The following is a 260,322-nucleotide window of genomic DNA, read 5'->3' as shown; positions in this document are numbered from 1 at the left end:
CTGAAACTCTTCTTCGAAATTCGAATCAATTGTTCGCGCATTACATTCCTGTGAATAAGAGATGATGGCATAACGCCGATTCCGGTGAGTCAACCTGCATCTCTCAATCTCACGTCGACTTCACAGCGATGATTCATCCATCGCGATCCGCCAAACGTTCCGCCGTTGGAACGAACTATGAGGCTGGATAGTACAGTAGGAAAAATGGGAGACGTCCGAGTGGCGGATTTCGATACAGATTTCTAAACGTACACCGGGGATCCCGTGTGCACAGCCGATGTATTATTGTTCCCGCGTATCTCAGCGCGGTTTGGATAGGTGTACGTGGACCGTTTGAGCGACTCCGGTACCGCGGATGCTAATTCGACAGGATCGGCTGAAATCGTGCGTGAAATTGACCAAGTATTCGTCCAACGCAAGTCCCAATAAAAGTCAGCCGAGTATACAGCGGGCCACGCTCACTGTTATAACAGAAGAGATCCTTTTAACCGCGCGTTCGGCCAGCGGCCCGCGCAAAGGCGAAGACAAAAAGAAAATAGAAGAGGGAAAGCTAGAAGCGAGACAGAGAGAAAAAAGGCGCCCCGTAACACACTCGGTGAATCGTGACAAGGTCTATACGCGGTATAACCGCATGCGTGTGTACATACGTATATACGGCGAGTACCCCGCGGGTCAAAGGCCCCCGCGCGACATCATTGGGAAACGCCTCCCGAGCAAGTTCACACCGAGTTGCGGCAGTCGAGAAATCGAATTTTGATAACCGGTCACTTGTGAATATACCCTACGTACGTATACCGTGCACGATCGAGACATTTAATTGTTACGGGCGTAGTTTTCTCAACCCCCAATAAACCGCGCGATTAGGTAGCCAGTCTCCCGTTAGGTTTGCCCACCATTTGAGTCTACTCTAGCGGGAAAAGTGTCCCGCCGTTAGCAGCGCGCAGCGGGTATTCGTACGCCCGGGGTACCCCCGACCCTGTACGGACGAGTCTCGTTCCGCGCAAGTTGAACACCGTTGTACGTAGCCTCCTCGAGGTCTCGATCACGCCGGCAACGGGGGTCTCCGAGATGCTCGTCGGTCCCCCTCGATCTCCTCCGCGACGATCAACAAGTGGGTGCCCCGGGAATTTCGCCGAATTCTCGACTGGGCCGTTCGACGCGTCGAAATTTGTGGAAAAAACGGGACTACGGAATCGCGCATCGTTCGTCGTTTCGCAGCTAACAAGCGCGTGGTGAGACCTGCGTATGACCCGCGGATCGTTCCCTCGCCCTCGCTGCGCGTCGTATATTAAAATATTTCATTAGACTAATTCGATTCAATCCCTTGATAACGACCGGCTTAATAGGATCGACGGAGACGGCTGCACGCGGATCGTCCCCACCGATAATTCGTGTGCGACGCTCCGACGGTCGACTCTCGACTTGTAAGGTTCGAATATTGTACGTAACACGGGAAGATCGTTAAACCGTTTTGGACGAGCGATTTTTCAAGATTACGGGAACTGTGAGAAACGAATTCCGAAATATTTCGCCGACGTTAATGATTATTCGATAGGTGAAAATTTTTTTTTCCGGTGCCTACTTCAATTCGCGATCACGGATGATCGGGTATCAATGACCCCGCAGCATCGACATCTACTTCCCGCTCGGTTGTTTGCCTCGCATCGCCCGAGGGCGTACCTCTTACCTCGATACGAGTATATAGAGCGCGTATCGCAACACTCTTCGGAGACCCTCCATGTCTAATGGACCAAAATAATCCACAAGATTTTCAAGCTTTCGCCGGTCGGCCGAAGGGGAACGAGGTGCGGCAGCTGTAGCCAGACCGATCGTCGTCCAATCGATTCCTCGTTCCAACGTACCCACCTCATAATTGTCACAAAATCACGCGGACCGAAAGAAATATTTTTAAATTTTGAAAAATCGAACAAAAATACTCCCCTCGATGCGACGAGTTATTGCTCGGCAAATGTAAGAACGTCGGTATTTCAACGCGCGTAATGAAATACGTGAGCAGGGGTGTTAACACAGAAAAAAAAAAGAAAAAAAAAAAAATTAGGAGGAATATTAAAAAAGGTGAGAGGGTATGGATAATTGTGGCAGCGGTTATGTAATATAATCGTCATGGCGAGCGATCGGGATCGTGGTACGGAAGGGGTTGCCTCGAGGCGGCGCACATGACGCCGACCAGCACGCGACAGAACCATCATCTCGGTCGCCCCCTCGACGACGGCAGCAGCTCATCTGACACAGTGTCATTATCGCACCTCGGCGATGTTGTGACCAACACGGCAACGAGAATCACCAGGCAATTATATCGTATACGGGTCTCGCTTATAGTTTCGGGTGTCCCTCCGAACCCGGGGGAACCACGTAATTCGCTTCCGCAACGGGTATGTACGAAGCGGCAAACAAATGCACACGACAAACGCCGCCCCGAAGCCAAGCTTTTCATCTTTTCATCTTTTCATCTTTTCATCTTTTGCACTCGTCTCTATTTAATCTCCTCTGTACAATCGAAGACTTGTGCGCGGCAAGCTCACCAAGTCTTGAAATTTGAAAGTTCTTTTCGCAATTGTTTGCACGAGCGAGAAAAAAAAATGAAAAATTCGAAACTCTTCCAAGCTCGTATCAAATATAATTATCGATACCGGTTACCACCGAACGCTCGCGCTGACGAAAATCGTGATTGTGCAAAGACAAAAATTCCAAGTTTCAAAGCTTGGGAGGTGAAGTTCGAAGGCGTACAAAGTAATCCCTACCAGGTTATCGTGGCTCTGCACGAGCGCTCTGTAATTTTTTTTTCCAACTCGATATATCAAATTATCGCGTTATTATTAAGATGGAACGATCGGCGGCGGAAGGCGGCAGCATGTCGTGCGTACGCGCATACCTATATACCTACCGATAGACCATTTGCATAGGTGGTTCACAATCGTTGATCGTCGTCGTGCCCTAGCTGCTCCAATTAAACCAATCACGCAGCATTACGTAGCGAGAACAGATGACGATCTAATTCCCTCAACCGTGCGCGTTCCTCTCAGGAGAACCCGGCTCATTCCGGAAGCCTTGCGGGTAATCGCGGCGCCCGCGCGCCCCTCTGGCGTGTTCGGGACACGTATAGATTATGTACGCTTTATTATACAATAGGTATACATATGTACGACAGGCGTATCTGGCGCACGGTGGGCTTTTAAATACGTGTCCGTATACATATACGTACACCGACCGGCGCACGTCACTCGATGCCGATGCCCAACAATAAGTACCGTCACTCGTATACGTATAGGTGCAACATTGTGCGTTATTAGAGTGTCACGATACGGGTGGCTCGGTGTATCGTACGGATCGCGCGCGAGCGAAAATAGACTCGCATTCGTAGAGCGGCGCGGTGAATTTTAAACCCGGTCGAAAGATCGAACCGAGGGATAAGGGCGGACGGGCGTGAAGCATTTCTCGCGTTCGTTGTACCAATTACATACTGTACCGCAATTAGCATCTCAATTATAATTATCGTGGAGCGATTGCCTGCTGCAGGCGACTCCCGCCCCTCCCAACCCTCCCGTCCCTCCCACCCTCGCTCCCGTAGGAATTTTAGTTTCAAGTGGAACCCGATGGACGAATATTTTCAAAATTTCTCGACTCCTTTTCGGGGTGATTGAAATTTTCAATGCCAATGCCGTTCAGATTTTACTCCGAGTCACGCGTAGTTGTGAGTGTGTGTTTGTAAATGCCCGTATATAGGTGTACCGCTCGGTACACGTGAGGTAGGTACGTTCATGTGCCGCGTCTACCTACATCCTTGGTACGCCTGTAGTCGGGTGTACGTATTGGGAAGAGTTCCTTCGGCGAGAGGAGTAAGAGAGGAGTCGGCGGGTCAGGTCGAAAGACGGGAACTAAGATGGATCACTGAGCGGCTTGTCGTCCTCAAAGTTAACCCGCACCGCACCGATGCCACCAGCCACTGGGGCCGGAGAACGTCTCTATTTATTATTATTCTCTGAATCGTTTGTAGCCTCTTTGTTTTTATTTCATTTGCTGCATTTTATCGCTCGGCGTTCACGTCGCGGCCTCTGAGCTTCCTCAATTCAAATCGGATGATAAAATGTTCATTCGATGCCCGTCGGAATCGAAGCGCGTATACAGTAGGCGTTTCCGACGAGTTTACCACTTTTACGGTCACTAACGAAACGAAAATCATATTTCGCGGCAGATGTTTCGAGATTTCCAAGAGCCGCCGAACCGGAATTCTTATTTTCGAGTCGTTCGGGGTTGAAAGAAAAATTTTAAGGGTCGGTTATTCCGTGTCTTACGAGTCCACGTGGAGGGAAAAAAAGAATTTCTGTACGTCCGCGCGGAAATCCGGCTAGTCGCCGTACATTTCTCGAGAGTTTACCCGGTTAGCGTCCACTCCGAATCCCATAATTACGATAAATATTTGTCCAGCCGCCCGGCGGGTAACCCTTTCAATTTTCCGTCGGCTTTTGGCAGGCTGCCACGGTTGTTGCTCGTCCATCCGGGTCACGCGATCGAGTTAAAGCCGTGTCAGTGTTCCTCGTGAGTATAATCGTTCCTTTGCAGGGTTGAATTTTGTGCAAAACATCTTGTGCGTGCCTCCGGGATCGCTCTGGCAATCGGCCCCTAAACAGTTTAAGCCACTCCACGGAGCACCCGCAACTCCGAGAGCCAACGGTGGATGGTTTTTAACGTAAATATATCTGGCAAACAATATCGTTGTCCCTAATCGCCGGGGTAGTCCCTCTAATCGCCCTTAATGGCGGATCGTCCGGGGTCTTTGTGGCATAAATCCTATAAATATTTTTACTAATATTTCCGAAAGGGTCTGCAGGCCGCGTGGCTTCGGCATCACCACCACCACCACCACCACCATCACCACCACCACCGCCGCCGAGGCGTAGTAGTAGCTCCGGGATTATAACGTCGGCGTTTCTTTGACGACGAGACGCGCTCACCGTTCGGATCTCTCGGGTCCCAACTCCGATGCGTCGTTCGCATCCCGCGCGCCCCCCTTTCCCTGCGGCTCTTGTTACGCTTCTTCATCCACCACCACCCTCTACACGTAGACTCGACGTCGCGCGTCCTGGCAAAAAAATAAATAAACCGAACGAATGAATAAATAAAGAAAAATCAAACTCGCGACACGAATTCTCACGTATCTGTTGACCCGTCGATCGAAGACGGATCTCGAGCTCATCCCTCGCGTGTATACAGGAGACCGATCTCGGTCCGGAGCGAGAAACGTATTTTCTAAACGGAAATGGTCCGCGGAGTGAAATGACAAATGAATTGTTTACCGAAATCGTTGACGAAGGGATATCCATTACATCGGAGGCGAACACGCGGGGACCCCCGTGACGGGAGGGAGTCAGCCGATTTCAGGGAACCGTTGGAAGTCGGTATCCCTCGGGACGCTCGTGGCTAGACGAACTCGCTTCTAGCCCCCGGAGTCTTGTCGTCCATTAGGACGTTTTTTACCATCGGACATCGCCGCGCGTCTCTCTATCTGCTACATCATCTACGAGTCCATCTTTTGGCTCGTTCGTCCGTGAGCCCTTCTGTTGCCGCACCACCATCGCCGTCCGATAGATATCCTACGGATCCCAGGACTCCCGGTAGTCCCACGGGACGACCGACGCACAAACCCCGTGAACGCATACCTGCCCTGACCCCGAGCTATTAAAAAACGGTGAAAAAAATATATTCGCCCGAAATGTCAACGGGAATCAGCGCCCCTCATCTCACGGAGATAATACCTCACGGAGCTGTACCGTAACCACCGATTTCAGACTCATGCCTCCACTTATACGATCACGGAGATCACGGAGGAACGTCGATACTCGTGTACGGTGCACACGAACGGAAGAGCGGACGAGCGAACGATAGCCGAATTATAACGAAATCAATGAAGAGGAGCGAGCGAGTGGTAAATGGCCGGGGATACACGGCTCTCAGATAAACGAGGACGGAGTCGGGGGTGGTTGTGGGGATGGGGGTTGGAATGCAGGTGAAAGATTATGAGAGCGGACGGGTCGAGAGACGTTCTCCGAAGGGGGATGGGGAGGGGGATGGGGGGGTATTGGCTTATGGTGCCGGGCGTCTTTCGACTCCGTGGCGTGGCTTTGTGGTCTGGTGTGCTGCTCGGTTATGGAAGAGCCGTAACTCCGTCCGTGTACCGTATAGAGCCGGATCGTCGGAGGTGTATCTGTCGCGGCACTGTGAAGTGAGGCGAGCCGAGCTCAAAGGAGCCGCTCGTATAGTCAACGTCATATCACTGGGCCCGGCGCGGCGAACCAACTTCGGACATCTTCACTTGTCCGCTGCCTATTAGTAAGCCACGTCACAACCCGCTAATGACCGCGATCCCCTCAACCCGTACCCCCCCGTCCCCCCCCCCTATCTATACGTCCCACCCGCCGTCGCCACGATATACCTGCGATACACGCGAGACTGTTCTCGGATCGATCGATGCGCGGAAAATCGATGCTCCGATTCCGCATTTCGCTACCCCCGTCGAGCGAATCGCCTCGGATCGCCCGAAATAATGAAACACGTCCGATCTCCTCGCGCAGCACCCGCGTCGTCCTGTGTACCGGGAGTTTCGTATAATTGTCGAGGCGTACGTCGTGTTCGGAGCGCAGGAGACGGCGGGGCGATAGACCCCCTTTATTATCGGGGATTAGCATTGAGAACGTCGCGTCGCATTCGGACTCGCTTGTGCGACGACGCGATCGAGGAGGCGAGTAATCGAGCCTCCGCAGCATCGCATCGCGCGGCGACGGGCCAACTCGGAATAATCGAGCGTCCTCAGGACCGCGTATAGCCGGTAAATCTCTCTTTCTCAACTCCTCCCCGCGTGTCTCCGGGCGATTGGTAGGAACGGAGAAAGGGCACGGGGGTCTCGGAGGGTGCCCCGATAATTCCATTAGCCGGCCAGCATTGACGCGATCTCCGAATCGGTCGGTTATACGTCGGTCGATCACCGTCGGATCAATCCGAGTCGATTCTCGGTACCGATAGACCGCTGCGAGGCCGCGCGTCGCGACGCGTACTCCGTAGGAACGAGGGCTTCGCCTCGCGGGTGTCGGGGGCTATAGGTGCCGACCAACCGGTACCCGCGAGCGAGCGAGCGAGCGAACGAAGAGCGCGGGCGTGGGACGGAACGGGAACCATTGTCAGCTATCAATCTTCGAACACCTGCGCGCACAACCGAACTTCGAAACTCCAACGAATCGGCGATCTCGCTTGTTTTTTTTTTCTTCCGCTCGCCGATATCATCGTCGGCGTTACAGTTTGTCTTCTCTCTGCTCTTCCGCTCCTATACTAGCGCTGTTTGCGCGAGCTCGTGCAACCGCTGCCGCTCGGATCGCGGGGTAACAAGGATACACACGCCGCAGTCAACATCTGCTAGTCATCGCTGCCCATTGTCCTTGGACCCGAGGAACTCACTCTTCTTATAATGCGAGTCCCATTGTGAACGCCCGACGTCTGCGATACGATTGCTGCCAGATATACACCTACTGAGGAGAGCGCATCGTTGATATAAACAGATAAACCTGCATCCTCGTGGGATAAGCTACGCCGCGGTTCCATGCGATCCCCGACACCCCGTGTACAGTCCACGATTCAAACGGAATTAAACCGACGAAAAATTCTCACTTCTTTCATCCGTTGCTCCGAACGAATATTGAGTTGCAACGATAACTGAGTACACTCTGCGCACCGACAATATTTTTGTTTTTCATGTGCAAATAGTCAGATAGAGACAATCGAGATTCATGAAAAATTCAAATAAACTCAAGTATTTCAAAAACATACTGTGTCATCGAATGTCGCTCCGTCGAAGCCACAGATACGGTGAACCGAACCAAAGCGAGCACCTGTGATTTTTCTTTTTTTTTGCCGTCAGTCAGACACTAAAAAATTTCATTCCAATGTTCATTCGTGACTCATTACGGGCTGTTCAAATCACCATCTTTTTTCGGAGAATTTAAACTAATTTACGGGCACACGGTAGCTAGTAAAAAAAAAAGAAAAAAAAAACAGAGAAACGTTACAAGGTACAAATGTTTGAACGTCTTGCGGTATAATAGGGGCAGTCGCGCCGTAAATGGAAAATTAAGGCGTCGGTTTTGCGCTAAATAAAGTCACAACTCTGTCGACGGGTGGGCAGCGCGGGACAAACGGCATCGGAGCGACGACGCGACGCCGAGTTCTGGACCAGCGAAGAGACGTAGACGCTCGAGATCACGGATCGGTATTGTTGCCCGTGGGAGCGTTTGCGGCGGTCTCTTTCATCCCGACGACAACCCCTCCCCGACAATTGTGAGACGACACCCCCGCGCGGATCGACACCATCCCTCTATTTCGGGGACTACTCCGTCGTTCGAGTGAGAGTACTACCCGTAGTACCCTCTGACCCGGCGAGAATACCGTCCGCATTGTGAAAAAAAAACCTACGTGGAATTCGGCGAGGTTTCACGTGAAAAAAAGGTGCCGACAGAAGGACGCAAAAAACAAACACTGGGGAAGAGAGAGGGTGAAAGAAAAAAAAAAAAGGTTGAGACGAAACGAAAACAGAAAAATTGACGAAAACTCGCGAGTTCGCTTTTCGCTGAACTTTTTTCGGTGCAGCGGATTTGCGAGTATTTTTGAAAAAGAACGAAGTTGCCGCTGGTCGCGTTGCAACGAACGGGGGGCGTCAGATGCGCCGACACCTATGATCCGTCTTTGTCGGACGGGCGATTATATGCCGCGAGGGTGACGTCGTAAAGGATGAGTCGGGCGATGTTTCGATATACGCGCGGTCTCGAGCGTTACGTATAATACGCTTGTATGTAGGTCCGTATACCATACCTGCGCACACACGTATATCCGTAATACAGCGATAATACGTACCCGTGTGTACGATCGTTAAAAAATTCAAGAGACACGTGACGAGAACTTAACGGGGAGTGGGAGGAATCCGTGCGGACGGCGTTGTTACGATTGTGCAAAGAAAAAAAAAAAAAAAAAAAAAAAAAACGGCTCCCGGCTAAGAGAGACGCACCGCAAACGTACGCGAATCGCGAATGATTAATGGACATCAAACGTCAGCGTTATTTCCAAATAACTGTGGAGAAAAATAAAGTGGTCGTGACATAGCGATAACGAGGTACAACGGAGCTAAAAATTAACGACGGATCTGAAAAGCGATGCCAAACTTCTTGTTTTTCTGCATTCGAGTTTCCGATATGCGTTCGGTCACAGGTCGCTGCAACGCGGCAGCTGTTTCTCGCCGTACGAAAAATCTCAGGTGGTTAAAAATCACGCGATCGATCCTCGTCGTTGTACAGATTTTGCATTTTTTTTTTGTTTTTCACCGCGTCCTTCCCACGTCAAGGACTGTGCGGCGATTTTTTTTTTTTTCTCCGCTCCCGGTTTCCTCGCTATCTCTAACCGCCCTCGATGTATCGATGATCTTCGGAGATTACCGCGTCTTCTTTACCCGAGTTTTCAGGTAGCTGCACGGGCCCACTAGCCCGGGCAGCGCACTAACTACGCTCGAACTGCTCGTTAATCAAACCCTCGCCGCCAGCTTAAGGCCCCTATACGAACTCCTTTCTCATTCAGATGAGCTGCACTCGACGCGCTGCACTTTGATAATATCCGTCCTCGGAATATCCGAAGCATTCGTTCGTTTTCGTGGAGAATTTTCCGATAGATTCCGTTCGAAGAGAACGAGCCGAACTCCACTTGACTTTGATGGATAAATCGAAAATAGAATTATCGAAAAAATTCAACTTCCTCCCTATCTCTCGTTTTCCTTCTCCTAGCCGCGTCTCTCTCGTCCGAGGAGAGCGCGCGCGATTGTCCAGGTGAATCACTTCGCGGTTGGCCGATCGAGAGCCAGATTTTCAGCAGAGATAACATTCGAGGTATCCATACCTAGACTACGCGGCTAGATGAGAAATCCCCCCGAAGAAATGGTATGAAAAAAAATTCCACATCCTAAAACAGTCCGGAGATCGGATCGTCCGGAGTACCGGCAGCATCTCGATACCTTAAATCGTACAATAGGTATATCACCGTGAAGGTAAAGATGTTACACTTACGACGCCGACGGGGTATTGAACGATCGTGGAGATTAAACGGGCGATAAGTTTGGCGTATACATAGGTAGTTTGAGGTGTAACATATAAATTACAATGAGGCGTAAGGTATATTAAATAATGCTATTGAATTTCCTAATGGCACTATATCGACGAATCTCGACTGACAGACCGATGGATATCTCGGATACCTCGCCTAACGTCTCATCGCCGACTGTGATGAGGTGAAACAAAGGATCTTCGACGTCCGGGCCCGCTGCACAGGTATCCCCTTTTAGCCCGCGCTGCCGAGTCGAGATGAAAACTAGACTCTCGATCTCTTCGATTCGGGATGGAGAATCGCCATCGATTCCGGGGTAGCTCAACGCGTGCGTTCCTACTCGCGTATCGTGCGGGTCGCAGGTGGATACGGATATATCGGTAATGCGGTTTTAAAATCAAAACGTACGCCGGCGATACCTGCGGACCTGGAAAACCACACTCGTCTCGTCTCGTCTCGCTCCGCCGCTCCGTCTCGTGTCGTCCGTTCGTAGCGAGGGAATAATATAATATATATATATAAGAGACGCGGCGAGTGGGAGGTTGGTAATTGGTCCGTAATAAATTAATTTGCCAACAAAGAGAAGAGGACGGGGCGGGGGGGGGGGGGGGGGGGGGGGGCTTTGTGATGCGCGCGGGATAACACCGGGGAACAGAGCCGAGAGCGCTTTGTGGACAGATATAGGTATGTTGTACCCACATCCGAACAATAATAAGCGCACAGGCATGCGGTGTAGTCGCGTAAGGTGATCGGTGGTGGCGGTGGTCCCGGAGTGCGCGAGGATATATCGCGAGGACGAAGAAACGGGGATGAGGGAGGCGAGAGGCGAGAGGCGGGCGGTGGCGGGTGGTGGCTAGTGGAAAGAAAAGCGAATTGAATGGAACGGGGTATATGCGAGGCGAGGCGAAGCTTTTGGAGCGAAGTTGAAATTGAAAGCGCGTTAGATGCTGTGACGGCGCGGGCCCGGGCGACAGGGGTATAAAGTTACTGTGGGAAAGACGCCTACGTCTTATTATGGCTTGTTTTGGGCTCTACCAAGTCTTTATTACAATAATTACGCCCGGTTATTGATAAGTCGATCAAGTTACGCTTCTTCTACAGCGGAACACCGGTACGCCCTCACCTCACAATGCCGTTTATAGAAAGCCGCCCCTGCGCTGCTCTACCCCCGTGCGTAGAAAGAGAGGAGGAGAGAATAGAACTCGGGGGGAAGAGAAAAAAAAAAAAAAGAAAAAAAAAAACGGGGAGACGTAAGAACGGAGGAAAAAAGAGGCTGAAAATTTTGGGGGAAGGAGTAAAATGAGAAAAGTAGGTCCACATACGCAACCCTTCGCCGCTTTATAGCCTCGAAATCACCGAAAGACTCTCGAATACACGCGTCCGAAATCGTGCGTTTTTTTTCGTAGCGAGCACCGCTGGTTGTTTCATAGGGTCATCCGATTTACTCTACTTTTCACTCGGTAGGTAATAAAATCGTGAGGTAATAAAAATCCCTAATTACTGTTTACACGATTAGTAACACGCGCCCGATCGACGAAACACGTACGACCGAAAACGCTGTCCCGATGAAACGGATAATCGCTGCATGGGGTCGAGACACCGCGGGGTTCGTCGTCAGCCACCATAATAATCGAGCGGATAGCTGGGACGGAGATGGAACTAATCGGTCGGATGTCGATTATCTTCTAATGTCAAAAAAAAAAAAAAAAAAAAAAACCCCGGGGAAGCGCACCGCAGGTAAGTGGTCGCATTATCCGGTACAATCATCGAAACTGTAATAAATTTCGCTGCCGCATGCCGCCAGATTTTGCCGGGGAGAGTTGAAAGGGTGACGAAGAAAGAGGGAATGTGAAAAGAATTGAGCGAGCATTAGCCGCTTTAATATGTACCGCTGGAGATCGCGTAAAGCGATCCCGGAGCGAACGTGTAGCGATGTCGGGCTCGTACGGCCTGTCACTCGATCTCCAAATAAACGAGCCATAGTCGATATCACGGGGGCCGCGCGAAGTGTGCTTTATTGCCCGCAACCAGATCTGCGGGCGGTACCGCGCCATGCGGTGCGTCAGCGTGGGACGTTCGACCTGGAGAAGATCGATTGACCGCGACGGAGCTTATAGCGTATGAAAATTCACGTGTTTGGCACAGCGTATAACGTCGCGACTCCGGTCGTCGTTCGAGGGACGACGAACCGCGAACCGATAGCTCTTACTTTCCTCATTATCGAGATCTCGATATCCGCGGAGGCCGAAGCCGTTCGACGATCGAAATCCGAGGGAATAATTGGTCTGCGATCCGCGAGTGCAAAGGTCCAAGGGACGCACGAGGGGGTACAGAAGGCGTGTCGGTTGACGAGGAGATCGGACGCGGTTCCACGCGGGTCCGCATTAATTCCCTAAGAATAATCCTCGACCGAGCGATAAATCTGTTTGCAATTAGCGTTCGCTGCACGCGACGCATATCTCGCCATACGGAGTGGAATGCAACGCGCGAGAATAAATGACGTCATAAGAAACGAGCCCCCCCGCGGGGACTTTCCCCATAGTCCCCCTCCTCCCCACCCCCCACATAGCCCCCGACGCACCACGACTCCCCTTAACGCAAAGCGTATAAATATCCACCGCGTCTGATCTACAGCCGAGACTCAGCCGTGTAATGGAGATATCATTGTACGGCGCGAACCGCGTTATGCAAATTGGATTGCCCTTTACGCGTCGTCAGTTCGTAATTGCGTTTTACCGAAATACCGGCTACCCTGACCCCTCCCCCCCCTGTCTCTCTCTCTCTTTCGATCAAATATCCATACAGATAGCGTTTAAATACAGAGATGCATAATCCATGGTTGAGCGATAGCGATACTTGAATTCTTTTCCTGCGGTAGAGGGTTGAAATCGAAACGATTATTTCTTCAATTTTCGACGAATAAAGAGCTTTCGGACCGCGGTCGAAACAAAAGTATTCCTCAATTGGTTCGCCACGCGGTGTTCCGATTTTTTCGAAGGAAATCAACAGCGTCCGTGCAGTATCGTGCAGCGGGCACATCGCTCAACCGTGCGCGAATTCCCCGCTCCCTGGGGGTTAAATCAGCCCGTCAGCGCTTCGCAGCGGTGTCCGTATAATGCTCGAGAGATATCGCGTCCGCACAATTTCTTCCGCCCCGGTCCACCGTCTCACCTGGTCGTTCCGGACGGCGCGGCGATCGCCGGGACTCCGGGCCCAGCTGCGAATCACCCGGGCACAAGCTCCGTTATCGACGACCTTGCGGGTAAATCGGGGGTATAGAATTTCGCCTCGCTCCGCCGAGGATCCTCGAAGTCGGCGTGAGCGTCGGGTTATCTGCGTCGAGTGGGCTACCGCCGGGGACCCCTATGATCGCTCAAAGGAGGAGGATCGCTGTCGCGCGCGCCTACGCGTATCGGGACGAAGAGGAGACGAGTAAGAGGCCGGTCGCACCGCGAGTGGCTACGTCCGCTTCCGGATCGGCGCGTGGTTCCGAACGAAGGGTGTCGTACCGACGGCACTCGGCGATCGAGGCACTTGGGCACGTGGCGACGACGGCCGCGAACCGCCAACAGAAATCAGAAATCGCGCGGAGGGCGCCTCGCCTAGACAAAAGACGACCCAGCCACCACCCCACTCCTGCGGAAACGCTCTTCAGATAAACTCCGCTTACGAGATATATCGTATATACAATAGCGTCGAGCACACGATGTGTTGATATAATATACAACGGGTGTATGTAACGCGCGTGCTACATCGCCCCCGTCTCTACGACACACCTATACGCGGTACGGGTGTATCGCGTAGCACGTGTTCGACACAGGTTGCAACTACTACCGGGATGAATATCTGGATCGTGGGGCTACTACTCGTCGTCGGACGGCGAAGGATATGGCGGAATGCTAACGAATTCCGCGCTTCGTTCTCCCCGCGAAACGTTTCGACGATTGGCGCGATATCGGCGCAATTGAATTTCAGATGTATCCGAGTGAAGGAGGCGGCGGTGCCACCCGGTCGCGACGCCCGGTCCGACCCCAAGACGGGAATCCAAGCAGGGGCGCACGCGGTACGCTTACACGTAGGATACACGCCGAGCTGCAAATCCGATCGAGGATCGAGGAGTTCGCGCGAGAGTCGTTGTGTCGGACGCACACGTGCACGCGTGCGTCGGCAACTATATAGGTCCGCATAACACGGCGGAGTTGTCGCTGGGAAACACCCTTGTCAAATGAGAAGCTGAAAAAATAATGGGAATCTAATTATGTAAATCCTACGAGTGCGGGGTACCCCACCAGTCCAGCGCAGTCCATCGTTCGAGTAGCACGACGACACGCTCGCGACAACCCTCTGAGCTCCCTTCGCCCTTTCCTCTCAATTTCGACCGCCTTATCAAAACAACGAATACGCCTGTACCCGAATCGTTTGTTATACGTTTGCACAGCGTGATTCACGGAAGCTAGGAACGAAAAGACCGAAGAAGACCGAAACGGTACGCCCGTTCGAACCGGAGTCACTCGGTCTCGAAAAATGTGACCAACTTCGTGTGATTCTCCTTAACAAAGTTGAAAAATTCAAAACTGCTCCATTTCGCGTCGTTCTGTTTTTTCCGCGGCATCTCCACGTCCGCGTGGTGTGAAAAGGTGCGCGACTGGCACCTCCGACAATGCGGAAGAGCTGTACTATGGCGCGGTCCTGTGACGGGAGAGAAAACTCTTGATGGCAAGGAGTAGTACATGGGGATGTGGCCTCGGCTACCGTACGGTCGAAAATCCATCGGCAAATATGCCGAGCTATCCGATCGACGAACTATCGTCGTTCCCGATCATTAATGCGTACGGATCGAGGATTACCTGCAATGTTATTGTACAGCTTCGAGTATAGCGTTGCAGGATCATCGAGATTAGCCCCCATGTGCCGTACTACGTGGAACGACATCCTCAAATAACCCCCGAAGCAAATCAACAAACACCGCCAGCTGTCTCGCATCCCAAAGACTCGCTATATAGCTTATTCGGCTCTCCGAAAATCTTGTTTTCAAAAATTCAGCCAACGGTGCGGGCCGCTCGAAAACGAAAAAAACGGGTTATCTCTGCTTCGATTGAATCATATTTTCAGCGATCAGGATCACGAAGACAAATATGATTTTGGCAAAATTCGAACTCGTCCCTGTACTATACAGCCCTTCGGGTAATTAGCTTTATTATCCACTTTTCGGAGGATTTTCTCCATTCTTTGCTCCTTATTAGCAACTCGAAAGTCCCTTTTTGGGAGAGACCGGTGGCTTTCTCGTGACAAAGTACCCGAGACGATTGAAAGGTCTTCTCTTCTCGGCACTCGAGATTTATTCTAGGCATTTGAGTTTCTCGGTTGGTAAGCGAAATATGGGCTACCTCCGCTTCCATTTAATCACATTAAGAGTACACAACCGAAAGTAAAACGGCATGGAAATCCGGCTGTTAGCGCCAATCCTTTGGGATTCCAGTTCGCAGCAGCAAGCACTTGCCTCTTCCTCTTCTCCTCCTCGTCGGTGTTAGGCCAGGTGCGTCGTACTCGAGCGAAGCATCGGCGAGCGGTATACAAACCAAGCCCGATATACTTTCGCCCCGAAATAAGATCACTCGGCGAGATTACCCGGTATTATCTACCCAATCGAAAAAAAGAGTTCGCTTCGGAATACCACCGGCTACAAAAATTCTCTTCATAGTTCTCGCCTCCGTCTTCTGTATTATTCGTGGGACAGATGCGTGTCTTTACTCAGCTCTGGGATGCGATGGGCGTTTGCGAAACAGGAAACGGGCGTTCTTCGGCCTCCGTCTTTGTTGGGGTATTGTGGCTGCGAATGTGTGCAGCGCGATTTTAGGAGGGGGACAGAGGGGGGGGGGCTAATCTGACTAGCAAATATTTGGATTGTCGCGTTGACGGCATTGATACGTCGAGTGGTATTCGAACAGGGGAGGTCGGGGACGTCCGGATTCGCTGGATGTGTTTACCCTGCGACGATCCTTTCGGAACGGGACGACCGACAATTCGGTTTCTAGATCTGGTAGATACGGTTGTACGGTAGCGGCGAATCACCGCGGGAGAATCGAACGTACGGAAAAAAGTTTTCTCTCGTTTTTCGCATCGAAATTCGATCCAGTTTACAATGAGAAGCACGGAAAGGTAAGCAACGCGGGAAACTGAGTAGCCGTGATCGAAAATCAAAAGCGAATCGAGGAGTCGAAAAACCGGAAACGATCTCGTCTCGATGACGCACGTACATTGCGGAGCGAGGGTCGACTTGTTCCAATATAATAATCGGGTCCTGCGAGCGGTGGAGAATTGGAAGTGGGATTTAGGTATAATATAGGAGGAACGCTCCTCGGTTCGGTGCTCGCCCGCTAAGTCCGCTAAACAGATTATAAACAGATTACCCTCCCGTAGTCCCGTTAGTCCGGTCAGTCGAACGGCCCAATCCAATCCAATCCGTTTTAACCCGATCCCAAAATTTCATGGTGCGGGATACGTATAGCGGCGCTCGAAAAATCGAGCACAACGCGAGCCGCGCAGCAAGATGTACTAAGCCGAGCTGTTATTTCGGCTAAGAAGATCATCTTGAGAGTTCCTCGACGCGGGGGACGATCCTTCTGACAGCTCCCTCGCCTCCCCCCCCCCTCCCCCCTCGCCCCCTACCCCCTTTTCCCCTCTTCTTCCTTTATTCTCCCCTTACCCTTTACATTGTATCCCCTTCCGCCTGATACAACGCTCTCCTACTTCATAAATACATATACCTATATATAGTTACACCACTCGGCGCTCAACGAAACCGAGAAATACCGAGGCATGCATGCATCGTAAGCAGATCGGTGTTCGCCAGCCCGCGATAATCCCATTGTGGCCAAAAACTCGTCCGGATCTCAACGATTTATTATTATTACGTTACACCGTACACAGCATACGTTATTAAGTGCAGGACTTCGCTGCGGGTCAACCGACCGCGATTCCCTTCTTTTTTTTCTTCCCTTATCACCCCGGTTCGTTGTCGTCCGTCTCGTACGGAGAAATTCGCTAGCGAAATTTCAACTTACGGGAGGACCTATTCACTCATTTGCCACAACGCGCGTGTATCACGCGGTGAATAAATTCAACCGAAATCGACCGATGCGGAGTTTTGGCTTTTTGAGGAGTCGTTTTCCTCGGTTTATACTAAGCTGACGGTAATGCGACGTCCGCGCCGGTCGGATCGCTCAACACACCGTGGTTATACGTATACACCGACCTATACTGCACCTAATTCTCAGCTCTTCTCACTCCTCGTTCATCCCGCGATCGCCTACTCTCCGACGCGTACACACGTATATTACGATATACTATACAGGCTCAACTTAACGCGCATAAATTACACCCATACCCGATACACGTGCCGCGTTACACCTTCACACCTCCGATTCCACCCAGCTATATATACCACGTAACTTTATTTATGGATATAAATATATGCCTCTACTCGGTAAGTCCCGGTGGGCCAGTTTACACCCGAATCCGAAGGACGCGCCGCGATGGAATCGCTTCGGCGGATCGGACCCGGCCGAGCCGGCTATTCGAACGATCGGTACCTATAATACCGCCGGGGCTATGCAAATGCCTGTGTCCTCCGAGTCGGATCCAATTATAGCCCTCAACGGATCCCGCACGGTGTTCCACGTTATAATAACGAGGAAAATTCCGGTCAACCTCCTTAGCTCTTTACAAATAATTACCGAGCTCCATTTCCCGTAATTGTCATTCATTACGATATTAGAGCCGCGCGTATGTTTTATCAACACGTCGTCCGGCTAATTCTCACCGTAATCGCTTCGCTTCAGTTTCTCGTCGTCCGTCAAGGAAGTAAGTAATCGCGATCCCGCAACGGGGGTGGGGTGGTGCAGGGGTGTAGGGGTAGCCCCGCGAGACACTCGCACGTGTACTGCACACCACGGCGAAGGACCGTATGCATAACGTAGGCGGGCGTCTTGCCGGTATAGCGCGTATCACTGAATCATTGATGATCCGAGGCTAATAGATCGTGGGATCGAGCAGGTGAAACGGCGGGGGAAAAAGTAAACCCCCCGCTGTCGCCCCATACCCGCGACTTATACTCGACCCGTGTTCTTTGCTCTCCGATGCAAACTATACGACAAATTATGGGCCTGCAACGACGAGTTTACCGATCGGGGAGGAACTCGCGTGGCTACGGTTTATCGGCTACCGAGCGACCGACCGACCGACCGACCGACCCCCCTTGTGGACACACACGCTATGCAACCGCCCCCGCGGTGTCTCCGGGGCTGGAAAAAAACCAACGGAAAATTCACGAACGGAGTGTTTGGTATTGAAAGGAATTGCGAGCTGCGATGAGAAAAGTAACCTATTACCCGTAATAATGTTTCCTTCTCTTTCGCGTTTTCGCGCGACGCGGTTCTTCGAAATCCCTCGCCCCCGAGGATGGAGGAAGAGGAGGAGGAGGAGGAGGAGGAGGAGGAGGAGGCGAGGTCTACTTGCGCCGCATGTAATTACGAGTGTATGCATATTGATGCGCGGGTCTTCCGCAGAATGTAGGTATACATATCTACCTATTAGGCGTTTACACCGGGCAAGACAATCGCGTATCGTGTTCCGCTGCGTGTCGTCGCACGTACTCCAGGTGGCCATTAGTACACGTGATTTATTTATTAACCGTTACTCCGGACAAACATCCAACTGGATGTGTTTGTCCACGAACGTTCGAATTTCATTACTAACGGGTACGCGAGCATCGCCGGAAACCCAAGAGCTGTGTACCGAGCTGTACACCGTATAATATCGCTTCTGCAGCTGATCATTTTCTCTCAGCTCTCGCTCGCAATCAGCGGTACAGATCGCGAATGCATGTCGGCCCACCGAAAGTTTGAAAATCTCTCGAATATGAGACTCGCGCCGATCGAGGGGATTAATTTATCGCCAGTGTTCGATCATTCGCAGCGATTCGTTTCGTAATTTTCGTATACCGGTCGCGATAACGCTCGCACCGCCGATCCCAGCGCAATGCGACAGCAATGGAAGAGTCCGGCGTTTTCGTGTTCTGCATAGCGTAGCGTTGATGTACGGCATGTATACATGTAGCCGGAGGAGTTGGCCTGGTAATGAATTGATTCAATAAATCCGTGCCTGGGGCACCGCGCGGGTCTCTGCCCTAGCCGCTACACACTACGTTATACATTCGCCGCCCTCTTCTTCGTCGCCTCCCTTCGCTCCTCCGTATAGCCTCTCCGCTCGACAATTATTAATTCGAACGAATTAACGTGAACCGCATGACACCCGGGTGCTGCGGGGTTAACCGTGTGAGCTTTGAGCTTTGAGCATCAGCTTCATCTTCATCTCCGACGCTCTGTAACCAGCCCCCCCCCTCCCCTCCCCCTCCTCCTCTATAAACTCCACGGGTCGTTAAACGGTCCGTGAAACTGAAACCCGAAAATCATGATACCCCTCAACACCGTCTGTGATCCACGGAGGAGCGAAGAAACCCTTCCAGTCGCGATTCCCGTTTTGTTGTAGGCGTATACTATGACAATGTTTCGCAGGAGAGGTATGCGGTAACTGTATGACATGGGGCAGCGCTGACGCACCGAAGAGGTCAGTCGGTAGCGGTCTCGGTGAGGGTGACGCGAACGCGGACGCATTCCTAATTATATGTCCAAGTAGTTAGTGTCGACGTAAAAGTGAAGCAAGTATAAACGTACGACGTCGCGGTAGACGCATACGAGGCGCAAGGCCGCGTGGGCAGCGCTCTCCTCGCGTCCTCCTTCGGTTCTTCTCCTTGTGCCACCGTAGCAGGGAGGGTCGGGGGGTGGGGGCAGAGGAGATCCGCCGAACCGCGGAGTTGAGAGGCGCGCGTATTTGACCCCGAGGCCCGTTACGCCGTTAGGAGAGCGACGATCGGTCGGGGTCAGGCGACTCGCCACCCCACCCAATTCCACCTTAATGGGGACAAATATCATAATTGCCATCATCGCCGAGACTCCAGATGGATTGATGCTCTCTTGTATACTCGAACGATTCTCCCGCCCGCACCCCTCGCAGCACGATTCAAAGACTGCCACGGATTTTCATTCTACGTTCGATACGACTTATTATTGTGAGTTGCGGGACAACTTGTCGCCACTAAACTCCGTGTCTGAAAAGTTGACGACCGATCGAAACTCGAGATATGAGATTAGAGATGAAAATTCGATATAAGAGTTTGGCGTGGTATGTGACATTTTATTAGTCGCTGAAGGGTCGATATTCAATTTTCAAATATGTCAGCGCTCATTTTGGATGAGAGATTGTGACTGGTCTGGAAGTATTATCGTTAAAGAGCAATTCGAGAAGTGACCGATCATGTCTACGTTAAATAGAAATAATAAATTGGAAATCAAATGAAAAATGAGGAACGTGGTAGTTGAAAAATCTGAAAAACAAAGCAACCTTTAACGTGAGTCTTATTGAATCAAAATATATTTATAATATATCAGATTCTCAGCATTGAACGTCACCGTTTGAATTTTGACCGATTTTTTGCCACAAAATCGGTCAAGGGGTGTATTCAGGGCTCAAGAATCCGAATTCAAAAGCAGAATCGATTAATCCATAAATTTGATCGAGTTATCGCCAATTTTTCACTTTTTGGAGCAGAGAAATCGAGATATCTCAATGGGAAAAATTCGTAGCTCAATTTACTTAACGGATTCGTGTTCCTGAAGTCAAAATACGTAAGAATAGTACCCTACAACCGTTTTCAAAAATACTTCATTTTTGGTCAAAAAATCGCAAAAATCCAAAGGGACCCCTTGAATTTTTCCCGATTTTGGGTCAGAAAAAAATATTCCATTTTATGTGCTATTCTTATGTATTTTGCTCTCAGGAATCCGAATTCGCAAGCCAAATTGATCTATCTACAAAATTTAAAAAGTTATCGCCAATTTTTCACTTTTTGAAGCAGAAAAATTGAGATATCTCGTAGGGAAAAATTCGTAGCTCAATTTGACCAACGGATTCGTGTTCCTGGGGTCAAAATACGTTAGAAAAACATCATTCGATTGATTTTAAAAATACTTCATTTTTGGCCCAAAAATCGAAAAAATCCAAAGGGGTACCCCTTGGATTTTTCTCAATTTTGAGGTAAAAAATCGACATTTTTTTTTATTGAGTTTCCCATGCTATTCTCACGTATTTTGCTCTCAGGAATCCGAATCCGCAAGCCAAATCGATCTATCTATGAAATTGATCGAGTTATCGCCAACGTATCGCTCTGAAATGTAAAAAATCAAGGATATCTCGATGGGATTTATATCCAACTTAATTCAATCGACGCCTATCCAACGCTCCCAGAGTGAATAAACTGAAGTGGAGGGAATGAATTAATTTCAAAAAAATCGTGTGCAACCTCGATAAATACCTCAGCTATAGTGACGTAACGTACACCGGAGTCGGTTACACACGAGTAAAATGCAAAGTCAAATCTCTATGGTCGGAACGCCACACAGCTCCGTGTATACAAAAGCAATCCGCGGCGAACGTTTTCGAACGGAGTACGACGGCGATCTCATTTGACCCTCCGCGGAGTCACGCGCTGACATGATTACGTCTTTATAGGTGCGGATCCGTCGGCGATGGAGTGCACGTGTGGAAACCGTGTGGCTACGCGGTGTTTGTAATTCGTTCTCGCGTTGTGTGCGAGCGATGCAGATGTGTGCACCTCGTCTGACCGCCCATCCGTTCCGAGCGTAACTAAGGTCTGCGGTGTCAACACGAGTCAACAGTGGTCAATAAGCAATAAAGCAATAAAGCAATAAAGTAATAAGGCAGCTAGCCAGTCAACCGGCCGGCCCACACCAATCGCTGATCCTTTACGCTCGGGCATCGCGGAACGCTAGAGCACGATCGCCGACGACCATCGCTCCTCGCTGGGGCCGAGAGATGAAGCGTGATCCGTACCGTCCAGAACTTACACGTAATCGTGTATTTACAGGGGCATACGTACGACGAGCTGCACGTCCTACGCTCCGTTGTTTTTAGAACAACGCGACGCAACGTGACGCAACGCGATTACGCGAGACAAGCGAACGCCGACTCGCATCGCCGACCGTCGATGTTGCATCTGGATACGTGTGTATACCTGTATGGGTCCGATCGGTATGATTCGGTACAGGTGTGGTCCGCTCGAAGCGTTCGAGGTCTGATGGATGAGGGTGATTAGAGTCGGCGAAAAATTCATCCGGATCATTTTGAGTGGCGAACACGTATAATTGAATGAGAAATGTGAGAGATGAGCAATACGGTCGTTCAGTCGAAACGTCGACCTTGCTACGGTGGAGCGCCTGTGTCGTGCGATATACGAATTCACTCCAACGTCGAGTAGTGCGAAAAACAATATCGTACGACCGAGCACGGTGATCTCAGGGCTTATTTTTACGCTCGCTAGACACCGACAGTCTGACGAATGATCTACGTGGACGTCTAGGATAAACATCGTTCGCCACAATGTAACTGCTCCCGAATTCGCAGTCAACAACGACAACAACGACGTCAGGGCTCTCAGACTCGCTCCCTGATTATCAATCGGTTCCCAGGTGTCTCGATTCAATATATGGACTCCTACCAACTCTGATAGTCTCGAAGCCCAAATTTGTTGCCTTCCGGGACCAGAAGAGAAAAAAATTCGGGGTGTACGTATCCGAACGAGGTGATCATCGGCTCGAGTACTGAGAAGACGCGATTCCACCAACTTTATACATACATACAGAGACCGTAGGACATAACGCGTTGCTTCGTAAACATGGCGTTTTCGATCATATGGTAGACGTACGAAAGGTGTACGTACGCGTTCAGTGGTGCGTCGCACGTATACGTACAATCGGGTGGGTAAAACGCGGGCGGGGATAGTCGTCGGAGTGGGCAGACCGGGAGTCGAAGTGGACGAAGCTGAGGCAAAGAATTAAGGAAAAAAAAAACAAAAACAAAAACAAAACAAATGAGAGACATACCGAGAGGAGGAGGTAGGGGAGATCGTCGTTGGGAAGGGGAAGCTGCGGGGCGAAGAAAACCGCGGCGAGCCGGCTGATTGCGGGTGAACGAGGAGGGAGAAATAGGAGGAGGATCGGCTCGAGCACCGGATGCGAACACACCTGTGTAAACGCCCCCGCCAACGCGTTCGACCGAGGAATCAACGAATCCGGTTCGAGAGGTGTTCTCCTCTGCAGATCCGGTTTTTTTTTTCACACTCCTACGGGACGCGCTGCAGTTGGAAGGATACCGGCCGACGATCGACGTCGTTATATTATGGTGGAATCGGTGGAGCGAGTTCGCCGGGAGAATATTTTTTCGCTCCCAAAGGTGCGGCGTACACGCTCCACGACGCTAATTCGACGACGCGCTTTCCGCTAGAAGAAGCGACTCGATTTTTTCGGGCTCTACGAAAACACGATCCGACGCGTCATTACGTATTATATGTATACCTAACCCGTATATAATATAATACGGTCGCGGGATTCACGAATATGAATTCGTCCTCGGGATGTCGCTTTTAGACGTTCATCTCGTCCGGCTCATTCGAGCGGCTGATCTTCCCGAAGGTATATTTTATATGTATATATATAAGTTATTATAAGAGAGGCTTCTTTTTTGGCCGGGCTTAATAATGCGGAATAAACGGGGCAGATGGATCCTGTGGTATGTACAACGAAAACCAAATCTGCGGCAGGGAGCTTAAGGGTCGCGTCGCCGCAAATGCGGCCACACGTCTCTCCCCGTAATATCTTTAGCTCTCGCTCACGCTCCTTATATTCGAAGAAGAATTCAGATCGGTGGTCAACTTTTTGAATATCAATTTCCGACCCATCGTGTGCCTATATCGCTGACAATAAGTGCGGCCATTGTACCTGCGACATCGAGAATATCCAAAGCCCTTTCAAAGAAAAATGGAGAATAGAGGAAAGTATGAGGATAAATTCGGGTAAACGTACACTACCTTCTTTATACCCCGCATTTTGATAAATCAGAGTAGATTTTACGAATGCGTCGAACAAATTTTACGAATACTCGAGAGGGGTTTTTGATTTGATTTGTCGAATGGCGGGGTGAACCGCACCTCGTGGCAACTCATTATGACGGTCGCATTATATACACGCAGGAATGGGGTGATGTCGGTGTATTGGTTGGATTTACGAAACGAAGAGAAGCCCATTTTACACGGTAGTTTTCATCGAAGGCCAAACAAGTATGACGTGGTGAAACCGCAGGAAGATTTATTGGTCGGCTGGTGCGTTAGCCCCGCGCATCTTCGCGCAGTGGTTCGAATAAAAGTGTATACCGTCTGTACTTACTCTTTACCCGTCCCGTCTCCTCCTCCTCTTGTCGTCTTGTGTCTTCGCCTTGTTCTGCCTGCCACTCAATCATGACGTAGACACAATATAAGGGGAGCCGAATAATTTGTTCATTGAGGTGGAACTTGGTAAAAGTGTCGCTCCGAGGAGGCGGAGCACCGGCCTCCCCCCCCCCCCCCCCGGCCCTCGCTGCGAAAGCAAATTTTAAGCAGAAACAGTGGCAATAAAATTCGCCATAATGAGTGTTGTACGCGAGTCCGTTAAGCCGTGTAACCACAGTAGAACTCCGCCCCCTCGACGCCTCATCCCCTCAAATTCTCGAACGTATTTTAATTCCACTTCTATGCCATTAACGCCGTGCGTATAGCCTCAGGCGTATTCCCTCGGTGGCCCTCGGACCCTCGCTACCGTCTTACACCCCGTTGATTCCTCATTAAAGTGGATTACGTCGATGTCAAGTGTAAACACCATAAATCAGACGGTGCGACTCGCTCGAATGCTACGGTAGCTTTAATTGACAGTTGCCGTAGCGGACGTCGATCGCCGACGAGACGCCGGGTAACTCGATAGGACAATCGAGACCTCGTCGGATCCTCCACCTCCTAATTATTTCAGGTGTTTAGCGATCGCCGCGTCCGCGCTGCAAATTTATAAAAACAAATGGAAAATAATATCGAGACCTGTGAGAATCGGGTGGGTATAATTGGCAATAGCGTCGATAAGCCCCAAATATAATCCCGTCGCAGCGAGCGAGCTGCAGGTCGTTGAGCAGGCAAGAGGGTGGACGCGTCCCTCGGGAGTCGTTGAGCGCGGTGCGGCTCCTTTCGCCCCGGCGCGCCCGGAACGATCGCGTGAGACTTTACGTCCCGCTCGTCGAGCACCGCTCTCCACGCTGCGAAAAGTAGCGATAAAGGGGAATTACGGGAACGTTAAGAACCGCCGAAGAATCATCCACGGGGCTCCAGCTGCGCGTACCGGCACCGACAAGGTGCCAATGCGGAAATAATCGTTACACCGATTCACTTTGATCATTTTGACCCCGCGAGTGCAGTCGAGTCGTGAAGCGACCCTCGAGCAGGGCAGGACTGCCGGGCAGCTCGATCCAATAAGCACACATAGGTACGCCTCATGCTGCCGCGTACTTAAAGGATCCAAAAGAACGTTTATAGGATTTTCTGGCGCGGCGAACCTCCGAGTGCGTTCCACCTGAAATTCGTGGACAATGTGAATTGTGGGAACGTCGCTATATACACACGTCGCACATCTCCTCAAGAACTGCGGTAGCTCACCGACTCGAACTCCTATACCCGGTGGAGCGATTTGTCCCAATACTTTTCCGAAATACCTCATAGTCCATCTTCCGAACGGATGTAGCAAAAAATTTTCCGAGACGTCGTTGGGATGAAAAATCCGACGTCTCCGAACGCCGCGTATTTTGAATTGGAAGTCGTGTATACGGCGCGCACGCCGGTGGGTACACTTCGAACCGCTCATAGAAGAACTTTCGTCACCCCGTATACGTTTCGGAGATATTAAATCAAACCTGCGGAGATATACGTGTACGTATAGGTGGGATGCCACCCTGCGGACTGGAAACTCCGGGTTCCTCTGTATCCAGCTTAACCGTCGAGATATTTAACCAGGCGAGCCGACAGACGGACAGCCGGGCGGACGAGCGAACGTATAGCCCTGTGTAAAATAAGAGTAGAGCCACGGTAGTGGTACAATACAGCGACGAGGAAGGTGGTGATCCCTGCGACGCGCACACGACGCGAGACGACGACACGTATACGACGTAGCAACTGCAACGAACTGCGCCCCGCTCACTTCGAGTTTTTTTTTTTCCTCACCACCGTTCCTCATTTAATTAACGCCCGTGGAAGCGAAGGGATGAAAGGATCTGATTTTTCCTCGCCGCACATGGTTGCGCGTCGCGCGAGCCGCCGCGGCAACGAGAAGCCGTTCATTGTTGCTCGACTACGAGGAATTGTCCGCTGTACGTATTCCTTTTTTCGAAAACATTTGTGGTCGCAGTATTCTATGCCATAGAGGCGAAATTTTCGAATCCGTCCACTTGTGTCCGCGCGTCGCTCCTCATTCGGATTATTGTGAGCGCGGGCTATTGTCGTTCGTCTGTGTACGGGCCGCACTGTGGAGGAACCGCTGCCACAGTATTTACTTAACTTTCTACAACACGGGTAACATCTACCTCTATGCATGAAAGCCGCAACGCGACAGCATTATTGCATTGTGCGGCTTTCGCCGGGACGCCGCTGCTGCCCAGAGTCTCTCAATGCGGAACGACGGAGACCCGCGGTGCGCTCGTTACGTCGCGACGTCGTCGACGACGACGTTGAATCAACACCGGCGAACGAAACAATTACGACAAATTATACGTCGCCTGTAACGCGCGACACGAACGCGGTACGTGAGTATTTCTATTTTTACAAGCTGCATGCGCTTGACGGCGCCATATTTATTGTACATCCCGAGGGCGGTGTGCGCCCTCGCTCCGTGCACGTTGAAAAAAAGAAAAACCGAGCAATTCACATCCATCCGCAACGTCTTCGAATCGTTCGACGACCGTGGATTTCGAACGGGTGGAAAACGAAGCGAACTCACCTCTCGTCGCGAAGCACCCCTGTCGCATCCGTATATACCGTAATATGTTTGCCTCTCTAATCTGGGATTACATTCGGGACTATTTGTTACGTTATTTCAAATCCAGTAAAACGTACAATGAGATTTTCCGGGATCAGGGGCTCGTGAATCTCGACGACGCGAAGCGCTCGGAAGGGTTGCTCGTACGCGCGCGTACGACCGAGTGAATCGACGACGCCGCGATACACGCATCCATTTTCCATCGGATCCGTCGTGCACAATTGCATACGAACACGCGGAGACGCGCACGCACCTATATTATATTCGTGTCTCTACCGAGTCGCGTTGTGTAAGTGTGTGGCTACGTTTTCGGTACGTACGTACAAGGGTGCACACTCTGCGACGAACGGTTCGACGCACATGGAATAACATATAGGAGCAACCTTTTGTCCGACTTAGCCGTGAAAGACTCCCCGTTGAATTGACTGCGTAGCAATAATGTCCGGTCGACCCCTTGTACCGAACACTGACCGGACGACTTCTATCGAATTAAAACACCGAAAATGGCCGATATACAGGTAAGTATATATACCTACATACAAGCGCGCCGCACAATGCCGGCCCTCGAATTCCCCCGACGCTTTTTCATCTCCAATTTAGACCATTTATCGCTTTACCTGATCAAGTATTTACGTGGAACGCGAACCACCGCCACCACCACCTGGTGCGTCGCGGAAAAGTGTCTCTCTCGCTCGCAATCGCAATATATGAGCTCGGTTTTATCCGCGCTTCGCTACCTATCTCGCCTGATTCGCGGCGGTGACAATACGGATGATACGGCTGCACGCGAATTGCGATGGCGTCGGTATGATCGTGACAATGAGTTCTATTAAATAGCTCAATTCCCGGTTCAAATTGACCGTGGGCGTATATTTGCCGCTACCGCCGATCGGCACACGCACGCGCGTCTGCTGCACGCGCGATACATTTTAAACAGCCGTCTCCCCGCCGCGGTGCGTATAAGTCTCCTCGCCTCGGTGTCTCGATAATTCTCGATACTTTTGCACTTTTTTGCTCCACGATTCGATCCTAGTTTATATCGAGTCTTCTCGCCACGGCTATACCTCGTTCGATTTCTCACTCCTCCCACGCGGCTCAACTTTTTTTTCTTTTTTTTTTTTTTTGCTTCCTACATATAACTTACGCACGTCGTACAACTATTATACGCGTACACGGTATATACCCGTGGGACGTGGTGCGTACCGGATTTTTTTGTCACCCAAACTTTTAACGCCTTCTTCTTTTTTTTTTTATTCATTTTCTCTCACCTTTCGCCTTAATCCCCGAAGAAGCGCTTTCTCGGAGCTTTACTGGATCAGGTACGCGGTATACGTCTCGATCTACCGCGTCCTTGGATGATGGATTAGCCGAAGGAACCGGCGGTCCGCACGCCGTCGGTATACACATGTGTATGTGTACGTATATGTACGTACGTGAATCGGTTACAATGAGGTCAATTGAAGAGGGTAACGAATTAAGATGATTTTAAGCGAGGTGATAAATAATAATATGAGTCGATATATGAATCGAACATTTCGTCGTACGTAATTCCTTCGATTACGTGTCCTTTGTGAACGACTGCGGGGAGACCGCGTGCGTCTTAACTCAGGGGGGAATCGCGGTAAGACGACGCCGGGCGTCGTTCGCCGCACCGCGCGGGAGCGAAGAACGAGCGGGTCGGCGACCCCCGTTGCGAAATCTCGATGACTCGGGCGAAACCGGGCCGCTCTACTGTGGGGTGCGAAAACATTCAATCTGCCCCGTCGTTAACTTGCGCCTATATACATATATGTGTATAATGCATTCCGTGTACCGTATAAAGGCCTGGGCAAAGTCGTACCGATGTGCAATTATATGTAACGCTGCACCCCACCGTGGGTATAGGTATGTTTACAGTTATGTTATATTTATGTTTGTGTACAGGGTGTTCCGGGAGCCATGTACGCGGAGCTGACGGGAGGGGGGGGGGGACCCGAAAGTGGAGGAAACTTCATGAGAAAACGAACGAAACGTCGGGCTTTCCCGCGGTTTTACAAAAATGTAAATAGTATACGAATAGTATAAAATTGTCACATATAGAGCTATAACAAGCGCGTCGTGCGAAATTCTACCGCGAATTTTTTACTTTCGAATTTCTTCGTTCGCGCGACCGGGTCCTCGACGGTCAATCGCGTAAGTTTCGCGTAACGAAGAGACGTGGATTTTTCTCGGAGCGACTAGTTCCATCGGAACGGACGCGGGGATATACCTGTGCATCCGTACATCGCTGTGTTAACGTAGGTCCGAGGCGACGGAAGGACACGTTTCGAATAGATGATGGGTGAAAACTGAACGATCCGAGCCACCCTATTCAGTGTTGAGCGGCGAGGCCCCGTTTTCGAGGGCTCGGTTCTCTCGAGGGCTACGAAACGTTAAATCAAAACCGGGCAGATGGTCCTCGGAAAGTCAAAAGTTCCCAAATAATGGCTTAGTTAGAATAACATGCGTCCGCGTGTGTGTCAACCAAAATTAGGGCACGAATCGCACCAAGGTATATTTGACACCCCTGTGCGTATTCCGACGGTTCCCGACGTCAGTCCCTGCATGCTTTCGGTAACCCATAGACGCACATTCGTGTGCGTGGATCACCTCGTCCGACGACCAAATTCACACCTGAAACGCTCGCGTTACTCGAACCTCGACGAATGGCCACGTCGCATCTCGATATGTAGATGCGGCGTGTAAATACCGTGGGGGGAGGGCAGGGGGGGAGGGAAGGGCGGGAAGAAAAACAATGAGATACCTCGCAGTCGTGTACATCGGTTCAAGTTTTGCACCGCACCGTTTCGTTCATCAAGTATTCATCTTCTTGTGTATATCGGCGGACGCCAGACGGTTTTACGCATAAACGTAGCGTGTGTGTGGCTCGCGCATGAGGGTATACGAAGTATAGGTATATTCATTATTCACCCAACTATTGACGTGGTACGTATATATAATTGAGCGCGTCGCGAATCCATCCTCAAGTTCGTCGGGAAGTTTTGTTCTTCGTTTTCGGCGAAGTGAACGCGAAGTGTAAAAGGGGGAAAATAGTTCTGACCGGCTCGTTTCTCATGTCAATTGGAGCCAGCGTTGAGCACCCCGCGCACCGTATCGTCGAACGTCGACTAAGCAACAAAGTAGCAATAACGAAGACGGGTTTTTTTTCTTTCCCTCCGAGTATCTCCGACCTCCGCGCACGTCGCACGATGTGTACATACATAGTTGATCAATAATTCAACTAAGTCCGATCGCAACAGCTGTCCGTGGATATCTATCCGCGACGACGTCCCGTTTCTCGCCCAAGTTAGGTAGGTAATAATCCTCCGGATCAATGATTACGGATGCCCGTGGTATGTACACCTGTTACCCCCCCAACGTACGACGTTATACACGCCGCTGTATTTTCAATCATGTATAGCGATACCTTGCGCTAATAAAATACGTAACGTGCTCCTTCGATCGCTACGTGGAATCTCCCTACCGGGGACGATACGTTCGCCGAGGGTTGGAACGCCGCGTCATTTTTTTTGCCGGTCAAACGACAGGTGGACGGAATCCCACCCAAGCGAGCACCGAGATCGGGTGAAATCCACAAACCCGCGAGCGCACGCTAACTTGATCCAGTTTGTTTTTTTTTTAGTTATTCCGTACCTCAGGACAATCGTGGATTTTAATTACGTTTCAGAGGTGCGAGTCCAACGAGTTTGCCCACGTTTCGATCGGGGGACCTTCAATACGTTCCCCTATACACCTATAGTCGTAATGAAAAATGGGTGATGCAGGGCATAACGGGGAATGGGAAAGCTCGATCCGTTAACACCTTCATTCCACCGTCGAATGGAATATACATATCGTATAATATGCGTCCTGCTTTCGACACTTCTCCCGCTAATCCTTTCCGTTCGCCTTCCCTTCGCGTTCCTCACGACTCTCCGTCGATCGAACGAGAGAGAGAGAGAGAGAGAGAGAGAGAAAGGGAGACGAGCTTAACGCGCGGAGGACGCGCGAGGTGACGGCGATGCGAGAAGGAGACCGACTCGGACCTCGGGTACCTCCTACGGGGACGGGGACCCGTCCGCGGCACCACGTTCATCGCATGGGCCCGCTACGGGGTGCTGCCGGGCGTCGACATATTTATGGCTTGTTTTTAAATATTAAATGATACAAAGGTACCGCTTCCACGGATTCCCTCTGATCTTCTCCGATGGATAGAGTCGTTACCTCGCCTCCGATGTTCATCCTCAATGGTGTACGAAGCGGGTGTATATCCTCCGGTGGACTCGCTTCCACATCGCGTAGCTACGAATACTTGCGTACATGGGGCCCGCATAGGTGTGTCCCGGGTGCGTCACATACGCGTTACGAGAGATGCGGACAAACGTATAACCTACAGGACTGCAGACTAACTTCCGCAACGACCGTATAAAGCGTGAAACATTTTTCACCGCGATCGCAATCGTAACGGCGATTAGAAAAATACCGCCACCTCCCGCAGCGCAGAGCTTGAAGGGTCTTAGGTCTCGAAGCACCTCGGGAGCTCTCGGCTTCTTTTTCCAAATGTCTTCGACTTTTTTTTACACTCACGCGGATTCCGCGGTCGTTTCGGCGAGCTAAATTCGCAGCGGTTTTTGCGATCGAACGCGATCCGCAGGTGTACGTTATAGGTACGCAATCGTGCGATCCACTCTACGGATAAAAGTCAATCGATTTGTAGTTGGACGTCACATATCGCCGACGTGCGTCGAAACAAGCAAAGGATTACTCGCGGCGAACCCCCGAACGAAAAAAAATCGTACATTCGAGAGAGTGCCCCGCAGGGAATTGTAAGGTAAGCGACAATGCGGAGCGGTTGAGATGCGCGCCACCGATAATGTCCATAAATCGTGAGGGTCGGTAGATGCTTAATAGGTGCGAGCCCGGCTGGATTACGCTGTTAATCCCCGTATACGTGTACGCCCGGCTCGACGCAACGTCCTCGGTAACTAGATCGAGAAACGGGAGCAGGAAGTGCCAGCGCCAGTTCCGAAGGGGTTGAGCACGGTAGCGTAACGGGGAACGGGGACGGGGACGGGGTGCTAATAAAGAACGAGTTGTAAGAAATTCGGGGTGAGAGAGAAGGGGGAGGGGGGTGAAAATGGTTGTAAATCACCGGTTAACGCGGTGTTTAGGCGGGGCGGTTTCACGGTGGGCACTGTACTCTATGCGAACAGTCTATGCAAGGGCTAATACTAAATAATTCGTCCATTCTGCAGAAAGGGCGAAGCCCCGCGCGAAGCTCACCCATCACGGGTACCCGGGACTCGTTGCGAGGAGCGAGGGGATCGGGGAGGGGGACGGACGGAGCCGTGCAAAGAAATATAAATTGACGTCTATATTCGACGGCCCGGGTACCGAACCGTCGACTCCGAGAACGCAGCGACTGCACCCGGTGCATACGTAACGCGAACTCGCACCCCTCGTACGGGGAGGGTCGTCGTGCTACGAAACGGCGGCTCGAATTTTTCGATCGCGACGAAATCCAGTTGGGATTTTCGTAGTTTATTTGTTTATTTGGTTTTTGGTTTTTTTTTTCGGGAAAAAATACCCGGGGAACACGGGCAAAGTTTTTACTTTTTTCTCTCACGGCCGATCGACTGACGAAAATTCGAAGCGCACGCGCTACGCAGGTAAACCCGGGGGCCCCCCCCCCCTCGAATCCAAGACGGTAAAGAGAAAATAATGGCGGGTGATCTAGATGTAAGGAAGGAGAAAAGGAAGGAGGAAAAAAAGAAAGGCGAAGAGAGAGGAGCGCCGGTGAAAAGAACATCCTGAGGGCATTATTATTATTATTATTATACCGTGGAGCATTGAAAGGTGCACAACGAAACCGCTGCGAACAACGCTACGAACAATAACGGCTCGTCCTTGTTGCGAGTACCGCACCAGGGATACCTGCAATTTCAACCCTTATCTACGACGATCGAACGTTCGCCGTTGCGGGGATACGCGGGGTAAGAGAGAGAGAGAGAGAGAGAGATTCGAAAACATTAGCATAACGAGAACTCGAAGACTCCTTTTATCGATCCCAGGATCTCCTCGGCGAACTATACATCGATCTTCTTTATCTTTGCTTTCGCAAGAAAGGAAGTTATTCGAGAAAAATAAAATCATCCAATCACTACTTTTGTCGAAGACTCAAAAAAATAAAAAGAAAAAAAAAAAAGGAAGAAAAGAAAAAAAGGTACAAATAAAACTTGACACATTGTTTGCGGAATGCTACGTCGTCGAGGCAAATGAAACCGAGGGGTTCCGGGGATATTTTTTTTTCCTCTCGTTTTTCCCGAGGTTTTTTTTTCTAGCCCCCGGAAACCCCGAGACACTTGCCGGTAGCTCCTACTTCATATTGGATTTATAGAGATCATCGGTAATTCGAGTAGCAAGTGACGTTACGTTATTTGTGAAAAATTTTCCCCAAAACTTTCGCCCAATGTTCTCACGGCATTGTAGCAACGAGAGACACATTTTTACGCAATTTGAGGCGGGTGCCGATGGACGGGCTTTAACGCAACAGTAACAGAGGTTTTTTTTTTTGTACGACCTCATTGTACCGTCACGTAAGACGGCAGATTACGATCGCGGGCATTCGTAAAATTTCCTACGTCTATTGGGCATATTATACACGAATAACATAGACAAGAGACGAATAACGAAATCTTTTCGGATTTTCATCCGGAGACGGAACGCCACAATGCAACGTCAACGATGATAAGCGGACGGTCCACCTATAGTTCTGCAATAAGAAGTACAGAAAGGAAGAAAGGAGACGTCCTTAAACAGATTAACTACCTCTCTAATCTTTTAACGTATTCGTAGCGAAAAGAAGAAAAAAAAAAAGATCCGAATCTCCGTTAGATGATCGCAGACGTCGGGGGAGGGGGGGTCCCCCCGACCAACGATATTATTTTTCGATAACTGTGATAACTGGCGATGTTGACGACGGTGAGAATATCACGTGCGTGTATAACAATGAATCGAGGCGGATCGTGATATATCCGTCAGGGTCAACGATTACGACGCGAGGGACGAGAGCTTCGGGGCTGCGCTGGCGCAACAGATGCACCTCCGTCTCTCGACGATCGCTGGGCGAAGGGGAGGAGGGGAACCGATTATAAACATTATATTCAAAACGAGGACAAAATGACGCGATCGCGGGGGGCGGGGGGGGGGAGAAGGTGAGGTGCTCCGGGTTCCTGTCGATCGTCACGCGCGGGCTACGATCGCGGTGATCTCGACGGAGGGGGGGCGGAAGAGAAAAAAAAAAAAAAAATCGGACGAGGGGAGATAAGCGGAGATACGGCACGGCGAACGGACCTCACCGTTCGCTCGGGACTCTTACCTGGTCGCTACCAAATCGGATCGGCGGAGTCCTCGCTCCCCTCGTCGCTAATATAATTCTCCCGCTCACTCCGCACACTCCGGGTTGCTGCTGCGTGCCCGCCGATCGCTACAACGAGCCGCACGTGGCCCCCGCGTTCGGAGTTTAGAGTTTGGAGAATGCGTAAAAGGATGTCAAGAGTCCGGAGGGACCGTGACTCTTTCGAGCCACAAAATCTAGATAATCAATATTGACGGTACTGTGCTCGGGCGATGGTTTCTGTTCACCGTCCTCCTCGCTTTTTTTCGCGCTCTCGATCCTCGTCCGAACGATCCGAATTTCGAACAAACGAGAATCGAATTTCTTCGGGAATTTTTGGGTCAAGTGGTAACATTCCCTATGCACTTCGAATCGTCTTTTGGCAGCCCATGGAAAAAATCGAACTCGAGGGATGTAATTCCTCGACAGTTATAAGACGCGTTCCTCGTGTTCTATACCGAAACCCCGAACATTCAACGAACTACCGATCTACACGTTACATGTACACGGTTTCGCCCGTACGGCCCCCGGTCTCGGTGGCGTGTGGAGATAGCGCGGCTAAAAGAACACTGTAGAGAAAAAAAAAAAAAGAAAGAAAAAAGAGGTGGAGCGGGGTGGTTTCCTACGTAGAAGAAACAAACGAATAATGGGATCAGGGAGGCGGAAGTAACCGGACGACCCTGCGACCTCACGTCTCGTAAACTAGTAGCAACAACGTCGAGTAACAATGAGCCCAAGACGGCGGATAATGCGATCGATTCAACGGGGACCCCCGAATCCTCACGGCGGAACAAAGTTTGCGCTTCCAGCGATCGTAAACTCTGCGTTATTTTTGTTGGCCCGCTCCGCGCCCGGTTGACGCTGAGGAGACTCCCGGGCGAGGAGAGAACGACATCGGCCGAGTTATAGCCGACTGGTTTACGAGGCCCCCGAAAAAACAAACAATCGGATTCCCCGCTCGGAATCGTAACTTAACGATTTGTTTTCCGTTTTCGTAAGCGGCGTCAATGGCCTGTTGACGGTAATAAAGAACAAATTCTTCCCTCGACGACGACGACGAGAGAATCCCCCCCCCCCCTATGCGACGGCTACGTCGCTACCGCGGCACCTGACGACTCCCGTCAATCCTCCTTCTTCTTCTCACCCCGACTTATTTCAGAATACGCGACGCTCCTCCGTTCTCACGCGGGGTCTGTTACGGCGATCCACGATAAACGCGGAAACGCCCTGCAGACGCGCACCAAAAACCCGGAACTTGGATCGCCCGATCCGAAAGCACTCGAACGCGAAGCGTCACCTCCGACGCGTGCAACGAGATGTACGGCGTACACATCTTGGAGCCAAAAATACGACGTCCCTGGGGATTTCGAGCGTCGAGCGTCGCGCTGTCTCGACTCCGACTCCGAACCACCGCGTCAGGTGTCACGGTATCGCCGACGCGTACGCGTACATTGTGTCGAGCGAAGACGAGGCACACCCTCCCCTCGATTCGCATGTATAATACCTCGAGGATTCAAGGTATCGCCCGTAGCGCGACGATCCGTCAAGGTGACGGACACCGTGGATTGTCCGGTTTCCTCAAGGGGTATACGAGATATCTCTCGCCCTCCTGCTCGCGGGAACTCCACCTCACATCCCTTCGGGTCACTCGGGAGACACGCTTCGCCGAGGAGAGTCGCGACGTGTTTTGGCAGGGTCGCAGTTGGGCAGGTATTTTTCTATTTGACGCGTAAATAGTCACCCGCAAAACGGGGGTTGGACGATGCCGATTCAACCGATGCTCGTCCCTCCGACCAAAATGCTACGGGGGCGGCATCCCCCAGGGCCACCGTAATACCCGTCCCGCACTTGATGGATCGGACCCGCGTTCGATTCTTCTTCTTTGATACGAAGACTCGGTGCCAAAAGAGTGAGCCCCGAAGACTTCTGGATCCGTAGATATCACTTGAAACAGAAGAGAATTTTCCATTTTTTGGAAAGTTTCTTTTGAATTTCTTTGAATTTTTTTTAGAGTTTACTTCTGAATTTGAACTCTGCTGAATGAATTTATTCGTAAAGTCTCTGGAAATTGAAAAAAAAAAAAAAATAGATGTGTCTATTGGTTTCTTGGTTCGGTTAGCTCCCACTCCGTCGTTATACGATAAACCGTTAATTTCTCGGATACTCGTCGGGGTGCATTTAACGAACGTCCACTGTGATTCATTCATGTTTCGAGAAAACTGTAGGAAATTGTCGTTCGTTTAACCCGCCCCAACTTTGTCGAAAAGGCATAGCTTAGGCATTATTTGATACCGAAAACAAAATGGTGTTTTCCGGTAACCCGTGGATATTAGTATTATACCGGACGAATATTTAATCCGTAGATTAAGGATTTTGCCTCGCGTTTCGGTCGCAACCCCTTCGGTAGAACGTTATTCGAACACCGTGATCGCATTTTTCCGTCGGGCGACAAATCCACCTACCCCGAAAGAACAAAAATTCAATAACGATTCTAGCTTCTAAGCTTTCACTCTTCAGATGGGGTGAGTTTTCGCTTCAAAAAATTTACAGCCTACGTAGCCCCGGCGTATCATCATATATGTACGTATTTTACATACGTACAGCCGTGTGTATTCTACAATGTAGGACGTAGACCGAGTCATCTACCTCGACGAAAGCGAGTGACTGACAGGCGCGAAGCAGAAGTTGGAAAAATATAATGAAAGGACGAATCCAGAGCGCTGCGTAAGGGCGGATATGTGTGTCACGCGTCAAGAGTTTGTGCGGCAGCGAAGGTAACGAATAAACGTGGTATATAGACTAAGTGGGGGTCGCAGGTAAGCCCGTGCACGGTAACAATTACATCATACATATATTCGACTCTTCCAGGCCTCTCTATGTATGTATACCTATGTATATAATAGCGCGGATGCAGGCTATGGCCGCCCGTTTCACCTCCCTGCCAACTCGTGTACCGCGTTCTAGACAATTGAATTTCCGACGAAATCAAGTCGCGCTCGGCCTCTGACGCCGCGCGGCCGTGACGCAGCAGTACAGTAATTAGTGAGAACGGGGCGAGATAATGATACGTTAGCTACCTCGATCCCCAAACCCCCACCTCGGCACACGTCGCTCCCAACCGAAGACTACACCCTCGTACACCGCCGTCCCCGACCAGCCGACTTACCCTTCTTCACGGACATGCTCGAAATTCGGATATACTCTTAGCGATATCGACTCTGTACGTATGTATGTAATTTCTACCGACAACGAGGAAGGGGGAGGTCGCGCCCGAGGAAAGGGGCGATCTTGTTTACTCGGATGACGCGGACTCGGCGTTGCCCGTCCGATGTTTACACTGCGTTGAGAAATACGCAACGATCGACCCACGCTTGATGTTTCTCTCGCGTATATCGGTCTAGGTACGTACGGCACGTGATATTAAAAGCTCGCGTCGTCGACGCCGCTTGGTATTTGACGAAAAAATCAAACAATGAGAGACGCGCGGAGCGCGGCTGGACTTACGAGCGAACGGACGCCGGGCAACGCTGCACCGCACAGGTACGAGACTTATGTCGTCTCCGTGTCCAATAGGTACGCGCTGAACGATAAGTCAGGGCCCGCGATCTGTCCGGTGAAACGAGTCTACGCGTAGCTACGTGGTACACGGCAGGGCGGCACTACTCGGCCAGTCAGCATTCAGCTGAAACGTTGTGAAAAAAGTCATCTTTCGTATACACCGAGTCGTACACGGTAATCGATCCTCATTAGCGTCCCGCTGAGTCGCGACGCCCGAGGACTCGAAAAACCCGCGCTCCGATTCTCAACCCCTGAATAAGATACGTGGCGCTGAGCTTTCGCTATTTTTTAAACAAATGTATACCGATTTCCACGAAGTAACGTCGTCGAGCGAAACTAAATTGAACCTTCATATCCGACTCTATTGCTCGGGCACTCGTGGAAGAAATTTCAAAGTCTTTGTCCGAATTTGAGAATCTTACTCTCGCAGATTTTGATGCACGCGTCTTAAGAGTTCGCTGGGCGGTTCCCGTGGGATGCCGCGACGCCATCCCCGCGTTTTCTTCCTTCGTCTCGTCCCCCAGGACCGGGAAACGGTATAGGAGAAGTGCGAGGTGCACCTATCGGTCACTCGTTCTTTCTCTGCCGATTCTTTTCTATATATTCCTCTATTTTTTCCTTCCATTATTCGTCATTTTTCGGACGTCGAATCGTCCGGATGATGATCGATGGACGATGGGCAGGGCCGGCGAGACTCGCACGTGCTACCGGAATCCCGGCTCCCTTCTCCTCGGACCTCGAAGCTCCACCGGACCCGACTCACAATCTCAACCCGGACTTACAAGAGTTCAACTCTATCCTGACGTGAATCGAGCCGGACTGCGCGTCTCCCTTGGGCCGCATCGTCGGGACATCGATCTTCGCGAACCGGAGGCGAATTTCGAGGTAACCGGAGAAAATAGATGTTATTCACCTACGATCGAGAGGTTTTTAACTCGGGAGGAAAATAGATACACGGAATCTAGAGGTGTAAGAATCCCGCGGGTTACGATTCGGCGTATTTGAATAATAATTTGCAAGTGAGATTTCGCACGAACGCGAGCGGTTGCAATCTGGAGGCTGACGAGGACCAGGTGATGCGACGTATAAGTTTCGCAACGCCCAACCCTATTAGGAGTCGCCGTCAGATTTATTGCGGTGCGAGATGAGGATTTCGTCGGAGGGGGCTATAATACCTGCACGGCAACGAACAGCGATTGTGACTCGTCACGCGCGTGATTTGTGGCTTACGGCGTCTACTGCGAAATGAAAAATTCCGAACGGTGTGAATGGAGGCTGCGGGACCGAGAGAGGTCGAAAAATCGTCCAAGGTGTACCGTGGTACAGCGAACACGGAGCGTTAACTCGTATAGCTATATACACGTCGATACGGAATCGATCGAGATCCCTCTGCGTCGCTCTTGGGTTTTTTTCCCTATATTTGCTCCCCCTGTGCGCCACGCCGCGGTCCATCGACTCGAACCCAAAGCTGTAAATTAGGGAGAACGATTCAATGACCAACCCCCGAGATCTCGTTCGACGTTATTTATACCGCTTGCGGTTTATCTCAAACTTGTGCGAGAGAAAAAAATCAGTAAAGTTTTTCGGCCACGCGGACGTGCAAAATTTCAAGCACAATTTTCGCTCGAAGTCGCCGCTAAATCCTTGTGTATTATTCCCACATGACGTCGAAGGTACTCGAAATTCTCGACCATGCGACACGGGATTCCCGAATAAGATTTTCGCACGGGGTAGCCGCGCGTTCACAACTACCCGTAAAATTTGAATAAGACAAAGTTAATTTTGACTCGTTCGGCAATCGGTCATCCTGGCAGCCCATCTTTCACGGCTTGCGAAGCGAATGATCTTCACGAGCCTCCGGTTGACCGATCACGGTGCGGCAGTGTCTCGCGAACAACCGGTCCAACCGCAAAGCCGCACCGTGCCGTCTGCACTCCCCGTAAATGTCAAAAGAATCGACCTTCGATCGACGTCTGTATTAGCGAGCAATGGACCCGCCCGTGGGTTCAATGGGCTACCAAATTGGGGTTAAAAGCGGCTCGGATTTTACTCGGGAGGAGAGGGGAAAAAAAAAAAAAAACGAGAAAAAAACCCTCTTAATTTACTATAAAACGGTGCAAAACGGGGCGCAGCTGCTTGTCTATAGCCGCGGTTCGGCAGGTATGAGGCCAACGGATTTGTCGGGTCTCGGTTAAAATCTACCTGATCCTGGAGGAGGTACGGAACTGAACGAGACCGATTGATCGTCGATTCCGCCTAATCGTCGATTTCATTTGAATCAATCAGGACGGCGACGAACCAGAGGATCGGGTTACCCGTGAAACGGTACCGCGAGGACAAGCCGAACGGTATTTTACAATAAATCCAGTGATAAATTCGTCCAATATTTCGTGAGGTATGGGGTGGCTTGTTGGTACCGGATCGAGTTTCCGAAATTGCGGGAAAATTTTCTAACCCCCCCCTCCCCCCCCCCCGCTCTCCCCCCCGAAACCAAGGGGTAAACGAAACGAGATCGCCGCTGATGCGGACGCTCAACTCTACATCAATCCAATGCACGTACAAACTATTGTAATCGAATAAGCCTCGTCCTATACGTATGTATATTGTTGTAGTATTTTGTTCTCGTTCATTCATGGACCGGAGTCGGTGGGCATATTACCGTGATGCGGAGTGGGCCTTGGCAACATCATCTAACTGCGTTATGATACACACGATACATGTGTATGTATGTATACGGCGGTACGTATATGCCCCCGGTGGCCACATTCGCGGCGAACAATGAACCTCCTGATGATGACAAACGCGGTGGAACCCGATAGCCCCTCCCATATGCTACTGTGGACGCGGTCATTCCGTCGGGGATAGAAAATATTGCATGACGCTCGAAGGGGGGGAAACGCCGAACGAGATCGACGTCAAATTCACAATTGTCAGTTCGATCTCGTCGGATTCTCCTCGTCATCTCCGTCCGCGAAGACTTATGAAATCCGTGAAGTTCAGCGACGATTGACTGGAAGTTAAACGACGAGACAAATTTCGGTTCTACGAAAGCCAGAAAACGGCCCCGTTGTATTACGTTGCATTATGTGCCCAAGGTAAACCCCACGAAGAATAGATATACACCGTAGCGCACGGACGATAGATAGCCGGACTGTTTGCCGCTCTATGAAAATAAACAAACGGCCCATTAATCCGAGCAGGAAGAGAGTAGGTAACCGGGTCCAGAAGCAGTAATGCCCTTTTTTGCAAGGAATAACGAATTTCGAACCTCCGTACCCCAGCCGAGGGATATAATCCGGAAGGACAACACCGCGCTGGATATTGTTCCGGGGCGCCGTAGGCTCCGGGTCAATCTACGCAAACATTGCAAAACTCTCTCTCTACTGCTGCATGCGCGTGTGTTTGGCTTCGCCGCCATATATATACTGCACGCGCATCCGTAAGTCGAAACGGCCCTCACGTGTTCTTACCCCCTTGACTCACCTCGTGATCTTTGTTACGCGGCATCGAAATGAGTCCGATAAACATTGTCGGTCTGAGGGCCGTAATTGGGCGAGAATATCTGTATCACCTTGTACAGGTATATGGGGAGATGGGAGGGAGTTGGGGGTATTACAGAGATGCGATTCGAAATGCGTTCCCCGATGACGCGGACTCTTCCTTCAACAGCGTTTCTGCCGCTCCGCTCCGTCATTCCTCGCATTCTGGTCATTTTTCTTTTTTTTTCTTTCCTTCTATTATTATTATTATTATTATTCCTTCGCTACTTCAGCACCAATTAGGAAATTATAACCAAATTAAGACGTCCGCGCGTTTCCAGATACTCCGTTTGAAACGCGGCTCCGGTCTTCCGAAGACGGGGGCAGCTGGCAAGAATGAAACTCGGATCGCCGATATAATACGCGGTTAGGTAGGTGGATAGAAGGATACCGTAGGAGAGTAGACCAGTTGAAAACCGTTCGCGCTGACAGCCTGGAACACGGCTCCGTATATTAACGACCGTTTCGTTCATAATTCTAATTAATAAATTGCTAGGTCTCAAAATGCAAGATAGAATTCTACGCATCACGCGCTTCCTTCTTCTTCTTCTTCGGATCCGATCCCCGCTCCTCTTGTTTTTTTTTTTTTTTTTTTTTTTTTCACGCAACTCGCGTTCATTCCCCGACGGATTGTCGCAGAGATTCGAAAATTACTGGAATCTGTGTCGTACGTAAAAATATTCTCCAAGCATCGCTTATATACCAAAAGTGACCGATATCGGTGCGGCGGAGAGTATAAGGAATGTATATGGAAAAAGAAAGCGTTGATGTGTAAATACCTGCTCGATGACACCGCGCGACCAGAGATGATTTTTTTTTCCTCCGGAAAGCGTATAAGCTCCGGCACATGGAGGACCGGGCGGCAGCGGTAAGGGCTGGGCATTTGTCATGATTAGTCTTTTTCGTCACGGTCGTCCTCCGCGGTCTCGCGCACCTCGCCTACATCGACCGTATACGACCTGGTAGACGTCGGGCCCAATCGGAGGGCTCTCACTTCGACAATGAGATCAACGCGTCATTGTATATACATACGTATATCCGTACGCGAACGCCGCGGGATCTCTTCGATTCTCGCGGAGGACCCGAAGCCTTTGGAAAAACGTGGATTTTTTCGAAAAAAAACAAGGCCCAAATTTATGCCGCAAAAACGTCGACGTGACGTGATTTCTGATCCTTGAATTCGGATCGCGGATTTTTGTAGCCTCGATATCGAGGGTTCATTACCTGCGGTGGACCTCCGGTGTTTTCCGCCTTTCATACCCCATTTTCCATTTTCCGCAGCCCCCCCATTTTCCGTGACCCGTTGAAGTTTCTGAAGACCGGCTAGCGTGAGCCCTAAAATAACACCTCTCCGCTGATCTTTTATGCCCCGCTATTCATTATATTCCAATGTGCTTTTATTCTTTCATTCTTTCATTCTTCCATCATATTATTTGGTCCTCCGGTCTGCGGTCGCCCGCTCCGCGCAGTGTTCCCTGTAATTTACCAAGTGATTACTCATTCGGCTTAATAATACCTACTCCGCGCGCGCGGCTTCGAATGAGAACGGACTCGTTGCACCGACGACCAGCGAAGCTCTAAATTTTCAAGTGCAACGCGCACGCCGATGCATATGTATACATATACATATACATACGTACACAATCTGCACGGTTCCGTTGCGTAATGTTGCGGATCACGTGATGAAAATAACTCCCCGCTGACGTGTAAAAAGAAAAGGCTATAACCGCGCAATTATCCAATATCTCATGCGATTCGTTCCGCTCAATTTTTTTCCGACGCGTCGTGTCATATAAGCGAAGAGGATAAGTTCGTGCTCGCAGCGAGCGGGGAGGGTGATCCCGGTGATCCGGGGGTACTACAAAACAACCAGGGGGATGCGGAAAGAAAGATGGTCCGTTGAGATAAGTTGAGAATTTGGCAACAATCGTAACCCGACACCGCGCCGGTATAAACGAGAGCGAGGAATTATTCCGAGTAGGAATAACATAATAAACGTCGGCGTTCGAACCTAAGCCCCCCTGTTAGACGTCTTCGGGAACCGTCCGCGACCGTTGCCCGACCTTACCCGAGGACGAGAGAAGTGGAATAGAGCCGTTGTGTTTGCTCAATTTACAGTTACATAATTCCATAATGGTGGGCCCTGTTTTTGTTGCGAGTTGTTGCGAACACTGCCGAGTACAATGGGGGCCTCGGATTTTGCAAGCAACTGCCCACAAAAGAGCATACGTATAACGTCAATGGCGCGCACGCAGGAGACGCAGCGACGACGTTGTTCCTACGGCTCGCCTACCGACGTTACATACGCAGGGTAAATCGGAAGACCCGGGGTGCGACCAGCCCCACCGGAGGCAACCCGCCGCGGATCGAATTTCACACTTGTTTTTACATATATACCAACAATAAACTTCTGTTCGCCGCGTTCCGATGTGCTGCGCCTGCAGTCCACGTTGAATATCGAATGTTCCACACTCCGTTCATCTTTCTCTCTCATACGAATGGACGTCCGACCATCGCTCGAAAATCGGATACAGCGATCTCCGAATACTGATAAATGAGCCGTACGGTATTTTTATACCTTTATAGCTACATGACGTAACGTCCCAACTTGCTATACCTGTAACAACTTCGAAGGGTGGTTTTTGCTCCGAAACTTCGACATTCGTTTTTTTTTTTTTTTCGAGATCCAGCTTTTATTTCGGATAAGCAAAAGCCGCCCCCTTTAAAACGTCCGTAAAAGTTTTAAATATACGATGCTGCAACTGTCGCGAAGTATAGGTGTACACTGCACGCCCAAGCATTAGGAGTAAAGTGACATTCCTTTGAAGATCTGTGCGAAAGATTTTTTTCCGCCTCCGTTCGATCCCGAATTATCATCGAGCAGATTTCGTCGAGTGCCACCCCACGACCGCGTATAGCGGCCGGTGGTACGAGAATAACTTTAATCCCTGTAGAGACCCGGCTCTGCGGTACGGATAATCCACGATGCAATTTCAGGTGAGAATGCACCACTTACGGGACCTTTGTGAAATTGCGCGCGAAATGTGCAAAGACCCACCGCGATCCCTTTGAATGTAAAGCATGCGACCCCGTCGCATCGTTATAGGTACGATCGCACCGAAGTGACTGCGCCGCTCACCCGGAATCACGTCGTACACGACGACGTGTCTATCGCCCACTTTGTATACCCTGTGCTTCGGCAAAACCTCCCCTGCGACAACGAGGGCCGCTATTTTTCTCTTTTTTTCTTTTTTTTTAACTTTCCGCTCCAATTTTTTCGGTCCATGTCGATCGTTGATCTCAGAAGTTCTTTCCAGTGTAGTTTCCGAAGCGTTCGAAAAAAAAAAAAAAAATAAGGATTGAAATTCATTTCGCTGCTCATACGCGTTCTATTTTTCGAACGCGCGGAGTTTTCGGTGCGAATGCTTGTAATGTCATTTGTGAACGGTGTGAAATATGGTGAGCATATAGGTGATATTGTTTGTACGGACGAGTTACAGTGTGACAGTGATTTCTCACGCAGGTATAACAGACACAATGCTGCTGCGCATACACGTGTACCACATTGTACCCGTTGTGTGTACGGTACCAAAATAACGCGTACCGAGCGACCGAGTGTGTTCCTCGTACGTGACGCGTATATGCGTTCATTGTGCTTTCCGATGGCATTGCTCAGTTTCGCGTGACGCGCCATTGACGCGCCAGTCATTGTGTTGCTAATTGAAAATGACGAGAGCGCGTATGTACCGCGCATGGGGTTTCGCGCGGGCCCGGATCCCGCAGGACTAATTTACTCCAGAAAACCAAAAAAAAATGGCGTCGGACAACCGCGAGGCCTCATCCTTGTTCCAGTGGTGATCGTTGATCCCGATCCTGATTTCGGGACGTGATTGAGACGCGTTATTTTTCCGCCTAAGGGACGTCGACGAGCCGGTGCACAGCGGTTTTGGCTTGTGGCAACCGCGGTCCCCGCACGTTCGACGCGGTGCCCGTCGTCACGGTACGTAACTTTTCAGAGAGGGAAAACTACGGACCGGTCCTCGACAATGGAATCGCATAAACTGCACGTCAGCCTGTTGTGTGTAAACTTGTGGGGCACACCTCGTAACAATTGACGTACAAACGCATCCAGCGGTGCTGAGTACGTACGTACGTGCGACGCTCCGACGCCGCGCGTAAGCCGCCAACAAAATCGGTAAGCCGCGCGGCGTATAGGTACACACCGATCCTACGGCGTGTATGATAAATAGCGGTGGGCCCGAACTTACGTAGCAACTTACATCGGAATTAGTCGGCTAAACCACCCCACTCGATCACGGATTATCCGCAGTTCATCCTTCTTCAGCGTTTGCGACGGGCAGGAGGATCGAGAAAAAATACGCGTAAACCAGCGAAGGTACGCGGCGTGCTCTGGTCCGAAGAGCGAACCACCCGCTTCGTCGAGGATCGGTCGGGATTTGCGCGGATTCGCGAGATGTTCGTATCCTTCGGTAAGAATCGGTGAGCCTGTCGACGCTGTCATTAATCACGGTACCCCTCCGCTCTCCCGGTGTCCCAATGGAGATCCGTCGTGTGTATGCGTAGCGAACGTCGTATACCTTGGCGATCCTTACGTGCAGCTAGCTCGGCACCACCACCACCAGCTCGGGCAAACGCATAGCGAAGCGGCGAACGAGGAGAGACGAAAGAGGACAGGGGCAAGAGGGGAGGAGCGTTTTTCCATGCCCATGCATACTATACCTAGACGGGCAATAGAGCCGCACAGTGCGGCCGCAGCTAATAATAACAACGTGGAACCACAGTGTGTATAATATTGTATACATATAACATACTGGCGTACAAGGGTATATAGGTAGGCATGAGGCAGGTGTGGTACACGGGTGCACACGGGTGTATAGGGTACGCGTAGGTATACGCATAGGTAACACCCCGTACCCTCTGTATATATACGACCGAAATGCAACCGTGGCCATTTTAGGCCTGTCGCCACAACAGATCACACGGGACATTCAGTTCGCCGACACATTTGTCACCCAGCGGCATCGCACGAACTTCCCAAACGCCCATACGCTATACCGCTCGACCGTAAGACACCCCCGCGACGCGCTCTCAACTCCTCCCCTACCCGCCGCCACCCCCGAATGACGATTCGGAGACAATGACGTCCGATGATTTCGAGACGAGTCGTCGCAAATGCGAAATCTCTGGAAATCCTGCATTCAACTGTAGCTTCGCGTCGCCATTAAACTCCTATCTGCGTCAGGGTCCTCCTCCAGTTTTTCCCCAACTTTTCGGAATTCCGTCCCCGGGTATAAAGACCAGAAGCTCGTTGGTTTTTTTTTTTTTTTTTTCTGTTCTACCGCAGCTTATCTTTGCCACCGGAATAGTTAGCCGAGAGTTATTGGTTCGTTTGCGTCAAGCGTCGAGGTATACATATACGCCGGCCTCGGCAACTTCTGCTAATAGGTTGCGGACGTGTTTGTCCCTTAGCCCGTAACCCCGCGCTCCAGACACATGCGGCCATCCCAGATTCCTGCTCCTGAGGGCTTCCAGGGTGGCCCGTGCGGCGGTACCTTTCATCTCCGTAACCGCGGCAGCTTTCCGGGTTCCATATACTCCGTTTCGCCCCCCTGTATATCCAGGGTGAACTTGCCGCGGCATGGCCCTGTGCGCTAGAACTCTAATGCTCGTAAGTGCAACGTCAAGTTCAGCATACCTCGAGGAGTGCAAAGAGATCTCGATCGCATTTTCTTCATGCTTAGTATTACGGTCGAGTTTACATTTGTTCGTTACGATCGTGTAATTTGTTGCTCGTCGCTTATCATTTTTCTTGAACATCGACCGAAAAAAAACTCGATGGGTCAGCGCTCCTTCGTTCGGCCATTTTGTCGAAACCGCTGATCCACCGAGGGCTGCAGGAGCCAAGGAATTCGTCGCGGTATCTATATGTGTCGGTGGTGTGATTTTTCCGACGCTAAGAAAAGGAAGAGCGAAGAAAAAGCAAGAAAGTAACGAAGACCAATGTCGAACAATCGGAGTCTCTTCTCCGCGGAAAACTGGAGTGGCCACTCCTCGGCTACTTATTAATTCTCTCGGCCCTTCGCCCCCTGACGTGGCGCGTAGGTATACGTAGCGCGTCGCGAAGAAACCGACGTCAAGTTTTCCCGCTCGCATTTTCTTTTGTGTATCGGATTATGAAGAGCCGGGGGGAAAATAGACTTTCGTCGAAATATCGCTGATGCCTGGCCATCGAACCGCGTCAGCACTGCTCTAAAAATATATTCATCGTCCCTTCGCTCCTTCGAATTTCGCGGCTCAATTTACCTCGACGCGTTTCCCCCCCCCCGTCGTTTCGCCGCGTCGATACGCTCGTCGCAATTAGAAAAATGGCGAGCGCGTTTCTCTCGCGGTTTCTCCCCTGACCTTTACACGTACGCGATTCCACATATAGGAAAATCTCCGGACGCATACGTCGCGACGTATGCGGCGTCGGCGGTACCCTGTGTAGCCGGATCGTGGGCGGAGCGTAGGGAATGAATCGTGAATGGGGTGCATTGTGGTTCGCCGAGGGTGGGTACGGAAGAACACCCCTAGCCTTCGCGTAGCCGTTGGGTGATAAACCGATCCCTTCTCCGCGTCAACACCGCCGCTCCAACGGGATCGACGGTACGCCGGTACCACGTGGGTTGCAACGGAGATCCCGGGGGGGTGGGTGAATATAGCGCGCGCTACCCATCCTCCGACGCCTCGGCACAGAGAACCCATTCACCGAGGGCGAGATAGACTTCCGGGCGGAAGGTGTCACGCTTCCAACCGCGCGGACGATCCTCAGACGCCCGAGCGTTAAACCTACAACGCGTCACTTTGATCTTGCGACCCGACCGCGCGCTGCACGCTACAACGCCGACGCCTGCATCCAATAAAAATCGTGCCTCGAGCGATGGCGGAGGCGACCCGAATCTAAGGTGCGGGCGAAACTTATTTTGCCTCCTGCGGGAGCACCGAGATTTCGTCGGTAAATAGATACGTCGGAAATGTCGGGGGGTCTCCTTTCGTTAGGGTTCCCTTGGCGATCCCCGTCGTCACGTACTCGGACCGCAAAGCAGTAGCGAGATGATCGCCGTTCCTGCCATCACCTTCGCAGAGTTCTCTGGCGGCTATTCGTACCTGGGAAACGGCGGTAACTCGTCGGCCGGGATACTGCGGTGCGTCAGCAGCTGTCGGATAATTGAATTATCTCGTTTCCAATTCGACGCGGAGATTTTCCCCGAACAGGCTCGTCGAAGAGTCACGATGGCTAAATATTGAAAAACATGCCAGCCATTGTTGGGGCTCCGATGCCCGAGGAGGGTTCTCTCGGTGGGGTTACAGAAGGCGGAGCACTCGCGGCTATCCTAATTCTCCTGTATATCCATACACTTCTATTTTACCTCGCTTTATGCTCCATTTCTCCGTTGTATCCCGCATCCCACGTAGCTCTCTCCGGAGCCTCGGCAACCTTCCTCTTTCCTCCCCCACCCCGTATCGCCGTATCCTCAACTTTTTGGAATCTACCGAAATTTTACTACGAACGCGCGGAATAGAGGGACCGAAAAGAAACAAGAAAAATAAGGGAAACAAAGAACGTGTAAACCCCTGGCAACGAAAATCTCTTCGTAGATTGAAATTTTTTTTTTTTTCCCCTCTATTTTCTTTGTGTGTCTTTTGTAACGACGATCATCGCGATTCAGGAATAGGTGGACGGCCACGGGTTCCATTGTACGGATTTGGCGTTAGACACGGATCGCCGATATGTATGGAACGGGTATAATTCGGCGAGAATGCGACGCGTATATCTCATTCTGAACTCCTCGGATCCCCGTAGCGCCTTTGCAGGAGTTTCCAGGCAGTCAGAGGAGCGGTCCTCGTGATCGGGCATTAGTGTTTTACGACGTTGCATTATGGGAAATCGTCACGCGCGTCACTCGTTATTGTCAGACGGACGGACGGACGTTCGGTCGGACCGGTCGCACGACTCCCGGTACTCGCTCGCCGTCTCTTCTCGCAGTACCGGTAATGGGGACTGCTTTGCAGGACGCTCGCGGTGCGCCGGAATAGACCGAATGCGACCGTGACGCAATGAAGATTACTAATTTACAACCTCTCCGCTTTTCTCGACAAAATCACAGCCGGAACCGAGCCTCCGAGGCAACCGGCTCCGCCCACCTCATCCCGAGAGTCGAAGTCGCCTTTTGCAATTATCCCGACTCCGACGACCCCTGGGAAGTCAACCTGCCGAGTAATTATGCACAATCGTCTCCTTTACTCGTTCCGAAGAATTCCTCCAATCGCGTTCGTCTGATGTATCGGGGTGAACCCTACCGGTATATCGTGCTCCGACGATTGGCTCGCACGTCGAACACGTAGATATCGAAACGATTGATATTTTTCTACCCCTAAAAGTTGAATTCTTATTGAGCGAGAGCCGGATTGAGAGTTGGGAAGAACGTACGGTTAAGCCAATAAGGGGGGGGGGGCGGGCGTGTCGGAACTTTGCTACTATTATCGGTAGACCCCCAGGAGTTGTCGAGACGGGATTAATGCGTTTCACGGATATAGGAAACAATGAGGGACAATACGAATTAAGACGGAGGTGGACAACGGTGAGGAACGCCGGGGAATTACCAACAATGACCTGCGAGAGGCGAACGTTTCCCCAGAGTATAATATTAGCGCTATACACAAACGCAAACTTCCCTCTATACCTTCCCCGAGCCTCCCTTGTATTTGTGATTATTCGGCGCTCTTCCACTTTGTCATTGTACCGCTAATGGCCACTCGCTCCTCACTTACCCCTATCTTCTCTGCTCGCTACAGTGCCACTCCGTAATTGACAACCACTTGCTTCGAGAACCGATGCTTACTTCAGTTTCGCGTGTTTTCGTTTGAAAATAAATCGCAACAACCGATAATCGAGCAATGGGAGAGCACGTTTTGGAATGCCAAGCCTTCCGTCAAATTGACAACGGTAGGGGAGAGGGTTGATCGACCGCCAACCGAGATGCCGTCCGGAAGCGAAAAAAAAAGGTACAAAAAACATATACCATTGATAATGAGGGGTGAATGAGAGAGGGAGTCCAGAGGGATTTGAAAATTGAAATACTACGATTATTATTTACCTCATGCACCTATGATTCGAATCGGTAAAGCGAAACACGAAGAGATATTCCAACTTTTAAGAAGTGGGCACCCGATCCTCCTGTTCTCAAAATTTGAGAAAAATTGAGATATCTCGTTGGGAAAAATTCGTAGCTCAATTTGACCAACGGATTCGTGTTCCTGGGGTCAAATTACGTTAGAAAAACATCATTCGATTGATTTTAAAAATACTTCATTTTTGGCCAAAAAATCGAAAAAATCCAAAGGGGTACCCCTTGGAATTTTTGCGATTTTGGGCCAAAAAAAAATATTCCATTTTATATGCTAATCTTATGTATTTTGCTCTCAGGAATCCTAATCCGCAAGCCAAATTGATCCATCTATAACATTTAAAAAGTTATCGCCAATTTTTCACTTTTTGAAGCGGAAAAATTGAGATATCTCGTTGGGAAAAATTCGTAGCTCAATTTACTTAACGGATTTGTGTTTCTGAGGTCAAAATACCTAAGGAAAGTGTCATTTGATCAGTTTTAAAAATACTTTATTTTCGGCCCAAAAATCGAAAAAATCCAAAGGGGTACCCCTTGAAGTTTTTTCGATTTTGGGGTAAGAAATCGACATTTTTTTAAATCAACTTTTCGATGCTATACTTATGTATTTTGGCCTCAGGAATCCGAATCTGGAAGCCAAATTCATCTATCTATAAATTTTATCGAGTTATCGCCAATTTTTCACTTTTTGGAGCAGAAAAATTGAGATATCTGTAGCTTGCAATGCTAATTCTAATAAAAAAGGAATAAAAACACGAACAAAAGTATTACATGACGCCAATGAAATCACCAGGGACTTGACGTGTAAACCTTTACAAACATTCGTCGCGTATACTGAAACAGAATCCACTCTACCTGACGAAGAAACGAAAAGAGAGACGTCGAAGAGGCGATTATGCACGCAATAAATAGATTATCGGTGGAAAACTCCCCCGCGGCGAGTGTGACCGATCTCTTCTAGATTCGTAATATTCCCTCTTTCGGATGTGGCCTTAGAACCATGAAGATGGGAGGAGGGGGGGGGATCGGGTCCCTGTGACCTTTTCAACCGGCGTCACGGCAAATCGGCGAAATTAGCGGCATCTGGCAGTTCGGCTCTTTTCCGAAAAATCCGTCAAAGGCAAAGGAGGCGTGGTTCTTGCCCGGGGGGCTGCAGCCAGCGGAGAACCGTCACCGCCGAGAGGGAAGACCGAAAGTCGCCCCGATTGAGACGTCACCTTTTCCAGTTTACAAATATTTGTCGAGTCGATTTGATAATACGGGAAACTAACTGGGGCTGGAGCTTTACGTTATTTATAAGTATATACTTATATACCTGCGCCCCTGCTCTTGCCTCGAATGCCCATATACTCCTCCGATGGTTCTGCAGTGTTGTAAGGAAATATTGAAAATCGATTATACCAACTATTGAGACGCACGTTCGCCGAGACAATAAGAATCAAAAACTCTCCTTATTTTCATTTACGACGACAGAGTACACGAATTGAATTTGAGGGTAACGTAACGCGGATGACATTCACCAAATGGGGTCGTCCCGCGACGAACAATTGCCTAGAATCCGATGGTATCGTCGATGCAGATGCTCGGAGACGGAATGCCGAGTATCGGAATCTGTTTAAAGCTACTAATTGGTATATACTGTAGCGAATATGACCGAAGGTATCGCTGCCGCTGCTGTACGTACAGCCGCGTAAAGAAACTCGTTATGAAATTCCTCCGTGACTAAGCGAAAAAAGGGAATACCCATATCGCGGTGATATAATTAGCTACCTCACCTCGTTTCTTCGTTACAAATGCGGTGGCGCCGAATTCCCGTTCGCCATCGCCCTTCCCCTCCCCCCACGTCACCGATTCCACTCGACTGCGATCAATCATGGAAATTCTGAATTATATTCGTCATCCACTCACCCTGCAGAAATTTCAATTTCAAATCATCGCGACTAATTCGACGTAACGTACCTACCGTATACCCCAACTTCCCTCTCTCCGACCTCGTTATGAATATATAACCGAAGAATCGAGTCGAACTTTGATTATTTCGTTCGGGAAACGGAGTGCGGAAACGTTTAGCGGAACGCGTGAGAGGAATTGGCGGGAAATCGGTGTCCGCGGCCCTGCGAGGAATTTGGGGTTCTATATTGCAGTCATAAAACAATTACAGGACATCACCGGACGACCGCCTGCACGTTCGGTTCGAGTGATATACAACCGCCACGCAAGCAGCTCGCTTCGTCCTCCCTGACTCCGCAGACAGTTTAGCCCCATAGCGGCCCGCCTGCGGGAGATCGAAATGACGGATGACGGACGACCGTCGATATGCTCGGTGCCCGTCGACTGGTGCCTGACACGCTTAACTCGCTACTTTTTTTTCCCACCAAGACGACTCGACGAATTTTATTACTTTGCTCGCTTACCGCAACCTCATGTACTCACGGCTCTTGACGTTACTCTACCCTTACATTCCTTCACTCTCAGAGCCCAGAGGAGCAAAAGTAGTCCCGGTACTTCAGATCCCAGTTCGAAGGACGTGTGCGTCGTCATATACGTGTATCTAAAGTTTTCCTCGGAGTCGGAATTTGCGTTTGAAGGTGAAATAAATGTCATCATAGTCGGGCACGTCGACGGTCGCGTGATCCCTGTACAATATAAACACAAGCGGAGAGTACCGGTGGTAATTTATAACATCGTAAACTAATAAAGGCATTAAGTACCGTCGACAACAACGAGGTTTCGTCAACAAGTCGCAATGGGTGACAATGGGACGGATTGCGACTGGCAACGCGAGAGCTGTTCGACTGGTGGATCGTGCGGCGGAAAATGCAGGGAACGATGTATAAGTAGCCGGGTACGCCGGGGGTTGCGAAGATGTGCGAAGCTGAGAAGGCCGACTGTAGTCCGATATGCCGAAGAGCAGCGGGTGACGAAACTAGAGCTGATTTACGATCCGCATCTATGCGACAATCGCCCGACATTTCACCGTAATACCTACTTACGTAGCTATGTGTGACTGACAATGTCCGAAGGACGCGCACGAGACTTGGCGCACCCTCGGAGCTCCAGAATCTTCGAAGCTGGCACGCGAGGGCCGTAGTTTTACCTTCCTCCCTCCTCCCTCCTCCCGAACCCCCCGGTATCGACCTTCGCTCGGCAATGAGACGATATTCGACTCTACCCTCGACGATGAAAATTGCCAGTGTCTTTTCAGGAGTCCCGTTGTAATCGGATTCATCTTGTCAGCCGTAGAGTTAATTGAACGTTGAGAGAAATTATTGAAAACACCGTACCCATTGAAACGTCTAGTCGAACGTGTTCCTTCGCATCGAAATACGCGAGGTAGGGTATATCCGCGCGAGTAGCGAGTGGGTGTATGTTAATAGTTCAGGTAGAACTAGGTGGGTCCATACGGCTCGGTAGAATTATCATACGTGAGCACGACTGACCCTTTTCAGTTGGTTTTTCTTCGCGGTCGATATGGCAATGGTAGTCGCCCTGTCAAAAGAAAAAAAGACCGAATTCAAGCACCATTGAATTTGAAAGCGACTCGGCAATGTATAAAGCGGTTATACGACGTACACCGTGTCGGTCGAATTCGACTCGGTTCGCTCCTCGTTGCACGTATGGCCATACGTTTTCTTTATCCGAGTTTCTCGTCTCCCATCGATCCAGATGTAAATGAACGCGTATACGTATTACCCGTTAGGTACCTCTGACAATGATGTATAGTCAACAAATTTTTCGTTCTTGCAATTTCTACAAATTTTCTCCACCTTTTTCTCTCTCCTCTCTCCTCTCGACGACGACGACGATCTCTCTCGCCGAGAAAAACGTCGAGTGGACGTCGAAAGGGGTGCGCGGGGGCGTCGATGCGGTGCAGGGGCGTCAAGTAGTGGCGGAAGTTATTTTTAAAATGCTTGCGGAGCTGCTCGGTGTGCGAGAAGTTCGTGGAAAGAGGTGGGTAGCCCGTAGCCGGGAGTCACGAAGACGTCGAGGACTCTCCTCGGCCTGGGCGCTCCACGCTCGTGTCCCGGACAATGCCGCCATATTGTGAAAATATTGATTGGAGTTCGCCAACAATGGAGACAATGCTAGCTACTCTCAACCAACGACGTCTTTCTCCATCGAGCACCCGCGGTACTCCCTTACTCGCCCGCGATACACTGTATTACGTCGGTCATACACACCCCTCTGATTACATATACCTTCGTATCACGTCCCCCGACCCTCGTAAGACTTCTCTATATACACGCCCATCTTTACACGTTCGATCGTGCAAAGTGCAGCCGCAGCTCGCAACCCATACCCGCCTGGACATCAACACGCCTTCAACACCGGAATCATCTGGAAATCCTTCCGCACATATGCATATGTGTATGGAAATCGGTCAACATCGCTTAATTTCGTATACTGTATACAAAATGCACCTGATATTTTGCCATTCGTTCAACTTACTACTAGCCAGGCTCTGCTAGCAATTGGACCGGAATCTCCACGTACTGGAGGAGGAGAATGATCGTTTTTCGACACTTTTCACCCTTTTGAGATCACGATGATAAAGTGTGCAACCGCTTCGTGCTCCGAAATAAGATGGTGCTGTAGGTGAGCGAGGGGGGCTTCTGCCCCTCGCCCGACACAGTCTCCCGGGGCCCGTTCCAGTTTTAAACGTGGGCGATCCGGTAAAATCTGCTGATGCTTCCCAACGCCCAGAAGTAACCGAGGAGGCGAATTTCCTCCCCCCCCCATATACTTCAATAATAATGCACCGCGCCACGGCGGAACGATCGCGTCGACGAACGACGAAGAAAATCGTCGATCGACGACTATACAATACGACTCCCGATCGTTTTAATTTTGTCGACTGATTATTTTTTTCTCCCATCGTTACAACGTCTCATTATCTACACGTAGAGCTCTCGACCGCCTCAATTATATCCGCGCATCACGCGCGTCGAGCACCCGGCGACACGGTACACACCAGATGGTGCCCTCGTCCAGAGGCACCCGCAGACCGCTGTGACGGGGTCCGTTTTCGTATATATGTATACCTATCCGCACAACAACCCCATGGCATGCGCCCTTTTGCATCGCGAACGATCGAACGAAGTGTGGCGACATTTAGAGCGGCTAATTGTACCGGCTGTCGCCCGCTCACCTCGGTCAATCGACACGCGAACCCCCACCGCGGCATGTGCCGATGTTCAACAACCCCATGTGTAGATATTCCAATGTCCTTTAACTCCGTGGGTATATACGACATCCCGTCTTTTATATACCTACAACGTACCCGTATGCCTTCGAAAGTGCGATGCCAATGAGTCTGTGGATATCCGAGACATGGAGAGACGGTGAACGGAAGATTCTAGCAGAAAATAAGGGGGAAATTGAACTGATCAAGTTCGGTCCACTCACCCGATCGTCCGATCGCGCACCGTTTCGCTTCACGGGGGATACGATGAATTTTCACAAGCCGACGTTCCGTCGAGTTCCCAAACGTGAGAAAATCATGGTCCATGGATCGTAGAACGCTCGGCGGTTTCCACAATCGAATCCTGTACCCGCAGGTGCAGATGCAATACCATGGGACCGCGATATGATAGACCGTGCAAAGGCAACGAAAGTTTACGGCGGTTATTATAAATATACGTGCTGTACGTACATTGCGCCTCATCACAGGTGTGTGTACACATACGCATGTACCTATAATACTTACACCATAAAGATTGGTATATATATTTATTCCAAGTCAGATGGCTGCACGAAATACATCTCAGGTATTGACGATTATTCTCCAAGTCAGCGACCCATTACCAAAGCAGGACTGCCCTCCCCGCCCAGATTCCGAAAACAAAACGCCTTCGTGATCGGCGATGTGACTTTGAATTGAATCCCGTTTCTATGCGGCGTGCAGTGTTGCGCGTATATAAACGTCCGGGGTGCACCCGATTATTTGGCGCGATCATCTCTTACCGGGGACCGTTTAGCCTCCTAATTCGTACGATTCCGTTGTTTGTGGTCACTCTTTAGTTGACTCGATCCGCACAAAAGAATAGGGCTGATCGGTGGGCTCGGGGTGCGCTCCGCGCCTCCAGCAAGTGGTACGGGCAACGGGTATACATATACGCAGAAGGGCAACGACGCGGGAATCACGCGATTCACTCGACTGATCCCCGCTTCGTTAAATGTTTTACCGTGAAATATTTTTCTGCCCCCCATGCCCCGTTCTCAAGTTTCCAAAGCCCCGGATATACGGAGAAGGGGCAGCTACGCGGTCACCGTGGTACGTACGTAACACGTGAAATACTTCCAACCGCTATTTTCCAATTTCTCCACGGATCTCTTTTTTATTTTCGACGCCGCCGATCTGCGGGCTGAAATTTTTCATTCGATGCGATCGATTCGTGATCAGAAACGGGGGGTTGCCGTAATAACGCTTGGCCTCGGAACGTAACGGGCATCGGTGCAACACCGACTATGACACAACGATATACGCGATGTGTATAGGTACATGTGCTGCGGGGATAAAACAATGGCGTTACACCTGGCTTGTTACATTCACAACGATCAAACTGCCATGTTCGACGTCTGCCGTCATCATCGGAATCACCATCGAATGTCGTTTGTCATCGGTTTTGTAAAAGTTTGGAAGCAGCTATAATAACGCGGACACATGTCACCACTCGAACCCCCTCCGGTATAGACCCTGTATAGCAGCTCTGCCTCCGATTACTTGCATCGCGTAAACTTACAGTCATCCGCCATGCGGACTTCGAATGTATTCCTATACATGTCCCTACGAGGTGTTCGAATCCGCGATTCATACCATTGCCATGTCTATCGATCCGTAGCCACCATATTTGATCGTCGCAAACGTTATCTCATAGCTGACTACTAGTCACGCATAATTGATGGTCGTAGGGTATAAAATAATGCGCGCAAAAGTATAACGAGGTACGGTTTCTTGGGGGCGCTCATATCTTATCCGGTGAGATAGTGTCGTCGTCTGTGAGTCAATAAACGCGCGATATAAATAAAACCGGGTCGGCCGGGTGGCCCGGGTCGACATAGTAGCGATTAAAACGGACAGTTTACTTCGGGCCGCGAACCGAGGTACCGTACGGTCCACTCTTATTGAATATGTGTACCGCATATTACACGGTCGAATCGATTTCTAGCGAAAAACAAATCTCATTATAGGCTGGGGGTAAAAGTAACGGACCAGACATGAGCTACAACGATTTGTGGATCAGGGATTTGGGTGCACGTTACGGGGTCGCGCTTCTCGCTATCCTCGCGATCGTATTTTGGATGGCGTCACGATGGCCAAAGATGCGCGAGTCCTGGTATCGCGATTACCTGATCGGTTTCGAGGTAGAATGTTCGGACCTTGCAGCTTTCCACAAACGACGTCTCTTCGAGCCTCTGCACTGCCTGATTTCCGCCGACGAAACCCTCCGGGATGTCGGACGGATCCGTATCCTTGAGATCGGAGTCAAGACAGGTCCGCGGGGAAGCTTTTCCGAAGCTCGGAAGAACATTGATTAAGATGCTCGCAATATTTTTTCAACCGAACACAAAAACAAGAAATTTCTAATTCTCGACAGGGCGAATAGTAACTCTGCTACGCGTTACGAGAAACAATGTATTTTTTGCCTCCCTATAGACGCGTTTCTTTCGATTGCAGGAGAAAACATAGCGTTTTATCCCGATGACTGCCACTTGGTGGGGGTGGATTTGAACAAGAGATTAGCCGACCACCTCTTCCACGATGAGAACGCCTGGCGTTTCCGACACATATTCGTAGAACAGACGATCGTTGGAGATGGAAGTCGTCTGGGACAAACCATACCCTCGGGGAGTGTCGACGCGGTTGTCACAACCAGGACTTTGTGCTCCGTAGAATCACCCGCGGCTGTTCTTCGTGAAATTCGACGGGTTCTCGTACAGGTCAGAATTATCAAATTAATACGAATACCCCGTATACGTATTGTATGGTATCTGTGTAAAACATTTACTTGATATATCGATAGCTCGCCACTAAACGTACATTCAATATTTCGGTCTCACTTATTGTTAGTTCGAGAATTTTAAAGAACTCATACTCAGCCCGTACATGCATTATCATAGTATTACCGCGATCCGCGCGAAACTGCACGTAGAATTATCACAAGCAAATAGCTCCGCTGATCATCTTCGTCATCATGTCACTGTTCCGATCGTTTATTTTATTTGCTCAGTCGTCAGTCCCTCATGAACAGTTTTTTGCCATTTTCGAATCAGGGGGGGACGTATTTTTTTATGGAACACACGCCTGACCCCAGACAGGGAACCCTGATTCGCTGGCTACAGATGTTCTGGTCTCGGTCTGGAATCTGGCCATCGCTTTACGGCGGGTGTAGACCGGATTTTGATCCAATTCCGAGCATTGAAATGGCCGGCTTCGAGCAAGTTACCTGGCGAAGAGCGGCCCTGCATGGTGATACCTCTCGACCCCATCATTTGGCGCTTACCCGACATCATATTATCGGCACGGCGATCCGATAAGCGATCATAATAACTAGTTAATAGCTGACTTCCCAATCAGGATCTTATACGATAAATCAATGCGATTAACTTCTTATAACCGAATTGGATTTTTTTTTTTCGTTAATATTCGTGCCATTTATTATTCTCCATATATTCAGTACGAAAACCAAATGATCACCTGCACAAGAATTTTTTGACGGGGAGAATATTTTTAAGGGAATAGAAAAAATGCGGAGAAAATGTGAGTAATTTCCAACTTGAACTGATTTTATTCGTAAACTTTGATCACTTTGGATCTCCGACACTAGAGAGCAATTTCTGTATAATACCAAATTGATATTATTTCTTATGATAATTATAAATTAATGCGACTTTGACTACGATTAATGAATAGAATTAACAATACCTATAGATAATTTTACTATGCACTTTACCCGAAGTGAATTAGAATTGTTCTCTATACAATGCAGGTGATGAGACCCGAAATTTACTATAATTAACGTGTAGCGACTTAATTGCCCTACCGCGAATTATATAAATCTCAACAATAAAAAGGTATTACATATCCATGGTATTATCGTCGTCCACTTTACAAAATTTTTACACATCATTTTATATCTACATGTTGAAATAATTTAATACATTAGCCTCTAAGTTACATATTATCAGAATCTGATTCCCAATATTCTTTCGTCCTAAAAACAACAGTCGAATTTGTGCGCGTCTTTCTCCGATGCTTTTTCGGAAAGGATTTAGAAGCGTCGCTTATAGCTGTCACATTCCTCTTCTCATTTGGTCGCGACACATTTTCCCCAAGAGAAACAGTGCATGTATAATCCTTGGAGTTAGAAGGGAATGCTGCATCATCATCGTCAGAAGACTTATCAATGAGCGAGATATGTTTTCGGACAGTCATGGATTCGAACTTTTGTTTTCTTTTATATTTGTAGTCGGGTACCCGCCTAACTACCAAGCCGTTTTTTTCTTCTTGTTTACGTTCCGTTTCATCGGTAGAGGTTGAAGAGATTCTAGCGCGTGCTCTAGAAATTTTTAGCGGAGGTTTCGTCTGTTCACTTTCTGAAGATGTCCCTGATTTGTCGAGCAAATTTTTTGGACTCCTACATCTTGGTAAAATGATCTTCAGCCCGCTGCAAGTAGCATCTTCCAATCTAGGATTAATCCTCGAAGTATCATCAGATTTATTTGGAGAATATTCCAATGTCCGGTGAACTGGAGTTTTCAGAACTTCATTTTCTGTTACCGAATGATTTGACTCACAGAGCTCAGTTCTGTTGGGTTTGCTACAAACACCTACTTCTGAGTCATTTGGAATTTGCATTACTCCTATTCGTGGCTCTGTGTAGCTGTGAGTTTCTGCATCGACTTCACTTTGAGCTGATGGAAAAGACGCCGTAGATAATTCCATTGATTTTTTACTTTTTTTTCTACGTAAACGTGTGATTATACCAGTTGATGGGGATTCCAATATTCCATTATTGACTATCATTCTTTCTGATTTATCAATGCGCTCATCTATTGGCGAGCATATTGTCAGCCTAGATTTCAAAATATCTCTCCGTTTGGTTTTCTCGAGATATTTCCTTTGAAGCCTGGTCGACCTGGGGATCATATCCGCTCGATCTTTAATATTATTTTCATCTTCGGAACAGCTCGATACAATAGAAAAAGATTTTTTAACAGACATTGAGCTCTGAAGCATGCTCGCTGGTTGTAAAGTAGAATCCTTCAGATGCTTAGTTGCGGTCAACCTTGCACTATTGGTTTGTTGGATCCCCGCCTCTTTTCGTCTCGATACTCGTTTTTTCCAAGTTTTGTTCAGTTTTATAACAGCGTCATCCTCATCTGAAGATGTGGGAACGAATATTGACTCCCAATTACAACTAGCGTCGGCAAATGTGACCGATGAGGTATGCCTTTTAATAGGTGGTTCTTTTTTCTGTGTGTGATTAATTCCTGCAGTAAATGAAGGTTTCAATGTCCGAGGAGAAATTGGCGAGATAGTGTCTGAAGTTGAACCTAGCACGGTGTTCTTTGCATTTTCAACGGAGGTAATTTCACAAAGACTCGTCATCTCTTTTTTTTTATTGTCATTTTTAATTTTACATTTCGTTATAATTACTTCTGCTCTGTTTTTCTGGGGGTTTAATTTATCGTCCATTTTCAGTATCTTCTCTACAGAAGTTTGGATGTGTGGTGATTGTAAAATAATGTTTTCTCTACTAACCGAATGTTCAGAAGAACTCTCTCTCTGCTGTGCTAGCTGGTCGGAATCCAAAGTATTTGGTGATTGTAAAATAATGTTTTCTTTACTAACCGAATGTTCAGAAGAACTCTCTCTCTGCTGTGCTAGCTGGTCGGAATCCAAAGTATTGGGGTTTGAATTTTCGGCATCACCCTGTCTATTCAACCATTGCTTGTTGTTTTTTCTTTCTAGTTCGCCACAGCAACTTTTCAGGTGTAAGAAATCGTGCAAAACAACAATTGGTTGAAACTGCGCTGAAAGTTGTACACTGTTAATGCTGTAGTCGGCCCTACTCGACCTGTTCAATGTCTTAGAGGTGTTGTGACTTTCAAAATTAGGCTGAGGTGTTATGCTCAAGCCACTATTATCAGAAGCGTCCGATTTATTATCAGACGACTGTAAATCCGTTTTGCATAAATTTCTTTTAGCATGTATAATATTCTGCAGTTTCGCCCTAGTCAATGTACATGATGAGTTGGGCAAGGATTCGCAAATCGAAACTTGATGATCAGATGATAAGAAATTTCTGCAATCATTGCTGAGCTCTTTGTCACCGAGCATTGAAATGTCCAAGCGGGCGGACTGGTTCGGGAGCTTATTTACTGGGATGACTGTGACTTGATTTTTAGGATCCTCAAGTATCTTATCATCAATAATACTTGATACACCGTTGGAATCTATTAGAGGAGAAGAAATGGAAGTACCGATTTTCTGGCCACCTGGTGAGGTTGTCGATTTCGAATCAACTTGATCAAGCTGAGCATCGACATTGGTCATTTCTCTTATATTTCCAGCTTCAGCGACAACACATTGATTACTGCAACCTCTTGGCATTTCAGAAATTTTGACTTTTTTAGGCAATTTCACTGAATCTTCCAGAGATTTCTTTCCCGATAATACAGGCTTGGTCACATTCAAATTCAATGAAAAATTTCTTGACTTCTTGCCGCGTGGGCACCTTTGCGTTGTCAATAACCGTGGTTTGAATTTAGATCTTTTTACGCTTACAGGAGTAAGAAGTGCAGGGTGTTTTATCTGAATGGACCGAGACCTACGAGACTTGGTGTGAAATTTGGAAAACTTTATATCGGTCAAACAAGTGTCCTTAGTGTACAATTTTCTCCGTCCCTGCAGACAATTTTCTGCAAGCACACTAGCATCATTTAAGGGATCAGCAGTTGTATTTGATTGCTCTAGATTGTCACGATCCTTCGTGCTTTTCGTTGGCAGGCTGATGTCAGAGTTTTGGGACTGGAATTCAACGTCTGAATTTTCATGCACAGTAGATTGTAACCGTTTTCCAACAGCCTCCACATCATTACAACTAATGTTATTGTCTGGACTACTCATATTCCTAGAAACGGACTTATCGATTAAAGAATGCAATTCCTCATTTTTATCTCCAATCCCTCTGACGATATTTTTGCCAATAGATACTGTTCCATACGAGAGATCTTTGGAAACCACTCCAGACCAAGGTGATTGTAATAAGTTCTCACAGGATAACTCTGATTTACGTGAATGACCCGATTGAATGACTCTGCCATTGTTTGATAAGTTGACAGTTTTCTTCGTCACACTTGTATTTCTCTTTATATAGGTGGTTGTATCCACAGAACTGTCTGAAGATCCATCAAATGAGTCTTGCCTATTGTTAACTTTTTTCAGCGGGTTCATAGCAAAAGAAGAATGAGGGTCCAACAAATTTGGGTCCGACAACTCACTCTCACTTATTGAAACTGTTTCTTTTGAGTCACTTGATTCAATGCTGATTGATCGGTGTAAAGATGAGACTACGTCATCTATGTAGCTTTCTTCAACCTCGGTTAACTGGCAAGGAGCCTTGCCAGTGTTTACCCAGTGCTGCAGCTGAGCCATGGATTTGCGAATTGGAACACGAAATTCAGAGATATCTGTTTCGGATTTATCTGATTGTTCCGATAGAGTATCAGGTCTTAGTGTCTGAAGATTTAATTCCAGGTCATCTGAGATCTATGGAATAGTAAGAAGATTGCAGAGATTAAGAGAGATTCTTGAGGATTGCTAAGGTATATGAACACAGTTATTCATTATGCATAATAAATAAGGATCTATATCAAGTACATTGAGACACCCAATCTGGTCTGATCATTGGTCATCATAAAAAACCAGATGTATTATGCAAGTCCGAATGAAAGGGTAAAATTAGCTGAATAATGAACAAATCACCTCTGAGAATTTGTCAAATAGTATCGACCAAGACTTCTCACGGTTCTCAATGATCTTTCTTGAGATTTGAAAGGTATCTTCATCCCTGTTTGAATCACCAGCCAGTCTACGAGCAATATGTATTATTATTTTCCTAGGCTTCCGAATGAAATTCGGTATTAAAAAACGTAACCTCAAAATCAAATTTAACCTTCTCATTCCTTGTCTGTAAGATTTAGACAGAACGCTGGTGTTAAGTGAATCGTCGACGTCTTTCATTTTGTAACGATGCATTCATAATATTCGATGCAAGATGTTACTTCGTCCAATAAAAATACCGATCAAATAAATAAAAATTGTCAACTACGTGACTGATGCACAAGAATAGCGCTGAACGCTGACACTTGGAATCAGTGTTTGGTATGCTACGTTGTCTGAAGAATTGCCAAAAGCCTCATTTCTCCGTGCCACAAGTAGGAACGAGATATCGAATGTTTATACTTCGAAAAACGCATGGGTGAAAACTATACACAAGAAAATGCGCAGACGTACACAATTCGCGCCAAAATTTTTCCAAGTGATGGAATAGGCGGAACATCATAAGGACCGAAATGTGACGGGAACGCTGAAAACGGAATCTCCCGCGTTTATCTGCTAAGATGTAAACATTTTCCTATAAATTTGATTCGTGTATTGTTACTTCATCAGGATTAGTGCATAATGAATGTGGTTTCTGCGATCACCAGTCGTCAGGAAGGCTTCGGTAAGCTTCGAGACCGATTAATCTACCGTATTATAACGTACAATTCATGGGATTTCAGTATTAACGACTATAACCTTGGTTCGCTAGTCGGCGTACACTCGAATTTGCAACACGTAATTTGTGCAATTGCATGCATCATCACTAATCGGTGAAACTTTGAACATCTTTTTATCACTCTCATTAATTTCAACAAACGGGTTTCAGGAACAGTAATTGACTATGATATCGCATTGCGTCGTCTGAAATGTTATCGACATGATGTGTACTGTGGAATATCGCCGAGCGTCGATGGACCGGACTTTAATCCTGAGCCACCAGTATTCGCATGTAAATTTAGCACTACTCAAAACTACGAGCATGTGCTTGCACTGGCAAACGAAGATGGAAAAATTGCTCTGCAAAACACAGCGGTTTGTGGGACTTTTAACGAACGATTGGAAGGAACGCAGGTATGCATTTGCAGTGAAGTTACTTGATTGAATTTAGATTACTCATCATGTCATAGATTGATCGAAGTTAGGTGTCACTCTCTGCTTTCGCAGGCCCATTACAATGCCATTTTTGATATTGCGTGGATGCCAGGCGAGATGCAGCTTGTCACTGCATCTGGTGACCACACTGCAAGACTCTGGGACGTTTCTCAAACCCAAGTTAAACAAATTGATATCTTTCAAGCTCATACCCGCAGTGTAAAAACTGCAGTTTTTCGTCAACACGATAAAGGTAACTAATAACTATTCGGAACACATGTTAGAAAGAATTTTTCTATTCTAAGTACATTGAATTAAAGGTCAGTAAATGTAAAGTCTGATTATTGAACAGCTGTATTTGCAACGGGAGCGAGAGATGGTGCGATTATGGTGTGGGATATCAGAGCAAACCATACAAACTTCCCCAGACCAGATAACTGCATATATAACTCGCACAGCGCAGTATCTTCAAACGGAACAAAGTCGCGACGAAGTCACACACAAGCTTCTCGCAACCACAGCATCACAAGTCTTGTATTCCAAGATGATTTCACACTGATTTCTTGCGCCGCAGGAGATGGGTATATTATATAACTTCTCTGTGATACTGAGTATTGAAACGATTTTTTATTCAATACTGATCATAATCATTCCAATTTTCAGAGTAATAAAAGTATGGGACCTTCGAAAAAATTATTCATCCCATAAAAGAGACCCTGTAGCAAAAAACGTCCTTCACCACGCGGGCAGGAGTACTAGAAATGGCTTCACTTCGCTGCTTATATGCCCAGCTAGACTCATTCTCTATGCCAGTTGCATGGATAACATTATATATGCTTACAATATAGCCACGTATAATCCCAAACCTGGTAAGTCTTCAACAATCATCTACGTACAGTGGCGCAGTCATAACAGACCTTGATTGGGTGAATAATAAGTTTTGCTACTACAGTTGGAGAATACTATGGACATCAAAATTCTACATTCTACGTGAAATCTTGTCTTAGCCCTGATGGTAGTTATCTAGCTAGTGGATCGAGCGATGAGTTGGCATACATTTGGCACACTGGCAGACCAGGACGACCGTTAGTGAAACTTTCAGGTCATACCGCAGAAGTAACTTGCATTGCATGGTGTGGTATCGGCGAAACAAAGGTATTCAAATGTCGTCAACCATTAGTTTATGTTTAATTGTCATGAGAAAATGAAATTTTCTCACAGATAGTTACTTGCTCCGATGATTCGAGACACAGAATATGGCGTGTGGGTTTAGAGCACAAAGGTGAAAACGCAGAAGTCGAAATACAAGGCGAAGCGAATCCAGTTTCAGTTGAAGATGCACTCGGACATCTTGTTGGTGGGCTGGAAACCACTCCAACAGCCTCTCGCAGATGGGTCCATCATCAAGAACACACGCCCGGATCTGATGGTACCAGTGGTAAGTATTCGTGAAAAATCTTATTACTCTTCAATAAAATATTCCGACAAGAATATGCATGCAAATAAGGACATGACTGCAGGTCCGGCTTCAGGTCCACCAAGTTCCGTTAGCTCTGCTGAAACTTGTGATACGAATGAAAAAAAAGGTATAACATCATCAGCGAAAAGGCGGTACTCCCAAATGTCTGCAGATGATACGAGGTTGAAGTTCAAGTCTGTATTATCGCCGGTTGAAGAAAACTTTGAAGGCAGCGCAAAACGTCCGCACCTCGAAAACCGAGGAGCTCGAAGGTTATTCAGTCCTGGAAGCGAATGTGTCCTCAGTTTAAGCACTGACTATGAATCCGACGAGCCCAGGCCGAGTTCTTCTACCGCAAATGTAGAAGCTCCATTTTCTCCAACTCTGAATCTCCCTAATTACGTGATAGACGGCACTGCTCCACACTTGCTGCAGATATCGCCACAAAAATTTAAGGAAAACATTGACTGGCTAACTAAGATGAGGAAAGAAAAGTTTGAACAAAAAACAAAGACAGCAATACCAGAACTGACAAGTCCAAAGGCAACTGTAACACCCGCGCGACGATCTGGAAGATCCCGATCAACTGAGCCCCGGAGAGCCAGAGAACCCTCAGTATCTCTCCTAAATTTCTTCCGAATCTCAGGAAGAGAATGTGATAAAGAACTTTGCTGTGCAAATACAAGTTTGATTTCATCACAGCCTTCCAGGTCGACAAGCAATGGCGAACCACCCAAAACGGAAAAAGCTTTGAATTGAGATAAAGAGATGCTACCAGAGATAGTAAAATTCAGTGTATAAAAAAACGAAAACGTAACATCACCTATTTTTTTTTTTTCTCTGTACGGAATCAGCAGTATTACGTAAATTTTTCGCGGCATATTTTTTATTCCCAAACAAAGTGATATTTAGATCGATAAGGAGAATGATTGACCATGTTTTTTTATCATAATACCAGTTAAATATCTTTCTACCTCTTGTTATTGAAGATGCATATCATTCGATATCGATTATTCCGCCTGTACCTTGATTTTTTTACTTGCTTACTCTCTCTTTATACGAGTCGCTCTAGATGTTAGGTAATTCTAAGAAACTATTGCAACTGCAGATTACGTGGATACGTATAGGCATTAATTCATAAAAGATGTATTGCGGCTCTCTTCCTGTATTTATGCTTAAGATGAATCTGTTGGACAATGAGCACCTTCCAGACTGTGAAACTAACAGATGAAAAATGTGCCAGATTATGTGTAAATAGTAATAAATTATTTTTTGTATGAAATTTCCGAAACACAAAATGCTGTCATATTTATTCATTCAAACCATCAGCCCCGTTTGAGGATCAAAAACCTACAATGGCCGAAAGATGGACAATAGGAATACTTGGTAAGTTTTTATTAATACTAGCTTACAGCGTTATTTACAGACTGTGCACAGAACATTGTTACACTTTTCGGCAGTAGTTTCACTCTGATCGATTTCACCTCAAAGTCCTCGTTATCTATTGAAAACATCTTGGTTTGTTCCTACGATGAAATTGAAATCCAAGTTTAAAGCACCATTTCATCAAGCTGTCTTAATAGATATAGTGGTTATATTTTATTCCTCATTAGTTTCACTAACCTCCTTTATGACACTTTCATGGGGCCGTAATTCAATTTCTTTAGCATCTATAGTGCGTTCGACAGACTTTTTGTTGCCGTTGGCTCGCCTCCATCCCTCCTTTACAAAATCTAAATAACTTATGTTTGCTGGACCTAACAAGTCAAACACGCATCTTAGCTGAATCTCTTTCATTTATGGATGATTCGAGGCAGACTTTATCAAATGCAAGATCAATGTCCATTAATTGATAAAATTGAATACATTATCCATATCCCATCTTCTACTTACCCAAATGCAGGTGTATCATCGGTGCAGCTTCAGGGCTATTGGGCTCGATGTTGCTGGTTACAATTTCTAATTGCGTTGTGGATATCGGAATTGCATGAAGTGTTCCACATGATTCGTTTATCACGTTACTATAATCGATTTCAGGAGCTAAGACAAGATGGAAATTATCAAGTTGGAAGAACTAGTTGTTTACTAACTATTAATTCAATCTATAATCTTTCAAGTGACAGATTGGCTACCAGTTGGTTTATAGCAACGGCCGATTGCAAAAGCAAAGGAATAAATTATTACCGGTAGATGGATTTCTTTGGGGTATGAAAGAATGCCACCAACGCCTATCATTTGAAGTCAAATGACTGCTCTGTTGTTTTTGCCAACAGCGTGAACATCCGCTACAGGGATCTGAGTATTGCAAATCAGCTTTACAATCCCAGCTCAGATCATTTTTATAACCATTGAATACATACGTAGCATATCTACAATTTGGAAATAATAAAAATATACTGTACACGTGGAGGACTCTACGAGACTTATTCAACTCTATAAGATTTATCAACTACCTTCGAAGTGATCCCCAGTACCAATATTTGTTCATATTGGTATAAGCGTCACGCCATGCACCCCATTCCATACTGCCAATTGCATAAACCGGTTTAATAGAATTTTCAGTATTTTGCTGAAATATTGAAAACGAAAAATCTTGAGCCTGATAAAGTAAAAAGGGATGATCGATGATACCAATAATTACCTCAAGTGGTTCGATCCGTATTGTATCAACCAATTTTGTAGTACCTCTGACAATCGCCATTGTAGCCTCTGCCATAGCATGTATCTCTGGCAAATCTGCATATCCATTGAATAGTGAATTGGCAACTTTGTTAGTTTGTCCAAGAGGCAAAATGCCAATTGGGCATTTTTTAACAATATTAATATCTGCATTGCATCGCCGCATCACGCCAGTGACAACATCCGTTAATGTGCCATCCCCACCTGCTACAATAAGGGCATCTGTTTGAGTATTGTACTTCTCAACTAAACTTCGAGCCTGGCCTTCAGATTCTGTCTGAACTATAGTAACTGCTATCCCAGCCAGATGCAACAAGGGTTCACAGTATTTTTCCAACAAATCTTTTGCTTTTCTGTAATAATCAAAGTATGCACAAGATTTGAATGAATCAATCAACGGACAAGTTTCATTCTCATAAATGTTGCAATGAATAATCTTTTCTGTATAACCTTTTATTGGCGGCTGGATTTAAAATGACAGTGACATGCCTTGGTTTCAGCTGCGTAGGCAGCGGCATATCTCCATACCGGACAGCATCCTCACAGTACCTCCGCATAAGCTGCTCTTTCCTTAGCAAAAAAATAAGGCTTTCTTAATAGATGCCACTCAATATTATTCAATTAAAATTATGTTATGATAGGTTAGGATATATCACGTTCTTGTCGTATAAATTGGAACTATATGTATTTCATGAAAATGTTTACTCATAACGTTCCACGCCGTACGAAACACCATACGATATCGCGGCCAAAGCAACTGTAGATTTCTTCCAATGGTTTCTCAACGCTTTGAAAAACTTCATTAGCCCCATAACTAGGGGTAAACTTATTGGTTCTACGGTGCGAATTCAAACGCCGACGAGGCTGGCATAGGGCCCCTGACGTTTAAATTGCTTCTATGTGTCCCAAGTGTGTATATCGTGCTATACTCTTTAGTAACGTCACCCCCTCCTACCGTCCCATTGATGCTATTGGTAAGCCGTGAGCCATTCATACTTACGGCCAATCAGTAGACGCATAGTACATAGTATCGTTAAGAGTAGATACTTGGATAGTACTGCGCGGCTACGGTCACTTGTATTTTGATTCATGTTTTGATTGAGAAAAACAATTAATGCATACCTATTATGGAGATCGTTTAATATATGATGACATATTGGACCTGATCAACTATGATCTGCCGTTGGGAAGCTTTAACACAAATACTACGTTCGTTTGTGGCGCATGTCGCGTTCCATGCGGATGCAGAAAGCACAGTAGACCAGCTGACGCCAGACGTCAAACGACACAGCTTTGCGAGTTGCGTCATCTCTGACCTATCCAACCAAAGCCAACTGCCAACTGGTTATCGCCAGGTTCTTGTGCATAATCGCATCGAATGGGTGAACATTGTTGTCAACCGCGGAGGGAAGACTTAAACTTTTGATGAGAAAACGAAGCAATCAGCTGGGTAAAAACAAATTTAAGTGGTGAGTAAACACGATCAAGAAGAAGTAGAGTATGATTTTCCTACGATGTGATTGAAAATCGAAACGTCGGGTATGGCGTTGTAGGGCCATCGTCTACTGGCACTGGTACATCTAAAAAACATTGATCCTGAGGATATGTCCACCTCTTGGAGCATGGACACGAGACTCACTTTTTCGGACGGATAATTGTCTAATTTTTTTTACTGAATTGTGATCATTCATTCCATTCGCTTACACATTACTTTGACATAGCAGTGTGAAGAGACACGATATCAATGGCGACGATGCCATAATCATAATTGTGTATCTCTTTCGTTCTTCAGATGGCTCCAAAAAACAAAGAAAGCTCAGGAAATGCGTCGAAAAAATCAAAGCGCGTAATTTCAGAAGAAGATGATGATGAGGACTACAGGCGACGACGAGATCGAAACAATCAGGTACGCAAATTTTTAGGTTATATTTTCTCATACGCGTGTCCTACTTCCCAAGTTGTTTCAAAGAGGTTTGAGTATTTTTTTCATATCTCATCCGTAGGCGGTGAAACGCTCCAGGGTAAAGAGTAAATTGAAAACACAGCAGACTTTGGAACGAGTGAACCAGTTGAAGACAGAGAACGAATTGTTGGAAGAGAAGATTAAAATGCTCACTAAGGAGCTTGGATTTTTAAAGGACTTGTTCTTGGCACATGCAGGTACAGATCACAGGATTCTTAAATAAATGGCTTTCATATAGGCACATCTCCAGTGCTGACAATGAGATTATCCAATTCAGACCAATCTTGTGTTTCTCAGGTTCTAGTCAGCACACGATCAACATCCAGGACTTGGATTTAAGCACTTTGCTCGCGGATGACCCTAGGTCTTCCGATGATGCAAAGACTGCTACAAAGCTATAGGATTGTACATACCCATTGAATGAAAATTACATGGCGACATCAAACCATTGGGAGTACAGCCGTTCTCTCAGTACTATGCAATGACAGCAACAAGGAGGACTACGATGGCCATTGAAAAAAGTTGGACTGTTGGTTCATCCTCTGTTGCTGCTATCGTTCCAAAAGAACTTTTTCATTGTTCATACCTATGATTTCTCATAATCCTGGAAGAGCGGTATCAGAAAATCTCGATGTTCGCTGTTCTCCAAACTCAAGATTACGTCGATAACAAGCACGGATTTTCTTGTGGATTTTTTGGTCGAACACGCCTGAAAATAGAATCGACTTGTGGGAAAAAACCGTCAAATGGCGGAGTGCTAGTTGAATCTCTAGGACGTATGGAAAAAGAGTTTGTTCGGACTCTGGTATGAATGTTACATCGCCTATAAATGAATATTCAAATCAAAATTTGCAAAGCGGAGTGCAACATGAATTGCAGCTCCGTTACCTTAAGAATGTTGAATCGAAATCACAAATCAATATGCAGGGTTATTATTATGTGACAGAGCCCCTGCATACGGTACGATCAAGAAGACCGGGAATGACATAAATATCTGTATTTGAATATACAGTACTCATATATTCAACATAGATAGGTATTTTACTTGGAAATTTATATACATGCATACAGGTTACCTATCACAACATCAAATATGTATATATGTTCCAACAAAATCTCAATGTGATGGTCAAATTACACGGAGCAGAAGTCAATACCAGAAGTTACAATCACAGGTGGAAATGGAAAAAAGAAGCTAAAACACGATACATCTAGGTAAATATTACACATTACCTAATATACTTATGTTACGATTTGAGAGTATTTTTGCACAAAAAGGACTCTTATGTTGATAAAATTGGCTTCTACGAATCGTCTTTTTTAATACATAACTCTTTCCATGGTGCGTGCTACAGGTAAATGAATGAAAAATATCTCATTTATCTTTGAAAATGTATACCTATGTTAGAATATGGCTCTCATTTTTGATAATCTGATGAAACTTCTCTTGATTATTTTTTCGATACCAGTACAGTCTCTCTCAGCACTATAAGTGTAATTGTACCAATAATTGCAGTGATATCGATATTGGTATACATATGTATACACAGGTAAACGAAGAAGTGCACATACTTATATTTGTATATTTAATTTTTATACGGTGAACTATTCATAGATATATTTATACTTGTTATATATTTATGTAAATAATATGGTTTTTCTCAATATAAGAAAATAAAAACATCGCTTACTTATTTATGATCGTTTCATCGTACCTACGGGTAGATACGTTGTAGTGAGGTAAACTGAAATTGTGAATCCAGTACTCGTGTCGCAATTTGTTCAAGAACTTTATGGTCATTATACGGACCGTATACTACGTGTCGGTGTAACGTAACACAACAACGTCTCGGGCATACTGATCATACGCAGTACTTAGAATTATTAATATGGTGTCGAATCGAAGAACATGATCGAAAGGATATACTATAGCAGGTATGGGTATGGGGACGATTGAACGACTCTCCAACCCTCGAAGCGTTGAATCTTCGATCCATCCGCGAGGGTCGAGTGACGCTGGCAATCGGTCGATGCGCACGTTGATCGCACCAATCCACCGTCTCGCGTCTCATTCATTTCTTGGACATTATTAAGTATGAAAGTCGCTCGTAAGTGAGTGCAACGTAGCGATTCGCGAACGCAGTTCCTATGGAGTGTGGAGACGTTGTTTGCCCTGGCGAGTGCTGCGTGCGACTGTAAATGAAACATGTCAAGCTATGAGGGAAAAGCCGAGGATCGTCCGGAGCGATGGGTGAGTTCAGAGTGGGATGCACATAGGATGTGTCACAGGGATGTGTGGTCAGTGACCACTGGTGACTGGTGATAAACGCTGTCACTCCGCTTAGTTTTTCCGTTCGCCTGTTTAAAGGCGGGTTCGGCGAGGGCGTCCGGAAAATCACGGCACCTGTCGATTTTCCTCGAAAATAACCGAAAATTCCCGATGTGCGTTCGGGTTCCCGTTCGTTCAGGCAGCAGCCACCGTGAACGGTCGTATCGTTCTATCTAGCAGACGACATGTTGGCTGCACACAGCACCTCGTCTGAAACGTTTCAGCCGGAAATTTTCTCAAAAATTATATCGTATTTTTAGTGTGTGGCCTCGAAAAGTAGTGCTCGGATAATAGATTAAGTCACGCCATAGTGTTTACAAGGATTAACAAGTGTTTGCCGGCTAAGAGGGAGCCCGGAGGATCTCAGGTGAAAACGGAGTGACAGTCCAGTCGAGAAGTAATCTATTTTCACGTTTCGTTCGCCGTAGCAGAGCGAAAGAGCCAAAGAGAGTGAAGAAGAGAGAGAGCGAGAGAGAGTGAACAAGAGGGAAAGATGAAGAGAGAGCGAGAGAGAAGTTGAAAGAGAGCTTGAGTGTGAGAGCGAGCGAGTGAGACTCGAGGGGGGTAGGGGGCGTTGGGGCCAGCAGGCCACGGGAGCAGAGAGACGAGCTATAACGCTCACCATCCAGTCAATTTTTACTTCTATTCCCTCCTCTCTCTCTCATTCTCTCTATCTCTCTCCCCCATTTTCATTTTTTCCTCCCGTTTTTTTCGCATTTGATTCACATCATTTATTTAATTTTTTTTTTTTTTTTTTTTTTCGAGGTTACCGACGACCCCGAAAAGCACTCTCACCCAGCGCATACCGCGGAACACGGTCGAGAATTGAGCTACTGTTATACCTACCATTTACTAGACATACAAACATGCACGATAATGATGGATAGATAGATAGGTGGGTAGGCAGATACGATATGATACAATGTGAAACGTAAGTATGTATCTATGATGTGCATATTTTTAATAGACCACATCGTTGCTGGCGGGCGACTTGCCGAGGAACTGACTGACTGACTGACTGACTCACTGACTGACTGACTGACTGACTGACTGACCGTCGGACTGACTGACTGATTGATTGACTGGCAATGGGCGAATGCATGTAAAGATGTACCAGTGGCTTTTACTGTGTGAAGTGGGTATAGTTTCCGGTGAGCTTTCATTGAATTTTTACACGAGAAAAAGCATTCACTCAATTTTTATCCATTCCATTCGGCGAGTGGATTGACTTAACGTGCCTGATTCAATTGCGAATATGAAGGTGTATTCGCGAGTTTCCAAGACCGACAGCGAAATGAAGGTATGGATGACCGAGAGAGCGAACGAACGAACGAACGAACGAACCTTCCTCCATTTACATCCGTTCAAACGGTGTGCAATGTTGCGAAACATTGATAATCGTGCTAGTGTGAAAATAGAATCGAGTTTCGCCTTTAGGCTTTCGGGATAGGCAGAGACCGGGATCTGCCCTTACGCACACGGACACACATGCGTACGAATCCCCGTTAACGTATATCGCACTTGACTAACTCGGTCGCACACATTATACATACAATATATATTATATATATATATGTATATAGGTGTACTACGTACCCTGTACGCCGATAGATATCTGAATACGAGTACGTACACGCGCCTACGCAACTCACACATACTCGCGTACCCCGTTGAACCAAAAACAATGTTAATCGCCCTCGCTACTCCACCTTCGTGTGCAACCTGTAATAATATTTGTCTCCTATTGCTCATTTCGGTTCCGTAATCTGTAGCGCTGCATTTTCCATGAGAACTGTCCCGATGATTCGTTGCAACTGTAACACAACTATCTAATCACGATTAGACCTCCCGTCTACTTTTGCATCGGCGACAGTGGAACTCGCATCGGTAGCATATTTTCATCGTTCGTTCGGACTATTCGACCGTTGGCCCATTACATACTTTTCCGTATTTTATGCCCTCGGGACGTACGGGCGAGCGCGTAAACTCTCTTACTCTGGATGTTAGAATCCCGTATCGGCGCCATGCACGGGGTGTCACACTCGCGCGTTATATTGAAAAACAATGAGAGACGTACGAATGTGAAACGCAACGTCAGGCCGGCGGTCTGCCCGATCAATGATAGATTGGAATAGAAAGAATCCGTAGGCCTTGATTGCTAAAGTCCACAATCATCATTACGCTTTGACAATTAGAAGTGCAATTGCGAATCTACCTACGGGCCACGGGAGATCGAAATTCAAGCGTCACCGTGTCAGTAACACGTTGTCGCGTCGGCTTAATCGGAACCTATTCGTTGCTGCACGCCACAACAAATTTGTGTGTAAATTGATAGTGAATATGTGTATGCGGCATAGACGTGTACGTGAATCATAGTGGCGCCACCTATTTCGCGAGCCGCAACATCTCACACGGACTTTCTTTCGTACGTATACGCCGAGCGCATTCATACATCGAAAGAAATGCGTTTGTATATTCTTGGAGCGGATAACATTTTGTGCGACTTTTTTCTCCTTCGTCGTCTCCGCAGACCCTATTCTACTCACACCTGCAGCTGGAAGCAGCGGCAGTGGTAGAGTGTCGTCCAGAGTAAAGTAACATAGAGTGAAGTAGAGTGAGCTGAAGTAGACTAGAGTAAAGTGAAATGAAGTCAAGTGTGAGTGTGCGCAAGGTAACAAAATCGTATCGTATCCCGTTATTACATCCCATCCCACAACAAAGTACTCTATGTATTTACGGTATATGCAACACATGCCTTCGTAAGATTTTATAGATTTTTAACAGACAATCGTACAGAGAAAGAGGAGATGACGAGGCGAGAGAATGAGAAAGAGAGTGACAGCGGGTGTGGGAGGAGTGGGAGGGGAAGGGGTGACAAGTATTCGTACACCTAGAATTTGCGGCTGAATGGTGCGCGGACTGACAGGGCTAATAATAAATATTCATCTTCGTTGCACCTAATTCCTAACTTTAATATAGAACCGCCCGATTATTCGCCTGTTATAACTACATACCTGGGTGTTGAAATATTTTCAGTGCATCAACGAGGTGATTTTATGCAACGTGGAGCGGGGTGGTTTTACTGGAGTTATGGTTTTTGTGGAGCAGCAAGAGTGTGCAGTCGCTGAAGGGGAAATAGTGAGTGAAGCAAAACTAAACCGAAAGCAGAAGATTTAAACGCAGTGCACAAACGGAATTCATATCATCGCTGTACCGTTGATTGAGACCACCTCCTGAAATAAATAGCTACAAGTTCGTTGATACGATACAATTGGAATACCGATATACACACGATAATCCGATCAAAATATACCCCCAGAGATTGATACGAAGGAAACAAGTCACTTCTGTCTCATATTATTACCGAACTAACGAACGCGTTATTTTTTTTATTTAATTTGTTTTTTTTTCAGTTTCGTTCTTCCAAGTCTATTTTTGTCGGTATTGTTTCTCCGATTCTTCCATTCTCGATTCATTTTTTCTTTTTTTTTTCTTCTTTCGATCTTGGTGAAAGATGTGGTGACAACATCTCGTACGACTTAACAAAATTTGCGGGCACGCCTAAATCTTGGAAGAAAAAACGCGTCACGCTGTTACCTGCAATCGAACGAACAAATGGACAAATAAATAAATAAATAAACAAATAAATAAATAAATAAATAAATAAATAAAGAAATAGATAAATAAATATACTTACACATATGTGCGCCCATATGTATGCGCGTGTGCTTGGTGAACGTATAAAACATCAGTGATATTACATAATAGTAATAGTTGATAATAAAAAGTTGGAAAAGAAGAGTGAGAGAACGATTAAAAACGGGAATCTATACGAGCGCCAGAGTGTGGGAGTGTATAGTGTGACATGGGGTGCTTCGGCAGCCAGAGCTCCAAGGCCAGTCAGGATGACAGTAAAAATCAAAAGAGGCGTTCGGATGCGATCACCAGGCAGTTGCAAAAGGACAAACAGGTGTACAGGGCTACTCACAGGCTACTGTTGCTCGGTAACTATAATTCACGTTACGCTTTATCCGACCATTCATCGATACTCGGGATTCTCGTCGATGTTCACCTACGGACGTCGTGATCAATCGGTGACGAAGTAGCGATTTCAATTTCAGATGGCCAGAAAAGACCGCGCGAGGCGGCCAATGGTCTAAAATTTCCCTGACTTATCTCTCCGCTTTCTCGTTATTCATTCGGTCTGGCTCATTTTTTTCTCCAGCGATACTGCCACCCCGATGCTGCACAGTAATTATCAATTACACGTTAGCTACGGACCTATGCAAGCATATATTATACATGGAAACGTTTCTGTGTTGGACATGCTTGCGAACGGTTTGGCGGCGTATATGATAATTATGCACACGCCGAACACGCGCACGAATAGCGTCCGTCGACGATGTACGTACGTACGTACGTTACGCAGCTAGCGTGTAGTGATATTTTTCCTCATGAATTTGCAGTCGAGAACTCATTTGTCCTTCCCCGTTTCACCGCGAGGATAGACGAAATCAACGTAGAAAAAAAAAGAAAAAAAAAACAAGGCAGGTACGCGAGGTTCAATATACGCTCATGCATACCCACGTACACATACGTGCACGGTACAGGCCTTATCACTTTTATACTCGGCAGACATTATCATGGGTATAGTATACCTACGCGTAATCGATCGATCCGTACATTCTCTTTTTTCTGCCACTCGCCGGCGGGGGGGGGGGGAGACGGGGTTGAAGAGCGCCGCGTTGTTCATCTTTCAGCACCCGAATAGGTCGGCGGATTAAAGAATCATCTCCCAACAGGGATCAGGGCTATCGAGGACGTATGATTTGACTCCGGTCTCATCTGCAACTATTTCAGATATGCCGAGCGCGAAAGTTTTTTTTAATTTTTTATTTCCGTGGAGCCTTTTCTACGATAGCTTGTGACAAAGGGGGTGTACAGGTAATCAATTCGTTTCTCTCGAACTCGTGTTTCAGGTGCGGGAGAGTCTGGAAAAAGTACCATCGTTAAACAGATGAGGATATTGCACGTGAATGGCTTCAGCGAAGCGTGAGTATAAAAGCAAAATAAATGTGTCAATTATTTCACCCGTACAATGTACATCGATACTCCGCAACCCGCGTAGTCAAGTATGACCTCTGCAGGTACGGAACAATGGGTGTTAAATTTATCATAATCTGAATGGTTTGCGAGGAATTTTTCCATGAGATTCTGTACACACGTGAGATACAGTAGGTCACTCCATTGAAATTTCAATTAATCCAACGTAATCTCTACATTCGCAATGCGACGACTAGAAACTAGAAGTGCGCAACGATTACTTTTCGAACTCAGCTCAATCAAATTTCTGGTATTCGGGTGTATCCGATAAAAATCAGCGAGTCAGACATCAGAATCACATTTATTTCCATTTTTTTTTTTAGCGATGATACGCCTTTCTGGCGGCATTCGTAGATTCTCGTAGGTTACGCCCCTTTGATCCTCGGCCCTCGATGTGGCGGCAAGTAATATCGATGGACTTACGTCCTTGCAGCCGGGTTTTTGTCAAGTAGAAAATTAACAAGTTGCTCTTACCAGATACCCACCGAACGTACGGGGTGTCTAGAAATTAATGTATAATTCTTCAGCTCGAAATACGTCAGGTTAACTATCTGCTGAAACATACCCCCGAAAGAATTTATTTTTATCTCGTTGAAAACTCTAGGTAAATATTTTTTTCAGTCACAAAAAGTTATACTTATCAACAAAAACAAGATACTCGGCAAGACAATAGGTCGGAAATTAACCCTTCACCTGGAAAAAAAAAATAAAATAAAATAAAAAAGTCGACAAAAAACAGGAAATAAGGGTTCATTTGCTACTCGCGTTGCCCCTCTGAGATTCAGTTTTCCTTTGCAAATAAATTATTTTCTGCAGTTATGGTAAAAATTTTGGTATCTCGATTCACAAGGTCAAGTTCAATTTAGCGGCTGGAAGTTTCCGTAGATCTTGAACGTACTTGAGCCAGAGTATCATCCGGCAAAACGGTGTTTCTTGACACCCTGTACAAGGCGTGTAAACATTTGGTAAACATCATGGCTGCCAGTGTCGTAAATTACTGCCGCGCTGAGACACCCTGATAAGAAGATTGAACACCTTGCCAAGTTGCCATACCGCCATAAGTTGCTCTGCAGAGCAGCTATATAGTTTGTAATCAGGAAAGTATAGGACGGTGAAAACCAGAGAATTTTCAACCTTCGGAATTTCGTGGCATCAGAAATTAGGCTCCGTTCGTTAATCACTTTTATAATTGTATCTACAGCTCTATTTCCCCTCGATAATACGCGTGATCGATCTAAACAATCTGTAAAACTTGGTGCGAAGAATCGATTAATTTATTGCCATAAGCAATTGACACCTAACTAGCATACCGAACGATTCGTTGATATCGATCGATTGGTCAAAATTCTGATGTAAGGATTATTTGATCTGTATACCTGTATATTTGACGAATGAACGCAATCGTACCCCTATAGGTATACATATATACAAGATAATCGGAATAGGTATGCATATGTAATGCGTATATACAGACAGATAATTTTTGTTACATGCTCTGAGTAATCATATGTCGCCTGGCCTTTAAAAAAAAGGCTGCGAGAAAAGCTGTGCACATGTAAAAGCAATATCATAAAATTTCGTCGGTAGACGAGATCTGCGAAACAGATCGAAATCGAAAAAAATTTCCACTCGAAAGATGAAAAAAATCAAATTGAATTAGCACTCGACTTATTTAGTGGAAATAAAACTGTTATTAGCAATGATGCCGATGCGAACATTCTGAGAGCATTCGGCAAGGTCAAGGTCAAATCGGTCGCTGTTTACAAAACTCTACGTATACCTATATAAAACCTACGCCCGATTCTCATAAATCCAACTGCGGCACCAAAGCTGACTGTGCCTCAGCGTGGTCGCAGGTGATGCAAGGTACGCACATAGATAAGTGAAATATTCACTTGCCGACGCGATGAATTATTTTTAAAACGTTCTGCAGTTTCTCGTTGTTTTTCGTACTCGCGGCAAAACTTACCACCTGTACCATAAATTGCCACGGACAAAAATTAACAAACAATCAATTAACGTGCGCCCACGTGTCTCGACGTGTAGAGGTACATCGTGGGATATTCCTTTTGACTTTTTTTATGGTTCCGTAACTCGAAAAAAAAAAAAAAAATCGAATGGAACTTGCGTGCATGACATCACTCGTCCATCTATCTGCCCGTAGGTATATCTGTCATTGTAATTGAAAAAACACATCGAGAATCACGCCCTTCTAGTTCTTAGCCCTCGGTGTAGACTACAAGCCGAGGAAATATTTCTATTATTATATGATATTAAAATACTGAAACCTATCGATGATACGCCGTAAGATTTATAACGAACGCTGATGTCGATATGATTTTCTAAGTGGAAATGGACTCTTCGTGGCTCTGAATATATGCGTCTCACGTTTCAGGGAGAAGCGGCAGAAAATCGAGGACATCAAAAAGAACATCAGGGACGCGATCCTGGTAAGCTCTCAAAATATTGGTAAAACACAATTCGCCTCTACAAGTATTTCTGGGTCGACCACCCCGCTATGTATATCTGCTCCGTAGGGTCGCAAACCTCCGCCCACGCCTTCCACCTTTCTCTCCTCTGCTTGTCCCCGTCTTCCGTTATCCCGAATTTTACTTTTCCCTCGCTCAGTCCCGCAACCCCATCGCCGCCAAACTGACCAACGCTTTCTTCCTCGGCGCGACGGAATCTGACGATAAATATAGCGGGATCGTGTTAAACTTTCGCACATTTTGCGCTTCGTTTTATTCGCTCTTTATTTTCTCCTACCACGTGATTGAAAGATATATTTTTACGCTATTTTTTTGGCGTTTGGGCAAATTATTTATTTCCATCGGGTTCCCTAGGGCGTCACGAACCGCAGCGTTTTGTGACGTTGGTAAGATAGATTGACAGGCTCGCGACAATGAGACGATAATCTGATTATTTCCAGACGATAACGACCGCGATGAACACCTTGACGCCACCGGTCGCCCTCGAGGATCCGGCAAACCAGAGCAGAGTCGACTACGTCCTGGACGTCTCCTCTTCCACGGATTTCGACTATCCCTCGGTGAGTGTAATCGATGCGTAGATGTATAATATGTTCCCCCAGAACGGGGAAAAGCGAATTCATGCGACGTCAAAAATTCCTCATTTATTTCGAATGACGGCGATTCGATGATATATACTCGTACGGACGTGTTACGTGTGGGTGTTACAACCGTGCGGGTCCAGAGCATACATACCTATATCCGTTCGGTTTATATTGTACAGTTCACCGGCGGTGGTCACTAAATAATTGCGTGACATCGTTGTCCATTACGGGTGTCACGGGTTTTCAATCTAGCGATTTCCGCTTCAATCACTTCGTCGCTAAAGGATTTCCCGCCATGCGATATCAACCGTTCTCCAGAGGATGCTGCCTGACCATATGTCTTTTCGTATGCGCGCCACATCGCGTCTATATCTATTTCTCGATCTATATCCGTCTATCCATCCGTCCGTAATCTATCTATATTTAACAAGGCTTTGATTAACCGCCGGTACAAATTATAATAATCATCGACGAAATTTAGCTATAATTATAGACACGTGTACTGCGGTGTACAGATATAATGCGGATAATCTATCGACTATGCGTGTATATGAATAATACGCAGATAGATGAAATCATCCGCACGCGCTCCAATAATGAGTACAGCGAGAAGACAATTTTCCTCCTCTCGAATTGCATCATAGCAGTCTCCCGTGTAAAAATTTGACCGATATCTCGAATAAGTATATGCAAATTGATATGTACCGAATGCTAGAAGGGCTTATGCAAATCTATGAAAAAGAAAGGAAAGGGTGTTTCTTCCATTTATCAAATGAAATTTCGATACAATTCACGTACGAATATAGTTGTTTTTTTTTTTTTTTTTTTTTATCCCTCTCAAAAACTCTGAAGGTTGTAGCGAAAGTATTCGAGCCAACGGCGATATTTCATTTGAAAGATATTGAATTAACATGCGCCGGTGTATATACGTGGAGATGGAATAGCCGCCAAGAGCTATAGGTATGAAGAGTGTGAGCAGCGTACGTGTTACGTGTACATATATAATCATTCCACCTGCCTAGATACCTATACGACGCGGGTACGTAACTCCCGACCCGCCAATCTCCGCCTCGCGGATGCTGCGGGATATTTCTGAAGATTTATTCGCTGCTCTTATAGGTATAATTAGCGCAGCCGGATTTACTTCCATGACGGTTATTTTATAACCATCCCGCGCGGTATCAGATCTTCGCTACATATATGCATACACGTACACATACGGACGCGAGTATGTACCTACTTGTACCGATAATTTGATAAACATTACCTCCCTTGTGCGGTACGCCTGGCGCACACTTGTATTATTAATATACCTATGCATTACCCAACATATGTGCCCCTAACATATTTATAATATTGTACATCCGACGATCGATAATCGGGTTTATTTTGATCTGGTTGCTTACAGGAGTTCTACGAGATCGTGGAGACGCTTTGGAAGGACAGAGGAGTTCAGCAGAGCTTTGAGCGAAGCAACGAGTATCAGCTCATCGACTGCGCCAAGTAGTGAGTTTCGCTCTCTCTCTCTCTCTCTCTCTCTCTAAGCTATCTTATTTTCATTCTCGCTCGATCCCTCCGTCCATTACATTTCATTTCATTCCGTTCCATTCCATCCCATTCCGTCCTTATTCATTCATCGATTCATTTTTATTTCCATCCGTCCACCCCTCTCGTTTTTCCCTCCGCATCGTTCGGTGAAAATCTCCGGCACAACTACGTCGTTCGTCGAAAATTTTCAGTTCCAATTCGCAAAAAAAAAAATAACGAACAGAAAAACACAAAAATACCAACAAAACTGGATCACCTATATAGGATGCACGTGTACGGCTAATCCGTGTATCATAGATACAAAAGAAAAAATTCTGTTTTTTTTTTTTTTTTTTTTTTTTTTTTCACCTACGTACACCGTCCGGTGAGCACCGTTGAGCTATTTTTGTTTCATCAATATTTACACTGGGCTATATCGAATACCGATAGTTATAATATTAAAATACTAACGTCGAGCTGCGAGCGGAGCGAGACGAGGACTTATTGACGCCACGAATTACGATAAATTTTTTCTTTCCTTTTCCTTTTTCTCCCTCCCGTTTCAGTTCCACTACACAATGAATAAAATGTGCATCGCACACGCTCGAGTAAGAATAGGATCGCAATATTTGCACGTATTAACGATTCGCCGGGTAATTTTCCGGCCCGAGGTCGATTGATATCTGAGAAATCATATAGAGCTCTGAAAATCGTTGAAACTTGGGTAGAATTTTTTTTATCGGTTGAAAAAATTCTCCTGGTTACAAAAAACGGTAACCACATTTCAAGGGGTGAACAAAAATAATCCAGGCAATGGAGATTTTATCTCGAATTCCAACGTCGGCATCAATTTTGCGACAACGAAATTCACGGAGATTTTTACCGAACTCGACCTCCGATGTTCGCCCAGCCAAACGGTGACACATAATAAATTTCTACTCCGTACATACGTATAGTATACATATACTCTCGATATGAAGTCGTCAAAAATTACAAGTGAAATGACGGTGAGCGGGCACGATTGCTTTTTCGTAGGTGCGGTTTTCACGTCTCTACATAATGTTCACCTGCAATTGTAGGACGCGACGTGTATGACAATTAAAAAGGTCGCGACAACGAACGGATTCGATTTCATTCGGTGAAAACAGCTGGAAGTTTAAACCGGCGTTATAGGTGGCCATATGCACGCGGAGACTTTATCGTCGCTATCATCGTTATCTCTTGTTCACAACGGGTTGGTTGGTTGGGCATCGCCTAGTTCCAACGGGCATAGATACAGAAAACGGACGCGTGCCGCTCTTCGTCGCACTCCTACATAAGAGATATTCCTATCTACGTGTACGTACAGATCTCCATCTCCGTATAGTCCCATTTCAACGGAGGTCCTGTTAGGATGATTGCCACGCAAATTATACCATTCGTGACGTACGGGCTTACCGGGATTACGTGTTTCTGCACTACGTACGTATACGTATACGTATGTACGTGTGTAACGTCAAATCTCCACAGATATCTTCGCTAAGGAAAACCGAAAATAACTTTGAGCCGATTTTCCGCAAGTCCGTTCGTACCTTCCGTTGCGCGTACAATTGTCGCTGATTTTTTTTTTTTTTTTTTTTTTTTCGACACATTTTTCGCAATTACTGTACGGGAGCGGAAGATTTCCGCTGCGTTTCCTCCGGTTAGATCATCCCGACAGAAGTTGACCGACTCAATGTCGCAACGGCTGTGGAATAGAATTCTCCGAATCGCTGAATCGTTATGTGATATTTAACGTGGACGATTTTCAAACGATAAAACATCCGCATAAAATATTAGATATTAGCGAGCAGCGTGCGATGTATCCGTGCATTTGGGGAAGGCGGGCGAATGTGAATGTGGATTTAAATGTAAATGTAAATGGAAATGCGAATGCGAACAAGTTACGTAAACACGCGTTCGGAATTGGTACGGTCAACGCGACTAGCCGGCATGTGACTCGATTTACACGCCCGACGTAGTTTCCTCACTCCTTCACCCCTCGTGACTGACGGACTCAAAGTTGGTCCGGATAGGTATTACCTGGATCGCCTCTGCTTCGTTTGCCATTTTACATCTCCGTACGGCACTCGAGATAATTGTTAGACACGCCATTTCTAGATCACCGGGAACGTCATCGTCGCTTGCAACTCGCCTGTACACGTACGTATACGCGTACGTTCGACGATGGAAATTGTAATCCCGTTCGTCCACGGTTAGAATACTGACGGACGCTAATTTTATTCTAAAAAAAAAAAAATCGAACGGAGATCAAACCTCGTATATATATAACCCTGTTGAAAATTTTCTCTTTTGTCTACAGTTTTTCTTCGCAACGTCCGCGATTTATACGTTTTCGAAGTATACATAGATATACAGAAATGCGCTCTCGCAATCATTAAATTTGAAAAAGTTTTCATTCTATTTATAGCGCTAATGAAATGCCGACTGTACTGACTTTGGAACCACCTCCTTTTTAACCGGAGACATATTACACCTATGTGTCGTCACTGCGTATGCGCTGCACATCGTACAGGGTATACTATAGGTAAAGGAATACACGCGTACATACACATGTATATGTAACGTTGGCATATAGGTACAGAGGTAGAGACCTATATACGAGTCGGTGCATATCTGTATTCTCGCAGCTATACAGACGACGTTATATTACACATTACGCGGACGTATATACGTATGTATCTATATACGTACACGAGATAATCGCACTGCACAGGCATCGAAGCAGAGATATACGTGCACACCTATCAAATTCCTATTTTCAGGTAATACTCGTATACATAATGTACCACGTGTACGAGAGTCGCTACGGGGAGAGGGCGGAGGGGAGGAGGGGAGGCTAATGAAAGCTTCGGCGATCCATTCTACCGGAGTATAATGCGGAGCCCGGTATATCGCGCGAGAATGAGATTGATCATTTTTACATATACCCCTCATTGTTCTTTGTTCGTCGAAACAACGCCGCTCGTGCAGCGCATCCTCAAAATTCAACAAAATCTACACAGTGATCCACTCACGATTTAATATCCTGCAGCAGGCTCGCTCCGACGAACGATAGTAACGAATGAAGGAGATATACCCCCTTTCGAATTAAAGGCCGTAAATATTCACGCAGTTCTGTAAACTGGTATTAAATCAAATTCTGGAAATTTTTAATCTCTTCGCGGTGATCAATTCACTGCAGTGCCCCGATGGAAAAGAAACTTGCGATTATTGAGTCTTAGTTCATCCGTACTCCATATACTATGCCCCCTGATTGAGCCGGTACAGATGAAACTCTTCGACCGAAAGAAAAAAGTTCACAAAGTCAACGCGAAACCGGGAAATGAAGCTGTATTCGTTTTCGATCCATTTCCGCGAGGAGAGATGAAAAAAATTTCACTGGCCGGGATAAAATTTAGCGGCTACGTCTTCCCGCAGATCTTTACCGATCTCGATCAAGAGAATGATAATCCACCCGTCAAAGTGGCGACCGTCTACGATTTTGAAACGACCTGTACAAGTACGCACGCACATGTGGGATGTGCGGAGGTTGACTTTAAATATAGCGCAGACGCCTAAAATGGCAGCACGCGGGTGGGCCAAATAAACATGGCCGCAGTCGAGCCCGCTTCAAGGTCGCCGTGCCTCGGGGGTGTCCAACGACGTGGCGAAACCGGGTCACGCGCAACCCTCCCGGGCGGGAGGGCGTAGGAACGTACGGGTAGAAACCCCGCGACTCGGAGACACCCGGTAGTTTTCTACTCGAGGTCGATCTGCCTGAGTCAGTTATCGCACCGTTACTCCGTTACTTTGCCGGTCTTCGGTCCACCGTTCCTCGCCAGACGTTCATCCCCCGCACTCGTCCCCCGTCGATGCCGATATCTGACGTATATTACGTTAACTTTACCGTCGTCGCCACCGTCCCCGTCCCCGTCCCCGTCGCCATCGTCACACGTTCTCGTGCAAAATCTCGGAACATCCCCGTGAGCGATGGCGCGGCGTCCGCTGCTCGCGTATACCTCGCGACATCCGCCATCTCGACTTTTCTATTTTAAATCATCGCACGCTCATTTGTCATTCTTAGTATAATTCGTTTTACACTGTCAACGACGACGTTATGCAACAAATGGTGCACGTCTATTTCGTCGAATTGAGTAGTTTACATACAGCTGCCATGTCGTCATTCGCAGTTTTTCTCTCTCTCTCTCTCTGCCCTGCGCCCCCGTGATCTATGTGCATTCCGCATCATCCGTATCACCATTGAAAGATCGACGAGATGCGAATGTCGGTCGGTCAAAAATCGAAATTAACTTTTAAACGAAATTTTCATCTCGCCTATTCGTACCTACGGGAGAAATTCATGAATGAATAAATACAAATGAATGTATACATACATGTACATAACACACCCATTAACGATCGTACGCATAAATTGAGCGCAGAAAAATAGTAGGTATCGAAATAATGAATATGCGTTTTTCCTCGTGCAATACCTTATACCTACGTAGGCACATATACCGCGTACTACGTAATTGACAGACGATGATGGAATTGCATCAACTTTCCATCAATGGCGACAGCATCGCGGAATTTGAACGGCTCCTCTGTAATTGGACACAAAGCGATGGCAGTGACCCATGACCCGGATTAGAACTGGGCGAGTGCCGGGGGGAGCTCAAGGAGCTCAGGGTGTTTGCTGCAAGGATCTTGGTTGGGAACAGCGGCGGAGGGAAGGGCGTCGCGACGCCGAGCGTCGAACACGGGGCACGTACCTACGGGGTGTTTCAAAATCGCCGAACTAAACTCCGGACGAAGGACGAATGCCCCGTAGGAGACCCCGTAGGAAAAAAAATGTCCGCGAACACTCGGAGGGCCTCAGGTGCCGAGTATTTCGATAGCTTTCCATTTCTTTGTTCCGATGCTTTTTTTTTATTTCTCATTTCTCCCTTTCCCTCTGAAAACTGGGCAAACAATGATTCGCCCCCAGTTTCAATATTGCTCGCGGAAATTCGACGGGGTAGTTCCAGCGCGTCCTGTACATCTATATGTAGGATATGGAATATAGAAATATCGGGGTTTGTTTGGCTAAGGTTAGGTAGGTTTAAGTTGCGTTAGGTAAGTTCAGGTTAGTTTATGTTGGCTAAGGGATGTACACGCGTACGTAGGTATGCGGAGGAGGTATACGTATCTATATATATATATACGTATGGTGTGCGAGCATGACTCTACCGATCGATTTACCTCCTCCTGTCTACCATCGCGACGAAATCCTGAGCTTCACCCCCTCCGCCTTCGAGTACCCGGGGATCGCACCGACTACTAAATTTTCATATTTACCATTTTTTTTTTTTTTTCTTATTCCTCTCGCACCGTTGGCTCGAAATCTAACCAGGTGTGCGAATGCCGTGATTCGCGCATCCGAAGCGCCCAGAGGGAACTCGTCTAAGACAATTCGGTCTTTTACCATCAACGCTGTGAAAATGCGCGAAATTATAGGAAAGTCGGAGAATCTAGACATCCGATACTCTTCAAGTTCCGAGGACAAACTGACCCTGTATGGCCATGGCGACGGATGATCTCGTTTGTTTCGGTTTCTCCACCGCACCGGGCTACCGGTATTCACGTTTCACACGCAGTCCTGGGGGAGTTTCATCTCACGACAAATTTCTCCGAATCCAGGATTGACTCCGCGTAGAGCAGGGGGATCTCGCCGAGCGTGGGCGAGCCACCGAAAATCGGAGCACCGTATTCCATTCAGGGGTGGTTCGGTTCATTCCGTGTTCGTCGGTTGCTCCAACCAGACGGCGGGTAAAATGGGAACGCCGTTCATCGTGGTTGTTACGATTGCCCAACTGCGATTCCTTTATTAGTTTGAATTTGGGCAAATTATTCGGGGGTAATGATGAAAGAAAAAGTTTATTCCGTTATACTATAGATAAGACCTCCACGGTATCGATATTCAATTCTTCGGAAGATACAATTTCTGAAGTTGCACGTATGACCAGCCATGCTACAATTAATCGGAATTAGGACATAAGAAATGCGAGGCAGGATTACTTATGGTAGAGGTCAGTAATCACACGAGTGCAGGGAGACGGGACTCGTAACTCTGGTTGATGTTCCTCAACGGAAGAATAAGAAAATCGGGCGATCCGACGCAGACGTTGACTTTCGTAAAAAGTCGTTTTATCGCAGTATTTCCCTATTCAATCGAATCACTCGTTCCGTTGCTCGGGTGATCCTCTCTTTTTCCCTTCGCCCCCTGCAGTTCCACTATCGGGAACTGATAAAGCGAACGCGTTGCTCCTCTACTCGTCAAAGGGAATCGAAACGAATTGTAATTTATTTTCAAACATATTCTTCTTCTTCTTCGAGTAATCACAATTCCCAGATTGCAATAAATTCCATCGGCTGAATTACAAATCACGAACGAATCGGTAGTAGATACTACGTCTTTCCGAGAATCGAAAAGATCCTGAAATGAGCCTCAAAAGAGAGGAAATCCTTTACTTCCTCCGGCGAAGATGAGACCAGCGGTATATTATTGACTCGTTGTTCACACCTGCATGGATCGTACCGTGTAGTTGCTCCATTAAAATTTCATCGTCGTCATTCTCCAATCGTACATTCCTGACATATTTACCTCATGTGTTCATCCCTAGCACCGGAACAATGGGAGCACGTGAACTGTGAACTACGACAGACGGATTCCGATGAGATATCCGTTTCAACGTAGGATTTTTTTCTGTGTTTCAGCTTCCTAGACAAAGTAGCGATAGTGAAACAACCCGACTACACGCCTACCGAACAGGTAAACGATTACACTACGTTTTACCTACCGTTTTATCGAACAATATTCGTAGGTGAATGTTATCCCCAGTGACGTTGGAAATATCTGATAACCGAAATTATCGCTTAGCTTGCTCAACTGACGGGTTAATGATTTCCCGAACAGACGTATAGGGAAAAAAAAAAATGTCTGTGCAATTTTTAATCGAATAATTCGGTGCTTCAATATATTGGCATTCGTCTAGAATCTGTAGTTGATTGAGTGTATGTCGTATGATAATTTAGAATGACCATCTCTTTTATCCAGGATATCTTGAGGTGTCGAGTCCTCACCTCCGGCATCTTTGAGACGCGGTTTCAAGTCGACAAAGTCAACTTTCAGTAAGTTTCAACCTTTTACCATTCGTAACGGTAAACTAGCAATCCACTTCGTCTCACAACCCTGAATGAAACCGTTTTTCGTACCTCAAACATTTTTCAGTCTTTGGTAAACTCGTAAAATCTTTTTGTATTTATTCGTGGCAAAGCCCAGCAGAATATTCGTTTCTTGAATATTAGGGAGCAGCTAAAATCGAGGAAAAAAAAATAGACGGCGATCTGAAAATTTTCTATCAAGGCTGAGTTCAGTGTTTTACGATATATAGGAAATGCTTATTTTATTTATTTTCAAAGTCAAATGCCTCGGTATTTACTGAATCAGTGTAAGGTGTGTGACGTCGGAAAATGGTCTGGAACGAAGAGGTTTGAATTCGCAACGTGACGCCGGTCCTGAACCGTGATAATGATCTGCTTACAGCATGTTCGACGTCGGTGGGCAGCGCGACGAAAGGAGAAAATGGATACAGTGCTTTAACGACGTTACAGCCATAATATTCGTAACGGCCTGTAGTAGTTACAACATGGTGCTCAGAGAGGATCCGACAAAACTCAGACTCCGAGAAAGTCTCGACCTCTTCAAGAGTATTTGGAATAACCGGTGAGCAACTATTCCCCCTCGTCCTTAGGACTCACTTCCACGGTGACGTTGACTCTCCCGAATTACCAGATCACATGAGGGCGTGCTTAATTTTACAGATGGCTCCGCACGATATCCGTCATCTTGTTCCTGAATAAGCAGGACCTTCTCGCGGAGAAGATCAAAGCTGGCAAACACAAGCTCGAGGATTACTTCCCGGAATTCTCGAGATACCAGACGCCCGTTGAACCAGGCGTCGTTGTGGATCCGTCGGAACCACCCGACGTCATCAGGGCGAAATACTTCATCAGAGACGAGTTCCTGGTCAGTGATACTCCCCCCCTCCCCACTTTGACTCCCTCCCCAATGCCTGTGTACGATGCAAAATCATCGTTCTCGCTACGGAAGTAGACCCCAAAGTTTTCTGGATTTCACCCAATGTATTCTCGAATATCAACTCTTTCAGTTTTCAAAATAATTAGAGTTTCTCGAGTAGGATCGGACTGCACGAGTTAGAATCAGATCTTTGCTCCAGAAAGCTGGGGGATTTCGCAGTAGCGAGAAGTATAGGTAGTAAGGGAATCTAAAATTGATGATGATATTTCAGCGCATAAGCACGGCGAGTGGGGACGGAAAGCATTATTGTTATCCACACTTCACATGCGCCGTTGACACGGAAAATATAAAGAGAGTGTTCAACGACTGCCGCGACATAATCCAGCGAATGCACCTGCGCCAATACGAGCTGTTGTGACTTGGTTCCTGCAGCCATAGTTTGCTTCGTCCGCTTCGTCAGGGAGCCCAACAACGCCGTCATTACACGACGTCGACAAGGAATAATAAACGATCGTCGATATCGATATGCCAAGTAAAATTTCGGAGTCGTGCCGTGCGTTGATCAGAGCCTCGACGTAGGCCTGGTACGAGTACCGTGCAACGTCACCCATTCTTTGGCCCTGAGTCTCGTTCCTCCGCAGGCCATCAAGGGTAGTGAGAAGAGAATAAGTCTGCGAGCGAGGACGAGGGCGAGAGCGAGGATAAGGATTAAAGCAACCACCCGTGAAATTTGGGCCAGAATTTTTTCAAACTCTGCCCTCCACTCTCCCTCTCCCTTTTCTTTACCTTCACCTTCTCCCTTACTCCCCTCCCCCTCCCCCTCCTCCCATCCCAAAATCTAATTGGTAACGGAGCTGTTTGTATCAATTTTCGTTCAATCAAGTTGGCGAATAACGAACGTGTGCGATCTTCTACCTCGTGGGGAAAGGTGATCGTGGGATCGAGTGAGTCGAGAAGAGAAAGACGTTTTAACACCCTTGGGGATGATCAAACATTCATACCTATAACTACTCGGAGGTAAAAATTTTCATCGACGCTTCATTCGCGACGGCTGGATGTGGAAAATAGTGTGAACTTGAAAACACTATCCGAGATTCGTGCGTGTGAAATAATCGAGGTTTGGTGAATTCCAGCCCGTTCACAGAATCATGTGTCTGATTGAAAAACGAAACCAAGAGAACAGAAAACGGATTGGAAATAATTACGTCGGATCTACGTTACGTATTCAATTTCAACAACGAATCGAGTACTCGATCCCAATCGCAGTCTTCTCATCCTCTCCACAGGTGACCTCTCCATCCAGTCCCTGATGAACGCATTACGTATTTGGGTGGAATTTCCTCCTCTCGTTGTCGAGACGGGGCGTCGATTTGGTACGGATGGTAATTATCCGCATTTCGCATGCCCAGTATCTAGTAACTCATTAACCAAAGAAAAGGAGCAGCGATTCGCGCGAGGTGTCGCATCCGTTCTTTTACTTGCGCGTCAAGTTCAATCCCTCACGCACGCTGTCTCTTTTCGAGGAGTTGCCAACGAAGCAGAAACCGTACAACGGAAGACCGAGCGGGTTGTTATTTTCTAAGAACTTATTCAACAACGTTAGCAGACACTCATTATCTGGGATGAAACGGCGAGAGAAGAGCTTTTTAGGACACAGAACGGATGTAATAAATTATCGACCTGATATAAAAAGCCAATGTTGACACGGCGTGGATCCTAACTCATCTTGTGTATACCTATACACAAATCAATCAATCTGTACGTATACAAAACGACCGGTGCTGCAAGTACACAAGGTTGTCAGGGCAACGCCATAACATCGAATGAGAGGAAAATTCGTGATAATTTGAAATCTTTACTTCAAATTGAGCATCCGTTCGATCGATCACGGTCCCCAAATAATTATCCCGTAGCCAGTAGCCGTCGAACACTCGAGACCTTGAGGTACCGATTACTGTTTGAGCGACCGCGAGAAGAGGTGTCCACCCACCTACGATGTGTACGAGTGGATACGTAGCGAGTATAACGTATCCGCGGCGACAGGAATAGAACCGTGCCATCGGATGATTTACTGGTCAAGGCGTGGAAGGGCCCGCAGTACCATCCTTGCACTTTCCGCAATAAATATTGGCGTCAACGCGCGCTACCGTATTTGTATTTTTGGATCATCTTCCTTCATTCGTTGTATTTTACAATATCTTAAGAAAATTACCAAACTCGCGAGATTCGAGTGAAAATTTTTATTGATCTGAATCGCGACGCGTAAGTGTAGATACGGATATATCGACGAAACGCACATAAGGTATACCATGTGTTACACGGGAGAGGCCGGGGCAAGACGATGTCCCCGAAAAAACTACAATACGATCCTATATCACCGCAATTGGATCGAAACCTTAACGTCGATCTAAGAAATATTTTCTCTGTGATCAAATTTTTCCATTCTGACCGAATTTCTTAGGTGATCTTCTTGGTCCGGTCTCCCCTTCGTATGGAGAAACAAAAATTTGTTAAAATCCAACACTCAATTTCTGTAGCACGCCTCGCGTTACACATCGCGGATATATCATTGGCGAGGGGCTAATGAGTTTCGAAGCATTGGAAAATAAAATCTTCTCGAAATTCTGAATACGAACTATTACCGAGGGATATGTGTTATTTCATTTGAGCCTCGAACGTTATTCTGAAAATCAGATCGAGGTAAACGAAACCGTATGACTTTTTGATCGTATATTTTATAAGTTTTTCGATACCCGGAAATTAAACTATGGCAGAGTTTCGAGAAGATTATTTTTCGCCAGTCTCGGGCTTGACATCCCCTGGATACAAGTGTACGCGTGTACTAGCCAACCATTTAGTTACCTACCCCATATACATATACTATAATCAATAAATATCTGTCCAATTCCGAATCTCATTTGAACCACTGACCTGACCTACGTACGAGTCTCAATTTCTTCGCCCCGACGCGACCCAACGCAAACACGCATGCACACAAACATACACACAAACACACACACACACACACGCAAACTCGATTCCCAACTCAAGGCACACACAAAAATGATGAATCAACTAACGATAAATGAATGATCTAGAAACTATTTACCGGGAGGGAGTATTTTATCAAATTTTACAGTATTTTCAACTTCATATTAATTACCTAATTATATGTATGAAAAGATCATGTATAGAAATATACAGGGTGTCCGTGAATTAACAACTATATATATTTCATTAATCTGCGAGAATACATACAAGTATACTTATATGTATATATTATAGTATGTATAATGTATACCTATTGTATTATAGACGTGCCTTTAACATGCATTGTATTGCCGTATGTTCCCGTCTCATCATCTCTTGTCCCTGGTATATTATAGTATCGTTTTTATCACAATTTACACAATTAGGTATACATACGTAATCACAAAATATCTTGATGAGCGGTTCCTCTCTTCCCTCCTTACTTTCACTTTTCGAATAAAAATAAGGGAAACTATCTACGGGTTTTGAAACCAACAGATTGTGCAAATAACTAAACAGCTGTCCTCTGCGCGCAACTATCTGCAGCCCACAACCGGCGGCAGATCCAAACAACGAGTCAATTACTTATCGACTACAAATTGCGTTTGTCAATTGATAGTATTGAAACGTCGATGCAGGGTGGACTCGCTGCAGTTTCTTTAAATTTAATCAGTTTGGTTAGTTAAAGGACACCCGGTATACGCGATATATGCCTTGTTGATTGTTTCGTTTGTATTACATTAAAGTTATTATACATAATGCTATTATTATTATCATTATCATTGTTGTTTTCACCATTATTATTATTATTATTATTATTGCTATTATTAATATTATCGCTATCATCATTATCATTGTCATTATTACTGTTACTATTATGATTATTATGATTATTATTATGATTACTATTATTATTACTATTACTATTACTATTGTCATTACGTACTAAAAGAAAAAAATTATTCGATATGCTGCAAAATATTGTATATTTCTCATCTAGTATATGAATATACTATACATACACAAATCCATACATACATTGATACATACATACATACGTGCATATGTATATGATTACATGTATGCAGATATAACAATATTGACGGTACGATGCGTCAAGTGGGCGCATATACCTAGAGATTTTTCCTTGTTTTTTTTTCTCTTTCATCTTGTTTACCCATAGACTTATATTATACAGGGTGGGGCATCTGAAGCCACGTATACTTCAACCGAAATGAGCATGATTGAAAATTTGCCATGCGCTAGTGTTTGCGAAACTTTCTTTTCACTTTCAAATGCCATGCTAATCTAGTGTCCATCACGATTTTCGAAGAAATTTTCGGTTGATCGAAGACGTGAATTGAGGAATATTGATGTTCCGTTATTGAAATTGTGACTGACATTGAAATGGGTCACGAGCATCCAAAATCTAATAAGTAATATAAACTGGATCGGGCCGCGACACTAGGCAGGAATATCAGCGAGCGAAGTTCAGATTGCTCGTATTCACTTCGTTGGTGTACAACGCGGCTTATCGGAATAGTCGAATGCCCCGTCCTGTATACGCCAAGGTATGTCTATAGATGTATAACTGTGTTTGATATAAATTAATTGTATTGCCGGATAAATGAGAGATTGCATCGACGATGAATTATAATAGCAACATACGGAATGGGACGCTCGAAGAAGGGCTAATTTTTGGAGAAAAAAATTGATGTGTATCATTGTAATAACCGTTGGAGCAAATACGGTAAATGAACAATTAACATCGAACATGCTATTGAGAAAAAAATCAACCACAAGACTCCTGCGGACACACACACAAAAGACAAACCACACGCGCGCGCAAAGAATATTATGTGTCCGAAACGCAACTTCCGTTTTATCATCATTTTAAATTATTGTGTAAGATTAAAAATAATATATTATACGCATGTACTTCTGCAATATGATATACGCATTATCGAGAGGTACATAACACTACTACGTCTTTTAGTTATACACGTGTCTGTAGATTATTATATATTGTTGCATTTCCAATGGATGTTTATATTTCGTTTTATTCTATATTATCGTTATTTCTCCCTCTTTTTTCTATTTCACAAGTCATGTTACGTGTATCTATGTACATATTATTATTATTATTATTATTATTATTATTATTATTATTATTATGTCTCCGCTTTGTTCATTAATGTACATTATATTTTGACTTTCCGTATAATATATAGATATATTTGTCATATTCACGTGGTAACGGGTGGAGAAGGCCCATCCAATATCCCATCATATAAGTAGACGGATTGTGTAGATAAAACTTGAAGAGAAAAAAGCTCATTTCGAACGGCAGTGGAATCCTAGACCTATTATAAGTTGGTGCTGTAAATTCTATTGTAATTTATGATCATCGGCGCTGACTGCGTTCCAAATTTTCGACCTGTATCGTTAATAATTTATTTCCATTACATCCCTCACTTTTCAAGGGATATTCGACGGGCTTTTTCCAATCCGGACACCCCACGTTTGTATACATACATATTTGTATATAAATGAATGTCCACTCGGCACAAAGAAGGCATTGAATTATGCATATTAGCTATAATATACATATAGTATTGCCAACCAATAGTATTTTTATTTGTATAAAAAATCAACTGAAAAAAAAAAAATAAGAAAAAAAATAATAATATTTTGAAATTCTATTGATTTCATGTTTTGTAAAATACATAGGTATACCACTTTTGAAACTTTCGAAACTCTTGTATTTATGTATACCATAATGTATGTATACTGCAAAAATACATACACACGTACGTACGTATACGTATAGATGAAAGCATATTTATTGTATTATCCAAGTTTTGTCATTACAGAGTTTCTTGTATGTCAAGAAGGAAAACCGCGGACGCGTGGTAATAATACTTACCAGGTATCCCATTTTAGTTGAACCATTCCTATGTTACTCGGAAAAATGGGATCTCACGAAATCATTGTTTCATGTTGCGAAAGTATTGGATTTTGGATAGAATGAGAATTGAGTGTCATCGAATTTTTCGACAGTTTTTTACCTTATCGGGGTGAAATCACAGCCAACTGATTTTTTGAATGGAATCTGACAAAATCCTCGTTCTTTCAATTCTAAATGATCCGCAACAGAAACGGACATTTCATTGCTATCCTCTGAACGGTAAAATTTATCTGGGAAAAAGACTTCGGTATACGACCCCAATCTTCCAATTAATCAAAATGGTTCAATTGAAATAGTGACGCTCTGTATAGGTATGTCAGTAATAAAACAATCAGCTATTGTTATTGTGAATCATAAATGGTGATATGGACGTTAGAGGAGAGAGAGGGAGGGAGAGTTAGAGAATTGTCAGGAAGTAGACGAAATATACGAAGGAGTACAAGTACGTATCCGGAAGTAAAATCTACAAGCAAGGTGTGCCGTCACAGTAGAAAAAGTTTCACTTATATCCAACAGCTGAACGAGGCTTATCAATCTTCGTTGACGGCTATTTCATTGTCAGATGAAATTCGGATGAGATGTGAATATCTTTGACTAATCTGACCACAGCACTCAGGCTGACCATGCACGTTGCAAGAATCAGCATATTTATACATATAGCGTTCGATATTCCGTGTGTGCAAATGTCTAATAAAAAGAATATCGCACCCTTCAACGAATTGGAAGTATGTCCTGATCGCTTGTCTAGGTAATCGATTGAAAGGCCCTGTCTTTTATAATGATCAGAGTAGTGACCGTCATGCATTGATCGTCCCATTCACGATTTCGGAAATTAATCGTCAAGTCTCTTACTATTTGTATTTTTGTTATCACTACCATCAGAAATGTGTTTTTCGTTATTATTATCATATGATTATTGCTGTTGATTACTTATATTATCATTATCGGCATCGCGAATAATTTAATTATTAATATAATTGTTGCAATAGTAATCGGGTGCAATCTACAAGGATGAACAACGTGCCAGAACGAAATATATAAATTAATTATGAATAATTGTATCGAAATAATAACAATAGTGATAATAATATGGATAATGATAATGACAATGACTGAGAATAACATCAATTATAAGAAAGGACAAAGTGGAAAACTAATTCCGATTAGTGGACGTCGCGTACACGCGATAATCGAAAAATTTACCTATTCAGTTCCACCTCTATAATCCATGTCTATCGAACACCATTCTTGTTGGGAGATATTAATGCAGTCAAAAGCTCATTTCCATTCTCATCATCGGCATCGCCATCATTTTCATCGTAAAATTTGGATAGTCCTCGTCGCCGCTGTCTTCGTTAATGCAATTATCATTATCATAGTACCTACTCATGTGCAGCAATGTATACGTGTATATCTTACCTATACACGATACATTTGTACATCGACTGACGTGCGATGCTTTTTCAAAGTCGAATCGCACAAGCATTTCTTACACTACGACGGTTATTTCGGTATCACACTTGTAGGCCACCTTTTTTATATTCGGCTCGGTGGAACTTTGCGATTTGTACAAGCTCGTGCCGTAAAAGGCTTGTGCTGAAATGTAAAAATCGCCAACTTCCACCAAGCCTAGCGCACACATATTTGTGCTCAGATACCCTAATTTTTATCTATAAGTACAAACATTAAACCTATACCGACATGACATATGAGGTGTACCGTATACGTGATAATATCACACCGTTGTTATCATGATTACCATCATCATCATCATCATCATCGTTATTTTCATTACTTTTAATATCGTTAGTATTATTTACATTATTATTGCTATATTATTATGATTTGTATTATCGCAATTATTATTATTGTTGTCGTTGTTGTTGTTATTGCTGTTGCTGTTGTCATTCTAATTCTTCTTATTATTGTGCTTAATTATTTATCCTTATTATTGGCGCCTATTATATATGCCAAGTGAAATGCAAACTTACGCAGAAATTGGTGCATGCGTATAGATACATGTATGTATATAGGTATGTATGTATAGGTATGTATATCCACAGCATATACAATATGCTATATGTTTTATGTCATGTTTCGATTAAATGTCCGAACATAACGATTCATAAGTGAAAAAGAAATAAATGAAAGAGATGAATATAACAGACAACGGTGAATTATTCTCTCCAATTTGACAGAAAATTATTTTTCGAAGCAAGTATCATCGTCATGATCTCACCGAATCGCACCTTGTATCGTTATTGGTCCTAGAGAATCACCTCCCGAATCGAATTCGTCCTCATTGCGGATCGAATTTTCTCAATACCGCGATTTTCCACTATAACGCATTACATCGCATCACCTGTAACTATTTGTCGCATTTTCTCAACGTCGGCAGTCGTTTGAAGAAAAGTCAACGATGCGCGTGAAATTTTTTAACGATTAAACGAAACCTATGCTAAATAAAGGAGGGAGGAATCAACCGCGTACATGATCGAAAACACACCACATTGTTCAAGCCACTGACGCAGTTTCCAATATGAGGTAGAATGTACATTTTTAAATATTATACTTGTAAATAGTTATCCAATAGCTAAATACACCCGCTCGGTAAATGGATTGAATTACCGATTAGTATGACGTTACCTAACGCACACGCATTCAATCATCGAGGATATCCATATTTATATGTACATTATACGTTTGATGATGACGATACGTTTGGTGATACGTATTGACCATATAAACATATCGTACGAATCGCACATACCTATGAGGAGAAAGAACGTAAGTCAGGACAGATGATGGAAATAAGAAACATATACACTGATCTGTAAAAATCGGCGAAAAAATCTTTTATTTGAACCAAAGAATCTGTTGCGCTTTTTAATGATCAATGCGTTTTATTATACCATTACACTCGCTCTATGGCTATATCTCACGCTCATTTTTATTTCTCTCTGCAGGCATACCTTGACATTGCTGTTACCGATATGTATATACCCGGTAATGATCATTATGTACGGACAAGTATTTTAGGTATTACTATTAATTTGATATCATTCTAATCTCATCAAACCGTTGATTTCCTTGCCCCTTGTATTGAAATAAAATATTTATACGACCTCGCGGACATAATGGCGTATGGACTATAGATTACATACCTATACCTAGTACAGCCCATGTACTTATACGTACACCATAGGTGTGTAGGTACCTATACAATATTATACTTATGTATCAAATAACAGAATATTATCTATAGAATCGGGAAGAGGCTTGCAGGCTACCGTTGCCGCTGTCGCTTTCGTTGTTCCTATTACTGCTGCCACCGTTCCGACCCAATTGAATCAACAATAATTGATGATGAATGGTTAATTGATAATCAGAAATTGGGAGGAAAAAAACGAAATCTCCGTAAAAGAGAGAGAGAGAGAGAGAGAGAGAGAGTGCGTGGAAAGAAGCTCTTGCTCCATACCTAGTCGTCGTGGATGATCTGTATTGTGAGAATGTAACTAAATGGATGAAATCATTGCCAAAATTTTTTACAGGCTGTTTGTTAATGGTGGGTTTCTGTAGGCGCCGTAGCCTAATTCAATTTTAATTTAACAAGCGTCCGCTAATTATCAAATTGATCTAACGAAGTGGCTGGGCGATTTCAAGTAGGAACCGACCATATTATTTGGAGTACGTGAAATTCAAATTAAATGCAACCAACAACGGAATAAGACTAAATTCGGATTCTTGAGTTCAAAATACATGAAAATGCACTCAAAAAGTAAAACTTGGATTTTTCGCCCCAAAATGGGAAAGAAGTAGAGGGTGTAGTCTTGGAATTTTTATGACCACAGGCAATAATGTAATTTGACCCCAGAAATACGAATCCGTCGACTAGATCAAGCCATCCCCTAAACTCGTCGAGATATCTTAATTTTTTCGAAGTATGAAAAAATGGCGATAACTTGATCGGACCGTACATCCCTCCGGTTCTTTGTCGCGTGTCTTTTTCGCGTGTCTGTTAAAAAAAAGAAAATTGAATATATAGATGAGAATATAGCATAAAAAATTGAATGTCTAGATGAAATTTATTAGATTTGAAAATAAAGTCATTACCCATAATTAATAAAGAGGATGGCGAAGTAAACGCTATGAACAAATAGGTATATGCTAATTGTGTGTGGAAAAAAGGAAGTAGGAGGGGGCGAAGTATAACGGAGTATGACAAAGAGTGAAATATTTGAATACTTAAGGTATGAATAAAATGTCAAGCGTAAATGATCACCGAACAGAATTCACCCGGGTGAGTTCAGCTGCGTAGTTGAGATCTGTCCCGCGAAAGTAAATTCATAGTCATAATACATCTATAGGTATAAATCGTACTGAAATTGGACCGCTCGAATAATGGCTACAGATGTAGTATATACCACATTACCACAACGTATCCTTATCCATTGTTGAATAAATTGAATTGGAGAAAATTTTTAGGAGACGTTTGACGGGAACGACTCCGATAGACTATTCAATAAATATTTCATTCATATTCTGTGATGATTGTCTGGATATACATATATTACGTCTACACTTAAAAACTAAACTAACAGATAACATTTATTACTAGTTCGTATAAATGAAGAAAAAAAGGAAACTATTCGAAAGGAGATAAAACAAACAAACTATATTAAAAAGCTATGTATAATAATTATACGGGACTGCAATACCTTCGAATCTATAAATAAGAGATCAATAGTGATAGACGCGAGGGATATTACGGCTCATGCTACGAAATGATTCAATAACACGGAAAGAGCAAAATAATAGTTAAGGTAATAGAAATCATACTAATAATAATAGTAACAATAATAATAAAAATAAAATAATATAAATAATAATAATAATAATAATGACGATGACGAACACGACGACGATAATAATGATAATGATAATAATAATTACAATAATTATAATGAGAATAAGAATAAGAATAATAATAATAACAATAACAACAACATGAACATTAATATTAATATTAATAATAAAATGTCGTAGTGAAGACAAGATGCGACTTCTGAATTATCTAGTTTATATTGTAACTATTTGTTCATCGTTGCTTTCGAAGTGTAAAAGTTATGTGTAATTATCATACATATAGGTATATTGTATCTTTGAAGAATCATTCAGTAAATTCTAAGGATATAGACATATATGATATAAATTATATTACGAAAGCAACACAGCAAACCACTGTACCATACGATTGTGTAACTAAACTAATAACATGATAATATCATCATCAAATTATGATAATATAATAAATACTTACCGTATATCTTATATAAGTTACCAACACTTTTGTAGTATCCTGATGATCCACTTCACCAGGAGACTGACCAACGTCAGGGATTCCTTATTTCACTATTGATAATTACTGCAATTTAGTTAGTTTCTATATAAACGTAAAAAACCTGATTGAAACGAAAAATATAATGTACTGTACAAAATCTTTCAAGAATCTTAGGTTTACTCTGTGCGAACTACGAATTTATGGAAACTAAGGAGAATGCGACTCGTCGATGTATTCATTCATAATTTTGAGACTTTGGTTTTACATTTATTATTAATCATTTTATTAATCATACACAAATTTATAAATTAGCCACACTGTTCTACATTCGAAATTCATAATTGAATTGGCGAGCAAAAGAATATTTAACCGTGACAGCAAGAATTAAACTCGTGCTGGCATCAAGAATAAATAGGCTGGAATCACAGAAACTGCGATCACTTCATGCACGGGTGGTTAAGAATTGTTTATTATTGTTCAGTTGCCTCTTCAAATACATCAGCTGTGCCTGTGATTCAAGAGTCGCCAATTGCGAAACAATTGGAGCCATTTGTGTCACATGATTCTTGTAATCGCTCCCTAAACAAACATCAATGTCACCACTTGGAATTTTCGCTTATTAACACAATTACTTAGAAGTCAGGTGATTCTAAGAGTAACAATCATCCTCGCTGATGATTGCATTGACGTATTTTGAAATTATTAGGGGATATTGCTCTGTACTTACCAACAGCTACCTTCTTCTCTCCATAAATGACTTTTCCATCAAACTCGTTCACCGGAATTTTGATATCAGGTTCCACCTGCTGTATCGTCACATTCAGGTGGTCTTCGATTTCCCCTAAATACTAAGAGATATTAACAGAAATGTCAAATTATTGGCTTCCGGCACAATGTACTCTGAAAATAAAACATCGTGGAGACACACTCACTTTGATCTCGTTGTACCAGATGCAGCAGCCACCTTGATCCGTTAGATTGACATTGCTGCACCTTGTCCCTCTGGAGGAACACCAACTGCCGTGATACCAAACCTTTTCTGGTACACTGCCCACTAGAGAGATGGCTAAACCCATTCTTTCAGCTCTACCCACCCTCCCGATCCTATGTACGTAATTTGACTTTTCATCCGGTAGGGTGATGTTAATCACTGCGATGAAAGTAGAAAATGAGTGTTAGTTTTACGTTTATCGAAAATATAAAATTTGGACGATTGATGTGAGTTGGGAATGCAAAATATCTAGAACTCACTGAAAGGAAGTCCGGTGATATCTAATCCCCTAGCAGCAACGTCGGTGCAAATTAAAAACTTGACTTCCTGTTGCTTAAACTTAGCTAGGTTTGCCTTACGCTCCTGTGGATTGCGATCTCCGTGAAGACACACGCACGAGAATTCGGCACCTCCAACACTCTTGAGATATTTCTCCAAGTTATCACAATCAAGTTTAGTCCGGCAAAAGATTAGCGCCCGATCCATTTTATGTTCCTTTATCGCTCTGACACAATATTCTCCTTTCAAAATTTTGACCGCTTCGGATAGAGTTTCTGTAAATTAAGAAAAAGTTTAATCGATGTGAAATTCCTTTTTTAATTCGATTCGACATGCTTATTTGAAAAGTAGCGAAAACCTGCTGTATTGTTTCCTGGCTGTACATTATCCCGAGAATGTACTCCGTCTGTTTGAACGTGCCATTTTGAAGTGTACCAAGATTTATCTTTCTGAGGATCTACCATGACCACTACGTGATGAACAGTTTCCGGAACCGCGTCTTCGCCTTTGAGGTCAACCCATGTCGGAAAGTGCATCAAACGCTCCTAAAATGTTTCTTAGTTAGTTGATGCGAAAGTAGGTGACACTGACAATTGAATATATCGCTGCCCTTACCGCCAATTTTTTGACTTCAAAAGCGTGTAGAGTAGCTGAGCAAACGATCATTTGCAATCGCCTGCCATCACACGTGATCTTTGGGATTTGTCGATGCAGACGGTCGATCAATTCTGTGTATCCCTGTTTCAACAACCCGTCAGCTTCATCGAGCACGAAAAATCTAGAGATACAAATTATTACCGAATCATGACACGGGAATCGTTCACATCCACAATAAGTCATTTTCCTACCTGCATTGTGTTAGAGACATATAGCCACCCTGTATGAGATCTTCCAATCGACCAGGTGTTCCAACAACTATGTGAACCCCAGTATTGAGTACAGAAATTTGGTCTTTCACATTGACTCCCCCAATCACTAGTAGCTCTCGTACTACTGGATCTTTCAGATGTTTTTTGAACTAGAACGGGATATTGAAATAGTTATGATGTGCAAGAATAAAAATTAAATTCAAGCAAATAAACACCTTTTGTATTTGGTTGAAAGTTTGCTCAGCCAACTCGCGAGACGGTTCAATGATTATTGCCTGTGGGGCATTATTGGATGGTTTTAGATTATCTGTAGTACTCCTGCTTCCTGATACAACGTTGTCTCGGATATATCCTTTAGGGGCGGTTGATACGGCAATAAAACCTTCAGGAGGCTGGTGTTTGAAAGGTTGAGCACCAAAATTGAATGCCATTTCGGCATTTTTCAGAACAACAGCTGGATAAAAGGTCAGCAATTTTTGCTGGGCAGATAAAGCAAATGCCTGGCCTAAGTCGATACCATTTTTTGTGAACCGTATTTCTCCTTTTGTTAAGTCCAACAGGCAGCCTATAACGTCATGCATTCCAAAAGGCTCGCCATAGTCATCAAACTGCCTGGCATTCGACTTTTTACCAGTTCCACCGAACCCAAATCCAAATCTATCTGTACCCAAATCCAGACTTGCCTGTAACAGGAAAAATGTTTTCAATTGTTGGGCCAACTCTCTAATAATCCATTAGCAGCTGTCATTCTTTTATTTTTTTGTTACATACATCCTGACTGGACCAACCGACACGACAGAGTCCCTCGTCAGTGACTGTAGCTTCGTAGTAAAATTTTCCAGTGCCTTGCACACCCTTTGTTGCACGACAACCATGCCATTCACGTTGTTCGCGACTTTGACATCGTAAACCATCTGGGGTTACGGCTAATGCCGAGCCACGGTCAAACAAACTCATTGACCAGTGTGGAGCTGAAAAAGTTGGAATTTGTAATGACTTTTTCAAATTTGTGAGGAGAAAAAACAGAGAGAAAGCTGATGATTGGAGTTGTTTCATGCATCTTATCAAAATTTTGGGTTGAATTTTAATATCAGGAGGGGGTTTTACATGATAGTGCATTGATTTGTGATGTCTTAGTCTTGCCAGACTCCAAATCTTTCAGAGTTTCCCATACAGTTTGCAGTATTGGTAAACAGAAAGCTCCTGTTTTGCCACTCCCAGTTTCTGCAGCCATCAGAACATCTCCACCCCCCAGGATCAGAGGAACTGCTTCCGCTTGAACATCTGTTGGTAATCTGCATAAACCAAAGATTAATTGCTTAGTAATTTGAATCACTGATTGAAATTAATGAACAAGGCTTCATTAAATGATATATTCATGCAACAGCGTTTACTGCCTTAATTTTCCATACACTGATGCATAATCATTTGTTATCCAATAGACCCTATTTTTGATTATGATAGTTATTTGCAAAAGCTTATAATTCTTCTTACGTCCATTCCATGTCCTCTACTGCTTTGGCAATTTCGGGTAGTACACCCATTTCTGAAACGCGAAAATTTCAACTTTAATATGTCATGCCTTTGGAATTGTAAGTCATTAGAATATCAGGTTGAGGTAGTTTGTTCGATTCACAATTATGAAAAAATATCGAGTGATCATTTGAAGATGTTCGAAAGCCTTGTAACAATATTAATTGAAACAGTAAAGGACGAATACCGGGTACGAAAAGGTTAGCCTTTCGAACCGGATTTTGTGAAACATTTATCTTAAATAAAGATATAAAGACACAATCTAGAAATACGCACCCTCGAACGCCGTCATCCCTAATATTTGTCGTTATCCACGTGAAGGTAAGTTAAATGTTTCGTTCTTTGATTATGTTCAATTCGCTAATCTGACACCAATCTGACACATTCCAGCTGACCGCACTGCCATGTGTATCGCATCGTTGCGGGAGGCCGTCGATTGTATAGTTGGGAATCGATTACTTCTTCTCGTTTTGGCGATTGTCCCATCTTTGGTTCCAATTATAGAGATTAGTGGAAGTGTTGATGTGAATGTTGCTGTTTGAAACTCTGTTGGTTTGTGATAAATATTCGGAGTTTTTTTTCAGTGAGGCATAAAAAATGCACTGAAATCTCATCAAAATGGAATCATTTTATTCGACTTCCATGGAAATAAAGTTAATACCCGAAACATGACGCCAAAACGTAAGGTGAGTAATTTTTTAAGGGGGTACAGTTCGTTTCCAGGTTTCATAGGCTAATTTTCTCAAAACAATGCACTGATTTACTATCTTCGATAAAACTTTTTCAGTTCTTTCCTCTATAGTCATTTAACTGCCAATAATTCCTTTTCCTATGTTCGATGAAACTTAACCTATAAATCCACAACCAACATTAGAGGCAACTACAATTTGCAGTCTAGGGTTCTCTTATTTGTAAATGCAGTTTATTTCAGAAAATCAGATCCATGCATTAAATCATCTGATCGCTAGTTACTTTTCTGACAGACAACTAGTTCGGAGTCAACTTCAAGCAGTAGCTCAGGTTCGTCGTCGAGCAGCTCATCAAGTTCTGGAAGTGAATCAAGTTCGTCCGACTCTGAAAACTCCAGTAGTTCGGCAAATAGTCGAAAAGTTTCCGATTCAGATAAAGCGAAGAAGAAGATTTCCTTAGGAGCTGCACGCCATGGAAAATCTAAGAATGAAAGTAGTGGCGGGCCACAAGTGGAAAATAAGACCAAGGAAAAGATTCCACCGAAAAGTCGACCTGTTGTTTATTCCTCTGAATCAGAGGAATCCCCGAACAAACTCAAGTCTACTAAAAGAAAAGTTCCTGTCAAACCCAAGGCCACTGCTACAGTGGCTCCGGTGATGAAGACTCAGAAAATTGCGAGCAAGGCACCACCGCCAATTGGTAAAACTGGAACTGGCAACAAAGTTATTCCAAATAAATCTAGCAAACCGTTAGGTACGTTTTCCAACCAATCTCTGCCAATAAGCAAGTTCTTAAGAAATGAAGTAGCTTTTATTTTGGCAACATTACAGGGATTGTTGGTAGTACAAAACCTTCAGAAAAGATTACTAAAATCGCAGCGGAGCCTGTACAGAAAAAGTTGAAAAAAAAGAGTATATTCAGTCCTGAGAATAGCAGTGAAAGCGACACTCCAACACCGTCTAAACCTGCTGTACTTAAGGTGGCGGGGCCATTAATCAAGGCAGCAAAGTCGCAGCAATCAAAAGTGAAGGGAGGCGAGGTAAAACCTAGAGGCGTTTTAGCTAGTAGAGCTGGTAAGTCCCTTGTGAATCAAATTTAATTTTCCCAAGTTGAGTAACCAGAGTTACCCAACGAAACCCATTAGCGTTGGTGATAAAGCAACAGCAGCAGCAACAACAACTACAACAGCAGCAGCAGCAGCAGCAGCAGCAGCATCATCAGGAAAAACAGCAACACCACCACCACCACCAAAAATCGGAAAGCTCTGCAAGCTCTAAAAGCTGTTCTGGGGGATCAGGATCTTCAGGTTCAACAGAGAGCAGTTCTGACTCAGAATCTTCAGACAGCCCAACAACTCTACAACCTCAGCATAAGAAAAAAGAACCGCCGTCAAATATTGCAAATGTCTCTGCGAGTGGACCTGCTAAAAGGCCAACCGCGAATATTGCTGCTGTGTCGAATCTCAGCAAACCACAAAGAGGACCAAAACGCCAAGGTATGGACTGATACAACAACTTATCTATTATGTCAAAGTCTTCTGCCCGATCATTATCCAAACCATTCCCTCCCTTGTACAGATCTAATCAAAAGTGAAGATGAAGGTGATCTTTCCGACACGGATAAGGAAATAGAAATTGGAGGTAATGGGCCAACTAAAACAACAAACAAGGGGAAACGGAAACTGCAAACGCGGAGAGGCAGTAAACTATTGCAGTTACAGACCAAAACCACTAGTGATACTGAATCTGATACAGGTAATTTTGTCTTATTCTAAAACTTTTTAGATTTATAAAAATCTGGAGCTTATTTTTTTATAATCCTGTGCACAGCTGAGAGTAAAAGGAGCACAAGCAAATCGCCAGTGAAACGAGCAGGACCAGGTACCAGTGTTCGGCATCATTCAATAGTTGGGCGAAGTGGCGGTGGGGGTGATTGTGGCAGTCGGGGTCAGGATACGAGATCATTAACGCGGACACGCATCAGCACGAAAGAACGTGAGTGCCCTTTAGCTCTGACCTGTGATTCTCGTGGCCATCTTTCAGGACGATTTGACACTCATTTCACCCTCGAAGCTTGTCCTGTATACCACAATACTACACCGCAGGCCTGTGTGTAAGTATTTTTACAGTCATTACCTTAATTTTGAATGTGTGTCACCAAACGGCAGAGTGGTAACTTGCCCCATACTACGAATAAAATGTCATAACCGCTTCATCAGGGAATTTTACAAAGAGCGAAGAAAACATGAAGAGGAAAGAAAAAAAGCTCTATCAAGTTTGGGAAAGAAATCGCCAAAGGGTCTGCATCAGACCAACGAGCAGCGTAATTATCAGCTGAAAGTCAAGGAGATGCGAACAAAGATAAAATCTGGCAGTGGTAGTGGTAATGAGAGTGCAAGCGGAGGCGACCATCAGGGTATTGAAAAAGATCGTCAGCCTAGAGTAGCCAATCTCACTCCTGACTACGACCTCAAACTGTTTATGGAAGCTCAAGCTATCGCTAGCGAAAAAATAGTGAGTATATATTTTGACCAATCAGACCAAATTTCTGAAAGTTAACTGATACTATTCCGATTCAGCGTTGATCACGTATAACCAAAAATCTTTCTCGGTATATTTAAGGAGCGAGAATTACGGGAATTGGGTAGTGGCGATGGTGGTGAAAGCAGTGGTCGAAGTTGCAGTGGGAATGGCGTTGGTACCCGATGCGTGGAGATGGGTCGTTGGGAAATGGAAGTTTGGTACCAAAGCCCTTACCCTGAAGAATTTAGCAGGGCACCAAAGCTTTATCTCTGCGAATTCTGTCTCAGATATGCGAAGAGCCGTCAAGTGCTACGTCGACATCGCGACAAATGTTTGTGGAGGCATCCGCCAGGGCATGAGGTATACAGGTTAGTAAATATACTCGACCTATCAGATAAAACCTCGAAACGGGAAAACTATCGCGTTCGTTAGCAAAGGGAAAAACGGTGCAAATAGTAGTGTCATTTTTTTCACAGAAAAGACAAGATCGGGGTCTGGGAAGTGGATGGGAAACGGTACAAACAGTACTGTCAAAACTTGTGCCTTCTCGCCAAGTTCTTCTTGGACCATAAAACTCTGTATTACGACGTCGAACCTTTCTTATTTTACGTGATGACGATCGGTGACTCGGAGGGATGCCACACCGTCGGATATTTTAGCAAGGTAACGTTCCGTATCTGTACTTCCTCTCGTAAATAGTCCGTGTGCCTGTAGAATAGGTGCGCAACACCGAATAGCTATTAAAAAATAAAATGCTATGAGAATCGATTGCAATCGGTTGAAGAATAATCAACTCATATTCTACGGACACACGAAAGAATTTTCAGAAACTTTGAAATTTGAAACATTGACAAGTTTTTCCTTCATCCTCGGGATCAGCCATTTCGATAAACTCGCGCGTGTTGGCCCTTATCGAATTTTAATATGCTTGTCAGTGTAACTGATTATGCGATACGCATGTAACGGACTTGGTCTAGCGACACAATCTATAATGAAAGGAATAACTGAATATTTTCGACCATGAGCTACCATCGATCTATGCGAAAATGCCCCCGTCCCCCTCGTTGTCGGAAAAATGAGGTATTTCCGTTTCAACGTCATGCGAATCCGATATTCCATGAATTTGTTTACCAGCTTCATGCTGACTCATCAACATGCATGAGAAAAATTAAAAAAAAGTTACTGATGATCTTCGGTATTTGGTCGCGATTGCAATGTCCATTTCGTTTGGCGAATTTGTGTTTCAAAGTTTCACGAATCATCGATCCGGCAGAGGCTCCCAACATTTATTATTTCATGAATTCGCCATTGATTTATTATCGTTCCCCCGCAACTGTCTAGTCTAGTTATTTTTGTCGACGGTTTGTTTCAAAAAGAGTCGAGTATGAAATTTGAGTGGGCCGAATGCACCCCACGAAAATTCCACACTTCGATCCAATGGTGATGATTGTTTTGACTGAGGAGCCCATTAGTAATTTGATTTCATCGTCTATAAATGGGATCAGGTGGGATCAGGATAATTGTCGATTCATAAGACTTTTGAACCGAATCACGAGCAAACGACGGACGATCAATAGCAGTTTCCTGAATATTTTCCAGTGCATCGTCGTTTCGCCCGATTGAAGTGCAATTCGTAGCTAAACCAAAGACATGTCTGATCGTCAATACGAATGCTCAAATATCGCGATATCGCGTAGGTATTATGAGCGGTCGATTCCCTGCGCAGAATCACCGCCCTCATATTCGATCCTGTTCGTAGACTGCGGAGATTCTAATACTCGGCGATGGTGTGTATAAGCTGCAACGTCTAGACACCTTTCTACCACAAGCAGAACCGCACGTTCTTCCTTGGTATGCGAGGCATCGATCGAAATTCCCACGCTACGTTCGTTATCTCGCTCCCCAACAAATGCATGCATCACAGGGTGGATCCAGAGGCGTGTTATAATAGTCGGATATCCCGCATAGCGTGGTACGTGCGACGTGTATTCGTAAGAAGTCTGACGAAGTCTCGGTCCACCACTTTTCCCGCTACACCTGCCGGTGTTTTACGGTCCGAGTGGAATTGTTGAATCAACGTTACCCGACGAGTACCCGTGTACACGCGTACCGAGTACATCGAACTATACCTATACCTATACGCGAACAGTTGACATTAGTCGATGACTCCTCGTACCGCAAAACCGCACCGAGGCCCAACTCCATAGTCGATAATTGACGACGGTCCTTGGTTCGCTGGGAGGGGGGTTAACCCTGGGCTCGGACGGTTCCTACGTGCGGCATTGTTGAGTCAAAATCTTTATCGACGTTCAATGACCCCGACCCTGGCTAGACGGCGGGACGTTGCCGACGGGGTTGGCTACGGGACTCCCGCCCGTGACTCCATCCCCGTTTCCACCCCCGCCCATCCTTCCAATCGAGCCAGGCAACGACCTAGGAGGGGCACCGCGCAAGGGGCGCTAGGTGCTCGCGTTGGGGTAGGGTGAGGTGGACTCGGAGGGTGTGGGGCGCGACAGGGAGGAAAGGGGAGGGCGTAGCCGCACGGCGGGTCGTCAACCTCTCCGTACTACTACCACCACCCTCGATACCCACGTAACGACGACGCCGACTTTGTCGATCAAGTCCGAAAGGGTGTGGATGCGGTGATTGGCGTTATATCGCATCGCTTTTATAATACGCGCATTCGGCGTAACGCACATCGTTCGCGGTCTTTATACACCTGTACCATTCTATGTATAATCCTCCCTACGTACTCGATTGTACCAGACATCTCCCGATGTCCCTTATACGCGAGTCCTCCGCTCCAAATGATTTCGTACCGCAGTTATAACTTGGACTTGATGCGGGCGATATGATTTACCGTTCGCTGGAATTCGGGACAAATGCAGAGTAATCGCAGCGACGCGATCGCGAACGTTGTGGATTCACCTGATAGTTGGGTAGTTGTATCAGGAATATAAAGGGAGGGACTTGCACGTAAATCGAGGTCGAGAAAGGGGATTCGACGGGCCGACAGAGTATGGGGCCTCGTTAGATCGTCATCAAATGGACACGCGGTGCATGTGCGTAACTATGATCACATAACGGGATAATCGGTAAAACCGCGTCGTACGGACGTTGGCTAAAATTAGAACGGTCCAGCGGGCGATAGTGCGGCACATGGCGATGGCGATGGCGACGACGGTGATGGCTGGGTATCGAATTAGCCGGGTGAACCGATGCCGATGACGAGACCGTACGGGAGGATGGGGAAAGAGCCGTTGCGACGGACGTCGTCATATCATACGATACGATATCATGTCGTACCGTATAGGTATATCCCATAGCGTACGCTCCGCTTCGTAACCCGATGTTCGGATGTGGACCAAGCCAAAGATAAAGATCTACGTAAAAGAGAATCCCAAGAACAACGGATCCGTGTCACCCACAGAGAATGGGACGTCCAAAAAGAGGGAAGAGCAGAAGATGAGGGTAAGGAATAAAGGAAGGTCGACGGAAGGGCGACAAAAGAAAAAAACAAAAAAAAAAAGACGGGCGACCGGATCGAATTACGCTTCGCGCGCGCGACTCCCTCGGGGGCTAATTTTCAACGAGGATCATGACTGGTAGTCGCGGTGCCTCTGTTTCGGTCTAACGCTACTCCACCCTGGTGATGGTGTTGCCGGTGCCGCAAGATGACACAGGGCGGTGCACGCACACGGTGCAGCGCGACGCGACGCGACGCTACGCTACGTAGAGGTCGTCGATACACGCGCGGCGCCTCTCCCTCCGACCTACGGAGGTTGGGGTAGGCTCGTTTGCTCCTCTGCGTCCCGACGTCCCTCCCCAACTTTCCGCCGCCTACCCGCAGCGGAGACCGATCGATGCCAGACAGAGTTCTGTTCGCACTACCAAATCCCGCCAAATATGCCTTCGGAGTCATTCCTCCCTAAAGTGGGTGGAAAGGGTCGTACCACCGGGCGAGTCTAAGCTCGACAGAATTAGGGGGCGGAGCAAAGATGGAGATGGAGACGGAGACGGAGACGGAGACGGAGGGACAAATAGAAGGAGCCAGAGATTGTCGGATGAAAACTACGAGACTGTTATAAGAAGAACCAAGAATGATAGAGGGACGGAACATAATTCTTCACGTCGCACTCCGAGGGCGCTCTTATATACGTATAATACGTTACCAGTATCGTACGAAAATCATGCCCCATCGCCCATCGTCGTGGCGAAATCTTCGAGTCTTCCTCGGAGAAAAGCTTTCCCTATTTTCCAGCCACATAACTCGAGAACGAACAAAGGGGCTGATTACCGTGCCGGTACGAGTCACGTGTGATTTTGATTTTTTTTTTTTTTTTCTGTTCACCTGCGCGGTGGAAAATGAAAAATCAATTTCGGTGCAACGTCTCGGTTTTTGTCCCCGGTGTCCACGGCCGCAATTATTCTCGCGGACACCCCGTATCTAATAAGGAACGCTTTGTTCGGGATAAGGAAAGTGGAGGAGGAAGCTCCACGCGTCTAAATATAGGACTGACCGTCCGAGGCCTCACCGCCTCTGCCTCCGCTCCGCTGTAGCGTTTTAGCTCCGTTTGCGTTCGGTATTTCTTTCCATCTCGTCATCTCCATCTTTACTTTCACTTTCTCTTTCTCCGACTTTGTTCGATGATCAACTTATCGTCGTGTCGTCGGTGCCGCTACGCCAGTCGGTGCAACTTGACCCGAAGCTCGCTGTACCCGCAGCTGTAATACTCGTGGAGTGTGGCTACCGCGCGCTACGACCACGCGGGAGAGGAACCCTGTAATTAGGTACAGCGACTGAAAAGACCCTCCACTCGGTGTCTTATTATTAGTGTTCCTCGGTAGACGTGGGACAACGCTCACTGCAATTACTGCACTTCTACTCCGACCACCTCCCCCCCGTCGGAGTCCACCGGCCAAGACGATTCGTCTAAGAATTCCAAATGCAATCCATACGCACAAAGCGTCGAATTTTAGTTGCCAAAAAAAAAAAACACAACAATTCCGTGTCGTATTTGAACGTGGTTTATATATACGGCGAATTGATAGGCAATTAAAATATTCGCTCTAGGAGAGACGATTGGTGCGCAAACGTATACACACATTTTGAATCTGTTATATTTTGCATGCCGACGCTCATGCTTTTCCCCGAGGTGTTTGCCCTCGAGGGGAATGTATCGGATATACATGTATATTATAGACGTTCGGAACGTAGTCGGTGTTGCAGTTGCGACGCGCAATGTTTGCCGTAGGTATGCATTACTTTCACACCTATTATCGCACTCCGCATATTATCGCTTACGTACATCTAACGACGAAACTAATACTTACAGGTATACACGTCCAATCAACAGATCTTGTCCCGGACTCGAAATGCAGTTGAGAATTTTGCAACGAGTCTTCCTCGTATGCGGCGCGATGCACCGCGGAGCGAGGTTCATTCACGTGTCCTTCGCCGGTTCTGAATACGGTTCGGAGTTTCCATTTTGTAGCACCGCGCGTAATATCTGCTATACTTATACCGTAGGGTTGGTAGGTGTGTAGGTTTAATTACAATGTGCGTACGTGTGTGAGAGAATAGAACCGTGTGTATAAATTCTATAAGACGCCGATTACATCAAAGACTCGAGCGAATTGATTCTCTTGCGCCGTGACTCTACTACAACCGTATACAATAATACACCAGATTTGAGTCACGGAAAGTTCATAAATATTAATTAAGGTGAATCTAACTCCTATTTTGATGCTGTTTATTGCTACTGGACTTGAATCCGATAAACCGTTGCTACGCGGCGTATGGCGCGCGCTTTACCGGCTATCCACGTATACCACATACGTCGTCGTACACGTATACGTATATACATACCGACATCCGCACACACGATATTCCACACATCGTGAGCTCGAATGAAATACATACTTTCCGTGCGTGTACGCACACGTATATTCATCCGTTTTATTTATTTACTCATTTATTTTCGCTTTGTATAAGATAAAAGTTTGACGATCTGCACATGTAACATAGTATACATATAATGGAGACGCCGTCGGTGCGAAAAATTTTCAGCTCTTCGGCTCGTAACTCGGAGTCGCGGCCCTCTTCTTCTCTTTCCCCGATTTCCCCGCGACAAGAAGGACGCCTTACCCAGACTTTGGGCCTCGACGAATCGAGTGACGGGGGTCGGGGACGACGGGGGTTGAGAGCGAGCGGCGACGCTGCCCCGAGCCGCACGTAGACTACTGGCCCAAGGACGTCGCGGGGCCCAGATTCCGTCGGACCTCTCCTCGCCCCCCTCCCTCTCCCTTCCGAATCGCGCGCGGCATCTGGCCCCGGGTATACACCTCCCTCCGCCAAATTGAACGTGTGTTCGCTTCGAAGCGCGTGTAGTCCGGCCGACTGCGTGAACGTACGTACACACGTGTAGATAAAAGTTGCGCGTGTATAGCGGGGGGATTTAGCGGTCATAACCCAGCCGGGCAGAGGAACGAGCCTCCGAACTCCTTCTGACCGCGCGAGGAGGAGGCGGCTTTGTCCTTCGACTACGCCCTGTGCCGGACGGTCACTCGCGATCACCACAGTCGATAGTTCTGCGTGTGCGTGCGCCGGTGTATATATATTTATACGTACGTACAACGACGTCGAGTCTTATATGTATATATATGTATACGGGGAGTTATTCGCACGGGTGTGCGAACGCGGTGATGATTGTGTTTATGTAGTAAGTGCGTATATAGTTAGCCAGTTGGCAACAGCCTCTCGAGCTTCCATACGTCGCGTGTCGTCACGGGCGTACCAGATAGCGTAGGTATGTATCCGTGAGTTTTGCACAAAGTACGCGTGTAAAATATACTTACACGCGCACACGTGGATAATAGGTGCGTACGTGGGTCGACGAGACGTTCGAAAATCGCACACGCGTACAACGCTGCGAACGAACCGACGAGTGGGTCGTGATTTCCGCGAAACTCTTGTTCGCGTTCCCTCCCCCCCTCCCCCTTCCCTCGTCAAAAGTGCAAAAACTGTCGGGCCGCGCGCCCTCCCGACCTGCGAAGGTGCGTCTTGACCGCGCCACGACCGGTACCTCCTCAAGGTGCCCTTCTACCTCGATATGCATCCGTGTACACGCGGATGCGTTGAGTGTGTAGGTACAGCTATCCGCTCAAAGACTTGGCCACACGGGAAATTGCAGGACATCCCAACGGTGCTGAAATTTATCGTATACACATGTACCGGGTGAGGTTTTTTCAAACCTAGAGATCGGGAGGAGCTCGATTCGGCAGATATAATGCGTTCGACCTCGACTCGACTTCCTCGTCCGTTGAACGCGCGATATTTTTTTTTTGAGTCGATTTTTCTCGTTATTCCAATTTTTCAACGATGCGACGCGCCGACCGGCCGAGAAAACCGAGAACGAGACTTCTCCTGTTTTCGGAGTTTGCGATGACGCACCCAATGTGTGTATATAAGCCATTCGAGATGCACTGCGGAGAATGCCGTGCACCTCGAGAGAGGAAATAATTGTCGTTGTTTTCTTTTTCTCCAAAAAAATTTCACGGGGATCACGAATTTTAATTTCTTTTGACCGCCGCAGTGGGCGAATATATCGAATGTCGGGATGTGTACAGGTATAATGTCAACGTATATTTTTCTGTCATTTTGAAAAAGTTACAACCGGTCCGGAATCTCTGTAGTTCTCGGTTAGCTGCACGTAGCGATTCGTGACGATAACAGATCGTCTTGTGAAGCGTCGAAATGATTTCATATACGTTTACTTCAGATGCTTATTTAGGTATTGGTCACGTAGTCTTCTACGTATCCATTTTTTTCGTCATCGCCGATTTTCAGACGACGTAGGTTGAAATCGTGATAATGTAAAAATCGGCGTTGCATCAATCGTGACGTTGAATCCCGACCACCCCGTGACCTAGGCTAACCCTGACACATGCGACACACTCTACCTCAATGACCGAGTTGGCCGACTGCAAAATTTTTTTTGTTACAGGAGAAGAACTCGTTTTTGAATTACAACGTGTCTTGCATACTGACACTGCCCCCCTACCAGAGACAGGGATACGGACGGCTACTCATCGACTTCAGTGAGTTCATAACTCCATAAATCATACGCTCCATAGTTATTCATATTCATGTATATCACGTATTTGCTGCAGTAGCCCCGCAACCGACCCCTCCGTTCGCTACTCTACGGACTCGAAAATCCCTCGATTTATGTACCATTTCCCCGCCCTCCGGTCATCCTCTTAATCTTATTGCATGCGGCCCTGTCTCATTTCGGCTTCTTTTTTTTTTCTACCCGATCATCGTTCGCGTCGAATCTAATCCCCACGGAGGCTATACAGGATAACGTCGAACTGTATCAAAGGGACAAAATCAGTCAAGAATTACAGATTCTGTTGGAACTGCAGTTAATATTGATAATTCTAACGGTTAATTTCTATCCCCGTGACGTCATTTTCATTGATGCCGCGTATACACACACACGCGTCGAGTATCGCGACTCGCGACCGATGTGCGCGGCACAAATACGTCGGAGGGGGATGGCAAAGACTGGGAATACGGAGAGTCGACGTATACGACGCGGTGTACGCGACAGGGAGGGTGCAGACGGGGGTGCGTGGGGACGAACGAGGGGCAGGGGGGGGGGGGGGGGGGTGGGTTCTGGATACTGCGGATAGTGGAGTGGCGTGGAGTGGAGCGGAGTGTTTAGCGAGAAGAGCGACGCCCCGGCGTCTCGCCGCATCGACCTGGCACCGGCACCTCCGCCAGAGCAGCCCACCACGTTGGGCTCGGGTCTCGCGTAGGGCTGCAATCGCGTGACCTCCCGTGACCTCGCGCACTCGATCCGTCCACCGCGTCTCGCCTTCCGCCCCCGAATCCTCATCCTCGTCCTCGTCCTCGTCCTCGTCCTTATCCTCGTCCTCGCTACCGTCTGTCCCGAAAGCCCGAAGTACACGTTATATCGACTGCGCGAAGAATACGGACGGTACGGAGGAAAAGGAGGATAGTGGAAGAGGAAAACGAGGATAGCGGAAGGCTATGGGCGAGATGATAGGGGCATCCGGGGCGAGGGATGGACGGAGGCAGCGGTAGATGGGTGCTTACAATGAATGCATTCGGAAGATAATCGGGAAATCGGTCGGTGCCAAGAGAGCTGGGCGTTGAAAGTCGGACTCTAGTCGAGTTCAACGAACCTGCTGCGAGTGTCGCAACCGTATTATACGTATAATATACATATATACGTTATACATCTACGAACGGGTACAGTGCTACATCTATTCCGCCTCATGCACGTACAAAGTACCTACGTACCACACACACAGACACACACACACACACACAGACACCGACGTCCACGGGCTGCATGAAAGAGACATCGCGCTCGGATCTACACTGCGGTATTACTGCGGGAGTATAGGATTCCTCGTACGAATCAGGATCAATTTTCCAACGTCCGTGTACGCTCAACCGACTCCTTAATTCTTCCATTAGAAATACTCGGCCCAGATGTTCCGTCGCGAACATATCGAGAAAATTGATCAACTTACACACCGCCGTACGTACCCAATGCTATATCTCGGGATGCATTTCAATTTCGCATTTATCACACGCCTACGATTAGCGGAGCGGCGGCGCTTTCTCCCTCATCGACGATTTCAACGGCTCGGGGGCAACGAGACTCCGATCTGACTATATAGGGCGTCTAGACTCGCGCCCCGATATCCGTAACAGTCCTCGCCTCGGTTGTCCGGATTCCATCGACCCTCTCGCCTCCTGAATATTCGACGATACTCCAAAAAAAGACTCGAGACTCACGTGTCCCTCTGTATGACTTCGATCTGTGTCAGCGCCGGGGTACGAATACCCTCGCGCTTTTCGACATCTTGCAACATGCATACGTACATAGGTAAAATTTTCATCTGCGAGGCTGTCTACTTCACTACTGCTGACCGTGCGGTACCGCAGCGGTAATAATTTCAACTGTCTAGTTCGACGACGTACGAATTTATCGTGCAACAACCCCTCCTCCCTCGGAGAGAGGAGCAGAACCCGCCGCGAGGATCGCCGGCGATCAGCTGACGGTCTGAAAAAGTCTCGAGGAATCCGATCGATCCGTGATACGTCGTACGATTATAGCGTGTACCTTTGTTGGCTTCAGGTTACTTGCTCACGAGGGTAGAAAAAAAGATCGGCTCCCCGGAAAAACCTTTGTCCGATCTTGGACTGATTTCGTATCGCAGTTATTGGAAGGACGTGCTTTTGCAATACCTATGCAACTTCGGCGGCAAGGAACTTTCTGTAAAAGGTGAGTCATTGTTGAAAGTGAAAGGTGGAAGGATCGATTGTCGCGTTCGCGTGAATTTTTTAAACTCGGATAAAGATTCGAAGAGATTAAGCTGTGTAGCGCTCCAAATTGAACGATGTCGAGATCCTTTTCTGGTAATATTGAATGTGAAAATTAGAGCATCAGAAAAGGTGATGCATTTTGTCTCGACCCGAATCATGGCTATTGTTCACTAATCGAGCAGATAAATTACTTCCAATATGGCGAGTAAGAAATTAATAAGAAAATCTCTGACGATGAAAGAATGAGAAGAAAGGATAGAAAAAATGATGTGAACAAAAAAAAATGTTCCAGACATCAGCAAGGAGATGGCGATCGATTCTTACGATATCGTGAGCACCCTGCAGGCGCTTGGGATGATGAAGTACTGGAAGGGTAAACACATAATACTCAAAAAACAGGTGAGCCATGCGTCTCTTGCAATTTGGCTAGTTTTCGAACGCTGCAATTCTCAAGCCACGTTTCAATTGTGTTTGAAATTCTCATTTTGAGATGAATTAGAGAGACAAAAATACAGGGCAGAATTCCGACATGGTAGTACACTCGTCTGACCAGTTAGGTAGAGCTTTTTTTATGTAAAGTCGCCAAGACATAAGGTCTCACAAATTTTCTTCCACAAAAATGCTGAACGGTTATTGAAGGAGAAAAATTTTCTCCGCTCGTCCAGTCGACGTTGGCAGATATTAACTAATTTTTACGAATTCTCTGAGTCCTCACGCACGATTGAGGTGTAAGTTTGGCATCGCTTTCAGGACGTAATCGACGACTACAAGGAGCGAGTGAAGCGGCGAGGTGCCGCCTACAAAGAAATCGATCCGGAGTGCCTCAAGTGGAATCCCTTCCAGGCGCCAAAGACGCCTTCCGCCTCAAACTAGTCGCTCGCCGTTCCCCTTCGCCACATGCCCTTTTTCAATTGTTAACCACCAACTTTCAGGCTTCACCAGGTACGTATACCTATTCACTCCTTCGTTTCAATTCGATTTTATCCTCATCCCGTTTCCGGTCGCGGTCCCCACCCACTTATAGTCCTCTTTCAACCAAATCGTTCGGCACGAGGTCCAACCCGTTCATATCGGTATGCGACACGTTTGTTCGCGGTTTTCCAATTGACCATGAACTTGTGTGTTCGATGTATATGTATGTACATATACAGACTCGAAAAAGTTCAAACTTATACGATATAAAAATGTTTTATATTTTAATAAAAGATTATCAAACAAAATATCAGCGTCCGTAAATTTTCATCGTCTGTTCCGTCCGTGATTCATTGTGTGAACTGAATCGCAATTACCGATGCTGGAAAATGTCCATCCGTCACCTCAACTTCCGATATTATAACCCTCGACCTCCTAGCGTTATACGCAGACTCGAGTCTTCCGCAAGACCTCGACGAATCCGATACCTCAGCATCAAAGAGGTATAACTCCATGTCTATGTATCACAACGTATCTGGAAGAGGAAAATGCTAAGTGACCGCGACCGTATATACCTGCGTCGCAGGTCTCCATTATTTGATTGATTTATAAATTATTCCGACCTCAACGGATTATAACGGAGGTGTAACATTGTCCGAGGAATTGAATATCTTCTCGCTATACATACCCAACTCAATGTAGAGAATATACGTGTCACTTGTGTACGGTATTTTAAAACGCTTCGAAGTTGTGATTTCGTGTGGTTTTCAGCTGGCCCTCCGATCTCGTTAAAGTCGCCGCCGGTAGTTTCGGGCACTTTTAGCTTCCGCTCGGCGCTTTATCTCGTCAGTTATGTAAGTACGCGCACCGGTGTAGGTTGAGAAATGGTACACGAAGCTTTTCGCCTCGCAGCGGCAGGTATTAAGGTCCGCTGGTCGGCCTACCCGTACGTTAAAATATTGACTCACCGAAGGCGAACCCTCGACTCAACCCTAACTACCGAGGGGGTTAAAGTCTGCCACCGTTGCAGCTTTACACCGGGGGAGCGTGTATGCGGCGAAGCACGGGAAGTCGGGAAGTCGCCTAGTTCTTGGTCGATATACGATATACCCTACGGTGCCGCGCATTATACCCGTCACAATGCCCGAGAAGTAACGCCCATGGTAATTAAAACACGCCGATTACCGATATGATTGTTCCCCTGTGAGTTATACAATGAGTATTTATGTGCGTAACGTGATACGTGACCATCGGTTCCGTGTTTCTACATGTGACACGTATCCATCAACGTCACGATGAAACTCGGGCAGAAAAAGCTCGTCTTTGAAATGCTTTTAGTAATCTTCGAATGTCCGACTCGTCTCAAAATCTGAATAGTTATACTGTGGTAGAAAAAAAAAAAAATAAAGTCGTGGAAAAAGAATTGGAATCCATTTTGAAGTTGTGAGGTTTAAATTTGTATTTACACTAGATCCGATAGCTGACGAAATTTTGTCAATTTTTGAATTTTTTCGACGACATAACTTCATTGACCTGTAACTGATCGGCAAGATACAATTTATTTGAATATAAATTACCGATAGAATCTCGTAGTATAAAAAGAGACGTCAGTTCGCATTAGACGTAACGGTGAATACCTTACACGCTACATAGAATTTGGTTATTATACTCGTATGATTATGGAGTCTGACACAAGTTGTGATTGGAAACTGGAAAAACTAGATTTGCTCGCTGCGTCGATTACAGCTGCGCTCCCGATTCGCAACCTGGTAGAGTTTTCAATTTGTCCCCAATGCAGATACGGCAGGTACAGGTATTCGGCGTAGTCTCGCCACAGCCGCGACGTTGTAAGCTGATATCGTCGATAAGGCACAGTCACATGAATTGCGCTCCAACAGGTGCCGGGTCTCAACAATACCAGAGCACCTGATGAAGTACAATTAACATGCAGCCTAGGTTTCCAAGCCTCCCTTGCGATTTCCCGTCGGAGCCTTCTTCGATTTTCCGATATTGTATACTTACCACTGTCGTTACAAATCCATCACATCCGATCGAAGCGGTCGCTCTCGTCCGCGGCGCGCGCTACTTCAGGTACCTGACTTTCAATTAACAGAGCCAAAAGCACCTGGGTAGCGCGTGTCGCAAACGATATTTGTGAATCTATGGGGCTTACAGTCCACCAGAATCCAGACTTGTCCTCAACGAGAGAGGACTCCTCCAGAAGTCTGTTCTCCGCAGTCGAAATTTCATGTATAACATGTTAACATCCACGCGAAAATATTATCACGCTCTTCTTGTGGTCAGAGCGTTCGATGCGCACGAGTCTTCTCCGTAATGTAGTGGAATTTAATCACGTCACAAAATCTGTAAATATGAAAAGCGTTTTACGAACGGCAGACGTCGAACCTACGGAACTGTATCGACTTGAATTTCAACGCGAAGCCTCCGGATGTCGGAACGATCGGGAGTCGACGATACTGCTGCGGAGGGCTGACGAAGCCGACGTCTATCCGACCGTGGTTCGAAGGACACTAGCCGTCAAGGCGGTAGCGGCTCACTGAATTAGTGAGTTAGGTCGCACATACAAGTGCAGCGAGAAAAGGAGAGCTCGGTCCCGACCTTCCAGGTATAAGCTGACGTCGCCGCTACCCGTAGCGTCCGTCGCCCCTGCGGTAATTTCAGTCGGACTTCGGGTTCGAGCGTTAGTTATTCTTTCGATTTCCCATCGGCAATACCCGGGACGTACGTAAATAGAAAGGAGCAAATTGTCGGCGGTTAATCCGGGTAATTCCCGGATGAGAACGGTCAAGGGCGGTCGCGAGATTCTCGGAGTTCGTTTCGGAGCCGGGAGGGGAAAAATTCAGACCGAAAAACTGAGAACTGGAAAAATCCGAGAATCTATCGCCGCGAAGGAAAACCACCGCCTCGCGCACTCTCGACGATATCGTGCCAACGCACCGTGTACCGTACAGCGTATACCACCGCACCCACCAGACGTCACTCTTTACAAAATGTTCTTTGTTGTCTGGCCAGATTTCCCCACAGCGTTCCCTACCACCGTCACCCGCACCACCCCCGCGCGCTCTCTCCGCTTCCCTCGCCCCCCTTGCTCTCTTCTTCCTCCCCGCTGCAGGCTGCTTTCACCCCGCGCTGATAATTCCAGCTGGATCTCCTACCGCTCCTTCATATTTTTCTTCCTCCGACACTCGTAAACTTTTCAACGACCAAACACACCCAGCGGCTCTTTTTTTCTTCCGTGGAAAAGCCTTTTTGTTACCTTACCGCAACTCCCAGGTATATTATAGCTCGGGTAGGTAGGTAGGTGTATGTATAGTCACATCCGTATGGGACCTTCGGCCAGGGTTGGGTCGGATCAAGGGCAGAAAACCCCAGAGCCGTGATGTGCGAAAGAGCAGCTTAACGCCGCAGCGTCGTATTTCAGATTTTCAGATTCTCACAATTATATCGAGGGTGCGTTTGGATTTTACCTGTTTTCCATTCAGCAGCCGAGCACCCCCGTCGATCGACCGCGCGAACATAAATCTGAATAGGTGTACCGTACGTAAAATAAAGCGGATAATCGGACCTGTCTCTACCGACGAAGCTACGACGCTGAGGCATACGTATAATAATCCACACTTTGAACGGTTTTGCGCACTTGGCGAGTAAGTAATCTGTCGAATAATTACAATGATATATCGACGCGTCGTCGTTTTAGCTTCGGAAACGGCTGTTTAATTTTCAACTTGAACTTGACCGACCGCCCGACGCTACAAACCGATACCTCCCTCGACTCTCGTTATCGCAATTTTTATTTCATACGTACGCGCACGCATCGTCGAGAATATGGTTATGCAAATACGTACACGTATATCTATACGTAGGATTATGTGGTCGGTAATATGAGACGCAAAAACGACACACCTCTGGCATCGCCGTCGCGACGACACCCCACTGCGTATAGCTATACGTACGTTATACAAGTGAATTTGTCGTCGTCGAACGAATCTTCGTTCCGCGAGTATGCGTGACCCTCTGTCGTGTAATGGTATATAAATAGCCGCAGGTGGTCCTCCTGCGGTACGACGACTATCACTCCGGTGTATCTCGCGTCAGCGCAGCGTCACTGACAATACCTTATTCCGTCACATTCTATTAATTGGAATAAGTTCGAAAGATGTATGTGTATACGTAGCGCGGTGGCGCGTCAGCTGCATTATTCATGCATCGTCGAACGATATCGTATTCAAACGACGAAGACGGCAGCGGACCGATCCCTCCCGGGACGACGACGAGAGACGACGACTCGAGAGACCGTGTGCAACCCCAGACGACAAAGGAAAAAGTGCCCGGCACAATCGTCGCCGATCCTTCGACTCGCACTCGATGAAATCGTGGAACGATAACAACCGTATAATCGAAAAACGTCTGCGTCCTTTCATCCCGACAAGAACAACAACTCCGATTCCGATCACCGGTCGACGAAATTTCACACGCCGTGAAAGAAGATCGCCGATCGTAACAAAGTATAGAGTTATTCCGAATAACCAGATGAGAAAATTATTATCCATGGTCCAAGTACCGCTACCGTACACCGAACATCGGATAAGTTTTTTGCCGTGGAATCGAGACTGTCCCGACGAGAGTTGAACGACGACTGGCCAGCGGGGAGGTGCCAAGTACCGTGCGGTACCGAGGGACCAAGTTTCTCGTTGCACGCTTTGCATCGGCGGCGACGTTGGGTGCGATGCCTTCGCGTCGACACGTCATGACATTGAGACTCCCGAGTTCGTCGGCGCCGTTTGCCGTTCTCCGTTCTCGTCGTCATCCTCGTCGCCGCGCCGCCCTCCCCTTCCCTCTCCCTCCCCTCGCCGCCTCTACTTTCCTCTCTCACTCGCTCTCTTCGGTAGTCGGGGCGGGGGGGAGGGGTGGGAGGGGCGGGGGAACGTTGTCGGCACCCATATATCGGCGGCGGTGTCGGTGTGCAGCTCCTCGGGCGGTGGGGATCGACGCGCGGTAGTACAGCGTGCGCCCCTCGTTGAGTGGGATTTCGATGAATCAAAGCGAACGGAGGGGATGAGGGTACCGGAGGAGAACCGGCGAGTCTGCGGCGCGTCGAGGGGATCGAGAGAAAGGACGAGGACGGTGCCGGGCGATGTTTCGGAGGGCAAGGGGAGGGCAAGGTTGCGGCGATGCTCCACGGCTGGCGGATGCCGGATTGCCCGCTGCCCGCTGCCCGATGCCCCGACACCGACACGAATACACTCCTCTCCCGTTCCGAGGGACCGGGGAGAGCAACGCCGATTGCGCGTAGAGACGGAGTTAGAGGTACGAAACTAACGACGACGCGAGAGGGAAAATCCACGGACACTGTCAAGCTCAACACCTGCGGCAACAAAGGGGCAACGACTGCGCCCGGCCAAGAAGGCTAAGGTTGAGGGTAAAACTGAGACTGCCGCTGCGGTCGCACCGACACCGCTACCTTCGAAGAACCTCCTCGTCCTTCTCCTACTCGGTTTCTTTCACTTTTTCCCCCCGATCTTTCGTACTCTTTATACGTATACCCCTACTTTTTCACCCCCTGACGATGGTTACCCACCGGCATTGAGCGGCGGCGTGTAACGAGCGGAAAAATAATTTCAGGAATGCAGCGGCGAACCTTTTTAACATACGGGCGCGTCTACGTGTGTATATAACGCGATTCTTGGTTCAACAACTTTTGATTATATGGATCCAACCGACGTTCAACGAACGCTAGTGTGGACTTCGGTCAGCAGCTAGAGGACAATAGTATAAAGGCGCATCCACACTTGCGGTTTATCAGCGTGCGCCGGTCGCATCATCCGATTCCGACAATGAGTAAGAAGGCCGCGAACGGTGCGTTGAGTCATATTATATCCCTATAAGTCCCTCAAATTGCGGCACAAAAGAATCGTGCACGTCATGTACAATGGGGTAAATAAAAATATGTCTTCACGTATAACGTACGTATACGCTTATACTCGACAAATTTAAACGAAACGGCCCAAGATGGCCGGACATTTTCGGAGCGATCCTTTAATTTCGTTCCCCAAATCGATGGAGAATTCGTGGAAAATAGAGATAATTGATCCGTTCAACTGGGCAATGTGCAACGTACATACAAACCGAATTGAACGCGAAGAAAAATCTTTGGGTAAATTTTTACTTAATTTATAACGTGGATTCCGAGCGTTGGATCGACGTTACCCTGAATGCGCATTGCGTATACGCTTCTATACGTATAGACGGTAACCTACAAGATCGAAGACGATCGAACCGGTCGGTGTATAAGACGCACCTCTGTATCGCGATGTGCGGGGGTATAACCGTGTCGCCGGCCGCGTTGAATAATTCTGCTCTCTTTTTATCGCTTTGGTCTCCCTCTTCATCCCTAGGCTCTCCCTATCTTATTCGCCGTGTCGAAGCGATATCAACATACCTTGTGAAAAGATATTGATTTTGCTTCCACGAACGTTAGCCCCCGTACGTTGTACGTACACGGTACGTTTCGCATTTTTTCTTCTTTCTTTCCCCATTCAATAATGCATCGGAATACATCGGAGACTCCGAGCTTTTTGATAAAACAATAGGAGTCATTGAACAAAAGTTTTACCTTCGGTTACGAGGCTTTATAAGTATACGGCATGTGTCGTAAATTGTACGACTACTGCATCTGATTCAGTTACCACAACTTTACGCTATACGCGAGATATCAAGCGAAAAAAAATTGCTGACCGATAACGAGACGTCGTTAAAAGAAAAATTTGCAAAATTCCATACTCGAGTACCGCGGAGTATACTTGAAACGATGTTGGTGTGAACGCGCATATCTTTGAGAAAAAAAAAAAATGCGAAATCAAACACACACGAGCGCGCACACGTGTCAATAACTTCGCGTGGTGTTAATCACGACGTTGATAACGATGAAAAATAAAAACAATAACGATAGTCACATTAGCGATAGGTACGTTATACATGTAATAATCGCCTAACCGGGCGAAGTAATCATTCAAAAATATTTTAACACAAATCGCGTGTCTAATCACCAGAGGAGAAGGTCGCGTATAGGATCCAAAGATGCTTTTTTTGTCACGACGTCGTTTGAATTCTTCGTAAATCGTCGCCGGGATCAATTCGAGATTCGGATTGAGATTTTCGACGGAAAACGCCGTGATGCAGCTGGACGCTTATGAGGTACAATGCGATATCACATATGCATATCGGAGTCAGTAATCGATCGGACCGAACCATCGGGTGACCCCCTAAGACCCTGCAACTTTTATCCTCTGAAATATTTCATGGCGTCGAGCTACGCGAGAATATATAGCTCGCCGATGCGCAAATCGTAGCGATCGAAAAACTGAATATATATTCGACCATAATTGAAGAGAAGTCCCGATACTTTTCAGGAAAAATGAGTCAGATGTTATTCTTCTCTAAATTTGAACAAAATGATGATTGGTCATCGGAAAACGTGGCTGAAGTTACGCCTCCCGCATTCCGCTTCGATTAATTTATATAACGAAATTGTTGTAGCCACGCGGGACCCCTTGCGCAGACTAAAGGTTAACGCGAAGTGTAATTAGTTGAAACGTGTAAGAACAAATAAGGGTAACGATTAGTTCGAGTAGCGCGCGGCCGGTCATCCCTTTATCTTCATTGTAATCGACGTCTTCGTTAATGTTACGTTTCTATATTTATCATACGCACGTATAACAACGAGTTATATTTCTAGAGCACTATAATATATGTGCATGCGTGTATACGTGTATGTAACATACGTTAAACGTTTCTGCTGCCGCAGCACCAGGAAATGGCCGCATTTCTTACACGCTACGGTCGTACGCTTATATCGCCCTACGTCATTAAATCGAATCGTAATTTACTTTTTTTTCTTCTCTCCGATGTAGACACGCTGCACGTGTCGTTATAGGTATAGTATAGCTGTCGAAGAACCGTGGAGTGCACGGACGACATAATTAACTTATCAACCACGTTGCGATTTATAGTATATGCCTCAAGTTTTAACTGGCATTTTGCCCTGAAATAAAACAAAAAATTGCCACGTACGCGAGACCGAAAATAAACTGGATAGATATTGTTGTAATAGAAAAAATGGGCGCGGACATGCAGCCGTTCTTTTCATCCTAGTTCAGCAACGCAAATCAATTCAGGATGTGAAAAACTTGAGAAAAACATAGGAATGATCGATCAATAAAAAAACCCAAGGTGGACAAACAGATTCAAGTGTTCGATGAAATCGCCGAAAATGAATCACGGTAGCATGAAGAGCGTAGAATTATAATATACACGAAACAGTGGTACCACGTGAGCTTCTGGACTCGTCTCACACACGCACATCCGCAATAAAGTCGTATCCAACACTACGACGGAAGAAAGAAGATGCACAAAGAAAATATGAATAATTTTGCACAGACCAGAAAAAAAAAGCAGAGAAAAAAAAGCTCCGCATAGGTAGCGTAAAAACGAAAGAAAGCGAACCTCTGGAGTTCAGAGATGAAACGAAATCAACGTCGAAATACCTGGTGCATGTACGAGGAGTTTCGCGGTACTTATGCACCGCTGCAGCGTGTCCGCTTATTTTGCGTACACCATGCAGTCGGTGCCGCCGGCTTTGTACGTATGTAATTTACACGGGATAGAGCGGCGGAGCATCAACGATGCGTGACGCTCCCTAACGAGAATTCGACGCCGCTTCCCCCTCCCCCCCCCCCCCCCCCTCCAATCTCCTTTTCGACATCTGGTTTCAGAGCGGCGATAATAAAATGCACGCAAAAGTTTGATGAAATAAAGTGGAATAATAGCGCGCATAGCGCATTATTGGGCGGGTATATCGGGGTGCAGCCGAATCCGGGTGTCTGGTAATCGTCGGACGTAGGCAGACCTGTTACACATCATATACATGCGTACGAAATGGACGAGCAGAGACTGCGGCGTCGTGTCTTGCGGAGGTGTGGTGGAATCGGGGGGGAGGAGGGGGGGAGGGGGAAAGAGGGGAGGCGGAGGTGGGGAGACTACCGGCGGGCGAGGAGGCAGAAGAGGGTGAGGGACAGCGGGGAGCGCCTAGCAACAGGCAGAGAGACAGGCCAGGGCGGACGTGATTAAACAAAAAACAATCATAATGATCATGGCGATGATGATGACGATGAAGTTGAATCGAATGGAATAAAAGGACCCACGATGCAGTTTGTGGTCCGCGAGTGGTACATGGGCTGTATACGGCGACGTGTCAAAGGCAACGAAATGTCCCATGAACGCGACGCCATGCCATTTATACGAATCGAGTTTCGCACCTTCCGATACTCGAGAGACTTGACAACCTTTCCATTGTAAACTTGTGTCACGAGCCGACGGTGGTATACCGTCTGTCCGAGTACGAGATCTGGCGAAATTCGAAGCGGAATTTGAACTTGAAGAACCGCGCGACCAGGCGTACCCTGCATTTAACTTTTCGTCGCACCGATGTGCATTGAATCCGGTTAACGTGCTGTGCGCGGCCGCGCTGCAACTACTGCGTATTGCTGGTATTGTGTAGTTGTGACGTTAACGCGATGAAGAGAGGAGAAAAGAAGAGGTCGCCATGATCGCGAGAACGTTGAGCCGTTATCTATTATCATGTTGAATACATTAAACGTCCGTATATCTGCACGCATGTATGTAGTCACGTCGTATACACAGCGTTTGCATCTACGGCCGAGTAAAACATGACGGATCATGAACCGTATTGACTACAGCGTACAGCGTATCCAGCAAAGCTCGCGATATTCGCCGCACTTGCAGTCGGACCGGGTTCAAGACCTTACCGTATTCCTTCGTACAAGCTGCACGCAACTTACCACCACGCAACTCGTCGTACAACATACGCCTTCGACAATTATTACGAGACACACCCTGTAGTCCAACCCGCCGCCGAGTTTATCGTCGTTTTAAGAATCCGTGCGCTTGTCCCGGGGAGGTACGCAGATGGGAGGGACCGAGTTTTATACACATCTGTCTGGCTCGTTGATTCTTTGAATTCATACGGATCACGCCGGCATCCAGTTCTACTCGGAAGACTACGTGTGTCCGCTCTGTGCGCGCACATACATACGTACGGTACTTCGTACGGCGTCGTTGTGTGGAACGTACGTGGGTAAAGGGGTCACAACACATCGCCAGTCATGTACAGCGCGGAGTATATCATATTATGCGAACAATATGAATATAGTTTCTGAACCGCTCATGTTCCACAGTTTCAGATGGTATGTAACGTCACCGCATCTCATTGGGAAAAAAGAAGGGATAAAACGCTCGCGAATTCCTGCAAACTCGACGATACGGATGCCAACTTTTGCGAACGATATCAACGATACTTTTACAGCGAGAAACGCTTACCGGGCTCGCAATAGCTAACTAACTAAGGATTGCTGCGGTAGCACACAACGAGTTTGAAAATGCACGCGTATGACGAATAAAGCTGTGGTGGTGTGCGTGTACCCGGGGCGTGAGAGAGGAACGCGGGAGAGCGAGATCTAGAGATACGCACGCGCCGGCGAATTTTCGTCGGTGTGTGCGTGTGCGGGGCACCAGTTGCGAAAAATCTCCGCCACTCGGAGGAAAGCCTCGCAGACTCTGCCCACTTTGTTAGATAGGCGAACGTGACGCGCTGTCGAAGCCCGTTGGCGAAAAATAATATCGAAAAATATCCTCTGGCCGCGGCGTGCGGAGACGGAATTTTCAATGTCGCAACGCTTGTACATCACCTGGAAATCCGTTGTAAAAATATCCAGATTTGACCCCGATAAATACAACGTACAAAGTTTCGCCGACCCGTACGGAGGGAGGCCGTTGAAATTGTGAATACCAGGTACGCGACGGAGCGCGAATGCTCTCCGATCCTGGCGACGTTGAGAGCGAAGTAAGATCGTCTCCGCGTCGTGATAATATCTGTTCTTGCGGAGAGACCCGAGAAACGTTCGAATCGGTGCGAACCAAAGGACAAGTGGAAAGTAAAAGTCGCAAGGCTCGCGCACCTCTGCGACGAACGGATACAGGACCGGCAAGCACCGTCAGCACCGAGTCCATCGATGTGACTAATGGCTGTTCTCACATCATCGATTTATTTAGACGCAGAGCTTCTCCTCTCTTCTTCCTCTCCTCCGATTCTCTAGCAGCTTTCCCCTTTTTCTACCCGACTCGTTCGCCCATGTCATAGCCGAGCTTCGATCTGATCCTCGGACTTTTGAAATGCTTCTCGTCTCTATTACCAGCCGATATCGTGTGTCCGCGGATGGCGATTGATCGGCCGTTCTCCTGGACTGCAAACCCGAAGTAAATACGTAATGAAACCCGCGTTATGCCCGCAGCATTAACGGTCACCCCGCAGCCGACATTACGGTGGTGCGGAAAAACATCTGCCGATCGGATCGTACCGTGCCCACAAAATGGCGACCGCCAGTAGTTCTTATTGAAGGCAAAATATATCAACATCGTTACGCATGTGAAGCGCACGTCAGGCCCTATACACACGTAGATAATCATCACTGGCTAAATGACGATTGGGCGATAATCGATTCGACGACACGGCGAAGAATACAGGGAATCGCGAGAATGGAACACGAAGAACAAACCGTAAAGAGAGGATTGATTGTAAGTGCTTATCACGTAATCTGACTGAATGAGTCGGAATACGAACAGCCAACAATAACGCGAAGATGAAACTGGCACGTAACTCTATAAGGTTACATATTCCAGAATCAACCTCGCCGAGGCACATACATGTACTCGCTCGTTGCCTTGGCGAATTGCGACCGTATTACGTACGGATATACATACACATGTAAACGTACGATATACCGTATTTACATACATACGCCACACAACCGAGTGTAACCCACGTATTGTAATAACCTGAATGTTAACGGCACGTAACCGAAGAGTGGACCTCGCCGACACCCCTCGGCATGCCGGAATTTCTACCGAAGATCCGAAAGTCTGTCTCTTCTCGTCGTCGTCGGTTGGGGATAACGAGCGAGCGAACATTACTTGGGCGAAACTTCGTATCGCAGTTGGAATTTCGAGAGCCTGGCGGACCCTGGGATATCTTGGATCTGAGGATTTCGCGGATCCTCAGCAAACCGAATCGTGATAGCTTTTCGCTACGGGAGAGAAACAAAAAAAAAAAAAAAAAACCAACGAGTCGGACACTGCATGACCACCGCTGCCTCCGGACGGCTATAACGAGTTTAATTATTCCCCTTGTCGCTACCCGGAGGCTCAGGGACGTCGAAAACGAATCGCTGACCTTTAAGACGCGGCGTAACAACTCGTGTAACGTGCCGCAGTACCTCAACGCCATCCCCTTTAAGTTCGCGGTAATTATTCCCTTTTTTCATCGGCCCTCACAGGGGTCCGTCCGTCTACAATTTCACCGATGGCCTTACGATGAAAATTCCGTCTATTCTTCGATCCCGACTAAATCGACCATTTCCCTCGGCATTCGACCGCTATACATACATACATCCGGCAATCGTCTATTTTCATTGGAATCGTACGGGAAATCTGACGATCCTCGATATCGCCATAGACGAAATGTCGAGCTACTCTCGTTACCTGTGACCTGTGACCTGTGACCCCCGGACACCGTCGTACACGTGCAGCAACACATCTCAACATTTGCTGTGCGCAGTGTTTCGATGTTGCTTCTCGTTCTTTCCTCGCACGTTGTCCTCTTCTCCCTCACGGTATAACGTCGCGTTGTTCTCCATTGTCCTTATCCTCAACGCGACGCGCGACGTGTTCGTTTCGATTTTCAAATTTCGGACCACCAGCCGGTCCAACGTCGTAGGAAAAACCTTGGAATGACATCGTGCCCGTGCACAGCCGCGAGAAGACGACTGTCGTCCTCTCTTCTCGAGGCGTGTACACACGTAGGTGTGTATCACGTATATATACCTACGCACGTAGGCATAATTAGATTCCCCGAACTTAAATTCATTGGTTATTCTCTCGAGGGCGAGTGTAAAAATGGCGATCCACCACGTCACTACCGTTCGCATAGAATTAGAATCTCGACACCGTTGCCGATTTCGAAAGCAGTTGGCGAACCGACCGAGTACCATAGAACGAGTGTCTGATGACCCCGACGACGACGACCGTATACCGCACTTGAACGACTCGTAGGAATAATTGAAACGCGGTTAAATAGCGCAGACAGTTATTATCGGTCGGACTTCGGTGGCGGGCGGCAGCGGGGAAAAGGGTGAAGAAGTATCAGCGACGTATATTTAGCGGCGAGACCGGGGACAACCGTCCTTTAATTCCCAGTAAGCACCACCGGATCGGCGGAGTGCCGGCGACGAACTGAGCGATTGCCCGAATCACCAGCGGCAAAACGCCAAATGGCGCTGCACCACGTTCGGCGTACGCCTCCCGCCTCAGTTCTACTAACCGTTCGAAGCGCAACGACCGTCCGATCATCCCCGAATCATTACGACTCGTTTACGACAACGAGCGATGTCTACCGAACCCCACCGGAAAAGGGATATCGGGAACCACCGAGCCACTGCGAAAATATTTTTGCTCGACTCACTGGTATTTCCGGAAAGTTTTCAAACCTCCTCTTCACGGGCTACGTCTAGACGGAGAGATTCACAAAGGGTCCGATGCCGTTTCTTCGACTCCTTCTACCGGAGAATCTCACGATTCTCGATGCGTTTATTTCGTATTTATAGGATCATCGGAACGTTTCGATTCGAACGACGATCGATTCGAAATGGTAAAATTCGCTCCGACGAGGAAAATGTTGGATCTTTCCCCTGATTGCGATCCAACATCTCCTTTCGAATCGCAGCTGCGACGACAAAGAAAAGAATTCGGAGGGCTTTGAATAGAGAAGACGATTACCCGATCGACGTATTTGACCTATCATGGTATCGTCGGAGGTGGTGCCATGAGAATTGCGAGATCATGTACGGCCACGTGGAATAGATAAGGTTGGAGATCTGAAGTAAAATTTTGCGACTTTTAGCGATAAGGTGCGGTTACAGCAATAACGCAGGGAAATTAGCGGCGCTGCCGTTTTTGCGAACTTTTAAAAATTATAACGCTTACAATTGAACAATTGTCCGAAAACGATATAATAGACGGTCCATTTTGACCTTCACTCCTCCGGAACAATGGAGGATAACGGACGAGCCTGAGAATGAAATAACTCGACAAAGCCTCGTTACGCATTCGACTGGTTCGATAGTCGTTGAGGACTTTGGCGATAGGCAGGTGGCAGGGTACGAGGTATGTGGGTAAAGTTCGGACACGCGTGAGCTATAATTGTGAGCCGCGTGTTTAACATTGGAGAACGAGACGTGCGGCATAGCAACCCGCGGCGCGGCGAGTACATCGCAAGACGAGAATGAACATAGGGTAGTTGAACGGAACGATCTTTCGTTGCTACACAACTACGCCAAAACTTTCGACGACGCCTATTAATGTTAAGCGACCAAACGTTCGTCCGGACGTTGCACACACCTTCCCACCGACTCGACGGAACTCATTCCTGCTACAATTTAGCGGACTTCGTTTCGAGTCTATGACACACCATTGGTAGCATCGTAACTCCGGATTACAGTTCGCGTCAACGAAATGACGAAACCAACGTCTCTCATACCTACATTACCTAATAGAAGACATATGTACAGTACGCAAGAATGGAAGAATGTGCAGTACACTGTACGGTTGATCAAGTGGCGAGTATGATGATCCGGGATTTGAAATGTATGCATGTGTATCCTTGTACACGTGTATCGGTGTATGACGTTACACGTGGCGATCGCGATCAAGTGTGAAAAGAGTATAAACGATCGCGGTCCTAATCCTAGGTCACACGGATGAGATCGCCCCCTACCCTGTCCCTTTCGCCAACGGGTCAATATCAATCAGGGTACACAGATGCAAACCGTGCAGGGTGGCCCTGGATCATATCTTAAACGGAGAGTGAGCGACACGTGCCCTTGAGAGCGTTACGCTGCGGGGACGTGCGTGCGAACGAAACACGTTACAGCGGAGGAGTTGAAAATGTAATTGCGGAGGAAAGCTGCGGCACCTCTGGATTATTATTGGTAAACGGGTACGTGGACCTACTCGAGTACGGGTATTAGGTGTGTAACTCTCTACCTACCTCGACACCCCGCACCCGCCGTTCGCCCCGCAGTGGATATACTGGATAAGGTCTGGCGGGTGCGGTGCTGCTGCTGCTGCTGCTGCTGCTGCTGCTGCGTCTGGGGCGGTGCGGCGGGTCCTTCACCCGAGTTCAGCGGCTCCGCTCGCCTCCGCCGGGCAGCGCGAGGCAGGGCATCGTCGTCTCGCGCTCCTCAACTTGAAACTACGCGACGACCATCGCCAGTGCCAATAACGGCACCGACGCACCGTCGCGTCGCTCGCGCGTTCCTCCTCTTCCATATAGCCGGCCGAGGGAGACGGTAAGAGCGCAAAGTATCTGCGAGTGAAAGAGAGACGGGATCGCGTACACAACACGCCCCTGCGGCACCGAGGACGCGAAATAATGTAAGTATAGAAACAAACGAGGGACGACGGGTGGTAGCATCGGAAACGCGCACTCGCATCGCGATCCTCGTTGCTTCGTTCTTTGTGAGCTGCGAGCTGCGAGTTGCGAGTTGCGAGTTGCCAATTGCCGGCGACCGTTCGTTCGTTCGTTCGTTCGCCCGTCCGTCCGTCCGTCCATCGCATCGGACGAATTGCGGCGGCGGCGGCGGGACGAGGGAGGGGTGAGCTTTACGCCGCCAACCGAGAGGTTCGCAAGGACGATGTATGGTGGGTTTTGTGGGTATATAGATGTCGGTGTATTATAGGTACTCATATACCACGGAGCCTTGTGCCACGGGTGTGTGCCCTATAGGTAAATATACCCTATAGGGCTATCCGCCGAGGACTCCGGGCAACCTTCTTAACGTGGCTCCGCAGTCCGCGCAGCAAAGAGGCTCCCCTTGCCGTACCTTGTCGGTCGCTGCTCCCCGCCACGCTTCATCTCTCTTTTTCCTTTTTCTCTCGGCTCCATGTTCCGCCGGGGGCACGACTGGGACAAAGAGATATATCGAGAGGGATGGAAAAGGAGGACGGAGGACTTCTCCATATCGGTGTGCAATGTCTCGCCGTGTACTTTGTACGGAGGGATATCGATGTATGCGTGATTCCCGCTGTTGAGAAATAGAGACGGACGAGGTGGAGAGACAAATAAAGATAGTGGGGCCTTTGAGACGTGCGAGTGTTGGTACACGATCGTCTGTGTATATGTATACGAACCTCGTGCATACACGTACACGTTACACCAAGCACGAGTTTTCAGTGCAAATTAGTACTAGTCGGGCAGAAAACATTCGTTCGTCGTGTGCTTGCCAACGAACTTTAAGATTCCGTCGTTATAATCATTATCAAGTTTACATGTATACGCGTGTGTATCGAAGTATGGGGATATACGCCAATCGAACTACACGCTTCATTGTGCTACGCATGCATTTCGTACATGCAGCGTACGTATACCTGTATTACATTTTTATACCTATGCACGTTTCTAACGTCCCGCATGAGATACATGAGGTACGATGCGTGATCCTATCGCACGTGTCGTCCATCTAATTAGCGGAAATCGCAGCATAAATTTGAATATCTAAAGCAGAGTATATAGCGTACGAAACAGCGATCGCGAAGCTATCGCCAAATTCACGCTCCGTTAGAACAATTTTTCGATCATTCGAATCGCCGGCAACTGTATGTACACGTGAAGCGGTATAGAGCCGATTGTGAGTACGTACAATTTGCATCTCAACCAACTGTAACGCTGGATCGTCACGGGTGGTCTCAGCCGTGCGGTATTATTCAAAACTCCGATCAGTCGGAGAAATAAGGTGACGCTAAGACGTGAAGCTAACAATCTCAAAACTAAAACTACCGTCGCGGTGCGATTATAATACCACTTTGTGAACTATGCCACAGGAAAGATAATTCACTCCATTATAGTCTGACGTACGTGCACACGTATACGTACACACATATATATCGTACGAGGATATTAACATTAGTGCCACGATGACCACCGTTACACCTATATACGTATGAAAAGGCATGGAAGTGGAGAGAAGACGAAGACGTTGGGACGCAACCACATCGTATAGGTAGACATTGGACACGTTTCGTTTCAGCGATTTCGTTGCTACTCGCCAAGCCTGCACCCGTTCGGTTCGCTCGACTCGTTGGACCAGCAGATCGCGAGTATTCCCACTATTCCTGAAATTTCCGGTTATCTAAAAGCATCGGATTGCCTGCAGAAATCGGCATGAGAACCGCGTGCACACGTATACAACAACCCTTCGGGGTTCTCGTTGTATTCGCAATTTCGCACCAGCCGGTTAACAAATATATATACATATATATAAATATATACATATGGTGATGCTGCGGTGGACTACGCCAAGTGCAAGATATTTGATTGTGAGAGAAAAGTGCAGCGCACATAGCCAGCTAGCCGGCGGATTGCGAGAGGACGCGCGTCCGGTCCAATCTGGTCCGGTCTTGTCTTGACTAATCTTGTCTCGTTTGAACCTATTGGGACTTGTTCGAACTTCTCCGGACTTCTCCGCTCTTGCGTTAGCTGGGCGCGAAACCTGCGCCCCGCAGGTTTTCCATTTTATCTAAAACAAGAATCTTCCATCCTCGACAATTTTTCTCAAATTTTATCATTTTTTCATTTCCACAAAAGTTCGGAACGACGACCGTCGTTGGCTTCGATGCACCTTCCAACTCGTTTCAAGGTCTGGTAAACAAGCAGGCCAATGTACCGATCCGCCTTTATATGTATACGGATCCAACGGATATCGCAATCTTTATTCGATATCTCTCGTGAAATAATTGATGTGGATGAAAAAAATGATTCGATTAAAAATTCTCACTTATTCCAGTGGAATTCCAATGCGTCTATTTCAGAAAAAAAATCAAAGGTTCGTAGTTAATCGACCTCCAAATGACTTCGACGTCCACTCGCGAATAAAAAAGTACGCGAATAGCATCTTGTTTTTCTCGCCTCAAATCGTGCGACGTTTATCTGAATTTTTTTTTTCTCAAGAAAATGCTTCATTCCCGTGTTATTCACGTACGCAAGTTGAATACCCCGCACCCTGTACGATATACAGGGTACGTACGTACGCTACAATTACAATCGGCGGATCTTGCAGCCTGCACTCCCAACGACTGCAGTTCATCGATCGAACTGGACTCATACTGTATCCAGTTATCGTCGATCGTCGATGGTAGTAAAATATAGCCGCGATATTCGTGTAAAGTTCATGGCCGTGTAAAGCCGAACGCATGCAGATACACAAGTGTCTCCTATCGCGTGTGTATGTATACACAAGCGTCTTTGTTTTTTTCATATCATTAATAGATTACAGTTTTTTTTTCTTCTCGTTTTGCAGCTGTGGCCCGTACGGGGCGATTCCCACTCCGCACTCCGCACTGCACTGCAGTAATTCACGGCGTAACGCGCCCATTGATCGTTGCGAACCACACGACGATGCATACCTATATAGGTAGCTGCAGCGTGGGAGTATTGGTGCGAAGTATGCACGTGTGAGGCGAGGTAGTTGTGACTGTGTACCGTGGTTACAATCAAGCGCATACCGCCTAGGTGCATACGAACGTGTGTACGTCGTTGTACGAGGCAACTGAATTTTCATCCTCGCCTCGCTTTGTGAGGAGAGTACATAAATTTTTTTTTTTTCAACGTACTTCGTTCACGTGCGAGTAACGGGTGCAACAAAATTTTTCGTCTCCCGAATATTCTGGAATTATTGCTTCCATGAATGGCTATTTTTACGCGGAACTCGTCACGAACGTTTAGTGCATTCTTGCAGCAGCGAAGAATCGGTGAAGCATTCTTTTTCCCCGGAATTTGTTTTTGTTTTTTTTTTTTTGTTTTTTTCTTTTTCTCATCGTGAAATTGATTCCTGGCAAGCGACTCGCACACCAGAGTTGCCGGTCGGTGCAGTTTGGGGAATTTCCGGTGCGCGAGCTTGCGGTCGCTGCAGCATCGGCGGCACACGTCCGATGCATACATGCGTATTTCGTTGCTCATATACCGCGCGTAGTAACAAACAACAAAGCGGCAAAGGAGGAGGGAATCGTCTGGCCCAGACAGAGAGAGGATCGTTTCGCCACTTCGCACCGTCCGATAGCGAGCGAAACAGAACGATCGGCGTTCGTGCTGGATGTACGTGTACTTAAGAGACATGGGACGATAAGGTGAACAAAGAAATCGACGACAAACGGCACGAGACCGAGGTCACGCGACGCGCGTCGCTCCGAAAATCACCTGCGTTAGAAAAAATCAGTCACCACAGCAGCGGGGAGCGTCCGTTGGTTTCGTAGAAATTTACGGTCGATCGGAAGAGACGAGTGATCCTGAAATCGACGAAGAAAGGAGGGAGGGGAGAGCGAAAGCGGGAGGAAGGGACAATGGACATTTACATTGGTAACTCGCGATCGGTTTGTACGGGTATGCGGTGGCGCCGAAAGTGCAATGCGAATGCGACGATCCGCGACGCGGGCGTGGCGGAGAACTGACCTCGCAGCACTCGCTACGTCTGCGTGGGCCAGCCACCCTCGCCCCCCGACATCCCCGCGGCATCCGAATTGGCAGACAGGCAGCGTCGCGGTCGACTCCGTTCGTCCGTCCGTCCGTACGTCGCGCTCCTGGTGTGCTCCTGGTGCTGTCGCTGTCCTCCCGTCTGGTTGCCGGGGCAACGAGCTGCGTCGCTGCCTGGCTGGCTGGTCGCCTACCTCGTCTAGCTCGTACCCACCTATACTCGTACACTCTCTTCGTCGATAAACGCAGACGCCCGCGGGTGCATCCTAGTGACGGGAGCGAACGAACCCGACCACCCGATCAATTCGAGCAACTCGACTCTCGCTACAGCGTGCGGCGGGAGGAATGAACGAACGAAAGAAGGAACGAAAGAAAGAGCGAAAGAAAGAGCCAGACGACCCGAACGCTCGCCGGACGATGCACCGAGGTCTGACCCGCTCTTGCTGAACTCATTGCACAGCTGCACTGCGGAAGGTGGGAAAACGGACGAGCGTCTAGGGGAGACTCCTCCGTCTCCATGCCCCGGATAATCGAGGGTCGAAGGAGACACGCGACGCTCTTCCAGTTGCCGAAGATTAAAAATAAATTGTTAAAATATCCGATATCTCTTTCCTATAAGGACGTAACGCAGACGTGTTCTTCAGATCGTTTGCATAGGCGTCGTTAACATCACCGGCAAAGCAAACACAAGAACGGATTTCTACTACCGTAAACTCCGAAAGGCGGAATCCATCCCCCCCCCCCTGTCAGTATCGTCGGATCTGACAATATTATACCGCGACCGATGAGTAGTTTTCGCCACCCTCGACCCCGCAAACTCCCTCACTGCAGCAGAGATAAGAAAACGCGTTCGACGCCTATGATGGATTTCATGCTAAACAGACATTACAAGATGGGCAAAACGTGATTTGAAGGGAAATTTTTCGAACTCTTCGGTTCGGAAAAACGTTCCTCAAATCCACAATTTACGTTTCTACACAGAAATCAGGAGCGTTCCATTCGAGGGACTCGTGCAATTGGCAATCAGAGTTACGCCGTACGACCCTGGGCCCCCCCTTCTCCCTCTGCTCTAACACTCGGTTCGTTGAATCGTACAGTATACTATTTAAATATAATTACTCAACGAACGACCCGTACAATTGTCGCACATAAAATCTGGGAGTCTAGGCTTATGGGATAAATCAGGAGGAAAGAGACAGATGAAATCCTCCATCCATATACCTACTCATCGTATATGTATACGATACGCTTGTATAACAGATATACAATTCTGATGACGAGTGAATTTCCTATGCACCATGTGCAGTTATTCGTGATGCTATGAAAATATTCCTCATCACCTATACCTACTATCGCGGTATTGACCGGTTTACGAACTCGAACAGCTCTTCTCATATACAGATCGAAAAATTCAAATAACGTTGCATTCGGGTGTAACAACGTGTTCTACGCCAGAGCTACATCGACGCCTCGTAGCTACTTTTTACGGGCTTATAATTGACGACGAACGTCAGGCACATGTTCATTTACATCGCCTAGGTACGCTGTACGTACACACGTATACACGAAAGTATGCGACACAGCCACAGTCCTCTGTACGATTTGTAAACGGGTGCCGAGAACTTCCCAGGGGAAGAGGCGGATCCCTGTAGTAACGGTGATATAACTACGTATATATTCTGTAAATAATTTCGGTCCTATTCTACACATGCGAGAACCGATATTTTTTTTTTTTTTTTTTTTTTACCAGCTCTTGTCGTATGGAAGCGTACAGACGCGTACGTACACAACATTCGTGTACAGGTAGAGTGAATGGCGTTGAATTTCTGGATAATCTACGCGTACATCTATCATAGCCGGTATGCCGACGGAATATTTGTCAGCTCGTGAGTCCCTTGCGTACCGTTCGGTCGCATCGTGTCGATTTGGTTCGGAACTCAGGTATAAGACTCCGGGACACTGCAGGCCGTTTAGGGTCCTCGTCTCAAAGGCTAAAACCTGCAGAATAATTTAGACCTCGCATAGGCGCGGCGTCTGGTGTTCGTTTCGATTTTCCACCGTTTCAACGTGGTTTCGTACGATGGGCAGGCAATTTCACCGTAAAAATTACTCGCGAGCGAAAAATACGAATAATTACAGACGCGAGTAGTAAATAATTTCTTGCGCTCTATTTTCGGTCAATTGTGAAAGAGAAGGCGGTCGCGAATGCTTCGGTGATTTTTAAGAGCTACACAGCTGTACCGATAATTCGGTTTCTCAATAATGAAAAAGTCTCGATTATCAACGATAATAAAGGTGGTCGGATACTGTAGTCTACACACAGCCGCATGGGTGAACCCTACGACGTTTGGTTAAGCCTGTATATACGCGAGGGTTGGCCGGGCACGGCGGTCCGGGGGTCACCCTCGTCCCTCGTCGTGTCGAGGGCTTTCAAAGCGAACGATGCAGCCGCTCAAAAGAGGTCGAAACGAAAGTTTTTGTGTTTGAATATTTACCGGTTCACCTTGAAACCCAGCAAGGACAACGTGCCGCTATTATACGCAGAGCTATAAGTATACCCTGTTGTACGTATGTCTGTATGCGCCGCAAAAACCAACGACTCGAAATCGCGACGTTCATCCCGATGGCAGACCTTCTGCAGCGTGCATAAAACCCGAACTTTTGCAATTGCACTTGCATCGCGTAGAATTTATCACAAAAAAAAATTATTTTTTTTTTTTTTGGGATGGGAATATTTTTTCAAACGTTACAAATGACACGGTATCGGGACCGCATCTCGTAACAAGTAAACACGGATATTATTAAGAAAATTCCGCTATCGGTAACATGGACGGGATGTCTGGTCTCCGTGTGTAGCTATAAACCTGCGCCGGAATTTCAAGATAATTCGAGTAACCTATCAGAATTTTCATCCGCCTTTGACTTGGGGCGATTCGGCATCCCGAATCATTCGAGACTCCGGGTTCTTCGTACAAACGCGCTCCTTTCGGAATAGTTGAAGATGGCCGGGAGAAGTGAGGAGACCGTGAATATAAGGCCCCGGTACCACGGTCTCTCAGGACATAGCTGGCGATCCCGTGCTCTGAGTCATTCACATACCTACGACTCGCGCGAGTCACGCGTGAGTCACTCGGGTAGAAACTTAAGAGCATCGGTTGGTCCGCATATTCGAGATATAATACCGATACAAAGACTCAACGTCAGACATAATAGCGAAGCAGCACCCTGGTGCATCATCTTTCGTCGGCGATTGTGTTGTAGTCTGGCGATGGTGACGAATTCGTCTCGTGCGTTTATCGTTGTTACGGAGGATAAATCGTGATCGCGATGAGTATCACGGGACGAGAATCACGAGTGTGTTATACTACCCCCGGCCGGTAGATATACACTACCGCAATGACGAATGACGAACATCGCAGGACATGTAGTGGTTGCGAAGCCATGCGACAGTCCGTTCGACGATCACTGCAGTTATCTTTTCTCGGTAATTGCAACAGCGACAACGGTCACCGCTTGCGATGAGTCACTGGACAGGCACACACGGGTGAATCTGTCCACCTCGGACTCAAAGGTTCGCCTACGAACACGGGTGAAAACGCGAGAAAGAAAGCACGCGTCATTCGGCGTAATCGTATAAATATCGACGCGTTTGGAATGGTTTCGTGCATCAGCGGCCGTTATCCCGGTTCGAAGATATTTCGCCGAAAATCTTTGTCGCGTATCTCTTAATTTGTACACGACTGTGAGCAGATGGCGAGATTTTCTCCCTGCATAGCGGTTGCAGGGGATCGAAGAGAAAAGAAAGCAACTCACCGTTGGTCATTTCTCACACGAGTTCCTCCGTGTTCGATGTCATACAGGTATACGCTATACACTGCTTTTTATACCGGCGTACATGTAGTCTGTAGCCACATTACGTATTCACAATCAACGTGTAGCGAGTGCGCCGGTAAACAGGATAAAGACATATCGTAAACGATTTCCGCAACATGGGTGTCTACTCGCCGGTGACATTCCTGATGAACTATGGGTATGTTCATTCGCCGGTGCACTCGCCCTAAAGCTATATACTATTATGGAATATGTATTCGGAGGAATGCATCGTACCTTTGTGTCCGAGTGCTGGAGTTGCGCCGTAGCTTTTGAGCTGCATCAGTTTCCAGGTTCATTTTCTTCTTTTTTTTTTTTTTATTGCCGCTATCTCTTTCACCGTGTGCAAACTGGTATTTTGATCGAGGAGAAACGATTTCATATACCTTCCACCCTTCGCTACTGCGGTGATGCACAAACTTTATGTTCGAGAATCTGCTTTCTAAATCCACCCACGTCCACGTCAGTGTAATACGAATATGTGAGTACATTGCGTGTATGGATATGTACGTACATGGGGCATTCGACGTCAAATGGGCGACTTTTTCCAAAATATTTTTCAAACTTAATGAAACTTTTTCGAAAGGGTCTTAGGAACCATGCTCAAACTACAAATTAACGCCAAGATTCAAAATTTCGAAAGGCTGAGATTTATGGTAAGAACGTAGCTCAATTTAGTTGACGAATTCGTGTTCCTGAGATCAAATTACATTAGAAAAGTGTCCTGCAATCGATTTTTAAAACATTTCATTTTTGGCCCAAAAATCGAAAAAATCCAAAGGGGTACCCCTTGGAGTTTTGTCGATTTTGGGGTAAAAAATCGACATTTTTTTAAATCATCTTCTCTATGCTATTCTTATGTATTTTGATCTCAGGAATCCGAATTCACAAGCCAAATTGATTTATCTATAAAATTCAAAAAGTTATCGCTAATTTTTCACATTTTGAAGCAGAAAAATTGAGATATCTCGTTGGGAAAAATTCGTAGCTTGATTCACTCAACGGATTCGTGTTCCTGAGGTCAAATTACGTTAGAAAAGTGTCCTGCAATCGATTTTTGAAATACTTCATTTTTGGTCCAAAAATCGAAAAAATCCAAAGGGGTACCCCTTGGAGTTTTTTCAATTTTGGGGTCAAAAATCGACATTTTTTTAAATCAACTTTTCTATGTTAATCTCATGTATTTTGATCTCAGGAATCCGAATTCGCAAGCCAAATTGATCTATCTATAAAATTGATCGAGTTATCGCCAATTTATCGACTCAAAAAGTGAAAAATCAAGGATATCTCGATGGAAAAAAAATCGTAGCTCTATTTATTCAACGGATTCGTGTTCCTGAGGTCAAATTGCGTTAGAAAAGTGTCCCGCAATCAATTTTAAAAATACCTCATTTTTGGCCCAAAAATCGAAAAAATTCAAAGGGGTACCCCTTGGAGTTTTTGCGATTTTGGGGTGAGAAATCGATGTCGAAAAAACTTCATCAAGTTCAAAAAATATTTCGGAAAAAGTGGCCCGTTTGACGAGGAATGCCCCATATGTATACAGACAGACGGCATATTTGCCGTTTTTGTTCTTTTGCCACCCCACATCCGGTTGTCGACATCGTGCAATCTTATGCCTACGTAAATACTATAAAGAAATGTCTTTGTCGTTATTGCGTTTGATTTTTTTCAAATATTTTACTGATAGAGTTTTGAAAATATTTTTTAAATGCCGGTGAATAGATCACTACTCATTTCGCACAGGTTTCAAAGTCTAACGCCGCAATTCTTTGGAGGTATTATATTACTGTCAAACTAGAATCATTCTCCAGCGAGCGTTAGGGAAACCGTGTCGGTTGAAAATATCACTTTATTCTTATGAATATTTTGAGGGTTTGCCGTTACAAAACCAATGATGACAAAATTTAATAGCAGCGGTAACGATCCACATTGTGCAGGCTGCAATTAAAAGGTATCAGAGAAAATTTTCGAGCTTTTTGAGACAAAGCTCGGAGGATTAATATTCCGTATAGTAGACATTGACGAATCACCGAAGATATGATAACGTTAATAATTCGCTGATAATTTCTCATTAATGAAATTGTGTTTTCTTGCCCTTGTCAGCGGATCGTGATTGTGCAGAGGCTCCTTTTGAAAGACGACGGATCAACCGATGCTTTGCAAAGCGGAAAGCTCACAAAGGTTCGCGGTGCACATTCAAAACGGAATAGTGATTCGGTCAACTCGTCACGTAAAAAGCTTTGAAAGATGCTCGTGCAGACGAGGAGTTTGAGAAAAAATAATAATTTAATGAAGAATAGTTCTCAATCTTATAGTACACAACGTGTCTACGTGGCCACAGAATAATTACCTTTTCATTATTTTGTACCATAGCTATCCGAAATTCGGCAATTGACGTCTCACAACGCGGTACACTAGCCTTCTAAGGTTCAAAATCCTTGGGCGTGTTTAAGTCCGATCGATATTAACTAAACCATCAAAGAATATGCGTGGCGGTTACAGACATCGGTAAATTCAATTTCATTGATATTTAATTAGAATGATTTATGAATATTAAAAACGCCTCAAAATTTTACACAATTTTGTCAACAATATTAGTTACTAGAATAAATTTCTTATTTCTATGTATAGCCTAAATGTAATATACTTATGACACGACTCCTATTTCATACTCGCGTCTTTTGTATCATGCATCCATCCGTACAATCATATTTTTAATTCATCTCAATATCTATATTACATCCGCACCACAATCACGCACAACTCCTTTTATTCAACATCAATTATACATATGTATATGTAGTATAGATGCCATGATAGATACGTGCCCAACATTATGCGGTTTTCGATCATCCATATGATAATAACCGGATAATATAGATTACGCGTTCTGGTAAATATTAAATTTTTGGTCAGTGATTTGTTTCTATCTAACGATAATCAAAGTACTGTTCCATTCTTTGAGCAGAGTCGAGAAAGCTTGATTGTGGTCTTTGCAGACTTGTTTAGTCTGTCAATGCAAGGTCGGTCTACACTGCAGGGCATGTTTTTTTTTTCGTACAAAATGATCAGGGAAAATGATACGAGCACGAATAAAACCAGCGGGTATCTAACACGCTACAATGCGCTAGGCGATATGTGGCTTGAACCCAAGCAACATTATGTTAGTGTAGTGAATATCCAAACTTAATCATCGTACAACTGGGATGGGAAGATCAGGGAACAAAAATGAAGATGAAGAACTATAGGACCGCGTTCATACTTGAAAAACTCTGGTGTTTTGATCGATAATGAATTTTCGGGATGCCTAATGTCGCAGCAATATGAAGGTATTATGGTCAAACTTAGAATGCAATCTCGATTTAATCTGTTATTTGCGTAAATTCTAAAATTTCTGACTCAATAAGCTCAATTGATGAGATTAGACACAACTTTTGTACAATAATTTCTCGAATATAAATTTTACACTGTATTTTCATAAATTTGTAAAGTGGATAAATAATTATATTAAGGAACAAAGGAAAAACGTACATTTGCTCTTGTCCTACTATTCATTTACTACATCTGTCGTTCCTTAGTGACCAAAAAAACCAATAAAACCAATCCACAATGCATAACACTGTCGGTCTACCGATTTGGTATATTAAATTTTCCATATCAGCTGTGAAAATGTAAATCTCGTTCTTTGCTCCGTTCGTCTTAAGCCTTGTACATATATTTTTGAAACGCTGACTGCAATAAGTCGGTATTTCGAGGGAAAGGGCAGTCGGATGTCTTCCAAAAGTTATATTGTATATTAATGCAACTCGTCAGCGTTTTGGACTTGGTTTGCTAATTGAGACAGGAATTTCGATAGTAGATATCGCTGGCTTGTGTAAGATTATTCCGCTAAAAATATCGGCACCTCATGGCATTGAGACATCGGTCTCAATGCCATTGAACAAAAATAATATTCCAGAATTTTTTTCGATACTTACTACGCATCAATTGAAAGGTGCATTTCTACGGGTGAATCACTTACGACACAAATGCCTACTTTTTGTCTTTGACTAGACGCATGTACCTAAGCCGTGATAGGTAACACGTAGATTTACAGGCTTAACGGTATTGGGTTGCGGTGCGCAAAACCAGCTATCACGGATTATTAATTTCTCGGTTATTGTTGTTGTTAAATTGATTATTGACAAATTTTTTGTCTGTCAGCTCACACAACATGTTAAGAATAAAATAAAACCAACTCACGATACTGGTAGAGTGCGAATCACAGGTCACGCCAACTCTTATGCAGAACTCTGTGATTAAATCTCACTCACAAATAATGTAATTGGATACGTGAAATAATTTGATCTCTAAATCTAAACAAAAGTGTCGAGCCCCACTTGATCCACAACTCATCTAAACAATTGGCATTTTTTTGAATTGATGCGTAGTAAATTGACATCTGATACTCAAAGTTATTTATTAGCTAAACGAAACGCCAAGTCGTATTTTTCCTTGTGTTAATGTCAACGTGACCTCAGGAACGATGACAATAAACAGGGCATTACGTTCTAGCAGAATACCTTGATCTGCAGCGTTCCGGAATTCCTCCATCTAAGCATCCGCATCAACGAAACAGTCGGGCAAAATTTCGTAGGGCGTGTGTCACAGGTTTTGGTGTTTCTGCTCTGTAAACCATTGATATCAGTTTTTTAACATTTTGTCATGAAAGAAACTGACCGATCAATTTCACACAAAACACAACAATGATGAACGATTGGATGGTGTTCTAGACCTTTGTAAAGTTCAATAGTTACCTCGTAACCGCGTTGTGAAATTCCAGGAGTTGTGCCGGTGTTGCAGTAGGACTTCCGCCAGCATTTTGCGCAGGCATTGCTTTTATCGCCTCCTCCAGCCATCTTGACACCAACTGAACATAGGCCAACCGAAGTTAACGATTTGAAAACAAGTTGTATTCTGAACTTTTGAACTACTCCTTACGTTAACCGCATGTACACATAAGAACTGAAGTGACATTACCACTCCTTGTATTATTGCTAATTATAGTTATTTCAGAAGACCGAATTCGCGTATTTTCTTAATGATATAAAGCACATGTACAAACCTCTCTGTCGACGAGGGCGAGTTCGATGATGACTTCAGCGACATCGGACAGCATGTAGGAGTGCAGAGAAAAAACGGAAGCCTGGACCAGTCTCGCTACTAACGTCTGTCCTTTTTCCCTTATTATTCCTCTGACCAACTGTTGCCTTATCTCAAAATCTGGTCGCTTCTGACGAATGTAATCATTCATCAGATTAGTATTTTGTCCAAACTTATCTAAGTAAAAAGAGTATTGCCTCACTGCTTACCTCATCAGTTCGTCCACTATGTATAAGATCGTAGAAGAATTTCATCACAGATGCATTAGCGTCTCTGTGGTCAAGACTGCAGGCCAAAAGAGCACATTCTACTATATTTCCAAGAGCTCCCAGATGCAGGAAAGCCACCGGAGCTCTCTGTAGAAACCTATCGATGAATAAATATAATTCGTGAGCTGCAAATATGCAATCAACAGGAGCTATTATCGATCGACAAAATATTTATATTTTAATGAGTGCCTACCTGGCACATAAGCGAAATAAGTCATCTACAGTGTCAGGATGATTTTTGAGTCCATCTGGACGTTGTAGAATCGTAAAGGCAGGTCCAACGAATGCCTCCAGCATACCGAGCAACCCAGATACACACTCCGGATCCCCGGCGTATTCGTCAACCAGAATTGAGCCAAGGTACAAAAAACAGCTGTGCTGATGCCCACGGTATAACTCGACAATCTGAATAATAATTTGAGTTGCAACGAATGGTGGACAACCAAATGCACATCAATATGCAGTCTGAATCACACATTACGGCATCATACCTGTTTGACAAGAGGTTCTAAGAGGTGTGATGAATGCCTGCCAACACAACGTACTGCAAATCGTAGACACCGACAGCACCTTTCCATTAGCCTCGCATCTTGCTGATATGTGTGACATGCATTAGAGAGTACGGGCCACATCTGTAAAGCCAGAAACAAAAAAAAGGTGAGACCCCGTCGAGTTGGTAGTAAAAGAAACTCGTTTTCTCACCCAACATGATATTAATGAGCAATTAATTTTAGGAGTGAAACTTATTTACCTCGGTAATGACGCTTTGACAGGGATGAGGTTCAGCTGGGTTGTCAATGCGAAGATTAGTATGCCTGAATATGGCTGCTAGTCTGTCTAACCAAACAACAGGATCTGACTTGCTCCCTCGCTCTATAGGAATCCCTCGGGACTCTATAAGTTGACACAGTGGGCGGGCTTGAATCCAACACAACTCTTTCATTGCTGGGCCAATTTCATCCTGTGGCAACCGTGACAAGATCATGGAAACACCTATTTCAAATGATGGGCAAGTGAAGATTAGATGTTGGGGAGTAACGAGGTATCTCTGCACTCGTTCATGTCATATTTATCAAAGTGAGGTGACAAACCTTTTAGCAGCCCTATTGCAGCTTCATTGGTGATTGCAAAACTGTCAAGTGATCGAGCAATTTGTAGGAGACCTGGAAAATGTCCAGCCATATGCCGCGGACAAACAGCGCAAATGCTTTGAAGTGCCCCAGAGGCAGCGCCTCCCAATCCTCTTTGGCTTAGGCATGCCAACAAGAAATTCAACACCGGCTCTAACGTTAACGGATAAATGAATCTCTTATATTCAAATGAAAACAGAAAAAATTCAGAGCAAAGCTAGCTTCGCTAATCTCCGTACGCCATAGTCAAGAAACAGTGAAATCTGCTCATAGATTATCGATAGAACTAAATATTGTGATGCCAATTGAAAAGCCAAGTTTAGGCAGATTTCATTGTCTATGAATATGGGAGTTGAGACACGTAAACGAGATGATTATATTACCCAAGGACTGGGGATGCCTCTCGATCCACTCACAAAGTTCTCCTAATAACAAAATGCTGGTATGCCGTACGGCAATGTGTGTATTTTCAGGCAGATTTAAGATTGCTTCTACTACTTTGGGTACAACGTCATTTTCTTCGCTGCGAAATATAGCGACAATTAATTGATACAGAACAATTTAAATTTCAACTGTTAAATCATGTTGGAAAATACAACCGCAAAATGCAGAAAACTGCAGAGAACTTACGGTAAGATATTTTTGGCAACAGCCTGCATGACAAAAAGTGCTGCTTCACTCGAGTCCCAAGTTGGAGTTTGCTGTTGACCTTGCGAATTTATGGCACCTGTCAATGCTGTGAACATCTGACGGAAACAATGACTGCTTCCAACAACAAATACCACGTCCTTTATCAGTTCTGAAACCCTGCCTCGGAAATCAGCAAAGTCCTCACCACCACCGCCTTCCTCAACAAGGCCCAGCTAATGAAATTTCTACGTTATTTTCAAATTTTATTCAGGGAGTTAAAAAATGGTAAATTCAAATCAGTGCTTACATGGTCAGGTTCCATCTGGCAATGCCTGCACAGCGCTCCTATAAGTCGTTCAACATGCGGCCTGAAAATCATGTTGAGGTCATCGCTATTTCTCTGATAGAGATCCTCCGACAGCCTGTACCATAAATTGAAAGTGATCCCCGCAACCTGAAATTTTGAAATGTTTTTGCTCAACACATTAATATCAATTCACTATTAACTGAATGAGCCGATCATTAGTGCCAGATACCTCATAATCATGATGCCCGACACAGGTAAGAACCAGATCCAGTATTTTAATTGAATAATGCTGCTTTCCTCCCATACATCCATTGACCATTATGTCTAGGAACGACTCCGCTAACTCAGTGAAGATACGGCAGTAATTCATCGATCTATTGATGAAGGTAAAACATATAAGATTCATAAATAAAATACTAAATTATTAGCTTGTCATTGTGCAAATTTGGCTGTAAGTACTTCTCCATATCTTCATGTGCAACAGATAAGTGATAAGGCTGTTCAAGGTTCATGACACTAGTAAAAAGACACAACTGAAGCTGCTGCAACTGAACTTCCAGCTCGCCATTAGTCTGACTCTGATTAGAACATTCTTCATCCTTCATTGACTGTAAGAGGACACACACGCAATCTGCAGCCGCTTCATGCAGCTGCGATCCTGCCATATGGTTACCCAAGACCTATCCAAACGAATATTCTTAGCAAATGTACTCAATTGTCTTTAAAATAATTTCACTGCGTAGCGGGATGATAACATTGTAACTCACTTGAAAAGCATATGAGACAACCTCACTGGTACCAACAGCATGAAGGGATATCGCGTGAACAGCTACCCAACTCGTGAAGCAACGAAGAATCCTAACGTAAATCTGTGTATTATCACCCCCATTTTCCAGGCAAACTTTCTACCGTAAAAAAAAATTTGGTTTGGTAAACTTTGCCAATATATGTCGGATAACAGATTAAAAACGTATGGCAGCTAGTACAAAACTTACTAAAAATTCTGTAACTGTATTGGCACTAGCATTAAGGTCCATTATGATATGCTGACGCCGGTTTGCACCTAATCTAAAAAATAAAGGTTTATTGACTAAATGAATTGTTCTTGAGCAATATCTTTTTGGACAGTGAAGATGTCAAATATCCGCTGGTCTCGCGGGGTAAATCTTTGTAAATTACCTGAGAGAACGTGAATTGACTTCTTCAGGTAATACAGTCATAATCTCTAGGAGTGGCCATAAGCTGACAGTAGCCCCACCGAACCTGTTTATCAGGTCAACAACGGGCTTTTGCCAGGAACACATTTGAAGCGTGAGGTCTGCTAGTGCTAAACAGAGCTGAAAGTGTAAACAATCGATATGATATTGTTATACATGAAAGAATATGGGAAAAAACCAGCACAATAACGGAATCAGTTGGATAATTGAAAAAAGTTCCAAAAGCAGCCATACAGAAATATTCAAATGTAAAGGTAATTAAGAAATCTGATATGATTCAGATCGCTGAATTATAAGCACCTGTGTAACGATGACGTTGCTGGTGTGCTCATTTATTTGAGATATGTGATCCATGAGAGAATCTCGCAGAGAATTGTGAGCTTCTGCAGGTAATTCGTGAAATGACAATTGAATTTTTGTCCGCATAGTTTGTGCAGCAAAATAACAAGACTCTACGTCTCGTTTTTGCTGCAACATTTCGTCGGCTATCTTCCATGCAAAAACCTGTAGAAATAGGATATAAATTTCAGTAGCAACTCTTAATTGTTCAACTTCATGTCATGAATTCATATATTGTGTTAGGAATTGGTAGCAAATAAAAGTCATATTAGAGGATAATTTTATAAAAGTTTACTCGAAACTTTCTTCAGAATCTCATTATTTGACATTGAAGAAGGTATTCAGCTACACTCTAACTACTCTGCGATATGAACAAAAAATTAGAATTATATCTGAGCTAATGGTGTCTGTAGTAAAGACTTCGGATCTTCATTTCTCAGATAATCTTTTCTCAGCAATGTCAGTATTGCTGAGGATACTTGGATTCCAAACCCGAATTCGTTAAAAAATAGCGAGCTCTCCCATAATAAAAAAAAGTGGTTGGGTTTCGACAGGGACTGCAATAACATTGCAGGTTATGACGTGGAGTAGTGCATGCGACTTTGCAGTTTGAGGAATGGTGAATCACAAATGTTTTCATCGTGACTCGATCATTGGAGGCAAGGCGCGTTACATCCTTTGGCTTGGGATGCATCTTCCTTGATTATTTGTGAGTTATAACATATTAGGATTATATGACAATGCTCACAGATCTTTGCAGTTCCCCCAGCCATACTGAGGCCTTTTCTTTTTCGGCCGGGTTTGGATTGTTGTAGAGAGAATACACAGCCTGATAAACAGCTTCCAATGAGGGCGATGAATCCATACTTTGACAAAATAACTCTTCCCTAAAGTATCTCCATACATAAAAAAATCTCTGTCACAACAAATTTACAGGCGTCGTTGGACGATGTCGGTCATCATCATCCTGTTTCTCGACACTTGTGTTTTCAGAATGTCCGAACTTCTACTGCAACGGCGCCGGTACCACCGTGATGCGCGGGGTAGATGCAGGGGTAGATGCTCCAGCCGGAAAAAGCTCCTACTGCACCTGACAGATGACGCGCGGTTGCTAAACTTGAAAATTTTTTATATCGACCTTGGTATCGACCACAGAGCGGGAACATTTTCAATTAGAATCAAAGAAGTTTTCTCAGAGTAGACCAGAGTAGACCAAAATAGTAAATTTTTACGGACATAAACAACTGGCTGCAGCATCGCTGATGTGTGTCAATGATTGAAATTTAAGCACTAAAAAGAAATAGTCGTGAAAATGACATAGAGTCGAAGTTGATTTAATTGAGATAATCATTTACGATGAACGAATTAAAAGTTGTTCCTCCGATAATCCAAGTATCTGTACGTAGTACGTACGATTAGTGCGAAAGCCACAGAGCTTTGATTTTGACATGACAAGCACTACAGGTTACTAGTGTGCTGATGTTATACTCATAAACATATGTTTCAAAAAGATTCATCGATTCACTCGAGCAAATTGAAAGAGCGAACTTTGGTTCACAAGAGAATAACGGACCTCGCAGAGCTGCAGAGGATTTACGATATAGGGGAGGTCTTAGGAAAAGGTAGTTTCGGTACGGTCGTCAAAGCGAATTACAAAGGATCTACTGTGAATTGGGCGATTAAGATCATCAATAAGTCTCAAGTACGTTCAACCCTATATCCGTGACCATCAAATTGAAAAAATAAATTGTCATTATAAAATTTTAATTATATTGTACTTGTACTATTTTCAATCAGGCCGGAGCGTCGAGAATACTGCTTGTCGAACGAGAGATCCACATTCTTAAGTTAGTCAATCATCCGAATATAATTCTTCTGGACCGTGTCTTCGAATCACCAAAGGTGAAAACTATTCAGCACAACACTGATTGAATACGAATGGATGCAACGAATAATTGTTTTCGGAATTCCCAGACTATTTATTTGGTGTTCGAGTTTTGCACGGGATCATTGGCAAGAACTTTCAAAGTGAAGAAGCGTTTTGAAGAGAAAGACACGCTGACGGTTATTCGTAGCTTGGCCGGTGCTCTATCGTACCTCCACAAAAATGGTCAGTTATTGATTCGAGCGATAGATTTATGAATCCAGCACATTCCATACATGAAATGACGAAACAGATATCGTGCATCGTGACCTCAAGTTGGAAAATATTTTGATCGCCGCGCACCCGGAAAATCCTGCCGACAATTTGTTTATCAAGATTACGGATTTCGGACTCAGTGCGGTACGAGGAGGAACGGGATATGACAGTATGCTACATGACTGCTGCGGCACTCCAACATATATGGGTGAATTGTCGTAATTTAAAATCTTCTTCGCAAATGACAGTTAACAATGATGCTATGTCTACGTATCTACACAGCGCCGGAAATGATCGCTACGAAGTCCTACAGCCAGCAGTGTGACGTGTGGTCAATGGGGATTATAATGTATCTTTTACTTGTTGGAAAGTTTCCATTTTATTCCACCAATGATCAACAGCTTCATTTGCTCGTTCAGACGCATGAGCTCGATTTTTCGGGTCCGTTACATACTTATGTATATCTACCCCTATATTTACGCATAGGTATAACGATGATCATCTGCAAGGTTCTCCCTTTTTCAATTTTATTCATGTGTACATAAAGGTTTACCTTGCTCGCTAGAAGCAAAGCATCTTTTGAGCAAGATGCTTCAAAAAAATCCAGCCTTCCGCATGACTGCAGCAGAGGTTGGGAATCATCCCTGGATATCAGTGCGTGTCATTGTACTCGATTCAATTATAGAATAAAATATTATGAAGATGTGTAAAGTTTTATCTTCGGTCTACAGGGTACCCAGGCAAGGGTTCGTGCTTATCCTTCAAACGTCTTAGATATGATGAGAATGTGGCGACAAGAAATTATGGTAAGGTACTTTATATGTTGAACAAAATTGCAAGAAATTCTTTGAGTATTTCCAGGAACAGTCGGAGGAGAGTTCCGTTGCAACCGTTGAGAGTTACGACACAGTTTCTCGAACAGTTATCCCTACGTCGCCTGCTACGGTTACCACAGAACACAGAGCTCAGATTTTCACTACCCCAGCTTCCGATATCCATAGTAATAACGTCAACGATCGGACTCTAATGAGGTCTGAATAATACATGATGAAATGATTTTTTACCATATACTTCTTTATCATGAAGATTCTATACAATTACACAGCGGTATAGCGAGACCATCAGCTGCGGAGTCGTCAGTGGAAAGAAGACGCACAACAGGCTCCGAACGTCGCCGGTTGAGTTCTCGATTACCAGATTTTAGTCATATTCCAGCAAAAGTCGATTCAAATTTAGCTAATTTACGGAGGGAGACTCAAGCCCAGAGAAAACGAAGTTATTCTCGGAACAATCATCCTGCGCCAGCGAAATAATTAACATTAAATAAGGCGCGTCACGAGTGTAAATATTATATTAATTGGTGTACGAACTATAAATATGCGTATTTATGTGGATAAAAAATGTGCCCTCAATTGGAAAATAGATACCTGATCTGTATGACGAATCACAATTAAATTTCTTTACGATAAGAGTAACATAGCCAGTAATAAAAATGGCATGAAGATGCGTACATGCACGTAGTATGCATACATGACTCGTTCGAATTCGATGGGTTCGCGCCCCACATTACCTCTGGGGCGCTGCTTTCGCGTGCGCCACAAACACATATTCACAAATTTATATACTGTATCATACATATGTGTATCGTTCAACTCCCCCCGCTCACAAGTGCCAAATCTCCATCCGTCAACGCAAGCTGTCAGTTTTAGGTGTAGGTTACGAGCAGGTGATTAATTGTAAAATTTTCGTCAAAGATTGTGAATATGAACGATTACGGAATGCCAATTATTGAACCTACCATTGATTTCACTAAGGTTAGTACGATGACATCTTGCTTCAAATTATCTGATACTAACAATGACATACTACTCCATTGTACAAAGGTTCAAATTATCACTCTATTCAACTTCTATATAACTCATTTCTATTTGTATTTGTATTTTACATGCCGATACTCCAACATTCATGTAGGAAGATGAATTTTGTCTTGCTCACTCACCGAAGAATTACACCTACTTCTTTCGTAGACCAAATTCAAGGAATAATAGTAGCGACTTTAAAACATATCTCAAAATATCTTAACTACCAAAGTATGCGATGGCTATTGTCCCAATTATCCAAACTGAAGTTAAGACCGATCTTGGGTTTTAGGTACCACCGATTCACCAAAAAAGGACCATAACATTGGTCAACCATTTCATTATACACACAGTGACATTTTTGAATAAATTTGCCCTATGCTGTGAGGAAAGACTGTTTGAGTTTGAAAATAAATTACAAAAGGTTGAGGCTTCATTAGAGATCCTCGAATCTAGGGTGAGCATAAAAAGTTTTTTCCATATGAATCTGCTTAGAACTCCACTCACACTTCAAATTTTCATATTAAAGTGTCTCAATATCTACACATTTCGTTATAATTTCTGGATTCTCCATCTCTGTTCAGTGATTGAGTTCCCATTAATATCTTATCGGAGTCCAATTAGCATATTTGCATCAGCTTCTAAGCTTTATCCAGACCAAGTGACTCAAAACAATTAATAATTATACTAGCTTTCGTCAATACCAGAGACCCACTCCAAACCAGAAACTGAATCTGTTTCTAATATTGACTCAAAAAATGAGCGAGAAGATGTGCCAAAAGCAGATTTACCTACTGTAGTTGAAGCTCCCACAGCTGAGGTTAGTGGTAAAGAAAAAATCAACACACGACCTATCTGTGAGGATCCAGAATATGCTCCGTTTTTCAAAATGCTACGAGTTGGAGTACTTGCAGAAAATGTAAAACTCAAAATGAAAGAGAATGGTCTAGATCCACAAATGCTAGAGTGAGTTAACCCACAATCATTGTATTATTATTTTACAATAACGTGTTTATCAAACAATGCACTGCCACAATAAATTAAAAATTCCCAAAGTTTGAATTCTATTTGAATATTCAACAGCAATCCGGATCACATGGTTCCAATAATCGAAGTGACACATGAAAATACCGCAACAGATGAGGATGATGCGTGAATATTAACCTTGGAGAAAATAACGAGTTAAATGAACTGCCGTACAAGGGACAGCGATTGATCACTGGTTCTGCAACGTTGACCACGTGACTGCATGAGCCCATGAAATACTGGCATTATTGAGAAAATTCTGGCATAATCCAGTTGAGGAGAAATACGTAATGTATACCACGGTTCGATATCAACATTTAGTCAATAAACACATTTCAAATCTCAATCGATTTATTTAATTTTTCTGTTAAATAGTTACACTTTTAAACCCAGGGCTTAGAACTGGATCATTTGGCCCTGTAAACAGAAAAATAATTTACATTTAGCTATAACAAGATACAGAAAAAAAAAAAAATAAAACAAATCCAATTTGAGAATAATAACCATCACATAATCAAATATTGATCAACATTTACTGTGCACCAGCTGTGTCAGACACAACTGCATCACAGTTTAAAAGTCAACAACAATCTGATATTTAAAGATTGAAATGCACTGTGCGGTGCGACACATACCTTCCTCTTCTTGTCACCTCCCAATTCAAAATGCTTGCATCGCTTGAGAGGGATCTGCTTTCTGTATTTGCACTCAGTGCACTCCATCCTCAATACAATTTTCTTGGTGGTCTTAGCCTACGGAAATGAGGGATATTGTGAATAAGGCTACAGGGTTCAAATAAGTATCGGACCAGAAATATGACTTAACCCTTGACAAGAGTATTTCTTTAGTGACCTAATTTCAAATTTGTCAATCTAAAGAGCATTCATCTTTGGACCAGTATTCGAAAGAACAATGAATCACAAATGACGGATGACTGGCGAGCATACCTTCTTTCTGAAGATGGGCTTAGTCTGACCTCCAAAACCTTGCTGCTTACGGTCATAACGTCTTCGTCCTTGGGAGGCATGCCTTTCCTTGCTTTTCTTATACTGCGTAACTTTGTGCGGCTTGTGCACTTTGCATTTTTTGCAGAAAGTGCGTCTCTGCTTGGGTACGTTCACCTGTAAATACGTTTAATACATCAACTACATTTATGTCAAGACCAGACGAACAGAAATTTTTGCGTTTTCAAAAAAATTGAAAATTTATGAGAATGCTCGAAAAAACCAAAAAACGAGCTTTCGATGCTTGATATAATCACGATCAGCAAAGTCATTGTAGGCTGTTGTATTCGTGGTAACTCGCATCTGTGTAGATTTGTTAGGTTATGTACGTCTGTCATGTCCCATGGTATTGAATTCAATGGGAAAACGAATTATTTGATAATCAAAAAACTAATGATAAAAATAGAACTCTGGGAATTAATTGCAGCCTATGTATTTTTAAGCGACAGGTTCATCCCATGATTAACGTCGATGTTGATCGATTAAAGTTGAAATAATAAAGCGACAAGCACACCCACCATTTTTGATTCTTAGAAGAAAAAGGAAGCGAATGCAGACCGGAAATGACGATTGAATTTGTCTTTCGGACGCATGCGCGAGTTGACGAAAGCGACGTTGTAAATAACAATATTTCGAAGTTTTCCGATCATTTTCATTCGGTAGTAAGTATTCTTAATCGATATTCGCAACGAGGTCCAGAAAATGGAGGGAATAACACCCACGTTAATATTATCATAATAAAAATTGATTCTCACGCGCGGGACAGCGAGTATCCCTTGTTTCACATATAATGAACCGCCTTTTCACCGGTATAAAATTATTCGGGTTAATTATTAATTGGCAAATTAATTAGCGGGGCTAACACGGACGTCCCTGAAAAAATATCACATTTGTATTTCAAGTAAAAATCCATCGACGAATCGGTGCGCCAAAGCGCGTTTGAATGATGCGACTAAGCCTCGAACCAGGGCGCCCAGGTACGCCGTGAACTCTCAAACCCCTCGTCCGCGGAAATGATTAATTTTATTTATATCGGTCGTTGGACCGTTGCGGGATATAAAACTTTGATAATTTCTGGATTAATGTTTAAAATTATCTGGTTTATTAACCGGTGCATTTCGCGTACGATGAGGCCCGCGAGTCGATCGACCAATCAGGGATTTATCGAGCTTCAAACCCGCGCCATCTTCATTTTTGAACAAAGCCAGGTTGGCCGTGCGTCCGAACGAGTGAAGCAGTCCGCTTGAGTCCGCTCCGAGGCCCGCGCAAGTCGCCACACTCCGCTTTCGTAAACGCTTCGTATTCGCCGGAAACCGACGCCGACGTCGTTGTGTCGTGTCCCACGCCGATCGAGGAGTAGTAAAGGAGCTGGCGCATAATACTCAAACTCGATACATTTGAGTAGAAAACAGAAACGCTCCGTCGTAATCATGAGCACCAAGGAGAATAACGACGTTGCGGCAGAGAAGGTGATTGATAACGACAAAACCTCCGGTGACGCGAAATGCGAAATCAAGGGAACGAAAAGGCCGGCCGAGGTAAGTCGTGTGTTCACTCATCCGTGTTTAGTTTTATCTCGTGTAATTGTGCGATTGTGTGTATCGCGAGTACGCGTATGCGTGCGGCGAATCCGCGAACCTTCGGACTAGTTTCGGAGGCATCATCACAACAATTAAATCGCGCACACCGAATGCAACGGCAATTACTTCGACATATTTCTTCGATTCAACGTAGCCGTGTGTCGGGTCGCTTCTATCTCGTCGGAGCAGCGGCACCACCACCGGCGTGCCTCTCGAAAGTTCCTAATCATTCGACTTCCTTGCTATTTTCCCAAACCAGTCGTAGAATCGTCGAGTCCGCCAGTAACGGGAGAAGTTGTCGGGCCTATCGCTCGAGCGAGGAGTAGGTTACTTACTCCTAAACACCCCTTCGCCACGAATTGGAACGCGCGCGTCGGGGGAAAATCGGATGAAAAAACATGTCGCCGTAGCTACCGTCCGGCAACAGCGATCTCGCCTCATTTCTGTATAGTGCTTATGAAGTTATTTCGCCCCAAAAAGTGAGTGAACTTTTCGCGCCCGCGTGATTTACGTCCCGCCCCGCTGCTATCTCTGCGTAAAGGTATTACACCTACCGCCTACGGATCGACGCATACCTACATATACGTCGTGCTTTTCTCGGTTCTCACTGTCGACGTCGTAATGTCGCTTACATCTCACCTTCAGCCATAATCATACCCATACCAAACCGATACGCGGAAGAAAGTTGACCCGACCCAACGTGGTATAAGTAGCGATATACTAATAGCGGCTAGTAGCTTGTAGTGGTAGTAAGTGTGGTGGGCAGTTGCGAGAAGTTACGACGCTGCGCCCGACGATAGAGCCATGTGAGCGATGCCGGCCGGCGCGTACTCGACTTCGCCTGTGCTTTCGTCGAGGCTTGGTGCCTCCTCCTTTCTCTGCTCGTAGTTTCGCCCTTCTGCTTCAACATTTACATCTTCCCCCCTCGTTTCCATCGTCGCTATAATTTTAAATTTTCCGAGTTCCCTGATCCCCATCCCCCCCTTCCGCTTCCCTTGCACGAAAAGTAACAGAGCCTTCGAAAAAAGTCGTATCCCCGTATCGTACCTTGGTCGTTCAACCCCGGTGGCCCATTTCGTGAAACATGGTTGTGTACAGTTCGTCAATTTTTCGGTCCTACCGCGATGACGCCATTATTACATATGACTTCTTGTTATTATTATTGTTATTAGTGTGTAAGTGACGCCGTTACGTTCTTTGTTACTATTTATCATTATTTCCGTCTTCATCATCGCCAGCGCCATCGCCATCGTCATTATCACCATTCCCGATGTTATGATCATTATTATAATTATTGTTGTTATCGTTTTATTGGAAAACTCTGGGCTCCCGCGCATTTTTCGCACGATACTGGTGCTCCTCGCCTGCCGCTGACGCGCCACCGCCGTTGCTGCTTTTACTGCGGTTTGCCGCTTTAACTATGGCCGCCGATCCCAACCGAAATTCTCTTACCGAGCACCATCGACGACACACAATTATTCCGGTTTAATCTGATTACACCGCGTAATCTACGGAAGTTCCATATCCAACGTCTCGTTATTATGATCATTATTTCTCCGGTATTCAATTACACCTATATCATGGTTGTCTTCACGTGAGGAGGTTCTAATTATTGTTATCATTAATATCATCGTCGTTATTTTGCTGAAGTCCTTATTTGACGGGTGTTTTGTGTCACCGTCGATCAATTCTGGTTTTTGCGCATGTTCCATGGTTGTAACGAGGATGCCGCGAAACACGAAATTTCGGTTACAGCGCGTATTCGCCCGCGTCAAATATCGGATGAATATCCAAACGTGACCGAGCGTCGTTGCACTCGGCTACTCCTGTAATGCGGGATGTCTTGAAAATTGTATAGTTTAAAAGCTACGAACATGGGGGCATTACGACGCCGGTAGACCGTTACTACACTTCCTTCATACCTGCGACGATTAAGCCGCGTTTCTACGTCACAGTTGTACTCGAGTCGTGTAAATCGAGGCTATAGGACGATGGTCGATCGACGATCCGTTATTCGTTCGATGTAGATGGCTTTTCACCGATCCAGAATTTTCCTGATTTGTTCGATTGCCTGAATTTTTACGGCAATAACCCATACCCAGTCACGTAAGCGCGGTTCGATTAGTCAGCGAACTTTTTACTGTGACGGCACGCAGCTCACGCCATGAGATAATTTGGAATTTCGGATCTTTATTTTTCAATAGGAATTATATGTTTTCCGTTTCGTCACCTCGCGGTGGCAAAGAAATGAAAAAAATTGCTGAACCAGTTTCGGGGGAGATGGACAGGGACCCCTGGTTAAGAGATTGTTGGGGGGAGGGGTGCGGGCGATAAGTCGGTATCCGAACTTACCCACCACTGCGTGGCTGCCTGCCCCTGGCAGGCAATTTAGTGATAAACTTTGTTCGCTATATTTACTCAACGCTTGTACATTATTGCATTTTATTATCTGAATCTCTTACGTGCTATCTCATCAACTAGCGTAGCCGCCACGTTGTTCGGAAGAATAATTACATCGTCGAAATTTAATTACAATGGCGGCTTAGATAGCTTAATTATACTCGACCAACGAAAGAAGCTTCCCAGCATTTTACAATCGAATGGAAGATGGATAAGAGAAAATGAATCCCCGGTATCGACGACTCCGACGATTTCGCACGTATCCGTCTTCGGCTCTCCGTTTAATCGTCGTTCACATTCATGTGCACGCTCTGCCGCGTGGACATCGGCCAGTAATGTAATTCCTACTGCTTCCCCGATATACACCGGCGAATCGATCCTGCGGACACTTCATCCTCAATTCCTCATTCACGACTTCACCAGTGTGTTGTAACGCACGTTCGATAACGTAAAACGACGCTGCTACGGCAGAGCAGGGGGGGGGGGGGGGGGAGGGCTAAACTTTGGTCCCCTCACCTCGTCGTGGAGAAAAATCTCCCGATGCCGCTGGGTTATCGGCGAAGACCTCGAGCGCGCGAAGGCGGGGCCATATAGGTAATCTGGATTTCGAACTCCGTCTGCGCAGTGGGCCGCTGTAACGTTATACTTAACGCACATAAGTATTAATCGGAAAAACCACATGTACGACCACGACTTCCTCTGATACATTGTTGGTTGTTTTCTCTGATCAATGTGGAATAAAGTTGGCCCAATTTCTGCGGCATCTTTGATATCGCCTGATTAGTAAACAAGCGGGAAAACGCTTTCAGTGCACTCGGACGGGTGAAATTGTCTCTGAGGGATTTGCGATATTCGCAAATTATATGGCATTTATAATCAATTCGTTGGAATTCATGGCCTTTTATTTCTCGTTGGTCCGTGACGCGTCGCGTGGCCCGGAACGCGTCGTTGGCGGGAAAAAGTCAAATTCCAGATTCTGGTAATCGCGAGATGGAACAATTCTGAAATCCGAATTTCGGATGACTAATGTTCGAAGAATTGCATGCGCAGAGGGTGGTTTTTTTGATTCAATTTTTTTTGTGAGAATTTGAGATTCGTCGATGATCTTTTTCGCGCTCTCGATCTCCGGTTTCTTTCGACCGTTGGATACGTTATTCGATATTCGTGTTCTCCATCGTTGGACGAGGCCCTTTCGCCCGATATTCTCTGTTCATACGGCGGGAAACGGACAGGGAAGAGAGCGAAGCGTTCGACATGAGGATGTTGTAGCGCGAGTGTCGCGGCGTGAAAACGCATCCCACGCGTCGAGACGCGGGCGACGCGACGCCACGCCGAGCCACGCCATCCAATCCAAATCCCCGTACTTGGTTTACATCCAGTGCGAAGCGTAGACTACAACTCCCCCGGTTAGCGTATGGCGGGAGAGTAGAAATACACGTCCCACCTCTATAGGTAGAGTCGCTATCCCTTCGACTCGCCGCCAACCCTCGCTCGAGTTGCACAGCGCATCGTTAGGACGTGGATGTTGATATACCGTACATGTAGAGATAGATGATGCATAGAGGACAAAGAGCAGAATTCAGATGGTAACTGCTTTCTTCCCCATCCCCCAGGATTGCCGGCTTGAATGTCATGGCTTGCTGACTGTCCCGCCCTTCCTTTCCCCTCGTGTATAGCTGTCCTTTCCACCCCTCTCTTCTTTTCCCGTCTCGTCCCCGACTCTGATAATTCCGCGTTTCACCGGCGCCCTCTCTTCCATTCCCTCGGTCTTCGCTTCCTCTTTTTCTCCTCACTACCCTTTCGACGTTATATCCCCATTTTTCCAATCGCCGATTTATATAAACCCTGCCTCCTCATTTCTCGCTTTTTCCCGATCCGGTTAGTCTTCAAGTTCTACACGTGCTCCCTTTCGTACTCTTCCCACCTTACGTCACGTCTCTCTCGCTGTTGGTTTGATTTGTATGCGAATTCTTCGCCTACTCCGCGTATAAAATTCTCCGGTTCTCACGTCCGATCAAACCGAACACCCGTGTTTTCTGATGTTCATTATGTCGCTTAATTCCAGGATAAAGGTGACGAAGTTAAGAAACAGAAAAAAGAAGAAAATGGCGACGGCGATATCGAGGAGGAAGATGTGGACGATGAAGTGGACGCCGACGAAGAGGAGGTCGACGGTGACGGTGATGAAGATGACGAGGAAGATGAGATCCCGGAAGGTGAGGAAGATCTCGAAGAAGGAGAAGGTGAGTCACTCGTCTCGATATCGAGTCGCTCGCTGTTCGAGCTCACATTCCAACGAGAATTTCCTAAACTGAGCTGCTATAATTAGGCATTTGCTGACAAAAATATGTATCCAATGAAATTCACCGTGATTCCGTTGTCGTTTATTCAGATGACGATGAGGACGATGCAGAGGGTGAAGTGGAGGGGGACGGGGATGACGATGACGACGACGTATAATGAAGAAAGTAAGAAAAGTATGCAAGCACGACGGGAGACGGGTGGCGGGAGATGGAATACGGAAGAGGGAAGAAGGTCGGAAGTTGGAAGAATGGATTACGAAAAGAACGGGCGGACCGTGCCATCATAGAATCTTTAGCGGTCGAGGCCGCGAGATGTTGTAATTCACACTCATATTGAGGAGCTGATTTTTCAGTTGGCGCGTGTCGGCCCAGGTCCGTTTGGGGTGCTGCTCCCGTTATACCTACAATTTAAAAAAATGCTGCCACCTCGCCAGAGTTGCGGCGGGCTGATACTCGGGCGCTGCAACCCCCAATGTCTCGGTCCACCGCAATCCTGGCTCTCCCCCCTCCCCCCAGCTAGCCAACATCAAATGCTATTAGATTGTTCAGCAGGATAGAAAAGGGAATCTGAAAATAAAAAAAACAAATAAATAAATGAATATCTTCCGCGTTGGGAAGCAGACGAAATCGAATTGTCAATCGGAATGACTTTTGGTAGATGAATTTTTAAATGCAACGACAACAACAAACAAAAAACCTATTGCACGGGAATTATAAGAATACTAGCCAAATAAAATGAAGAAATTATAACAGGTTTGCGAATCGGAGTAATGTGGAGAAAGGGATGAACATTGAATGGCGCGCGTTTGTTTGAACAACCTAATAATTGTATTTGTCCGATAACTGGCTGTTTTGCACGGGACACTTTTTTAACGAAGAAAGAAAGAAAAACAAATAATAATAATGATAATGATTGTAATAAATACGAAAAAGAAAAACAAGCTTATTTAAGATATACAGAAAGAAAAAACTCTATTGTATTTAAATAGTGTAAAATGGACATTTGTGGGGTGATGATTTTTTTTACATTTCAAATCAAATTTGAGTTCGTAGTTCGACGAATGTCTCTCACCTAGCACGTGTGACTAGTTTTATTTCAGACGGACGTGTAATAGGCAGTTATAAGCGGGGGTGTGAAATTCGCAGATATTTTAAATAAATTTATCTTACTTGAAATTCTTAATAATTAAACCTCTATGTAAACGAACCCGGAAGAAGACTCCGTTATGCATCTGCCGTCGCACATGCGATCTAATTATTTAGATTTTAGTTTTTTTTAATCGAAAAGAAATTCTTTCGAGAAAACCAAACCAAAACGAAAAAAAAAATAAATAAATTCCATAAAAACTCATGGGTTACTCATAATATAATTGCCATCCTTTGCAGCAAATGCGGAGTATGTGCCTTAACATGTAAAAATAAATACAATTGTTTATTGAATTTCACACTTTTTCAACCGCAAATAGAGACATGATGAAAATATAGAATTATACAAGCGCCGAGCAGTGTGGATGAGTATATTGTGTGTCTTTAACGTTGCATTATAATTACTATACATAGCATGTATAAAGTTATGGACTAAGGAACATTTTATTATTAATGAATATATTACGTAACGTATAATAGCGCGTAACGTCAAGAGACATTGTCACATGTGGAAGCGAGCTCTTCTATGGACAGAGTATTATTATTGTACCCACTTCAACGACCGATCATATTATACTAACATATTGATTACAATCAATCAAATGTAAATCGTGTATTTCACCGTTATGGCTCAGCCGAGTAGAGAGCAAACTCATATTAACCAATCATCTTTTTCTACTCCATATCTTCCGAGCATCTTCATTTTTTTACAAACACGTGTCAGTTTCGACCTCCTCATTACAAGCTCGCACTGTAGAATAGTTATAATGATAATGATAATAATGATGATGATAATAATAATAACAATAATCATGATGATGATAATAATAATAATGATAATAATAATAATAACGATAAAGATGGTAAGAAGAATGATAACCCGAATTTTGGCGATACAACCGGATGTTATGCGGTGGGTGTAATTTTGGAAATACTCGATCTACAGCAGAGCTCGTTTACATTTCACATTGTTAGACGTATTTCACTCGTAACGTAAGTTGGAAAACAGTTTTAATTTGTCCTATCCTAACCGTCGTTGTAGACATTGTATTTTAATATATCGCCAACTCTTGTATATATAGCACTGGTACAGACAGAGGGTGCGGTATATGGAGATGAAGGGATCTTGAAACGACGCGCGGTTTTGTTAAATATGGAGTTATCGCACTGTCGCGATACCGGTGTACCCAACATCAATGAATTTTGACTGATGAATGATTACTTGCGATTACTGTAATATCAAGTTTGAGTTTCGATTCGCCGGGCAGCGATCGAAAGGGGGTCCAATTTCGTCGACCGCGCGTTCCATCCGTTTTTACACGCTGCTGCAGCCCCTAACAAAAAATTCATTTCCAAAAGAACATTCGAATTGGCGATTGTTGTTACAGGTCTAGGTATAGGTATATACACAGTTTCGATAACGATTCCCACAGATTTCAATTGTAGTCGATTGACAATTAAATCAAGACAATTGAACGATTATCAAGATAACTGCGGATCCAGATTAGAATGATACGATTATATGAAAATTATGATTTTATGATTGACGAGTTAACTAGATGTACTATCTTACAATGTCGTAACTTATTCTGGGAGACTGGTAGGCAAGAGGGGTGATGAGACATTGCGGTTACGATACCATTGTACCATAGCTGCATAATAATATTAATATTAATAATAATGATAATGATAAAGAAATAATGATAATTTGAATGCGAGACAATGTCCCACGTTGTAATGTACAAATATTTTCGAGGAAGTAGTTAAATAAATCGCAGTTAGATTGGAGATGATATAAATGCCAATGGGTTCGTTCTCGTCTTATTAGGATCTAACTTCGATATCCAGTTATGGACAAAATGACAATTATCACAAATTACGATCCTCTCGCAGTAGTGAGAAAGAAAAAAACACTTTCCCCCCCTTGTATGTATGCACGAATAGCCGTTCTTACAACCAACGAGGTTCAACTGTGCTAATCGTGCGTTTCTACTACCCTCCCGCATACCCTAGTTACCCGTTTGGTGTAGGTCTACTCCAGCTATATTATTCATATAGTTCATACTACCTCTTGATTCTGTAACGAGTTATGAAATATGTACGTTGTTTTGGACGTTCACACAGCGTGATTCACTGGGCCGACCATCCGGAAGGGGCTACAAATCTTATGTTAATTTTTTCAAATAACTCTTTTGACTTGAAACGAAAAAAAAATAGCACCCAAGTAAGTATCATTCATACGAACATGAGAATTCATAGCTACAGCTATGATACAAGTATACAAACTTTGTACCTTGAAAGAATCACTTGTGCGAGCGAGAAAATTGCGTTGAAAATACTATAATGTAAAAGCATAGGGGTTTAATTTAAAAAAATGGCATGCCCCGATTAGCTGTCCTTAGAAATGTGAATAATTTTTGAGAGACGATATTTTATTTTGCGAGTACCGCAGCTGTAGAAGACCCTCGGACGTGAATACCAGCGACGATTGGTCAGGTGCGGTGAGAGTGGAGGTGAAATGAAATGAAACTAGAGAAAATGAGGTGAAGTGCGGAGAGGTGAGAGGAGTCGAGAGTTTGTAATAAAGCCAGCTAGAACAAGTACGTATGTATGTACGTATGAAATACATACATATGTACTCGTGGGAAGGTAGAGCTGGATGCCATTGCAGCCCGCCGATCAAAGATTATGGTTTCGTACATCTTACAATCTAACGTAATGTCAATGAGGCCCTAGGCTAAGAATTTGGTTTGTGTGTTCGTACGTCTTGTCCAGGCAATCTTCTTGTACAGGATAACATATTATTGCATCATTTCAACAACAAACACTACAGATTATATTTCTGCCCATTCCATCAGATTTGAAAATAATTTTCATCACTTTCATTGTATTTTTAAGGAAATACATTTTTCAAAAACTACACGAGCATTTTTCATTTAGGTAATTGAATTATTTATTTAATAAAGATGTTCCTGAATCCAGAAATATTTTTTTTCCGTATAACTGTTCCGTTTGTAACTATTTTTTGAATTTTTTATTAATTTTACATCTCAACCTGCTCTTTCCCGATACTCTGAAATTTTTCCACTCATTGCGAAAGATTATTTCAATGGGAAATTTTCGATGAAAATTTCGAATATTTGTTCTTGAACAATTTTTCAGAATAGCTGATACCTTGTAGTTTTGAGATATGGGGATGGTTCAACATGTAGATCGTACGAATTGTCGCATCCAAGAGAAATTATGAACATCCAGTTTCTACGTGGAAAGCAAATGAAAATTGCGTAATGTTTCGCATCTGTCTAAAAAAAATTAAAGATGATTTCACGCTGGTGCAGGTAATTTACTGAGGATTTCAGCATACCTATAACGCCGATATTTATTAATTTACGATTCTTGAAATCATTTGCAAATCCGTGGCCGACATTTACTTTAATACGTGATGGTTCCAACAACAGATATAGTTTAGAACAGCGGGCCGAAAGGGTCTATTGATTACGCTTCACGTATGTATGTGTATGTATACATTGGTTTAGGGTATCAATAACACGGCTCGTAGAGTCGATACGGATTCAAGAACCAAGAATTTGTTTGTTGATTTTGTTTGCATGATTTACTTTTTTTGTGTATTTTTTCTCCATTTTTCGAATTATTGCTACTAGCGAAATAGTCATGTTTCGTATTATAATCAGCAGGATTATCGTATCGAGATACAGGAATACCCATGACAGAAATATATATGTAGATATGGGCATGTCGTTAGGAAGACATCATGATTTCTTTTTTATAAGTATATGTTCTTCATAAAGATCGTATAAAGTTATAAGAGTATGGTATATCTAGAGTAGTAATAATATCAATATTATTAATAGTAACAATACTAAAGAAAGACGTATATACTATACATAATTTCATTTTCTCCCTGGTTATCTCGCTCTCGCCCTTCATGGGATCTACATTCATACGCGGACACACACCTACACAACGACGGGATTGCGTACATTGCTCGACAATACACCATGTGTACAAAAATTAAATCTGATATGCCACATCGCATGCACTGTCATGTATAATAATTTTACAAAAATGGTATTTAATTGTTTTAACATTTTTACGTCGATTTAAAGGTCCAAACGTAGAAATTGGAGTAACCAAGTCTGTGCAGCTTTGCCGGTAGGTTTTGTTCATTTCGCAATTATAAAATATTAATATATAAATATCACAAAAATGCATACATTATTTCTATACTCCGAAAAGATATAACATGGCTAATCTAAGAATCGTACATTCTTTTAATATACCAACCAAAAGTTATAACTCTACGAGCCACAATTGTCTTCGATCTATTTACATTATATGGTATCAACTCTCTATTCAACACTCACCCTGTTATAATGCAATTGAAATGTACATCAACTAAGTCCCCCTCATCGCACTACGTTTGTTAGGTTCTCATTAGGGACGAAAACAAAGAGGATTGTTCGCGAGCACAAGCTATTGTTCGTTTTCCAGTTCACTACCGCTTATAATGACAATTTCGAAAATATTGGTAAGATTCTGCACGCACCTACTACCGTGGTAGTAATACAGCTACTATAATTTTGCGTTATTGTCACTTTATCACCGGTGCTGCTTGTATTCGGTGATAAAGGTCAGTCATAAATCTCCAACATGAATAAAAATATTTGAAAATCATTGAGTCTACAGCTATTCCTAAGTGGTTAGTTGTGGCCCATGGTTGTGTTTTCCTAATTTACATAATGAATCTAAAAGAAATAATTACGCTAATTCCGATTGAAATCCTCTTGCAGGTCGCGGTTGACGAGTACGATTACGAGCTTTGGGAGTGCACATTATGTAACAAAGTTGCTGCAAAAGCAGACAAAAAGCACCGCAGGGGTTTCAAGTTCCTTTAACGTTGCACAATTGCCCGGCCAACGTCCTCTCAAGTTATTGGACTAACCGGTATTATCTCTTGTAGGATTGTACATGTTATTTAGCGAGCAGATATCCTGGATGGTGTTTGTTGTTAGCCTTGTGAAGCTGTCTGTCATATTATTACCATTTCCACCGCCCATGTTGACCGGTTCTGTTATCGTTGTCCGGCTCGCTTCCACCTATGAATTTGAAAGGGTAATTAAGGTTTCAAAGTAGATTCACTCACTTGAGAGCTGTTTAATTCTACAGTGTTAAATTACCTGAGAGATCCTGATGTCAGAGAGGGAGAGATTGCTCGATAAATTTTGAGACAAGTTATCGTCAAACATAGCGAGATCCGCAGAGTCCAGCTGGTTCAAGGAGCCCAGCTCAAAGTTGCATTGCTGGTTATCCAGGTTCAGCATACTGCTTACTCCTGCTGATCCTTCCATGGGCATTTGGATTCCTGAGCAATTGTATTTTTTTCGTTAGCTCATTTCTCAAATAACCCAAATGAAGAACTGTATTAAATCAAAGAACTCACCAGGATTGTCAAGTGGGAGAAAAGCAGATTCAGCCTGTTCTTGATTCACTCTATTCAGCATCATTTGTGGTTGCATTGCAAATTGATGTTGTTGAGTATGCTGGAATTGAGGTGGTATACTGTATTGCTGCTGCAGTTGCTGTTGCTGTTGCTGTTGCTGTTGTTGCTGGTGCTGAAGATGTGTAGGTAAAATGTTATACTGAGTGACCCCCAGTGGTGCCGTGTATTGTATCGGCGAAGGAGTACGACCAGGTGATGGTTGTCCGCATATCCCACTGCAAGTTAAATTAATTGATTATCATTCGGTGGACTTGAAAGTCCGCTGGTTAAATTCTGTGGATGTTATAAAAAAATAATTACCCGTATGGCTGCAATGACACAGAAGGCTGTGGCGAAGGGCTTCCTTGTTCCACGCGATAATGTGGTGAAAAACCACCAGGTGGAATGCCACTTCCAGTTGCCACTTGGTAAGGTGAAGGTCCACGTTCGGCTGGTTCAGCTTTTATGGGATTTAAACTGTAAGGTCCAAAATTTTGGTACTGCATCGCACCATCTGCAAATATGCATTCGTCTTATTAACGATGATCATTATTGTTAATTGTCTCTACCACACATTTTGTAAATCAAGAACCAAGAGTTAGATACGAGAAGCTGGCAAAGTGTATTCTAAATGTGTGGTGAATGATTGTATTAGTAATAGAACAAACGCAAAGAAGTAATCAATCAGTAGATCATGACCAAAGAATCATATCTGATGCATGCTGAATCTTGTGTAAAGATCATCCGTACTGAAGATGTAGTTGACCTGCAAAATCAGAAGTTAACAGCATGCATGTGAACCCAATTAGTGTTAGGATGAGTAAAATGCAATCAGCAGGGTGAAATAGGTAAGCAAAATTAAATTAGGTGCACGCTCTTGCATTAAATACATGGATGTCCTAGTAGATTTTGTCTACCAAAAATAATTCATGGTTTTGAGTGAAATAAATTATAGTGTTGATGAGTATTGCGAACATGCGTTGGTAACTTTTTCTGGGTACAAGAAATCAGAACAACTAAGGATGTGACTATTTGACAATTGAAGAATAATCACATCCTGCATGAATAATCTATTTAAATAATCTACCACACTGATGTCGTACCTGGTTTGTTTGTAACAGTTGCTTAATCTGAAATTGTGATATGGGTGAGGACAGAAAACAGTGGATTCTTTGGCTCAGCAAGTAATAATATATATTATATATAATCAATCGATACAGATAATAAATATATACTTTGTTTTTTCATCATGTTTTTTTTTCAGAAAGCTTTCGTTGGTAAAAAGGTTCCGTACAAATATTGCACAAAATTATTTTATTCGTAATGTAGTTAATATAGTTTCAAAGCACAGCATTATATAAATAGAGCAGAGCCTCCATTGTTTGTAGAGAACTTTCAACATTCGAGACACCAGTCATCTATCATAATGCCTGTCCACTTCAAATTGTCATTCATCTCGAAATAGGACATTACCAAAAAGTGAATACTAAGATGACATTTATTCAATGAGACTGCAACAATTTGAACTTGCAAGGAATACATGTCGCACTGGTCTCTCAGTTATGTTCTCCGCGATAACAGACATTCTTTGTGTGCAGATGGCTGCTGCCCTCAAATTGAAAAGACACAAATACCTATTGAAGGTTCGTATAAAATGCGTTCTTAAAAAAGTACAAAATACAAGATCACCATGAGAAAATATGTGTAACATTTCTATATCAACTTCATGAATACATGATAGTTTTAATATGCCCCCACTTCTGACTGTTAAAGCTCACCTGAACAAATCAAAATTAACAAAAATATTCAATGGCAGGATGTAATTCATATTTAGAAAGCAACTCATGTTCAACGAACATCCTCGAAGTCATATCAACGTACACTGTACAGTATAAGAATAAGCGGTTGAAATTTGAAACCGAAGTAGCATCAGGTAGCTATGATCCGAATATATAGCAATTTCAGCAAAGCGTTGCATTTGTTCACATAGACCGACAAAGTGCGGAATGGGCATGATTTATTTAGACAGGCTGTTATATAGTAGGCTACAATTTAGAAAGCAGTGTAATGCTTTTCGAATAATTAGCTCTTTCTAGTTCTGTATCATTTTTTACTGTCATTGATGAATGTGAACGATTCACAAGTTGAATATACATGTCTGTGGTGAATTCGTGAATTTAAATGTTCGACCCCATGAGTTAGTGGAAATCCTCCAATGATGATGCTTGTGTTATCGACGTTTACATCTCGAGATTGCTAATTTCACTTTATTTACAGAGCATAAAATTGATTGCTGAATACTCGACGGTTTATAAATGTGTAAAATTGATTTCAGATGATCTAGACAAGGTATGAAACCAACGTTAAAAGCCATAGTATTTTCTCTTTATCTCAAGTAACTCAACAGTTACACAACATGACGTAAGGCCTGAATGACTTAATAAAAATACTTTTCATTGTCCAGAGCAGAACACCGTCAGGCATGAAGATAATGTAAAGTACCTGAATCAATTGTAGAAATAAAGAATCCTGCGACTTTTATTCGTTGGCATGTATACATGAATATTAATCAGAAAGATACCAGCACCGACCAGCTCCAGGCACCCAGGCAATAGCGTAATAAGATCAATTTTTTTCATATACTCACGTTTCTCAGCTTCTGCCTGCAAATGCCTCAACACATGGGCGCTGGGATCATTAGCATATTTTCTCTTTCGTTTTGACTTGGGATCTATAACCACAACTACAAATGACCATATAGCAACGAATACTACTCAGAGTTGCACGTGACACTTTGCTTTGTGCAATAAGCAGAGACTGAGGTAGAGACAAATCTTTTTAAGTCAAATCATCAGTAATCTCTATCAGCTCGTGAAAGTGTGACGTGCAACTCGACTTTGCACGTCATATTACAGTTTAGTGATAATATTAAGAACATCGGTATAAAAAAGAAGGCCACACAGTTCAAAGTTTAAAGGTAACATTGCTTATTGCGAATTTAGAGCGACCGATAACTATATCCGGTACCTAGTACCCTGTACCCTGTTACAACTCAAGTGCACTTCTCAAAATATTCTTTGCCAGTTTATATGTATGAATTGAAGAAACTTTAATTTGTTGCGACTAGGAGGACAGTGGCAACAGTGATACTGTGTACACGAGACATTTGGAACAAATTTCTATTCTTTTACATTTAATGACAACACCGTAGATTATTTTCCAATAAAATAATAGTAGTGACATATTTTGTCGTTGCAAGAGATTATCAGATTGAGTTTTTGGTCTTTTCCTAGCTCAAACCAGAATATAATTTATTATCAATGTAGGTCTCACGGCCTAAGCAGCTAAAAAGCAATATGGTCCAGGTAACTTCCACGTAAAGTAAACGACTATGATAATACCACAAAGCAACCATTAATCTAAGAAACCCTCGAATTGAATAATTATGATTTCAACGAAATTCTTTTACTCAATATCATATAATAATTTCAAAAATATTTTCAAAAATATTGACTAGCACATTACTAATTTCGAATAAAAACTACCTGCTTCTAGCAGTGGAAATATAATTAAATCTTTCCGCACGGCGAATTATATGTCAACTGTATAGTTTTTTCAATTAATAAATATTTCCAATGTAAGAAAATAATGGATAATAGTAATCCTTCACATCCCCGTACATGCGCACTACTTTAGTAAGTTAAAATGACAATTCTGAATAGGCAAACTGCTAACAGTATGAATTTGGATATTTCAGATAATTTTAAATATCTGAGCGCAATCACTTTGACTCTATCAAAATATCATGGGTTTATTTATCGTTGTACGCAGATATAGCACCAAAGATACTGTAGGTAGAGCAACGACCAATTATTATGAAAAGTCTAAACCTAAACTACAGTCATCATTATTGCTGTCGTCTAAATATTAGGCAAGATACGTGTATTCATACATGATCAATACGATTATGTTTCGAATAGCATTATTATTCTTAAATAATGATTGATGACAAATGACGTAATTAGAAAATCACTCTACTTCATATTCCTATAAAGTAAGGTAAAATTTGATGACAATGTAACGACATTTTGAAAAACAATGAAAATTTGGATAATTTGAATTATCACTATGTAGATCATTGCATCGTAGAAATTAAATTCTCAAAGCAAAGAACTGAATGAACAAACGTAAACTAAACGGTCCCATTTAATCAAAAACGGTCGATAGTTATTGATTTTAATTTAGTAGAGTGTAGGTTTTCTACTTATGAGAATCACTAGTAGATAGCATATGCTCGTCATTGACTAACTCTGAGTAACTTTTGAACAGCTAATCAGGCGTATCTGAGTGTTCCTATTATCCTGTTGAACCTGGATTTCTTGTAATTCCTACCTTGCACCGATAGAAAATAGCTACAGTCAAGATATAGCGATGAAATGTATTTGAATTTGTACACGTACATTTCTTATGCATTCAATTATCGAGGATCAATAAAGTTGGGAAAAATAATATCAACTGAACATAACAATTGATTGTCAAAAGTCACAGAAATAACTACTAATTAAGTACGTACTTCAAATCATTCTAAGTATCAGAGATGCCAGATGAAGAAAAATGTGAGCTAGCCATCAGAAGAATTTCCAAATTGCCAATGTGCCCAAATCTGCCAATTTGTCTGCAGTATTCAAGCACACAAATCAAATCTGAACTAGTCATTAAGCAGACTGACGATATTAGATACTCAAGATGTGGATAACAGCTGCTGCATTATTTTTCAACTATCAACATCTGATCCAATGGCATCACAACATATAATAATATTACACAATGTTTTATGTATCAATTTTGTCCGCCAAAATCTTACCCCCTTCTACTGGGCTGTAATAAAACGACATTTCATCAAACTCAGAGGCAGTAGCATGGGGAGCCATAGCTGTATACAGAGCATAATGTTCGGCCTCCGTCAATTCTATGCCATAGGGTGGGGACTCATCGCCGTCGAGTCGTAAAGATTTTACGCTAGTAACGCTGGTCATGCTTGGGCGAGGGATATTTGATGGAGATATATCATTAAAGCTACCCTTGCATAGAGTAGATGCACTGCTACCTATATTTATATTAGGTTGACTGCCTGTTTCATGCACCTCTATGTTTGGTCCTTCGGGTTTATCTTTCTTTGCTTTCTTGGCAAAAAATTTTGAGAAAATTCCAGGTTTTGATTGTTTGGGCAAAGTGCCTGGAAGAGAGGGCAAAGTCTTCTGAGGTGCCTGAACAGTGGCAGAAGATTCGTCAAGAGTTTGAGTTGACGACGGACGTGGGAGGGTCGGGGCAATTGGCAAAACAGGCATCGACGGTGTTTTCCGAATTCTTTTTGGTGGAAGGGGTGGGAGTCTTTCATCTGATTCATGCCTGACTTCTCTCTTTGCAACTAAAGGCGGTGGGGATATCGATATAACGGGACTATGAGCAGGTAAGGCAACATCCTCGTATTTTTGTTCTTCAGGGGCATCAGAAACTTCGAGCAACTCTATCGGATTTTTCATGGCCATTTGGAGACTAGTATAAGTTTGATTGTCGTAAACGTCAACGTCCATGGGCTGACCCTCGAGGGCCGCATTCAACAGTTTCGTCTGGGTGTCGGCGTAAATCTGGTCTAGTTCTGCTACTTGTGATAGTAATTCATTCAGAGACTTGCTACCCTCTTCTGCATTCTCAACCTCATCATTCTCAATATTTTTTTCATCTTGGCCTTTTTCAACCCACTTGCTCACTTCAGTATAATCGAACCAATCAGATTTACCGCCTTTGGGGGGTCGATGTGTTGATGTAATTTCTATACTACTATTTACAACATGGCTTTTCGAGTCAAATCCTACGTTACTATTCCTACCTACCCGTTCGCTATCCAAAAGAGCGTTGGTTTCGTAATTATCAGTAGCTAACTTTGTTTCTGTTATATTATTATTGTCAGAGTAACAATCGTTTACAGACTTGTCATCTCTGACAAGAGCGTTATCTCTACTACGCGACTCTTGGTTACTCTTAATGTTATAAAGATCGTTTAAAGCTCGTAAGGTGGCCAATTTATTATGCGACTTTTTGAACTCAAGGTCATTGTTATTGAACTCGTCAATAGTTCGTGTTATTTTTGGAGTAGCGTTCGAGAGAAGGGACGCCTCAGTGGCTAAAATCTTATCAAATGTATTGTAGTCAGCCTTCTTCCTTGTAAAGGCTTTACGTAGTGACCAGAATGCAGGCCTACCTGAATCCAAGGGGAGAAATTCAAAGGGAAGGGGGTCACTCGTTGCACCGTCCGACGGCCTGCGTAGCTGGATGAACACCTTTACTGGCTGATCCACTTCCAAAACTCGGTAGCGGGGGGTTCTGAATGATATCGCCACCTGTGCAGGATTAAATTATCAATCAATGAACATAAAATGTAAAATCAATTCGATAAGGGAGTCATATTCCACATTGTTGACCAGAATGCTTATAAATTCAGAAGTGCGGATCCCAATGAATAAAATAGATATTCGGTAGCGATTGTAAAATGGATTCATGTAATACCTGCTTGTGAACGTGCGTAGGTTGGAAATCTGCGAAACCTTCCCAGACGAATTGACCATCGCGTTCCTCAAAAAATCTAATTTGTATATCTTCTTTGGCTACTTTTTCGCACAAGAGAATCATTTCCTTGCCACCTGCTACTGTGCAGCAGCAATCACTCAATTTACAGATTACCAAATCTGACATTGCCTCTGTGAAAATAGATGACGCGCGGGTAAAAAAACAATTCGCGAACCAATATTCGTGCAATAAACTAATACATGTTAGAAATGTAATCCTCACTTTTATCATAAATGGGATCGGACACAACAGGGGCTAATGGAACGGTAAATTTTCCTTTCTCAGCCCCTTCTAAGAATACTTGAAAACACAGCCTTACTGCATTCAAGTCGATGCTCGTGGGCTGAGCCCGATGCGCAAACCCCGCTACAATGATAGAATAGAGATTATTTTCATTCTTAAGGTGGATATAGGTTGGGAAAGTTCAAAGTTCTTGAAGAATTACTCACTTCTGTAAGGGTCGACACGAATTTCTTCTCTAACTCTCAGGGCATCCTCGATATCTTTTTTCTTGACACATTGGATTCCTAGGTTGGCAAAAGTTACCGTCATGCTTTCCGTAGCTATTTCAACTGTGCAAACGCCTCTTCTGCATGCTTCTTTACCAACCAAGTTGTGCGGATGAGGCTTATATGGTGGATCCTTAGTGACACATGACACTACGACCACCGCTCTGCCCTTGTACCCTTCTATCTATATCGATGAGGAGATTACATCTATTACACAGAAAACGATGACAAAGTGTAAAAGAATTCAAGATCCTGAACTCACTCGTATGCTTGGAAACGTTTTGTTCTCAGGTGTGCTATTTACACCTGGTATACTACCGGCAGATCGACCCTCACATTCATAACGAAAACGGAGGGCTTTACTGGCAGGTTGTTCCAGAATTTTGACATAGGCTACCCTCTTCATGTTTCCTGGCCCAACACCGCCCGTGCCCACTGTCTCAACTCCACCCCCCGAGAACATGGTAAGTGGCCCTCGTTCGTCACCGTTGCACTCAGCAAACTCAGGATCCGTTGTCTGGATGACTTCAACTGTTTGTACAAAAGACCAGAAATTACCCTCATCTCCAAGGATCATTCAGCAGCTACTCAATTCTTGGAAGAGTTGCTGTTTTGGCAGCGTTGTAGTTTGGCCTTGCTTTTGAATAATTGTACTGGTAGCATGTGTGGTCATTTACCAGCAAAATTATTTTGTGAACTGATACTGCACAAGTAATTTTATGCAAGAAACAAAAAATCTTAATTACCAATATTTTGTAAGCATAGCACAGTATTAAGGGTTAGATCGCAGAGTCTAATTTCTTTGTGTGTGATGGTGATGATGCTGGAATACCTCTTTTTTAACCTTGACTCAGCAAGGTGGTAAAAACGCTAAAAATACCCATCAACTAAAAATCTAAATTTTGACTCATGTAATTTATAAATTGTTCACTAGAACAGACCCTTTGAAGCAGAGTTGATAAATTTGATGCTGTAACAAGTAGATTCCAAGAACTACAAAATGCTTGTTTGAGTCCGATACTTTTGATTAAATACTAAACTACTTACGGACATCACTTATGTTTGTATTCCCATCCGGTACTCCATGGATATGTTCCATGCCTTTGGCTAGTTGATAGTCGATTTTATTCCCATCTGTGAAGATACATGAACATCATTATTAGCAAATGATGAACAAAATGCAACTATGAATGAGGTAGCAAAAATATTAAAAAAATAAAAATATGTCATCATTTTAAATGGTAACAAAAAGATTTAATGAAAATGTTAATTTTCAATAAAACGTTTGATGTCGATAAACATTAGTTATTGGAACATATTAATAAATAAATCCCAAAAAACTTGCACACTACTATTCATTGAATTAAAAGTATGGACATCGCTGAGTTAAAAGAATATTTGGGAGGTATTAGGTAGTTTTACTTCATACTAAGGATAAACATGTAATTCATTTTTAAAATGTGTAATTTGGAACTGTGTTGTATCAAAATAAGAAGCACTGGCAGATGGCGGTGATTTTTTTTTCAATGAAATCTGACATTACGATACATCTTTGATGGCACATTTACCACAGCAGGGATTTTAGTTTGGCGACGTGCCCACAAGTAGAGAAGAGTAGCGTTACGGCTCTTGGTAAACTTGAAACAGTTTACGTTTGGTCGAATATAAACTGAGAATGAGAAAATAGAATACCGTGGTAAGACAGAGTAAGGAAATTATCCGAACATGTTTGACATCGAAACATGAAACGCGACCGTGCAGATTGAGGCGTAAATACCTTCGAAATTATTGGATAAACAGCTGTTTCAAATTAACCTATAAAGCGATCCTCTAGCAAAGGGATCCGTCTATTGACACTAAGTAGAAATAACAAAACTGTCGAGAAGGGAAAGATAATTTGCAGCCTCGTACAGGAGCAGGAAAGCTTGGAGATGCGAGGTACCGAATCTGGCTCTGTATTCCGGGCGATTCCGGGAGTCCACACTCCGCACCGCGCAACGCTGATCCAATCATTATTTTGGGAGAACCAAGAGCTTAGGTCTCCTCAGCTATAATTAAACGTTATCGTAGGACAATGTGAGACTCGCCTGTTCGAGGCCCGTGTCATGGCACGAAGCTACTGAGATCGTCGGATGCTCGAGCGAATGATAATTGTTCTTTCGATTCCTGGCTCCGAGTGGTTATGAGTTGGGAGTAAACTTGCTCCTGTCAAGGCCTCTGAAAAAGGCCAAAGTTTAATATTCTACTGAACGAGCCGCACGACGATGGTCTAGCTTCACATGGCCACCTCGCTTGGGATGTTATCACCACACCGATGTACACGAGAAATAAACTTTCACGCTCCAACACTCGGTACCAACCCTTTCGTCACAACTAGCGGAGGAAAATTATTTTTGGCAAAGATGACCACAACATTTTTCGGGGAAGCGTAACGAACTTGTGCTACTATTGGACGACATGTGTCACGTGACACTGTCAGCCCGCGCAATTTCCAATGGATTTACCGCGCACCTCGTGACACCCATGGCCGATGCGCGGCAATTATAATAGACCGACGAGATTCGAAGAAATGTCATTCCCGACCGTAACTTTAGAAATAATTACGAATCCAAGCCTGCCGATAACCATCGACTATAAAAAATTACTCATCCCTCACTTGTCGGTGTAACAGTCAATTGTCTTCACCATCCCCTTGGCAAAGTTGACACATGTAAACATTTTGAAATATCCGAAGCAATAGTTATTGAAAACAATTTCAAGGACAACTAAAAGTCGCCAGGATGCAAAGCGAATCGTCATGGGCAGCTAACAACCGGCGAAAGTATGACGCGTACTCCCTCAGAGGTCGCAAAGGTCTTCACTATCCCCCGCAACCGGCATTTGTAAGAGCCCCACGACGGGGACCCGTTCCAGGACCGATCAGAAACCCTATTAATTCATACCGAACTGCCCCCGCCACCTCTTCCCGGGCTAACATTCTCAAGAAAACCATAAGCTGTCCTAACAACGCCAAAAAAAAATGCAATATCACGCCTCAAATCCCAAAGCTCATCGCGTCTAAGAAGAGCTTATCGATGGTCGACCTATCACCTGTAGCCGCGAAATCGGATGTTGCGAACCTCAGGTACGCATAGGAATTATGGTGCAGACCAGAGAAAAGTTGATTGCCTTTACAATAAAAAATTCCATCCTCGTACTCAATTCTGTAGCAGGTCCGAAAGTGCCGCATCCCTGCAAGGACGGTCGCGGAAGGCGAATGGGAATTTGGAAACAGCAGCAGTTCCGAGTAGCGATGTGGCCTTGTGGACCAGAGGTTTGTTTCCGGAGAGTGAGGCATCAATGGTACCAGGCGTCAAGTCGAGAGCAGCAAGTCTTGTTTGTCGAGCCTTGGTAGTGAACGCTTGGCGACGAAGGCGTGAAGAGAATTTCCAGCTAAATGAGACTATTCGACAGTTCACTCAACAAGTGCAACACCTTCATATTCAGATTGTCGTATTAAGACGACTTCTGGACACAGAGAATGGTCGTGTCGGCAGACTTATGGCTGAAATGCAGCAGACAAAACTTCGGTTGGAGGACGTTGCTCGCGAAAGGGACCATCTGAAATCGGTAGGTATAATAAAAACCGAGTTGCCACAATAGATCGTATACTAAAATTCAGGATCTGTGAGATGCGCAACAGGAGAAGGAAAAAGCTTTGCAAGATGTGAGCCAACTCCGGGATGCAGTAGAAAAAAAAACTGTATCGGCCGAAAACTTGCGGAATGAATTATTATCCGTACAAACCCATTTGGCAGCTCTTGACGGACAGGTATCGAAAGATAGAGAAAAGCTGCTTAAACTGAGGGAGGACAAGAAGATGTTGCTGGAAAAGGTGAATATTATTACCACCATCGACAATATCACATTTCTTTGGGTTATTGGTGTTTTTAAGTTTTATACTCTGAAGTTGATAATTAATATCTCCTTTTTCCCATATGCCATTTTACAGGTGATGATTAGTGAAACTCTGGCGTCCGAGCGCCTAGCGATGAAGGAAACTGCAGAATCTGAGATTGAAGATCTGCGGGGTCGGTTGAGTTCCCAAATTGCATTACTCTGCACTACCAATGAGCAACAGTCGAAAATTGTGGAGTAAGTATGAATAGGGATTCAAAATGCGGTTCCAGAACTGAATTTATATTTTATTTATTTTTCTTCTGCGATTTGTGTATTTTTCCCTGTATATTTATGCATTACATTCTCGCATTACTCCGGTTTTCAGAGAAAACAAGTTGAAAACTAAGCAAACAATAAAACTACAAAAACAATTACAAGTTAGCCAAGAGGCCGGAAAATTTCTCACTCTACGCGCCACTAATCTTGAAAATGAACTCGCTGATCGCGACGCTGCATTACGACGCCTCGAAACCGCTTATAACTCGCAACTGTGAGTTTTATATTTGGTATAATGCAAGTTTTCGAATTGATTTGCAGTATCAATTAATTTTTACCGTTCAGTTCGGAGTTGAACGATTTGCGGGAGCGGTTAAATCGCCAATCGCAGGAGGGTGGCTGGAGTACCCGAGTCCTACAGATTGCCGGAAGCGTCGTTCGCGCACCGCGAGCTATTCTTCGTACTCTTTCCTTCCTTTCGAATCCTGCGGGACCGTCACCTGTTACGTCTTAGGTAATTTATATTGATCAGTAATCTATGATAGATGCATAGGCATCCATAGAGAGGAGGTAAAAATCTGAATCTGACACATCGCGAGCGCTCGCTGATATTTATAGAAGCCTCCATAGGCAAACTATAGTTACGTAATTATACATATAAAAAAAGTTTTCATTTTGTTTCCAGGAATTCCATGATGATAAATAATAGCTGGCGTGCGTAAAAGGTTATCATTGCGATAATTATCTGCACTTGGATGGCATACCTATACAGTATGTACTGTCGGTCACTGATTATCTTGGATCGAACGACGACGACCACAACAATAGCTGACATATTCGACCGTCTATAAGAGAAAACAGGTGTAGATATCTGCTTGTGCAAAATGGATCAGGTATCGGAGAAATTCCTTGATCGAGCTATTATGAAACTCAAGATGGAAAAATTTGCTGGTGGGATGACATAAGCGCTTTGCGATTACTAATTTATTATTGTCGAATAATTTTTCATTTTATACCTGAAATATATCACTGCTATCTGCAATTGGTTTCTGCGATCGTGATTCTACATAACATGATATAGACTCGTAATACCGCGAATAGTGGGTAGTGTTCAAATTTTGAAATGCGATCAATCGATTAATTGGAACCTGAAAATTCGACTGTCGAATCTGCCTTGCTGTCGAATGACGTCTTTTGTTTACACTGTTCGGTGGTCCATGAGAGCGCTGTGAGGTTATGTCATCTTAGTTATGTAATGTTACGTTCTTTCTCGCAATTAATTAATATGCGTGCATTATCGGTAAATGAATGTTGGCAAGCCGTGAGCTGAGAAAAAATAATTTACCTCACGGTATGAGCTTAAGTTTTACTCAGAAATCTTAGATAAGATGGAAAGTGCTGTTAATCAAGCTATGTAAGTAAAATTTGTAAACCACATCCGACAGTACCCTTTCTCAGTTTTCCTTGCAGAACCGGCGTCTACCAGTCGTTAAACATGTGCGTATTGTGTGTATTATATGCAGGTGTACATACATACATTTTTGCTCGACATACATGCGTTGTATCTATGTCGCGTACGTCATATATTGTCTTCATCTAAATTCAACTCTGTTACGTGTGAACGTCAGCTCGTCACGATTCGTCGTGTTCTATCCTCTTATCGTGTCGCCTTCATTTTTCCTCTGATAGTGTAAGGAATTCTTTTGATACTCTTGACTATCATCTTCTGTTCCCGCCTACGATTTTGCATCCGCGCCACGTTCGACGAACACGCGGCGCGAGGTCATATTGACCTTATCAGTTATCGCTGGCTTGCACGTATTCAGTTCAAAAAACGAAGCTGCTGTGTTAGGTACGCAGTTTACGGTGTGAGTAGTTTAGATTACAGAATTTAAATTTATCAACGTCCAGTAGTTAGGTACAGAGAAAGATGTTCTTAATTAAATTTAGTAAACACAAAAAAGTTGTTCCACGATGTCATTTAATGTACTTTGACATAATAATTTATAGTTCATCGCAATGTTGGCGTAATTTTGTTCCTTGTTTGATAATTACTGACATTGTTCATTGACAAATCACTTCAACAGCGAGATAGACAGAGTTGTTAATACGACTTTTTACTTATAACATATTGGTTACTAACACCTTAAATTATGATAGACTATTCTTCTATTAACTGACTAATTTTATCTAACAATAACACTTAAGGTTGTTCTCACAGTAGCTTGGATTAGAGGGTATTTTGGGGAAGTAAAAAACAACTCAAGAAAAGGAGAAAGATGTCGGGCAAAGGGCAGACAATACTGGTGACAGGTGGTGCTGGGTACATTGGTGCTTTGACCGTCTTGGAGCTTCTTAATGTCGACTTCGAGGTGGTGGTTATTGACAATCTTTCTAATGCTTACCAAGGTAAGACCGAGTTAGTGAAAAAAGGAGGGGGTCAAAAGCTAGAAAATTCTAGCATTTAATGTTCGACAGTCTTCATAATAGACTGCCCTTATCAGTAATCCAGTTTTACTATTCAAGTGCTATCGACGAGCATGAGATGATTAGTTTATCTTTTCTTCGGTAATATTGATCGACCAAGACTGCATTGTTTCAGGCAATATATTTCTAGCACTCAAAAATTTTTCTAAATAATTAATAACTTGAAATAATTTCTTCTTTCCCAACCCAGCATCCAGCCAACAAAAACCGGAATGTCTACTAAGGGTAGAAGAATTGACAAAAAAACATGTAGCATTTCATTCAGTCGATATAACAAACAAAGAGGAATTGAATAGTGTATTCCAAAAGGTGAGTACGGGTTTTCAAAATTTATCACACTGTTTGGAACATTTGAAATCAAACAAATGAAAACTTGCAATGAAAAAAAAGGATCGCCATTACCGATCGTTCATTTTCAGTACAAATTTGACAATGTCATCCACTTTGCGGCACTAAAAGCTGTAGGGGAATCAGTCGCAAAACCACTGGATTATTACAAGGTCAATGTCACTGGTACAATACTACTCCTGGAAGTAATGCGCGAACATGGTGTCTATCGCATGATTTATTCAAGCAGCGCAACTGTGTACGGCCTACCAGACAAGCTCCCATTAACTGAGGAGTCCAGAACTGGAAATTGTACCAACCCGTACGGAAAATCCAAGTATATGGTTGAACAAATATTACAAGATCTTTGTTTTTCCAATAAGGTACAGACCTCTTTCTTTTTCATTTGAATATCCTCCTCTCGAGGGTTTCGTTTGATGTGAGTGAATGTAATTTGAATCTAAAAATCTAGGCCTGGTCTATCACCTCTTTGAGATATTTTAATCCTGTTGGAGCTCATGCCTCAGGAAATATTGGGGAAGACCCAAACGGAGTGCCAAATAACCTGATGCCTTACATTGCCCAAGTAGCAGTTGGAAAGAGAGAGAAACTCTCAGTTTATGGCAAGGATTACGACACCCCTGATGGAACTGGTATGCCTATTTGCAAGCCGGATGAATGTAGTAGATCTGAATAATCACCATTCACTCATCTTTGGACTAAATATTTAATTTCAGGAGTTCGTGATTACATCCACGTCACTGACTTAGCAGTTGGCCATTTGCAGGCAATATTCCATCAGAAACCCTCAGGGTTTCAAATTTATAATCTGGGTACTGGCAGAGGTTATTCAGTGTTGGAGGTGATAGAAGCATTTAAGGCAGCTTCTGGTAAAGACATACCCTACGAAATTGTAGATCGGCGGCCCGGTGATATTGCTACCAGTTATGCTGATGCCAGTCGCGCCAATAAGGAATTAGCATGGCATGCGTCACGGAACATCGATGACATGTGTAAGTTCATTAGTTAATTGTACACTAGTCAAACAGTTTTTTGAAAAAATCAAAACTATCGGAATGACTTAACAATGTGACTAACATATCCAGGTAAGGATACGTGGAGATGGCAGCAGAAAAATCCTGACGGCTATAAGAATTCGTCTTCAGTGATTTGTCCAGGTGCCTGCTCGCTGGATAGCAAGAAACGAGCAGTTTAATGATTGCGTAAGCTAGCGGTTCAGAACTGTTATGCACGCAGAGCATTTTTTTGAACGAAATTAGATGCCGAATGTAAATTTTTTATGGCAGTTCTTTCTGTAATCCAGTTCCGTACAACACATCTCTAATATACTTGCTAACTTGAGGAGACGGGAAAAGTCTTGTGTGAAAGATTCGCCATAATCTACCGTGACCTGTTGTTCTAAGACATTTTTAGACCATATACCAAAGATTGTAATGCGATTTGTCTGGGATTTAGGAGTTTAGTTGTTGTTATTATTATTACTATCATGTTTATTATCATTGTTATTCTCAGATGTGAATGGTTTTTCTTTATTGTAGCTGGTACCTATGCTGGTACGTACATTTAGATTGGTATAGGTGTAGAAATTTCACTTTCCTGACTATGCGTATTTTTTCTCAGTTCAGGATGATGATCGAGAAGATCATTCTTCCTAAAAATATGTCGTTAGGTAAAAATTTTGAGAAACTGTCTTTAGATAGTGTGTACCTAAAAATACCGCAAATTAATTGTGTCATAATTGCTAGATCAATATTCTTGGTGAAAATTGTATGGCATATTCGTACCAAGTTGAAATAAATTATTACAAACAATTCATCTCTGACAGTCATGAGGATCATCGCTTTTGGCACTCTAGTTTAGCGCATATAGAATATTGATGAACTTATGTCTATCCCGAATTCCTATGAGAAATATAAATCACCCATTACTCGGATTACGCCGATGATGTATATCTGCGCTTATGTAGTTGGGAACTTGTTGGAAATAAGGTAGGAAACGCCGATACGCCGAAACAGTCAGTTAGATGTCCCCACCGGGCTTCCGTAAATGTGCAATTGCTACATTAACCGTGAGATCTGTGCAAGTGCAAACAGTAGATCACAGAGAATGAGATCGAAGAGATGTCAAAAATTTCGAGAACAAAAATGTATGACAAGTGCGTGTTTTGGTTCAAACTCTGCTTGCGCTAATTTGATTTCATAGTTAGTAGATATTGTTTTAGCTCATCATAAAAATGTCCTGGTTCGGTCGATTCCACGGTAAAAACAACCATGAGCTCGTTCACTACCTAAAAGGCAAGTTGATGCAAAAATATGTTCCATAGGTTAGAGTCATTTGCTTATTATTTTGAACGGAATTGTGTTCATTCAACAAAGTTCACCGTATTCAAACAATATTATTCCTAGATTCGAAGATAATAAAATCGGATCGAGTAGTTCGAGCCATGCAATCAGTGGACAGAGGAAATTACACGTCTATTGGTCAAGCTTATGTCGATGCACCGCAAGGAATTGGCCACGGAGTGACCATCAGTGCACCCCACATGGTATGCGTTCTCTTCCTTATCCAAATAATCTTTTACTCAATAATATCATATGAAATTACAAATCAACTTATGTTCAGCATGGCTACGCATTGCAACTTCTGGAAGACAAACTACAGGATGGTGGAAGAGCTTTAGATGTTGGTTCAGGTTCTGGATATCTGACAGCATGTTTTGCAATGATGCTTGGTCCACAGGGACTGGCAATTGGTATAGATCATATCCCAGAGCTCAAAGAAGCAGCTGTAAAAAATATAACAAAAGATAATCCTGATCTACTCGAGAGTGGGCGGGTTAAACTTGTTGGTAACTATACAAAAGATTTGTACCTAATGATGAAACACATGAATTAAAATGACCACTTCTATGGATGCTGTTCTTTGATGGATTTTTTCATTTGTTTTTTCATGAAACTTCCCTATAGTCGGTGATGGCAGATTAGGCTACCCAGAAGGTGGACCCTATGATGCAATACATGTTGGTGCAGCAGCTAAAGAAACACCTCAAGCAGTTAGTATTATACATCAATAAAAACTTTGTAGATACTCGACTTAGCAAGAGATCATCACGCAGAGCTAATCACGAGAAAATGGTGTATTTCTTATGCAGTTGATAGACCAGTTAGCTCCTGGAGGCCGAATGTTGGTACCAGTTGGTGCAGAGAACTCAGATCAAACTCTTGTGCAGTTTGATAAGCTCCAAGATGGCAGGATAAAACGAAAATCATTAATGGGAGTGGTCTATGTTCCATTGACAGACAAGGAGCGTCAAGACCCGTCATGGAAATGATGCTTGATTCAGTAAATTACTTATAAGTAATTTCATCAATACCTGTAAGATCGTAACAGTGACGTGAAATTGAATTGCATTGACAAGTCTTCATGGACTTTAATTCATACGAGGTATAAATTTCCTACATGAAGCAATTAATTGTACGAATAAAATAAATATTTATTTCAAGTGACCAAATTGAAGTACAAATGATTGTGAATTTGTTTTGAACATTATTCTTTTTATTAATAACATACATAAAAATTATTTACTAATCGACTTGCTTTGTAACTGAGCTAAGTCAACATAAATTTGTCTAATTGTTGCATCGTATCGCGCAGAGAATTACATCTAATTGTAAGAATATTGCTCTACTTCAATACTTCATCGACATCCGAGTCAATCGGAAGAATTCAATAGATTTCAAACGTGATGCAACCTTTCGCTTAACTGCCCTATACATTCTTGTAAATATTCTGAAATGATTTAGTCATTATGCTAACTGATTAGATTCTCAGGATACATTGCTATTGTCTCCTGACAGATCCAAACGTCTTCGGGTACTGAATACATAAAAAGCAACACAGAGTTGAGGTCATTGATTTAAAGTTTTGTCAGATTATTTGAAAACGGTTAGGAAGTGTAAGCCATCCGCAATGAAGTCTGAAAAAAAGATCTTGAAATTCAATTTCTGACACAACGGCACGCTTATGCTTATGCTACACAAGACAATAACAAATTTCAACGATTGATCCGATTTTTGAAAAATTCACCCGCGAGTTCCAGTTTACTTCATCCCTACAATATCCTTGCTTTCACATTTTTTTATAGGTTTTTTATAAATGTATGTAATCATTCCAATATGGTATCGCTACAAAGTACCCTATTTGTGCCGGTTTTAAGTAATAGAAATGCAAAATAACAATTACAAATCTGGTATATGATCACCATCTGGCTGATTGAGTTAGTAGTATTGTATAATTGTATCAAAATAACATAACAAATACAATGCTGATCACAGATTTGGAATGAGATAAAAGTATCTGTGAAAGGTAAAAAAATCTAGAATATCTGCAGAATGGTAATATTCCAAGTACTCATGTGCTAAGAGCGGGAGTAGTGGGAACCCGTCAATGACGGAATTTGTTTAGAACCTGTAGTTCTTGAAAAACAGTATCAGAAACCCTATAAACATAATATCTTGCCCAGGCATTTCATTGATGTTGCATTAGGGCTGAGAAAATGGTTACTTGACCTAAGTAGACAATTGTGCTTGAAAGGTTTCCTAACAGATCATAGAATTTTCACCATAAAGAGGCTGACGACTGAGCCTATCGTCAATCCAAAACCCAGGAACGCACCCATCATTGATGATGCCACTTCTATCTCCTCGTGATTGACGACTCTGGAAAAGTCAGGACACAATATTACGTTTATTTTATTCTGGATATGCGAATAGTTTATACAACTCAACTCGTAATAATACTCACAGTGGGGCCAGAATCAAAACGACGTTACAAAGATACCCATTGGTGAAGGCAAAGCCCATCAGTATTGTGATGTAGTAAATATCCTCGGTAATGTACACCGGAAGGTGATGTCGAGGTTGTGCATTGCAAAACAGGATTGCTGGTATGAACAAAATTCGCACAGAACTCAGGAAAATCACTAACCATGGTCTGTTTTTAGGCTAAAAAAATACGAAACTATCAATGTTGGATTCCCACGATGATTTCATACTATGATTAATTTACTAACCCATTCCAGAATTCCAGCTGATATTCTTCCACAGAGATCGCCGACACTGAACAAAAGGTAACCAACAACTGGGACAAAGTAGACGTCTGAAAATTGAAATAGCATATTAATTATTAGGAAATCGGAACCATATACTTTACAATATAAAAGTCTTCAGGTTGTTGTAAAGCTGACCATTCCATGCGTAGCCTTTTCCTTTATCTTGACTGTCGACGAGCACAGTGATAGCTGGGTAAATGGAGATGGTAATTAAAAAGGTGAGCGCATTACTCAATCCATAGTGCCAAGTTTTCATAAAAATTCTTGAATATGATATCACATCGGGTCTGTGCCCCGAGTATTCTGTATTTTGGGAATTATATCCAGCATGATTCAGTCTATCAGATTCAATGAGAGACTCTGAACCCGGACGATCCAACATGTGATACTTGAAAAATACCTGAAATCGTACACAACATGAGTAATGATGTCATGGTGATACTTCATTGTCTACATTTTACGTAAGTACCAATGACGAACTGAGATGGTCGTTAACATGACACAAAAATCCGAAGATAAACGTGTTTCACAATCAATAATCCTATACGTAAATATATGGAGCGAATTATATCTGATCAGCTTATGCTAAACGAATACTTGAGAGCTGGAAAGCAGCTGACATGTGGATTTGAATCCAGCTGCGTTATTGTCGCAATACACATGGCATGCATGCAGATTTATAAATACAGTTGATGATACACCTAAAGATAATACTGACCCCTCTCTCAAGAATAACGTAAGCCACCAATGAAAGGAAAAGCATTACATCCCCAATGATGAAGTACACAAGCCCTGATAATACGGGACTCGCACCTATCCACAGAGAACCGATTTCAGCAAGCGCTGTGAAAATGCCACCTAAAGCTTGTCCTCCCATCATAGCTGTAATATATCCAGACCCGATTCGTCCAGCAATTCCCATGAAACTACCTCCAAAGATAGCACAGGACGCTGTGGGGAAAAAAGTTAGTTGATGCCAGTCGTTATTGTAGTATTACGTTATTTTATTACAATGAATATTTCACGTACCGTTTATGGCGGCGACCGTCGATAGTGTAATGATAAAAAACAGATCCTGCCCTAAAATTCAAAGTCATGTTAATCCATACATGAAAAAAGTGTGTAGTACGAACTCACGCACTCACATTCATCTGTGTTAACTCTGACAAGAGCTGTTGTTAAGATGAACAAAGCAAGAACTATAGTTTGGGAGCCGACCATACGTGTTCTTAGAGACAGCCTGCAATTGTAAGGAATTATAATGATTAAATTTGGACGTAACTGTAAAAGGAATTCATCTCTTTGGTATTGAAAAAATCTTTGGCAGATCATCTCTTAGCAGAACGTACAATGACTTGTAGTATGGAATCGTTTTTATTTACTTTTTGCTGATGAAAGTGTTTACCACCAGGAAGAGCGTATTTGGTATTGCACTCGCAACGCTGAGGTAGGAAGTAAAGCTTGCTTGAAGGTCATTTCGTCTTTCCAAATTTTCCGTATGAGTATAATTATGTCTTCCAGTATTGTTAACATGAATATCTCGGAACTTGAACATCCAATACTGTGAACAATTGTACAAATAATTTTAGTCAAGTTAGGTATATTTCTGTTTCACAATATCCCGAAATTATGACTAGATTTTACAATTCATAGACAAATGTAGACACCGCTCGAAACCTTAACTAGCTCATTTTTTACATTCATTATAGCGATGGTAGAATAATGAATATCAGAATTTGTGTAATGAGCTGGATATTAACAATTAGGTAGATAAACCGTTATTATATCTGATATTTATATCATTATTGCCGCGACTTATCCTTGTACCCCATCAGGGATTTACTATTATAGCATATTTGATATGCTAGAAATAAACGAGCAACAATTCATATCAAGTATTTTTCCGCAAATACGTTTTGGCAAAGACCGAGATATCTATGCTGAAATTAGTGTACTAGAATAATGTTATACTTACGTCATCTGCAGTAACGAAAAACCCCCAGGGAATTAGCGTATTCATCCCCAGAAAATAGAAAATGATAATTGCCATGTTATATCTGCAAACAAACCATACGTGTTATATTTCGATTGTGTGAACATGATTGGATTACTTTATTCAGATTATATCAGAAAGATTATACCCAATACGAAATTTTTTCTGGAAACCAGAACGAAAAGTGTAGCGATAAACTGATCTTTAGCCGAAACGTAGTTAATTCTACCCCCAAATTTACTAACTAGAAAATAAAAGTCCAGTTACTTGTCAGAGGGTTCGTGTGGTTTGAAAAGAGGTTTTTCATCCCGTATAACAATACTGGGATCATCGACTTCCGTCAAATCGTCTTCAAATTCACTGTCGCTGACGCCAGCCAGCAGTGGACGCCTGTTGATTGAATAGGCCATCGCGTGCTTCTTGCGTATCTGTAAGGGAGATAATTTTATTAGAACGAAATAGACCGTAATTATACGAAATTGATGGAATTTTGTAGCTACCATAAATATGGGCATGGTAATAAAACTTTTATTCAAACAAAACGTACTGTCTTCAAATGTACCTGCAGTCTATGTAACGAAATTCAAAAATTCTCTGTCCCCTCGTAGGCCACTATTTTTATGTAACCGCTGAACTAGCGAAAAGATGAATAATTTTTACAACACTGTGCCTCAATGAGAGGCTTCTGACAACTAATAACGTTACAAAGAATTACTGAAACAGCTATCCAGGATTAGTCATGCAACAAGCAAATATGATATCATTAGGCCAATATGGTAGATAAGTAAGAACTGTAGCTGCAACTGTATACATATTTCGAATAATTATCAGTGGCGGCAAATCAAATAATGCAGATGCAAATCCTAATTGTAATAAGAGCAAAAAATCGCTCGGGGTGGACGGGGTGGGAAACACGCAAACTTGAGTCTTAGGATCTTAAGTTGCAGATAATTTCATACATCAGGATTCAAAATTATAGTGAAAACAATATTAACGGTATCCCTTGTCTTCCAACCTTGGGTTCCAGCATACTCACAAAAGTTTCCTCAGTAATCCTCAGGGTTGAAGAAAAATCTTCGATATAATTATAATAGAACTCCGATGATCGTGTCGAGCGGGATAAAATCTCACATTTACTTTTAAAATTTATAAGAATTAAGATTTTTTTTTGTAGCAGTCTCTCGAACACTTTTGACACATGATGAATTTAATACTGGGTTCACCACATGTATGGTTCGTAGAGACGTCAGAAAATGACAGCTGTAGATGACAACATCGCGTATTGTAGAATTCTTACTAGCAGACTACGTCAAACTCCAGCAGACAACAAACTAGTCCTCAATGGAGTTGTCAGCGTGTTGAATTAAAAATTAGCAAGAATGTTTATGTTACACCAGTTGACAGACTCTTATGTTGTCGGTTCTCTTTCGCGTGTTTAATTTGGCTGGAGGTAACGTTGATCAGGTATCGCGAAACTTCAATGTCAAATACATAAGATAACAAAAGTTTCACAGACACAGTTCGTTCGCACCAACGGTTCGCACCCGTCTCCGGGTCCGTTATCGAAGAGAATCTGTTCCTGGCTATTAGCTAGAACCGATTATAAGTGCCTCCCATTTTCCTTGACACAATGGTGTAGTAGAAATAGACTGTCTCCATATCGGAATTTTGGTAAACCACTGGGGGATCGCGAAAGCCAGGATCAGTAGCGACAGAGTAGTGACGTTGACTGAAGACTGGTTCAGTCAATGATAGCGAGACGTCAAATCAGTGAATCAAGTGAAACGTAAGACCCAAATGAAAAACATTGGGTCAACGATGCTGCTCTATGTAGCCCGCAGTTATAATAATTCAGGGTATCCGTTGAAAAATAGATTTGCATGAACGTCATTGCTCATTATTTATCGATTTTTTTTTTCTTGTCGCATCTGTAGGCTTTGATGATTTTGATTTGTCTGAGTTAAGAGGTCGCGTTATTCCGCTGTCTGTAAAATCGTATGGTAAAATCTGCCTTCTCTTCGTGATTTTGTCGTTGCTTCATGGTTTGTCTAGCGTATCTTCATTCCAAAAAACATTCGTTTGTCATTGTCCTAATCTTTATCAAAAGAAAACAACATAATAGTAATCTTTTGTAAAAAGTCACAGCATGGGCATATGAATATCAAAGGAGTAACGATAAACCAAGATGTATTGCACTCTGAAAAAATGGTAAGCCTTGTAGAAATTTTTAATGTGTGACCATAGCAAATGCACATGTATTATTGATATCATACTTTTTCTCACTGTTGGTTCATAATGTTTTTAACTTAGTCTCTGTCGACAAGAGGCTGTGAGGGCTCTGAGCACAGGTGAAGTATCAACGGCATTAAGGCCCTTCTACTTCTCTGTTCACCCTGACCTTTTTGGCCAATTTCCTACACAAAGGGTGAGTTCATTTCCTTCATGTGTTAATTCTTGAGAATTTTGAGATGTAAATAAATGAACAAAAACTGTCTGGGTCTGTTGCCCCGAGAGCTTATATTTTGTTCTTAGGTTTATGCAGATCACGATGATCACAAAATATTGCTTTGCCAGTTGTAGATACTATATGATTTGTGATGTGCAAACATGGTAATATATGATATTGAATTGTCATTCTTGGCAGTTGTATCATTGTATTGATTTGCTATTATTCCTTTGTTTTTACCAGGAATATATGTAAGGACTTGAAATTAAAGTGCAGAATAATCTTTGTTAATAATGATCTTCAGACGGTGAATGAAAATTCTTTGAAGCAGCTGAGTTCCTTAATTGAAACTCTCCTGCAACGAAGACCAATCAGACCCACTACACTACCTTTTTATCTTCGATCAACTGATGAGAAAGAAGTAAAGGCTGGCAAATTTACCTTGGTTCAAATTCAGCTTGCGGATCGTGATGTCAAACAGACAATCCTCTACATTTTGAAAACATGCAATCTTCCCACTACCTTCATTGATAAAATTGAGGAAAAACAGCCACCCAACTCAAGGTTTACCGCATCGTGGCAAAAATACAGGAACAATAATAGTGGTATAGATTTCTCAGAACTAGAAGATGATCCACTATACACTTCCTTTATTCTGAAGAAGAAGATCAATTCAGAACCTGATACTTTTAAGTAAGTGTATGTATCACCCAAATGCAGATTAATCGCTTTTGATAATGGCAATTTAAATACCATATAACTTTCAAAAATGAATTATGCCCTCTAAAGTTTATAGCTGAGAATACTAAAAGATAATTGCTTATTTCGAGATCGATCGCTTTAATACCATCGCTTTGCATTGTTTTAAAATATCTTGAGGTTACAGAGCGTACTTGGAAAAGCACGCAAATGAGGCTCTTGTAAAACTCGAAGCATGCCGACCAATTCGTGAAGAAGTTTCCAAGCTGGAAAAAGAATTATGTTCGGATTTGGGCTTGAAAAAAATTGTCTGGGATTGCGGCTGGAACATCGCTCACTATCGAGGTTGTTTGTTAGCCTTCTTAGCACTTTCCAAACACCATCCTGAGCCTATGAGAGTTCTCAGAGACCGGACATTAGTTTTTGCCAATGATACGGGCATCAACTTGGAGGGAAATGTAATGTTGAATTCTGGAGAAGTGCGGCACAACTGGCTTGATGTGAGTTTCATAAGATCGTTTGATTAGTATTTTTGTAAATTTTCCATTACTTCCATTCAATACTTCTCCATTCAATTACTTGATGACTGAATTGCAGCTTGTTAAGAATGTGAAGAAACACGATGCAGTTCTACTACGACTACCAGCGTTTGAAAAAGCTGTTTCCCAAGTCCTGCTTGGCATCAAAGTTGGAAGACGGTGCGTAGAATAAAACTAGGCTGCGAGTGATGGTAAGGCTCAGGGTGCAATTTATGTGCAGGAAGTTCATGCCCAAAGTCATGGTGGAGCAGTACGAGCAACAGCTGCGTCAGCTGACAACCATATTAAGCGATTATCGTAGCCGTAAAAAGTACCCAGCCGACTGGCCCGAAGATCTTAGCGCTTATGAGATTGTCGTTGAAACGTAAGTTCTCCCATCGTTCCAGTATTACTGTTTACATTTACATACAATTCGATTAAAAGAATAACCCCTCATTTTCATTAAACAGGGAAGCTGGCCCCCTGATGCTCTCACCAACTGGCCAATTCATTGTGCCATCTTCATGCCCTAGTTTTCTACTGATTAGTTTTATATCTGAGAACTTGGTAGCAGCTGCACAGAGACTTAATCATTATAACAGGTGATCGTAACTCCTCAAAGATTTGTGGTTTTTTTTTTAAGCTTCTAAGAAGATTGTTAGAATTTTGTATGCATAACTATTTTACAGAGTCAAGCACATAGAACGTGAACTACATAAGAAAGTGGCAGACGAGCTGGAATTAGCAGCACTAGATAAAGACGACAGCATAACGCCAGACCTTATGATACAATGTTGCGAGCATCTTTTACAAAACAAATCTGAACTGGTACCGCTGCTTTCAGGTATTAGACTCTGGGTGACGCATTACTACTCAGTTATGAGTGATGGAGTCTTGTGTATACCTTGGGACTGGAAAATTTAGTAGCACAACCCCTATGATTGTGCAGGGTGCTTGGAAGACATAGAAGATTTTCTGCGTTCATCTCATTTAGTTCTAGAAAGTGTACACGGCTAACTGTCAGGCACCCACTTGTAATAGGTAGTAATCCGGTTGGTCACCGTTCAAACCGCTATATGTATAAGGAACTTCTGTGCCATCCGACATAAGCTTTAAGATTGTACAAGTGTTTTAGTTAATTATATTTATTTCCATAGCACTAACGAGACTATGTGTCATACATCAGGCAGTCGGCTTTTTGTAGCGATATCAAATACTTAATAGCATGTGTATATTTTATGCTTAACTACTTTTTTCTGACTAACCCAATCGAAATGCTGATACTTATTTGACTTATTCAAATGCTACGTCAGCTATATCCATATTAGCTGCGTATAATTTGCCTTATAACAGAGCTTATCACCAAGAAAGAACTAGTATCACATTCATGATATATTTAATTTTTCTTTCCTCTTTCATGGAAAAAAATACTGTTGATATACGTTACATCAAGACTTATTGTGCATCACTAACGAATTCGGCCCCCAATTCGTCGGTATACATAAAAAATTCCTTTTTCTAATCTAATTTACAATTATAGTATGTATATCAAAAATACGATATGTTCTAAATGTATCTCGAACCAGAATCAAAGAAGAATGAACACAATATAATTAGCTTGTAAATAACTATTCCGAATAAATATCTATTCTGCGCCAAAGACGACTGATTGTGAACAGAATGTTATCAGTCCCGTTGTATACGTTACAAAGGCTTTTCTGCCTTTCATATGGCTTCCAAGGATTGAGAAGTTCTGTGTGGTATCAATGTCGTTTTTATCTACAGAGCTCCGATCCACTCGATCTATAGACGTAGATGTCAGTGGGATGGGTTCACGTAGAGGTGTTGGTAGAGGTTCACTCGACTCATCGCCCGTGCATTTGGTTCGTGCAGTCTTGTTATTTCCACCTATTTCTCTGCGAAGAGAAATAGACAATAATGGCAATAAGTTATTCTCTGTTGAACTTAATTAATTAGTTAAAATCTGAATATCATTAGTAACATTTCGGTGATCCATGTACACAAAAACAATAAAAATGCCAGCCATGAAAGATTCGAATATTGTTAAAATTGCCGTGGAAATGACCGATCAGGTCCCGCAGTTAATCGAATTTAACCAGAAGCAACCCTTGGCCGGAATAATCCAGGTAATATTATTTTTTTCTTACTTCAATCGTTGTGGTCTAGTAAACGATGTAGAAAACAACTCTTTCATCCACACATCGTGTATTGTCAACAAATGATCAAGCATTGTTGGTTAAACAAAACGATATTCGCATTATTGAACATTTTTTGACGTTTCCAACGATTTGACATTTCAGTGCGTCTGATGTAAAAATTCAAGAATTAGTCATTTTCTTGAGAAAAATTAATGTAGCTAAAAAATTATCATCGAGCAATTTTATAACTACTCTCTTATTGAGTCGTTCTAATGTCTCATTTTCTGCTTTAAAACCCTTATCTGCATTAATGTGTTTAACCCAAAGAAATGAAACAAAGAATTAAATCATTGTTTATAATTCAATATAATATATTTTCATTCTAAAGGAATTGTGCAACGGGTGGGGCCTTTCAGACCCAGATAGATTTGCTCTGCAGTTTTCGGAGAATAATAATCACAATTACATCACTGAGAAAAATCGTAATGAAATAAAGAATGGGAGTGTTTTAAGATTGGAACATTCGCCTTCAAAAACAGCCAGTGACATTCTGACCAAACTAAACGTAGGAAATGGTGATGAGAAGACAGTGGCTCTGGAAAAATTAAGCAAACTAAGTACGGATGTAACTTTTGCGTTGGAATTTATAAATAAACAAGGTTTAGCACTCATCATTTCACAGGTAATTGAGAACATAGCCCACGCAATTCTAAGCAATTGGCATCTATTACATGAAGATATTTTTTCAATTTGCTGGTCAATAATCATAGGTAGAGGCTGGAAAATGGAAAACAAGTGCGTTGGCTCATTCCCTGCAATCATTTGTTGAACTGATGGATCATGGAATCGTTTCGTGGGATATTTTGGAATCTCCATTTATAAATAAAGTAGCGAGTTATGTAAACAATCAAGCAACTCCTCAAGACTCAAAGGTGGTCGAAGCTTCTTTGAGCATACTTGAAAACATCGTTTTGAACTCCTCTGGAAAATATGGCCAGGTTGAGAAGGAAGTGACTTTTCCAAATTTGGTGATGCATCTCCAAAGCTTAAGCCCCCAAATACAGCAAAACGCAATTGCGCTGATCAATGCTCTGTTCCTGAAAGCAGATTTACCTAAACGACGAGCTGTTGCTGCTACATTACAATCCAAGCAATTGCGTTTAGTTTTTCTGACCAATGTCATTCAATCAACGGGGCAGGTAAATTAAAACAACCATCAGTCTTGATCCATTCGAATACATTGATTTTCATTGATTTGAAGATTATCAAAGTCGAGCATCTAATTGTAAACATCTTATTGCCTCTAGGTTGGCAGTGAAATGGCACATCAGCTTTACGTGTTACAAACTCTGATGTTAGGACTATTGGAGCAAAGAATGATGGCAAAAATGGATCCCCAAGACCAAGATGCCCATGACAAAATCAAGGAGCTACGGCGTATCGCTTTTGATACAGAAGGTTCTGTTAGCAGTGATGTAACTGCTCGAAAGCAAGGACATTTTGCCACAGACTACAAAAAACTAGGTTTTAAGTACAACATCAATCCAGCTAAGGATTTCACTGAAACCCCACCAGGAATGCTGGCTCTCGACTGCATGGTTTATTTTGCCCGAAACCACATGGAAAGTTACACAAAAGTAGTCCTCGAAAACTCCTGCCGAGCAGATGAACATGAGTGTCCTTTTGGAAGAACTAGTGTTGAGTTAGTGAAACTATTGTGTGAGGTATGATTATGGTTGCTTCGAAGTTGACTTCTTACCTGATTATGTTCAGCGCTGAGACTGGATGTTGTTTCAGGTGCTTCGAATTGGTGAAGCCCCAAGTGAGCAGGGTCAATCTTATCATCCAATGTTTTTTACGCACGACCATCCATTTGAAGAATTTTACTGCGTGTGTATAGTATTGTTGAACAAGACGTGGAAAGAGATGCGAGCAACTACGGAAGACTTTGTGAAAGTATTTTCTGTAGTGCGAGAACAGATTACCCGGGCTCTCCAGAGTAAACCTACAGGACTGGACAAGTTCAAAACTAAACTGCAACAGTTAACGTACTCGGTGATCACAAATCTCTGGCAACAAGAGAGAACGAATCGTGAGGAATGCGAGAGTCATGCCAAACCCATAATTCAACTCAGAGAACAAATAACTCCAGAAATTTTGGATCTCATACAGCAACAAAGGCTTGGATTCCTGGTCGAAGGTACTCGCTTTACTAAGTACACAGCTAAAGGATTGGTGAGTTGAGTGACACTAACGATGTGCAATTCACAGTGGTAGCAATATATTTTATTGCAAGTAAATTTTTTTTTTTTTTGTCAGAGAACCAAAGATAAGTTTTGGTACGTTCGTCTTTCTCCAAACCACAAAGTATTCCATTACGGTGATTGTGACGAGAAATCCGTGCCAACGATCGATGAGCTGCCAACAAAACTAGCTGTGGTTGAGATTCGTGGATTATTAACTGGCAGAGACTGTCCACACATGAAAGATCTTCAACGGCGCAAGACTACTCATCAGCTTGCATTTTCCTTAGCTCTTGACTCAGTTGAGGTTACTAGTCTTGATTTTGTTGCTCCAGATGAGCAAGTTTTCGATTACTGGACAGATGGAATCAATGCATTACTCGGTGAGTATCTAAATTCACAAATTGTTCGCTTGTATAATATTCATTTCGTGTGTCTTGTCTTGTAGGTAACAGGATGACGAGTAAAGAGACGGAAAACGACCTCGAAATTCTTTTATCAATGGACATTAAACTAAGATTGCTAGATGCGGAAGGAATAGACATTCCACAAGACCCACCCCCCATTCCAGAAAATCCACCGCACTACGATTTTTGTTATGAGCTGAAGTAGGTTTGATGATTTTGTCGATCGTTTTTAATCGTCTCAGTCAGGAATCTCGTATAATCATCGAGTTTACTCGAAAATTATTTTAAATTTTACACATGAATGGTATGAACACTACGATTATTTGCTCGTTCATAAAAAAAAAAAAAAAAAAACAATAGGTTAATTACTGATTAGCAATTGCATGTGAATGAAAAGTATTACTATTAGCATAGTTTTTACAGAATTTATGAAGACGAAATAACCACATTAGGCAATTCTCAATTGCGGAAGGGCGTAACAAAATTTGCCAAAGATATTCTCTGACGTTATACTATTTTATTAATTTTTCTTCTGATACTTCCTTTACAAGTAATCAGAAAATCCGATCTATAATAACTTATTGAATCTCTATTCAGAAATCTTTATTTTTACAACTAATGGCAATATTTTTACAGTGAACGAATATACCGTTTTTAGCGTTGTTCATTCTTACATAGCATCCACTACTGAATTAATATTTAGAGTGCCATTTTTTTTAACTTGTCAATGACTACGCACTAGTGGTGCGTTAGATTTTTATCACTATTTTGTAATAACGAAACGATCTTTTTGGATAAAATAAATAATTTATACAGCAGTTTTGGAGCGTATATTTAATAGCAATGCTTAATATGAATTGTTACATCATGATCGTTGCACAAGTGGATGGCAATTTGTAACTTTTTCGATTGTGCAAAAGTGGCGAATGAAAAGTGCACTTTCGTTTATAATGGCTGCAGAGTTGTGAAAAGAATGCATATGTATTCTTAAATAATGTCGATCTCCCTGTATTTATATTTCTAAACAGTGCGGTATATTTCATTGCAGTTCACAGAAAAAGGGATATACTCAAGATATTATACATCCCATGAAATCTCATTGCAATGACAAAATACGTGTTCTTTGTTTGGTTTCTTTATTATCTCTGCCAAACTGAAAATCTTTAAAGATTAAAATTCATCTATGTTCATAGGATAGTGTTGTTCATTGAGTTCCCGGTATTTTAGAATCAAGGAGATCCAGTGATCTGATAAATTTCAATTGAATTTGTGATATTACATTTTAGGAAAGCTTAATGGGAGTTAGAATTGAAATCATGTGCCTATATCCTCGTTTAAAATGTTATAGTGCTGGGGATCATCGGCAAAATAGTCAGGAGGACAAAGGATGAATTCCACGAGATTGAGGATGGGCCCTCTGCTGAACGGATTCAAATAACGTCCACGTTTGTCCCTGAGGTAAGAGTACCTCTTGTAATTGAACATCTCGTTTGTCGTGAGGTTCATGCAAGCGTGCAACACCTGCAAAAATTTGTGAAAAGAAACAGAATTTAATACCCTTTATCCAGTAACGAAGTAAGCAAAGAAAGGAACAATGTTTACGGAAGTGCACGTCAAAATCCATCCAAGCCCGCAGAAAACAAACGCTTCAACGAGACCCAGGACATAGAGCAATTGGATTCCCTCGATTGCGATGCAGTAGCAGGCAAAGTAGAGAGTGAAAGAGCAATTGACAGCAATGCTCAGTACGAAGTGGAAGAACCACATCCTGAAATGAAGAACAAGGAAGAAAACAACGCATTGAGAATTAAGAAATTCTTTACTTACAATTAGTTTCACTGGACGTACCTATTTCTAAGACCAACGCAGTTGTAGATAAATGGACAATGATGATCGAAGTAAGTGACGCATCTGTTGCAGAGACGACAGTGCTTTGCCCTCAATGGTCTGAAGCACTTACAGCTGTGACAAAGACGAGATAGTATCACGTTCCTCTTCTTCCATTTGTCGAAGTAGGGAATCTGTGTGAGAAATTTTGTCAGCTTCAGCGTCGTATCAAGATCTGTAGGATACTCTAAACACTACACCTGCTTTATGGCTCTGTAGTAAGCCTCACTGTTTCGGGGTACATATCCAGGATCATGACGATTAGCCACTATCCATGATATCCACATAACAATATTCCAGTATATAAAACAGTAGTGGGTGACTCTTAGTATATCCCAAGTGAGAGGAATGCACTTGAACATGTACATCGGGTATCCCCAGAGTAGAACAGATGCCATGAAAAGAAGAAGAGGGCCTTTGCTGTTCCCTGCACCTCCAAACAGTAATGCCCTAGTAACCATTACAAAGACTTAGTTTTCCAAAAGAGACCAGAGGAATATGAGTGCGATTAGAAATAACCAACCATAGTTCATTCATTGGTGGGATCCATCGGGATCTTCGCTTTTGTTCAGCCTGAAGAATCCCAACAATATCGGCATGCCTGTGGGCTCGAGCAAGCTGTAATGGTGTTTTTCCATTTTTGTCACGCGGTTCAAGTTCGATCTTGCTCTTCTCGCATAGTATCCTTGCGCAGTTAACGTTACCGGATAGACATGCGAGGTGCAGAGGCGTCGAACCGAAGTAGTCAGGCTTCTGCAGGTCGACGCCGCTGTACATCAAGAGCCTGATTAGCTCAGGGTGGCCTTTGTAAGCTGCCCAGTGAAGAGCAGTGTCCCCATTGATATCAGTCAGGTGACACTGAGCCCCTGACCCTAGAAGGAATGCTGCAGTTGCTGCTTTTCCAAACATGCAAGCCGTCATTAATGGAGTCAATCCTTTAAAGTCGGCTGCGTTCACAGCGACTCCAGCCTGCAGTAAATATTGGCAATCAGATGAGAATACTAGCTGCTCAAAAGACTGAATCTATAATTTTAGATTAATGTGTTTCCAGACCTTCAACAAAGTTTGGACTATTGCGCTGTGCCCTTTGCGGCATGCCCAGTGGATAGGTCGAGGACCTTGCGTTCCTAGGCAAGAAAGATCAACTGGCCCATTTCTTTCTACCAGGTAACGCATCACCTGAAAATGACGGACAAAATTGCAATAATAATTGTAAAATTGAAGAAAAGTGTAGTTTGGTGATACGCACCTCCAAATTTCCATCCAGTGCAGCCCAATGGGCTGGTGTATACCCCCATTCATCTCTGGCACTGAGGATACTGGAGTTCCTATTGTTTTCAACAAGAGTTTCGATCGCCTCAACTTTCCTAGAAGAGCCATCCACATACCAGGTATAATTTCCGGAAATAAGTCGGTGCCAACCAACAGAACCGTCTGACAGGATGATTTTTTCTCACCCTGCTCGCACCAGGTCAAAGATCTCCTTAGATTCATCACTTGTCCCTCCAGAGGTCTGTGTAAGGGCGGAATCATCAGCGTACACGTCGTCGTCAGGCCCATTTCTCCGTCGGGGTCCTTTACCCGTGGCTTCTTGGAGGGATAATGGACTGTTTGGCATGTGTCCTACCATGTCGGGGTCTGGACTCAACTCCCATACCGACCTGGCAGCACCCGGGCCCGTCACAGGGCTCACCGGGTACACCTGTGGGATATTATACAAGGGAGTCCGGGGTATGGAGATGGTCTTCCACTTAGTGTTAGTTAAATTTTTTAAATACCTTGCAAAGCGTTGCGAGATCCGTGTTGAAGCGGTCAAAGTCAGAAACGGTTCTTGACTGTGCAACAGTAGCGGCTGGAGCGTCTGGGACGGTTAGTCATAATGAAAATCCACCTCCAGACATTTTTAGTGTAATTTCTCGGGTAGAAGAACGCGTGTGAATCGCTGTAACACCCCAACAAGAGCACCCGCACGATACAGTTTCAGATGAAAAACAAAAGTCGCAATCGGATCAATAGCCACCCACGGACCGCACATGCGATACCTATAGCGTCCGAGAAACCCTGAGCACGCTTGCGTGGGCCAATCTTCATCGCATATCTACACATGATCCTAATTAATTTACATTTTAAGATATAAAAGAGGTAGCAAATGACTACCCCAATGCATACCAGCCTCATAATTATTGCGACCGCATTTATTCGCTGTCAGGGGATATATTGTATGTAAACGACTATATCTTATGATCTAAATGATCATGGGATCATTTTTGATTTGTCATTAATTTGGCGATATTATGAAAAGGAAAATCGGAGCATAATTAAATATGCAATTTTTTAGTACATGGTCGAGAGTCCGATACGCGGCCGTGCGCCCTGCAAGAGCGCAGCATGAATAATTCGTTCCACAATGCTCGGTTAATCTGACTGTGGAAAGCGTTTTATGTTTGATCAATGGTGCGAGATCGACTACAGAAAAAACGAGTAACGTTTCCTTGCCAATTTTGATGAATCCGCTGTAGTCTGTCAGATGAAAAATGGTCAAGTTAACTACCGCTTACGTGGAGAAGAAATGCTCGCAGACCCAGGCATCGAAGTCTCTTACCAAAGAGTTAAAAAAAGATCATCTGAGAAAAATCACTCACCTCTACATGAACGACAAATTTATCAATACCATTGTGAGTTATAAGAATTAATATTTCAGTTTTAGGATAACAAGTGTTTTAAATAAATTAATTTTTCTGTAAATCTTAAAGTTTATTTCTTAAATTCCAGGGTAACTTTGCCGCATGCCGAAATCTACGTGTAGTTTATCTCCAGAATAACTGCATAACTAAGATAGAAAATTTGCATTTTGCGACGAACATAACGCATTTATATCTTCAACATAATAACATATCGAAGATCGAGAATCTCAACTGCTTACAAAATCTTACGTCTTTATTTTTGGGATATAATAATATCAGCGTCGTAGAGGGATTGGAAAATGCAGAAAACTTGACAGAACTACATGTCGAAAGACAGAACATATCGGCTGGAGAGTCCTTATGTTTTGATCCTAGAAGCTGCCATACCATAGCAGTGAGTTGCTGTAGGTGTTTTTCCAAAAATATTCAGATTTATCTTGAGATATAAAACTTTTTCTCCTGTTAGATGTCCCTCAAGATCTTGAATATAACAGGGAACCAAATGACAACCATAAATGAATTAAGCAACTTCCAAATGCTCGAGTCATTGGAAGCGAACAATAATTACATCGAAAACATCAAGGACCTAACGGAAACCATTAAAAGCCTTCCAAAATTGGAACAATTGAGTCTACAGGATAATCCCGTGACCAAATGCTATCGATACAGAGAAAACATCATCGCTAACACGGATCTCTTGGGTATGAAAGCGTCTCTTCCGCTATTCGTAATAAATGAATAGTAATAATTGTTAATCGATAAATATTAATTACGTAAAATGAGAAAATTAATGGATTAGATATGTATTTTCGAATGGCCATTGCAGCGTGCTTAGACGGGAAAAATATTAGTCCAATATCTCGTCGGTTTATGAAGAAATTTCAAATCGAACGACATCTCCAAGCAACAACAACACGATCAAAAATGACTTTGAGCGATGACATCACAAGTAAAAAACAAAAATACTCATTTGAACAGTATAATGATCAGCAGTGCCGGATCGTGATACAATTAGTTGAATTTTGATTATCCAGATTCGTTGAACTTACCTCCAGCGTTCAAAAGGTCGGTGACCCGAGCGATATTTCAGCATCCGGGACCAAAATTATCAATATCAGTAGCGTCTGCATCCGGCGAGTTGCAACCACAAATGTTCCCATCTTGGGCGTCAGGCAAGTTTCAATGGTTTTGCTATAGAAGAATTTGATGACAATATATCTATGATCTAACGAATATGAGGGTGGGTGCAATGACGCATTCAATCATTGTCAATATTTCAACAGTTCCGACGATCCGAGGCTTCAAAGATTGTCATCTCACTCCCAGACCACTTTGGAAAAGTTCATCAAGGAATAAACCAAGGCTCACATTTTCCGCTTCAAACGCAAACATCATAGAATTACCACCACTTTAAATAAATCAGCTGTAGCGGTATTCGTCATTTATATTTTCGGGTGTTCGTTATACGAGGACCTTTTCAAATCAATAATAAATTATAAACTTTTGATCATACTCAATATTTTTTGTCTACCTACATTGACTTGGCCATCGAGCTCATGTAAAATAAAAATATGAACTGGAAGTTATATCTACATTGTCATCCGCATGGTGATGAGGGGATGGTATGTATAAGATGATCCTATTCTGACAATAATTATTATTGGACAAGAAAAGGGTGAATATAAGAAAATAGAAAAGAACAACTTATAAATTAAGTTTGTACAACGGTACGCTGATTGTAGATTTATATCGAATTAAACGAAGGATGTTACTGTACGTTAACAACATTTAATCGACACCAAGGCACTAAAGCTTACAAACTTGTGTAATATGGTAATCAATTGATAATTTAATTTTTAGGTGAAAGGTATCGAGAAAGTTTCGTGTAGGCAGACCCTGATTGAATGATTTAATTGGAAATTTCGATAATAATGCCAAATCAAATTAAAATTAGGACCTGATCTTACAAATGAGAAATATAGTACAATAAAATAGTACAAGTACGATATCAGAATGTCGGAAACATGTAACATGGAATGTTAGATACAGAACAACATAAAAATTATTTCACGTATTTTGGTAAAATATTGATGCTTACTCATAAAAACTTATACCAGTAGATCTCAAACGATAATTACACCAATTATTTGAGTGATTTTTTTTTCACAAACTTTAAGATGCAGTTTAGCCAGATGCATATTTTTTTTATCATACCACATTGAATAGCGCTTAATTTATCGAAGTTATGTCAAGTATGTCATCTCAATTGTTATGTTTCGCTTGATTTCCAGCTATTGCACTACCATAATAATACTCCTTAGTCACACCCCAAACACTTGAAAATTTACAATACGTGCACTCTTACAGATGCAAGCACATCAGAATTTTTAGTGCTCCTGTACCCCGAGGAAAGAAATCTATCGTTTTAGTGCATAAATGACATCGATAAAATAAGTATAGACGAATTGAAAATAAATTCAATCAACCGAACTCTCTCAATAATTTTTTCGCCCCAGGAAATAGCAATCTTCTTCTCGGTTCAAGAGCAAATGAAATAATACCGTTTGTTGAAAAACTCATGGGAACCATACCTTCAAAATCATTTACAAGTGTTAATTACATGAACTGTCGTATACCGACCAATTGTATGTAAGGTAATTCAAATATAACGCACAGAGATTTTGGATAAGCAATGCTATTATTAAACCTCGACACAAATTGAAATTCGGATCCTAACTGGAAGTATATAGTGATAATTGTAAGAAATCATTATTTTCGCTGATGTGGACGGGACTTTAAAATCATTCCGACTGTACTGCGAAGTAGTTCATATAGAATTGATAGTCCGATCAGAATGATGAATAATCTACTTGGCTCATAGTTACGTTTTTTTCATAAATAAGCAGCTGAAAATTGACAGGTAATAATATGATGATAATACAAATCTATGCGCAGCTATGTGATATAAACTGTATTTATAAAAAAAAAAAAAAAATAAAAAAAATGAACTTAGTATATTAGTTGCTTAAATAATGTTAAATACGAAATTGTAAATTGTAATTCTGATACCGCTACACAAACTACAGATAAGTTTAGACATATACGCTGACCAATGCATATTCAATGCTATCGGTATGTGAATTATGTATAATTTATTAATCTATTATAATAACTATCAACTATTGTTGCACTTAGATCAACAAAATTTACACGTTTCATGTTGGATGCTATTAGAGAAAGCAAGAAAGCATTAGAATCTCATCACGTTATCTTATTCAACTGATGGATCATTATTTCCACTGTTGTACTAATGGTATAATAAAACGTGATGATTTTGAAGATTTAAGCCACTTATACATAGGTATTTTGTATATACTATATATATATATATTTATATATATTTATATATCTATATATTAATATTTTGTATCCAGAAAACCTCTCACTTTATAGCATTTTTCATTCATTTCATGTACTATCCGTGTATATGTGAAAATAACCATAAACCGCGGAAGTCTTGTTTTGAGTTGGATGAAAAATCAAAATGATTACTCAATTGCGATGCAGAATGATACCCAAAACACTTCCATATGGGTGATGTGAAACTACTTTGAATTATTCATGATATTAAAATGGATAATATGAAGTCATTACAATATTATATTGAAAATGCATGTAGCAAATTATTCTTTGGAAGTGTATTGTATACTTTAATACGAGTGTTTATTAAAGACCCGACTTCAGTTCTGCGCCCTAATGGTTTGCCTTTGTTTGTTGGGTCTGTTTAATTCATTTACAAGACTCCGTAAGACTGTTAATGTAATAACTATTATAGATGTATACATTCACGTTATGAATCCTACAAATAATATTATTTTCAAAATCAATGTACAAAAATTCATTCAAAGAACAGAGTAAAAAAATAATTCGCAGCGATAACCCATGAATATCGTTGCTCACAATCAGATACCATTGAGTGAATCTAAAGTAAGGCTCGGTAAAAAGCAATAATATATTAATATTTTGAATTACTGATAAGCGACTTCACCGCCGCTACTAGGTTTTAAATTTAATCCAAGCTTTAATAATTTTCCAATTTGAAATATTCAGCGAGTGTATTGAGCCACTCAAACGAATACAATAAATTGTTAGATGGACCATGCGGAGTGTTTTTTTGATTGGAAGACACAACAAAAAAATGTCATTCGCATATTGTACGATTTATTATTTTCGTTTGTTCAGCCTTATATTTTGATTACCTTAGCGAAAACTGTAGAGTACCCTTTGCCCAGACTTCTTATCACGTATTTATATCAGCAAATATTAGACTCGCGCATTCAACCTCTCGAGTATGGTCAGAGTAATTACAGGTATATTGATATCTGGTAGAATATTATTTTAAAGACTTCAGCGTGAACGATGTCCCAATAAAGATTAAATTCAATAGTGTGACCAAGCGCAAAACCATCAGCATAGATATATTTTGTAATAACATTTTATGTTCGTCGTTGAACTATATTAAATATAGTTAGTTGTACATATAGTATTGAACTTAATAAAGGCTTGAAATTCTTCTCAGGTCATAGTATTCAGATTTTGTCTTTGTAAGTTCTCAATCGATATTTGAGAATGATCGTATTCATGGATAGATAGAGTCCATTACAACCTCGATTTCATAAATTTTTAATGCAAGGCTGCATGGCATAAAGTCGTAGACTAGTAGCTGCTCGGTCGCTATCCGAAAAACCGTTTATGGAAATCGGGTTCCAGTGTGTCTCGATAAACATTCAAATTTTCAAAGTTACTCTAATATTTTTTAAATAAGTAACATTATTTCTTCAACATGGTACCTAAAATATAATAAGATCTAAACAGTATGGTATGGTCAGGGTGCCCTACAGTTATGTCTAGTGTTTACTCCAACGGGTTACTGCGCAGTCTGTTGTTGAATTTCAATTTTCTCAACTGTCATATCAGGATTCATGTCCGTAGCTTCCTGAATAGCTTCTGCCAAAGCTTTGTCATGATCTATTGGATCGCCATCTGACTGGATGGTAATTTTCTGTTCGACCCGAGTTTCCACAACTCCATCTCGTTCCGTCTTGTACTATTGAATAAATTTAACATTATGATCCGCTATTACAACATAGTGGGTCTTTGCATCACCCATACATTTGTCAATCATTTCCACTGACCGTAATTGTTTCGACGGTGCGAGTTTTGCTAGATATCGTTTGGGAGCTGACAATTTCACCAGTTGCGCTATAGTTGCCATCTTCACTTTCCAAAGCTACCTTTCTCGTCTCAGTTGCAACCAATGGTACCGTTGTAGTTGTAGTGACGTTGCTGTCAGGTTCTCCTGTATAAACATGTGTTTCTGTTGCCACGATGCCAGCTTGGTCTCCCTGTAAATTTTGAAACCAAATTTGGAACATTCCTTTTTTTGTAGATAATAACACAACATGTCGATGAATAATAGAATTTCTTTGTGCTACAGGTTGAAATGAAAAGCCAGACAAAAATTAGATAAACTTTACCTCACTAATTCCAATGTTCTTATATTCATTGCCACGTATACCTGTATAAGCATGGGGTTACACCATACGAACATTTTTTCGCACAGCGCATATCTTGTAGGAAGTGTACCAGTTTAGTCATTGAAAGGTAAAAAATTTTTTTCTTGCAAACATCATGCCCGTACGAATATAGTGAAGTCGAAAGAAACATGATAACATCATCCGGATACTTACTTGCTGGATCAATTCAATTATTATGTCACATCTTTGAAATATGTGATCATTGAGATGAGAAAGTAAAGTCAAATAAATTTTGTTTGTATTGAGATAACGATTGAAAAAATCACTCTAAAGATTACTATATCAATTTCAGCGCTGTAAATTCAAAAACATTGAATACTGCAAGACATGCTAACTCAGTATGTACAAAAAATACTTATAATGACAACTGGCAATCTGTGTTTTACTATGTCTGATTGTGATTTGGATTACCTGATAATATTGATTGTAGATCGCTTGTTGATCATCTTCAAGATCAATGGGGGTACCAGAATCACCACTGCTCGAGCTGGAGGTACTATGGCGACGTGAGCCCAGCTATGCCATGCAATGTTAGCCAAGCCATCAAAATTAATTACAAATGAACAGAAATAATTATCACAAAACGATTTGGAAGTTGAATAACATTTACGTTGTTATCATTAACTGAACGATCAACGAACAAAATAAACGGTAGTATGATCTTGGGATAATTTTAATTAGCGAATCTTATGAGCAATGAGCATTACATTATTGCCTGATACTGATGATTACTGGAGTAACTGCTTTTATCTTCAAATGATCAAAACACATTGTATGCATGAATTACAAAACTAGTGTCAGTATTCATTTAGGCATCATTTTATTAACGTGACATTTGAGCTTTGAGTAATTTGTGAAATAATAAAATGGCTATAGTAATGCGTGTAGCATTAACTGTCGTTTAGCACAACAGATGCACATGCCTAATCAAATATTGCAAAATCAAGACAAAAAAGAATAATGAATCTGATGCATTACCTGTTCTCCTGAAAGAACGTGACTGGTAGTTCTGACTTCTTGAGTAACAACACGTTGCTCTTGCCACGTTGCACTAGTGGCAGTTGTGTGTGCTACTGTCTTTTCTTCCACCTAATTTTTAGAAATAGAAGTAATAAGCTACTAAAAAAACAAAAGAATAATAGCTGTAGGGGTAAAATCAAAACTTGGAATCCATTCTGATTAGAATCCAATAAAACAGAAAACTATTAATTTTGCACAACACTTGCAATTAGAAGTTGAGTCTGCATTTTGCTGGGACTCTTAGATGTTTACGTTTAAATTTATGAACAATTAATTATTATGACATGAAAACGTACCTGACTTGTCTTTTGATTCTTTTCTAAATCCTCGTGCATCGTAGCTGTTCGAGTGGTAACAGCTGTCGCGGTCATGTAGGGTGTTCTACCATCATCTGCAGCTTCGGCCTGAGTACAACTACTATGTTACTAAAACTCTCGAGCGCATACAATCTATCCAATGATAATACACTAAATTTGTTTTCAAAATCAGATAAATTCCACAAAATAATATTCATCTTTCTTACTGATGATTGATTGAATTTTAAAAATAAATAGACTCGACACACGATTAACAACACAAAAGCACATGCTGCAGGCTAATGTTGCAATAGAATTTATATGAAGAAAGCTAGGTAAAAAAAATCTGTAAAAATATTTTAATAACAGCTTTTTGATATTGTAAAAAATTTTCTCTTTACCAACTGGTAATCAGCTTGCAGAGAACCTTCTTTGAAAAGCTTGCGCCGGAGGTTTGAAACAGTTGAATTTACATAACATCTATTTCTTGCAAATAATTATCCTATAAACTACCTCATGCCACACATTTTAGAAGAGAATTATAAACCCTTCTTCTGCCATTGCTACATTTTAGTCAAGAAAGAAAAAAAAAAATTGTGGGCAAGACAAAAATATTCTGCTTTTTTTCTAGTGGAGTCTAGATATTTGATTGTGAGAGGGGAAAGAAAAATCTGTCACCTTATTGACGTGTGTGGATACGGTAACTTGGCCAGTACCTCCAGGAGTAAGATCTTCTATTTTTTCTTCGATATTCTGGGTGACTCCTTCGTGATCTTTCACAGCCGACTGTTTAGTCGTAGTCTTTACTATCGTTGGAGTGGTGGGAATCGACGCCTTCTTCAAAGCAGGTATATTAATTTTAGCAGCACCTCGTAGTTCCTTGATAATGTCACCTTTTCCTTCGCCATACTGATCGAGATCATCATCGCTGTCATCTCCGGAGCCACTTTCGTAGGCTCCACTGGATACAGGATAGTTCTTAGCATCTTTACCAAACGAGCTCAGTCCACTGAATTTTTTATACCTCGGATCATCATAGAAACCTTGATTGATTGCACCTACTATATTTGTAATATCATCTCGGGGTTCAGCACTTGGTTCAACTGTGACTAGTACAGTTTTGAATATGAATGTCAAATCATCCTTGTTGTCAAGTTTGCCATCACTGGAGTGAATCAAACCATCTTTGACATAGCTGCCATCACTAACAAATTCAGTGCCATCGAGGGGTTTACCATTTTTACCATATATTACTCCAGCAACGACCTTGCATCCTTCTGGGCCAAATGGATTTTGTGTAAGCGGTTTTCCATTTTTCGCATAAACTATTCCATCACGTACATAGCTGCCCTCAGGGCCAGTTTCTCGATTGTTGACCGGCTTTCCATTTTCATTGCAAATTATGCCTTCTTTTATGATAATGCTATCAGGTCCATAATATCGAGCTGTCAGGAGTTTGCCATCTGCTCCATAAACTCTGCCATCTTTAACAACATTTCCATCACAATCAAAGGAACCTTTTTTTAAAACGTTTCCACTTTTGTCACAGACAAGACCACGTTTGACAAATGTAATTGTGACAATTCTCGACTCCTTGGTCAGTGGCTTGCCATCATTAGCATAGATTTTTCCACCTTGTATCGTGTTGCCTTCGTTATCAAATGTTCCAGATGCGAGGGGCTTGTTATCTTGGCCGTAAATGACACCTTGCACTACTTTGAAGTTGTAAGGACCGTATGAATCCGTAGTTAGCGCTTTGCCACTGATTTCGTAGATTTTACCATTATCAATATACGTATTTTGGTCCTCATGAGTGCCAACGTCTTGGTCTAAGGGTTTTCCATCCTTGGAACAAATGACTCCATTCTTAATGTAGCTGCCATCACTTCCAAAGGAAGACTGGCTCAAAGGTTTTCCAGACTTATCGTAAATTTTACCATCTTTAACATGACTACCATCCGTACCGAAGGGTCCATGAATTAATGGTCTGCCATTTTTGTCGCAAACCAAACCACGCTTAACAACAGTGATTGTTATGACAGTGAATTTCTTGAACAAAGGCTTTCCATCGCTGCCATATACTTTGCCGTCTTTAATAGCTGCATCTGATCCAAATGTTCCCTGCTTTAACGGAAGCAAGTTCTTGTCTACCACAATACCATCCAGCACTTTGTACCCTTCTGGTCCATATTTTTCTTGGTTCAATAGCAGCCCGTTTGATCCGAAGATTTTTCCATCCTCGATATAAGATGTTTCGTCAGAAATCGGATCTTGATCCATGACTTGTCCATTCGTGGAATAAATCAACCCATCTCTGATAAACCCACCATCGTTTCCAAAGATTTCTTGATTCAATGGCTTACCACTTTTATCAAAAATCTTGCCATCTCTGATGAAGCTTCCATCTGTTCCAAATGGTGCCTGTAAAACAGGTTTCCCATCTTTATCACAAACAAAACCTTTGCGGACCAGTGTAATAGAGATAACTGTGTATTTTTTATCCAGTGGCTTTCCAGTTGGCGCATAAATGAGGCCATTTTTGACCAGATTGCCCTCTGCATCAAATTTCACATCTTTCACCGGGCTTCCAGATTCATCAACGACAACTCCGTTAACAATTTTCAGACCTTCCGGTCCGAATGCTTCCTGTGTGAGTGGTTGGCCATTAGCGGAATATACTCTGCCACTCTTTATGAAACTCGTCTCTGCATTGAGTGGGCCTTTTTCTAGTGGTTTGCCATTCTTTCCGAAAATCAAGCCATCCTTGATGTAGCTGCCATCAGAGCCATAGACATTTTGATTGAGTGGCTGTCCATTCTGGTCATAAATTTTTCCATGCTTTACAAAACTACCTTCAAGATCGAATGCTCCAGATTCCAAGGGTTTGCCATCCTTATTGCATACCAAACCATAACGCACCAGTGAGACGGTGATAATTGACTGCTTTTTGTTCAAGGGTTTTCCCTCTGCGTCATAAATTAAACCATTCTGTATTGAAGCACCATCACTTCCAAATGTTCCACGACTAAGGGGCTTCTTATTGCTTGCATAAATGAATCCATTCTCAATGTAACATCCTTCTGATCCAAACGTACTGTGGTTTAATGGCTTACCATCTTTGCCATACAATCTGCCCTCATGTACATAGCTACCTGGTGGAAGTTCGGTACCAGAATTTAAAAGTTGACCTCCCCAACCGTGGATCAAACCATCACGAATATAGGTGCCATCACACTTGAAAGCACCTTCTTTCAGAGGTTTATCACTTTTATCGTATACAATGCCGTTTTGTATATAGCATCCATCGGGCACAAGAGAGCCTTGATTCTTGCCATTTCCAGCTGCATCCACAATTTTTCCATCTTTGATAGCCAGACGGTCTGGTCCCAGATCATCTTGAGTAACCGGAGTGCCATCTCTGTTAACTACTAGACCATTTTTTACCTTATTACCACCAGGACCAAACACACCTTCAGCAACAATTTTGCCATCCTTTCCATGAATTAAACCCGAAGAAACGTAAGAACCGTCTGAGCCAAAGGTTTCTTTATCAAGAGGTTTTCCAGAAGAATCAAAGATTACTCCATTTGCGATGAAACTGTCATCGGGAAGTGGCGAACTGAGGTTTAATGGTCTTCCATCTTTTCCGTAGATGCGACCATCGCGAATATGACTTCCATCAGGTTTGAAAAATCCAGATTTCACTAATTTGCCATCCTTGTTATACAGCAAGCCATCTCTTATGCTCGTACCTTCAGGGATAAGAGAATCTTGGTTCAAAGGCTTACCATTCTTGGCACAAATGATACCCTTTTTTATGTAGCTTCCGTTTGGTGCAAAAGATTCATTTTTAACCGGTTTTCCATCTTTTGCAAGGATAATTCCATCTTTGATTATAATACCGTCAGGTCCAAGAAAGCCTTCGGCTAACACTTTTCCTTCGTCATTGTACACAATCCCGTCTTTGATGGTGACGTTATCCGGTTTGAACAGGGTCTGGTTCAAAAGACCTCCATCTTTGTTAGTAATCAATCCTTCTTTGACTGAAGATCCAGCAGCAATCAACGGAATTTGACTAAGCGGCCGGCCATCGCGTCCATAAATCACACCGTCTTTGACAAAACTGCCATCGGGCTTATAAAATGCATGTTTAACCGCCTTACCGTCTCTACCGACAACTTTACCATCCTTCAAATGAGCACCATTCGGGAGAAGTGATCCTTGGCTGAGCGGTTTTCCGTCTTTCCCGTATATAATACCATCCTTTATCGACGATCCGTCTGAGTTGAAGGATTCACTTTTAACAGGTCTAGCATCTTTGGAATAGACCTTACCATCTTGAATGTAATTGCCCTCAGGACCTAGTTGGCCTGCGTTAAGTGGCTTTCCATCGCGACCATGAATGAGTCCGTTAGAAATGAAAGTTGCATCAGGGAGCAGAGCGAGACGATTCAAGGGCCTTCCATCTTTGCCATACACCGTACCAGATACAATATAGTCACGATCGGTGCCAAAAGATCCTTGAGTTAGCGGTTTTCCATCCGGACTGAATATAAGTCCGTCTTTAATATATGGTCCATCATTACCCAGTGTCTCATACCCGAGAGGTTTGCCATTTTTAGAAACAACCCGACCATCTTTAACCAAGGTAAAAGCTGGACCCAGAGACCGGTCACTGACTGGCTCTCCATTCTGTCCGTATATAATGCCGTTTCTTACAGAATCACCATTAATACCCAAAGATTCTTGGTACAAAGGCTTGCCGTCTTTTCCTGTGACTATACCATTTGCAACGTGGGTGCCTTGGGGACCAAATTCAGATTTCTTGATTAGATTTCCATCTTTGCCAAGAACTTTACCGTCAACGATTTTACTACCTTCCGGGCCTAGAGTGCCTTGGTCTAAGGGCCTGCCATCTTTATTATAAATTATGCCACCGATTATCTTGGAACCATCTGGTAAAGGAAGTATACGATAGTCAGGTTTGCTTTCGACTGAGCTGGGAATTATAAGGCCAGGTTGAGCAGCAGCTTTCTGATTCTGCAGCTCCCCGGAGATAAAATCTGTCGATGCTTGTCTTCCGTCTTCAGGTGGCAGAGCTGCAGCTTTTTGTTGCTCTTTCAGTCCAGCTGATTCAACATAGTTTAGTCCAGGAGTTCGTAGACCTGTTGGTACTTTGGCAGCTTCAGCTTCTTTCGTCTTGCGTTTTTCAGCTGTTTCAGCAACTTTTTTCTCTTCACCAGGAGCGTAGTTAAATGCTAATCCTGTAGCCCTTCGTCCAGCTCCAGAAGGCGATTGCTGATCCGATGGAACCGGAGAGGCAGGTTTGTCTTCGTAAGAAAATCCATGAGTAGTGAAATTCTTTCTTGTTGGTGAAGCTCCATCTTCAACATAATCGTAAGGTTTTGTGTAGCCTGGAAGTTGTGGCGATCCAGGTGAGGTAGCTCTGTCGTCTTTGTTATCCGTCTTATTAGGTCCTTCATTTTTGTCGTTGAGCTCGTTAAGATCTTTGCCTTTCTTTTCTTTTTTTTGCTTTTGATCTTTGTCCTTCTTGCCAAACAGGAAACCCCCAACGGGACTCTTTGATAATAAATAAAAACATGCGATACAAAATACTATACTCACTACACATTGCATTAACATGGTTTTGATTTTGTATGTAATGATGATTGACACGAATGTGAGAATAATACGTACAATTAGCAAGGCTAGTTTGTTCATTAATACCTAATTTATACATTGCCACGACGACTTAACGCCAATACAAACGCTAATGAACATTACACAAATAAAAATAATCAAAATGAAAGCTATTTGTTGCGGGTTTTATTTATTTAACTCGGTAAAATGAACGAAACTGCATGCAGGATACTGAGAACATAAATGATATCGATTACTTTACCACTTCTCTTAAATATCGTTACCGCGTATTGACGTAAAGTTTTCCACGCGATTAAAATCTTGTTTAATAATCGACAAGTCCGGTGAACTCAACTGTAGCTTTGAATCAGTAGATCTCCTACCTGGTTCTAACGTAATAACGTCTACCTAATAGTTTTTATGCACGTTACTCGTTCATGAACTTACCTTGATCTTTTCTTTCTTTTCTTTATCACGCTTCTCCGGTGTTTCCTTGTCTTTCTTTTTAGAATCCTTTTTACTCGGTGACTTTTCATCGCTAGTGTCAAGCAGAGCACTTTCGTTTATTAAGTCAGAGTTATTCAGGTCGTTGTGGTTCTCTTTCTCATTTTCATTCTGTTTGTCCTTCTTCTTCTTTGACAATCCACCAGGAGGAAGGACTGCGATACCCCCAACTGGTTTCTACAATTAGAGCGACACAATCACAGAAGACATCATGCAATAAGCTGTTCTAGTTACACTTTAAGCTTTGTACCACTCTACAAATTTTTTCGGCATATCACGTGCTCCAGTTACCACCAAAAATAGTTTAAACCAAATCCTGTAATATACATATACATATGGGGTCAATTTTTATACCCCCGTTATTGCAGCTGCGTGTGATGCACACAGCGTGTGCCCAAAAGTTTTATGCTGATAGTGTACTTGGTTGACACAAAATACAAGGTATAGATCAGATAATAAACATAAATATAGCTTTGCAATGAAAACTGGCTACGGCTGTAAGAAGAAAAATTAAGAGCATGCAATCAAAATTGACAGACACCAAATAATCACACATAAGCACGTCCAGGATATGTATACAGTAGATATACAAATATGTAGAACGAGCCAGTGCAGTGATGAGGCGATTGCGGATTTCTATACCTTTTTTCCACCTTCAGCGTCGTATTCTCCTTCAAGGCTGCTGTTACTGCTGGCTGAAGTGGTTCCAGCACTTGTTTTTCGTGTCAGCTATTGGTGTTAGTTACGTGTCAGTTATTAATCGTGACTAAAGTTCTAGAGATAGGGCAGATTTATTTCATTCTACTTTTCTTAATTCAGAATTAAACTCGATTCATAACTCCAATGGTAGATTTGATCGGCTGTTTCATTACCGAAGAAAACACTGGAGAAAACCTGCCCCAAAATCTGTAGGACTTTTTTAAAATGATTGTCGGATTTTTGTTATAGAAAATAGATGAACTGAATGATATTTTTCTTAACGCAGTGAGAACGGTGGTAGGTAAATACGCAGCCTACGTTTATATAGTGAATAAATAATCGCTAAAGATAATATCAATAGCAATTGAAAAAAAATTGTATTCTAAATGTTTAATCGCATTTATGAATACTTTGTACAACGGGCTGTCTTTTTCTTTTAAAATATCTTTCGACGTTTGTTCAAGTGCATGTAGTCATGCATGGTCATATTGTACTGAAATATACTATATTTGCTTCTGTGAACAAAAGTTCCACTCTTTCTGGAGAAATAATGAGATATACGTAAAATTAAAACAAGTTCATAAAGCCCTCTAATTGTAAGTCATCCCAACTCAGCCTAAACACGGGTGAAGTCGATGACTAATTCATTATTTATCAACATGAAGTGTTGGTTTGCTTTTCTAACATGAATGACTAAAAATTGTGCCAACTTCACAGAGAAATGTCTCATGCAAAATGTTTTGTGCTAAAGTGCATCTGGCATACTTGAGTTCTTTCCCTAAAATCAAGCATTCTAGTGCTGTCAATAAATTCCCTAACATCGATAGTAGCTGTTCTAAGCTATAAATTATTGTAAGATTTTCATAAAGGTCGAGAAATCTATGACAGAACTATAAGTTTTTTCATCAATTTTCATCTTTCAGTAAATATCAAGAGTGTCTCGGGCGAGATATGTGTACATGAGGAAGCATGAAATGATCGGTTGCTATGACGTGTAGTTCCTGGGCATGGACGGAATAATTGAGCATACCAACAACCAATGGACGTTACGTATTATTTTAATTCATTGTTATGAATGATGCGATGAGCCAAATGATGTGGCATGCAATGTTAATGCCTTTATCTCTCTTCGTTTCAACCATGCTCATCAATATTAAGAAAAATACTCAACGGTATAATACTAAACGCGCGCAGGTAGAAGTTTATTTGGAGATATTTATAACTTTGTATTTGTTTTGACTTTCCAGGCAGCTGTTTCTCCATCACGCAGTTACCGGGTAAAGATCAATTCAAATGATTAGTTCGTTGAATGTATTCTACAGTAAACAGATATTGATGTTCGATAAGCAACTTGAATATCAAAAGTTTCGTCTTTTGAAAATAAATGAATGTTAATCAAAGTACGTAATATCCATTGCGCTACATTCTTATGATATTCATTTGAAGCCGATATTATTTACGGGTTCCATTCCTAATCCAAACCAATAAAGCACACAGTTAAAACCGAAAAAACAAAACATTCGTAATGAGTCCTTTAACACCAAACATCACTTTTACGCCACATTCGTCCGCGAACCTGCCGAATCTTGCATTTGTTGTTGCAACAGTACAAAACTTATGTGAATTATTTTTCATATCATCGAACAACGTGTTCTCTACGATCACATTCCTACAATCTAATGTTAACTCTTGGTTAATGAGATAAATCTATTAACGCATTTCAGAGGATCCTTACCTTTTCTTTCTTTTTCTTGATGGGACTCGGCCGTTGTTCGATATATTCCATATCAGGGATCATTTCAGGTTCGTAGCTCATCATAGTGTGCCTTTTGCTAGGCTCTGATCCATAAGTCTCGACAGGCCTTGGCCCTCCCAAAGCTGAACGCGAATCCTCACATATTAGTAAAGTAACAAGATGAGAAAAAAGCTGAAGTGCTTTTCGACTTCATCTACTATTAGAATTCTCACCATCCATGCTGCGAGATGTAAGCCTTCGACCACTCAGAGACCTCTCAAATTGCGGAGGCTGTCTTTCGATGGGAGTTTTCTTCGTCTCATAATGTGTTCTCCCTGAATAACGGAAACGGGATCCAAGACGGGGAAATAATCCAATTTTCTGTGTTGGTTCGGGACTCATCAGCCTAAAAAATAAAACGCTTGTGAATATAAGAAATAAGATTCGACGAACGCATTTGATGAAAATTTATTTACCTGAAGAAAGTGTGATGTTCCACGCAGACTTTCCACAACTTTTTAGCAGCTCGATGATTGGCTAATTTGAAACCAATCGTTGATTCGAATTGCTCAAATTCTCCTGGTCGGATTTTGATGTAGAAGTTGTGCCTCTTATAGGATATTTTTAGTATTTTTGGCCAGGCAAATCTGTTTATTCTCAGTCGATCCCGGTAAACAAGTAGGCCAGATGAGCATACGCCTAACATGATGTCGACGCCTTCTGAATCCTTGGCTGGATGAAGATCTACACCATACATCGCTAATTTTTTTGCATTTTCGAGATAATGAAGCTCGGCTTCAGCTGGAGTCTGCCCTCTGAAACATTATCATTTGAAATTTGCTCGGAGAAATTCGAGTATAATTAGTAAGATCTGTGAAAACATTTTTAATATTAAAGCAAAGTCAAAACAGCTCTCAACGAAAAATTTAAGATCCAACTCACTTGTGTGTCTTGTGAAGGTCCATGACTTTTTCCACTAGTTCAGGTGTTTGATTGGGAGCAAATTTGAATTCGTTCAAATATGTTCTCTTGTGTTCTTCCGGGTCGTAGTCTCCAACTTCAGATTGCACTAAATAGGAGCCTAGCAGTGCGTGAGTGACGAATGAACACGGGAGACGACCAGTAACTATATCATTTCTTATTTGCAGACATAGTTGATATCTTGTGATGTCTTCTTGGAGCTGCGCTGGGTCTGGAGGGTAGAATTTCACTTCGAAATTGAACTTCCAGGGCTCATCTGAAATCGAATTTAGTTTCAGACCAAATCCCATCAAGGATTTCAAGAGGACCGAAGTAATGTACTTGAAGAAACGCATACTTTTGATGAACTTTCCGATTCTCTTGTCGAGATCAAGCCAGTTTCTCGGGTCGTGCCTATCGGCATATATAAGTCCAAAGTAATCCTTTTCCAAGAGATTCATACTTTGGCATATTTTGTCAAGGAGCTCCTGACCCCGGGCTTTTCTCTGCGATGTTGAAAATTTTTAATATTACTCATCGTTTAAAACAAATCTAGAAAATAGACAAAAAAGATCGCCACCTCAATTGGAAAGTCCTTAAAAGTGCCATCAAGTAGAGTTATCCTTGCCAGCACAGTTTTTCCCTTATTGGAAGGACTTTTGCTGGGTGAACTGGTCCTGGTTCCATTTTCTGCAGCTGAAGCCTCTGCCGTACTGGCACTGGATTTTGGTTCCTCTGGCATTTTTCACCCGCGCTGTTCTGCGAAACGAAAGAATCTGCTAAGAAAGTGGAGTCCTCAGCAACTTACAAACTTCCAATTTGACTCCATTTCATCAAATTTTCTAAGCTAAAAATAGCGTAAATCTGCCAAACATTTCATTCTGAATAGTAGCAGATCGACATACTTTCGTTCGCTGATTCGGTAGTAGCGCACACATGGTGACCACGCCTTCAAACTTTATTTGCTATTGAACAACGAGAGTTAGTTACGAATGGCTGATAATATAATAATATTAAAAAGAAAATTTTAATTAAAAATAAAAAAAAAAAAACAATTTACGGTCCCAAGGTACAGAAAAGATTGAAATAACAAAGTGGACGGTGAGTAATTTATGAGTTGCAAGTGCCAAGTGGCAAGGGGCAATTGGTACATAAGTCGTGGCGATGTTTAAGCCGGAGAGACCAAAGCGGTCTTATCGTGTAAGCTACACTAGGTGTATACTTGCGTCTACGATAGAAGTTTCGTATCAATAATTTTTTTTTTTTGGAACTTCTTTCAAGAAATTTGTGTTGCATTTGCACACAGTCGTGTTTTTAGTCTGAAAAAATGTAAGTCGAAACGCTGAGTAACGTTGTACGGGTCATGAACAACCTGGGAACGTGTATTACAATATTCATATTTCGTAACGAGTAACTCTATAATCGACTGACAAACCACAAGAGAGTGGAATCAAAACTTGAAAAAGAGTCAAAACATTTGATGTCGTGATTAAAATACTGGGTTTCAATTTATGGTAGAGTTCGATAATTGTATCCGAGAGGAAACTTAATACAATCGCGAGATTGTATATGAACAGTTCTCTATCCTGCAATGGAACATTCGAGGGCAATTTTATCTTGAATGAAACGGAGGACAAGGAGCTCAGTTACTCCATGAAAACGCTAAATCCTACGAAATTATTTACCGCAGCTGTTAAAACTCTCAACTACCGTAGATAGACTGGAATTAAATTACTTAATAAATACAACTAACTTCTCGCCGGTGATTATGAAAAACGGTAAAACGAACGGAAGAAAACACGTGTTAGAGTAGAAATCACTTTTTAATTACTATATACCCCGTATGATAAGGATCGTCTATGCGCGTACGTAGGTATACAAATCCCGCGTGCTCGCAAGTTCGTACACTATATCGTATACAGCGTAAAAGCGCGCGAAGAAATTATAGAAAAGTCATTCAAAATTACAAAATTTTTAATACACACACGCGAATTGCACCGGTAGTGTAATCCGTCGTACAATAAAAGAGGAAAGCAACGTCAGGATTGGTCTGCCACAAACGATAGCGTCATCGTACCAATAACGGGTATTACCTCATCTCAACGCCCGTAAGCTCGGAGTCGGGTGTAGTTGTATAGTAACTACATGGTGTATACGGATACGTGCAGATATCCATGTACCGTAAAAGTGTACGAACACCTATGGGAGTAGACGTGGTTGTGTTGTGAAAACGCGGAGCAGAACAGGAGCCACAAAGGTCGTCCGTCCTCCGCTTCGTTCGCTGGCATGTCGGTGACGTAACGTTAAGAATTCAGGTAAATCGTGGATGCCGTCGAAAAAAACGCTTCATCTGCGATATTTCTCCCGCGTTTTATGCACGAATTTTCCGAATATTGATTGCATCTACAAATGAAATCCTCGAACGAAAGTACGGATCTTTTTTCGAGTCATAGATATGACGTACCATTTTTTGAGGCGCTAAGTTTGCAGATTTTCAACACTAATTCGCGTAGAGGGATGTTTATAAAATAAGGTGATACATTTCTCGACCACCCGCCACCCGATTGTAAAATTAAATTTTCCAAATGAGATTTGTACTATTTTTTAAGTGGCTTCTTCCAGCGGTATCCGGTAGCGCGAATAAGTCCGAAAGTCCATGAGTGGATTTTTTGTGGTCTGCAGCTTGTGGCGTTGATTTGGATACTCATAACTATATAATATATAATATACTTGCTGTGGAGTAGAAGGAAGTGTGGTCGGATGGACAGAGACGCGATAAAACGTCGATAAAATTTCTGTTGCATTCGGTAGGTTTATTTATATCTTACACTGCATCATTAATCGGAGTAAAGGATATGAATAATTCGTGACGCGCGCGTACGAACTCAGTTTCTCGTATCGTCGAGGAAATATTCAAGGGATATTCGTTAGAAATTGAAAAAGATCGGCTACATTTTCAGTGAGATGTGGCAAAATGAAAATCACTGATTTTACCTGCACGGTACTCGCAGTTGGACTGACTACAATATCATCCAATTCTCTGCGTGACCGGAAACGTCAATAATTGAATAAGTCTCGTAACGCACGTTGCGAATCTACCTTCTCATTTATTCACCTTCTTTTTTACACGGTAAGCCACCGCTCGCATTTTGCGTCGTCGGAATAAATGAATCACCACACTTTTGTAATGGTTCGTCATTTATCGCAATAAATTAATATAAGATCCAATGATATGCAGTTTTCCTCAAATAAAACACAAATCTCAAGGTTTTTAAAAGCTCTCGTACTACGTACTTGAACTTGGCGAAGAAGTGGCTTAAAAATAACTTCCAATGAATGAATAAATAAATAAATAATTGAAACTGAACTTGAAGGCAGAAGTTTGAATATTTTATTTCCGTGGTTGCGTATGTATAATAATATCGAGCGGTATGGGTAGACGCGGAGAGTCGGAGTCTGCAGCTCGCGGGGGTTGTTTGGTCGATATAGGTATACATAGAGAAAAGCACGGCGCCGCGACGCCTCCTGTACGACGTCACGACGACGCCACTTAAGTGCGTCTGCCTGCCTACACAGAAACAGAAAAGCCGATTTCAACCAAGCGTAAAATAACTGAAATCGATTAATAACTTGGTATATAAATACGAGGTTCCTTCACGTTAGTCACTCGTCAGTCATCCCTCAATTATTTCCCCCGTTACCCCGCGTGACTATACATAAAATTCCTACGGATCGAGGTAAAAACCTTGGAAGAATTTCAACCAATTATTTCTGATGAAATTTTTTAGTTGTCCAATCTTTCGTCACGTGATATATTTTTCGATTTTCTCTTGTGCATCATACGGACATCGCACCTGGTATCGTGCAATTTTTATGGTGTATATATATCTGCAGCATGCGATATAGTGTACGAACAGTTCTAGACATCTTATCAGCGATCCGATCAACGAGTCCTTCAAAAAAAATAGCGAGTTTTGCTTTTCAAATGTTCAGTTTGCGTGTCGCGCGTGACCTGCGGTATCGTTTGTTCGCGTTCCTCATTCGAATCATATTTTTCGTATTCTTTGTGTTTCGTATTATCAGCTGTCGACGTAGTATCTGCAATAACTCGGGGAATTTACAAAAAACAACCGAGTGTGTTTTTTGGATTCATCGCTCTGAGCAAACCAAACATCGGTACAGAGTATGAGTAGAAAAAAGCTCACGAAGAATAAGAACAAGGGAAAACAAAGAAAACGATGAACTACATTATCATCGTCATAACACCTTCTTATTAACTTTTCTGGCTTCAGGTCATATACTTTTGCCGTATCAACCATAACCATCGTCACGTTTTGTGATCCACGTTCTTTTGGCTCTTACCCTCGATGAAAAACTAAATAAATAAACCAGAAAATAACGAGCAACAACGGCATGAAATTGTTCTACGATTTTTCAAAATTTCCTCCGCATCTTCCATTATCTGGAAAGACGTCGCATATCCATCGTTCGTGTATAACACGTCTTGCGAGACACCGCGCTCGCGATACTCCACTGCAGTCTACGTTGTAACGTGTAAATATACGTGCGTATCGCGTGGGATTGTATAGATGTACTTATAGTACGTAGGTAGGATATGTACCGTTGGATTTGCAGCGTGTAGTTCCTCATCTACCGTACGTCTCTTTCAAACGCTATCCGTACTATGCTTTCCATTCTCATCCCTGCAGCCATCGGCGACGTGCTTCACTCTCAAGCTTTTGCTCCCGCATTGTATGTAGGATCGGGATCGGTATATAGGTAGCTGTACGTAGGTGCATACTTGGTAGACGTATAATACGTACACGTATACATGGGTATAGTGTACGTACGGTATAGCGACGTAATAGGAAGCCATCAGGCACGAGCGCAACGTGCTTGTACGAAGGGCAGCGGTAAAAGCGGCACGCCCACCTTCCTGATGTTATAAAGTACGAACTCGCAATTGTCGAGCGACAAAAAAAGATTGAAACAAAAAAAAAAAAGAAGAAAATAGCTTCAACAACCCCACCCGGTAGCGGTGTACAGATAATGAATATCGGAATACATTGTAGGATCAAACCTCCAGATATGATACCCCGTTATTGCGAGTTGTACGGTATACAGAATTATACGGGCGCAGTGTACTTGTTTCGTATAATATCAATGTATGTGTACTGCGAAATGAATTTGAAAACTATCGATCTCCGGATTGCCTTTGATTTTTATCGATTAAGCATGCGTTGTATTTTCAAGGTTGCAAAATCGAATGCCCGTACGAACGTACGAAAGTGTTAAGTGTTCGTTCTCGTCCGACACAAAGTTCCAAAGAGCTCGACGCAACTTTCACCTGTTAACGCTCTTTGCTCAGCCATTTTCACGATCGAAACCATGTTAGAACAGTGCAGGTCTTCGCGCAGCAGGTATATCGCATTTCGTCATCAAAGATCCGAACTTTATATTTATCGAAAAGGAGGGTAGGTATATTTCGTCGCCGGCTCCCGCTTCGGATCGTGCTTAGCTGTCGATTTTTAGTCGTCGGATCTAGATTAGGCACAGATATAGGTGCGTGTACGACGCGAACGCATGGTATACACCGATGTCCCTATAGGTATACGCGTGAGTTTTTTGTGAATCAATAAAACCCACGAACGACACTGTATGCTCGTAAAGGACGTATTTAGGGACCGATCGCAACGTGCCGCAAACCGATAATTTCAATACAAAAACAGTTCATACGTCACCCCACGATTTCAATTGCACTCGATACCACCCGTCCCTACGGTCTGCGCGGTTTTTTTCATCTTCTATTCTTTCACCCCTCCATGTCTAGGGGGGCTCGTACTCTGCAATGATTTTTTTCTCTCTACTATCCAACGATTTTCGAGTTGTCACAACGATTCTTGTTATACGATTGCGGACGGATTCATAAAATGCGTAATTATTATAATCTAATTATGAAGTTGTGATTATGCCTCACCTGTAGAAGAATATACAATATCATAGATAAAGAAAATTATTACAGTGAATGAACAAAGTTAATAATCCAGGTATGTGTGCGTGGTTTGTATTCTACGAGTGAAAGAAATCGTGATATTTTAACGGCATTTTTATTGGAGAATAATTGGTTTTGGTGTCAGGCTACATTATATGTTATAAAACGAAGGGATACGACTTCGTCGATTATTATAGGTAAGATGATAATTTGTAGCACAACTGCATACTTGAGGCCTCATCTTATCACGTCCGTTATCCCTTAATAACCCAAAACGCTTGCGATAGTGATATTATAGTGGAACTTGATTACGAGGACAAATGAAGAAAAATTTTCTTGGTCTTCCGACATGCAACAATCTACACAAGTATACCATTGTGTATGAGTATACGGGAAGCAGGGATCAATAATGTCGTATGTGTTGCAATAAAATTTACATTTAAATATAAGAAAATCAACAGGAAAGTAGAGGAAAAACCACGAAGTAAGAATCCCTGGAAATGAGGTCACAATACGAGTAGTGGCTCAAAGACTTTCTTATCAAAAGTAAAGAACGATGATCAATTTAGGTGCACCTACTCCGATGTATGGAAAAATGATATTATCCAATTCGAAAATTTAAAAAAAATGTCAGGGGAATGCAACGCGTCTGCAGTCTTGTGTGGCAATGAGCCAATCCTTCGAATCTGGCTACTTAATATGACAAACAAGGTTAATTCGGCGTAATGGTCGTTAAAAATTAATTGAGGGGAATAGGAGTGATCGTTGGGAGGGATTCTGAATCTGACCCCACCTTTTCTTTTTTTAGTATCACGGTAAATTTACCCTAAACACAAAACTGCATCTATAGCTTGCACACGGAAAACCCTTACGGTGATCGTCACGGATAAATCATCTCATTGAATCAATCAATTTTCGCTGATCAGTCGACATGCCGATTGTCTTGAACACTGGTTTATTCGATTAATTGATTATCATCGGTGACTGGTTGTAATCTTATTGTTTAAAAATCTTGGCGAGAATCCTTATTACTCAGGACTCTCCTCATTTTTTATCTGCTATTGTGTTCCCCACTCTCAATTATCGTTTCAACGAATGAAAGTAAGACGTAAAAAGTGAAGTATTACCTGACCTGATTACAATTAAACCTAAACTGGCTCACAATCAGAGTTCAATAAACCGAATTTAAAACACATAGCTGTGCAGACACTTGATGGGTTTTGAATGACATGTAATTTTACGACCGTTTTACGTAATTTCATCCAAAAGCTATCAACATTCCGACATCACTTTTTACAATACTTATACTACTTATTCATTTTTCGACTTCAATATCTGAATAAGCGTCTCGCAATTTGCAGATTCAAAAGTCAAAGCGGCACAGGAAGCAACAATATCGCGAAATTACACCAAAATATCTAGGTGGGTATGATTCAATGTACAATGAACATTGTAATCAATTCGTGAAACTGCGAGGAGAGGAATTTTTCAATTTCTGAATCAGAGGGCAAACAGCAGTTAGAATAATTAGGGAATGAAACTCATGTTCGATTCCGGTGGACAGGTAGGTACACCTTCATATGTCAAAAGTTGAAGTTCAGTAAAAATTTACTTACCAATAAAATGTAGTTGGCGTTATTCAATAAAATATAACCTGGGTTATAACTCTAAACGTTATAACACCAGGATAGCACAGGATATTTGCAGCACTGACAAATAATAAATCGGTGAAAACTGTTTGAACGCCAGTGGGCTGGGCACGTAAACAACTTACAACTTCTACAATACAACACGACAGCTACGAAACAGGTTTGTTGAATAGGGACGCATCGCATCCAACCGCAGAACGTATACGGTGGATATTTTAAAATAGTCCCTCGCCTAGCCGATTGACCGATTTTAGGTACTTCCTTCAGTATCAATTATTTCCATTTATACTCAATAAGTTTATAATTGAAAATTATTCAATATGTTATAAAGTTTGTATTAATTAAGAGGCACGTCATCGTTTACAAATTTTTATGAATAAACGTACGACAGACGTCAGTCTCGCTAATAGTAATCCTACGCACCGTGTAAATCAAGATGGCCGATGTCAATAAAAAAAGAGAGAAAAATTCCTACCCTAGCTGTTCATGCAGACGCACCCAACGTACACGCCCGTTTCGTTAGAAGTTTTCCCGCAAGGTGGAAGACCCCTACAGGAGGTCGCGCAAAAGCGCGGTCGGAAAGGTCAAATATGTCACGGGTAAGACGCGATTTTCCGCAGAGGTCAAATTACCGACAATTACCGGCAAACACTAATCACTTCCTTCAATGCCAACAGGTGAATTGAACTATTTTCGCCGCGATGGTTTGACTTTTATTGCTGTTGAGCTTTTGGCGAAGTTCACATAAAATCCTGGATTTCCGGGCAAAATGTCGAAAATGCGAAAAGTAATGAAAGAGTTGATATGCTAATAATGATTATATAATGTTTAAGACGCATTCTACTTTTCAGGAACGAACAAATATATTTTCATTATGAATTTGGTTTTAAAAATTGCAACGATGTGTTCATATTTCTGTATGGAGCTCGTCTTTTATACACCCTGTTGTGTGCGAGACCATTACAGAGAATAAGAAAACATATCGGATATTAGTCGATTTATGATGATTCTTTCAAACGGTTCAAGAGGGAAAGTATAGTTGGTTTCAGGTGATTCAGAATTTCGCAATCAATTATAAGACGTTTGAGTTCGGATCTGCCCTCAGACATGACATTTAGTTCAACGCGATCCTTTGAGCGTTTCTTTCTGTTGTAGTTTGTCGAGAAATTAGCACCTACCGTTTACCACTAATTACTAAATCTATTGAAGACGTTTTCTACTTTCGTACAGGGGCAACAGACACCGCACCCTTGCCGCACCCCACGACGTCACGTGGCCGTCATTTATTGATCCATATAACGAAATTAGAGAGAGCATTTCGTTTGAAATATTGTATAAAAACATCAATTCGATCCGGAAGGAAGATTTGAGACCAAGGAGCCGCACACCGAGAATGACAAGTGTTTCAAGCCACGGGTTCGCGTTGTCGCAGAGATTTACAATACCAATTACGCCCTGACTTAAGGGTGGGGAATCGACCGATTACGAGACACTCGAGCGCAAAGCGTATCCGCCCTCAGCGCAACTCGATTTTTTTGACAACACAAAATTTTTAGAAAAGTTTCATGACGATTTTTTCGTTATATTATGCTGCTCTGGCATCTCCAATATACTATTGTCTTTGGCCATTAACGAAGATAATTAATCAATTTATTTCCGGGTATTTATATCCTGCCAATTGCAGCCAGTAGAATGTGACATCAACGATAATTGGATTTTGTACATTGTAGAGGAGAGATAGAAATCAAGACTGTAGAAACGATTGTCTAAAATGATTTATCGTATAGAATCACATACGAGATTAAAACTTGTAGAACGAGTAGGAGGCAGTGGAAGTATACGAATTATTACACTAGCATATGTCAATCCAATTTATATTTGCAAATATTAAACCGTGAATCCTTTCACGTCATTGTTCTCATTCTGAAACTGGAACTCGTTATAAGCCTCAAATGAAACGTGATATTTTCTCGTGGCAGCTCAGTCATTTTTCTTAAGAGAAAATCCTACTCTCTTTTGCTGAATATCCGCGATGTCCCACGTTCGATATACAACCTCTATAGCGTATGTATGTAAGTACATACATATACATAATATGGACGTCAATGGACAAAGGGTGACCGAAAAAATTGGATTATATTTCTTCGTTCACTTTCAATTTATGTTCCAGCAATGAGTAAATAATATAATGGCAATAGTTATCGCAGATAACCAGCTGTAGCTGCACTGCAGCTATTTGGCATGTATCCCACAATATATCCCACGTAATAATTCGCTGCGGCGATCAATCCTCTGTTGAAACTACGATCTGGAACCCTGGAAAGCTCCGCTGAAAGTAAATTATCGGCGCGAATATACAGCTGATCTCATAAACTTATAAACGGGGAAGTGTGTATGACAATCACTGAATATAATGATATAATTTTGAATGAAATATGATGGTCGAAAGTTTTGAAAAAATATGGGGAAGTGCGCAAGAAATGGGGTGTCGGCGTATTTTATATTTTCAAAATGAACCGCAACATTTATTTTAGCTCTGTGCGCAAAATTAACATGTTAACTGCAAGTGCTGATTATCACAGCAATCTTTGCACGTGCGTGCAAGTATCATGTTCCAAAAAATCAATGCTGCGGGTGTGCGGGAAGTTCCATACTCAAATTATTCGTCAAATTTCTATGGTAATAAAGCTATTCCACGTGCGTGATGTGTTGAAGTCTACTGTGAAATTGCTATTTTTTTTTGTTATACCGTCTCACCCAGTAGACACGAGGTACACGGTAATATGCGTCATTTATGAACGAGCTCAAAGAGCGACGTCGTCGTCGTCGTCAGTCAGTTTCAGTATTCCAGCGCCGTCGCCGAAGGTTGGTTCGTTCTTCTCCTCTTCGAAGTTGAACCGAATCTCAAACCCTATCACTATCAGTTGGCGCCGCATCGCACCAACGAACGAAGGGTTGCTCAGAAACTGGGGCTCGGCTTTACTACCCTTTGCGGCAGTCAGCCCCGAGCCGAGCTTTCAAATGGCTGTGCTTTTTTAAATTCAACGTTGCCATCAAATATATTTTTTAAACATATTTCCGCCGAAATATCAAGTGCTCCGTGACCCTCTCATCCGTCCATAATGCCGAGGAAAATAGGTTTCACCGTTGTTTACGCGACGAGTAAGTAATTCTTGCGAATTTTTGCAAAAAAATGAAATAAAATACCGATCGAGATATTATCTGTTTGAGAAAAAATGAAGCTCAAAATTATGCGAGGAATTCCTTCGCGAAGACTGTGTATGGAAGGATGTGAATTCGGAGAATTTTGTGCAAACCTATCAGCATCAGCTACAGATTTGGTGTCATTGATTTTTCACCGAGTCACGAGTTTCTGGAAGCTGGAAGAAACTGTCTGATCATATTTACCAGACTGATTTTTTATTGCTTAGTTCAGATCGCAGTGATTCGATTGCCCCCGTTTTTTACTCGGAATTGTGAAAGAATGTTAATAGATGAAAAATAATAAGCCGTAACACGCGTTCGTTATCCACGTGTGCCACGTTTCTCACGTGCCCGTAAATTTCGCACAGTTTTCCCACTGATTTTCTCTTGTTATATTTTATGTAGGTATCGGGCGAAATAAGGTCGACATAAATCATTTGATAAATTAATTGTTCATTCATGCCATGTACAGCTACAAAGTTCTTGGCGGTGTATACCCTACATGAACCTACTATTGTTAATAATTTAACGACGATATCGTCCCGTAGCCCGTCTGATCATTATCGATCCGTTGTTTTACCTCTGGATGTAATTTCAACATATGCCTTATATACCTTCCGAAGAGAGATACGAATAATTTATTAAGTCCATATCACACCCCAAACAGAACTGATTTTCCATGATTGTTAACATTCTTTTATTAATATCTACAGGCGAGGAAGACCGCCATTCGTCGTTAGAATTGAATGTCCATGGGCCAACGGTTCGGGGGTGGCAGAGTGCTCGGAGGTGTTCCTTTCCCCAAGAACTTATCCTTCGACTTCACGGGCCTACAAAACTCTCGAGGATACAAGTTTTGGCCCATCAATATCTCATACGTAAGTTTTCGCAGTTCACTACATCATCATCTCGTAGTAAGTCCATCAATGTAACGTTGAAGTAATTATCATAATGAAGAGAATAGTCGGGAAGTTATCTGCATTTGAATACCGGCCATTTCCGTAGATCGGGCTTGCGGCTCCGCCCTATAGAAATGCGCGGTAATTGAAGCGCAAATAAAAAAACAATTCAAATTTTTAGCTGAAAAACTGGAGATATGGACGTCGCAGGAATGTAATGGAACGAATTCAACAGATTTTACGTATCTGGGATACATCACCTTGTCCGATAATGCCTCGACTCTGTACAAGAGCAGAGAGCTGAAGAGCGTGGCTCTTCCGGAAACGGACGCTGCTACGCTTAAGTTAAAACTACATAAGCCACACAATAATGCACACAATGTTCATGAACAGGTGAATACTAAAAAACTTGTTCATCTAGTGGCTGATCAGAGATCGGTGCTTCGGGATGTACCTACATACATATTTTGAAAATAATCTTGAATGACATTATTTTATAACGCTGGTTCATTCATATGAATAATTCCTAACTTTCTGCACCATTTTTAATGTTTTTTCGTAGAAGTATTTTTATAGCTTATTTTTCTAATTTACCAGCCACTTTGGCTTATATTTAGAACTTCTTACAGGTAGGTTTGATCGCGATAAACATTCTGGGTGAACCTTACGGGCAAGAGTACTGCGGTCAAGGTGATGCTCCGTATAATCCGCATTACACTTCACCCTACGATGACCTAGCTTTTGAGATGTACGTAGATCGTGAAGTGGCAAAAATTATTCGTCAGATGGAAATGAAGAAGCTACAGGCTGCGGAAGGTACTACACATTACGAATATTAAGATGAAATACCATAAAAACTATTTTCACAACTCGCCTGGGTTTTCCTTATCTGAATTTTTTCTTGATTTAGAGGAGAGATTCGAGTACGCATCAAAACTAAAAGTAGCCATGGAAAATCTTAGAAAGGCTGGGGAACGCTTAGGAAAATACGAGTTGGAGAAAAAGTATGCTATTGCATTAGAGGATTACGACAAAGCCAAAGCGAAAAAGGCTCAAGCTCAGCAGTACAGACAACAGGTTTACCAGAGTCTAGAAATTGATGATCTACTTGAAGTTCATGGTGTACGTAATACGCGTTTTTTGATATTCTACTTATTAGACAAATAGATCTCACAAATATTGTTGAATTAGCAATACTCAAAAATAATTTTCATCTCCGGATTAGCCTCTGGAAAAAAATGATGAATCTACGATAGCAGGAAAGGAACCCCTGTTGGCTGATGCAGCTGGTTCTGCAACGGCAGCTGTTGCAGTTGAGGAAATAACTTCGCCACCTAGATTAGTCGTTCCGCCAACTAGAGACGGAGCGTTATCACCTACTGGTCCTGCTCATCAACAACCTCCATCTCCTCTTCATCAAAAACCGAACAGCCCTGGTGAGAACCCCGGCTGACTGATCCAGCCAATTTAATTCAGAATGAGAGATGTCAAATGCATTGATTTTTCGAGGCAAAAATTTTATTATCATAATGACAAAGTTGTATTCACAGAAGCCACAGATCACCCGACGAGTGTTGTATTAGAAAGACATAATGGATGCAACAAGGGTTCTCTCAGAAGAAAAACAAAGTCTGCTGGTCCGATGCTCAGGTCAAGCTACGAGGCTTATGAAGAACGAACGATACCGGCACTTAGACAGTAGCTATCTTTCAATGATTAATATGCTTGTATAATAGTTTGTTTATTTTTCAAATAATACTGTTCACTTGTCTAGCTCTCACACAAACGAATTCACAAGGGAATGTCACCTGGATAGTGCAGAGCTGACTAAAGTTACTTCAAAACTGAATGATAGAGAAAAGAAACAAGCGGCTCTACCGATCTCTGTATTTGGAATGGATATGGTAAACTTCCATACCTTTCTATTTTTTTATTCAATTTTGAAGGAGAAAACCAACAGTTTCATCTCTTTAGGTAGAAAAATTTTATTCCAAACAATTCACGGACAAGGAAGAAGGGCTTATGCAACTCAAAGATGAGTTGAGAACATTCGATTCTGAGGATTCTAAACATTCGGCGAATAAAACGGCGAGAGCTGCAATTTTACTGTTACATCGGGCTCTTAGAGATAAAGTGTTCAGCGTTTATAGCTTGGCTGCTCAATTGATCAGGGTATTTTTCACAGAGTTTGCTGTGGGTCGGTAAGTTTTCACCCTAAATATTTCCTCCGGATATAACTATCCGGTTGATAAATTCAAATACTTATTATACATTCTTTTTTCTATCATCAGAGTATCATCTGCCGAGATAGCCCGCAGCGTAGATCGTTTGCTACCGGAACTTCTTACAAAATCAGGGGATACAACGCCTAGGATTCATAATATGGCTGTTCATACTATTCTGAGTATGGTAGACTGCAAGTGTGTCAGAGAACTGCACATCATACCCGTTCATCTCAGCAGACCTGTAAATAGTAGCACGCATCAAAGATTAGCACTAAGCAGGCTGGAGATGGTCGAGCAACTGATATTAAATCATGGGATTTCAACGGACAAACAAAGGTGAGGTGAGATGAAGCAAAGATTTCAATTGATCAGAATTTCAGCTACATCGCATAAAGGCACCAGTTGTTATTGTTTGAACTTATTGTTGCAGCGGTCTAACATGTCGAACTCTATCAGAACTGGGACTATCAGGGCTACATCACCCCGCAGAAGCCGTCAGAAAAGTATCCGAAAGAATATTAGTATTGGTTTATAAAGTGAACCCAAGGCTGGTCAGGAAGCAATTACCTCCTGATGATGATATCACCAGGAGGAATTTACTCTACAGACAATTGTTTCATGAATTTGACTTGATTGATCTTCAGGTACTTTGATAGATTGTACGAAATTTCGCCAATTTTTTATGAAATCTACTTAGTCAATGTCTTTTCGTTCCTACAGAGGAAAAAGAATTTAGAAACTAGTCAGAAGTCTACAACGCCTATCCATACCAAACCTGTGGAAACTAATGAGGCAAGTGTCGCTAAATCTCCACCAAGAGCTAGTCCTGTTGTTAGTACTAGTAGTTCTATCAGCATAACATCACCCTCTGATAACAGCACTGACCATAAAGGAGACAAGTTAGTATCGAGCTCCCAAGTGAGCTACAGTTTAAACCGTGTCATAATTTCATCTACTTTACAGAATGTGCATATTCTGCTTGTCGAAAGGACAGGTTTATTCAGAAGAGGGTTTGAATATACATTATTGGAGGACCTGCCCAATGTTGACCAGATGCGAAGCATGTAAACAAGTTGTAGAGGTTTCATATGTTAATCTCCACTTATTGAGTGAGTATCTTTCGTACTCCTAGGCAGGTGATCAATGATTACAGAATATATGTATACAGTTAAAAATTCCTCCACAGACGAATGTGATATGAGAAATAATTACGTCAAATGTGATACGTGTAAGCAGGCTGTACATTTAGAAGGTTTGACGCAACATGCAAACAGCGATAATTGTACCAGTTAGTATTACTGCACATTTGACATTAACTACATAGACTCGCGTCTTTTCTTTTGTATGGAATGAATGACAGGATTTTTTGTTATTACAGAGCCATTAGAAGGATGTGACAGGTGTCCATTGTGCCACCTTATCATTAATCGCAATAAGTGGCGAGATCATCTTATGGGAGAACAACCTTGTGCTAACAATACTAGAAACAAACTCAACAAAAGTTGTAAGTTTATCGACATCCGTTAACAATGGTGAAAATTTTTTTAATATTCTACACTGAAAATGAGAGGAAAGTTGACTTACAGGTTCAAAATCACCATCAAACACACAAAATCTTGGTGGAAAATTGACATCTCCGACCGGTAGAGATTACTAGCATCGACTCTTGTATAGCAGTATATAATGAAGACTTTTTAGAATTTTATTCATTTTATAGTATACGTATTTGTTATAGAATCGTAATGTTTCTACATATTTGTATGTGCATTAAAATATCTTATTTCCAGTAGATCCCGTCCCGTACATCGTACACATACTAGTAATTTGTTATTACTATCAAATTCACGAAAGTTAAAGCTTACCAATGCAAGCTCATGCATAGAATGCATCACAGATCTCATTTTGTCAATTGATACAGGATTAAATTTGGTGATCATCGCCACTTCCTGCAGCAAATTACATGTCAAGTGTGCTGTAAATATTTTTGCATTGGTAAAAATTAATGCAGCGTGTTCCTGTATCAAACGGAAATTATTCACTTCCAATGAGCTAGTGAAACCGGCCATGTTTTGATAGGACAAAAGTTCTTCTCTTCCGACCATATTCGTCAATTTTTATAAACTTTGAACAAACCGTATACTTAAATATACAGGGCAACAACACTAGCTGAACAATAATTTGAAAGGGTAATTTGTGCTCAAGTATGTTGACTAAGTATGAAATATTGTTTGTTAATATTGTAATACAGTTTCCTAAAAATTGTTCATGAAGAGTGAATAATTAAAAACCCATTTGTCATTATCAAAGCTCCAAGAGTCTATTTTATTAGATCCTAAAAAGATGGATGTTTATTTTTTTTCCGATACTCACCTGATACAAGCCCGCGTAGATGAAGGTTGGAAAATAATACCAACTATGATTTCACCAAATAACTGACAATGTTTCTTCTAAATGATAAATGCAGAATTGGCAATAGCACTGTGCCGTTCGAATCTGAACCTTGGGTTTCCCCCTAACAGCAATTTAGGTAGATAATATTTACATACGCAGTGGTGAACTTTAAGATGCTGTAGTTGATTCGTCTTGCTCCATGTCGACTGCGTTTTCCGCACCCTTCGATTCCTCTATATTTGCCGTCAACTCCATTTTTTGTTCAGTACCTCCATTAATCACCTGGGCTTTAGATTTTTCTGCATTCTGATTTTCTTTGAATTTGTTTTTCTCTGAAATCAAAAATGGATACATAATGAAAATAATCTTTTGAATTCTGTGTGCATTATACTTTTGAAATACAACTATCCGAACTGATACTAACCAAATTTCGAACAATCTGCTCCTAGAAGTCGGAGATAGTGTATCGCATCGTGAAGGGGTACGTAGGCTCTCAGCGACATTGTTCCTCGCCAACCGACCATTTGTAATTCCAGGAGGTTTGCGTTGTTCTCATCCACGGTTGGTTTTTCTTTATAGAGTAGAACGCAGCTACCAGTTGCTAAACAACCAAAAACAAAGTTCAATCTCGGACGCAGTTTCTGGTTTTAATCCATACAGGTAATATGAATTACATAAAATGATGATTACCAAAATCTTTCACACGACTTTGCGTCTCTGGGCTCAGTTTACTTATTTCTGGTGGAGTTTGTGGATCGTCATTTAGTAACAATGTTATCAAGTCTTCCTTTGAAATTTGAACCTTACGACAATCACCGACATAGTGAAAAAGGCTGTGCAATCCTTCCTGAGCTAATCGAAACGCGCATCTCATGTTCTTGTTATCACAGCGTACAAAAGTTTTTACTCCTGTATTTATCATCTTCACTTTAGTTTCATTCAGTTTCACAATATCACGGATAGCTGGTGAGGTGAAGTAAATGTTCTTTTTTTTCCCTTCGTGACACCTCACTAGCAAGCACGTTGGATCCAGCATCTCGGATATATCGTAGAACTCCCTAAGATTGAGAGAGATATTTTGTAATTAGTTAGTGCGACAATAATTCATATCTCAATCTTCAAATACCCAGTCTGTTTTCAATACTCACTTGATTGAAGGCCAAACATCTTCTTTGTCATTTTTAAAAAACACAAATGGATCTTCACGATATCCAACAATTCTTTTCCGCTTTCGTTGTGGGCCCCACGGTTTCTTTTCCAGCTCTAATGGTCGCTTTCCATCAGCTACTTTCTCTCCTGCAGCCTCTTTCTCCGCCTCGTCCTCTAAACTCAATTCTTCTCTGTTGTCATTGTTCGTCTGCCCTTCTACATCCTCTTTCGTTTTTTCCTGTTGATCGTTTTCCCATGGTAACAATTTTACTTTTTCTAACACAGCGACGAAAAATCCGCCAGTGTCCTGGTGATGAGGAAGTATTCTCATACTGTAGCAAATAGTAACTTCGTTATTTGTAGCAATAAATAGAAGATGAGAGCGTGGAATATGAAACGTTCAATGAATTTTCAAGATTCTAGAGGCCATATACCTTTTCTCGAGGCAAAATTTATCAACATCTGCTGGATTTGGAGGAAACATATGAGGACGTATTTGGGTCTGCCATTGTTCGGGAACTTCATCCCAGGTTTTATAGTACTGCATATTCTTTGATGCTGGAGTCCAATGACTAACACCTGAAAGAAGGAATATCTTCAATTGAAACAAGTATCTCTCGGAATTACCTACATCAAAGCTCATTACTTTTCTTTTATAGGATTATTGACGGTTATTAAGGTAGAGAGGGCGAACCTGGGTTGCATTTCAGACCAGGAACTAGGTCTCTGCCATCAACCAATCGAACTGAATCTCCAACTTCAGCTAGGATTCTGTGAAGCACGGCTTCGTTTTCTATTGGGTTCAGGGAACATGTAGAATAAACCATTTTTCCACCCACTGCCAAGAGCTCCAAGCCTCTCTGTGCTATTCTGTACTGAATTCTGGTAAAAGTGCATCAATTATTGAACTTATTATGGTGAGCTGTGATTCATCAACCAATAAAATGAGATAAGCCTGAAGTAAATTTTGAGATTCCTAAAAAATATATCAGCGATATTATCTTACCCATGGAGATTATTTCCATTGGCAGGGCTCCACTTACACCATATGTCGGGATTCTTTCTCATTGTCCCATCACCACTGCAAGGCACGTCAGCTAATATTCTATCAAATCTGAAAGCAGAGTTCGCTAAGTAACTTCAGCACCTTCCAACAAAATTTAATTTTTTTACAACAAAGATGAGTAATATGATCTGACTCACTTTAACTTTCCCGTTGTACCATCAGACTTCGTGACTGTAAAATTGGGCATGACTGATGAGTCGTGGTTTGTGATTAGGATATTAGGGCTATTCAATCGCTTGGCCTGATGCACCAGCATGTAACATCTGTTGTTATCCAAATCATTGGCAATTACAAATCCCTCTATCAAAAAATTCACACAAAATGATTATGTCCCCTAGTAAGTCACTGCCCTGTGTAAAATGATGCAAATCTATGCTTAGATAAATGAAGCATCGAATAAACATCTTTGGATTATGGAATAGTGTTTACCAGGATGTGCATTACTGTCATCCGAATGTATCATCTCAATGAGTTGAGCGGTTTTCGAACCTGGTGCGGCGCACATATCGAGAACCTATGGAATTATATTAACATGATGATAGGGATCTCTGAATGGGCAGCTCAATCTTTATGATTTATTTATAAAAATCTTTCAATTCACAAAACTAGAAGAGAGCTTGAGATGATACCTTATGATGTGGCTTGACATCCAAAACAAGGGGTGGAATCATGCTTACAACTTCTTGTCGACTAATGCTCCCACTATCAGTTTCAGCAATCAAGAAATTATGGAGCCTAGAGTAGGCTTCTGACCTTCGAATGTCTTTTCGCGTTAATTGCAGCTGCCAAGCTAAAGAATCTGGATAAAATGGCAGGCATTTCGGATAGAGCTTTTTCTCGACCTCTTCCTTGATTTCAGATTCATCGCTATCCAATTTGGTATTGATGATCTCATTGAAAAAATCCCCCTTTATTATTTCAAGCAATGCCTTTGTCTCTGCCTTTGAACCAGTAATTCGAAATGCGGCAGGTAGGTTCTCCCTCATCTTGTCCATAAAAACTTCCCATTCGTTTTCAGGAATTACATTTTGAGTCTTATAGTAATTCTCAAAGTCAACGTTCTCTCGCACTATCTCCTCATAGCACCTTTGCGGTCGTTTATCCCATTCATCCTTGTTCTAAAAAATATTTGAATACAATCCAAGATACAGTAAGAGAAAAAAATGTTGATTCATTAGTTGTGAATATGAACCCAGTAAAATTCAACAGTAAAATCATAGTCTATATGGATCATATTCTAGCAAGGGGATAAATATAACCTTCAATACCAACCGGTTTATATAATTTATTATGGGACTAGATACCTTCTGCCTGTCACGTCGTTTCTCAGCGAAATTCTTCTTTGCTTTATACTTTCTTCCTTTCCCCATTATCAGGTATAAATTTGCTTTATGAAAAACTCAAACTGCAGTTTTGACACGTGCTAAAGTCTCAGCAACTCGATACCCATACATGCACAAAGCATGTGTACCCATACATGATGATCCTACTCTCCCGCGCTCCATCTCTTTTACTGCCCATATAGAATTAACTAAAAAGAGAAACTGAGTCCATTTTTCCGTTGTGATGAATTTTTCGTATCTGTCATTTCATGTTCTTGTTATGCATATATTTATTATTGAATAATGTTCAATAATTCCGTACACAACTTTTTATAGTTCATAACAGTTTGCTTGTTGAATTCATTACATTTTGATCAACACAATCACGCATTGTACAGTTACATACAAATTTCCTTCTTTCGTTCGAATATTTCTACTACAGTGCTGAATAATGTACAATCCGATATTTGAATTTTTGTTTTGTTCACAATTTCGAAGGCTTTTCTTTATAGCTGCTGCAGGAATGAAAGTCACTGCACCGAATTATTATTCATTATACACAAGTTCATTTGAAAAATTATCACAATGATGAAATATTTACAGGACTATCAAATGGACGAAATTAGAAAACTCTGTTACAGGACCAGCCCTTGATAAGAGGGACCGTCTGATTCAGGAGATTCCATTCTATTACGAAGGTGTTCCAAAGTGTTCGCCAAGTGTTTTTGAATCTGTTCGGTCTCCTCGCTCACTTCTAGGTTTGGCAATTCCTCCCATATCTTCGTAATTACTTGGTTCAAAATTTGGATGCTCAACTGAAAAATAATACAAATTTGAGGTGAAGAATTTTCGGTTATTATAAAGAGTTCTCTCACCGCAGAATTTCCTTTTTCATAGAAGTAAATGTAGTGGTTGAGTAGTTCAACAAACAGCTGAACTTGAACCGACGTATCCATGCATTGACTTGCTATTCTGATGCCCTTCTTCAAACAGTCTAAAACTTTATTTCCATCTTGCATCTAAGAGAGGAATAGTGATTTAGTTTCAGATTGGTAATCAAGTTTGAATTGAAGTAAATTCAGCTAACTACCTCTTTGCTGCCAGTAGCAAGCGATTTTCCAGACCAGAATATGTGCGAGCACGTTGCAACACCTCTGCACTGATCTGGCTTCTTTAGCAATTTGCTGGCATACAGGGCGCACTGGTTTCTGACTGGTTCTGCATTCTCCTCAGAGAAACAGCTCATTTGTTCAAAAGTAGCTATTATAAGGGTGATTGCTGCCAATTGGGCTTTGGAATCACTAATTTCATCTTCGTAAATTGAAAAGGCTTGGCTCATGAATTCATAGGCGACCGTTTCAAAGTTATCGAATCGAATCTCACCAATAGCAATAGCTCCTTGGAGGAACAGTCGCAGTGGAAGTTCGGCGAGTTCGGCTTTCATTAATGCTGTAATTGTCGCATGACAGAATTGGAAAATCTTTTGACACTTTTTCTGCCAAACGTCATCCTGAAATAATAATCAAATACGTATTATTTTATAAATGAAATTTTCTTCTTAAATCAGGTACTAAAAGTCAAGTGTTCCCAACTTTAAAAATAATGGGTGGATGCTTACTTGTTCTTTCAGACCCTTATATGTGAAGGCCAGTTGATATGCTTGGAACACGATCGGTGGGAGAGTATATTTTATTCTTTTATTTCCACCAGTAGAGAAATGTTTCCTTGCCGCACTAAGTATCATGTATTGTTGGTCAGCAGTTTCTGACTTGAAGTGATGAATTAGTCTGCCAAGCAGGCCTTGCTCTTCAGCAAAATCTTCTGGATCTTCTTCAACCGTTGGCTGATCTGGCTGATCCTGAACCAGAGGAGACACCATAGACAAAACAGCATCTACTTGTTCCTGAGTTGGTATCAGAGTCTCATTGTCCAAGATATTTGTAATTATGTATACAGCCAAAGACTTTCTCCCTTCATAATCAAAGTATTCTAAAAGTGGTGCAAAATATTCAAGTTTCAAGACAGTAAGTATATTTTTATAGTTGTCGAGAGGGATCTTCATCAGCCTGGATAATTCACGTGAAACTGCACTATTATATTCCAATCTGAAAAAGAAAGAAACAAAGAGTGGGATTTATCCCTGCAACCTATAGATCTTTGATGTCTGAGATCAAAGGAGTATTCAACATATTCAAGAAACAAAGACGATTGAGCATATTTATACTGACCTTTCGATATTGAGCTTCTGGAATATTTGGACTGTAGTGCACAAAACTTTATCAATATAATCAACTCGGTCTGGATAGCACTTGTGTGCTAAATTGATGAGTGCAACTTGAAGAGATACTATATCCTCAGGCGGCATGTCTTGCCTAGTCTGTGTAAAAATGAGCAATGATGCGATTTATAATGAAATAACATCGTATTTAAGTAAGTTGGGAAATCACATACACTGACTCAAGTTTATATATAAAGTTGACAAGATTATCTGTTGTTTGCTCAATTGTGAGATAATGCAGTCTGCTATTCAATACTTTACATATTAATGCAATGAATTGTGTGTGTCCATTCGTCAGTAATTAGCTCAATGGTAATATTGGTTACCATATCACCATCGACAAGATGAAAGACGAACTAGATATTGAGTATATAGGGTGAATTTTACTCTAATCGTTCTCAGACTTAAACTAGACGAGTAAGAATTATGTAGGATACAAAATCATGGTGGTGCTCAGTAGTAAGGATATTGTGTAGTACCTGGTCATCATTGAACGAAAATAAATAAACGTTAAAATAGGTGTCAATTTGAAAATAATTGTACAAAATCATCATTAAAATTAGTCAGTATTGAAGCTGACTCCCATTTTACCTGTATGATCGTAGCAACCTGATCGCTGAATACATCAAATAATTTTACGTCGGTAGGGATTCCTTGTATTTGACTCGGACTTCCTGGCCCACCAACCCCATCTGATCGCTGACTGAATGCAGCCAGCCTATCGATTAATGATATAATAATATTCTTCACGTTCACACCATTTTGTAGTTCCGCGCATGATTTCAAGAATGCATTCAGAGTTTGAAGATGAAATTCGTCGGGAAATACCTGAAGGTGAAAGAGGAATTACACGAAAAGTTATACCTAAAAAACTTTCTTTGGGATTATTCCAGATTGTTGAACTGTTCAAGTTGAGGCATAGTACTCAGGTTATTGGTATGCCTTTATCTATGATATCAATTATGTTGTGAGTTCATATTATATTTACCTGTATTATACATTCCATGAGATATTCTTGGGCAATTGCATCTCTGCAGCTAACTACTTGTTCTAATATTCCAGGTAAAACAAGCTGTAAGGACATAATGTATTTTAAATAAAATTTTATTCATATGTATAATATGAATGAAAAAATGGATTGATTGATAGATAACAATATCGATACCTTTTTGTATTTGTCCAATGTGACTGTTTCCAGTTGGCTAAGTCTAACCAAATTAGTCCCAACAAGAATACGGAGCTCTTCGCGTTCTCGCTCTCTCCTCTCCCGATCCCTACTGTGTCCTTGATGCTGCATTCTAACCCAAAGTTTATTCATTTCCGCGAAATTCATCAACACAAAGTCGATGCTGTCACGTACCTATAATCAGAACATAATGTTAGAAAGTTGATTCAGCATTCATGAGATTAGAAGGGAAATCAATAAGGGAAAGCATCAAAGCAGGGTTGAGGAAATGTTTAGCAATTCCAAGTATCATAAGCTGATGAAATAGCATGGATACGATCAAAATAAGGAACATAACACTACCTGTAAATTTAACATTCCTGGGAAACCTTTACTCCTACTCACCGTGCCCTCTTGTTCAACTCCCTCCGCTACATCAGGCAACACATTTCGAGTACATTGAAGTAAATAATTTCTCAAAAACAATCCTCTTAAAGGATGCTGAACGCCACGACACATCTCCACCAAGTCACGCAGCAAATCTCTCTTCAGGCAAGGATTGGTTTTTATGTAAACTAAGCCAACAGTTATGAGGAGATACCTTTAAAATTCGAATGACAATAATCGAATAAGAATATAATTGTAACCAAGTGTAAGATTTGCTGTGCTATCATTTTTAAAATGACTCACAATCTAGGTACAATATTTCCTGCATATTGCACCAGCTCATAGAGGTCTGCCACTTTTCTTCCCTTCTGAAACTCGTCTAGTAAATAAAGTTCCAAGTGACGGAGTTCGTCAGTTATTGCCATATCTTATTAGTCTATTATCAGGAAAAGCACCGAGAATGTTTCTGGTTTTTATAATTAAATTGAACAACAAATGGTTCAAGGATTTTCTTCAAACTTTAAACCATTAACAAATTACTGCATCATTTTGCATTATTGAAAACTAATGAAAAAGGATACATAATTCATAGTAACTTTTGGGACTAAGGAGCGAAGTTCGAAGTTCTCCAAGCATCGTCGAAGCGTGTTTCAGGGCATCCATGAGTTTAGATTTATCGAGGCAATGTTTCATCTGCAAAGCCTGAACCTTCACAATGCCAACTGAATCTTCCAGAAGTTTATCTTGCTCCTCGATGCCTGTCATGGTTGGTGTCATTGGCTGCGAAAAAAACAGAGATACCTACCGATGCCAAGGAGCACCATTCCAGATAAGCCATTCAAATTAAGCGTGCTGTTATTCTACTAGTGATCTAATCTACTGATTTAATTCTAACTTTACTCGCAGGGTTCTAGTATTTGAGTATACGATAGATGTTAGGCCTCTGGCATCAATCACTGAAAAATCAATTAGGACTCTTTGACATGCTTCCAAAATAATGCTACAATCAGACTTGCTGTAAAATTAAGTTGAGAATCACTTATATGAATTGAGTCTCAGAGGAGAAAAAACAATTGCCGAATGGCAAAGTGGAGAATTGGTGCTTATCGGTAGTCAAGTATATCAAGTATTATCGATGAAAATAATTGTTACAGACCTGAACCCTGGGGATTAAATTGATTCAAATTCGAACTTAACAGAGTTACGATCAAAGTACTCGATTTATTATTAGTTTTGTAGGTTAGTTAATGTAAAAATAATATATAATAAAATTACGTTAGAATCAGATCTAAACTGCCATCCCCAGTCCATAGTTAACGACTGATAGGCCAAGGTCTAAGCCTCCCGATAAAAATCCATAAAAGTCAATTAAAAAACGTTAACTCGTTACAAGTGTTACAAGTAGTCGCTATTTTATTGACGTAGGCTATAACATCGGTAATAACTAATAACATCTCGAGAAAAGACCGAGAGGAGTACCAGAGAGAGAAGGAAATAGTTAAGGAAGAAGAGTATCCAAGATGTATGTAAATTAAGAATCGACCATTGGCGCAAATGAATTACTAATTAATTATTTGCGATTATTCAAGGAATCATTTGAACCCGTAGATAATCAGATGCATTCGTATGGTATATGCAAGCAGGCAATCGTGCAGCGTTCTAAACAATATAACGCTTACCATTTTGCTGTCAATGTGTTGCGTGGTACTATTGTTTCTATTATTATTACTTTTCTATTGTAAAAATATCAGACTATCGTCGTGTTTTCTTGTTTAGGAGACCAAAAAAATGGCAGCTCTTCTCACGTTACTATCATTACGATAGTAAGTCTATCACCGGGTGCATACTATATCAGCCTTAATAACAAATTAAGTTAACATCCGACACGTCAGTCTCAGCGTTGAGTTTTAGTAAGTAATAATTATAATTATATCCACACGCTGCTACACCGCAACTAGTTTTTGATTCAACGGTCGATCAACCGTACGAAGTGACAGATAAACACGCGAAACGTTGTCTGCCTTGTCTGACACTTCCTTTTGACTCGATTTGACAGGATTAATGTTTTACATAGTTCTTGCGATTTCGGACATAAAATAACCTCCGTGTGTTTTATAACGAGCTCTCGCAACACCACTTTATCGCAATCATTGACTCATAAATTTAGCAACCAGCCCTACTATTCCTTTCTATGAATCGACCGCACTGATTCCGTCATTCAATTTGGTGAGCCGTGGTCATACGTGATAAAATTATACCTATACTATACACCTTCTTTGCATTGCTCTGACAAACTGATGCACCTAACGTCGATGACGATACGTGACTGCCTTATTTGAGAAATCGAGGGTGCCGCGCGTATTAAAAACTTATACCCAACTCGCTTCAAAAATGTGAAATTGAGACCAAGCATAGAAATTCAAACATAAAAATCCAGCTCTTAGATACTTCGAAAAGTTATTCAATATTTCGTGTCATCTAATTCATTTGTTGTATAATGCTGCCCACCAAATTGAAGGGACAATAATTCATGCAATTTCATAAGCCTTTTAGTTCTCTGTGAAACATTATTTGTGGTTTCTTTTCAAATTTCACAATTATCCAATTATTGCATTGTGTAATTCGTCTTGTAAAGATATCATCTAAATCAAATCACAACAGATACCTATTAATGACACGAATGGGATATAATGATTTCTGTAGATTATAGTTGCCTTTATTTCTATTAAAATTCAAGTACGTATGTATTTATTATACATATAGCTGTTCACAATGATATTATCACGCAAACGTGACATAAATGTTCTTATTATGGTACATGATAATTTGTATATACATCCGTTGATTATAAACATTTTTTTCTTTTTTTCTTGTATATAGGTATATTCAATGTAAATATTGATGTTCAAAATAAATGTTCATAGAAAATTATTTTCAATTCAACATTATTTATTCTGTATTACTTCAGTAACGTGTTAGCCTGTATTCGAGTATTGTTGTTGTGAAAAATTAAAACTTATCTCAGACTTTTTTCAAATATATGTAATATAAAGTGTTCAAAAAGATTAACTCTGTGGCAAGTGGTGTTCAAAACTCATTTCTTGTAAGCATAAACTATTTGGAAGTTTAGATAATTTATCATGATTTTTATTACATTCAAATTCAACCCACTTGCAGTATGCATCTTGTTCATTCATAATGGATATGTTACAGCTGTGGGAATTGTTGAACACTTCATTAGAAATATTGGATCAGAGATACAAGTGCAGGTCACTCAGAAATTATTCATGTATTATATGCCAGACAGTATTACTTCATTTATGTTATTAGTAAAGCGTAATGGCAAACATGGAAGATACAGATGTCTGGTATATCCTATACGAAAAAATTTGATCCAAGTGGGACTCAGAAAAAAATGTCACGTATCTATCTCGGCAACAGCTATATATTTTTTTCAAAATTAAATATTTCACTTCACGTTTGACGTGTGTCAGAAGAGGCAATTCTAAAATCCAAAAAGTTGTATGCACCACCTACACGGCCTTACATCTCTAACTTATCGAAGAAAGAATTCTGGTCTCAAGGATTTGATGTCAATGACTTTAAACCTTTTTCAAGGCTCAAAAGCTTGAAACCCCTACTAAGGCTATCTGAATGAACGTAAGATACAGGCATAGGCTCGTATAAGTGGTGTATATAATTTTATGCCATCAAAGACACGATTTATGTGCTACCATCTGATATTACCATTTCTTAAATCATTATACGCAGAGGCTGTGATTGTTCCGTGACTTTGACTATAAGTGTTCAAGGATCGGAAATTTCTTATTGCCGTTATGGGCTTTTGAATAATACTGCGCCTTAAATGATTTTTGCCAGTTTGAGCACGTGTCACCGCGCTTCTTATCCTATGATTATCAAGCGTACCTGCAGAGACAGGATTAGCGCTCTGTACATATGCTAAATTAGCAATGTTTTCAGTTGTTGGACGATTCGCACATGTTACTGTTCTAGTTTGTCCAGTTGGAGTTCTCTCCCTTTGTAAATGCATTGGCATGGTTTGATTCAGATAATTTTGAATTGTTTGATTTTGCGAGGTAAAGTGGTGTGGGGTTGCAAAGTGCTTTGTGAAATTATTTGGCATTTTTGTGAGGTACTTGGCATTCGTTGGACTTTCTTCATTGACTCGCTTGGGTAGGCTCGACTTGGTTTGAAGATTATTAAGCGTAGCTGGCAGCCTGTGTATGAGTTGTGGTTTCGTGCTTCGACGCAGTTTTTGTTGACTTGGTTGTGGACCGGGTCTGCTGCCTGGACCATACTGAAAATACACCATGCTGCTTAAAGCGAACACCTGATTACAACTGAAATGTGACAGTAAGGTGAATGAATTTCTAAAAATCTCAAATGGTTGACAAATTGGTTTCGGATACACCGATAAAAATGTATGTACTGCAATGGTTTTTTATCTAATGCAAAAAATAATAGACTTGGTATCAAATATGATGATAAACAGATCTCTATTTGTACTTTTTGTAGCAGTTTGCTTGCTAGTCATGAATCACTTGTAGATAACTTATATAAATATGTATGTATACATACATACATGCATCTTATGAAAAAATAACTAGTATGTACAATCTTGTTGAAAATAAATATTTAGTGCAAGCATAATTATTGTACAGCGTACGTACATGCACGCTACTCTGTATAAAAAAAAATTACTATACCTAAATGAATCCCATACGACAAGTCACCTGTAATAATAGGATTTCGATTGATACGTTTCAAGTAAGATGTAGCAAAAGTTTAGAGAGAGGCTTCTAAAGATGTACTGTTCTGGAAATAAATGCTTATTGCCTTTTAGAGTGTTAACACAAAGCTGAGTTGTCTTTAGAAGCATCGTTCTTAATCATGGAGACAGAATACTGAGTGTGGCAGGTACAAATCTGGTTTTCCTGAATTGGTATTGAAACATTGAATATTTAATGATACTATCTCTGCATCATCAGTTTCCTCCCTGCCTCAAACTATAAAAAAGTTGGAGAAACAGGACTGGTACTTACGAGAGTTACTTGGTCGGATTGTATAGAACGTTGAGATTTTGACAAATTGTGTTGTTGGCTCAAGTATAAACAGCTCTTAGCTTGGCCTGGAGGAAGATTTCTGAACGGACCATTTATCATCGCGTATGTATACTGCGCTGTTGAATTTCTCCCTAAAACAATGTCATAATTCCAGCTTCAGAACTCTGAGTTGGACTGAGCAATTAGGTTGATCTCGATCCCAAACTTTATTTACCATTTTGCTGCAATGTTCTGTCACCTATTGTCGCGTCCACATTAGCTATTTGTGATTTGCTACTCCGCCCATTTCCATTAATATATGCAGGAGCAGGTAATTTCCTTGTTACAGTAGATCGGCCTTCAAAAGTTAATTTGTTATTTACCGAGGCATGATTCTAATTATTAGGAACCTTCGTGGATTGAATAAAGCTCACGAATTCAGGATTTCATATTGCTCTCACCGTGGTTTTCACACTGCTGTTGTTTGTACACCTCAGTTTTAGTCTTTTCTTTTCTTAGGTCATCACACGACAGGTGAAAACCTTTTTTTCCAGTTCCATCCCCCTGACCAGCACCGGCACTTGTCTCCTTCCGTATGTGTTCTGATAATCTCCTGATCCTAGATTTAGACCTGCAATGTATTCACATATTCACATTACTCACATATTTCGGTAATTAAAAAAGGAATCAATGATACTTTGAAATATTATTATACATATATCACCATCATTATCTGATCGCTCCAGCTATTCCATATCTAACTTACATGTTCTTGTGTTTTTTGTGTTTCTCATCCATCATAGCATAAAGCTTGTTTCTATAATCGTCCACCGATAATTGTATATCATCCCTTAACAGAGGCACAACGTTGGATCCTCTTTCAGGTTCATTGCCTTTAGTGTGAAAACTAGGAAATTGAACTGCGTTTCAGCATAGCAAAAATTCGTGTGCTTAGCATAGTTTTGGATTTTGAGAATACTTACTCAGCAACATATGGGTGCTCTAATGCCTCAACTGCAGTGAGTCGATGATTGGGATTGAAAACAATTAATTTATTTATGAGATTTATTGCGCTCTCTGAAACGGTTGGCAAAAGTTCTTTGATTGTACGACGTGGGCCAGATGGGGTCTTTTCTAACAAATTGGTACCATATCCTGCGCTAACAGAGATCAGATCTAGAAAGAAAAGTCAAGAGTTATTGCAATATCTATCTGTGTGGGCCTTGAAGTACCTTCTTAATCTGTTATAATTTGTAAGTGCATTGCATATGGGCTAATTACCTTCTTCTGTGGGCTGTGGCAAAGTTCCCATTATCCTTTCAACTTGATTTATTGTCGATGAACCAGGGAAAAGAGGCTTTCCTAATAACATTTCACCTAAAATGCATCCCAAAGACCACATGTCTATACCTTTTGTGTACCTGTGATGATAAGAGTGACGAAAATTGTATTAAATACATATTCATAAAACAGGTCACGTTATTTTTGGAATATTTTGGTGGATGATTCATGATCACCTCTTTGATGCTATAAGGATCTCCGGTGCTCTGTACCAGCGAGTGGCCACATAATCTGTGAGTGTTGGGTCGCTACCAGATTCTCTATCACCTTCACCAATTTGTGTAACGGATCTGGCCAGTCCAAAGTCAGCTATTTTGCAATGACACTGCGCATTGAGCAGGATATTCGATGGCTGGAAATGATTAGGATCCAAGTAAAGTCGAATTTATTTATCAATGTATACATTAGAAAACTAGGTGCTCAATTACCTTCAAATCTCTGTGTATAACATTTCCCGAGTGTATGTACTTAATTGCCTTGAACAACTGATACATTATGAATACCTTGTGAATATCCTTTAGAATATTCCCTCTTTTTATTACATTATGTAAATCAGTTTCTGAAAAAGTGTTATGTAATTGAGAGTTCATTTGTATCCAACTTTTTAGGTATGTTCATTGAAAATAGATCTCACCCATATACTCGAAAACCAAGTAAATGTCTTTGTCATTGTTTGCCTTGTGCAATCCTATGAGTTGTATTATATTTTCATGATTAGCAAATGACAATAGAAACATAATTTCACGAAAGGTACGTTGAGCATCTGTTTGATTTCGAAAAGCATCGAAGATCTTTTTTACTGCTACCGTTTCCTTGGATCTTTTTTCCACTGCTTTCCAGACAATCCCATAAGCCTGAAATTTGAGATAAAATTGTTATGAAGATATTTGTTGTAAAGTAAAATAGTCTGGAGATGAAACCGATCCAAGATTCTCATGCACTCTATCCAACGTTGAAATGATACTCCACTTTAAAGTGAATGCATAACGAGTATCTCACTCCAAATTATTCATGACAAAATTTGAGAAATGCAGAGTTAACAGTAGCAGTGAAAAAGTTACTGACAAGTTGTTTATTTTCGTGGTTTGAATAAATATTTAATAGCAGGATTACCCCCTTGCCAAGCCTTCGAATAATATCGTACTGCTTGGTGACGTGCAAGTCGATTTCCGAGACCTTTTCCATACTACTTTTACCAGACATTTTTGGAGTATGAGCTTATGTTATGACAGCCCTATGAAAAGGATATAAAAAATCTTGACAAAAATTTTTAATTACAGACAATAAGGGCTGAAAGTTCAATCACATTTTCAAACATTGGGAAGGAGATTTGAGTTAAAAGTATTTTTTGTTCAACCTTTGACACATCAATGTGGCTGTATTTGTAAAATACATGCCTGTTACCATAGCAACGGCGTGCAGTGCCACTCAGTGATGCCAACTAGGTGCCCAGGAATGGGAATTTTCATTCAAATTTGTTTGAATCCAGGATAAAATGGATTAGAAGTTAGGACTAATTATTTGAAAAATTATTTATTCATCATCTTAAACAGAATCATACAATAAATCACAAGTTTTATGTGTTCTCTTCCCATTTGTATTACTTTCCACACACAAGTTAATACGCACTCGTATTGCTTATCACGTTAACTTTTTTACCTCACTATTTTCTTCTAAGATAAAATATAAACAGTTTTTCTTTTTCAATGAAACAAAATAAAAGCCTTGAAAAATTAACAAATCCACAACCGAAACGAAATCAAACTCAACTTTGAGTTTAGTTGATCTAAATAATCAACAAGACAAAAAAAGGTAATAAATGCAAAGTACAATACAAAAGTACTCATAAAGGTCTGCAAATTATCCAATTGATGTATCAATTTGCTTGGTGTTGGTCCCGAAATTATAAATGAAAGAAGACTTCCTTGTACTATTCGATACGATGCAAATATAAAAATAAAATAATATTTATAAGGAGTGATAAAAACTATGAATGACTCGAGGTTTCGTTAAAATAGAAATATCCATTTATGTAGTTTCCCTACATTATTACTCGTATAAATGAAAAATAAACTTTCCTTCATTGTCTTGCTCAACAATATAAACTCTGAATGTAAAATATAATTGCATAGTCAAATTTGCCTTCACGAACTATCAGAGTTTTTTTCAACAGAAAATTCAACCATTGTATAAATGTCCGGTTGAATGAAGCATTGGACGAATCATCAACGGAAAATCCTTCAAGATATTTCAAATTAAAGATAAAATAGTACGGATATATATGTTACGATGATAGAATATGAGGGATGAATTTTCGAGTGTAGTTTATCAACTATTGTAGCATCAATTTCTGAGAAAAATATGTTTTTCAAAAGCGTTACTTTTAATTTCTTTATAGGTATTCTATTTTCTACTTTTCATTGCATGTATAAAATTTTTGCTCATCAATTTGTTTCAAACTTTAATTACAGCCCAGATATTCTTCATTGTGTTGTAGTGTAAATTTATTACATTTACTTCCTTGGTTGTTGAATTATATTTGGACGAGAGCAGTGGGCTGGACGTGCATCGTGAGTTGGTGCTGGCTTTGCGTGGAAGTTTTGCACTGCTTCGGGTGGGAAATCTGCATTTCCTCTTGCCGGTGCCCCGCTTATCAGCATTGTTTTTGGTGGACTGAAAACAGATTCAGCATGGATAATTGAAAAGTTAAAACTTCTATACTTTTGAGTCATAAGCCTTATATACCTAGTGGAAGGCTTTGCTTCCTCCGATTCTTTTCCAGGTTTAGCCTCACGATCTTCTCTAGGTGTCTTATGTTGCGTTATCCTCATACCACCTGCTTTGACTGTGTAAAATGACATGTGAATCTTTGGTAAGGATCATGGTATGAGATCAGATATCAGTTATAGTCAAACAATGAGCCACATCAACTACAATGCTAGAGGGACACATCAATTTTCAAACACGGGAGGCAAAACCATGCATTTTGTCGGACATACGCTCTTGCAGCGATTATGACTATTTCTCGATGTATATTGACGTTCAAACGAATTTGTATGTACTGCGTATTGGAACTGGAATTCTGAGTGACATGGCGGCATTGTTAGAAGATGTTTTTGTTTTTCTCGGCATACAATCTCTGATGACCATAAAACTGAACATAGTTTGAAATATCAAGATATTTGCTATTACTTTGAACAATAATCATACGTTACCTGCAGGGGGGTGCCCTCCTTTGAGTTCGCATTCTTCAGCGCTAGACATGATAGCAAATGGTTATAAAATAGCCGTATGTGAAATAATTATCACTTTAATCGGAGCGCGAGATGGTGCAACAACTTGACTTTCAATATGTCAGCAGCGGCGACTGATTACACACTGTGTACTGCTGACGACAATTCCAACTATAAAGTATGCACGTATTTTATCACGAAGTGTTGCGCTGGCACTCAAACTGATCGAGCAAGGATGTGCGTCGTGCAGCGAATTGCGGCGTCAACACCGACGACTGAACTTTACAAACATGGCGATCGAGAGATCGCAGCTTTTTTTGTCCTAATTTTTTCATCTTTCAGATGTATCAGTATCTCTTTAACTTGCATGTAGGTACATACTATACGTTACATATTGAAATTTACTTTGCTACAACCGCCCGGCAGGAGAGCTAATCTTTTCTTTATAATGTGCAACAAATATCCAGTCCAACTGTAGAATGCGTGGTCATCTTATCTCAATTATTATTTTTCTACATTGCTCATTTTTATCTACATTCGAGGTGTAGATAAATATGATGAAAATCATGCGATGCTACTTACTTCCTATCTACACTCAACGCTTACTCTTTGCACGGTACAGAGCTTTTTACTCTCTTCGTTAAATTTATCATGTTTAGCGCTAACAACTTTACTTTCCAGGGGATAAAAATAATCGGGGGATTTCATAGTCTGTTGGAGCAATTGCAATGTCCATGATCTGGAGGCAGAGATAAATTAGTATCGGATGATTCGCACAGCTATCGACAATGAATAGGGCAGAATCCGACATACTCGAATACGAATGATTTTTATTAATTGGAAAAGAATAATTAACTGAATGTATTACAATATGTTTTCGGTGTACATAATGTAAGTTTTATTATTTCGGAGCGGTTGTCAGTTTTGCTTTTTCTTCCTGGTACTTGTAATGAAGATCCTTGCAGTCCTCGTTAGAGATGTGGACCCAACCAGTGGACTTCATGTGATAAACTAAAATTGTGCGGGAAAGAAGTAGCAAAAAGAATTGACAAAAATTGTAGGATTATTGGAACTTTGCTTCACATTTTACTCAGTAGTTAATTTTCTTACCTCTCACTATCCCACCGGAGTAAGCGTCCCTGTGGGTGGCGTGATAAATGGACCTCCTGCCCAAATCATATGCTTCTTCATCAGTTAAGTTCCAATGGTAGCCAGAATCTAGTACACCAAAGGCGTAAACAGATCCAGAACCGACACTGAATACTTTTCCAGCTGTTCTGGTACCCTCTGAGTCAACGTAGTACAAGCCTGGTCCCCTTTTGTCCCAGCCAGCAATCATCATACCTGATTATCAAAAATAATTTTCACATTCAGAATTTTATGGAGAACTATTTTTCAAAATATTATTCACTGCGGATATTTAGGTCATAACTTACCCATGGAAAGTCCCATGCCTTTGTAATTGTAAACCATGTTGGACATGAGCTTGCTAGCCGCTGCAACTGAAATTCGTTCTCTATTTCGGAGCTCGTACATGCGACATTGTTTCGCCAATACACGATCCCAGTAGACACAATCAGCCGCACCACCAGCCAGAGTTCCCAAAAGGTAGTCATTGATCTCAACGATTTTTTTCATGCTCTGAGAACCTATTTTGGATAAAACAATGATGTTAAAGTGCTTCTGTTGAAACATGGAACGTACTTGTCTCTGGTGGATTTCTAACTATGGAAATAAATTTCCCAAATTATTGGTTACTTTGTGTTCATTAGAGGATTGGGTCGGGATGTTTCGCATGTTAAGGAGTGGCTCGGAATGACGTCCAATGTATGCGAGCAGACTTGGTTGAATTAGGTAAGACAAAATTTGTACATACCAATGAATTGTCCACCAGTTGCACGGGAATCAACAGCCAGAACAACTCCACCTTGGTATTGGAACCCAAGGGTAGTGGTACCATGGTCGAAATTGATTTTTAATTTTCTACCATTTTCATCGGTGGTAAAACGTGAAAAATTTTCTGCCGGCTAAAAGATATGAAAATCATGTTTACAGAGAGAAAAGCTGAGGTTAGATTTCAAAAACGCCTACTTATTGATGATGTTAAGATTAAAATAGAAAAAAAATGTAAGCTAGTGTCTCAGATAGAAGCTATGATAGAGATCGATGTATTGATTTGACAATGAATGCAATACACATTTAGAAACTACTTTAACACCGTGATGATGATGCAGTTTATGATCCGCTGTCAAAGTTTTGATTATATTCAATGAAATACGTACATTGGCAAACGGTGGCATAGCCAGATCCAAGTTGTTGCTGAAATTCTTGCTGTAGGACTCGATTTCACCTCGGAAATTATCATTGTTCCTGGGTAAATTAAAATCCAGGTATGAATTCAGACCACAAACTTCGGCGAGCGCCATTGTTGATAATTATTTGCCGAATGATATTCGATATAAGCGATACTCGATGTAGGGAGAAATAACGATTTACTCGATACTCGACTTGCCGCTTGGTGGCACGAAGATCATTCGACTTTTTCGGCGCAACTTTTTCAATTTTCCAAAAAAGCAAAGAACATGATGTCAAACGATGTCATTATTGACTTTTGGAAAAGAGATATTGGTTTAATCAGAGACTATAGGTACCATTGCGAACGGAAAGCTTAAAGAATGATGTTAATTGTGAAATTCAATTCAATACAGCATATAATATGACTTTGAATATTGCTTTTATTTTGATGTAAACAGCTGGAGTTTGTAACAAGCTATTTATTATACAGTGTAGATATTTTGGTTAGAAAAATTATTCTGATTGTCAATATTAATATACGTATAGATATGCAGATGTGGTTGAATATGTGTACCGATGATTTCCTTATCAACGGTTAGCAGGCTACATGAATCTCGAAATTACTGAATTTCGAATTCTACAATATACACGTATTTTATGCATACGTTTCCGTAAACAGATAAGGTCGGACTGGGAAGTTTCGATTAAAAAGAGACACAGCTACTTATTTTCTATCTGTTTTGTCAAAAACAATAGATTACAAACGATATTGAAATGAATTCATAAGTGTATACCTATAACTTTGATTACGTCATTTTATTCATAGGCTATATTTGACAATAATCGTAAGTTTTATTCTTTCGCTAATCAATGTGGCTTAGTCCGATCATTTCCATTAATTGTAAGTCGAGGTTGAACATCCACGCGTAGTATCACCCAGTGGGACCAGCCTGCCACCGTAAAAGTGACTTGCCTATAGGTGTAGAAGTATAATTGAAACTTATAACGTGTGTACAAAAATATAGATTAAACCTATATGCAGTATAATATACATATGTATAGCATTAGTGTAGATATGAATTACATTATAAATACTTAAGACGTAGATTTGTTTTTCTTTTCTTTTTGTTTCCAAGATTAGATAGAATTATCAAATATATGTATAATAATTACGTGCGCCATATATGTCGTATAATATTGTAGATTGACATAACAGATGTAGGTATATAAGTAGTATCGATTATACCTTATGGACTTACATGTAATATCAAATATATTTATGGACTTACGTAAAATATCGAACTGCATTATACATTTGAAAAAGAGGCAATCGATCATACATCGTCAAAGTACGTTACGGTATGGGCAGTGAAGACTTAAAGTACCTTTCACCAACCATTGATAGATAGATAGTACAACCGGTAATAAGTATACAATACACACGTATCTATTTATATCAATCTATGTACGTATGAATAAACATATCTCTACGATGTACAATACAAGGGCACAAAACACACATTGTCACAGTTAATAATCTATAATAGTTAATCCGTATATTATACCTGTATACCTATGGTGTATTATATTTATGCACTG

The 260,322-nt window shown here is 42.9% G+C and overlaps 31 protein-coding genes and 2 long non-coding RNA genes across 68 annotated transcripts; 17 read left to right on the top strand and 16 right to left on the bottom strand.

The window, feature by feature from the left end:
- The first annotated feature begins 57,938 nt into the window (after window positions 1-57,938).
- LOC105691416 (putative methyltransferase-like protein 7A) lies at window positions 57,939-59,951 on the top strand. 2 transcript variants are annotated; one of them, XR_007277216.1, is made up of 4 exons: window positions 57,939-58,361; window positions 58,545-58,807; window positions 59,141-59,495; window positions 59,604-59,951. XR_007277216.1 is itself a non-coding variant. In XM_025746637.2 (3 exons), the coding sequence occupies exons 1-3, from the start codon at window positions 58,085-58,087 to the stop codon at window positions 59,402-59,404; spliced, it is 804 nt and encodes a 267-aa protein (XP_025602422.1). In that variant the 5' UTR covers window positions 57,939-58,084; the 3' UTR covers window positions 59,405-59,951. The 2 variants fall into 2 exon arrangements, 1 of the variants encoding a protein (XP_025602422.1); XM_025746637.2 differs by having other exon boundaries at window positions 59,141-59,951.
- Window positions 59,636-64,189, bottom strand: LOC105691523. Of its 2 annotated transcripts, XM_025746636.2 has the most exons (3): window positions 64,048-64,189; window positions 63,858-63,963; window positions 59,636-63,641 (listed from the first exon to the last, which is right to left on the bottom strand). In XM_025746636.2, exons 1-3 carry the CDS (start codon window positions 64,128-64,130, stop codon window positions 60,042-60,044), a joined length of 3,789 nt encoding a protein of 1,262 aa, XP_025602421.2. In that variant the 5' UTR covers window positions 64,131-64,189; the 3' UTR covers window positions 59,636-60,041. The 2 variants fall into 2 exon arrangements, with proteins under 2 accessions (XP_025602421.2, XP_048507132.1); XM_048651175.1 differs by having other exon boundaries at window positions 63,858-64,130.
- Window positions 64,190-64,459: 270 nt separating this feature from the next.
- Window positions 64,460-67,809, top strand: LOC105691447 (protein lethal(2)denticleless). The gene is made up of 8 exons (XM_012409917.3): window positions 64,460-64,599; window positions 64,804-65,048; window positions 65,142-65,322; window positions 65,422-65,650; window positions 65,733-65,938; window positions 66,022-66,224; window positions 66,291-66,507; window positions 66,590-67,809. The coding sequence occupies exons 1-8, from the start codon at window positions 64,557-64,559 to the stop codon at window positions 67,285-67,287; spliced, it is 2,022 nt and encodes a 673-aa protein (XP_012265340.2). The 5' UTR covers window positions 64,460-64,556; the 3' UTR covers window positions 67,288-67,809.
- Window positions 67,810-67,908: 99 nt separating this feature from the next.
- On the bottom strand, window positions 67,909-70,467 carry LOC105691530 (acylglycerol kinase, mitochondrial). Of its 2 annotated transcripts, none has more exons than XM_048651176.1 (8): window positions 70,330-70,467; window positions 69,658-69,777; window positions 69,170-69,560; window positions 68,982-69,097; window positions 68,713-68,897; window positions 68,422-68,568; window positions 68,152-68,285; window positions 67,909-68,054 (listed from the first exon to the last, which is right to left on the bottom strand). In XM_048651176.1, exons 2-8 carry the CDS (start codon window positions 69,762-69,764, stop codon window positions 67,932-67,934), a joined length of 1,203 nt encoding a protein of 400 aa, XP_048507133.1. In that variant the 5' UTR covers window positions 69,765-69,777; window positions 70,330-70,467; the 3' UTR covers window positions 67,909-67,931. The 2 variants fall into 2 exon arrangements, with proteins under 2 accessions (XP_048507133.1, XP_012265483.2); XM_012410060.3 differs by lacking the exon at window positions 70,330-70,467 and adding an exon at window positions 69,913-70,224.
- Window positions 70,468-70,528: 61 nt separating this feature from the next.
- LOC105691531 (CCAAT/enhancer-binding protein gamma) lies at window positions 70,529-72,866 on the top strand. Its single transcript, XM_012410064.3, has 4 exons — window positions 70,529-70,676; window positions 71,000-71,113; window positions 71,211-71,367; window positions 71,468-72,866. Exons 2-4 carry the CDS (start codon window positions 71,000-71,002, stop codon window positions 71,569-71,571), a joined length of 375 nt encoding a protein of 124 aa, XP_012265487.2. The 5' UTR covers window positions 70,529-70,676; the 3' UTR covers window positions 71,572-72,866.
- Window positions 72,174-74,662, bottom strand: LOC125500041. The gene is made up of 2 exons (XM_048651181.1): window positions 74,346-74,662; window positions 72,174-73,363 (listed from the first exon to the last, which is right to left on the bottom strand). The coding sequence occupies exons 1-2, from the start codon at window positions 74,660-74,662 to the stop codon at window positions 73,243-73,245; spliced, it is 438 nt and encodes a 145-aa protein (XP_048507138.1). The 3' UTR covers window positions 72,174-73,242.
- LOC105691499 (guanine nucleotide-binding protein G(s) subunit alpha) lies at window positions 73,285-94,649 on the top strand. 8 transcript variants are annotated; one of them, XM_048651178.1, is made up of 12 exons: window positions 73,603-73,866; window positions 74,265-74,394; window positions 76,536-77,503; window positions 78,479-78,551; window positions 80,998-81,052; window positions 81,532-81,651; window positions 83,084-83,181; window positions 89,980-90,034; window positions 90,320-90,393; window positions 90,809-90,988; window positions 91,087-91,291; window positions 91,575-94,649. In XM_048651178.1, the coding sequence occupies exons 3-12, from the start codon at window positions 77,365-77,367 to the stop codon at window positions 91,719-91,721; spliced, it is 1,146 nt and encodes a 381-aa protein (XP_048507135.1). In that variant the 5' UTR covers window positions 73,603-73,866; window positions 74,265-74,394; window positions 76,536-77,364; the 3' UTR covers window positions 91,722-94,649. The 8 variants fall into 8 exon arrangements, with proteins under 8 accessions (XP_012265440.1, XP_048507135.1, XP_020711139.1 ...); XM_020855480.2 differs by having other exon boundaries at window positions 73,603-73,896; XM_012410017.3 differs by lacking the exons at window positions 73,603-73,866; window positions 74,265-74,394 and adding an exon at window positions 73,285-73,421.
- An 8,247-nt stretch (window positions 94,650-102,896) lies between these two features.
- On the bottom strand, window positions 102,897-106,747 carry LOC105691441 (ATP-dependent RNA helicase Ddx1). Its single transcript, XM_048651363.1, has 12 exons — window positions 106,591-106,747; window positions 106,276-106,327; window positions 105,889-106,076; window positions 105,553-105,752; window positions 104,997-105,464; window positions 104,761-104,930; window positions 104,528-104,690; window positions 104,271-104,457; window positions 103,894-104,187; window positions 103,575-103,792; window positions 103,370-103,490; window positions 102,897-103,221 (listed from the first exon to the last, which is right to left on the bottom strand). The coding sequence occupies exons 1-12, from the start codon at window positions 106,604-106,606 to the stop codon at window positions 103,085-103,087; spliced, it is 2,214 nt and encodes a 737-aa protein (XP_048507320.1). The 5' UTR covers window positions 106,607-106,747; the 3' UTR covers window positions 102,897-103,084.
- An 83-nt stretch (window positions 106,748-106,830) lies between these two features.
- Window positions 106,831-121,112, top strand: LOC105691433 (histone acetyltransferase KAT7). Of its 2 annotated transcripts, XM_012409895.3 has the most exons (13): window positions 106,831-107,000; window positions 107,298-107,757; window positions 107,835-108,077; window positions 108,149-108,499; window positions 108,582-108,758; window positions 108,834-109,116; window positions 109,223-109,517; window positions 109,626-109,894; window positions 110,003-110,189; window positions 117,533-117,626; window positions 119,705-119,851; window positions 120,185-120,291; window positions 120,643-121,112. In XM_012409895.3, exons 1-13 carry the CDS (start codon window positions 106,983-106,985, stop codon window positions 120,763-120,765), a joined length of 2,754 nt encoding a protein of 917 aa, XP_012265318.2. In that variant the 5' UTR covers window positions 106,831-106,982; the 3' UTR covers window positions 120,766-121,112. The 2 variants fall into 2 exon arrangements, 1 of the variants encoding a protein (XP_012265318.2); XR_007277258.1 differs by lacking the exons at window positions 117,533-117,626; window positions 120,643-121,112.
- A 25,750-nt stretch (window positions 121,113-146,862) lies between these two features.
- LOC105691522 (transportin-3) lies at window positions 146,863-154,397 on the bottom strand. Its single transcript, XM_012410049.3, has 18 exons — window positions 154,132-154,397; window positions 153,345-153,548; window positions 153,007-153,164; window positions 152,823-152,895; window positions 152,595-152,732; window positions 152,287-152,507; window positions 152,057-152,201; window positions 151,828-151,974; window positions 151,521-151,753; window positions 151,274-151,413; window positions 150,852-151,043; window positions 150,512-150,753; window positions 150,252-150,392; window positions 149,954-150,165; window positions 149,701-149,857; window positions 149,454-149,621; window positions 149,146-149,258; window positions 146,863-149,016 (listed from the first exon to the last, which is right to left on the bottom strand). Exons 1-18 carry the CDS (start codon window positions 154,246-154,248, stop codon window positions 148,956-148,958), a joined length of 2,862 nt encoding a protein of 953 aa, XP_012265472.1. The 5' UTR covers window positions 154,249-154,397; the 3' UTR covers window positions 146,863-148,955.
- Window positions 154,398-154,529: 132 nt separating this feature from the next.
- LOC105691439 (WASH complex subunit 3) lies at window positions 154,530-158,552 on the top strand. 2 transcript variants are annotated; one of them, XR_007276824.1, is made up of 7 exons: window positions 154,530-155,085; window positions 155,181-155,964; window positions 156,071-156,177; window positions 156,255-156,329; window positions 156,385-156,554; window positions 156,629-157,337; window positions 157,495-157,689. XR_007276824.1 is itself a non-coding variant. In XM_012409907.3 (4 exons), exons 1-4 carry the CDS (start codon window positions 157,287-157,289, stop codon window positions 158,536-158,538), a joined length of 564 nt encoding a protein of 187 aa, XP_012265330.1. In that variant the 5' UTR covers window positions 157,151-157,286; the 3' UTR covers window positions 158,539-158,552. The 2 variants fall into 2 exon arrangements, 1 of the variants encoding a protein (XP_012265330.1); XM_012409907.3 differs by lacking the exons at window positions 154,530-155,085; window positions 155,181-155,964; window positions 156,071-156,177; window positions 156,255-156,329; window positions 156,385-156,554 and adding exons at window positions 158,074-158,348; window positions 158,466-158,552 and having other exon boundaries at window positions 157,151-157,337; window positions 157,675-157,839.
- On the top strand, window positions 154,832-155,745 carry LOC105691418 (serine/threonine-protein kinase 33-like). The gene is made up of 5 exons (XM_025746633.2): window positions 154,832-154,847; window positions 154,895-155,085; window positions 155,181-155,285; window positions 155,358-155,493; window positions 155,561-155,745. Exons 1-5 carry the CDS (start codon window positions 154,832-154,834, stop codon window positions 155,743-155,745), a joined length of 633 nt encoding a protein of 210 aa, XP_025602418.2.
- A 189-nt stretch (window positions 158,553-158,741) lies between the features above and the next one.
- Window positions 158,742-159,541, bottom strand: LOC105691440 (60S ribosomal protein L44; the record flags this gene model as incomplete). Its single annotated transcript, XM_012409908.3, has 3 exons — window positions 158,742-158,825; window positions 159,044-159,160; window positions 159,356-159,541. Coding segments are annotated over 3 exons (324 nt in total), but the record flags the coding sequence as incomplete, so codon positions are not given.
- A 1,080-nt stretch (window positions 159,542-160,621) lies between these two features.
- LOC105691500 (prothymosin alpha-A) lies at window positions 160,622-168,629 on the top strand. The gene is made up of 3 exons (XM_012410018.3): window positions 160,622-160,950; window positions 165,458-165,635; window positions 165,785-168,629. The coding sequence occupies exons 1-3, from the start codon at window positions 160,843-160,845 to the stop codon at window positions 165,850-165,852; spliced, it is 354 nt and encodes a 117-aa protein (XP_012265441.1). The 5' UTR covers window positions 160,622-160,842; the 3' UTR covers window positions 165,853-168,629.
- Window positions 166,108-175,078, bottom strand: LOC125499824 (WD repeat-containing protein AAC3-like). The gene is made up of 5 exons (XM_048649529.1): window positions 174,989-175,078; window positions 172,663-172,855; window positions 172,303-172,577; window positions 172,040-172,224; window positions 166,108-171,958 (listed from the first exon to the last, which is right to left on the bottom strand). The coding sequence occupies exons 2-5, from the start codon at window positions 172,845-172,847 to the stop codon at window positions 171,800-171,802; spliced, it is 804 nt and encodes a 267-aa protein (XP_048505486.1). The 5' UTR covers window positions 172,848-172,855; window positions 174,989-175,078; the 3' UTR covers window positions 166,108-171,799.
- A 2,094-nt stretch (window positions 175,079-177,172) lies between these two features.
- Window positions 177,173-181,917, bottom strand: LOC105691483 (embryonic polarity protein dorsal-like). 6 transcript variants are annotated; one of them, XM_012409977.3, is made up of 8 exons: window positions 181,765-181,917; window positions 181,565-181,694; window positions 180,525-180,611; window positions 179,740-180,008; window positions 179,418-179,661; window positions 179,191-179,334; window positions 178,909-179,099; window positions 177,173-178,742 (listed from the first exon to the last, which is right to left on the bottom strand). In XM_012409977.3, the coding sequence occupies exons 3-8, from the start codon at window positions 180,574-180,576 to the stop codon at window positions 177,174-177,176; spliced, it is 2,469 nt and encodes an 822-aa protein (XP_012265400.2). In that variant the 5' UTR covers window positions 180,577-180,611; window positions 181,565-181,694; window positions 181,765-181,917; the 3' UTR covers window position 177,173. The 6 variants fall into 6 exon arrangements, with proteins under 6 accessions (XP_012265400.2, XP_020711152.2, XP_020711151.2 ...); XM_020855493.2 differs by having other exon boundaries at window positions 181,565-181,682; window positions 181,765-181,906; XM_020855492.2 differs by having other exon boundaries at window positions 181,565-181,848.
- Window positions 181,918-184,090, top strand: LOC125499823. Its single transcript, XM_048649528.1, has 5 exons — window positions 181,918-182,601; window positions 182,687-183,086; window positions 183,160-183,351; window positions 183,469-183,611; window positions 183,954-184,090. The coding sequence occupies exons 1-5, from the start codon at window positions 182,258-182,260 to the stop codon at window positions 183,961-183,963; spliced, it is 1,089 nt and encodes a 362-aa protein (XP_048505485.1). The 5' UTR covers window positions 181,918-182,257; the 3' UTR covers window positions 183,964-184,090.
- Window positions 184,091-184,326: 236 nt separating this feature from the next.
- LOC105691419 (UDP-glucose 4-epimerase-like) lies at window positions 184,327-188,278 on the top strand. 7 transcript variants are annotated; one of them, XM_020855485.2, is made up of 7 exons: window positions 184,832-185,046; window positions 185,854-186,041; window positions 186,310-186,428; window positions 186,539-186,829; window positions 186,919-187,099; window positions 187,184-187,459; window positions 187,553-188,278. In XM_020855485.2, exons 2-7 carry the CDS (start codon window positions 185,912-185,914, stop codon window positions 187,660-187,662), a joined length of 1,107 nt encoding a protein of 368 aa, XP_020711144.1. In that variant the 5' UTR covers window positions 184,832-185,046; window positions 185,854-185,911; the 3' UTR covers window positions 187,663-188,278. The 7 variants fall into 7 exon arrangements, with proteins under 7 accessions (XP_048505484.1, XP_020711144.1, XP_020711146.1 ...); XM_020855487.2 differs by having other exon boundaries at window positions 185,841-186,041; XM_012409984.3 differs by lacking the exon at window positions 184,832-185,046 and adding an exon at window positions 185,163-185,484.
- Window positions 188,279-188,518: 240 nt separating this feature from the next.
- On the top strand, window positions 188,519-189,973 carry LOC105691487 (protein-L-isoaspartate(D-aspartate) O-methyltransferase). Of its 3 annotated transcripts, XM_048649531.1 has the most exons (6): window positions 188,553-188,622; window positions 188,689-188,761; window positions 188,873-189,012; window positions 189,090-189,315; window positions 189,434-189,519; window positions 189,619-189,973. In XM_048649531.1, the coding sequence occupies exons 2-6, from the start codon at window positions 188,701-188,703 to the stop codon at window positions 189,796-189,798; spliced, it is 693 nt and encodes a 230-aa protein (XP_048505488.1). In that variant the 5' UTR covers window positions 188,553-188,622; window positions 188,689-188,700; the 3' UTR covers window positions 189,799-189,973. The 3 variants fall into 3 exon arrangements, with proteins under 3 accessions (XP_048505489.1, XP_012265410.1, XP_048505488.1); XM_048649532.1 differs by having other exon boundaries at window positions 188,519-188,790; XM_012409987.3 differs by having other exon boundaries at window positions 188,521-188,761.
- A 27-nt stretch (window positions 189,974-190,000) lies between these two features.
- Window positions 190,001-194,881, bottom strand: LOC105691484 (equilibrative nucleoside transporter 3). The gene is made up of 11 exons (XM_012409982.3): window positions 194,607-194,881; window positions 193,838-193,998; window positions 193,553-193,634; window positions 192,960-193,138; window positions 192,723-192,817; window positions 192,607-192,657; window positions 192,296-192,528; window positions 191,713-191,977; window positions 191,539-191,624; window positions 191,271-191,470; window positions 190,001-191,185 (listed from the first exon to the last, which is right to left on the bottom strand). The coding sequence occupies exons 2-11, from the start codon at window positions 193,978-193,980 to the stop codon at window positions 191,074-191,076; spliced, it is 1,446 nt and encodes a 481-aa protein (XP_012265405.1). The 5' UTR covers window positions 193,981-193,998; window positions 194,607-194,881; the 3' UTR covers window positions 190,001-191,073.
- A 493-nt stretch (window positions 194,882-195,374) lies between these two features.
- On the top strand, window positions 195,375-198,895 carry LOC105691435 (T-cell activation inhibitor, mitochondrial). The gene is made up of 8 exons (XM_012409902.3): window positions 195,375-195,778; window positions 195,881-195,995; window positions 196,321-196,709; window positions 196,903-197,215; window positions 197,313-197,413; window positions 197,457-197,618; window positions 197,704-197,835; window positions 197,923-198,895. Exons 1-8 carry the CDS (start codon window positions 195,756-195,758, stop codon window positions 198,155-198,157), a joined length of 1,470 nt encoding a protein of 489 aa, XP_012265325.2. The 5' UTR covers window positions 195,375-195,755; the 3' UTR covers window positions 198,158-198,895.
- Window positions 198,896-199,000: 105 nt separating this feature from the next.
- LOC105691514 (engulfment and cell motility protein 1) lies at window positions 199,001-203,800 on the top strand. The gene is made up of 9 exons (XM_012410039.3): window positions 199,001-199,380; window positions 199,781-200,074; window positions 200,163-200,591; window positions 200,700-201,116; window positions 201,190-201,627; window positions 201,712-202,018; window positions 202,084-202,243; window positions 203,391-203,500; window positions 203,611-203,800. The coding sequence occupies exons 1-8, from the start codon at window positions 199,249-199,251 to the stop codon at window positions 203,431-203,433; spliced, it is 2,220 nt and encodes a 739-aa protein (XP_012265462.2). The 5' UTR covers window positions 199,001-199,248; the 3' UTR covers window positions 203,434-203,500; window positions 203,611-203,800.
- On the bottom strand, window positions 202,369-205,559 carry LOC105691515 (probable protein S-acyltransferase 23). The gene is made up of 8 exons (XM_012410040.3): window positions 205,387-205,559; window positions 205,179-205,296; window positions 204,983-205,108; window positions 204,453-204,898; window positions 204,130-204,379; window positions 203,891-204,063; window positions 203,645-203,810; window positions 202,369-203,563 (listed from the first exon to the last, which is right to left on the bottom strand). The coding sequence occupies exons 1-8, from the start codon at window positions 205,557-205,559 to the stop codon at window positions 203,357-203,359; spliced, it is 1,659 nt and encodes a 552-aa protein (XP_012265463.1). The 3' UTR covers window positions 202,369-203,356.
- LOC105691420 (protein phosphatase 1 regulatory subunit 42-like) lies at window positions 205,527-208,125 on the top strand. Its single transcript, XM_012409881.3, has 7 exons — window positions 205,527-205,660; window positions 206,268-206,604; window positions 206,702-207,007; window positions 207,080-207,314; window positions 207,440-207,562; window positions 207,648-207,785; window positions 207,897-208,125. Exons 2-7 carry the CDS (start codon window positions 206,464-206,466, stop codon window positions 208,025-208,027), a joined length of 1,074 nt encoding a protein of 357 aa, XP_012265304.1. The 5' UTR covers window positions 205,527-205,660; window positions 206,268-206,463; the 3' UTR covers window positions 208,028-208,125.
- Window positions 208,126-209,575: 1,450 nt separating this feature from the next.
- Window positions 209,576-231,136, bottom strand: LOC105691466. Of its 4 annotated transcripts, XM_020855524.2 has the most exons (15): window positions 230,673-231,135; window positions 223,645-223,823; window positions 223,423-223,570; window positions 223,047-223,341; window positions 222,581-222,919; window positions 222,338-222,510; window positions 222,105-222,247; window positions 220,313-220,399; window positions 219,614-219,847; window positions 214,205-219,106; window positions 213,527-213,634; window positions 213,189-213,299; window positions 212,622-212,726; window positions 211,809-212,018; window positions 209,576-211,720 (listed from the first exon to the last, which is right to left on the bottom strand). In XM_020855524.2, exons 2-15 carry the CDS (start codon window positions 223,804-223,806, stop codon window positions 211,541-211,543), a joined length of 7,197 nt encoding a protein of 2,398 aa, XP_020711183.2. In that variant the 5' UTR covers window positions 223,807-223,823; window positions 230,673-231,135; the 3' UTR covers window positions 209,576-211,540. The 4 variants fall into 4 exon arrangements, with proteins under 4 accessions (XP_020711183.2, XP_020711186.2, XP_012265361.2 ...); XM_020855527.2 differs by lacking the exon at window positions 212,622-212,726; XM_012409938.3 differs by lacking the exon at window positions 220,313-220,399 and having other exon boundaries at window positions 230,673-231,134.
- Window positions 220,528-221,751, top strand: LOC125499825. Its single transcript, XR_007276825.1, has 3 exons — window positions 220,528-220,666; window positions 221,293-221,541; window positions 221,617-221,751. It is a non-coding gene; the product is annotated as an uncharacterized LOC125499825 (long non-coding RNA).
- Window positions 231,137-232,637: 1,501 nt separating the features above from the next.
- On the top strand, window positions 232,638-239,339 carry LOC105691524 (centrosomal protein of 104 kDa). The gene is made up of 16 exons (XM_012410051.3): window positions 232,638-233,867; window positions 234,623-234,787; window positions 234,990-235,201; window positions 235,438-235,624; window positions 235,719-235,930; window positions 236,034-236,244; window positions 236,359-236,506; window positions 236,583-236,712; window positions 236,783-237,009; window positions 237,100-237,369; window positions 237,464-237,677; window positions 237,754-237,932; window positions 237,997-238,142; window positions 238,220-238,321; window positions 238,412-238,537; window positions 238,620-239,339. Exons 1-16 carry the CDS (start codon window positions 233,828-233,830, stop codon window positions 238,688-238,690), a joined length of 2,640 nt encoding a protein of 879 aa, XP_012265474.2. The 5' UTR covers window positions 232,638-233,827; the 3' UTR covers window positions 238,691-239,339.
- On the bottom strand, window positions 236,776-243,152 carry LOC105691525 (tRNA (cytosine(34)-C(5))-methyltransferase). 2 transcript variants are annotated; one of them, XM_012410053.3, is made up of 12 exons: window positions 242,944-243,152; window positions 242,269-242,757; window positions 242,069-242,153; window positions 241,777-241,939; window positions 241,580-241,687; window positions 241,268-241,455; window positions 241,008-241,152; window positions 240,573-240,905; window positions 240,115-240,482; window positions 239,849-240,025; window positions 239,580-239,756; window positions 236,776-237,272 (listed from the first exon to the last, which is right to left on the bottom strand). In XM_012410053.3, the coding sequence occupies exons 1-11, from the start codon at window positions 243,007-243,009 to the stop codon at window positions 239,593-239,595; spliced, it is 2,286 nt and encodes a 761-aa protein (XP_012265476.2). In that variant the 5' UTR covers window positions 243,010-243,152; the 3' UTR covers window positions 236,776-237,272; window positions 239,580-239,592. The 2 variants fall into 2 exon arrangements, with proteins under 2 accessions (XP_012265476.2, XP_020711173.2); XM_020855514.2 differs by lacking the exon at window positions 236,776-237,272 and having other exon boundaries at window positions 239,325-239,756.
- An 81-nt stretch (window positions 243,153-243,233) lies between these two features.
- On the bottom strand, window positions 243,234-249,338 carry LOC105691477 (vacuolar protein sorting-associated protein 35). Of its 6 annotated transcripts, none has more exons than XM_012409963.3 (12): window positions 248,471-249,338; window positions 247,373-247,592; window positions 247,095-247,218; window positions 246,768-247,005; window positions 246,405-246,599; window positions 246,228-246,311; window positions 245,831-246,067; window positions 245,190-245,338; window positions 244,580-245,066; window positions 244,052-244,471; window positions 243,837-243,980; window positions 243,234-243,776 (listed from the first exon to the last, which is right to left on the bottom strand). In XM_012409963.3, the coding sequence occupies exons 1-12, from the start codon at window positions 248,471-248,473 to the stop codon at window positions 243,597-243,599; spliced, it is 2,481 nt and encodes an 826-aa protein (XP_012265386.1). In that variant the 5' UTR covers window positions 248,474-249,338; the 3' UTR covers window positions 243,234-243,596. The 6 variants fall into 6 exon arrangements, with proteins under 6 accessions (XP_012265386.1, XP_012265388.1, XP_012265385.1 ...); XM_012409965.3 differs by having other exon boundaries at window positions 247,373-247,571; XM_012409962.3 differs by lacking the exon at window positions 248,471-249,338 and adding an exon at window positions 248,067-248,204 and having other exon boundaries at window positions 247,373-247,571.
- Window positions 249,339-249,485: 147 nt separating this feature from the next.
- Window positions 249,486-254,482, bottom strand: LOC105691478 (extracellular signal-regulated kinase 2). Of its 2 annotated transcripts, XM_020855560.2 has the most exons (12): window positions 254,309-254,482; window positions 253,830-254,049; window positions 253,624-253,754; window positions 253,372-253,547; window positions 253,136-253,275; window positions 252,838-253,030; window positions 252,621-252,761; window positions 252,316-252,485; window positions 252,090-252,212; window positions 251,855-252,006; window positions 251,519-251,545; window positions 250,994-251,109 (listed from the first exon to the last, which is right to left on the bottom strand). In XM_020855560.2, the coding sequence occupies exons 1-11, from the start codon at window positions 254,396-254,398 to the stop codon at window positions 251,519-251,521; spliced, it is 1,563 nt and encodes a 520-aa protein (XP_020711219.2). In that variant the 5' UTR covers window positions 254,399-254,482; the 3' UTR covers window positions 250,994-251,109. The 2 variants fall into 2 exon arrangements, with proteins under 2 accessions (XP_012265392.2, XP_020711219.2); XM_012409969.3 differs by lacking the exon at window positions 251,519-251,545 and having other exon boundaries at window positions 249,486-251,109.
- Window positions 253,294-254,954, top strand: LOC110117335. The gene is made up of 2 exons (XR_002305968.2): window positions 253,294-253,428; window positions 254,476-254,954. It is a non-coding gene; the product is annotated as an uncharacterized LOC110117335 (long non-coding RNA).
- LOC105691480 (death-associated protein 1) lies at window positions 254,713-256,719 on the bottom strand. The gene is made up of 3 exons (XM_012409971.3): window positions 256,411-256,719; window positions 255,941-256,040; window positions 254,713-255,868 (listed from the first exon to the last, which is right to left on the bottom strand). The coding sequence occupies exons 1-3, from the start codon at window positions 256,457-256,459 to the stop codon at window positions 255,709-255,711; spliced, it is 309 nt and encodes a 102-aa protein (XP_012265394.1). The 5' UTR covers window positions 256,460-256,719; the 3' UTR covers window positions 254,713-255,708.
- Window positions 256,720-257,238: 519 nt separating this feature from the next.
- LOC105691479 (proteasome subunit beta type-5) lies at window positions 257,239-258,887 on the bottom strand. Its single transcript, XM_012409970.3, has 5 exons — window positions 258,711-258,887; window positions 258,305-258,455; window positions 257,865-258,077; window positions 257,539-257,772; window positions 257,239-257,439 (listed from the first exon to the last, which is right to left on the bottom strand). Exons 1-5 carry the CDS (start codon window positions 258,852-258,854, stop codon window positions 257,330-257,332), a joined length of 852 nt encoding a protein of 283 aa, XP_012265393.1. The 5' UTR covers window positions 258,855-258,887; the 3' UTR covers window positions 257,239-257,329.
- Between the last annotated feature and the right edge of the window lie 1,435 nt (window positions 258,888-260,322).

Source organism: Athalia rosae, chromosome 2 (genome assembly GCF_917208135.1).
Source record: "Athalia rosae chromosome 2, iyAthRosa1.1, whole genome shotgun sequence".
Lineage (NCBI taxonomy): Eukaryota > Metazoa > Arthropoda > Insecta > Hymenoptera > Athaliidae > Athalia > Athalia rosae.
This window is presented reverse-complemented; position numbering and strand designations above follow the sequence as displayed.

Excerpts from the sequence above, each read along its gene's own strand:
- LOC105691419 (XM_020855485.2), top strand. The coding sequence starts at position 185,912 with ATGTCGGGCAAAGGGCAGACAATACTGGTGACAGGTGGTGCTGGGTAC. Across the intron at positions 186,042-186,309 it reads TCTTTCTAATGCTTACCAAG|CATCCAGCCAACAAAAACCG; the intron begins GTAAGACCGAGT and ends TTCCCAACCCAG. Across the intron at positions 186,830-186,918 it reads ATCTTTGTTTTTCCAATAAG|GCCTGGTCTATCACCTCTTT; the intron begins GTACAGACCTCT and ends CTAAAAATCTAG.
- LOC105691499 (XM_012410017.3), top strand. The coding sequence starts at position 77,365 with ATGGGGTGCTTCGGCAGCCAGAGCTCCAAGGCCAGTCAGGATGACAGT. Across the intron at positions 81,652-83,083 it reads CGGATTTCGACTATCCCTCG|GAGTTCTACGAGATCGTGGA; the intron begins GTGAGTGTAATC and ends GGTTGCTTACAG. Across the intron at positions 83,182-89,979 it reads CTCATCGACTGCGCCAAGTA|CTTCCTAGACAAAGTAGCGA; the intron begins GTGAGTTTCGCT and ends TCTGTGTTTCAG.
- LOC125499824 (XM_048649529.1), bottom strand. The coding sequence starts at position 172,847 with ATGCAGTACCAAAATTTTGGACCTTACAGTTTAAATCCCATAAAAGCT. Across the intron at positions 172,578-172,662 it reads GTGTCATTGCAGCCATACGG|TGGGATATGCGGACAACCAT; the intron begins GTAATTATTTTT and ends TTTAACTTGCAG. Across the intron at positions 171,959-172,039 it reads CTGACATCAGGATCTCTCAG|GTGGAAGCGAGCCGGACAAC; the intron begins GTAATTTAACAC and ends TCAAATTCATAG.
- LOC105691522 (XM_012410049.3), bottom strand. The coding sequence starts at position 154,248 with ATGGATTCATCGCCCTCATTGGAAGCTGTTTATCAGGCTGTGTATTCT. Across the intron at positions 151,754-151,827 it reads GCCAGATGGAACCTGACCAT|CTGGGCCTTGTTGAGGAAGG; the intron begins GTAAGCACTGAT and ends AAATTTCATTAG. Across the intron at positions 149,858-149,953 it reads TTATTTCGCTTATGTGCCAG|GTTTCTACAGAGAGCTCCGG; the intron begins GTAGGCACTCAT and ends ATTCATCGATAG.
- LOC105691418 (XM_025746633.2), top strand. Across the intron at positions 155,086-155,180 it reads AGATCATCAATAAGTCTCAA|GCCGGAGCGTCGAGAATACT; the intron begins GTACGTTCAACC and ends ATTTTCAATCAG. Across the intron at positions 155,494-155,560 it reads ATCGTACCTCCACAAAAATG|ATATCGTGCATCGTGACCTC; the intron begins GTCAGTTATTGA and ends ATGACGAAACAG.
- LOC105691483 (XM_012409977.3), bottom strand. The coding sequence starts at position 180,576 with ATGGAACATATCCATGGAGTACCGGATGGGAATACAAACATAAGTGAT. Across the intron at positions 180,009-180,524 it reads TACAAACATAAGTGATGTCC|TTGAAGTCATCCAGACAACG; the intron begins GTAAGTAGTTTA and ends TTGTACAAACAG. Across the intron at positions 179,100-179,190 it reads CGATCCCATTTATGATAAAA|AGGCAATGTCAGATTTGGTA; the intron begins GTGAGGATTACA and ends CTATTTTCACAG.
- LOC105691441 (XM_048651363.1), bottom strand. Across the intron at positions 106,077-106,275 it reads GTAGAGGACATGGAATGGAC|ATTACCAACAGATGTTCAAG; the intron begins GTAAGAAGAATT and ends TGGTTTATGCAG. Across the intron at positions 103,793-103,893 it reads TATCACCGGACTTCCTTTCA|TGATTAACATCACCCTACCG; the intron begins GTGAGTTCTAGA and ends CTTTCATCGCAG.
- LOC105691487 (XM_012409987.3), top strand. The coding sequence starts at position 188,701 with ATGTCCTGGTTCGGTCGATTCCACGGTAAAAACAACCATGAGCTCGTT. Across the intron at positions 189,013-189,089 it reads CCATCAGTGCACCCCACATG|CATGGCTACGCATTGCAACT; the intron begins GTATGCGTTCTC and ends ACTTATGTTCAG. Across the intron at positions 189,520-189,618 it reads CTAAAGAAACACCTCAAGCA|TTGATAGACCAGTTAGCTCC; the intron begins GTTAGTATTATA and ends TTTCTTATGCAG.
- LOC125500041 (XM_048651181.1), bottom strand. The coding sequence starts at position 74,662 with ATGAAAGCTCACCGGAAACTATACCCACTTCACACAGTAAAAGCCACT. Across the intron at positions 73,364-74,345 it reads GTTTGTATGTCTAGTAAATG|TCGCACGCAGCACTCGCCAG; the intron begins GTAGGTATAACA and ends TTTCATTTACAG.
- LOC105691514 (XM_012410039.3), top strand. The coding sequence starts at position 199,249 with ATGTACACAAAAACAATAAAAATGCCAGCCATGAAAGATTCGAATATT. Across the intron at positions 200,075-200,162 it reads TAGCACTCATCATTTCACAG|GTAGAGGCTGGAAAATGGAA; the intron begins GTAATTGAGAAC and ends CAATAATCATAG. Across the intron at positions 202,244-203,390 it reads GATTTTTGTTATGAGCTGAA|TGCTGGGGATCATCGGCAAA; the intron begins GTAGGTTTGATG and ends AAAATGTTATAG.
- LOC105691479 (XM_012409970.3), bottom strand. The coding sequence starts at position 258,854 with ATGGCGCTCGCCGAAGTTTGTGGTCTGAATTCATACCTGGATTTTAAT. Across the intron at positions 258,456-258,710 it reads CTATGCCACCGTTTGCCAAT|CCGGCAGAAAATTTTTCACG; the intron begins GTACGTATTTCA and ends CATATCTTTTAG. Across the intron at positions 257,773-257,864 it reads AGGCATGGGACTTTCCATGG|GTATGATGATTGCTGGCTGG; the intron begins GTAAGTTATGAC and ends TTTGATAATCAG.
- LOC105691530 (XM_012410060.3), bottom strand. The coding sequence starts at position 70,019 with ATGGGGCTAATGAAGTTTTTCAAAGCGTTGAGAAACCATTGGAAGAAA. Across the intron at positions 69,561-69,657 it reads AATCCAGCCGCCAATAAAAG|AAAAGCAAAAGATTTGTTGG; the intron begins GTTATACAGAAA and ends TGATTATTACAG. Across the intron at positions 69,098-69,169 it reads TACGGATCGAACCACTTGAG|CAAAATACTGAAAATTCTAT; the intron begins GTAATTATTGGT and ends TCAATATTTCAG.
- LOC105691500 (XM_012410018.3), top strand. The coding sequence starts at position 160,843 with ATGAGCACCAAGGAGAATAACGACGTTGCGGCAGAGAAGGTGATTGAT. Across the intron at positions 160,951-165,457 it reads GAACGAAAAGGCCGGCCGAG|GATAAAGGTGACGAAGTTAA; the intron begins GTAAGTCGTGTG and ends GCTTAATTCCAG. Across the intron at positions 165,636-165,784 it reads AGATCTCGAAGAAGGAGAAG|ATGACGATGAGGACGATGCA; the intron begins GTGAGTCACTCG and ends TCGTTTATTCAG.
- LOC105691466 (XM_020855524.2), bottom strand. The coding sequence starts at position 223,806 with ATGCCAGAGGAACCAAAATCCAGTGCCAGTACGGCAGAGGCTTCAGCT. Across the intron at positions 223,571-223,644 it reads TTAAGGACTTTCCAATTGAG|AGAAAAGCCCGGGGTCAGGA; the intron begins GTGGCGATCTTT and ends TCAACATCGCAG. Across the intron at positions 219,848-220,312 it reads ACGCTGAAGGTGGAAAAAAG|AAACCAGTTGGGGGTATCGC; the intron begins GTATAGAAATCC and ends CTCTAATTGTAG.
- LOC105691433 (XM_012409895.3), top strand. Across the intron at positions 109,895-110,002 it reads CCAGGGCATGAGGTATACAG|AAAAGACAAGATCGGGGTCT; the intron begins GTTAGTAAATAT and ends TTTTTTTCACAG. Across the intron at positions 120,292-120,642 it reads ACATAATACTCAAAAAACAG|GACGTAATCGACGACTACAA; the intron begins GTGAGCCATGCG and ends CATCGCTTTCAG.
- LOC105691525 (XM_012410053.3), bottom strand. The coding sequence starts at position 243,009 with ATGGGGAAAGGAAGAAAGTATAAAGCAAAGAAGAATTTCGCTGAGAAA. Across the intron at positions 241,940-242,068 it reads TGACAGTAATGCACATCCTG|AGGGATTTGTAATTGCCAAT; the intron begins GTAAACACTATT and ends ATTTTTTGATAG. Across the intron at positions 240,483-240,572 it reads GATGTTTGGCCTTCAATCAA|GGAGTTCTACGATATATCCG; the intron begins GTGAGTATTGAA and ends TCTCAATCTTAG.
- LOC105691439 (XM_012409907.3), top strand. The coding sequence starts at position 157,287 with ATGAACGATTACGGAATGCCAATTATTGAACCTACCATTGATTTCACT. Across the intron at positions 157,338-157,674 it reads CTACCATTGATTTCACTAAG|GTACCACCGATTCACCAAAA; the intron begins GTTAGTACGATG and ends CTTGGGTTTTAG. Across the intron at positions 157,840-158,073 it reads TAGAGATCCTCGAATCTAGG|CTTTCGTCAATACCAGAGAC; the intron begins GTGAGCATAAAA and ends TAATTATACTAG.
- LOC105691480 (XM_012409971.3), bottom strand. The coding sequence starts at position 256,459 with ATGTCTAGCGCTGAAGAATGCGAACTCAAAGGAGGGCACCCCCCTGCA. Across the intron at positions 256,041-256,410 it reads AGGAGGGCACCCCCCTGCAG|TCAAAGCAGGTGGTATGAGG; the intron begins GTAACGTATGAT and ends CATTTTACACAG. Across the intron at positions 255,869-255,940 it reads GAAGCAAAGCCTTCCACTAG|TCCACCAAAAACAATGCTGA; the intron begins GTATATAAGGCT and ends ATCTGTTTTCAG.
- LOC105691416 (XM_025746637.2), top strand. The coding sequence starts at position 58,085 with ATGAGCTACAACGATTTGTGGATCAGGGATTTGGGTGCACGTTACGGG. Across the intron at positions 58,362-58,544 it reads TGAGATCGGAGTCAAGACAG|GAGAAAACATAGCGTTTTAT; the intron begins GTCCGCGGGGAA and ends TTTCGATTGCAG. Across the intron at positions 58,808-59,140 it reads TTCGACGGGTTCTCGTACAG|GGGGGGACGTATTTTTTTAT; the intron begins GTCAGAATTATC and ends TTTTCGAATCAG.
- LOC105691531 (XM_012410064.3), top strand. The coding sequence starts at position 71,000 with ATGGCTCCAAAAAACAAAGAAAGCTCAGGAAATGCGTCGAAAAAATCA. Across the intron at positions 71,114-71,210 it reads GACGAGATCGAAACAATCAG|GCGGTGAAACGCTCCAGGGT; the intron begins GTACGCAAATTT and ends TCTCATCCGTAG. Across the intron at positions 71,368-71,467 it reads CTTGTTCTTGGCACATGCAG|GTTCTAGTCAGCACACGATC; the intron begins GTACAGATCACA and ends TGTGTTTCTCAG.
- LOC105691447 (XM_012409917.3), top strand. The coding sequence starts at position 64,557 with ATGAATGTGGTTTCTGCGATCACCAGTCGTCAGGAAGGCTTCG. Across the intron at positions 65,323-65,421 it reads TTTTCGTCAACACGATAAAG|CTGTATTTGCAACGGGAGCG; the intron begins GTAACTAATAAC and ends ATTATTGAACAG. Across the intron at positions 65,651-65,732 it reads TCTTGCGCCGCAGGAGATGG|AGTAATAAAAGTATGGGACC; the intron begins GTATATTATATA and ends TCCAATTTTCAG.
- LOC105691484 (XM_012409982.3), bottom strand. The coding sequence starts at position 193,980 with ATGGCCTATTCAATCAACAGGCGTCCACTGCTGGCTGGCGTCAGCGAC. Across the intron at positions 191,625-191,712 it reads AAAAGGCTACGCATGGAATG|ACGTCTACTTTGTCCCAGTT; the intron begins GTCAGCTTTACA and ends TTCAATTTTCAG. Across the intron at positions 191,471-191,538 it reads CAGCTGGAATTCTGGAATGG|CCTAAAAACAGACCATGGTT; the intron begins GTTAGTAAATTA and ends GTATTTTTTTAG.
- LOC105691477 (XM_012409961.3), bottom strand. The coding sequence starts at position 248,102 with ATGGACTGGGGATGGCAGTTTAGATCTGATTCTAAC. Across the intron at positions 247,006-247,094 it reads GGAAATATTGTACCTAGATT|GTATCTCCTCATAACTGTTG; the intron begins GTGAGTCATTTT and ends CGAATTTTAAAG. Across the intron at positions 245,067-245,189 it reads CAGAAGCTCAATATCGAAAG|ATTGGAATATAATAGTGCAG; the intron begins GTCAGTATAAAT and ends TTTCTTTTTCAG.
- LOC105691524 (XM_012410051.3), top strand. The coding sequence starts at position 233,828 with ATGCCGAGGAAAATAGGTTTCACCGTTGTTTACGCGACGA. Across the intron at positions 234,788-234,989 it reads GGCCCATCAATATCTCATAC|CTGAAAAACTGGAGATATGG; the intron begins GTAAGTTTTCGC and ends TCAAATTTTTAG. Across the intron at positions 237,370-237,463 it reads ATTTCAACGGACAAACAAAG|CGGTCTAACATGTCGAACTC; the intron begins GTGAGGTGAGAT and ends TTATTGTTGCAG.
- LOC105691515 (XM_012410040.3), bottom strand. The coding sequence starts at position 205,559 with ATGGTAGGACACATGCCAAACAGTCCATTATCCCTCCAAGAAGCCACG. Across the intron at positions 204,380-204,452 it reads CCACCAATGAATGAACTATG|GGCATTACTGTTTGGAGGTG; the intron begins GTTGGTTATTTC and ends AATGGTTACTAG. Across the intron at positions 203,564-203,644 it reads GGATTTTGACGTGCACTTCC|GTGTTGCACGCTTGCATGAA; the intron begins GTAAACATTGTT and ends AAATTTTTGCAG.
- LOC105691523 (XM_048651175.1), bottom strand. The coding sequence starts at position 64,130 with ATGCATCGTTACAAAATGAAAGACGTCGACGATTCACTTAACACCAGC. Across the intron at positions 63,642-63,857 it reads TATTTGACAAATTCTCAGAG|ATCTCAGATGACCTGGAATT; the intron begins GTGATTTGTTCA and ends ACTATTCCATAG.
- LOC125499823 (XM_048649528.1), top strand. The coding sequence starts at position 182,258 with ATGCAAAGCGAATCGTCATGGGCAGCTAACAACCGGCGAAAGTATGAC. Across the intron at positions 182,602-182,686 it reads TCGGATGTTGCGAACCTCAG|CAGGTCCGAAAGTGCCGCAT; the intron begins GTACGCATAGGA and ends TCAATTCTGTAG. Across the intron at positions 183,087-183,159 it reads AAAGGGACCATCTGAAATCG|GAGAAGGAAAAAGCTTTGCA; the intron begins GTAGGTATAATA and ends GATGCGCAACAG.
- LOC105691420 (XM_012409881.3), top strand. The coding sequence starts at position 206,464 with ATGGTCAAGTTAACTACCGCTTACGTGGAGAAGAAATGCTCGCAGACC. Across the intron at positions 206,605-206,701 it reads ACAAATTTATCAATACCATT|GGTAACTTTGCCGCATGCCG; the intron begins GTGAGTTATAAG and ends CTTAAATTCCAG. Across the intron at positions 207,315-207,439 it reads CGCTAACACGGATCTCTTGG|CGTGCTTAGACGGGAAAAAT; the intron begins GTATGAAAGCGT and ends TGGCCATTGCAG.
- LOC105691435 (XM_012409902.3), top strand. The coding sequence starts at position 195,756 with ATGTATTGCACTCTGAAAAAATG. Across the intron at positions 195,779-195,880 it reads TATTGCACTCTGAAAAAATG|TCTCTGTCGACAAGAGGCTG; the intron begins GTAAGCCTTGTA and ends TTTTTAACTTAG. Across the intron at positions 197,216-197,312 it reads TGCGGCACAACTGGCTTGAT|CTTGTTAAGAATGTGAAGAA; the intron begins GTGAGTTTCATA and ends ACTGAATTGCAG.
- LOC105691478 (XM_012409969.3), bottom strand. The coding sequence starts at position 254,398 with ATGTCTGGTAAAAGTAGTATGGAAAAGGTCTCGGAAATCGACTTGCAC. Across the intron at positions 253,276-253,371 it reads ATCCTTATAGCATCAAAGAG|GTACACAAAAGGTATAGACA; the intron begins GTGATCATGAAT and ends TTATCATCACAG. Across the intron at positions 251,110-251,854 it reads AATCCGACCAAGTAACTCTC|TATGGTCCAGGCAGCAGACC; the intron begins GTAAGTACCAGT and ends GTGTATTTTCAG.